General features: G+C 37.9%; 10 protein-coding genes across 19 annotated transcripts; 3 read left to right on the top strand and 7 right to left on the bottom strand.

The window, feature by feature from the left end:
* Nucleotides 1–4,110: 4,110 nt before the first annotated feature.
* dpysl5a (dihydropyrimidinase like 5a) lies at nucleotides 4,111–25,875 on the bottom strand. The gene is made up of 13 exons (XM_053509524.1): nucleotides 25,770–25,875; nucleotides 23,823–24,121; nucleotides 15,647–15,805; nucleotides 15,282–15,461; nucleotides 15,124–15,192; nucleotides 13,269–13,313; nucleotides 9,734–9,809; nucleotides 9,393–9,549; nucleotides 9,174–9,315; nucleotides 7,965–8,107; nucleotides 7,518–7,725; nucleotides 6,811–6,979; nucleotides 4,111–4,348 (listed from the first exon to the last, which is right to left on the bottom strand). The coding sequence occupies exons 2-13, from the start codon at nucleotides 24,081–24,083 to the stop codon at nucleotides 4,263–4,265; spliced, it is 1,695 nt and encodes a 564-aa protein (XP_053365499.1). The 5' UTR covers nucleotides 24,084–24,121; nucleotides 25,770–25,875; the 3' UTR covers nucleotides 4,111–4,262.
* A 4,592-nt stretch (nucleotides 25,876–30,467) lies between these two features.
* On the bottom strand, nucleotides 30,468–91,164 carry dnmt3ab (DNA (cytosine-5-)-methyltransferase 3 alpha b). Of its 5 annotated transcripts, none has more exons than XM_053509349.1 (23): nucleotides 91,031–91,164; nucleotides 89,622–89,808; nucleotides 87,006–87,113; nucleotides 77,293–77,626; nucleotides 67,508–67,554; nucleotides 66,774–66,920; nucleotides 52,029–52,391; nucleotides 51,570–51,728; nucleotides 51,250–51,357; nucleotides 50,992–51,148; nucleotides 50,425–50,574; nucleotides 50,165–50,209; nucleotides 49,037–49,116; nucleotides 46,959–47,071; nucleotides 43,572–43,755; nucleotides 39,800–39,884; nucleotides 39,205–39,350; nucleotides 39,006–39,096; nucleotides 38,652–38,800; nucleotides 37,446–37,531; nucleotides 37,205–37,292; nucleotides 36,987–37,105; nucleotides 30,468–34,819 (listed from the first exon to the last, which is right to left on the bottom strand). In XM_053509349.1, the coding sequence occupies exons 2-23, from the start codon at nucleotides 89,694–89,696 to the stop codon at nucleotides 34,678–34,680; spliced, it is 2,976 nt and encodes a 991-aa protein (XP_053365324.1). In that variant the 5' UTR covers nucleotides 89,697–89,808; nucleotides 91,031–91,164; the 3' UTR covers nucleotides 30,468–34,677. The 5 variants fall into 5 exon arrangements, with proteins under 5 accessions (XP_053365324.1, XP_053365326.1, XP_053365325.1 ...); XM_053509351.1 differs by having other exon boundaries at nucleotides 37,205–37,274; XM_053509350.1 differs by having other exon boundaries at nucleotides 39,015–39,096.
* Nucleotides 91,165–96,585: 5,421 nt separating this feature from the next.
* Nucleotides 96,586–128,967, bottom strand: dtnbb (dystrobrevin, beta b). Of its 3 annotated transcripts, none has more exons than XM_053510175.1 (20): nucleotides 128,704–128,967; nucleotides 126,316–126,365; nucleotides 125,897–125,964; nucleotides 124,675–124,755; nucleotides 124,263–124,476; nucleotides 121,937–122,022; nucleotides 121,232–121,386; nucleotides 121,025–121,130; nucleotides 120,727–120,893; nucleotides 119,973–120,097; nucleotides 111,018–111,092; nucleotides 106,077–106,170; nucleotides 105,674–105,759; nucleotides 105,287–105,400; nucleotides 103,534–103,630; nucleotides 103,319–103,336; nucleotides 102,307–102,466; nucleotides 102,106–102,195; nucleotides 100,308–100,361; nucleotides 96,586–99,253 (listed from the first exon to the last, which is right to left on the bottom strand). In XM_053510175.1, exons 3-20 carry the CDS (start codon nucleotides 125,961–125,963, stop codon nucleotides 99,204–99,206), a joined length of 1,839 nt encoding a protein of 612 aa, XP_053366150.1. In that variant the 5' UTR covers nucleotide 125,964; nucleotides 126,316–126,365; nucleotides 128,704–128,967; the 3' UTR covers nucleotides 96,586–99,203. The 3 variants fall into 3 exon arrangements, with proteins under 3 accessions (XP_053366150.1, XP_053366151.1, XP_053366152.1); XM_053510176.1 differs by having other exon boundaries at nucleotides 121,025–121,127; XM_053510177.1 differs by lacking the exon at nucleotides 111,018–111,092.
* Nucleotides 128,968–133,037: 4,070 nt separating this feature from the next.
* asxl2 (ASXL transcriptional regulator 2) lies at nucleotides 133,038–154,624 on the bottom strand. Of its 2 annotated transcripts, XM_053509687.1 has the most exons (12): nucleotides 154,437–154,624; nucleotides 145,754–145,836; nucleotides 144,744–144,852; nucleotides 144,207–144,348; nucleotides 140,821–140,939; nucleotides 140,473–140,584; nucleotides 139,848–139,988; nucleotides 139,594–139,754; nucleotides 139,365–139,461; nucleotides 139,164–139,269; nucleotides 138,423–139,059; nucleotides 133,038–138,331 (listed from the first exon to the last, which is right to left on the bottom strand). In XM_053509687.1, the coding sequence occupies exons 1-12, from the start codon at nucleotides 154,491–154,493 to the stop codon at nucleotides 136,487–136,489; spliced, it is 3,609 nt and encodes a 1,202-aa protein (XP_053365662.1). In that variant the 5' UTR covers nucleotides 154,494–154,624; the 3' UTR covers nucleotides 133,038–136,486. The 2 variants fall into 2 exon arrangements, with proteins under 2 accessions (XP_053365662.1, XP_053365663.1); XM_053509688.1 differs by lacking the exons at nucleotides 144,207–144,348; nucleotides 144,744–144,852; nucleotides 145,754–145,836; nucleotides 154,437–154,624 and adding an exon at nucleotides 141,567–141,721.
* Nucleotides 154,625–155,613: 989 nt separating this feature from the next.
* Nucleotides 155,614–160,064, bottom strand: kif3cb (kinesin family member 3Cb). 2 transcript variants are annotated; one of them, XM_053509940.1, is made up of 8 exons: nucleotides 158,332–160,064; nucleotides 158,136–158,237; nucleotides 157,891–158,013; nucleotides 156,970–157,088; nucleotides 156,722–156,838; nucleotides 156,509–156,617; nucleotides 156,227–156,384; nucleotides 155,614–155,854 (listed from the first exon to the last, which is right to left on the bottom strand). In XM_053509940.1, exons 1-8 carry the CDS (start codon nucleotides 159,772–159,774, stop codon nucleotides 155,746–155,748), a joined length of 2,280 nt encoding a protein of 759 aa, XP_053365915.1. In that variant the 5' UTR covers nucleotides 159,775–160,064; the 3' UTR covers nucleotides 155,614–155,745. The 2 variants fall into 2 exon arrangements, with proteins under 2 accessions (XP_053365915.1, XP_053365916.1); XM_053509941.1 differs by having other exon boundaries at nucleotides 156,509–156,614.
* A 968-nt stretch (nucleotides 160,065–161,032) lies between these two features.
* slc30a1b (solute carrier family 30 member 1b) lies at nucleotides 161,033–163,333 on the top strand. Its single transcript, XM_053510181.1, has 2 exons — nucleotides 161,033–161,785; nucleotides 162,286–163,333. Exons 1-2 carry the CDS (start codon nucleotides 161,242–161,244, stop codon nucleotides 163,149–163,151), a joined length of 1,410 nt encoding a protein of 469 aa, XP_053366156.1. The 5' UTR covers nucleotides 161,033–161,241; the 3' UTR covers nucleotides 163,152–163,333.
* A 4,618-nt stretch (nucleotides 163,334–167,951) lies between these two features.
* Nucleotides 167,952–176,794, top strand: hadhab (hydroxyacyl-CoA dehydrogenase trifunctional multienzyme complex subunit alpha b). Its single transcript, XM_053510308.1, has 20 exons — nucleotides 167,952–168,051; nucleotides 168,796–168,837; nucleotides 168,931–169,001; nucleotides 170,224–170,357; nucleotides 170,945–171,083; nucleotides 171,419–171,538; nucleotides 171,673–171,775; nucleotides 171,854–171,976; nucleotides 173,270–173,388; nucleotides 173,487–173,543; nucleotides 173,639–173,748; nucleotides 173,853–173,987; nucleotides 174,110–174,281; nucleotides 174,522–174,608; nucleotides 174,693–174,833; nucleotides 175,319–175,387; nucleotides 175,514–175,709; nucleotides 175,797–175,911; nucleotides 176,005–176,150; nucleotides 176,485–176,794. Exons 1-20 carry the CDS (start codon nucleotides 167,982–167,984, stop codon nucleotides 176,628–176,630), a joined length of 2,295 nt encoding a protein of 764 aa, XP_053366283.1. The 5' UTR covers nucleotides 167,952–167,981; the 3' UTR covers nucleotides 176,631–176,794.
* A 3,127-nt stretch (nucleotides 176,795–179,921) lies between these two features.
* Nucleotides 179,922–187,237, bottom strand: LOC128535560 (ras-related protein Rab-10-like). Its single transcript, XM_053509548.1, has 6 exons — nucleotides 186,679–187,237; nucleotides 185,959–186,019; nucleotides 185,702–185,840; nucleotides 184,957–185,046; nucleotides 184,742–184,843; nucleotides 179,922–181,695 (listed from the first exon to the last, which is right to left on the bottom strand). The coding sequence occupies exons 1-6, from the start codon at nucleotides 186,803–186,805 to the stop codon at nucleotides 181,612–181,614; spliced, it is 603 nt and encodes a 200-aa protein (XP_053365523.1). The 5' UTR covers nucleotides 186,806–187,237; the 3' UTR covers nucleotides 179,922–181,611.
* A 1,338-nt stretch (nucleotides 187,238–188,575) lies between these two features.
* On the top strand, nucleotides 188,576–200,391 carry tmem62 (transmembrane protein 62). Its single transcript, XM_053509695.1, has 14 exons — nucleotides 188,576–188,966; nucleotides 189,910–190,021; nucleotides 190,123–190,260; nucleotides 191,188–191,233; nucleotides 192,968–193,109; nucleotides 193,184–193,308; nucleotides 193,491–193,613; nucleotides 195,094–195,249; nucleotides 195,466–195,625; nucleotides 196,428–196,541; nucleotides 197,490–197,574; nucleotides 197,669–197,764; nucleotides 199,006–199,124; nucleotides 199,770–200,391. Exons 1-14 carry the CDS (start codon nucleotides 188,772–188,774, stop codon nucleotides 200,073–200,075), a joined length of 1,917 nt encoding a protein of 638 aa, XP_053365670.1. The 5' UTR covers nucleotides 188,576–188,771; the 3' UTR covers nucleotides 200,076–200,391.
* A 1,758-nt stretch (nucleotides 200,392–202,149) lies between these two features.
* ptgr2 (prostaglandin reductase 2) lies at nucleotides 202,150–215,481 on the bottom strand. 2 transcript variants are annotated; one of them, XM_053509696.1, is made up of 9 exons: nucleotides 215,285–215,481; nucleotides 215,078–215,196; nucleotides 208,911–209,102; nucleotides 208,649–208,819; nucleotides 208,357–208,566; nucleotides 204,191–204,312; nucleotides 203,895–203,982; nucleotides 203,744–203,783; nucleotides 202,150–203,657 (listed from the first exon to the last, which is right to left on the bottom strand). In XM_053509696.1, the coding sequence occupies exons 1-9, from the start codon at nucleotides 215,322–215,324 to the stop codon at nucleotides 203,593–203,595; spliced, it is 1,047 nt and encodes a 348-aa protein (XP_053365671.1). In that variant the 5' UTR covers nucleotides 215,325–215,481; the 3' UTR covers nucleotides 202,150–203,592. The 2 variants fall into 2 exon arrangements, with proteins under 2 accessions (XP_053365671.1, XP_053365672.1); XM_053509697.1 differs by having other exon boundaries at nucleotides 215,078–215,192; nucleotides 215,285–215,479.
* Between the last annotated feature and the right edge of the window lie 4,357 nt (nucleotides 215,482–219,838).

Genomic DNA, 219,838 nt, shown 5'->3' with positions numbered 1-219,838 from the left:
AAAGAGATCTTGTCTATGAACCGGAAGTATCAGATCAAACATCGCGAGAAGATATAGCGAGAAGAGAACAGTTTGTTGAGAAGACAAACGTTTGGCGGGCGTGTGGAAAAGGTATCAGGAATTAATTCCCATCTTTCTAAATAGAAACGAAATACCGAACATAAATGTCACCTGCTGTTTAGCGCTGTTTAGTCACCTTATTTTGGTTTAAGCTATTTCCTGTATTGTTAATCACACTTAAAATACAGACGGTTATATGCGCGTGCTTAATCTGCGGTTCAATATAAATATTTTTTATTTGCTAAATTAAGTATCATGAATTTTAATGAAATATCTGTCTCTGTATTTTTTCGCAGGAGTTTGTGAGTGAAAGTGTCCTGTCTGCATCTGACTTCAGGAGTTTCCTGACCAACCGTCTCTAACGGTCATATTTAAAAGTCATAACGAAGTTACGTTTCTGTTGGTGTTTAATTTTATTCTATGATTAATACTTATTTGTGGTGTTTTATCCTGTTTGTCTTATTCCTTCCTTCACAGAATTCTGTTGACCAGGGCTTGAAATGTAAATTTACTTGAGTTAGATCAACTTAATTTACGACTGAAAAATTAGTTGTACCAACGCTATTCATTTATGTTAACAGTATTAAAATATGTTGGACGCAGCTGTAGTAAATAAGTTAAATGAACCTAATAAAATTAATTTGACTAAACCTAAGAACATTAAGTTGGGCCAACAAAATTGCTTAATGCTGAAAGAAAGGCATTAAATCAGGTGGAAATTCTTTCCATAATTTAATGATGTTCATTAAATGAGTTATTTTTTTGTGTGTATTTGTTAAAAGTCTTTTGACACTTATGAAATGCTTTTTAATTATACTTCAGTATACCATAGTTACATTTGACAAAACGATCTGAAAACACTGGAGCAACAGACATTGTTAAAATTTGTCATTCTTAAAACTTTTGGTCACAAATTAAAACAATTAAAAATTAATTTCCTAGGTTGGTAACACCTATCATTGTTTATACCGCTTATCCTGTGCAAAGTTGCATGGCAGGGTGCATGCTTGATGGGGTGCCAACTCCCTTGCATGGCACAAAGACACACACAATCATATACTATAAGAAACGGTATTACACTGCAGAGTACCTTCACCAAGCATGCAAACATGCAAACGCCAAGCATACAGAGTACATTTGAGATTCAAAGTCCCAGAAGAGGCGAGGCATCGGTGCTAATCACAAAGCATTACATTTATGGCATTTGCCAGACACCCTTATACAGAGCAACTTACATTTTTATCTCATTTAACATCTGAGCAGATGACGGTTAAGGGCCTTGCTCAGGAGCCCAACAGGAAACTTGGCGGTGTGGCGATTTTGAACCTGGGACCTCCCGAACTGTAGTCCAATGCCTTAATCACTAATCACAATTTCAATAGAAAGTGAAAAGAAAGACTGGTGAGGGCATGCTTGTTTATGGCTGTTATTAAATGTGTGCCAACAGAATCTGTTTTGTAAATAAAAACTGAGCATTGACAAAATGCTGTGAAGAAATCAATCACTTTAGTAAATGTTGCTATTGGAAAATAATCAGCTTCAGGATCACCACACTGTATAGTAGTTTATTATTTTACTACAGGAGCACACCCTTTTCCTGGACATTACTATAGGGAATGTCCAAGATCTGGCTCCTTCAGTGCCATTATTTTATACATTAAATGATTCCTGCAACCATACAGTATAGTGGACAGACTGAATACATCGCTGTATCAAAGTGTTGCAGAAATTACCTTATACAGTATATTAAGAATCTACAGTATATTAACCTTACCCTGAGGGCAGAGTACAAAGAATTCTGAGCACATCTGAGAACTTACATTCAATCATTCCAAGTCATTTGGTTAATATAGATCAATTAATTGGGATTAATGGGACTGCACTATTATTTATACATAATAGTGTGTATGCCAGGGCCGTATCGGTTAGCACTACGGTGTCACACCTTCAGGATCGAAGGTTCAATTTCTACCCTGGGAAGTTTCTTCTGGGAACTCCGGTTTCCTCCCACAGTTCAAAGATCACGCTAACTGGTGTTCCAAATTACATGTAGTATATGAGTGAGTGTGTGCTTGGTTGCAGTGGATTGGCACCCCATCCAGTGTATACCCCACCCAGTACCCCCAAGTCATCTGGGATAGGCTACAGGCTTCCCTTCAACCCTGTACAGGAGAGTTAGTATGTATGCATGCGTGTATGTATGTGTGTGTTATTACAATAGTATTATACACTGTAATAATGCATGCATATGTGGTTGTTGAACTTATGATCAAAAATACCATACAAGGTTGGACAGGGTTTATTTGAGAGAAACATAACACATACACTTTCTAGTGCATACATACATGGTATATATATAAAAAAAAAGACATGGTTGAGAAACACTGAGAGAAATGTTGAGGAAACAATAACGTCCACACACATTAATATTCAGCACCAATAGAGAAATCCTAGTGTATCTGTGGGAATGTTTCACAATGGCACCTTTACTGTCATTATTCTGTTACGAATGTTGTCTTCAGTCAGGTCTTGCAAACCTGGCTAAACAACTGAGGCGAGCAGTAACAGAGCCAGTAAAAGATATGCTAGCAAATAAACCTCCTTTTAAATCTAGTACTTCAGTATGTTTGTGATCCATTCGGCCACTTTAAGGGGTTGTTTAGATTGAGCATTAAATAATACAGGTGTTATAAGTGTACTGGAGTGTAATATATTGGGCAGGACAATACCAAATCATAATAACATGTGACTTGTTAAGAAAAATTGTTTTTCTTTTTGTGGTCTTAAAAGCCATATCCATTCCGAGTGTTCATTTAAAGTGAATTAAAATTCTGAATTAAAAACACAGATATTTGTTTCGTAGTATTACTGGTATTATGTGAAATCAAGAAGGCAATCCCAGGCAATTATATAAATACAATGTGGTCGGATTTAATAAAAAAAAAATCAATCCTGATACTGTATGTGATATGTGACATGTTAGTTCATATTAGTTCACATTTATGGGAGGTACATTATTAGGTTACTTGATAATAAACACTCCCGGCAAATCTAATAATGAATAGCTATTGAGAACACTCTGCAACACAACACAAGTTTACCGCACAGGGACACACTACTGTTGCCAATCATCATGTCATGTCGGGAAAACTAACGCTTAAACGATAAACCAAAATGAACATACACAGTCTCTGGCTAAATCATAGTGTCAAATGTGTCAAACAACTTACTTTGGAATCATCCACAAGTCAACAGTTGTGTGAAAGAAAAGAAATGTACACACTGAAAATACAAAAGCGATACTGAGGCTGCAACATAGAAGCATTTTTTTTTTTTAATGTGTTATTTGATTACCACCAAAGATGTACAGTTAAGCAAATGGAGAGGCAGGGTCATACTGTACAGAAGTGCAATTCCAAAGATAAAACACTGAGGTAAACACATAAATATGTGCCCAAATAATTTAAAAATGTGGCAAAATATATCATATTACAATCCTTCCACATTAATTAGCTGCAGTATCGTAATGTTTGTTTCAATTTTCTGCTAAATTTACACATCTTTTAAAGGAATATTCCAGCATTTTTTACAACCTAATCCCCTAATTTCCTGTTTTAAAAAAACAACAGAAAAAATGTCATCTTTAAACCAAGTTAAAATCAACATCTAAAGGCAGTTGTTGAAGCATCAGTAGAGGTTAATGCACAACATTTTTTTTTTTTTTTTTTTGCTCTTTTCTCAGTACAGGGAAATGTGACAACATTCTTGTCCAAGGGAATTTCACAACAGTAAACTGGTGTGGCGGAATAACGTCAGGTTGAAAACACTCCAGAGTATTCCTTTAACTGTTGCATATCACAGTGCACTGAATATAGTGATATAAAGAGAAAAACTAAGGATCAGAGGAGAACTTGCTTGCACCTTTACCAAACGAACTATATGACACCAAGACCAGATTAATCAATGCTAGTGTAATGCATCAATACCCACATCTCATACAGGATCTACAAACCACACAGATACCTTATTTTTCGTTTACTTTCGAACTAACCTGAAATTGTTAACACGGACATTTAATTATGCTAGTAGCAAAGTGACAAGGGTTAAATAAAATTTGGTCGATGTGAAATCATCAGATAACATTAGGTGTTTAGTTTCCGCGTTTAGTTATTCGGTGGCTCCGAAAATAGCAGCAGCTGACGTTACCATATGCCACTGGATCTACCACCAGGAGGAGCCAAAATCCTTTGGGAAGATCTCTTTGGAAGGTCATCATCAATCTGGACACCTGTTTTAAAATAAATAAATAAATAAATAAATCACACAAAACCCCTGTAAGCTGCATGATCATGAAGTGTTTCTGTAAGTTATAGTTGAACCTAACAGGTCAGAAGGTGTTCTTTGTTACGCAGCCAGGGTGGCTCGGACAGTAGTGCTAGATACGTGAAAATTTAATGTGCTTGTGGAAATAAATTACTGTTCCTCTTGTAATAAATAGTTCCCAGGGACTCACATGGCAGACGGGCTACAAAGACTTTCAAACATGTCATTTAAACTTCCGATATTTTATTATTTCTATAACAATTGAACTCCAGCTGAAATACCCCTTAGACAATCATATTTTCATAACTCATTAAGTTTCAGAGTCTGTGCAGTAAGGGGGTTTACATTTTTATGAGGTACAACAGGGGTAAAATCTAATAGGCTGGTTTAAACCCCGGACAATACAAATATGGAAAAAGTAGCAGGGAATGTCTCCCCTCCCCCCTTTTTTTCATTTCTACACACGCACACATTGGAGACCCAGCTGAATGTCAAAAATGACAAAAAATGCATTTTGCTTGATGGGTCATCTTTTACAAAAAAAAAAATCTGTAATGATTCATATGTTCGTGTCATATCCAAGCCAACATCGGCCTTCAGTGCAGCTCAGCATACCGACATACAGTAGCAGCCAAGAATTACAACACAAGTCATAAAGATTCCATCATAAATAGCAGATTTTACTGTCCCCCTTTTTGTTAGTGTTTAAAACAATATTAGATAATTTCATTAATTATATTTTATAAGATAAAATGGATTAGTTATATTGCTTCACAATAAATGTTCTGGGAAGGTTTGGTCAAATTCCCATTAGGAGAAGTTGTGGGCAGAATAAAAGTGTGATGACTCTCGTGTGCCTTCCTACTTTACCAGCTATGGCTGTGTAGGCTGGAGGATGAAATTGGCACGTTCCGTGCACACTGACATTTCAGGGAGACAGATGGCACTGATGATATCACATCCAAACAGCGATCTACTTCCATTCTCAGGTACGATTGCTTCCATATGTAATTCGATCCATGCCCAAGTATGCTGTATCATCCTCTGGATGCCCTATTCAAGTGGACTCACGCGTGGCTCCTGTGCAAGGGACAACTGTGTTCTTACTGGTCAAAATGAACCAGATTGCTCTCAGAAATGATTCCGGGGCTATAATGTAAAAACACCCTTAGGCACATTTGTCTTTAATATACAGAGAAACCTCAGATGGCGAGTAATGCGGTTTGCGAGTGTTTCGCAAGACAAGCAAAGATTTTTTATAAGTATTGACTTGGAAAACGAACATGTCTTGGTGTACGAGTACTGAGTATCATGTATCACGTCTCCTCTGCTGGGTCTTAGTGCATGTCTCTTACTGGTATAATCAACATCAGTGCACGCGTGTACCGTTTACTATAACACTGTGTCCTTGTATGTGCATTTAAAACATATTTTATTTCTGTGTATGCGTACGTGTGCAGCACGCGTGTAAAGCAAAAGCAAGTCTCATTAGAGAGAGAGTAAAGATCCATTTTCTCTCTCTGCACAAGGCTAAGCCTGCTCTGTGTGTGCACGAGTCATTGGACACCGTGCCCCACACACACACACACACAAACCCCTCCTACTTTCTCCTTCACAAACACAGACACTCACACACACACTTATTCTCTCTGCTTTACACAGACACACTGCTCTGTCGTGATTCCTTTTAAGGGTAAAGTGCAGGTTAATTTGTTTTATTTTTACTTTACAGCAGTGATTCTGTTAGTGTGTCACTCAATGAAGTGTCATTAAAGAGATTTATTTTTTATTTTTCCAATAAAACAGTGTTTCCGTTGTGTGCACGTGTCAGAAAAGAGTGGAGAAAGGGTAACTGTGTAAGACGAGAAGGGGAAGAGGGGAGCTTACTTTAGATTGACACACACACACACATACACACACACAGCGCCTGCGCACAGAAACAGAAACCTTTATCTGTCGGGATTCATTTTTACTTTTTTTTAAGTATAGAGCAGGTTAAGTTGTTTTATTTAACTTAATATTTTGTGTTAATTATTTTTATGTATTTTTTGGGGGGCTGTGGAATGAATAATTTTAGTTTCTATAATTTCTTATGGGAAAATTTGATTTGGTTTACAAGCCCACTTCCGAAACGAATTATGCTCAAAATCCAAGGTTCCACTATAATGAATATAACCAGTAAACACTACAAAATAAAATAAAGTTATTTTTTAGTGTGTGAGACCTTTTAAAAAGCGTCAGTAGACTTCGGTGCACTTTATATAATTTTCTGATATTACTGGCTGGTGAGAACTCCTACAGATTTTTTGTTGTTTTGTTTCAATGACCCACAAATTCAAAAGCCATAAAATAAACATCTAAGACAAGTGTGCTGTACTGTATAAGTATAAATGTATATGAACGTTCTGGGAAAGTAGGCCGTAGTACCAGATAAGCTGAAGCTGGACTCGTGCAGGTCTCTCATTCCTCCGTGACGAGTGCAGGGTCGCGGGGTCATGTCCCCAGATGAAGGGGCTGCCTCCTTCTTCACTGCGTTCTGCACTGCAGCAACCTCGCCTGTGTAGGGAGCACGGTCCACTCCCTTTAGAACCTGGCACTGAAAGAGGGAAATGGAGCAAAAAAAAATCTGATAATGTTGATGCTCTTTTTACCAGATTTCCAGTACCACACATACACACATGCCCATGCACACAAACACACAAACACTCAAAGCCATTCCACAAATCCAATCAAGTCCTTTTCGGACTGAATTAAACTACGTTTGCCTTTATTGTTTTCTTTATTGCTTTATTGTTTTTATCTTAATCTGTGATAAACTTATCACTTGAACCTCTGTGTACAATTATTATAATAATACACTTTTTAAACTAGCTTATGATTTTATTACTGTAGCAGCTTTTACATATAGTTGTATGCGAATTAAAACATGCTTCCAGCACAGCAGTCTTGTTAGAAAATGCAATCCTAGAGGAAGCAAGAAAACTCTTACTTTTTAGGGAGGTATGGTATAGATTAAAGGGAAAAAAAGTATTATTTATTTTTACATTACTCATTGGTACTTTACACGCAGCATTGAGTCTTTCTGATTTTATTGAACAGCAAATGATTTATAAAACCCCAGTGAAATACAGTACCTTGTCCCTCTGCACCATCTTTTTGTAAAGAAAATCTGGGAAGGTTCGGAGCGGGTAGAATTTCCCGGAACCCTCAGCACAGGTGAAGATGCCGTTTTCGAAGACAACGCGGCCACGGCTGATGGTGACCAGCGGCACACCGTGACATCGCAGACCTTCATACAGATTCAAGTCTCCTCCCTGCCATTGCGTGGTCACAGAAATGGTTCTGTACAAAGACAAAACACATCACATCTCATCACAGATCTACATTTTTCGTGGATGTAAGCTGACAGGAGATGCTCAAGAGATACTACAATTTTACCTCAAACTTATCTCATAAAACTATGAAATATTTTAAAGTGAATGTGACCAGCCCTATCTTGGCTTGAATAACCCGGTTACGCTTGACTATGTTAAGCTACACACTGATGTACAAATCACTCAGCTGTCCTATAGTTCTTATACCTGGTTGCATCAGGGTCCCAGACCACCACATCAGCATCGGCTCCTGGGATGATCCTGCCTTTCCGGGGATACAGGTTGTAGATCTTTGCAGCGTTAGAGCTTGTAACAGCAACAAACCGATTTTCATCCATCTTTCCTCCAACCTGGAAAGACAATATGTTTCTCTGTGATGACTTTATCTTCATGAGCATTCTATTTGGTGCTATTAGTGTTTACATCAGAATCTTGTTGTTCCTGATCACCCGAGCCATTTAATCATTTTATCTTTGTGTCTTACAATTGCTGCTCTATTTTAACAGCATACACACCACTAATGCCTTATTATTGACCGCATAACTACTACATAACTAATAACATATTATATTGCTTATTGTACAACGGTTAGTTCTGACCGAGCTGATTGGATGGGAGGCTTTTTAACGAGTGGCGATAATATATGGTAACACCACTGGGACATTTAACTATATTTAGCACTGTGCGTCCCAGGTGTTGTATAACTGTCACAGAAGCACTTTCAGCAGGAAAACTCATCTGATAACATTGTGTCATCCTAAATAACATCCTAAATAATTGCTTCTGAATCGCTCTAAACCATTTGCATTGTTTTATTTATGTAAGTCGAGCTACAAAGCTAACTAACTTCTAAAACAAGGGTGTATCCCAAATTTCTCTCTAACCCTAATCTTACACCACTTATTATGTGACATTCGTGATTGTACAACCTACTTAGGGCACTAGCTTTCCATTTACCTCTATTTGGGATTCAACGACAGAACCTGAAAGTTAACAGAGCTAATATTATAAAACGTAATAAAAAAGTGGAATTATAAAAAAAAAAAAATTAGATTTACAGTACTGTCCACCACCTTCATGTTTTATTCGCCTCACCTTTTGGCTACATACAGTAGTTCCAGTAAGCATTTAAAACTACTTTTTTCCCGTTAATAGAACTGTCGGTTGCAAGATCCGCCGGTTACGGTTAGTTTGTTCTGCCATTTGAGGTAGGATATGTGTTGGCGGAGTGAAATAACTGGTTACGTGAAGAAATCATAATAAATGGTGTTTGCAGGACTGTTGTAAAAGAGCAATATCACACTTGAAGTCATGCTGTATTGCTCGCTATAGCACAGCTGTGTTGCCTTCGGCCATATGACACTGTACATAAAAAAATAATATTAATTTCATAATGTTTCATCAGGTTGAACCTACCACTCCTTTCTCCCAGATGACACTCATGCGGTCCTGCACACCAGGCACACCATGAGGGATTTTAGTGAAGTCGTCTTTACCCATGGCCTTCTGCTTGGTGCTGAAGGGCCGGTGGTCCGACGCCACCACATTCAGCGTGTCGCTGCAGCAGCACAGAGAGACGTTATGTCCTATATACAGGCTAAAACTGAAGCTTTTACAGTGTGAGATGAAACCTACCTTCCCAGCAGGCTGAGCAAGAAGTTGGGCGTGTTGGGGTCCAGCCTCAAGGGAGGCACCGTGACATAGGCAGCAGCATGAACCCAGTCCTGGTGGTAGTATTGCAGCCCGTTTATGACAGTGTGGGCAGTGGTGGTCTCCCCGTGCACCACTTTACCTACATACACAACAGACATGCATTATTATACTTACTGTAACTAGCTTAGCATCCTGAATGTCTACCATGTAATGTTAAACAGCTAGTGTGCAAGAAGGCACAAACAACCCCACAGGTGGTAGCTGCCTCTAGGGACAGACACTGCATAGGGTGTAATTGGATAGTGACAGAGCTGTGCCCTCACCGTGCATCTTCCCAGAGGCCAAAACATCTCCTGCTGACATGCTGGCTACATTAACCAGGTATATAGGACAGTGAGCCTGAGAAGAAGAACAATAACAGAAATGATAACTTATCGACACCTTTGGAGGTGGAGTTTTTATCATATAATTTCCAGTTTGCAATTATTTCCCAGCATTAACTATTACAGAATTATGTTGCTGTAATTCTAAACAAATGTTTAAACCAAGATGTAAACTAGGGATAAATAATCGATTCAGGTACTGTATAAATGGCAATTCTTTTGTGTGGCGAATCACTCAGTTTGATTGGCTGTGACCTGTGATCGGCCAATCAGCCTCAGATATAAACAATTCTGTACTGAACGCAAAAGCTTCGGAGTGGCGCAACAGGAACACATTTTTAAAATTTTTACATTATCAAAAATAGTATGCATAAAAATCCTCCAATCTGCCTTTCTCTCTAAACTCTGTGAGCAAATTAGTATCAAACCTACTCATTACTCAAAACACTAGCGCTTATTAGTCGAAACGCTCATGTGCTTGCAACAACTCAACCCACCTGCATACTGAGATTTAAGATTTGGAGGCATCTGAGGAAATAAAAGGTCGCTTTTCTTTAAAATCTGACTAGTGGTGCACTCTGAGCGATCCACACATTTCCATCCTATGTGGTAGGAGTGAATTATAAGTTTATTTAGAAATAAAAATTATGGCAGATGGCAAAAATATGTGCTGCTTAGTTCAATGTTAAACTCTTGTACTGTATTTGGAGTTAGTGTGTATTGTTTAAATGCTTTGCCTAGTTTTAAAGTGAGAAAACTAATGTTATAAGAAATGCGCTACATTTAATTACTTATTCAACTTTTAGGTTTAAAATAGTAACAAAATCGTGAAAAAATTTAATATATGATTTGGGATATTTATAAAATGGTGATACATACACTACCGTTCAAAAGTTTTAGAACACTTTCAAACTCCATGGTGGTTCCTGATTTTTATTTCTTTCTACATTGTAAAGGAATGCTGAAGGCGGTCAAAAAATGCATTAATCTCCTTTAAACAGTTGATATTTGGATGTTTCTGCTACTTATGCTCTGTAAAGACTTCATAATGCCTCTAATCTGAGGTGTTGTTAATTGGCTATTTTTCAGGCTGATTCTAAATGAACTCCTCGTCTGTGGCAGAGGTAGGTTTTGGTCTCGCCCTCCTGGGATGGTCTTCATGAGAGCCAGTTTCATTATGGTGCTTGATGGATTTTGTAAATGCACTTGACAATACTGTTCTTGCAAGAACTCTTACAGAAAGGCTGACCTCTGTGTCTTAAAATACCAACTAACTGCTGTTTAATTGATCATTGTCATAAGTGCCACATGCCTCCGATGATGTTTTTAAATCGTTTGAGATATTACTATTTTCATATTGTCATGCTCGTAAAGCTGTCGTTTTGCATCAGCATGTGGCATACTTTCTGCAATTCTTCACCTATTGTGCAGTACTTTCTTCCAGTCGAGTGGCTGGGCTTTCCACACTATACCAATTTCATTCATGAGATCTCATGCAGTTTCATAAGCACACCGAAGCTGCAATCTGATAAAAAGGCACTCATACTCTCTGCACTCAAAGCATTAGGGCTAAAATCAATGCCTTCAGCAAAGGCACCTGACTATTGCTACTGAGTAAAGTGGCTTTGTACATAAATCCACGCTGCATTAAGCCTGTATATAACTGAACCGGGACGGCACGGTGGTGGAGTGGTTAGCACTGTCATCTTGCACCTCCAGGGCTTCATGCCCTAAGCCTCCTAGGATAGGCTCTAGGTCCCCGCAACCCTAAATACAGGATAAAGCATTATAGAAGATGAGTGAGTATAACTGAACCATCACACTGGTTCACAAACTTCACAAAATTAGCTTCTCTCCAATATGTTCATCTCTACAAAAAGTACCTGAAAAATTACGAAGGTACACCAGGACAGAGTACTGTGCTGTCGTTTTAAAAAATGCATTCAATACAGTTCTCACAACATACTGGTCTCATTTATATTTAATGAGGGGACAAGACATTTAAGTGCACACAGATCCCTGAGGAACCACATTTAAAAGTCTCAAAAAACTGACTTTGCACTCCACACCACACTATCTTTTAAAGATTATTTGAAAAACATTTACAGCAGAGATGGTGTAAAAAAACGATAGTTATGAATCGTGATTCTTTTGTGTGGCAATTCACGTATCCCCACAGTGTCTCCAAAATTGATTTAATAAAACTATTTTTATGCTTATAATAGATATTGATAGGTCAATTAGCCAGTGACCAAAATTGGCTGGATTTCAGTTTGATTGGCCATGATCTGTGCATGGCCGATCAACCTCAGATATAAACGATTTTTGTACAGCGCCCAGAAACTTCTGTTGGCGCAACAGACACACATTTTTATGCTATTACATTATCAAAAATCATACGATTTAAAAACCTCCAATCTGCCTGTATTTCCAAACTCTGTGAGCAAATTGAGTATCAAACCCACTCATTACACACATTTACACCAGTCTCAAAACACATTGGAATTAGAAGCCTCGCATTAGAAGCTGCACACGTTTAACCCGAGCACTCACTGTCAAGTTAAATGGTCACCATTTTTAAATAATCCCACAGGTAGTGCACTAGTAAACTATTTACACATTTTCATCCCGTGTAGTAGGAATAAATTATGTGCCAACTTGTTTAGAAATAATAATTATGTGATAATAATGACAGAGATGAATTCTGATCAGTACAAATGTAGCTTTTTCTTTTATTTAATTTTAAGTTAAATGTTAAACTCTTGTTAGTTAGTTTGTATTGTTTAAATGCTGCTCTTGGTTTTTAATTAATTGTTAAACTTTTTTAAAGAATTAAATTCGTAACAAAATCAAGGAAAAATGTAATATAGAATCAGGATATTTATAAAACCGTAATACTGATATAATTGCAATTTTAATTGAATCGACACCTAGGCGTCGTGGAAATATTATAACTGGTAGTGACTGGTGATTCCCACCCATAATTGAAAATCCTAACGGACTTTGAGTCCTAAAACCTAAAGGTGCATTTTTTTCACGTCTTTTAATGCAACACAATCTAAAATGAAGAAATGTAAATAGTGTATGAAAAACAGTTCATAGCAATCTGTATGCAATATTATCTAGCTGAGTAAACCATACCCTGTGGTAGTGCTGGAAGTGTAATGAAGCAATAAGGCTCTAATTTGGGCAGGTTTATAGTGAACTGGAGCTGGTTTTAAAAATAGCCCCATTGCCTGGCAACACTGAACTAGCTGTTGGCACTGTCTGAAGCAGGACATTAAAGGAAGCGGGGTGCTAAGTGTTCTCATTTCGACTTAAAGGATTTTTAAAGCCGATAGGTGTAGGGATGGGTTTAGTGCCCAGTAAAAAAAAAAACAAGTGTTTATGTATCTGCTTCACTTCAGGACAATGGAAATCTAAATTGAATCAAATGATAGTAAACAATAAAGCATGTGACATTAACGTTACTTACTCTGTTGGCGATGGTAATCGCTCGGTGCACAGCCTCTGCCTCCAGCTGTAAACGAAAGGTTACACACAGTCAGTAAGAAACCTGAACACAGCTGCTGTGACCTAAAGAGTCAAAGATGCAGAAGCCTACATTCACACTGACAAGAGACAAGACGGACGTGTCACTTGTAGTTTGTCTCTTGTGGGAATGTAGCAACTCCCTTTGTTACTTGGAGCCGTGCACTGTCTAGTGAGCTGATGCGAAACTGCAACATCTCTCTCTCTTTCTCTCTCTCACGCACATGCACACTGAAACACTACATATGCTTTAAGCCAAAAGTTTGGACACACCTTCTAATCTCATTGTCTTTCCTTATTTTTCTTTCTTTCTACATTGTAAACCAATGCTAAAGACAACCAATTTCAATATGCAAAAATCTCTTCTAAACAGTTGATGTTGAGATTTATCTGCTACATCTGAGGTGTTTTTAATTAGTGATGTTTGAGGCTAATAACTCTAAATAAACTTCACCTCTGCATCAGTGGTATAACCTTTGGACTTGCTTTCCTGGAATGGTCTTCATGAGAGCCAGTTTCATCATGGTGCTTAATGGGTTTTGTGAAAACACTGTTCTATGGCTATTCAGCTGACCTTCATGTTTTAAAATAATAACTGATTGAAGTTGTAGTTGTTAATTAATTACATAATTCCATATATGTTATTTGATAGTTTTGAAATATACAGTATTGTTGTAGAAAAATTTAGAAAAATAATTCAAAACTTGTGTCCAAACTTTTGACTGCACCTGCGCGCACGCGCACATACACAAGCAACCAACACACTAATGGTATATAAATATTTTCTTAAGTTGACGTATCATGAAAGTGCGAACATGCTACCTTAAATAATTTATTCCTTTACTTTTTGTGAGTCTATATACACTGCCTCAGTCACTTTTAGCTTTAATTCCATCACATAATGTGATGGGCAGTTTGTGTGAAAATACTTCCTCATTCTCCCATTTCACAATTTGAGATCTGGAATATGCCTGGGTCATCATGAAAGAAAACCCTCTTCCTCTACATTCAGTAGCTTCAGGTTCAAGTACATTCAGCGAACTTTACTGTATTTTATTGCCACATTATGTTGCTGAGCCTAGACTTGAGCAACTGAAGTCACCTCAGATCATAACACCACCTCCAGAGACTTGTAGAGTGTTCACTATGCGTGAATGGCACATCGCCTCATACGCTTCCCATTTTACCCTGACGCACCCGTCGCTCTGGAATAGGGTCAATCTGGACCCATCAGAACACTTTACCTTTTTCCATTGCTCCAATCTTTATGTTCCCTAACAAATTGAGGACTTTTTTTGTGGACAGCCACACAGCTGTTTAGTTTCAATCCTGTGAGTTCTCATCAGTGTGTATATGGAAATGCTCTTACTTTCAGTATTTAAACATAGCTACGGTGTTAACTGTTGATTTTTTTTACTATGCAACTTGGTTAAGTGATCTTCATTCATGTTTTTTTTTCTGAAAGCATTTTTTCCACAAAGTTCGGGTTAGTAACAATGTGTTAAAGGGTTCATAACCCAGTTCCAGTTATTTAAAATCTCCTTATGTTTTTTTTTCTTTACTTGTTGTAGCCTAATACAGTAAGTTGATCCTTCTGAAATGGCAACCGTTTTTTGGCCAGGCAGTGTATTTGGACAAAAAAATTTTATTCTATATTTTTTGTGGTGGTGGTGGTGACTAAATGGTGACTACAAGAAATGCTTGTGGGAATGTGAGAAACTGGGCTTTATGTTAACCATAAATATCGCATATATTAATCAATGCACTATCAGAGGTCAAAAACTTCACCAACATCACACCTCTTCAGGCCTGCTGATCTCAATGCCTTCTGGTCCACTGATGCCCAGATCCAACGCTTCTTTGGCACCCTTGAATAAAAGACATAAAAGTCTGTGAAGTTACCAACACAAGTGAAAATAATGCAATAAAACTGAGATCCATAATACACTTTCCCAACCTCAGCCACCAGCTCCCCGTTCTCAGCGTGTACACGGGCTATGGCACCAATGTCCTTACAGTGCTGCAGGGCCTGGAACAGCTCGCTGTCTCTCAGCATGTACAAATCCTTGTACGCCATGTACATATGGAAGGAGTTCACTCCTTTTTCTCTTACCAGGGTCTCCATCTGAGCCCTCACCTTTAAATAAGATACAAAATGTCTTACTAATATAAAGTTTGTTGGTTAGTTCAGATAAGACACTGGCACAAGTTCCACATTAAGCTTTAATAAAATAAGAAAGCAACTGCAGGTGATGTCAAAGAAAAGAGACTGCAGAGCTTATGTCAGAGTACATGTACATGTATTTCGGAGAAGATGTGTACCTTGGGACTCCACCAGGTAACAGCAACATGAAGAGCGTAGTCACAGCAGGTCTTGGCATCAGCGTGAGCCCGACATTTCTCATAGGCGTCCAGCAAGGATTCATTCTTCTCGGGCAGCACATAACCCAACACCATTGTCGTGCCTCCAGCCAGAGCAGCCTGGAAATTAAAACACAACGGCGTTTATTAACCAAACTGGTGTAAAGACAAATTGATTTATGCTCAAATATGCCTGTCCTTCCTGTGTATGCGTGGAAATCCGAACTCAACTCACATCAGATTGCCATTTGTATAAATTTGGGTGGAATATTTTAACAACCTGAAAAAGCTTGTATGTCAGTTTTTTCAGTAAAATCGCTATTATTTATTTATCATTTTTTCAGACAACCTGAAATTAGCAACTGACCTATTGCTAAAATAGGGCACATTTCATGTAAATTATACATACATGAACTTAAGCTGAAGGGTGTGTGCGTTGTTTCCATTCTGATGTATCAATTGCATTTCAGTCCCTGCCCATGTTCTTGTCTTACAGTAGTTTCATAAACCAGTCAAATGTCACTTAGGGCATCTGGCCCTATACTTGATTTGACTCAACTTTGAGTAAAAAAAAAGCCACATATTTTATATGATACGGTATAAAGATCTCACTTTCAGCAAACAGTAATGAGTATTTTTAGCCATCATCAATTACCAGAATTCACAGCACTAATTATTGATAATTATTAATAAACCAATTACTTTTAGCCCATTTATAGAGTAAGACACTTGACTGGTGAAGAAGCCAGAGGAAACCAATGTGAGGAGAACATTGCCCCACACAGACAACATGCCTAGCTCTGGATCCAACCAAGGACCCTGGTCTGTGGAAATGCAAAAAAAAACAAAAAACATTTTCAGTTATGTATCATGACTCTATTGTGTGGCAGTTCATCTATCTATATTGCTCTAAACTAATCACACACTGTCGGGCAGCATTGCATCTTGTGTGATAGGAGCAAATTATTTGCTAAATTTGTTCAGAACCATAAGAAAATCTGGGGAAAAATTAATATCACTTGAGATTTTTAAATAAAAAATTATAAATTGTTTTGCTTACTAAATTCCAATACAAATAGAATCGACATATAGGCATCATGATAATATCGTATAGGGTGATCCCTGGTGATTACTACTACTAGTCTCTATCCACTATTTATCACCCTACAAAAAAGGTTGATAATTTACTCTTATTTAAAATAAAGATAATGTGAAGTGCAAAATTTGACAGCAAAAATAATAATACCAAATAATAAAATAATTCTCCCAAAACTGTCTAAGTACTGTACATTCACAGCAGGTGACTGAGGTGGAGACGCCCCTAAATCAGACTTGACAGACATGCAGACTTTTAAGTTGTGTGCCTCAGCAGCATTATGCTGTTCATAGATCCTGGGAATCTACTTCAGCTATAGAAATGCACAGAATTCAGTTTGTGTCTTGGCCCAGAGTGTGGGCGTGATGCATGACAAGGACTGTACCACACAAAGGGCCAACCTCCTGTTCTAAAGAATGACAGAAAGAAAACGTGCCAAAACATGCAGTTCCTTGAATGACCACTAGGCCATTTTAAAAGTGAGTCAATTCACATTAGACTCTAGTGTATATTAAAATGTCCAAATTTAAACATTCAGAAACTGAAATAAACCTTTGCAGCTTCCTACAAATAAACAGTTTTGGTATCCATAGCTATATTTATTATCCATGAAAAACATATGGTGGTGATGTTTTAAATGTAAATTCAGTGGTAGGATTCTCGCCTGCCTAATCAACCGCCTGGGTTAAATTCCCACCAGTGCTCAAACCACAGCCCCTGGATGCAGCGCTGGTCCCAAGCCCGGATAAAATTTGAGGGTTGCATCAGGAAGAGCATCTGGTGTAAAACCTGTGCCAAGTTGTGTGCGGATCGGATGATCCGCTGTGGCGACCCCTAAACAGGAGCAACCGAAAGACTAACAGCAACAACAATTACTTAAAATTATAAGCAATAAAAGTATGCGTGATTAGGGCTGTGGTCGATTTAAGTGACAGCTGCATTTCAAGATGGTAAAATGTGAATCATGATTTTCCTCCATGGGAACGGATATCACAATACTCCCACAGGATTCTCATTTTTGTGATCAAAACATTTATTGCACTTAAGTAAAAAATAATAATACTGCTACCTACACAGAACTTTTACCTCTTGTAACAAAAAAAAATAAAAATTATGTAGGAGCATAAGGCAAATGTTACAGAGTATGTTATGTAGTTTGAATTTAAATGCATAGTGTACAATAGGGAGTTTATTCTTGTCTAATGTTTTATTGCTCAATGCAGCATGATTGCAGCGTGATCTGAAAGCAGGGAAATACATGCAAGAAAATCACTGTCAATCAGAAATAAGATCACATGTGCGTATCAAAATCATGTTTTGTTTTTTTGTTTTTAATTAACTGAGCAGCCCTCCGACAAGACAAGATAAGACAAGAAAATATGCTATATATTAATGTCAAGATAAGATAACTTGTGTTATGTACTGTACCTTAGCATCTTAAATAAGCTTAAGCTATCCTAGCTAGTTTGTGGTAACTGAGGTTTGTACTCTAGGCATGTTCCAACTAACAGCCATGCTCTGTTCGCTCCATCTATTTGGCCATTAATATATTAACCAGGACTTAGTCAGCTCCTGCCAAGATGGCGATGACACACAACTAAGCTTCCAAACCGCTCTTCAGAAAACCTATGGGTGATGAGACAGAGCGTTTGTCCTAAATGAATGGGAACTTTTCCCCCATCACTGGACCCAAATCTAGTGTGTAACTACTGTAGATTACTACAGTGTGATTTTTTCAAATCAGTCTTGCATGCAGACATCCTTATGCTGAACCTAGGTCTTAAAAAAGTAAAAGCTTGCTAACTATTACAACTGTAAGATTATACAATTCAATCACTCTATGTTCAATTTAACTAACTGTATAAATGGATCAGTATTCAACTCCGAATTGAGTCACATTTGTAAAATATATATATATATATATATATATATATATATATATATATATATATTTTTTTTTTTTTTTTTTACAAACAAATTATTTACACGTTACATGCTGACAAATTCCTTAAAAATACAAACCACTTAGATTTTCTGCAAATACTCCTGTTTTGCAAGGGTATCACTTTTTCTGCTTTTGACTTTATAGTTGGTGAGCGCGTTACTGCCTACTGCCAGAGTATGGTTAAGAACCTTGTCAGGAAAATAAAAAAGTTTATTGGTTTGTGCGGCTACATTCACATTACTAGCTTGAGGGGACCCAATTCCAACGTTTTACCCTAATGTGACACAGATCTTATTTTTATGGCTGTCTGAATGAAAAAATCGGATCAGTTTTTTAGATCAGATCTGAGTAACTTTCGGATAGGTTACATATCTGATTTGCAGCTATGCAACTTGAATGAGAACGGACAGACTATGGTCATGCAACTTTTTTGCCTCTGTGCATGCAGATGGTGCTGACATCATCAGTCAGCACTGGCAGAATGGAGATTTCACAGCACTGCTAACAATAGCTTCCAAAAAAAGCTAAAGCTGTCTGGCTTTCTTCCCTCTTCTGGACCAGAGGTGGCAAATAATGATACTTTGTTACTGTACTTAAGTATTTTTTGTGTATCTGTACTTTACTTGTGAAGTTTCCATATATAGTATAATGTTTTACTTCTGGAACTTTTCCCAGGAGATTTTAAGCACGAGGCGAGGTACACCCTGGACATGCTGCCAATCCATCACAGGGCACACACACATGCACAGTACAAGAATTCCATTTACCCTAAAATGCATGTCTTTGGACTGTGGGAGAAACCTGGACTACCTGGAGGAAACCCAGTGTGTAGGAGGAGAACATGCAAACTCCACATGAGGAGGGAATCCAACCCAGACCCTGGAGGTGCGAGGTCATAGTGCTAACCACTACGCCACAGTGTCGTGTATTTAGTACTTTAACTAGACTAACAAATGTACAGTAAATTATATTTTTACTTGCAGTGAAGTACATTTTTAGTCGAGGACTTGACTAAAATTTACTTGAGTATTGAGTCTGTGTACTTCCGCAACCTCTATTCTAAACCTCAAGTAATACAGCCAAGTAACTGCCGTGGTGAAAAGCCTGAAAACTATAAAGACAAGTAAGTCATTCACTGGCTAAAAGCAACATTACAACGGTTTACTGAAACTTCTGCAGAAGGACCGGTCTCATACAGCAAACAGTTGCAGCATGGAGCAAGGTGATTAATTTCTCCCAGCCATTAAATTTTTCCATCCTCCAGAACAAAATACCAGGCATACTTTTGCTAAAATCGCATTAACTGTTTTGAAATGAACGAGTGGTCAAATGATGTATTTTAACCCAGATGGCACTAGCAAATATCTATCGATTTGCACATACAGCAGATAGATACATCCTCATTAGAGTCAGATAAAAGTCACTTGTAATAATAAATGTGAACCGTCATGACAAGCAAACCCACTCACTTACTCATCTTCTATACCGCTTTATCCTGTATTCAGGGTCACGGAGGGCCTGAAGCCTATCCCAGGAGACTTAGGGCACTAGGGGAGGTACACCCTGGACAGGGTTCCATTCCATCGAAGGGGAACACACACATACACTTATTCATTCATACGGGCAATTTGGGAACGCCAATTAGCCTAATCTGCATATCTTTGAACTGTTGGAGGAAACTGGAGTACCCAAAGGAAACCCACCAAGGGGAGAACATGCAAACTCCACACACTCAAAGACAGTAATCGAGTCTGGCCAGGAATCGAACCCAGACCCTGAAGGCGACAGTGCCAACCACTGTCAGGGGCCAGGGGTAGCTCAGTGGTTAGGGCATTGGACTACGGTTCGGAAGATCCCAGGTTCAAACCCCATAACCACCAAGTTGCCACTGTTGGGCCCTTGAGCAAGGCCCTTAACCCTCAACTGCTCAGATGTGTAATGAGATAAAAATGTAAGTCGCTCTGGGTAAGAGCGTCTGCCAAATGCCCAAATGTAAATGTACACCACTGTACTGCACTTAAGCAAATTCAATCTGACCAAAGAATTCTAAATTGAAACAATCAACATCAGGACTTTTTCAGAGTTTATTTGATAGTTTTAGAGGGTTTTAATACTTTAAAACCAGTAAGAAATATAGCTGCTTTAGGAGAATCAGACAGTTAAAGAAATCAGTATTTGTTGAATCGAATGCTCATGGAACAATGAATTGACAGTCTAGCTACAATTCACAACTCTACCATCAGTGGCAAAAAACAAAATAAAGTGAATAAATGAATAAAAACAAATTCCAAACTTTAAAGGTTATTGTTTTTTTTTGCTTAAGAACAAGACCATTTTTTCTATAAAAATCACTGGGAAAAAATGTGATTTGATTGGAAAAATATTAATTTGTGCACTCAGCAGCCTACTCTATATTAAAAGTAAAAAATTTAATTTTTGCTGTAAAATATTTAAACACAGAAAATGGGTTAGGCTAGTTATTTTGAAATGTAAAAAAATGTGCAATCAATAACATCACAATTAAGATGTGAGATTTTTACTCATCTCACATCTTAAAGAGTACTGTACTATTTTTGGAATCCATGCTCAGTTGATTAGAATGAACTGTAACGGTATGAAAACTAAGAGAAAAACGAGCTTTCCCATAATTCTTGGTTTGCACGAGGGTCTTCTTCCATCTGTCAGCTGGCACAGGGGAATGTACCAGCGTCGTCTGAAAGGGGTGTGGGATTGAGCACCATTGTCTCCCTGTACAATGGTGCGAGTGAAAGGCTTTTGCAGCAGTCTTAGCAGCGGCTCCCGCTGTATCTATGGTAACGGAATCTGATCTGCATTTGTGCTTGGCCGGGATCGCAGTAGTAATGTGGACTGGGTGGGGGGGGGATTACCACTTGTGTCGCCAGGGTCTAACAAGCACAGTTCAGATAACAACTGATTTGTTTGTCATCTTTAACACGACAGTGTTCTCAGATATGTGCATGTGTGTACAGTATGAGCGCATTCGGATTGTGTAAATCATCCATACTCTCGCTTTTCAGTGCTTTCTAACCAACCTATGGCATTAGATGGGACAAAGCAGCCTCCTACAAAATTACGCTTAGATATAAAATCTATAAAATCGAAAAAGCTGAATGCTTCAGATCACAGTGTGAAACAAAGAGTATTTTTTTTTACATATTTATAGATAAATGAAATGCATTTTATGCCTTTCTGAGCATCCTGCTATATCCTTCCAGTAATTTGAGAACTACTGCCACACCAGACCACTCAGGAATAAAAGCTTACTGGGCTTTTAGGGTAAAAAGACCCAGCAGATGGTAGGTCTCTTTAGTGTGGAGGTCAAAAAAAAATCCATCCGTGTATTACTTTGGCCCCAGACATCTACGAAAGACATCGGATACAATTTCACAACAGAGTCAGCGGAGTGGAATCTGCCTCAATGAACGCAAAGACATCTGCATGTGGAATAACCGCCCGGGTATTACGTAAAAGAGAAGATTTTAATATCAGCTCTTGAACGAAGCAATAATGGTTCCTGCCACATAATAAAGATGCATTCCTGAAATTACCGTACAGCAAGTTCCCCTCATTACGTCAGTTCACATTCGTTGGTATTAGTTGTTATTGTGTTTTTTGGTTTGTTCTTTGTCCTGGTTGTCACATGTGATGTTCAAGTCTTTCTTTGCAACAAAAAAAACATTGTTTATGCTGATACATAAAAAATTAATAAAAAGTTTAAAAAAAAATTCACTGAACAGTGGCGATAGACATTAAATAAGTGAAACACTTACAGTTATAATAACTTTAATATAAATTAAACTGTTATAAACATGCAATAATGTTAATAATAATAATAAAACATACTGCCATAACCAAATTGACATTTCTTACTATCACAAATATAAATTTTCTATATAATTGTACTAATACAGTAGTTCTTATTAAATAATATGTTATGTTGAACAGAGTTGAAATTTTAAATGACATTTACTCACTATTTGTGTTGCTAATGCTGCTTATTCCAGTATACCAGGCAACCTACGGCACAAGGCGGGGCACATCCTGGATAGGGTGGCAACCCATCATCGGCAACAAGCACAACCACAACCACACACACCCAATCACATACTGCAGACAATTTAGAATTGCCAATCAGACTACACCACAGGTCTTTAGACTGTGGGAGAAAAACAACCAAGCACATGGAAAACACGCAAACTTCACACAAACACACAGGTAAGATTCAAACCCCCGACCCCACTAATCACTAAGCCACGATGCCTAAAGATGGCCTAAAGTGTATGACATGCATTTTCTGCCTCTTTTGGCTGCTCCCTGCCACAGCCGACCATTTGTCTCCATCTAACTCTGCCTACCACACCTTTGTTCATTACTCCAACCTCCTGCATGTCCTCCCTTACCACATCCAAACACCTCCCCTTGGACCTTCCTCTTCTCCTCCTGCATAGCAGCTCTATCTGCTCAATCTTAATCTCCTCCTGATATATCCCTCATCCCTCCTCTGCACATGTCCAAACCATCTTAATCTGGCCTCTCTAACTTTATGACATTCCTTATCATTTATTATGATGAGACAAAAATGAATGCAATTCCTGAAATATATACAAAAAAAACAGCTCAGTGACTTTTCCATTTAAGGAAATGTAAGTTATTGGGTTACACAGTCTGTGTGTGAGAGCCAGCCATACAGCCAGAGGCGTTGCTAAGATAAGCAGGCCAAACCATGCCCCCTCGCCTCACAAACTGTATACACTCAGGAAAGGTGAATGTCCCTATCTCAGAAACCCTATGACCAAAAAAGTTGTTTTTAATGATTTTGTCCAGGAAAACCAATACGCCCCTACTTCAGTATTTCTCCAGCAATTTTCTCAATTTTTTTATTATTTTCTTTAAAAATACAGGCTATAGAAGGAATACCTGTTTAAAGCAATTTAAGAAGTGGTTTTAATGGAAAATAGTTCCATTAAATAGCATCACACTGCCACTGATCACTATTTTCCCCACACACTCCATTTGGTTTTATTCCCTAATTGTGAAATTTGTCAGAAATGCATTGAGAATAATTCACACCATACCTTAGTGCCACTGTAGAAGTCATCTGCTGTGGTGGCGTTCATAAAGCTCTCCTGCAGGTGAACGCTGGTGTCGATGCCCCCGGGAAGCACCAGCTTTCCAGTGGCGTCTATAACCTTGGCACCGCCTGGGATCATCAGCTCTTTGCCCACCTGCTGAATGATGCCGTTCTCGATGTACACATCCGCTTCCTGCGTGAAGTCATCATTCACCACCTTGCCTCCCTTTATGAGGATGCGCAACGTCGCCGGACCAGCAGACATGATTCCACCTTTCAGAGACCAACCGCTGTAGGATTATACTGAAACAGATAAAAAGGTTTCTGCTTTTGAAAACGTTTATACCAGCGAAATCACTCTTAACAAACATGTACAATACTTGTTGACATGTACTACAAGTACTCAACAAGTAATAATACGTTTGAGAAGCGATTTTCCAAATTCTAGAATTCCTGTGCAGTAAGGCTTGCCTTAGAAAAAAAAGAGTTTGGGACTTCAAAGAAGAAAAGCCAGGTTTAATTCCACAGAGGATAATCCCAGTTTAGACTGGGACTTCAAGCACCGCTATAATAAAATCTAATTACTGCACTAGCCACTGGCTTGGCCAAGCACTGCAGCAAATCGATACTACATGAATGTGAATATAAATCATCAGAATTACTACATTTAATGCTTCATATTGCTAATGATGTGACCCGCAGGCATGACGGTAATAAACAAACTAAAAAATCCTCCGGTGGTTCAAACAGCAGCATCAGCACTTACAAAGAAATGGTGATGCAGCAAGTCAGGGCGGTTCTGACCCAGATCGTACAGAGTAAAGTGCAGAGGCGTGGCAAAGCTTTTGATTCCATTCAGCTGTGCAAGCCCTGGTGCGAGCAGGATGAAGTCATGGAAAGAGGGTACAGTGTAACATCCCCCCCCCCCCCAATACACCCCTGATTGGGTGAGGAGGAGGGTAATGGAGAGCTGGTGGGGAGCTGGTGGGGATGGGTGTGTCACCTCGCCTCTGTCTGAACTATATTAAGCAAGCAGCAGCAGCAAAGTCCACATGCTACATCCATCCATGTATGTATCCAGGACCTTAGAGACAAATTAGTCACACATTTGTTCCTCGCCACGGCTCACACAGGCAGATTTTTTGCTATGACCCACTTCTCAGTTCAGCTCATTCAATGCACATGCACTACAGGAACAAACCATAGCCAAGTGATTTATGGTGCCTGCATTCACTAACACCAGTGTGGGAAAAAAATTTCATGTGTGATGTTCTTGTATATAATTCATACTTTCTGTGCATTAAAAATCCTCATGATGTGGCAAGGATTTTTTCCCCTTCTGATGGCAGGGAGAAATCTGCATGAGCTCTGTATATATATATATATATATATATATATATATATATATATATATATAAAGTCGATGGAAAGCTGCATTCCACATGGATGTTATGATAGAGCAGATCTCACACACAAAGAGGGTGGCCAAGCCCTTTCACTAAACAGAGACATGCATGACAGGATGCATAGCACACATCCTAATAAACGAATGACACCGGATCGTAAAAGACAACCGTTAAGAAAAGGCGTCCATTTTTTTTTTTTTTTTTATGAAGGATGTATCAGTGAGATTAGGTTAGGACGGTCATGGAGGGTCATCAATCATGTTTATAGCTCTGCTCCCATTCCTGAGGTAAAACTAAACACTGTGCTGCATCTCAGTCCAAACATTTATGATTAACATTTACAATGAGTGCGCAAATCCTGTCACACCCGGATTGAGGGCGGATCTCCGGATGGAGACGGATCTGAGGGTAGAAACGGACCAAGCCCTGATGGCAGCCGTTTACAGAAAACAGGCTCGAGACGTGCAACTGTCACCGAGTCGGCGTCCTCCAAAACATCCTAACTCCGTAAAGCTCTACTTAGACAGTATTCGTAAACCTCTTACCTCCTTTGTTATATTCCCAGGAGCAGTGTTTCAGTGGTGTGTGACGATAACGCTGACTGACACCCGCAGGCAGACGCAGGCAGATGCTCCGTCCGCTCCAGCTTGGAAAACCTTACGTCCGCAGCATCCACACAGTGCGAGCCGCTAGCCGGCCAATCACAATGCAGGAAAACGAAGATGGCCGTACCAGCAGCGAATCAAAACGCAGACTGGGCGTGGCCTGTTACCCTCGGTTTGTACCATTGTGCATTTTCAAAGAGGGGGGATGGGTTTTAAGACAAGCGTTCATACGTAGACATAGTGTACGGGTTAGCCTAAGCTAAAACAAGAAATGTGGGGATAATTATTAAGACTGATTTCTTACAAGAATATATGATATCAGTATCAAATAAAACTGTGAAAGATGACAAGAGGCCAGAAATCAGCGTGTCGAAAAGCAGAACAAGTGCTAATGTTGAAATGACACCTGTAGTTACCTCAGTACCTCAGCAGCTTTAAATCATTCATCTGCATTATTATTTATACAAACCCATAATCAGATGTCATCCCAATTAATCTCTCATGTCTTCAGTAAAATTTCTTTAACACGTCTTGGTTTAATGATTTAAGAAAACATAAATTAAATATAAAAACAATACAAATATAGTTTTAAAATTCATACTTCCAGTGAACAGGTAAGAATTATAGAGAGGAGTATATGACTTTAACATACACAAATCACTTAGATAGATAGATAGATAGATAGATAGATCCTTCCAAATTTGTGGTAATAGTTTGGTAAAGGACCTTTTCTATTCCAATATCCTCCTGAGAGGATATTGGAAAATATAATTTTTAAAAAAAATATAACATAAGTCTGCGAGATGTCAGAAACATGTCTCACATTTTTTTTAAAAAACTGTCATTTATTTATTAGTTATAACATGTCCCTTGTAATAGACACTGATATAAAAAATTTGCATCCTCAATGTCTTTAGATCACATAGACCCGGTGCATGTGTCAATTGCATAATTCCCTAGGAAGAGTGTATTGAAATCCTTCAGGTGTGTTTTGGCAAACAGAATAACTGATTTTCTGTTGAGTTGAGCCCATGACATGCAATGTGAAATTTGTTTAGCTCAATGAGCTGCCATTCGTGCAAGTGTGTATGAGCTGTGCACCAAATCCTTGTGTGAGGGCCCCGAGCCACGCCCAGGGCACAGACTTTCTGCCATCCTAATGGCAGCAGATTTCAATGTCTGCCAATTTGTATAAGTTTTTGAACATGTTGATACCCCAAATAATCCCAAAATGTTAAAAAAAAAAAAAAAAAATTATTCCTAGGAAAACTATAGGGCTCTTTACACACTATGATGACATAGTGCTGATGTCAAAGTGCTTGGGCCCTAATAAGATATGTATACAAAAAGTCTGGTCTTTTGCCAGATTCCCAGAGGCCTAGTGGTCTAATCTGTACTGGACCCAACTGTTTGTGGCAGCCAGATCAAAGCAACATAGGATGGTGTGGTTATTCCATTTTTCTTGTGCGGCTTGACATTGGATAGAGGCTGATCATGTGGTCCACTCCGCCCAATTAAACCCTGTTACAATAACAGGTATAGATGGCGCTTGTCTTTTGTAAACCATCTTGGGCAGATATTCTGAGGCTCTATTCCATGAATGGAAGATGCCAAAAGACCTTTCTTGTTGTCCAGCAATTTTATTATAGCAATCTCTGAGTGTTTCCTGATTATCATCTCTGATGCGCCTCTCTCCTATTCATTGTCAATGGACATTTAAGACTTCGAGATCTAAAAAAAGATGAAGATTCCTTTAAGCGATCCAGCACTTTGATAGAGGTGAAAGGTGTAGGTGATCCTCCTGATAGTGACCCTGCCATGCAAACAACAGCATTTCTTTCAATCCCCACCTGCTTGTCTTGAAATGTGTTTTGACTCCTGTAGACTTCAAAATTAAGCACAAAACCACTGGCACTGGAAAACACAAAGGCCCTGCAACCTGTGAGATTTGGTTTTCCAGGCTCACAATGGCGCACAGGACACTGGCCTGTAAAAGGAATCATTTGCTCATCTTTGCCAGCTTTGAGGGATCTTGATCAATTGAGGCAGCCTTGTTGACTGTTGGTTTCTGTTTAAAAGAGACCTGACCTTCCAGAGAGCATCCTCTTTTTTTCTGGTCATCCAGGATGGCAAGGTCATTTGACGGACTGGCGAAGTTTAAAAAATCTGTCTCTGGTTATCGCATTGGCAGTCTTTCTGTAATGGCATTGTCTTTCCTGCCCAATACATACTGTATGAAGCTTAGTGTATTTGCGTGCAAGGGTTGAAAATAGGATAAAGCAAATCCCACTGTCCCCTACAAAGGACATGAAGTAAGATGTGTATTTTGAAAGGCTTAAAATTAACATGCCTTTATAAAATTGTAATATAATATAATCTTTACAAATAAAAAACAATATCATAAGAAAAAAAATTTATATGCTGTATTTAAAAATATAGAATATGCTTGCTGCAATCGCCGCCAATTTAAAAAGACAGAACATGTGATCTGTTGGCCACACCCTTACTTGTGTGACATTAATAGAAAGCCCAATATGTACTCTTTACAGTACATTAGGAAACAAACACACTGCATGCATGGTGTTTGAAATAAAGACGTCAGGCGTCTTCAGTGCCTGAACTCATAAACGCTCTACAGAATAAATGGGCACAAATTCCCACAGAAACACTCCATAACCTTGTGGACAGCCTTCAAGTCTGAGCAGCATGAGCGAGTTGACCACACACTCCATTCACTGGTGATGGTAGCACGCAGGTGTCAGAATCTGCATGTGGGTGGAGCCGCGGGAACCTGATTTCTCAATCAGCAACACAAACCTCTAGTTTCACCACTCTAATAACATAGTTATTTACCCGTAATGATCATTTTGAACACATTATTAGGGATATATACTATATTGTTTAACTATTTATACTTACGTTTCTTGTTGTGAAACAAGAATTTTAAAGTGCCCTGTTCTGATAAATTTTCTGTAGTGGGAAAACTACAAGAGACATTCATGTCAAACCGGGACTTTTTCCCAGACCCTTTATTAAATCAAGTAATTTTTCTCACATTTGTGATGAAATTTATCAGGGACAAAAGTAGATGTCAAGCACAGTACGATGATGAGACTCCTAGAAACAGTAAAACGGTTTAAATGGTGCAAACATTTTTAGTCTTTCTCATGAACATTTAGCCAGTGGAACGCTTGATTCTTTGGGATAACTTTAGTACCTTATAACCAACATGTGGAAGAGACGTATCTTTCTGTGGAAACTGTACACACAACCATTCAGTAACAATATTTATACTTTACAGAAAATCAGCTGGGAGTGAAATACTTTTTTATTAGGGTAGCAGGGGTTTATATAGAGAAATACAGGTAGTTTACCCTCTCATAACTGTTTTGTCATTCTGCACAAACAAAGGTCCTGATTTGATTTAAAAACCCCTCATTACTTACTGATATAAAGCACTATCCTCAAGACCCCTTTAATTTTAAGAAAACATTTTTACAAAAAGATTCACCATATTACTATACTAACTGTATTTAATTGTACTTGTAATTACATAACTACATGTTTTTAATCTGTTTACTATTTGTCTTACATTCCGTAGTATTTAGTTTCTACTTATTAACATTGAAATCAACACATTATCATAAACTTGTGATTTGACTTGAGCCAGAACTACTTTCAGAGCTGCTGATATTTAATCAACAGCTTCTAACCAGTCAAAATTCTTTATTCAGGAGAAAAAAAAAATGTGCAGTATATATGAATAATGTATAACATTTATAAAACACAATATCACATGAGAAGTTTGTTGTCACTGAAACTATTTAAAAAAAAAACTTACCCTGGTATTTATTTAATAATTTTTAGGGATATGAATTTTTTTTCCAAAAATGCTTTTGAGAAGAATTGCTGTTACTGAAAGTATGATTATTAAAAGCAAATATGTTTTTTTTCCCATTTTTAAAAAATAAAAAAGTTAAATTCAGCATTTAATATACAGTACAAGCTTTTTTACCTATTCTCTTGAAAGGTGCCAGTAATTCTAGAGCTGACAATATTAAAGTATTCAAGACCAGACAATGTCCAGGTTTTCCCCTCTTTGCCTTTGCAGTAATAGTCTAACATACTAAATAACTAACACATTGTGTGGCTACTAAACTAAATGCTGAATCATCACAAATGTCTTAACCATGCTGGTTTGTGGTCTTAAATAAACTTATTTTGTTCCTTTGTCATAATATATATTAAAATAAGTTAGACGACTTGTTCTTACAGCTCTAGTCAAATACTAGGTTAAAGTTGGCACCTAACATGTCTCTGCAACATTCGAGGTACATGGAAAATTCGAGCAAATTTGAGTTTCCTTCAAACCAGTTCTCCAAATATAAGCTCTTGGAAGGTCTGAGGTTTTGAAAAGGCAACCACTTAAAGACTTAAACTGTTTTGTTTAAGAATGTTGGCACGTCTGCCATTACAAGAATATAGAATTATGGAAACTGGTTGTGCTCCAGCGTCTTCTGTGCAGGCTGTACATAGACGCATTTATGAATTAAAATGACTGTTTCAAGAAAAAGGGATTTGCTGTTAGAAGTGTTGCTTTTACTCAAGGGAAAAGTAAAAAAAAAAAAAACAGCTGCGTTTTGCACAAAAAACAATATATTTATTCAAGTGTTCTCCAGCACAAGTACATAAGGAGCCTTTTTTCTTAGTTCTGGGCACAAAACAGAAGAGAGAGGGAGTAGAGGTGGAGAATGACTGCTACATCTGCTGTATGAGCTGATCTCAAAATGAGAAAAGGCTTGAAAACAGTTATGACACAAAAGAGGTCACACTAATTAACAGTGTCACTGAGGAAAAAAAAATACAGTGCTCTCCAGAATCATTGGCATGATTCATGAAAATGAGCAAACCTTAATTTATAAAAAATATTGTGCAATATTTTGAGCTTAAACCTACAAAAAAGTAGTGCATTTTTTACATTTTCTACAAAATGTTAATTTGCATGAATATTTTGTGACACCTGCCCTGGACAAAATTGCAGCACTGTAACTGTTTCCTAAATGTCTAACAAGGATGGAGACACCGGTAGGGATCTGGGACACTCTTCCATGCAAACACTTTGAGGTTCAGCGTCTGAGATCGTCTTTGCAATACACTGATTTTGCAGTGTAGTTGTTTGACTCACCATGTTGGTAATCAATCTATGAACAAGGCCAAATATCCTGGCAGAAGTACCAGGATTTATACCAAAGTATCTTAATAACTATTCTAATTCATGATGTTGTCAATCTTCCTCTAAACCATGGATCATAATATGCCCCAAAACATCAACGATCCCAATGATACATTTTCACATCTAAAAAAAATAAAAATAAATTTGAGCTTGACCTTTTGACTGTTTCACCATCCTTTGCCTGGTTGTAAGCTAGAAATGCTTACAGGTCTGAATTATGGAATATATTTCAGGCATTTTTATGTTCTAGCCCCAGCTGTGTTTAATAGTAGGTTTTTTTTTTATACTTATTATGTATGTTTATATATTCATATCTGTTTTCTCTGGGTTAACTAACATCTGTCTTTTTTGCATCTATCAGAAAACCAAGTCATGTTAAAGTCAACAACACAGATCCATTTTTTAATAATTTGTTTTCATTTATTAAAACATTTCCTGGGGCTGTCAATAATTTTGGCACGTTTTTAAAAATATGAAATTCTATTATTTAAAAATAGTTCCAATAAGATTTTTGTAAGAACAAATATAAATAATCCTATTGTTTGAGTGGAAAAAATCTGAAATGATGTTGTAATACTTATTTTGAGATTTTTGCTCATACTTATGAAGGGTGCCAATAACTCTGGAGGACACTGAGTATATATATATATATATATATATATATATATATATATATATATATATATATATATATATAAAGTATGTATATACTGTATATATAATAAGGGTATACAGGAAACTGTTACAACAGCAAACAAATAGGCCACCAAAGCCAAAAATATAAAATAAACAATGATTTAATAAAAAATAAAATAAAATAAAAAGTTGGAGGGCTGGATATATGCCACGGAATGTAGGACTTGAAAAAAAAAAAAACAATGTTGCCTGGATAATAAGCAAGTACATGTTAACAGCAAGATCGATTGATTACAATTCTTTTCTTACTTCCCAATATGAGTACATGATTTTTTCCCACAGATAAGCACCAACTACAGCAAGATCTATTCTAAAACAATATAAGAATCTTTTCATCATTTTTTTCAAGTACAAAGTTAAAATGCCTTTGTTAATATATTTATATGAGAGAGTAAAATAATAGTGCTTTTCCAATACTAAAAGAAACATAAAAACAGTCATTGTCAAGACAAGTTTGTCCAAATAATACATAATTTTTAAATTTGATAAAATGTTTAGCACCTTAGGAAACACCTACAATCCCCCGTTTAGTATTTAAAAAAGAATTAAATGCAAATTAAAGAGACTTGATTTGTATGTAGGGCTGTGCAGTAAAGACGGAAGTGTCCATCTACTGTTAAAATCATTCTTTTGCTTTCTTTATCCAATGCCTGACATACAAATATGAAACACCAACGGTCCTCCTCCCACCCCACTGCTCCATAGCTTATGTCAATTTTTTTAAGTTGCAGTTATGTTAATTACCCCTCTCTTTGCAATGTGAGACTTTCTGAGTCAATTATATATATTAGCACAGAATTATATTTGTACATCTCATAGGTAATTTTAAAAACGAACACAGCAACAAACATATTCTATGTACAAAATGTACAAAAAATATGGGCATCGATATCATTTAGAGAATACACAAGGAGTACTGAACTAAGGAGTAATTAACTAATGAAAAAAAATAATAAAATAAAATAAGGCCTGTATGCAGTACAATGCCTTAAATAAAAAAAAATAAAAAAATCTAATTTTTGGTTTCTGTAGTCTAATTTATGACAGTTGGCCAATTCGCAAATCTGTACTAAGCAGAATAATTTAAATGCACACAGACTTTTTCTAGAATTCTAAACAAATTCACAGACTCCCAAAACTCAATTATAATATAGGGCTATGAGAATATAAGTTCAGCACTGACAGGTCAGTTATATTCAAGCCTGTATACACTGTCTTAATTTTGACTAATATAAACTGGCCACTGCAGGTTTCCCGGAATAGACTCCGGAGTCGCTGCGACCCTTGCCAGGATGAAGCATTCGATTAAAGGGAGAAACTAAACATCACTATCGACAACACGAGAGAAGCATCAGTTAAGCTGTAGAAAAGAAATGACCTGATGGGATATCTAGAGAACATACTTACTGTACGGCTCATATACGCACTACACTGAGAGCAGACAGTAACTTTCCTAACGTGAATTATGACGAAATATCACTGTAGCAGATGAGGACGTGGGAAAGGGTGGCTTTTTTCATGTAGCCAATTCACCAGAGTGACAGGTGAATTTCTCCCCTATCCTACTAACCCATTCTTTCACATCTATTGGCACAGCCCTACTGTACAGAAAATAAAAAGAACTACCTCATATATATAATGCTAAGAGCATTTCACATCATAGACCATAACAAACAATTAAAAAAAAACAAAATTCACAAGAGTCAAGGAGAAATATTCCAAAAAATTTAAACTGAAAAAAAAAAGAAGTATACATATACAAAAGTGCTTGGTATTGTTGGTAACACAGCACAAAACAATTAGCTATAAAAAGGTAGAAGAACATTGTGAAGCCGCACCATTGTTAAAAGTGTTGCACCTGACTGAGGATAGCCTGCGAGAGGCACTATAGAGAGGGGTTCAGCAGGCCAGGAGCAAACCCAACACCGCCCTCCCTGCGACCGCCACGCATGCTATGAGTTGTACAGTAATGATTCCGGCTTGTGTGAAACTAGGAAAAAAAAGTAGCTTGACACAGCCTTCTATCTCAAGGTATAGAGGAGAAAAAAAACATCACGGCCCATGTGGCAGGGCAGCAGGTTTTGTGTGTGCATGGATGCAAGAAACTGACCTCAGTGACTGCGAGGCTGAGGTTTTACACAGAGCACCAGTACATTATTGTAAAAAAAGGCTGTAAAAGATATCAAATGAGATGTGGCAGACCTGGCTTTTTTTTTTTTTTTCTTTTTAAACCTGGCTAATGGTCTAAAGGTGACCACATCTAGTCTGAAGTAGTAGCACCACATGAGTTGCAATGTTTTTCACCACCTTGAAGCACCATATTGTCACCTATTACAGTAGTACCTTTAATTACCATTGTGTATAGAAACTGTGAACAAAGAGGTATTTGTGATGTGGTGTTTTGGATTGGTTAAGACAGAGCTCCCCTGACATGGAAGAGAAAGACACCATTTTTCGTCTGTGAATTTTTTGTTGTTGTTGTTGTTGTTGTTTTTTGCTCTCGCCAAAGGCTCAGTTGCTCAGAGGAAAGGAAAGGCGAGCGTTCAAGCAGCCCGTTCAACCTGTAGCCCAACCTAGCCCGATTGCTGAAAAGTCCCTAACTCAGACTTTTCATAACTTATGACGGTGAAATGAATGATCTACTTTTTTTCCATTATTTGTCTCTCAATGCCTTGATAGGAGGCCCCATCTCAAGTATAGCTTGCACACATAAATCAATTCAAATTCTGGTTAACACTGCTAAAAAGTAAAATGAATTACCAAAAACAAACAAACAAAAAAACAATTAAATAGAATTTAAAAAAAAGAGTCAATGAAATACGATGAAATACCTACTTTGATGTTTATGTTGTAAATAATATACAAGGCTCTTGTTATTTCATACACCAGTTTGGGATTCTCGACTCGCTGCGCTGACTTTCACACACAGGCGAAATACTCTTTGAGTGGTGCAAACAGGTGGCGGATGACCGGGACACTCCACGAGCGACCTAGAAGCCTCTGTCTCGCCAATCGACTCATGTTGGACACGTCTGTGTAGTGGACGGGAAAGCCAAATATCCTGAGGGATAAAATTCAAAGATGGAGAATGAATGGAATGAGGCTTTAGTTCTCAATTTATACAGCAGTGCCATAGTGTATCAAGCTCTATGGAACTATGTTGAACTTTGCTTAGCGTTAATCTAACATGATTTTCAACATGTTGAAAGATTTTATATATATTTAATCATGCAGATTCCTGTATTTCCACATAAAAGTTATTAGTTCTTCACAGAAAATGACATCCTATGCATTATGAACTTAAAAAATCCACAAGCACGGACACTTGTATGTTCCTGGGAGTCAATTAATAGACTGGATGATGACCGTCATCAGACATGTCAAAATCAATATTTAAACCGCAGCTCAATTAAAAGCTCAAATTTGATTGGTCAGAAGGTGTACAATATGCTATATAATGGCTCAGACCATATTTCCAGCTGTAACAAAGCAGCAGGTTTATATGATACTTGTGCACTTGTCGTAATATGTTATTTTTTATAATAAAGAAGCCATTCTTTCATACAGTGTAAACCGTAACAATCTAAATTTACCCAAATGCTTGAGGAAATTTGTTTAGTTTTTAACCATACAAATTTGTTGAACATATAATCAGTACAAATGTAATTAAATAAATAAATCATGGGTAGTTACCACTTGAAACTATTATAAAGTATGTTATAGAAACTTATTACAGCACACTGAAACACATTTTTCAAATCTTTTAGGAAGCAGGGTCAGCCATGATACAGCATCCCTAGGGCAGACAGGGTTAAGGGACTTAATGACAACTATATGTCAGGGCTTGAACTCCCAACCTTTTGATTAGGAACCCAGAGCCTTAATCATTGAGCCTTCACTGCCCTACATATGCTGCTGTTGTTTTTAGTTTACAACACCAATCTACAGTACACTGAGAGTTTTGGTTTTGGTATTGTCCGAAATATATATTGTCCAATTGTTGGGTTAAACAGTAAGATTTAGGTCTAGAATTTGTGCCAATGCAAGAAAGTGACATTTAAGTTGATTCTACTTCAACATTAGTAATGCAATTAGTGATGATTTTTAATAATTAAGCAGACATTTATTTAACATCTATCACAAAAATGTCAAGTGTTTTGCAATGGTCTTGGTGCTTTGCATAGTTTCCTAGCATGAAGTCTTCAGGAAAGAGGAGTTTAGGAGTCTTGCTTAAACGGCAAGCTGAGGTCTAAGAGAGAAAGAGTGGGAGCAAGAGAAAAAGAAATGCTGTTGAAGGAACAAAAACCATGCAAGGCATTTTTATCTTTGCTAGAACAGTAAGTGTTAACTAGAACAAACTTGTCTCATGGTGAGGTGCTAAATTGTCTTTTTAAAAGGTAGAACATGTCATTCAACACTGTTACTGCTGGCAAATCAATGTTGTATTAACGTAATTATGCACACTAGGCCATGCATTGATATAAAAATATTCTACTTTGGTTGATAATGTCACTCCACTTCGCATCATGAAGCATCACATCCCGCCCCAACATGGGTTATTTTCATGTAACCATGTTGTGTGTCATGTTATTCCTTACATATACAGACAGACAATATTTAAATCAAAACTACATTTATTGCTGTCGCCTTGCACCTCCAGGGTCCGGGTTCGATTCGAGGATTCCCAGGCTCGATTCCTGTCTCATGGAGTTTGCATGTTCTTCTTGCTTGGTGGGTTTCCACCAGGTACTCCGGTTTTCTCCCACAGTTCAAAGACATGTAAATTAGGCTAATTGGCGTTCCCAAATTGCCCGTAGTGTGTGAATGAGCGTGCATGTGTTGAGCCGAAATTAGAGAACCCAAAAGAACCTTTACATAGAAAAGAAACTGAGTACAGGCTCAAACCCTTGAGCTGAGAGATGTCTCCCAATACTCCAAAAAATCTGTATAGTTCTACATAATGTACAACTCTCCATTAAACAATTTTTAAAATTGGACAAATTTAACACATTAGACCCAGGCTGTTTTATAATAAGACCTTTGTGTTTATTATTTTGAAGAGAACTCCAAGATTATGGGTTTGTCATTGCGCTCATTGTAGGGAAAAAATGTATGGCCACATTTATATTCCTGTAGGAAGGACAATTGACCACTCTGCACATTTGTCCATCTATTTTTCAAATCCATGATTTCAAAGTCATGCTTTTGACTGAGAAATCGTTTCATACCTTTCCATCTCAGTGCACCACAGGATGTCCTCTTTTTCATTCATGTAAACAGGGAAGTGCTGATCTTTGCCCTGCTTAATGGAATTCGACCGAGTGGTGATGGTCCTCACTTTATCAAACTGAAAAATAAGACCTAATATTAATTCTTTTCCACAGTTATGTTAAAAATGTCTAAACTTGGTATTTGCCCATTCAGGATATTTAAGGTGCAGTCCTACCTTTGCAGTCCTGCCATGTTCAAGACAGTCTTGCAGGTCCAGTTTGTCAGTGTTCATGGCAGTCAGAGGTCTACGTTGAGGAAAAATACTGTAGATTAAATGAGAATTGGAAAGAGACATAAAGTACAGAGGAACAGCTGCTCTACTTTATTGTAAGGAGAATTTGTGGAGATTGGTGAGATGAACTGAGGGAAGGTTTTGGCATGAGCGCTGTTTCTTCCCTCACCATTCTTAGACCAACCTGTTCATGCCAGGAAGGTTTCCCCAGAAGTAGCGAGCACGATGGGCAGCAGACACTTCCTTCGCATCAATCATCACTGGGTTGCACTGATACGAGGAACAGAGATAACCAAATAAAAAGTAAAATTGCAATTTTTACTATGGTGTTTAGATTTTATATTTTACTGATGCTCAACTAGTATAATCTAACATACATCCACATAACTAGGCGAATGCACTACTGAGACACCAATGAGACACATCTGGACTAGAGAGACACAGCGGACAATATGATTTAAAATTCTTCAAGTTTGCTATGTTTTGATTTCCATAAATTGTCGTAATATCGTTAATCTATTCAGATGAACTTTTGAGCTTACTTGCCTGACAATTGAATTTGTGAAATCGGAATCTAATTTTCTAATGTGTCCTGTTAACTCTATTACTTTGTCTGTCAACTGTGACATGCTTGGGTCTTTTGTCAGAGATCTTTTAAATGTTAGTGCAAAAAAAGTTGTTGTGTTGGTGAATAACATAAAAAAGATTTAATGTGGATTTACGCAAAAAATAAGAAAAAAGTTTGCCCTTGATGATGGCAGATTGTTTGACACAGATTGTCCATAAAATTTATAATAATGATAATTTCAAATCAGTTAAACAGACAACCTCGAAATGTTCAAATGTGTAGTACTTTATACGTTTTATACGAACAAAATATTTATTTTTATTACCATATTTAACAAGTCATTACAAATTAAGCTTGACGACTTATAAACTTAACTCATATATAATCTAGTTTATTTATCAAAAATGAATACTGATTTCTATAATTCCTTTAAATAAAGAATGACTCATAAGCATGAAGTATAAAGAAAGGCTGTATGAGAAAAAAAAAAACATAAAAGAACTCTTTTCTTTCTGATGGATCTATTGTTCTTTTGTTTTTTGCATTATATAACTTCCATAAATGTGGTTAACACATTGTATTTTATCTTGAGAACAGAATAATAAGAACAATTAGGATTATTTTGGGGCTTAAACAGACACAATAGGTCCATAAGTCTGCCACTTGGTGGCAGCAAATAAACGGTTTATTGCTTACTGCTGGGATACACGTGATCCAGCTTGAACATCACAGAACTCTTCATATAAATCCAGTCCTTATAACCTTAAAACTTCATGTGTGACCGTATGAGTAAGTCTGTGTTGTAAGTATAAGCAAACACACCTCTAAAAAGCGAGAGATGTCCCTCTTGTCACTGACCCCCATGGCCACTACGTTCTCAAAAAGCCAGAAGAAAGGCCTGTTGTCTCCTTCTTTAGGACGAGCTTCGTGTAAAAGCCGGTAAAACTCGAAGAACAGCCGGCCCGTGCCCTCTAGAGTGTGTGTGTGTGTGGCAATAAGAAAATGAGGTACAAAAGAATTAAGGCAAGAGTTTCCTATAAACTGCTGTACAAATTTGTGCTTTTACATGCAAGTCATCCAAAACAAAATAAAAACTAACATTAACCGTAAATGATTTAAAATACACAAAAACTGTTTACTGAAAAAGTCTGGATTTTGCATGCAATACGATTTTACCGTAGAGACCTTTCCGTGCTGGATTAACTATAGAGAGGTCATTACAGGGGCTTCCTCCAATGACAAGATCAAAAGGTCCCCACTCTTGTATCTATAACAATGAACAGGAGTCTAATTAAGAGTTAAAAATATCTTCAGGCATTATGAATTTTTTAGACCTCAGTTCTTTCAGGTGCAAATTTCTATCAGGGTAACTCACATGTTTGCGTGTGACGTTCCTCACGTCGCCAACATACATGATGCGCCCGTGGTGCCGTACGATACCGACAGTGATGGAGTCCTCACATATCTCTGAGGCTACGTAGCGCTCCACTTGAATGCCAAGCTCCTTTAGCACCAGCAGCCCTACACACACACACACACACACACACATAAACATAAACTGAGTAAACTGCCCTGTTTCCTAAAACCATCCAGATGCCTTAGCCGTACACAAGTGCATTTTTTTTTTATAGTATACAATTTCTATTACAGAAGTATATTATATATCACTGTTACGCAATTTGGAAATGTAAATAATATTTTTTAAATAAATATATAGACACAAGTGATTCTTACTGGTGTAATGTAATAAAACTGAACAGTATGTCCATACATACTTAGATCTCTATAGATGAATACCCTTTATACTTTTAGAGTGTATAACAGTGTTATTAGGATGCAGTCCTGTCGATAATGTTTTAGTCATTACACAGCAATGTATAGCTACTACAGTATATGGGGGAAAAGGTCTGTAATGTAAAAAACTTTCTGCTGTGAACACAAAAAATAGAGGGTGTGGATTCTCCTTTCACCTGTTGCGATTCCGTCAAAGAGTGACAACACACGAATAGCCTTCCTCTTCTCTGCCAAAACAGGAGGGTAGAGCTTTGGAGGTTCCTAAGAGAAAAAGTATATGAGTGAAAAGGAGAAGACAGAAAGAAAGAGAGAGAAAGAGAGAGAGAATGGGTAGGAGAGGGAGTAAGAAGGGGAAAAAGACTGCTCAGTTAAGGCAGTTCCAGAATATTTATATTTTCAAAAGGTTGAGGGGTTAAATAGGCAATAAAAGAGTGAAGAATGGAATAATTGTGGGAAGATTCCAAGTTTTTCTCTTAATGATGCCACAGCCGTTTATGGCCAGAAGCCCAAGAGAGTTAAACTGGTCATTTGGATGGGAATCACCAGGGATCTCCCGATACAATATTAACACGAAACCTAGGTGCCGATTCGATTTGTATTGCAATTCTGTTAGAATCTCGATTTTATAAATATTTTGATTCAATGTACTTTTTTCAGATTTTGTTACAATTCCAAGCAAACTTAGCAAATAATTTGCTCCTACCACACAGGATGTTGTGTCACTTAATCGATTTTTTTCCTCCCATCTCTAATGGTTATAATGGTGGCATTCTCTCTCCCCTATCTATAACAGTGACGCTTGCCTATTAGCGGCATCAGAGAAAAGCAGAAGGGGACAGAGAGCAGGCAGCTTTCCTCTACCTGTGTTAACACCACCTAACATGAGCAGCAGTTCAAAAGATGTGTTTATCTCTGAGCACGCACGTCATCGCCTTCCCCCGTCCCTAGACCTAAACGGTTGATGGGAATTGTTTGAAACCAATTAAGAGAGTAAGATCTATTAAAAGCCATATGGTAACTAAATCCCATATGATTTGAAACCCATTTGATATATTATTTAATAATATGAGAATTAAACAATTAGCAAAAAACAGTAATAATAATAATAATAATAGTAACATTAATAATAATATCTATTTAATCTGTATTTCACTTTAAATTATTAAATGATGACTTATCGGTTATGATTTGTATCGGCCATTTCTCAATACTGCTGCAGATCTGCATACATGAGTCTCATCCCAGACTCTACCATTTATTTAAAATATGTCTCTGTGTAAGTCTCACATCTCTTTCATTCTGACTCCAAACATTTACTCAATTCCACTGATGTTTTATTCCATGTGGTGGCCTTCCGTGGGCTGTTTTTCATCATTCTTCGTTGGCTGTGCCAGTAAAGCTCAGCTAAATGTCGCATTAACTTTGACATCGTTCTGTTTTATGCCTTTGTGGAATTTTATCACATACTTCTGAAAAAACAAAGCTGTAGAGCAAGGGTGTCAAATATACAGGCAGGCCATGGAAAGATTAAGGCACTAATCTGGTCCATGAAATGAATATATAAGCCGTGATGTAAGCTAGAATCCTTTTCCATTCAATTGAAAGAGTTAAGAAAAAAACCTGTTTGTCCACTAGAGGGTGAAATAGAGCATTAGGCTTGTTTCCAAAAGCAAAATGAAAACCTCACCCTTTCCCTGTTTCTTTCACACCAGTGCAGGTAAACACTTTGCACTCACAAATTTCACATTCAGTATTTGTAAATATTTTTTGCAAACCATATTGCTTTCCCACAAACTTCAATATTATGGATTATTTGGTGTACAATTATACATACCCTAGAAAAAGATATGAAAGTGTGGACCTAATAATTATATATGTGGGCTTTTATTTTGCCACAAACTTTGAGGCACACGTTTGTCTAGAAATTATTTCTATGCTGTAACAATTTCTATTTATTGAAGTTAAGAGGTCCAAACATGCATCTAGAGAACGCCGCATTGCACAAAGCAAGGTCCATGAAGACATGGTGTGGCAAGGTTTAAGTAAAAGAACAAGTAGCCAGAACTGACCCCTGACTTTGTCCCTAGTGAACACCTGAACACCATGCTCCAAAACTCCTTGCCAGACATCAGTGTATGTCCTCACTAATGCCCTTGTGGCTAAACAAGCGCAAATTTCGTGTAATAATAAATATAAGGGCAAAGGCAGGGTCAACTCCTTAATGATGTCATACTTTTAGAATAAGATGCTCAACAAGGACATATGAGTGTCATGGGCAAGAGTCCACATACTTTAGACAAAAATATTCTGTGGTGTAAATACTTATGCATGCCACTGTGAATATTTTTTTGGGTCTTTCTGTTGCCTGTTGTTTCATCTGTTAATAAAAGGTAAAGAGTAATTGCCCATGCTGTAGAGTCTCTGTTTTCCACTGTACTCATATATAAATAATATAGGCATTTTAAAATGTAGGAAAGTCGATTAATTCTGACAGCACCGTCTAGACTAAGCCAGAATATACTGTCTTCCACAACAGTAGTCACAGTATCTCATTTTTAACTCTAATATCAACTAATCTGTATTACATTGATTTAAAAATACAAGTTCACTTACTAAGAAAATACTCTGTAAATAGTTTTCTAGTTCATCACCCACCTCAAAGCACGTCACTTATCTTATCACATAGCAGGTTCTGATCTACGTTCATTTAACATTTCCCTTTTAATTTACTGTAAGAATAAAATGGAAAGCATTGCCCAGCATCTGTTTGTACTTACATAAAGTAATAAAATCTGTTTTTCACATTAAATCACTCCAGTAGCTGGGGCCCATAATGGTAAACTGGTCAAAGTATTTCTCTCACCATAAACCTGAGATAATATAAACAAACTCCAAAGTCCTTAAACCGTCTCCCCTACACCACAGGGGCACAGGTGGACCATGAAAACGGTGCATAAAGAAATCTTCATTCACCCACATCAGTCATTACATGCTAATTTTAATAAAATAGATTTTTCTGGCATTGTAATGGACTGTTTGTGCTTTCACGTTGTATTAACTGACACAGCTTTCTTTGAGCTCGTGTTGCATCCATGACACATGAGTGTACATGACGCAGACAGAGTTCAAAAGTTGCTACAGCTATCTATAGCTGGGAGCTCTCAGGAGGGTGGTACTTAATAGTCCATGTTTTATGACAGTAAAATTTGGTGGTATGAACAACCCCGCATTGCGAAATTTTTGCCTTAAGAACAGTTGTAACTTTTTTTTTATTTTATTTTCCAGATTTTCTCCCTAATTTACCCCTGTCCATTCCCCCCCCCCCCCCCCCCCCATCACTAGGGGGCTACCACATTAAGGCTACTACTACCAAACAGTCAGGAGGGCCGAAGACTATCATGTTTCCTCCGAACCACATGATGCCAGCTACAACTACATCTAAACATTTGGCAGATGTCCTTATCCAGAGCGACTTAATTTTTTTTTTTTATCTCATTATACATGAATACATTATACATTATACATAAGTCCAATGCCTTAATCACTGAGCTACCCCTGTCGCCAGCTGACCACAGCTTTTCAAACTGCTCGCTCATGCACCGTTTGGGGCGGCATAACACACTCGGAGGACAGCGCTATCCGTTTCATCTGCTTGTGTGAGCTCACAGACACCCCTGATTGGCTGTAAAGCCGTGATTAATGTAGAAGCACGAAAGACCTCTCATCCCTCCCCTCTGAGAGAGCTCGTTCAATCAGCTCTCTCTAGACCTCTGGCTGCAAGAGTTTACAGCATCACCAGGGAATCGAACTCGAGATCTCCGGATGATAGGGCGAGCAATTTACGAGAACATTTGTAACATTTAAGAACATATATTCCACAGTTTCTGTTCATTACCAATTATGCCTAATTTTTCTTAATAACTTGTAATTTAGGTGGGTTGCACTTACAAAATCTTGGTCATGGTTATTGGCAAAGAAGTGTTGTAGGCGACTGGGCCAATCAGCTCTGCGTTCCAGCAGGCCGTACTGAGGCTTCTGACCGCACATATAGCAATTCCAAGGGTCCTCCTTTATAGCAGCTTGTGCTGCACCCGGTCCAACTAGCAGATCCACACACTCCACGCAGAAACACCTGCAAAAAACATAGTCTGATAGGTCAATAAATTCTGACGGCATTCTAGACAGCACTGTCTAGACTATGTCAGAATTAGGGCTGCAACTAACGATTATTTTGATAATCGATTAGTTGGGAGATTATGTTTTCGATTAATCGATTAATCGGATAAAACCTAACCACTTCTTTAATTTGATATTTCGCTTATAACTATATATATATATATATATATATAGATATGTGTGTGTGTATATATATATGTGTGTGTATATATATATATATATATATATATATATATATATAAATCAGGGTATTATTTATGTATAAAAATTAACTTTTAAAAATGAAAAAGCCACATATAGAGTTTAATAATCTTTAATTTTGACATTTTAAACCTTAAATGAAATGTAGTATATAATATATACAGTATAAATATATATAGTTTAAAAAATACACTGATGTATTCAGTTGATAAGATATAAACAGCTAAAATAATGTAATTTTGTATAATAAAATTATGTATGCATAAGTAAAACCAGTTAATTACAAGTTAGCTTTGTAGTGGACTATAAAAAAAACTGTAGAAATGCTAATAGTCACAAATGTACTGTTATTTGCATTTGCTGAAAACCACAACAATCACTAAATGTAATATTCTACTGTTATTCGCACCGTGTAATTTAAGCTAATCTAAAGTAGCGCCATTTAACTAATCACTATTGCTCATGAGGTGATTGCGCAATGTGACGCTAGCGAGTAGCACGTGAACAGATCTAGCGCGACTGTCCCGAAGTTAGCAAACAGTTTAAACAAAAGCACTTAAACTTTTACACGATGAAGGGATACAGTTTTTACTGACCCTGCTGACGTTTCGCCAGCCGTAACACCAACATGTTTTTTTTTTTTAAAGTATTCGTGCATGACATGCCATGAAAGCTCGGTCTTGCAGGTTACGTGTAGGTTACCGTCTTCTTAGAGGCGTTTAATGTAAATCACTCCCATACCCTGGAGGACTCGGGGCGCGCGCTTTTTCCTGCAGACGCTTCTGTAACCTCCATTGCGCGAGCGCCTGTGTATCTGTGTATATTTGTGCATCTTGTGGTCGCGCGCCTCAGTGACGTGAGCAGCCCAACTAATCGATAACGGCATTCGTTGACAACGAATTTCATTATCGATAATTATCGATTTTATCGATTAGTTGTTGCAGCTCTAGTCAGAATATACAACAGTAATCAGTAGCTTATCTTTAACATCATTTAATATTAATTAATCTGTATTGCATTGATATCAATACTAACATTGCGTATAGGTACAACTCGCTGATACATTAATACGTAATACCACACTGACTGCCTCTAGTGGCTGCGAACATTGTAGACAAAACATTGTAATGGTAAAAATGAAAAATATATACAGTACATAAAATCCAAAATAAACTATTTGAAGTGTTTTGCTGTAATTAAATACAATAAAAGGTTTGATGTTGACCAGATACAGTATGCTCCAGTTTTTTATCCAGTGACTTTTATTTATCAAAGAAATTAAAAACTTTAGTTTATTTTAGTTTTTTTAAACAAATTTGTTTCTACATGGCCAAAGTTTCCTCACCACCTTTATACATTCTCTTTGTTACATGGCCCCTCATGTTGCATTTAAATTTAAATATAGTGTATAAAGTTATCATTTGTATACGATACAACTCAATCCAAATATTTTACCATCACTGTAAATATTTACATGTATTTCCCCATTTTAAAAATTAATTTGTCTCAGAACCTGTGTGTTTCTCACCCTCACTCACTTATAATGCACACCGGTGAGAATTTGCTGTAATTAACACTAGTATAGCGTATTTCTCCAATTTTTTTTATGATGATTACATGTTGACGTTGATGCTTTCATGCAGCTGAAAATGATTATTTTTTATTATGTTTTTTGGTGAAGGAAGACGAGAACATACAAATATGACTTTGTAAGATCTGGATGTATTTAATCATTAATGTTGCTAATTAAAGCAAAAGCAGACAAAAAATATCATGAGTTCATTTACTTTACTATATCATCCACTCACAATGCGAGTAACCAAACCAACAAGTAGGATAAACCAAAAGAAGTGTTTCCTTATCACATTTACATTTAAGCACTTGGCAGACGCTCTTATCCAGAGCGACTTACATTTTTATCTCATTATACATCTGAGCAGTTGAGGGTTAAGGGCCTTGCTCAAGGGCCCAACAGTGGCAACTTGGTGGTTGTGGGGTTTGAACCGGGGATCTTGGTGGTTGGGGGGTTTGAACCGGGGATCTTCCGAACCGTAGTCCAATGCCTTAACCACTGAGCTACCCCTGCCCGTAGCTCAGTGGTATCACCTTAATCCATAGCACAAGGCTGATATACGCATGAGAGCATGCAGAGGGGGGTCAACGAATTCATGGTCATAAATAGTTCGGAGTTTACTGAACATCCAGTAAACATGCAATGAAACTGTCACATACAGTATGACAGCGCTTTAGTTCAGTGAGCATCGAGATACAGTACATCCCCATCAATCACCAGGGTCTACACTGCCTACTAATCAAGGTGCTTTCTATTAACGCATAGGAGCCCAGACCCATTTCTCCTTTTAGGCCAATTATGGAGGGTATAACACAGACCAAACAGATCACATGGAACACATTTTAAAAGACGCTTTGTATCAACTTGTACTAGAACAGATTTAATATAAATTATGAGATGCTATTAAATCATTACAATCGTTTAATTGGTTGAAACTTCAGTAACACTACTGTTTTTGGAAATTATGTCATGGGGTACACAAATTCACAGACTGTCACATGACTGCACCAAGATGTTCATTAGATTCATAAATTAATGTCAAGAACCAAGCTGATTAAAGAACTTTCCAGAAGAAAGTTCCTATGGGCTACAGATACTGTTTTAAATCAATAACACATTAAATGTAAAGCTTAAACAAAAATAATTCATTGCTAGTACATAACCACGATGTGTAAAAGATGGAAAATAAATTGTTACATGAAGCCACTGTAGATTAGTCATTTCAGTATCGGTATCAGAATCAGTACTGACGAGTCTCAAATGTCATGCACTCATACTCGGTCTGAAATAAAGGTTTCGATGCATCCTTGTATTTGTTTCAACTGGGTAAAAGACCGTTAAGATAAGTGCATTAACATAAACTGAACAGTCTGTGGCAGCTGTACCTGCAGCAGTTATTGTTCCCACACATGAGCACCTCCCTCCCTCCACAGCAGATTGTGCAGTAGGACTGGTATCCATCGTCGTCGTACTGGTACGCACACTCCAAAAAGCAGTTCTGTAATACAGAGGTTAATGCAAAAACTGTGGGGTGTTTGTCTGTGAACAGTCTAGCTAATACACAAAACTAAAATAGGACTATAATATCACAGTTGATGTATTTTATTGATATGTTATATAGTAATATACATTCACTGAGCACTTTGTTGGGAACACCAGTACACCTAATCATTTGTGCATTTATCTAATCAGCCAATCGCGTGGCAGCTGTGCAATGCATAAAATCATGCAGATATGGGCCAGTAGCTTTTTTTCACATTATCCATCAGCATGGGGGAAAATGTGATCTCAGTGATTTTGAACATGGCATGATTTTTGGTGCCAGATGGTCTGGTTTGAGTCTTTCTCTGACTGCTGTTCTCCTGGGATTTTTACACACAGCAGTCTCTGAAGTTTACTTAGAATGGTGCAAGAAAGAAAACTCATCCAGTGAGCATCCATTCTGCAAACAGAAGTGCCTTGTTCATGAGAGGGGCAAACTGAGAATGGACAGACTGGTTCGAGCTACCAGAAAGGCTGCAGTACCTCAGATAACCACTCTGTACAATTATGGTGAACACAAATTCATCTCAGAACGTCGAGACTTGAGGTAGATGGGCTACAACAGCTAAAGACCACGTCAGATTCCACTTCTGTCAGCCAAGAACAGAAAACCTGAGGATGCAGTGTGCATAGGCTCACCACAACCCTGGAAAAATAAAGCCTGGTCTGATAAATCTCAAATTCCAATGAGGGATACAGATGGTAGGGTCAGAATTTGGCATCAACAGCATGAACCCATGGACCCGACCTGCCTTGTGTCAGCGGCCCAGGCTGGCGGAGGTGGTGTAAAGAATGTTTTCTTGGCACACTTTAAGCCAACCAATTATTACGTGAATGCTACCGCCTATTTGAGTATCGATGCTGACCATGTGCATCCCTTCATAGTCACAGTCAACAGCTACTTTGTATGATTATTCACCAAGTTATAAAGCAAAAGTTGTTTCAAACTGGTTTCATTAATAGGACAATAAGTTCTGTGTTCTTTACTGGGCCTGAACCCAACGGAACACCAATGGGATGGGGCTGAACAGGAGGACAGTAGCAGCATAAAAATGAACCTGAAAAATCTACAGGAATTGTGTGATGCAATCATCTCAACATGGACCAGCATCTCATATTTCCAATTAATTATTTTGATACAGTGGTATCTCGGCATACGAACACCTCAGCCTTGTAAAATTTCATCTTACGTACTAAAATTTTGCAAGAAAAATTTGCCTGAGTGTGCAGTACAGGCTGGTGGAGGTGATGTAAAGAAGGCTTCCTGAGCCTACAGACTATATTAGTATTGATGCTGACCATGTGCTTCCTTTCACAGTCAGTCATACACTTTCATACGCACATGCTTCCGGTTGCATGTAATTCGGTAGGTGATCAAAAGCCAAGCAAAGCAAGTTTACATATTTCTTTTGTGGAATGTTTGAAGATTTTGTGTAAGGTTTAATAAAGCACCATGGTTCTCAAGAATGTTATCATGGAGCGCAGCAAGAAAAAAACGAAACCACTTTCAGTTTAGTTATTAAAGCAGCCAGGGCCAAAAGGAATCATAAATTAAGGTTAAGTGTGGTTTAATGTCTAATTATTTTATATTTTACCACATTTACATGTCTTTTCTAAATGTTTTGATTGTTTTTATATGCTAAAAATATAATTATAGTGTTGGGAATTGGTGATATTGGTAATTTTTATCTGCATTTACTGTACATGATTACCTACGGAAAAATGCGTTTTGCTATAAGAAAATTCAGCTTAAGAACTCGCCTCCTTAAACGGATTAAATCTGTATGCCAAGGTACCACTGTATTGCATTAGGAAAGAAATGTTAAAAGATGAAATGAAAAACAGAAGAATGTTCTCAGTGCAACACAGACTTATTGTACAGTGACAATCTACATGCTGATAACAGGAAGCAAGATTTTACCTTACAGCTTTGGCACATTCCTCCACTGAAAAGTGGGTGCTCAAGAGAAACATTCAGGGTTCCACAGGAGATGCAGATGTCTGTGAGAAAGTAAAAAGAAAGTAAGGTCCTGTTTGGTTTCAGTGTCTTACGGCCAATTTATACTTTAATATAAATACTAAATATACTTAAATCTGCAGTTAATTCATATTGATACAGAGAGGGGATCATTTTGCATGCAGAGACATGCTAGTGTGAAAGCTTTCCCACAAGCTAACCATATAACATGTTTTACATCCTTTTGTGCATCAGGTGAACGCTGATAGGTTGGTGAGGAGGTGTCAGTTACTGTACGTTGGGAGAAAAAGTCCAATTCATAATAATCCGGTTTAAACCAGAGAAACACTCTGTCTGAAGCAATTACAATAAAATACTATTCACTGAAATGTCCCCTGATCCAGGGATTCTTCTAAGGAGAAGTTCATGCTGTGATTCTTGTTTTCTGTAATGTGGTCTGTTAAAAACCTTACAGCCTTTCTCGTACTGGTGGCTTTTATAAAGGCTTCTTCTCAATGATTAAAAACTCCGAACAGGGATTATAAAAAAACATGAGCAGGGTTTTTCCCTAGTGTTTCATGTTTGTTGGACTAATGGAGATATGATGACATTACTGTATAATGGATTTGTTTACAAAAGACTACAATCATGATATTTTGCTAATGTGTTTTTGTTAATGTCTGTGAGCCATTTTTAGTCAGCTATAATATTCTGTTTAAATTGCTCATTCTTCTAACAGACTCCCAGTTAACACACAGTGAAGGTGAACTTAAAACGGTGTTTCAATTGTTGTGCTTCAGTACGAGTATACTTATACTGCTGAATACAGATGAGTTAAAAATAAACTTCAGAACTGTCAGAGTTCATCGGCTTTATAATAAATCCCACCAGATATAATTGTCCCAATATACAGTAAATTTAGCTGTGGCTCAGACAACAGCGCCACCTAGAGGACACACTTACGTTACGTGCATGAGCATGAATTCTTCACCTTTTCTAGAATATAAAGCAAAATGTCCTGATGTGCACACAGAACTATAAATCATCCTTTAGTGTTCATGGGAAGCTTGTCAGCAAACACTACATAAATACCTTCAATATTTCTGCATTTCTGCCGCACTTCGTACACAAGTCTCTCTGAAAGGAGAAAAAAAGGCAGAGAAGAACACTAGTAATTAGGACTATCTGATTCTCTGTGTTACATTTACAGCCTAATGTTTACCTTGGATAGCTCAGCAGTTAAGGCTGATAATCCTGATTAGAGGCATGTGCTGATGTGAGAGGTTGGGTGTGTGCGTGTGTGTGTGTGAACTCAATGAACCCTGTGTGACTAAGTGAGAGTGATGGTTCACCTCGGGTTCTCTCGTCGACGATGTCTTTCACCTTGGGCTTCTCTGTGCCTGTGCTTTTACGAGGCCTTTTGGCAGGCGGGGGTGCATAGGCTGCGGCTTCAGGCTCCACCCACATTTCCGGGTACACTTCCTTATATGGATTGCGCTCCTCTGTAAGAGGTCGAGTCAACATATTAGAAAATTTTTAATCAAATTGAAGAATCATAATCTGAATAACAGAAAGTCAGAATATGATTTAGCCTAATGGTTTTAAACCCAGAGCGATTGGCTGCAGAACGCTAGTGTCGGCATTTAAATATACTGTAATAAAAAACAAAAAGACTAAATCAGTTCTCCATACAATTCATAAAAAATTCACAAACACCATAAGACACATGAGGTATGCAGCATCAAGTGTCTCAAAGAAAGCTGTTTTGATCAACAACATGCATGTACGAGGCTGAAAAACAAATATACAACCGATTCTGAGGATTAGACTTCATGTCAGGTATGTGTCTTCACTTGTACAGGAATGTCTTTTAACTACACACTGAATCCCTTTCAAAAGACCATGGTAGTAGCATTTACCTTCTGGAGGCTCCAGGCCCTTGGGGCCAGTGGGCTGGAATCCTGTCATGGCCCAGTCAATCATCTGCTTGTTCTGCATGTCCACCGACTTACAGGTGTCGGTGTCGTCACTCTCAGGACAGGCGAGGAACACTTTTCCTGCTCTACTGCTGGCTACCTAAAAATACGATTTCAGCCGACATGTGTGCTTTTCACGTTTCTGCATAACACTAAATGCAATCTCATTTACAATGCACGCGTGAGCGTTTAAAGTTGTACCTGTAAAACCTCATAGATGGCTTTCTTGTACATTGGTTGTTTGTTGTAAGTTGGCTGGTGAAAAGCACTGCAGAAGTTACTCAAAGGCAACAATTTCTCAACACAGACCTGAAAACAAGGAATATACAGTATGAATATAACATTACCTTTAGGCAGTGATGCACCACTCATTGAAAAATATTTTTAATAATTAAAATATTTGTTTAGGAAGATATTTAAATAAGTAGCATGCCCAGCTTTCCTGGAATCTGGCTCTGGATCTGGACTAAGTTATTTCAGATGAAGTTTTTAAACGTTATAAATGTTTTTGATACACATACCACAGAGAATTTGCCATCACCAAACCACATGACCCATCTGGTTCCCTCGGCAGCTCGGCTTCGGCCGGTCATCCACCATGAGACGATGCGTCCGGGCCACCAAGAAAAACCACGCAGTTTCCCCCACACCAGCTCGCCAATGCCAAAACCTCTGCCATCCTGTACATACCACACAGAACATGACCCAAAAGGAATTCTGTATTAAACTGTGGCTTATACGATCTCTTCTAATTGCTAAGCCATTCATCCTTACTGTAGGGCCACTATTTTATAGATATCATAAGATAACAGCTCTCAGGAAGAAATATGAGGGAAAGCCATATCTCAACAGACATTCAGTCAGAAGTGCTGGCAGGTTCTGATCAATATCTATTAAATTCTGTCCCAAGATCAGATGCTTTAATCCACAATCATCCTTCAATTACAATGATAGTGACAAATGTACACTTGTGCTACTACCTCATATTCAGCCTCTGTGTCGGTGGACTTCGGTGAGGTCTTATCTCCGTCCCCTATAGGCACTGGCTCTGGTGTGGTGGCCACTGTAGGAGAAGCTGGGTCTGTAGGCTGTTGCTGTTGCTGCTGGGCTGGAGGCTGTTGCTGGGCTGGAGGCTGTATTTGTGGTTGTGGTTGAGCTTTGGGAAGAGCTTGGGTTAGTTGCTGCTGTTGCTGTATCGTTGTTGATGGTGGTGGCGGTGGTGGTGGTGGTGCAGTGGTCAGTGGGCTGTTGATGGTGCCACAAGCCGTCTGAGGCTTGGCCTCCACCTCTTCGTGCTCCTCCATCGAGTTCATTATGGACACCAGTTTGGCCTTCTTCTCTGCCTGCAGCACGTGGGACAGGACCAGAGAAGAAACAGAGGTGAAACGCATTCAGCAGAGACAGACTAGATTTGACAGCACCTCCTGAGAATAAGGCGGCTCCATGACGATAATCGCTACGTCTGTTTACACTACAGTAATCCCAGATGCCGAAGCAAATATTTTTAGTTTTCTTGATTAAGAGTGAGCAACTCCCTTTTGAGACGAAGGAAAGTAAAAAAAATATGGAAACAATCCCCCAGATCCCCTAAACAGAAAGCCATTTGTGGCCCCTTTGAAGCCATGACGTTTCTGTTGTGGTTGAGGTGCACGGAAAACAGCATGGTGTAGAGTTCACTGAGTTTGTCGAACCGGACTCATTAGGTCAACAACAGAGGACACGAGCCAAGCCGTGACTTAAGCTGCTCGCAGAAAATCCCCAACAGCTGTGCACATTCTGCAACCTCTCTCTCTCTCTCTCTTTCTGTGTTTCTCTGTTTCTCGCTCTCTCTTTCTCTATAGATTAGTCACTCGCGTGAATCTTTTTTTAATAGTTGTATGCCTTTCTGCTGCCAGCAACCAACATCATCTCAGGTTTCAATCAACACAGATGAAAATTGGCTGAGGCAAGTTTGAAAAGAAGAAGAAAAAGGATTTGCTCATTTGTTTCTATTCCTCTGTTGTTTGCTCACTATATATAGTAAGCTCCAGATTTATTGGCACTTTTGGCAAAGATGTCAAAAGTTACATAACATTTGGTGAGTTTTGTCACACTTAAAATATACAAGTCCTAACCTTTAATTTGATATACAATCACAACTCCTGACTCAAAAATATCAAAAACCACAGTAAAAGGTAAAGAGGGAAGGACACTGAATACATAAGAAGAGCAAATAAGTTCATTTAGGGGGATCAACCTCCCTCCGTTAAATTCAGAGACATGCATCCTACCCAAGAACCTTGAAGAAGCTCACTGCCTGTGATCCTCTAAAGAAGAGATCAAAAAGGTCAAGCTCCTAAACAACAACAAGGAACCAAGCTCAGACAACACACCTGCAGAAAAACTTAGAGGATATTGAATCATCTAGACAAATGCTGTATACCCTGTATGGTAAGATCTTTGGGAAGTAGAAGAAGTGCCTGGGGAATGGAAAGAAGGACATCTGGTAAAGCTACAAAGAAGGGACCTAAGGATTTGTGACAACTACAGGGGAATGCTACTATCTGTACCAGTGTAACCTCACAAAGACTCAAGATAGCAGTAGACGCAAAGCTTAGAGACATCCGAGTTGTATTGGATATAATATACCAACCAAACTGCAATTTTGCAAAATATTCTAGAGCAATTTAAAGAGTTAAAATCATCAGAAATACCCACATATGAGTTCATAGCAGAACTATAGATGAGGACCAGCTCACAAACATCTTTAACATCAAAACAGGGGTAAGGCAATGCTCCCTACTTTCAGCATTGCTGTTCCTCTTAATGTTCAACGACAGTAGATATTGAGACAAGCTACTGAAAGCCGCCAAAACAGTATGCAGTAGGTCTTGTTCTTGCAATTGTATGACCTAAATTTTGTTGATGAAAAGCCCCAAGCCCTTCAGGAGGGAACCTGTATCATATTACTAGGAAGTGAAGTAGAAAGTTTCAGAAGGTTTAGAAACGTGTATATACTGTAGATAAGTATACACAAATCAAGACCTGAATTCGACTAGATAGGGACCATCTGCAGGGCTCAAGACAAAGCTATGTCTTTTCAACTCCAGCATAATGACTTTAATACTCTATGGCTCTAAGACCTGGGAAACAACTTAGAGCTTCCTGAAACACCTGGAGAAGGAGTGTCACAGCTGAGATGGAAAGTGAAGGGTACAAATGGTAAGATCTGGAGGGATTGGTATTGAGCATGATAAGGTAGAAGAACGTTCAGTGTCCCATGCTCCACCCAAGAGTAACAGGTTTAAGGAAATAAATGAATAAGTAAGCAATTGACTGAAGTGAATTATTTCCAAAAAATTAACACAATCATTAAAAATAAAATTTATATGAAAACCACAAACATTTGTATCTCTATAATTAACGCTGCGAGACTGCTCTCAATAACAAGCTGGTTATTTTGCAAGAAAATAACAGTACTGTGCTTTTTTTCCTATAACGCGTGATGAGCTGGGAAATACAGAACAGGTAGCTGAGACCACTCCCCTGTAGATTCTGTATGGGTCAGAATACTGGAACGGAGATGTAACAAACTTGATTGCATAATCATTTTGGGTGGATTTGGATATTTGTTTTGAATTATTTTGAAGCTTTTCATCTAAGACTTCTGCTACTTCATGGAGTTAATGACGCCATGTAACCTAACAATAGTCCCAAAGTCTTTAAAAGAAAAAAAAAACTAAGCAGCACTAAGCTAATCACAAATCCTTTACCATTCTTTACAAAGAGGATCTTTCTTTCATGCCAAACCCATCTTAAGTGTTTGCTAAGTAAGATAAGCCTTTATTTGTCACATACACATTATTGCACAGTAAAATTCTTTCTTTGCGCTTCCCAGCTTGAGCGCTGGGGTCAGAGTGCAAAGTCAGCCATGACACCATGCCCTTGGAACAGACAGGGTTAAGGGCCTTGCTCAAGGGCCAGCAACGGCAGTCTGATGGAATTTGTTGCCAAGATGCTTTATTTTTGTCTCGTCTGACCAAAGAACCCTGTTCCAGCAAAAGTTCCAGCAGTCCCTAGTAAACTCCAGGTGCTTACTTTTGTGGGTAGAATGAAAAGGCTTTCTTCTGGCACGCCTTCAAAATTGTTTTTTAGTATGGAGGTGGTGTCTAATTGGGAATCTGAAGACTTGGTGAACCCAAAATGCTTCTGTAAATCTCCAACTGTGAGACTAAATCTCCAGCCTTCTACTAATTGTGCGGGGGGGAGAGGGGGTGTGTGTGTGTGTGCTTGCATCCTTTTCCAGGCAGGTTCATTACAGCTCCAATTGTTTTACCCTTCCTAATTACTACCCAACAGCAGAAATGGGCTTCTTATTAGAGGTGTAGCTACTGTAGTTTTTGGATTTATTGCCGGATTTATGAGGGTAAACAAATATTTGTCTCATTCCGTTCCTGAAATCTGCTCCATGTTGATGATTGATGTGTTAAACAGTGCATGTGTACTTAAACATGAAGTCACAGATGGACGCTTATGAGTGTTTAATGAAAACACGCAGGTGAACTTTAAAAAGTAGAATATAAATTGGAATATGCTACTTATAGGCAAAAATAGAATGTGGGGTCATAATATAAGACCCCTGGAACAAACAGGGCTAAGGGCCGTGCTCAAGGGCCTAGGGTTGTAGCTTGGTGGAGATGAAGCTTAATAGGAGGTATTGAGATAATACATGTGGAATAACACATATAGCATTAGACAGCGATGAAAAAATTTGTTTAAAAATATTCAACTAGTTTATATGTTAAATACAACGACTAAGCTTTGACTACACTTGGCATCTTCTTAACCGCCTTCATGTAGGGAACGTCACCAAAGGTGCACTTTCTTATTTGTATTTTTGAGTTTAAGTTGCCTTGCTGAACACTTCTCCTAAACACTAAATTGTGTAATACTTGTTCATTTAATTTTATCTCTAAAGCTGATCCTTAAGTAAGTAACTTGGCCTTAACTATACTATGTATTTTTGTCTTAAAAACAAAGTTGAAACCACAGACTTTTATCAAAAGTCCCTCAAAACTATGAAAATATATTTAGTCTAGCGTGTCCAAACTTTATATTGGTAGTCGTGTGGGTGTCAGAAAGGGAGAGGAAGGGGGAAAAGAAGAAAAGAAGAAGAAGAGGAAGAAGAAGAAGAAGAAGAGGGGGTGATGATGTGGAGTAGAAACATGTGGCCTCCACTTTAGTTTATAAATATCTGTTGAGCTTCCCTGTCTGCTTCAAAGCACTAGGCCATATGCTCTAAAATGTTCGGCAGGCTCTCAACAGAGACTGTAGGTTTTTTCTGAGAGTCTTTGTCTGGACGTGCACGCATATGTTGGTTTTGTAAACATAAAAGTAAGTCAGGTACACGCGAAAGTATTAAGAAGAACAATCTACAGTGTGAGCCATTATCAAACCCAAATATTTCGCCAAATATTCGCCATTATTGTTCAGAATGTATAGATCTTGTGAATCTGTGATGCAATAAACCATTTCTATAAGAAGAAAATAATGCAGAGTGAAGTTGCACGTGGTGAAGAAAGCCTTAAATCGGGAAAACACCCCCATTTTGTTGCCTGCTGCCCTAAGAATAAAGGAATGGAGGAATTTTGCAAAGTAGGGAGAAAAAACGTATTATGCCTGCTTTCTCCAGTAGAGGAAAAGAAGGGGTTATTTATCTAGAAATCAACTGAAAACTAACCGCCCCCCCCAACACCCCCTGCTCACAGCATTGGGAAGTGAAGGAGAGTGAGGTGGCTATAAGAAGTCGGGGTTTGTTTCTGGACGTCTTCCCAGTTGTAAATGCCCCCTTCTCAGGGGCCTCACTGCGGGAAGAGTTTCACTCTCCAAATCACAGGAGAGGAGGAGGGGCGGCATGGAGGGCGGAGGGATATGGAAGTACAGTACAGTACAGTCTTTATCACACACACTCACACACACTAACAGCTTTGGCAAGACTACGGCATCTGTGCCGCAAGTCGTGTGTGAGGCAAAAATCAAGCAAAATTTGTCTGTATTGCTAGTAAGCACTGCTGATGACATCACAAATAAAATAAATTAGATCAGAGTAGAGGTCAAAACACAGAAAGGCTGCTGTCTGATGAAAGATTTTTTTTTTTTCCCCGTACTACACTCAAACACGTGGTGGAGACTTGTTCATATCATAACACTGTGTCTTGTCTCTCAGTGCTCATGGGCTAAAAGCAGTGATGAAAGGCCCAAGAAGGCAACAGGGCCAATCAGTTCTGATAATGGAGCCCAGCCCGCTCTCTGGATAAAAAGATCATCCCTGAGGCAATGCCACACACACATACACACACACTCCCACACAGGAACCCTCAGCCTGAACGAACACTATCTCCATAATTTCATGGTGTGCCTTCAAAGTAATATGAGTCTAACGTACAATGCATTTTAATAAAGACAAATAGATTAACGAGGGAAATGAAGTGACCCGTACTATGAGGTTCCACTCTCTTCAGGCACACTACGGAGGTCACAGTGCAGACTACAACCAGTTTGTACTACGGATAGTAAAAATCTATGTGATCGAGGCTACAGAAAATCATGCTGAATTATTGTTTATTGGTAATGTCTGAAACGGTTCTGGCAATCACACAATCACACTTCTGTACACAATCAGCATCACTAAAGTGAGATATTAAGGTATGTGATACAAGACCCATCTCTCTGGTGGAGCCAAATGTCTGTTGTAAGCTAGTGCTCTTCTCTAGAAAAATGTCGAATCTGGCTCTATTCTTAAAAAACCAAGCAGACAATCTCATAATCTAAACATACTGTATTATGTTGGGGCATTTTATGGGTTACATCATGACTTCAAAACAAACATGTAATTATCTGAATCTATACAAAGATAATAAAATTTATCTCACGATATATTCAACACGTCTTCCCTGAAGTAACTAAATCAGCTTAATATTCATGCTTTGTTTGATTGCAATCGCAAATGTAAAGAATAAATCATGCTAATAAATCATGCTGCGACATGCTGTAATAGAGTAATAATCAGCACCTTGGTGGTGTGTCAAAGCCAACTAAAAAAAAGTACTGAAAGTTGTGTTTTTTTCTTAAACATAATGTTCTGACATGTTTTATCCGTCTTATATAACATTAATTAGTCACCTATTACAAATGTTCATTTGTTTATGTAACTGTTTGGAGTCACATCTGCAAAACGAGTTAGTTCCTGATATCCTTTACATTAACAGCATTCATAAGCAAAGATTACCTCATCAGAACTGAAGTTAATAAGCTGTGAAAATAATCAACTTTTCATATTTGGCTGTCAAAACATGATGCTAATTTGCCAATGTTATGGGCGTTGATCCTCAAACATAACAGTGACGACACGAACAAACAAATATTACAGTAAAATTATTTGGGAGGTAAGATGCACACACCACTGTAATATTTCCTGAAAGAACTTTGAACAGAGAGGTAACATTACGACACTAAGAGATGTGTTACATGAGGTACGTGCAATGTGTCTGGGAAGCTGTTGTGTTCATCCCGTTTTCCTATCGGAATTCTTAACCCTGTTCGAAACTTAAGGGACCATTTTGGTCAGACGTGCCAAACAATGTTAAACGCTCCAAATAAAGGCTCAAATAAAATATCATTGTTTTGAGGTTGTATTTTGAAGGTTGTGTTTGGGTCATTCATTCAAGGTTGAAAAAGTATCTACATCATTTTATTAAAGTCATTTTATCTTTAAATACATCATCGCAACATAGCTATAACCAAATAACAATGATCATCCAACATTGCGGTTCCTGCTTAAATACTTTTCTGTAGCTGAAAACTTATGAATCACTACAAAGTTGACACTAGCGAATGTCAAATTTCAGTGTCACCACATTAAAAACTATACATTTTTTTCTCCGTTAAAAAAAAAAAAAAAAAACGAAGAAGAAGAATATAAAGCAATGATTTGGATTACAGTCTGCGTTTGTTTTGAAGATGAGCAAACATCAGTCACTACACACACCAAACTGATCATCTGTGTAAAAGCTCAGCACAATACAAGGAAGATGCCATTGGAAAAACTGTTCAAAGCTTCCTCTGGCTGTGTGAAATTGAAATTTGACATTCCTGTGGAGTATGAATTGCCATCATCATCATTATGTGACAATCGCATTTAATTTGATGTGACCTCTGTGAAGAGGCCGAACAAAGCGCCCTCACTTCTTGGCCTCTGGAGAGCACAGGGACACAGGATGCATCTGGCCTCCATTGTGGAATGCCCTTTAAAGAACTCCAGCAATTAGGAGCCTTACAGAGGTCAGCCATGCGAAAAGAAACCAAACCAAGATCTACTAAAGAATTAATTTCAAACACTCCTTCTTATTATCCCCTTCGCTTCTTTTGTTCCTAAATTCAGGTATTTCACTTTATTAATTTGCAAAATATTAGGCTTAAAGGAGTCAGGCAGGATTAAAAACCTGGCCATGTTTGTGCTGCGAGCCTTGACCCACAGCTCTGGCAGTGCGCATACGCCATGCAGGTTCACTGGGTTCGTTCTCGCCATTTACATATTCTTAAAAAGACAGGCACCACATTTCCGCTTCAGCACAAGCCAGAGTGAAAGATAATATTTACATGCTTATACCATTTCTTCCCGGAATCCAGAACAAGAGATAAGCTTATCGGTATTGCTTAAATCAACAACAACTGCACTAAAACTGCACATATTTTTTTCAAATCTCATGACATTCAGCAGAAATGTACATCATTACTTTGCATATTTTGCAGCTTGTTGCTTTAAACAGACATAGGCAAAAAAAAAAAAAGCATTATCAACCAGCATGTAACATCTAAACTTCTGAGCAGTTGTATGCAAAATGCCAGCAGAAACTTTGAAAGAGACTGCAGCAGAGACACTGAAACAGGAAATACTTTGAGCATGCGGCGATCCCCCGCGATCACATACAGTCAAACAAATCTACTTTTTTTTTTTCCTGCGGACTCCGGCGTACGCCTGAGCTCCCTCCTCTCCGAACTGAAAGAGACGGGTTTCCTTTAAGCCACCAAGAGCAGATGGTCCATAACAAGTCTTCTGGAAATACCTGAAGTCAGCATAATTCCTCTCCTAGCATAGTCTACTTAAACCTGCATGCTGCCCCCCTACACACACACACACACGTACACACACACACACACACACACACACACACACACACACACACGCACACAGCACTATCAACAACAAACAACCCAGCCGACCTACCCATGCAGGCTTGCGCTCAGCACTTTAAATCCAACGTGTGTCTCTCAGGCTTTTTTTTTCCCTTGCCCCCACTCTCGGGTTAGAAGAGACCACTCCAAAAAAAAAAAAAAAAGAGGAGCAAGGAAAAAAATAGAAAGCATGAACATTTCTTTGTCTGGGAATTCAGGGTCAGGTGGTTGTCGACAGGAATTCTGGTTGGCTAGAGAGGACTTGCAAAGTGTTGGCAGGCAGCCAGGAGGCTGTCTTGCAAGGAGCGCTGGAAACTTGCTGCAAACCTCATCTTCACCCTTATATCCATAGCACTGGGTTCATTTCCATAGTAGAGAGGAGGGACGGGGAGAAGTGAAGATGGAAAAAAAAAGGCGTGAGGAGGAAGAACTGGCAGTAAATCTGCATACTTACTTCAACAAAAACATTCTTGACATCTGTCACATGCTCAATTCACTCCCAGTTCAGTACTTTTACACCAGAACTAGTAGTTCAACAAAAACTCCACAAAACCCACAACACACTGCTAACACCCAGGAAGAAGAAGCACCTCGACATTCCCAGTCAATTGTGTTTTGAACTAATTTTGCGCAGAAAATACAGCTTCAATCAAGCGGAATAATGGACTAAAATATGGGCTCTTCTACAAAATGCTTACCTAGAGAAAAAGAGAGGGAGAAAACATACCCTGACTTGACCCGATGGGTAATTCCAAGCGTCTGTGTCTATGCGTGTGTGTGTGTATGTGTATGTGTGTGCCTGCTTCACTGGAATGTTACGACGATTACGAGACAACTGCCTGTCCTGCTAATTTGGCAATATTTTCAGCAGCTCTGACATTTTTATGGTTTCTCCTTGGTCCTGCTTGGACAAAGGGCAAAGGGGGTAGGGAAAAAGCTTGGGGGAGCAGCCGTCCAATAGTAGTCCCCATTCGGTTGCCATGGAGACAGAAAATTATGTAACACGGAGGCTCTCACTGTACCCTGCATTACTAGAAGGAGAAATGTCTCTTGCCAGCAAAAGACTGGAAAGACATTGGAAAGATGCCCTACAAGTGACTGCCTGCATACACCATGATCCGCTTAAAGGAGAAATCTACCATGCTCAGTAATAATTCTAATTTTGCAACAGTTTGTTGTGGTTGACTAATTCGGTTGGGCTGATATTTACAGTAACAGCACTGTTATTTTCACTTTTTCATCACTCACTCGTACTGTATGCGACTGCCATTTTCAGTTTTGGAAATAGTTAAAAGTGTTACTACGCCTGCTGCAGGCTGTCAGTCAGTTTGTCTGTTACCATGGCAACACCAAGTGCTCTATCCAGCTGTGATTTGGAGAAATATTTTTTTGTTGTTGACAGAACAATAATAAATAAAATATTTAGGTATACTGAGTTTGAAATGTCACTTACTATATGGATATTCATTTCTTCTTGTCTAAAAGTGCTATCACATTTTGTTATGCTATAGTTCACCTGCAGCCACGTGCCGAGGGACGAATCACAGCCTTGCCGTCATTTAGTAACAGCACTTTTGTTTTGTCAATGAGTCTGTTATTGCTCTTGCTGACTTTAATATTTAATACTCAATGGTGTTCAAGGTTTATTTTAGTATGAATCTATCAGTTGCTTTAAACAGTTTCCTCTAATAAATCCAATGCCATGTGACTGCACACTTGACTGGTGCTTCATTTTCACCTAATGTCTCCTGTACAACATCAATTTTTTTATCCTTTATCATGTCTTACTTTCCCATCTGTACACTGCTTCATACAGTACGGTTACATGCTAATACCCCCCAGTTTACTCTTTGCCCGTGAATACTGTATGCGAACACAAATTTGAGAAAAATACCCTGCTTTATGTCCTTTTCAATTGTTGTGTTTGCCAAGGCTTAAACGAGCCCATGAGACTTTCATGTGACCTCAAAGGAAGATTTAGAATGTATATAGAAAATAATAGACACTAAATAGAGACATTTGGCAAAATGAGGCTAAACAGAGAAACAATGCATTATCTGTGTGGTCTTTCAGCTAGAGCATTAACATGCACACGTTGGGGATCTCTCAGACTCATTGCAACTTGTTCAAGAAAGAGTAAAATATGAGACCTTTAACGAAAAACTGTGAAATCTGATATAACAGAGATAATTGAGAAATCTTATCCATATCTAATTCCAATTAAATGTTATCATAATTACATAATTACTATTCCTCTTATTCCCCTTATACCATCAGCATGACACAACCACAATTTACTCATAAAAATAGAAACTATATTTAAAAAATACCCTGAGGACACCTGACCATCACACCACTTGTCCTTAAACACCCCATTTCACAACCATTCACACTTTCACTGCTATAACAGCCTCCACTCTTTTGGAAAGGCTTTCAACTAGAATTTATAGCGGCTATGGCACGAATGTACAAATCATTCCCTGGAGGGTCAGTGTCCAGCAATGTCCAGTGTCCAGTACCCTTTCAGCCACATGTCAAAAGAAAAAGCCTAGCACACTGTCTGAGGTCCAGGTCACCCCAAAGGGTATCATGGCTTTGTCTTAATTTGTGGGTGAGGTGGTGTCCACATACTTTCGGATATATAGTGTATGTGTAAGTTTAAACGTGCAATATCAATGAAAAGTTTGAAAGCACTATCATCTTTTTCTTTTCTATTTTTATTTTCTACAATATAGAACAATACTGATGACATCAAACTATGCAAACTAGGAAATAACACATGGAATTATCTAAATAAAGAGAAACAACAGTCCATCCTTAATTTAAGACATGAAGATTAAAGATCCAAAAAACTTTGCAATAACTTCAGATAACAGAATCCTTAATGAAGTCCATCAAATACTATGTTGAAACTGACTCTCATGAGGACCGGCACAGAAACACAGGGCCAAGACTTACCTCTACGGCAGAAGTGAAGCTTATTTAGAACCTCAGGTTAGTGCCTACAAGAATGCTTCGCAGAGCTCAAACAGCACACACATCTCAACATTAGTTGCTTAAAGATTGTATAATCTTATGGATGCCTCAGGTGACCCACTGACTTAAAACTATTGACTGGGTTTGCATTTGGCGTGTTTCGAGGTTGTCGCTTCCTAGGCATCATAACAACTGCATGTGCATACACCACAGTAACTAAAGCATTGACGAAAAATTACTAGAGGAACTTGGACCCAAGATTATCAGTTGAACATCTCATAATGACAGCTTAATAATGATTAAGTATCCATTCTTCCCTCTGTGGTATCCAATTATTGATTTCCAGTTATTACTCTTTTTCTCCGGGTGGAGAACAACTTAGTCCTATGGCAAAGCTAGTAAGGAACAACACTTAATGGACCATGCTGTCAGAAGAAAATAACAACGTGCTTTGAAGCAGACCGCACATGACAAGTGGATTATTTCCAATTTGACCCAAAGTGTGATTCCACCTGCACCAAAGTGCTATGGTATTGATTAGAGATGGGCAAAAAAAATCAATTCAGTCAAATTCTTTTATGTGGTGATTTTTTTTTTACATTTATAATAGAGATTAACAGGTTCATCGGCCAGTGCCCAGAACTGGCTGGTTTTTAGTTTGATTGGCCATGACCGGTGGTCAAACAAACCATTCTGAACTGAGACAACAGAAACACATTTTTCTGGCGTTACATTATCAAAAATCGCATATGTTAAAAGCCTCCAATCTGCCTTTTTCTCTGAAGCAAATTAGTCTCAAAACTGCTCATCACTATCACTTCTTTTTACAAGTCTTAAAATACAGCGAGTGCTAATTAGTCAACAATCGTGTGTGTTAGAAACCCAGAATGCCCAAGTGCTACAAAACATTTCATGTCATGATACTTATAAAAGCAGAACTTTAATGTAGGTATTGTGATAATATCATATGGGTGATTCCCCTCCCTCGTATTGATTAGATTATCAGTCAATGTATTCATTTTTTACCACTCATTAGTGTTGCACATCATACCGGTACTAAAAAAGTACCACAGTACTAGAGTTGTAAAAACAGGTCTATGCCAGCATTTTAAAATAATTAACACTTTTACTACGCCAATGTCTATCAGGGTAATAGAACTCTGTCTGATTCACAATGCAGACAGCAGTGATTTGTGTGATGTAGCTGGAAAAAAGTGTATGTGGATGTAAGTTGATACTGTATGTAGCTTGTAATATAAATCGCAAACAAAGGTTGAGAAAGCAAAGCACTTGTTTTTGTGTTCTCTAGACTTCAAGATCGTAGTAGCAAATAAAAAAAAAGGGAAGTGAAATAAAGTGATATTTTAGTTTAAAAGTGGGTTAAAAAATGCATTTATCTAAACATATCAGCCCTGTTATGCAAGCAATGTTTTAAAGTGTAGAAAGACTCATTTTATATCTGTTCATTCACTGCGCATTTCAGAATCTCTTCCATTTTTTAAGAAATACACACAAAAAAAGATATAATGTGTGTTGAACCACTCTGGAGTGAACAGAAAAACAAAAACAGCTAAATATGTTAAAGGCTGATAAACGCTGCTGAATCTACTCGCACAGAAATCCTGAGATCACCAGGGAAAGTTAGGGAGCATCTGAAATGTCTGTGACAGGTGCAACTTATTGTATAGGACTCTATCAAAATTATTGTTGTGTACATCGCAGGTAATCTATCGTAATAACATGTTGAGATACAAGTTAAATACAGGAATTATTTATTTTTTATAGCATACTCACCGGCCACTTCATTAGGGACACCATGCTAGTACCAATGTTGCATTTAAAACTGCCTTAATTCTCTGTGGCATGGATTCAAGAAGGTGCTGAAAATATTTATTAAATATTTCGGTCCATATTGACATGACAATTTGGCATCCACATGAAATTGTGAACTTTCCAACCGAATATCGCAGCAGAAATCGAGACTTCTCAGGCCAGGCAACGTTTTTCTAATCTTCTATTGTTCAATTCTGGTAAGTCCATGTGAACTCTGGCCTTAAAATTCCTGTTTATAGCTAACAAAAACAGCATCCAGTGTGGTCTTATGCCGCTGTAGCCCAGCTGTTTCAATGTTTGAAGTGTTACGAGTTCAGGGATGCTCTTCAGCATACCTCGGTTGTAATCAGATGTTATTTAAGTTACTGCTGCCTTTCTTTTAGCGTAAACTAGCCTGGCCAATCTCCTCTGACTTCAAGCATCAACAAGGCATTTTTACCCAGAGAACTGCTGCTCACTGGATATACAGTATATATAATATAATATAATATAATATAATATAATATAATATATATACTTTTTTTCCTAGACTATTCTTAACAGCCACACAATATTTTTCCTCATTTTGAATCGTCTTGACCGTGTCTACATGCCTCAATGCATTTTGTTGCTGACATGAGACTGGCTGATTAGATATTACCGTTAACACGCAGCTAAATATATCTAGTGAGTGTACTGTATATAATGATAGACCTTTATTTTATATATAAATAAATAGAAATCAAGTGATTTACACTAGATTTTACTTTATTATTTCCATTAAAGACAACTTAAGTTTGACCTGACAATATGATATAACATAAGCATACATTATGATGTTTCTAATCAGTCTCATCAGAATGTTTTCTATAGTTTTATATCTCACAAACTAATTAGGTCATTAGGACAATCATTTGTCTATCTCATTCTTTTCAGCTACAGAAGTCTTTGGGGCAGAGAGAAGGCATTAAAACGTATTGAAATTCATGAGTTTCAGTATCTAAAGAAAAATTTCGGCAGCATGACAATACTACAGCTTATGGTAATATTTAATATTAAAGAATATTTATGAGACAAGTTAGTTCCTGCCATCACTAGCGGTACATCACAGAGTCACATGCTTGCTAACTTCTCCTGTATTCTTTCTCCTGCGATGAGACAACTGGGGCAAAGTGAAAGCAGAAAGCACAAACTCCATTGTCCTAAAGACGTAAAAATGTGCTGTTGAGATGTCCCCAAACAGACAGCTTCAGGACATCAACAGCTTAGAGTTTTTCTTGATTGAACAAGTTTTTGTTAACCTGTTTATTATCAGCATTAGATGATGCATAGCTTCCCACTATACGAGCTGGTGCTATAGGAGTGATGTCACGCTGTTACAGAACACAATCCAGAGTTTGATATGCTGTACAGCAATTTGTATCGATCACTACACACATCTAATGTGCATTAAACACGGCATGGGCTTTAAGTTTGGTAAAACTGCTCATGAAATAAATGGTACCTTCAGATGAGTCATCAAATACACTTGGCTTTCATATGGGTTTTTTTTCCCCCTCAATCTCAAGCTCTCTGTAGGAATAAGTTCTTGGGTTGTATCAAATATCTCTGACTTTTAATGCTGGCCTAATATCAGCTTTTGCCTTTCCCATATTCTAACCGATACATCAGAACGCATGTGAGTTGGTCCTGCTTTTCTACCTCCCTGTCCCTCCAGTACTCACCTCCATCTTCCACTTGGCCAGCAACTCCTCCCTGGTCCTCTTGCTAATGTAATAAGGGTCACCGGCCTGGAAGGTTACTCTGGGCATGGGTCTCTGGCGCAGACTGATTTCCCAGCCCACTCCCCCACGTAGCCTGCCTCGATCTCCCTGTTTAATGGGACAAATAGGAAAAAAAAGAAAAGGAAAAAAAAATAACCGCTTGTTTAATTCACTCACCTTATCTTTCTGTGCTAACGATAAAAGAGGGAGGGAAGCTGGTGTTTTGTTTTGTTTTTCTGACATCATACAGGGGGAATCTGTTTGCTGGAGGTTTCGGTGTGGGAAGAAAAAAAGACCAGAGAGCTGGGCAGTCCACAGAGTGTGTGAGCACTCAAGACAGGGAGCTACACTGGTTGGCCTGTCTTCCTATGTCACCTCAGCCAGCCACAGCTTGCAAAGGAACAGGACTTTCCATTCGACTGGAGGACCAAGTGTATTTGATATTTCAAAGCTAGTAGCCATCAGGGTACCATTTCTTTCACAACTACCCCATTTCAGCAGAATAGATTTGTAACTGTTTTTGTAATCATGCAACTAGAAACCTCTTCACTGCAGACGGCATATTGGAAAGAAAAAAAAAAAAAAACAATGTAGTGGAACATATTGTATACATAGACACATGTATACAATTAGCAGATAAACAATATACACACAGAGGTAGAGGACGGATGGACCACACCATGAGAATTCCATACCTCATTCTTCGAAGAGTCCCCGATCTCGTCCTCTTGGTGCTCGACATCTAGAGAGAGAGACACAACCGCACAAGAAGAAATCATTACCGCAAAAGCACCTCAATAGTCCGTGCAGATGTTTTCAACTGGAAATCGATATCTCTTTGGAAATGTAATGTCTCCCGGTAGGTCTTTTATATAATGATATAGAGATTAAAACACTCTTTATATATATTCCACACATGCACAGCTGGAAAAATACTACAGCATGACAGACCTTTACTTTAAACAACATTGAAGATTAAAAAAGAAGTTGTCATTAGACTCATCTGTCTAAAAAGAAAATACATAATACATATTATTTAAAATCATATGAAAATTTTTATACAAGAAACAGAAACAGTGGCTGCATAGTGTGTGTGTTAACTTGAAAAATTAAAGAAATTAACTACTGAAAAAAAGTGATTTGGATGTGCTTAAGCTGCAGCAGTACTGCCTGACATAAAGCAGAAAAGCCTCATGGTGTGTATGTGTGTGTGCATGTTGCAAGCTACAGTACATATAGCAGCTACTTTAGCTCATATTTTGCTGCCTGTAAGCAAAATTCTTTTCCAGTAACCTTTGAGCTGCTTTGGCATTTTAATGCTCTGTTCAGAACATGTGGAAAAGTCATTTTGGAGCTAATTCAGTCTGTAAAGCACTTTTCGTCATGTACAAGTAACAGCATTGCTGCGATTTAAAACTTTCAATTTCTATAATACCTCCATCGCGGAATTAAGTGCCACTTCATGTATTCTCGTTATAGCGTTCGTTTTGAAAGGTTATGGTCGTACGGAAGTGTTCAGTCCGGATCTATATCATCCAGTTCTCTCCTAGCAGCTCAACAGACCTGAGTGTATGCCAGGTACGTGGGCTCAAATGACAATGAGCAACGAGGGTCATTAACATCGTGAAGCTCCAGACGCATTCTGAAGTGTCAGGCTACCTGGATGAACCTGGTCGCTATAGGCTCGGTGACTGAGACAAGAAAACTGTGTGACTCAGAAAGTTGTGATTGAGGCTGATGGAAGCGGGAGGTTAGAGAGTGTGAGCCAGAGTGGTGATGAGTATGGGTGGAGGCCAGGTTTACTTTGGCTTTGCTCACACTCCTGACCCTACATCTCCTCGTGCTGAGGCTCCACAGCTGCGTGCTATTAGCCCCTGTCCGTCCCTCCCTACCCCCACTGCCTGCTGCACACTAACCTAGCATACAGAGCAGCCCGGGCTGAACACATCTGTAGCCAGCGGACTCGTAAAAAAAGCTAAACTTTTATATTCCACCAAGGTCCGTTGCTAACTAATGATTAGGAGATTTCTTTAAAACTTGGACACCGTTTGCCTTATGCTGCCTAGAGAAATGCTGAAACAGCATCAGATACACGCATTTAACCCTAACCCTAAGTCACTCAGCGTAAATCCATATTCCGTAAAAAACTGTTAACAATAATCATGGCAGAAGGAAGCGTTTTCTAACAGCAAACTTAATGTAGATTTTTTTTGCTGCAAAATGCATATTGATTGTGATGCTAGCTTTATGAAAGAAGAATTTATGGAAATATAACAGTGCTAAAAATTCCTTAAAGCGAAATGGCATGTTGAATTACATGTACTAAATAAAAACCGCTTGCAATTAATATGTTCATAACGCTTGACAATTTCGGCACTGCAATTTATTGTGGTTGTAAATCAGACGTTAAAAAAATCAAAATAAATTACTGTTCAAAATTATGAGCAATTGTTAAAAATACCATCTTCATTATTATTATTTAACCTCATAAATTCAGGCTGCCAAAATTCAGATATTAAAATTCAAGAAAAAAAAAAAAAGCAATGGATTGCCGATTGCTGTTCAGAACATGTGGATTGCCGATTGCCGTGATCCATTCCCAAGTGTACTTTAAAATGGTACCTTCCCGGGCAGTCTACTTTCCAGGGAACTAGATGGAACAGATCGGAGCTCAGCACTTAAATCTAACTAGCTGGGTTGGCAGTGTTATATATATTCCATAGCAATTTCCTGGCCAAACCTGTAAATTATTGAATTCAAGTGTTTCAATCATTCCTTCTCCCCAGTGAAGGGCAATCTCAATGCTTTAGCATACCAAGTCATCTTGGACAATGCTGTGCTTCCAACTTTGTGGCAACAGTTTGGTGAAGCCCCTTTTCTATTCCAACATGACTGTGCCTCAGTGCACAAAGCAAGGACTATAAAGACATGTGTGATGAGTTTGGTGTGGAAGACCTTGACACAGAGCCCTGACCTTAACCTTTGGAATGAACTGGAACAGAGATTGCGAGCCAGGCCTCCTTGTCCAACATCAGTTCCTGACCTCTCAAATACTCTACAGAATGAATGGGCAGGAATTCCCACAGAAACACCCTACCAAGGAGAGTGCAAGCTGTTAGAGCTACAAAAGGGGAACCAACTCCATTTTGAAGTGTATGTATTTGGATGCAATGTCATTGCAGGTTTGGGTAAATACTTTTGTCTACATAGTGTACTTTGCAAGATACAAAAAACACCTAAAAAAAAGTTACTTTTTTAAATAATTGCAAGCCTTGCTTATTCTTCTTCCTTGGAACTAATTTACATCCCTAAAGTCATTGTTTATGAGCGGACATTGTTCACTTTAGAACAGCTTTGTTTCGCCTGGTATGAAAAGGACAGGCAGGGGGTAATGAGAGGCTTCGATTTCTAGTGACCTGAAACACTAGCAGAGCTGTTACAATGATTCATGATTCATGAGCAATAAGACATCGGCTTAAAAAAGAGCATGGGAAACCTATGAAGGACAGCCAACCTTAGTGGAGCTAATTAAATGTACACCTCCAACCTGACACATAAATATCAAATCCCTTTTCTCAGCTTCACTTTCCAAAGTTCTACTGTTAGCCTATCCTAACTGCTATTCGACAGCTCAGCTGATAGCTGAGTATAGACGTTCGAACATATAATGCTATAAAAGCTGTAAAAGTACACCTAAAGAAAGAAAAAATTATTCACTTAATATGCAACTTACTTAAATGATGGGTAGAATTGACTTAAGTGAAATATGTAAGTTGAGCAAGAAAAAAATGTTATGTTTATGGAATCCTGTACATGCACAAATGCATGATATATACATATTTACTGTATTAAAATAGACATGAAACTATATATATGTATTTATATATATATATATATATATATATATATATATAGTTTCATATATATATATATATATATACACACACACACTACCGTTCAAAGGTTTTAGAATGTAGAAAATAAATCACTAAACAAAAAAAAGTGTTCTAAACTTTTGAACGGTAGTGTGTGTGTATATATATATATATATAAGCGTTTTGGCAGTATGGCTTGGGTTTATTCTGTATTTATATGTATCTATCTTTCTGTCTTGGTAAGCAACAGAGAAGTTGGGAAGGAGAAAGAAGGACAATTACAAAGTGAGAGATGATGACTTCTCTTAAATTATAAATTCTATTTAAATTTTAGCTATTCAGCATTAATTACCATGCCACAGCTAACAGGCAAACGTAGTGTCAAGGGCGGTATATTGACTAGATATAGAATGAGACAGTATCATTTATATCAATACAGACTGATATGTTATATGATCTATTTCATTCATGAAGTGAGTGATGCCAGTGTTTGCACCTCTCCCACTCCTCCATCTCTCACACTCTCCATACAGCCCCACCCCACTCTCTCTCTGCGTCCACACGTAAACCTGCTGTATACAACCTGAGCTGCCTTGTTGAAACACATAAGTGCAAGCTGTTGGTGTTACGTAAAGTAAAATCTTTTTGACGAAAATAAGATGCATGGCATTATCTTCAACTTGTAATATAGTTACAAGCAGCTTGTTAGTTCTGCACATTGTGTACTTTATGTAGTATTATACATAAAAGTCTAAATGTATAGTCCTTGTATACTTTTTTGTTTTATATAGCAATATGGTCTTGCTAGAAAGGTGTTTAACTTTCCTATGTATTGTCTGCACTGTATATGGTTGAAATGACAATAAAAAAACACTTTACTTGACTTAGTGAAATAAACTGCAGTACAAAGAAAGTGTTAAAATTTGTGTCACAAGCACTTCACAGCCTGAAAAAAAGTCCGGACAGAAAGAAAGCTACAAGCCTAATTTACCATACAAAGCTCTATGAAGTGGTTATAGAGAGAAATGCGCTGAGGTGCTCTGACTTATAACAATGCCTTGACTAATAGTGGTTGACCACATGTCTCTATATTTAATGCCTAATTTAAAATAAACCTTAATTAGTAAATGTCTAAACATAATGACGAAAAACTAACAAATAAAGTATGGCTGCACGATTTAATTGAAAATTCACATTGCAATTACATGCAATTTTTCTACAAATATTTCTACCGCAATTCAAACTGATATTTAACCATAAAATGTGGCATTTTGTATTTAAGCATATTTAGGAATGGTAGTACCATATAATAGGCTCCAGGCCCGTGTGACCCTGTGCACAGGATAAAGTAGTATAGAATATGAATGAATAAATGAATGAATATTTATTTATTAACCTAAAACCCTAAATTATTAACAAACTCCACATCAGCTTTCGACTATGCATATATCACCTGAAACAAACAGTGGTATACTTATTGCACATACAAACAGTGGTATACTGCAATTTAAACTTTTAAACAAAAAATTGTGCATCACTAAAATAAAGCAGTTTATGAATGTTTATAATAAGTCATTCGTACAGGATCACTATAATATATATATATATATATATATATATATACACACTACAGTTCAAAGGTATGGGGTCACTTTCTAACTCATTGTAAAGGAATGCTGAAGGCGTCCAAAAAATGCATGAATCTCCTTTGAACAGTTGATATTGAGATGTGTTTGCTACTTATGCTCTGTAAAGACTTCATAACGTGAGGTGCTGTTAATTGGTCATTTTTCAGGCTAATAACTCTAAATGAACTTCTCGTCTGCGGCAGAGGTAGGTTTTGGTCTCGCCCTCCTTGGATGGTCTTCATGAGAGCCAGATGCAAATGCACTTGACAATACTGTTTTTGCAAGAACTATTACAGAAAGGCTGACCTCTGTGTCTTAAAATAACAACTAACTGTTGTTTTTGTTGTTGTTACATAATTACCTAATTCCATATGTCTTATTTTATAGTTTTGAAATCCCCAGTATTGTTGTAGAATGTAGAAAATAAATCACTAAACAAAAACAAAGAAATTTGCAAGTGACCCCAAACTTTTGAACGGTAGTGTATATATATATATATATATATATATATATATATAGCAAAGAATAGCCATTAGGGCTTGGTGTAAAACATGCTCTCTGTATTCTCTCTATCACAACTCCAAAAGGTTCACAGTCTACCTCAGTAGAAAACTGAACTACTCCTTCAGCGCAAGTAAGCTTGCTATTATTCTAGTTATGTTTAAATTTTTATTGTTGCATTTAATTCTATTTAAATCACTGTTGTTGTTTTTGACATGAAGATATTAATTCTTCAGTTGTTAGTTCATTCAGTTGTTAGTTCATTATCAGAGATAGGCCTATTCTTATTTAATATATGCTGTTTATTTTACATATTTTCTTTATTTCCAAGGAATAAAACCCTGTAATTGCATTTTGTTTTGATTACAATCTGTTTTAATAAAAGTGCTTGTGACATCTCACATGTAGCTTTGACTTACAAGTGAACACAACGCCCGCTTTGAAGGAAAAAAAAATGTGTTATACAGTACATATTTCATTTATCGCTATTAAGCCTTAAAATACCAGGATATAATATTACCTCCACATCCCCCACCTCCAGTAATGACTCTTGCACCTAGTCCTTCACATGCTTGCGTTTTCTTTACTCACACACCTGTCTCTATAATTACCTGATGACATGATAATTGCTTGAGAGACTGGATCAGATGTGTTAAAATCAGGAGAAATGTATTGTATGAGCAGACTGAGAACCACTGTATCGGCCATAAGATACAATTTCTGTTCATCAAATATTCATTTAACAGTCCACTGGTACTCCCAGGCGTGCTAGTCTAGCTATCTTGAGCGGCTCAAAAATCAAACCCACATAAGAGGCAAAAGACACCCATGTTTGTTTCCTGGACCGACTCGCACCCAGCTACTAACAGACATCCCGATCAGCTCTCCTTCTCTCTCACCCACTCACACACTTTCTCTCACAATGGGAAGAAATGACTACATAACCGGTTGCTCAGACAGAGGAGGGGTCGTTTCCACTGCCGAGGTCAGCGGGTTCATGAGTGTAGCTGATATACAGTACTGTGGCTCTATAGATCTCAGTGTGCCAAGCCCTGAGCTGAGATCCTTCCTCTGCTTTCCAGATGAATGACATAAATATTGTATTATAAACTCCTGAAGCTACTCTGTGTTAGATTATTCTGCATTCGGGTTAGAAACTTGGAATAATATGATCTTACAGACTCTTTTTTTGGATAAATAAAGTACCGATGTATCAATGTTTCCAAGACAGACAAACAGGTGTGAATCACTGCTACAGAAAATAACTCACAGAAGGATGCCTACCTAATCATGCCTTCCATATGGATGGAATAGATTATTTTTATCATCCAATCCACAAAAGGATTATAGAAGGACACTTTCAGTGTGCGTAATTCTGTACACTATGGATAGTAAACTGAAATGACTTGGCACTATTGTGCTAGCCTGTCACATAGTCGGGAAATGTCAGTATTTCTACGGGTGTTTAAATGCAGAAATTCTCTATATTCTCAATAGTCTGAAGATTTCACAACCTAAAAACTATCTAGACTGTAAAAATACATTTTGCTTACTGCATTTCCACATCACATCTTGATTGTGGTTGCACAGAAAGAATATTTTCACAAGCTCAATAAATCTAAACTTATGTCATTAAACAATGACAAACTTTATGCAGGAATAGGCTCACTATAATTAATAAATGAGCTTTTACAAAGTGTTTTTTTACAGTCAGATCTTATTAAAAAAGCAGTGGGTTTGGTTAATGTACACAGATGCAGAAAGTGGCACATGTGACAGATTAAGTGAAATTCAACATATAAAAGACATTACATGTCAACATTTTTTGCAGTGATCCTTGGTTGTGAATAATCTGTTTTTAATATCTTGATTATATATTACATGCATTAACTATACAGATAGAGCTGTCATACAGATCCATGTGGATATCCTGTTACTACAGAAACAATACTATACTAAAACAGGCAGAGTTTAGTTTATACCTGTGATGTGAATTACAGTTAGAACTACTGTGTCTGCAGAGAAAAAGAAATCAAAACCTTCTGAGCATTCAGATTTAAGAATCCAATAGCACTTTAATTAATATGTATAAATATGCATTTCAAATCTTTTAACTAACATGTTACTATAAGGGTAGACCAATGACATTTCAGGTTGAAATATGAATGAATATACTCTCTCTCTCTCTCTCTCTCTCTATATATATATATATATATATATAATATAAATAAACGTATGTATGTATATATAGTATACTGTATATGTGTGTGTGTGTGTGTGTGTAGGCATACAATATGTACACATATAAACTTGTATACACTTGAAATATATAATATAATATTATATGTCTGTGTGTGTGTGTGTGTGTGTGTGTGTGTGTGTGTGTGTGTGTGTGTGTGTGTGTGTGTGTGTGTGTGTGTGTGAGTGTGAGTGCACTGGGTGAATGAGTGCATACTGTGTTTTGGGAGCACTGTGTAAGTGGCTTGGGCAGAGTGCCATCCACCTGGCATAGTCCCTGCTGAGAGAGGGGCCATAACACAGCACTGCTGTCTCTCCATGCACTGCACCCACCCAGGGCAGGTTGCCAGGAGACAGCTGTCTCCCTGGGCTTTATTTACTGCTCTCATCAAGGTCATAGCCTGCTCCGGCCAGGAAATATGGTGCAACAGAAAGAGAGAGACAGAGAAAGAGAGAGCGAAAGAGAGAGAGAGAGAGAGAGGGCGAGAGAGGAGGGAATGAAGTTCTGACTGACAGCAGGATCATCTTTTAGTACTGTGCAAAAGCTTCAGTCCACCTAAGAAAATATAATCACACACCAAATCTACTAAACTAGAACTGTTTATTTGCCTGGCAATAATTCAATTTAAGTAATATTTTAATATAATGCATATACGATTATTTCTTTTGTTTTTAAACTGAAGTTGTGACTCACAGTTGACAGACCTGCGTGTGACATTTCCACACTTGAAGCGTTGACGACACTGTTTGAGTCTTTCGATCTCTGTGTTCTCCCAATCAGCTTTACCTTACGTTCCTGACAGACGTCAAGGTGTTGAACAATACTGTAATTGTCACCTCTGACATCAAACAGCCCTTAACCATTTAATCGTCCACTCCCTGTGGCTTTGCCCAGGATGAAGGCCTCAAAATGCATTAAATGGAGAAGACTTTCGGATGATTTCCACAAACAACATGACGTAACCGCAGAGCAAACAGACATTTTGTTGTGCACATGGGAGCTGGGTGAACTCTCCAGACATGCTATGCAACAAATCTTGTGACTTGCCATTACAAAGAAAGTGTGCGCAAGCCGACAAACTTTAAGCATCACATACTGTAGGTTTTTCTCTGGCCTTGTTTTATTTAATGATCTCTTGTACCTTTTGTACTGTATTTCTCTTTTTCGTTTTTTTTTTCTAGAGAAGAAAATAGGAAGGTCTTAATATTATTTGGATCATTTTTGGATTACCTTCGACACCTAGCCAAAGTACTCTAAAGCAGCCATATCTTATAAATATAGCCATGAAAATTGTAATGAAATTTTAACAGCGCCGCCCAAACACCCTGGAGTATTGGTGCATGATAGCCAATTAGGAAAGCGTGAGAAGTATGCAAGTTTGTAAGCAAAATAATTTCGTCTTCACGCAACCCTCACAGACATCATCTCTGCATTAAGCATGCTGAGGTCTCATAAGACACACTAATCTTGTTTAGTTCACTGAATAATTTATTATAGTTAATGAATAATATGGGTTAAAATAAATAACTGAGTAATAATCTAAAAGAGCTTGTGTTTGCAGTGTGTTTAGGGGTTCCTCATTGAGATGAAAGCGTGTAATGCTTCCCAGTACAATGAATAAAAAACTGGTCGGATTTTGCATAATTTTGCTCTCACAAGCCATTTCTAAGTCATTTGATAAATACGAAAAGCACATTCTCTCCATATTTGTAATTAATCTCATATAGTCGTGCACTTGCTACATCCCACCAACAGGGCATGTGATTGAGCTATTAAACTAAACTACAGCATGTTTGATGGAATTTAAAGCAGAAGTTTATAAAAATCAAACTTGATCTCTTTTAGTCAACAACATTTTTGCTAAATACAGGAAATGACTGGTACTTTTAGTTCATGTTTATTTGCATTTACCCTTGGCTTTGGAAAGACTTTGCACATTACGGTATGTTTTTATGCAGTGTCCTGTCTTTAAAAAGTAATCTTATATTTTTCCCAATTAAAACTTACTCGTAAATGAATAATGACCCATCCTGGAAAAGCAAAAGCTGCTAAATTTCCAAATGCACTACCGCAGCCAAAGAATGCAAGGGGAGTGCTATTTTACAACAGCTCTCCATTCATCAGCAAAGGCTGAAGATTGTACCAGAATGATGACACACTGTGGCCCTCAGCCCACAAGCACTCACTGACTTAAAGAGCAGGCAGCTATTGTAACGCAACGCTTAAGCGTAACTCACATTTAGTTGGTCGCTCCAGTTTCCGTCTTCCTCGTTTTTTGCGAGGTAGATTTGGCAGCATCTCCTCTTTGTCCTTCTCGGAGTCGCACTTGTCATGGGCAACAACAAATCCGTTCTCCAGGGAAGGGCTCATGCTGCAGGCGGCCTGGCGAGGGAAGCCGTTTTCCAAAGCATTCTGCTCCTGCGTGGGGCGAGAGCCTTCGGAGGATCTGTTGCCATGCCTCTCTCCTACATCCCCATTGTGAACCTGAAGCTGTGAACAGGACTGGATTCCAGTTCCTCTGTGATTCTTGGACACACCCACCAGCTCTGTCAGTGATCCACAACTCTCCACCTGCAACAGGAAATGACAGTGTGAACGGTCAAGCCAAAAATATTAAACATTACAGAAGAGCAGTCTTAATATACTGTATTAAAGACTATAAAAGTGTTTTTATAATCTTTGTAATCAAAAACTACGCACATAATAAACATATGAACAGTTTGACTGCAAAATGAGATCAATGTTTGCAGTTGTGAGAAAACCCTTGCTTTTTTACAGTTTTACAAGCTGTTAAAGAATAGTTTGTGCATGTTTTCTCTATGTAACAAAAGTCTTAAAGGCACAAATGCTGCAAAATAAGATTGTTAAAAACAGTTTTGTTTATATGAGTATGATTTCTTAATTCTCAGTGAGCCAAACAGCGAGCAGTTGCAGCTAATTATATCTACGAAAAAAAGTGTTTTAACCTTATCATTTCAAAGGTTGTTAAAGATAATAAGAAACAGTAAAAACAATACAAAAACTTCAGTTTACAGCATCATCTTTCCCCGCTATCAGTTTTACTTTCCATTCAGTAGCTGACAACAACACTTTAGGATAGCATAGTTACATGTCACATAATGTCAGTTTGTGCATCAACCTTCTCTTACTTAGAAATCATGGAGGGGTCTACAATTTTCAGCATAGGTGCATTTCCACTGTGAGAGACAGAATCTAAAAAGAAAAATTCAGAAATCACATTGTATGATTTTTTAACAATTTATTTGTGAATTACTGTGTCAAATAAGTATTTGATCACTTGCTTATCAGCCAGATTTCTGACCCTAAAAGACCAGTTATTTTCCTTTTAAATAGTCCATATGCTTCTTACGGAGCCACTCCTTAGTTTTCCTGGCTGTGTGCTTTGGGTCATTGTCATGTTGGAAGACCCAGCCATGACCCATCTTTAATGCTCTGACTGAGGGAAGGAGGTTTTTGCCCAATATGTCACAATACATAGCCCCATTCATCCTCTCCTCAATACAGTCCAGTCGTCCTGTCCCCCATGCAGAAAAACACCCCCAGAGTATGATGCTTCCAGCCCCATGCTTTCCTGTAGGTATGGTAGAAGAATGATGAGTATCATCCCAATAATTTCTCCAGACGGTAAATGGAGTTAAGACCAAAAAGTTCTACTTTGGTCTCATCTGACCACAGGACTTTCTCCCATGACTCCTCTGGATCATCCAGATGGTCCCTGGCAAACATTAGACGGGCCTGGACATGGGCTGACTTAAGCAGGGAAACCTTCCATGCGATGCAAGATTTTTAACCATAACGTCTTAGTGTATTACTGATAGTAGCCTTGGAAACGATGGTCCCAGCTCTCTTCACGACATTGACCTGCTCCTCCTGTGTAGTTCTGGGCTGATTCTTCACCATTCTTAGCATCATTGATACCCCATGTATCTACTTAGACCTTGGCTGATTGTGGGGTTCACAGGTGTCTTTATGACAGCTAACGACCTTAAACAGGTGCTACTAATTTAGAATCATGAGCAGAGTGTAGCTGGACTATTTAAAAGCAAAATAACTGGGCAGAAATCTGGCTGATAAGCAAGTGATCAAATACTTATTTGGCACAGTAATTCACAAATAAATTGTTAAAACAATCATACAATGTGATTTCTGGATTTTTCTTTTTAGATTCTGTCTCTCACAGTGGAAATGCACCTATGCTGAAAATTGTAGACCTCTCCATGATTTCCAAGTAAGAGAACTTGCAAAATCACAGAGTGATCAAATACTTTTTGGGTTCTTTTTCGGACATCACTTAGAACAACGTCTTGACTGTACAGGGGATGTGGCAATAACTCCCACCTGAGTTTCTTTAATGTACAAGTTGTGTTCTTGAATGATCGTGTGTACAGTTCCTAGAAGTTATTCCTCGATTCATCAAGGATCAGGTGTTTAATTCACTGAATTTTATTGAGAAGAACTGCAGTGGACTCTGAGCCACTTAGGCCTGAATTGTCCTTCATAGACATATGGCCTTCTTTAAAACCTTTAAACCATTCAAATGCTTTACTGCGGATGGGAGTCTCATCAACCAGTTTTATCATTTCATTCACAAGAAATTTCATTGCAAATCCCTGTTTAACTTGAACGCCCCAGATATTAATAAAACACAACAGAAACTCAACATATCTCACAACTGCTAATTGTACTAGAATATTAAAACCGCAAGCAACAAATTTGATTCTGTACACTGTATATAAACCCCACATTAAAAATGCTTTAAAATCTGTATTGGGAAAAGTTTAATCTTAAAACATATTAATTAGCTAAAAGGTGTAATACAAACTAAATACATAAAAAAAAAGAAACTGAAAAAAAAAATGTATTTACAAAAATATCGTCGGATGACTTGTCCTGGGAGTTTAAAAGGTTATGATCTATAATATTCATAGAATACAATTTGTGGATAAGAAGGAAGAAAGTAATAATGTAAGTAATAATTTTGAATCTTGTTCAGGTATAAAAAGGTGTTTCGGATTAGTTCAGTTTGAAGTAAAGTTTATATAAACCTGCATGTAAGCCAGGTGTTGTTAACATCCATATAAATTTAGGTTTATTAGTCTGAATTAGTCTGCAATAGCAGCATCTTAGTGTGAGTAATATACATTAACCTTCCAGTAATAAGGATGACTGCTCAGCTTGCAGACAGAAATAAACCCATTCCAACAACAAACCTCTACACTTGTTTTTAATTAAGTATGCAAGCGAGTGCATATGACATAATAAAGACATTCTCGCTGATGTATCCTAAAACACAGTTTTGTACTGTTTATATCAACACACCAGGCAATTAAGCAGCAGGTACAAATGACTTCGTACCAGGGGTGGAAAGTAATAAAAGACAGCTCCTCTTGTTATAGGACTTTAGTACATAGTTTCCTGTAATACTTCTATGGTAGTGTAACCCTACTGTTTTTAGTTTGTTTGTTTGTTTGTTTTTATAAACTATTAAACTTGATAAATAAATCAAACATCAATAAATAGATAGACAGATTCAAGTGAAAATCAAATGAAACTATTGTAATTAATAGAGAGTAGTGTAATTTTTTTTTCCGAGATGAATTGAGTAAGAGTAAATGATTACTACTTTAATTTTAAGTGAATTATTATTATAGTAGCAGCACTTTTTTACTAAATTGACACTTAAAACCTACCATAAACATATTTTAATGGTTTACTACGGACTATAATTGAAAAAAAAAAAGATTTGTTATTTCTTTAAGCTTTAAAACAAGCATTACAACTGTAAAGTTATCTGTAGTAAATTTTAAAGAAAACTCCACACCACTGAGTGACTACTAAAAAAAATACTCTTCACTCGCAGAGTTGGAATGTGGCTTTTTGTGATATAAAAATTGAAACTGAGATATATCACCTTACTTGCAGGACACCCCTTTCCAGATGTAGCCCCTCCTCTTTTCTGCTTTAACAGTATCCACTTCTCTGGGGAGGTTTTCCATTTGATTTTGATTGTGACTATGATTGTGGCTGTTGGAATTTACACCCATTCAATCTAAAATTAATTTTTTAGTAATTTCAGGCACTGATTTCAAGCGAGAAGATCTAGTCCTTCTATACCAGCCTTGGTAAACCATGTCTTTATGGACTTCATGCTTTATGCAGAGGCATGCTGTCATCCAGGAACAGTTTAGGACCCCATGAGTTTCACTAAAGGGAAATATTAATACTACAGCAGAGAAAAAGACATTCTAGACAATTGTGTGCTTCCAATTTTAAGGCAACACCTTGGAAGGTCTACACAGGGAAGCGATAATCATCTGTCTCCAAACTTTTGGCGATATGCTATACATTAACTCATAGTGAGCGCTCAGAATCAACTAAATACATTCGAACTCATGTTTAAAAGTAATTATCATATACCTGGTTCACAATGATTAACCCTAAATAAAGATCAGCTCTAGCCCTGTAGATCTCATTGTTAAAATGTATGGATCAGAAAAAAGGTATAAAGAATCTCCAAAGCATGAGATGTATGATGCAAAGTGGAGAAAACGGGACTCCACAGTAACATTACCAAGAACAGGTACTTCATAAGAGACAAAAGAATAAGACAATCCCCTACGAGGAAGGCTGCTAAGAGACATAAATCACTTTTAAAAGATCTGCAAGAATATCTGACAAGTAATGGTCACTTCCAGCATGAGACAGTAATTGCTTACTGTATATTCTGCACAAGTCTGGGTTAGAGTGACTAGATGAAAGCACTTTATCATTATTCAAAAAAGGTATACAAGCACTGCTAAGCGTAGTGGAGGCACCTTAATGCAATGGGGCTGTTTCTCCTCTGCAGGGCACACAAATAGGTCTGTAGGCCACTAAAAAAGCACATGTGGAATGATGGGTGAGCACAAATTTTGAGATCCCCTCAAAATCTGATAGATGTGTATACAGTACATTCAAATTTTGTGTATTGTAAGTATAAAGTATAATAAAAATACTGATTTAAAATGTGTTAATTTGGTAACAAAGTGCTGGTTAAAAGGTGTGTTTTTTTAGAAACCTGTTTAAGTTTGTTCATCACTTCAAATGTTGTGGTATATTACTTTAAAAGTTGGGCACTTCCAGCATTATGGATGTGACACTTGGACTCATATTGGTGAGCAAAAAGCCTCAGAGCATGGAGAAGCTTAGTATCAGAGAACTAATTTGCATAACTTCATTTAACCTCTTCATACAGTATGGCGCAAAAGTCTTGAGTCGTTTTTTCCTATTCAGGTTCCAAACAGGAAGACTTTCTTGTATGTTTAATGTAGTCCTAAGGAACAGTTCTTCAGGATTCCTGGAGGACTTTTTTGGCTCTTATTTTTGGCAAGGTTCTGTCTAAATGTTTTTCAGTCCTGTCCTTGTACCTGACAAGTTTCATTTGTTAAGCCACACAGTAACCTATGAATCACTCTAACTTAAGTCATGAGGAACTAGTACAGATGTTGACAGATGAACAGACTGCTGATCACAATATCTGGTGATGGTGAATGGGTATTTGTAGAAGACGAGAGGGGAAATAAGCCTGCTGTTGAGAGTATTACAGAAACAACCAATTTTTTAATTGTACCCTTAGGCACTTTAAAGCCGGTCACAGTAAAACATTTGTTCCCATTTCTTTAATTTTATAATGTAATGAAATGAAATGAAATTAATTTAGTATGAAGAGATGATGGGGTGGCTGAGGACATTTGCACAGTACTGTTTAATGACTTACATCCTGAAAACCTCTAACATTTTATCAGTGTTATGGATGTGACATTAAACAGACAAACGTTTATGAGAGAGTATAGCTTTTCTAACAAGTCTAAAAGTACTAAAAGCATTACATGTGTATCCTGACAGAAGATTAATGAGAAGAATAAAGAATAAAATTATTTAGGATAAACTGGCATCATAGATGTACTGTTATCACGTTATGCATATGACATGTCTGAATCAGTAATCTACAAACTGTATAAAGAACATGATTGAGTAGTGAATTTTATCATGAAACATTTGCAATAGTAATTATTAAAAAACAAACTTATAAAATTTGTTAAATGAGCAACTATTGCTGACATTTGGCAGCATTTGATGTAGAGTATTAGACTTTACTGTTTAATAAACTGTTGAGCAGATGTAGTATTTATGTTGTATTAATATGATTTGGTAGGAACCCTGTGAATTATGGGTACTTTTTCCTTATGATAAAGTTGATCCCTGCATGGAATGGTCAAGTAGAAACAAAACCTGATAATATTAATCTTCGTTCAATAATTTCAATAATTTACTATGTAAAATAAGAAACGGACTGAAGAAAGTAACGCTGCACAAAAAATATATGAAAAATTATGTTTTATTAATTTCTTATTTAAATTCTACTCAGTCTGTAAAATTTTGATTAAACATTTTTCTGCAGCAATTTTAACATGAAAAAATTGTAAAAGCAAACCAGCTGCTTCGAATCAGAGCGTCCAAAAAAAGGTTAAAGTATTATTCATAAAAAAAAATTATTGTGCTTATATTCAGCATTTCTTTTATAATCTACAATACTGAATATAAAGGACATATACTATTAAATTAAACTGAGTTACCGTCTATATGTACTATTTTACAATCCTTAGTGTAGTTTCCGCCCTGTACATTTTTGGTAACAAGGCATTGCTATCATCCTGTGGCTGTTTAACCACACGAGGCACACTAAAGGGCTGACAAAAAGCAAACAACCTGAAGGCCCTGAAGTTGATGTACTATATAAATGTCTCATTTACATCACGGCTTAAATAAAGACATATTTCACCTAAGCATTGCAAGTATAATTAATCACACAGATGTTTTGACTCTTGGATTCCCATGGTTTGCACAGTGCCTGTTAAGACAAGGAACACCTTTTTGAAGTGAACACGATGTATAGAAATAACAAGACACAATTGTTTGCTTTTCAATTTACCATGAACTGTTCTAAAATATAAGAGAGAGCAATGTTAGAAACAGTCATGCCCTGCATGCAGGAGAATAAATACAGTATGAAAGAAACCTGAGGGTGAAATGGGGGGAGTGTTTGCAGCTAGGCATAAACACTTTCAGCAGTGATCTTTTTTTTTTTTCCTGAAAAACCCCATCAGCCCAGATGCTGCGTGTTGGGGGAGGGTACACAGTGGTTATGGCTGAAGGCTAATACTGTGCTGGGTTGATCATATTATCTTTAAAAGAGTCTCAAAAATACACATTGTTAACACCTAAAAAATTTACTCTGCTTGGTTTTGCATAATGCTTTCTTTACAAAAGGCGTTATCATTTCAAAGGATTTGCTTTTAACACAGACATTTAAAGCGTTTTTTGAGAGGCCCCAACATGAGAACCATACAATGATGGTTTTTATTATGGACGTATCACTTACTAGACATGGTTCCCAGGATATAAAAACTGTCTCACGTCACCCAAGACTCCAAAACAAAGCCCTGATGTTTTATGACAACGTATCCTGTATGGCTGGCTTATTAATCTCCTCACACAAAGACATATCAGCCCACTGGATCTGACCACCTGCTTTAGGAGTACTCATGAGTGGTAAAAGATTGATATGAGAAAGAGTAGAAATCAAGAAGGACAGATTTAAGGCCTCGGGAGAACGACGCTGCCAGTCTGACAGTGGCGTTGCTCTTCATACTCGCAGCTGCTGCTTCGCCTCACTGCCTCTGAGTGTCAAAGCCGTTCTCGCGAAGAGGAAATCAAAGAAGGCAGACACAGAACACAGCCATTTTATGTCTCGCGCTAAAAAGAACCTCTAGAGCCACAACTGGACTGGCTGTTTCTCGCTATTCTCTGGAGTGGGATAACTTAATCAGGGCTTGACTTTTTTCTCTGGGAGGATGGAATATGCCTGTTCGGAGACTTACAGATTAAAAATTGCATTTCCTCCAAACATTTGTATGTTTTAAAGGAAAGGAACACATTTACTAGTCTACTGGTTTTTAGATAAAAATATCATCACAGCTTAACAAAGTCTGCTGAATCACTGTGGTAGATTTTACATGATGATTAGAACAACTTACCAGCCAATTTCCTTACACAACTGTCTTTAATAAATTTTTATAGCAAATTCAATCATTTTGGAAGCATCTTCAGTTTGCAACAATTTCTTTTCACATTACAATACGTTTTGTAGGGTGTATTTAATGTAAACCTAACTAAAGCTGGACATTTCTACTTCCATCAAAGCTTAAACAGTATAAACTTCATGGTGCATTCTTTCCATTTGTTTCTTTTTTTGTTTTTTTCTCTCAACATTACAAAGAGCCAGTGGTATGAGAGGAATGTTGGCTGTTTGTCAGAAAGGAGCTAGTAGGCTCCGCGTGTTTTACTTTCCTCAACCCTCATAAAGCAGAAAAAAAAGAAACCATTACTCAGCTCTAACAAATAATAAAACAGCTGGCAAATTGCAAGCAATAAACATGGTATAAAGTACACACAAATCAAATGCAGAGCAACATGGGCAGTGAGCAGATGTTGACTGAAGCGGAAATATATGGCACACTTTGTACAAAGCACCTTTTCTATTCGAGCTATGAAACCTGCACATGTCTAGTCTGACATTTTTCAAAAGAGGAAGGGGCAGGAAAGGGGCTGTCTTCACAGCCACCAGACTACGGTGTAAAAATAGCGTTTAAAAAAAACACACACATGCACACACACACACATGCACACACACACACACAGTGTGGGGAAACAATACCATTATTGGGTCATGATGAAAAGTGGAGCACATCTTATGAGAGGGAGAACACCTTTCTCATTACTTCCCTGAGGGATATCTTCATATGGGGTTACACAGATACTTCACAGACACAAGTCAAAGGCAGCATGAAAATACTGTATGACAGGCCACTAACGTGTGAACAGAAATTCCCTTACTACTGCGACGATTACCTGTTGAAGGGATGGTGTACTGGGGTAATAAAACTGGGATGCCCCCAGGGGGGAGGGAGGAGCAGATCTGGGGTTTCTGAGCACCATGTGCTCTGACATGCCCCTCGCCAGATTAATTATGCAAGACATAGGATTATTTTCAAACACGGGAAGAATGTTATTTAGCAGAAGGTGTATGTGAAACACACTTTACCAGAGTGGGTTTTTTATGGAGTAAATGTCCGGCAAAATGACTTACGCTGAAGAACAAAAGGAAATATGAGAAGATCTGAGGCGGATGTGCAAAGTGAAACAAGAAAGAAAAAGCCAAGAGAAATAATGAGAGTGAAAAGAGAAGATAAATGAGTCAGCTCTCAGCCTGTGAGAAAGAATGAGTGTTATGCAACAACATTCCTGACCCCGTGACCCAGACATGATCTCTGTCAGAGGTCAGACCTGAAGACTGGCTAAATACACATGCAGGGCAACATGAGCTATAGCCTCGGTTAGCCTTCAGCCTTGCAGGCCAATACCCAGTCAGGTAAACATATCCACACGCTGCCCAGATTAAATCTAATACCTCAGTCTAAGGGGATATTAATAAATTATGCAGTTCCAGTCAGAAAGAGCAACTACAGCTGTTTGTTGAAGATGTATCTTAATTATGTAGTTCTTATTTATCTTAACTTGAAATATTGTGTGCAGTTTGGGAAGAACAATAGGCATGCGTTTAAATATCTTAAAACCAACTTCACCTCGATGTGCTTGCTTTTCATTTCAGGAATTTTTATTTTTTTCACGTTAACTGAGTCATCAACAAGTGTGAAACAATATTGATGTTGAAACCATGACTGTTAATGATTTGACCCGCTATATTGTGTGTTCTAACAAACCTTCCTGTGTATCCTGTTTTTCTGCTTTCTTCCTGAAAGTAAATCCTGCCAAGATACTGTTAAATGCGTCTTAGCGCTAAACTGTACACCGACTGCAGCATACTCACAAGGAGGTGTCTGCGTTTGCGGCTGGGCCTTCCGACTTTGCGGGCCGGAGTGCTGAACGCTGGCCTGTCCGCCACGGCCACCTCCTTCTCTCGGCTCACACTGTCAGTCTGCCCAAATGACAAAGAGCCTCCATGTCACAAATGCATCACACCACACCTCCACTCCCCACCGTTTCCATCTGTTTCTGTCTTGTAACCTGCTTGTTTTCACACTAATGATCTGTTCATTTCGGATAAAATTACCCATTTATTTGTGTGTTGTTGTTTTTTTTTTTTTTAATAAAGTGGCTTAATTTCAATACCAAACAGTACATATTAAAAATATAACAAGTTTATAAGACAGAAATTATGATGAGGACATTTTTACCTGAAAATAATTAAAAATATTTAAAAGGGCTAAATTGATAAATGTGAATCTCTACCAATGTTAACTCTTATTTGCTCTCAAGTCATTGTACTCACACCTGCTTGCCAAGAAAAGCTGTTTCTAAAAGTATTAAACAGAAAATTAGTGTTAATTAGGTAAATAAGCAAAATGTTTTTGATATTACAGTGGGCAATAAAATGCAAAAATAATTCTACAATACTTCAGGAGTTCTTTGTGATACACAAAATATATCACATTATACAACTGTGCAATATTTAGTTGTACAATTTTTTTTTACAGAGAGTAACAAAGTAGTAATATAAACAAAGCCACTTGATGATAACTTCAATACTTAGTGTATCATGATCTTAATATATCACTCTATTGCACATGATATCATATCATACTGTAGCTCTGATGGATATAGAGCTCTTAGAGCATGCAGACATTTAAGCCGCTTTGCATCCTCTAAAGGCATCTTGGGAAGACGGGATGGGGTAACATCATCATCTTCATCATCTCCATTGCTATCTCTGACACACTTTCAATAAACTGTGCATGCCAGGGGTTGCTGAAGCCACAGACACACCCCAACATGAACAGGGGTGAATGAGTTTCTCTTTACACTCTTCTTTTTTTTTTTGTCTGGACAAGGATATTTAGATAATGAGAGAGGCCGGCACTTGAGTGACACCTCCCTTTTAGGCACTATGAAGTGAGGATTCTATAGCCTCGGAGCTGACCTACCACTCTCGGCTTCCACTTGACACAGTTACAAAGACATTTGGCAGCTCTTTCTCTTCCCTTCTTCCCGTTCCTCTTTGTCTGGAACAACTGTGTCTCCCCCCCACCCCAAACACCCAGTCTTCCTGCCAGCCAAGCACCCTAGGGTCTGCAGGCAAGAAAAGACGATCCTAAGGTTGTCACGACACTAAACCTGACTGAATAGCAATGCTCTAAATCATGTTAATAGGCATACTGAACCTGTCCACCATGACTGAAGGTCTGGAGTAGTTGAGCGACCAATGACTGCCAATCTTTACTTACGCCTAATTCATTTCTCAGCTATGTATATTTTTGGTGATATAATTTTTTTCATATAAACAACAGTGGCCAATAACTATTACAGAGCCAGACATTACAACTACACTATTACTACTAGTGCTCGAGTACTGATGAATTTTAGGTGAGCAATCTCATTGTCTCCCACAACACCTCCAAGCCAACAAATCTTTTTCATTTAAAAAGAAATTTAAAGTGAGGGTTTGGGAAACTTGGCATTGCCTGGCGTGAACTCACCAGCATCATCTATAGCTTCGCTCTATTTCTGGCAAATGGCCAGTTATTTAAGGCGAGCCTTGTTGCCAGGCAACAGGGCTACAGCGAGCCTCGCGCAGCTCCGCGGGTGGAGAGGAAGAGAAAGAATTCGTCTATAAATCAGCCATACAGCATCCTCCTATCCACAAGCCAACACCCACGTCACCAACCACTTGCATGACACAGCCGCACAAATCTCCCGGGCCGAGGAGGATAACAATGCATTGGGGGTATAAATACGACACATTGTGATACAAACAGCCCCAGAGGCAGTACACGGTCGTTATTTCAGCTCACAACTCAAAATAAAGGGAGTTTTGTTCAGGTTAATATGCGATTAAATAAAGAGAATGATGTCAGGCTGTATTTCAAGTGACTGTCTGAGAACATCTTGTGTTTAGTTCTGAAAACATCTGGACTAGGTGAAAAATTGAAAAGGGTTAAATTTACTGGGGCAAACCACTCTGTTAAATAAAAGGTCTTAATTATGTTTAATTCTACTGTAAATCCTATTAACATCTGTCCCTTTTCAATCACTGATTATACCTTAAATGTGTAATTTTCTAAGTACAGCTTGTCGCTGCTGTCTAAGATGTCTTTTTGAAAAAAAATTTATTTATGTATTGGAATCAATACCAGAGACCGCATTCTCAGATTTCACAAACATTGTATTTAATTTAAGGCGCATATTTGCTAAACAGAATGCTTTTTATTTAACCAAATCATAGCTAACATTAAATACTTCGGATAAAAATCATACATAGGATTAAATTGTAAGTGTGAGAATTACATTTAAGACGAATATCAGTGGTGTGATGAAATGACATGAAATTGCAGTGGGTGACTCATTCTTATTCAAATGTTCACCTCTGGTAGTCATTACAGACATATTTACACCTAGTGTTTGACTGTTGCAAAGAGCACACGCTTACCATGCGATTTCCCCCACTGTTGAAGTCAGAGCTTTTGAAAGCAGCGGTGGTGGTGGTGACTGTGTTGGATGGCATCACCAAAAGAATCACTTTCCGATACAGTACAAAAAATTAATTTAAAAAAAGGAGCAAAACAAAAAAACTAAAGCAAAAAAAAAGTTTCAGTGATCCTCCGTTGCTTGGTTTCCTGCAAAATAAAACAGCATATGTCAATTACATCACACAGATACTTTCTAATACACACTTTCTTCGGCTCACACTCTTATAAGATTAAAGATAAGATTACACACATCACCTATAAAACAAAGGACTAGATCTATTAGGAAAATTGAAAAAAAAAAAAAAACACTCTGACTCCAGAATTCATACAGACTGAGTTAAAACACAAGCATATAGATCACATCTGACCCTCTATAATGTCCAAAACCTGACAAGAATCAACAAGTCACCCTGAAGTCTTCATCCCACGATCCACGTCTAGATGTTCCGGAATTGCAAAGCCAGATTCCCTGAGATATGCTAACAAGGTTATAAAATATTGATTCTCTACAGTGCATGCATGCATACAGGTGCTATTTGAATCACATATTAGCACTACACAAAAGGCACGTGTGTCTGTGTGTGTCTGTGTGCTGGATGGGCTTTTCTCTGCCCAGCTCAGTTCTGCATATGATATACCCTCTCCAGGAAAGATATATGAATTGCATATAGGTTATGGTACTGCCTCCAACGCCATTTTACTCGCAGAAGTTGAGCAGCTTTGTCAGTGTTGCTTGTTAAATCTGCTTTGTTAAATGGAACTATGTAGAGCCGAACACAATGACAGTGCACGATCCGATTCAGTGCAACATACACAAGTATACAAGATGTTTAGGTCAGGTTTTTAATTTCACCTGGAAATCATAATAATACGTTAAGAAACGTTATTATGGGATTGTTTTTTAGGTTTTCTTTTTCCTGTAAAGGTCACATATTTTATCATCACCATGCTTGTGTCGATGTGTCGTGTTTTTTGGCCGAGGTAGCGGAAGCGTGTGTGTGTGTGTGTGTGTGCCGGTCGATCACCTGCCTTGGCCGTACGAAAAAAACAAAAAAACACTAAAAGACACTTTTATTCAGAAAGGCATTCGGATTTCTACCCAAGACTCGGTGTTAGAAAGACCCGACCCGTTCGTGTTCACGTTTATCTGCCATCTATAAAATCCGATCAAGTTCAAGTGCATAAAGCGCAGCGCGTGAGTCTGAGCTCTGCAGAAGCGGAACGCGCCTCGTCTCTCTCTGACCTCGCGCTCGCTCTACACCGCGACCAGTTTCCTCCTGCACAGCGACCTGCACCAAGGCGGGTTTTTTTTTTTTTTTTTTACAAAGGGGCAGGGTGTGGTGATAAAGCGGAGCATGATTTTAATTACCCGTGTTGTGCCAAGTCCCAGACCTGAGCCCTTTTTTTTCTGTTTTGTTGCCGCCGACTCCGGATCCTCCTCGCGCTCCTCTCCCCGTCCTCCGCCTCCCCGGCCGGCCAGCACTTCTCCCGCGGCCTCGCGCGCACTGCAGAGGGCCGGCCTGCTTCGAGCGCGACGCGTGGTCCTACTGCGAGTCAAGTTCTCTTTACGCCTGCCAGCTCTGGCATTTCATTTCCAACTTAGTCGCGTCCCTGATCTATTACTAGCGGTAGTACCCGTCGATGTTTTTCTGCTAATTCATAAAACGAGTTAAAAGGTTAAAGCGAAACAATTAGCCGATCAGCTTTATTGTAATCAGTGATATTATTTCAGGTTGAATCCCACGTACGTGTCTGCTTGCAACATAGATGAACCACTTAATTATTTTGAACATGTATTTTTACTATTTTATTACAAATGTATTATTTATACTAATTTATCATTTTAAATATGTTCAACATAATTTTTATTTTTTTCAAGGTTTTGTTTGGAGTGACAACATTACAGTATATAATATTGGTTTGCACTGCATTGGTGGCTAAATTTTAGAAACTTGTTAAAAGTTTACCAAGTTCACAACAAGATTTTCAATCTACTGTTATTTCATTTTATCACGTTCAATAGGAAAGAGAGGATATAGAAAAGTTTATATTTACGCTAAAGTATTCTTATTTTGTCATCAGACAAATACATAATCAGAGAGGAAATCATAGATGAGAAATTAGTAGAAAAAAGTTAATCAGATAAAGATGACATTTTGTATAAAATACTGCCAAAGTTTTATTAAATTTTGTCAAAACGGTTTTGCTGATGCTGTGACAAAATCTGGATGGGCCGACATACAGACAAACATACACACAGAAAATTTTCTGAGACTGGTTTTAGGTCCTTCAATGTACGAAGCAAGTTCTGACCAATGCTGGACTGCTAGGTGGAACCATGGCTTAATGGTTAGCACTGTCGCCTTGCACCTCCAGGTTCCGGATTTGATTCCCAGCCAGGTTCGATTTCTGTTTACCATAAGTTTGGTCGGTTTTCTCCTACAGTACAAAAGTAAAAAGACTAGCCATTATTACCCATAGTGTGTGAATGAGTGAGTAAGTGAGTGAGTGAGTGAGTGGATGTGTGTATGCTCCTGTGGCCTGCGATGGATTGTCACCCTGTCCTGTGCCCCAAATCCCCTGTAATATGTTCCAGGCCCGACAAGAATTAGTGAAAAGGTGAGAACAGGCAACATCAACAGTTTAAATTAAATTGTGATTAAAATCTGGTACTGAAATCTAAAGTGATCTTAATCATAACATTTTGTCCGAGCAGTAACAATGTGGTCATAAATTTGTTTCCTTTCACCTAAATAAAACCCAGTGCGGTCGTAATTGTGCAAAATTGTGGCGTAACATCTGTGATTTTACATATTTAACTGAAATCAGCATATTACTTAATAATAACAATTTATTACATGTTGTTATAAAAGCATTTGTCAGTGCAATCTGGAATAAATGTATTACTTTCATGAAATGCAGCTGGTAAATTGTTCATGTTTGCCCTAACCATAATGTTTGTGGGATCTTTTTTTCAGCCCCATCAATAAAAGTAAAATAAATGTTATTTAAAGTCTTCCATGGAAATGTGAGTCTAGCTTACTTAGGATTTGTAGACATACTCTTTTGGACATTTTCAGAGGAGAGATTGTGAATATAGCGGTAGAAGGATGCTAAGGTTGGAACTGCCAGACAGGAGGTCTAGAGGAAGACCAAAGAGGTGATTTATGGATGTAATGAGAGAGGACATGAAGTTTGTAGGTGTAAGAGAAGAGGATGCAGAAGATAGGGTTAGATGGAGGCAGATGATTCGCTGTGGCGACACCTTAAAGGGAACAGCCGAAAGACAAAGAAGAAGATTGACAGCTCTTTTATATAAGCTTCAAACTTGAAGAGACATGTTTAAAGGCTACACCCTAAGCCCCCTTCATTATAACTCCATAATTAAACTTTCTGCCTAATTATAGTTTGCATTCATATTTTTCCATGTATCCTTGTGGAGTATTTAAATAAGAAAGCTTCTTTTGGGTGTTCCACACGGAACCTTAATGCACTCTATGTTATAGCCTAGTGCCTATGGTTTACAAGTAGCAACGCCCTGGTTTATTGTTCAGCCAAGATGCAAAAACCTGTATTGTGCAAGACAGCAGTGGTCCAGCTGCAAGGTGTGATTTCCAAAGCTTACTTGACGCTTCAAGAGTGGGGTGGGTATATAGATGAGTGGGTGTGATTGTGCAAAACACCTTAGTACAAAGTTAGACTTTGTTGATGCCAAATCACCATCTGTCATCACTGAAGTTTCTCTCAGTGCAATGGTGTCAACACCTTCTTCAGTGAGAGCTGGTGTGGGTGCAAACTTTCATTTCAACCACGAACAAGCCACTCCCAAAGAAAGCGAAAAACGACTAATTAAACAGGTGGCATTAGATGTGGCTTCTACTTGGTTGGAATGAAACCTTGTGATACTTACAGTAGAGTAAGGCACCTCCAGTACACTTGTAAAAAATCCTACTTGTGATGTTGATTATACAGTATACAACCATTCCTGTAGCAGGAGTTTGGATATATTTGTTACTAAGAGCTTTTTAATGGTATATCACACATAGTCAAGAGACAAGTGGTTCTACATATGTCTTCATATGATTTTCATATGAGTATAGTCTTCATTTGCCTTTGATAACAGTGTTATTTCAAGTGTGCTATTAGACAGGCCAAAAGGCATGAACTCCCCGAAGTTATTCCCCAGGGTAATGTCTGTCTCAGTCATGTCTCCAGCTCTGGCAGGCACCTGCTAGTAGCTGCAGTGGGAAATGTATTTATTTATTTATTAATTCATTTATTCATTTATTTATTTATTTATTTAATGTTTTTAATTACTCCCCAATGTGATTATCTGTCAGTTCCCGCCGAGCCTTTCCCTGTCACATGACAGCTTAAAACCAGGGAGGATGAAGGCAAATGTAGTTCCTCACAGACATGAATCCATGCTCCTGCTGCTCATGTTCCATCATGTGGCAGTGTTTCATTCTCAAAGGAAAGTACTAACTGCCTACCTCTGCATGAATGAGCTCAAAGATGCCCAACGTTGGCTAGTTTCAATGTGATTTAACAAGGAAGACAAAGAGTATTGGAGAGTAAGGTGACAGCATACATGTTGCACCACACAGGAGCTTGTTTACAGCAGGCAAGTCGATATATAACTCTTCATCATAAATGCTTAAATGGAAACCTCTTTATTTTGAACTGTTCATTGTTGATCCAGCAGTAGTGGGGTAGTGGTTAGCAGTGTCGCCATGCACCTCCAGGGTTCAGGTTCGATTCCTGCCTCGGGTTTGTGTGCATGGAGTTTGTATTACTTTACGTTCTCCCTGTGCTTGGTGGGTTTTCTTTCGGGTGCTTCGGGTGCTCCCACAGTCCAATGACAGATTAGGCTAATTAGCGTTCCCAAATTGCCCATAGTGTGTGGGTATGTGTGTGTGAGTATGTGTGTGTGCCCTGCAATGGATTTCCGCCCAGGGTGTACCCCGCCTCATGCCCTAAGTCTCCTGGGATAGGCTCCAGTCCTCACGTGACCCTATACACAGGATAAAGTGGTATAAATAATGAGTGAGTGAGTTGTAGATCCTACAGCTGTCACAAAAGTATCATTTTCTACATATACTCTATTTTATTTTGTGCATGTATTCCAGCACCTTTAAAATGTTCAGATTTGTCTATTGGTCTTAAAGTTAAAACTATATAATTTTATTTTATTTTTTAAGGTCATTGGCAATCGTATAAGCATATCGTACTGTGTATGATTGTGTATGTGACAAATAAAATTTGAATTTGAATGGTATCAGTTTGAGCCAGCTCCATTTCTGCAAATTACAATAATCATAAAAGTTGATAGTTTACGCCCTCAATTTCAAAATCAAGTTACATTTTACTTTTTAACAGAAAGTCCATGTTTCAACAGTCTTAGAAGCACAGACTGAAAGGAAAAGTGAGAGAGTGTGTGAAGATTTGAGGGCTGATGTGGTTCAGTGGACCGGAAGCACCTGTATACTGTAGGCAGCAGTACTTGACACAGCTGGCTGGGACAGGTTCAGACGTGGAGAAGGCACCACTAAGTAACAACAATTTCTCTCATTCTTACCTGCGCTAGTTCCAGGCCAGAATCAGCTCTTCTTAACTAAACTAATTTGTCTTATGTTGTAGACATACATTATTGGTTTCATATCTAGCCAGCCCTGCCATCACAAAGGGTACAGATGACCCTGGCCCAAGTCTAAGTCAAAGGTCTATAGTTGACACTTACTGTAAATGATAATAAGAGTTGAATAATTTATCCCTATAATAAATTCATTATTAGATAGATTTATTGCAATTATTAAAACATTAAACTTGTCATCTGACTTGCCATTTGTCATGGTAAAAAATGATGCAATCGAAAAACTTGATCAATGATTTAATGCTTCTTAGTAATGTATTCAACTTTTGTTTTGATTTTAATTCATCATTTGCTGTTTTGTCTTTACTTGTTTTATTTTGTTTATTTTTATTAATGTTTTTATTGCATAAAACAAGTTGCCCACAAGTTAAAACAAATAAAATCTTTTTAAAGATAATTAAACCAATTTGTTAAAACAACTTCTTTATATAATTAGATAATAGATAATACCTTTAAATGTATTGCAGTATGTGGGGCAAGTGCCATGAAATGTCTAGACTATAATATTAATATTATATAATATAATAATTATTAAATAAGATATATGAGTGCAATCAAATACCAGGTTTTAGAAGATGAAGTATATAAAATTTTCCAATGTCTTAAATTAACAAATTATTTTTTTCTTTTTATTGTGCATACATTATTGAGTTCTTAATCTGAGTGCAACAATTTCGAAAAAGGAAATTGCATAAGTGCTTTGTGCATGCCCACGTAAAACCATGACTTTTTTTGGCCAGGCATCTGCAATCATGTTTTAACTAATCATGTTTTAGTTGAAGTAGTGTACCATTTTTTTTATTTATCTTTTAAATTTATAAGAATTTGAATTTGTTAAATGATTAAAGTCATTTAACATAATTTAGGTACATGCTAATGGGTGACCTCTACAAAGCTAATGATCGAGCATTAATTTGAATTTGCCCATGTTGTATAAGAGTAAGAGGGTGGTGGGGTGGAGGTGGTGCTGGAGTGGGTGCTGATGAGTGGTGCAATTTAGAAAATGTTGTCCCCCTGTCTATACTTTCTAACATCTGGCCTGAATCCAGCCACCAGTCACCACACACATTCCCCTTCTACTGACATTTTTATGGATGCAGCTAATTAATTGCATGCACCTAAACATAACTCTTACCTTAACCTCAAGAACCAAAATAACACTGTGGTTATTTTAATTTTTAAATAAGAGCTTGGTTTTGATAAAAAAAAAATCCAAGATATATTTTAAAAGAAAACACACACAGGTTTATATATTTCACCTTTAATAATTTACAAAAAAAGACATATATCTGATAGACATAAATTGTGGATTTGAAAGTCAAACATTGCAGTAAAACAAGAAATACAGCGGCAAAGCTTTGACATATAAAATAAATTTAGCACAAGCATATAATTTTCAGTTCTGGCTTTTCAAACAAATCATATAATTACAACAGAATATTAAAAATTAAAGCAGTATTTGATATATCGTTATGTTCAGACAGTATGACACTACAGATCCACTTTTAGAGCTAGTGGCATACAGTACAGAGTTGATCCATATTTTATCCCAGGGTTAATTTTGCAAAGTTGAATATGTATAGTGTTTAAGCTTTCATGACTGCGAAGACCCTCAGTGGACTACTTCAATAAATTCATAATCATATGCTGTGATTAAACACAAACACATAGAACGAAGACATAAGGACAGACTAAAGTTTGGCACGAATTTAAAGGCAGAACAAGAAGTTTTCCAATGAGCACAGATAAATAATTGCATTCCTACAAAGTCACATACTAAAACTCCTATCTAAGCGCTGACTTGCACATGTGCAGAATACTTTTTTTTATTTATAGAGCACTTTATACAGTACATCTAGGCACACCTACATCATAAGATTGCATTCATATTCGTAGCAAAATGATACAACATGATCGTTCCTATCCACCTTTCAAAGCAAAAATCGGTTTCATTTGTTCTTTACATACGTAGTACAGTAAGAAGTACAAAGGAAATGAGTTATTGAGTTCGGAGTTTGAAGCCCGTATGTTTGACATGGATGTTCCAAGCGTGCTTCACCACTTTTATTATCAATGACAATAAAGTCGAGTTTCTATATAAAATGTCAATATTATTTTATGTATTTCATACATTAAGCATCATCATCAACTTCCATCGAGTGTCAAAAATAAATAAATAAATTCTCATAAAGCACACCTACTTTTACCAAAGAAACGGCTGATTTTTACACAGTGTTTAACAATAATAAGAAATTATTCTTCAAGAAAGACATTCAATAAACATAATGCAGAAGTATATGCTTTGTGTATAGAAATACAATATAAATCAATATATACTGTATATGAATCATGGCCTATTGCCCATCTACTGTCTCCCAAAAAGTGATCTCTTAAATAATATTACTATTCCACAGTTTAAATAACCATACTTCAAGATACATCCTTCAAATAAATGATCTAATCATAACAGTCATCCTCCTATCATACGCAGAAAATAATCGATTTTATTGTTTGATATTTAGTCTTTTTATGTAATAAGAAACAATTAATTAATGCCATTTAAAATCCCAGCAAAACAAACAACACAATTATGTACATTATATTTCGATGAATGCAATTATTGAACCTGAATTCTTTTTTAATTCAAGTACAGCATCATTTTCTTGCTCATAACTGTAAAGCTCTATACTGTAAAACTTTAAAATCTGAGAGATTAACAAAATATTTATGTATAGCCCCTAAGCCTGACTCCCCCACCCACCCTGCTCAAATATTTCCTCTCTCTCACCACTGTACATTCCTTCTTCTCTCTACACAGTCCAACAGTAACTTCCTGCGACAGCTCTGTTGACTACCATCGGCCAATCAGGTCAATCTATAAAGATTTTATGGTCTGTGCTCATCTTTGATCTGCAAAGCTTATTGGGCTAAAATCAATGCCATGCCTTTGTTCGCAATTTTTGCCACCATCTTTGCTAGTCCCTGAGCACCAGTTTCACTTATTTAGAGCATGACTATTGACTAAAAAGCTTTTGAAGTGACTGTAACAGAAAGATATGTGCACTCCAACAGAACGCAACCTTTACCGGTATACAGATACCTGTATAACTACATCTTCTTTTTAAACACTAATGCACCAACAATTGGATCTATATGGCCGAGAACAACTGGAAGGCTTTCGAGCGATGTACAATAAAAAAAAATTATTAAAACATATATGAACATATAGAAACAGATGGTTAAAAGTAGCATCCTCACAAAGATTCCCTGACAAACACCTGGCGTTATTTAGAGACAGCTTTGACCTAGTGCTTTATCATGGGCCGAGTGGACTAGCAGCAGTTCTGATGAACATGATCAGAGTGGGGAAGAGGATGGACTCCCACAGGCAACATAAACGCCACATGCAGGTCAAAGACAAGGGTCCTCCTATTATAAACTTCATGCAAAACTCAAACAACACTAAACAAAACATTATCACTAATTCTACAAAATCTTTATCACAGGAGGACACCTATACAGTAGGAAAGAGCTGCGGCTGAGATCAGCGAATGGTTCCCAGCATTAACACCGACTATGCACAGTGTGACCGTTTTCGAGACTGAAATCAATACATTTTTGATGGGACGATGCACAAACGAGCCATTCTTCTGCAGACAGGAATCAAAATGTTACATAATTACAACAGTTTTATACAGATAGACATATAGAGCTATATATTTATATATTTTATTTTTCTCCTTAGTAGATACAGCTTGCTCTCTGCAAAATGTGATGAAGTGTTCATTTCACATAGTGAAACCTGGCTGGGAAGAGCATGCATTACATTGTGTGCTAATGCCAGGAAGGGTCTTGTTGCCGCTGGTTCTCGCCAGTCACCTCCAGACGTTTAGAATGAGGGGGTGGAGTGCCTGTTCCCATAATGCCTCTGTGCTGACACTGAATGAAACACAGACTACGGTTATGGATTGTGAGCACTCTTCTCCAAAAAAAAATCATTCCAGACCCAGGCACTGCCGGGCTGAACTTTTGTGATGTGCAGAAATTACACCTATTAGATGTTTTTCATTTTAACACTTACTTGTAAAATTCCGTACTGTTGTAATCAGACTCAGCTAGAGAACAGCTCGAAAGGAGAGCTAAAACATAGCTAGAGTGCTAACCCCCTTTTTGGATGTGAATTACGTGGGCGCACATTTATGCGGAAGATGAATTCCATCTTTGAGAAACATCTGCCATCAACTACTGTCAGTTGGGGAAAAAATAAGCCTATGCTTAATATTAGCACTAAATGTGCTATTGTGCTTCTTTATTCCACTTTCTATTTGTTTTAGTACTAAGGACGGTTTTATTACATCCACTAACAAAGGCGAGAATTATCCCTATCCTTAAAGTCTCACAGTTATACATAATGGAGTACAGTATATACAAAAAAATACCACCTTACGTATACCTTTCGAGCTGGTTCCTACTGTATGTTGGACAATGTGTACAGAATATGAACATATTCAATTACCAGCATGTAACTAGACCCAGAGCCACAGGTATTCAGTCATTCAAAAGTATGCTACCTCTCATCTACTTCTCTTTCATACTACCCAAAGTTGTTAACCAAAGGAACCTGTGCAAATGATGCCAGAACCCCTTACAAGCTGAAGATGGACACCAGCTATGCGGTTACTCCTTCGGGACAAACCAACAATAGGATTCTAACTGCCTCTGGCTGTTACCAGGGGTGAAACAAAATGCTAGTACCATATGTAACTGTAGTTATATAACTCAACAAAACAGTTCTATCGAAAGATGCATGTACAAAAATTTTATTAAGAGCTGGGTTATGCGCCTCGTAATGACTTTGCTGAAACCCCTGTAATTACTGTATATAGTATATAGATATAAAGCAAGGCCCTTAACTCTCAACTGCTTACAATGTAATCAAATACAGGTGTAAGTTGCTCTGCGAAATGTGATAATGATGATGATGATAACTCACCTTTTTCCCTTCCATTCCTCATGTTAACCTCCTCATCTTCCAAACCATCATCAACTGTAAATTTGAACACAGTTTCAGGATAACCCCTACGTATAACAGTAATAATAATAATAATAATAATAATACACTGCCTTGCCAAAAAAAAGGTGAATTTAAATAAGAAAATACTTAAGATCATTTAATTGGATAATTACTTCAGTGATTAATATGTTTCAGCTGGTAACAATTCTTTTTAACCCTAACTGATGCAGTGATAAGCTTCTTATTTAGATAACCATATCTGGAAATCTATCCCATGGCTGTAGAAAAGACATAAGGGTCAAATTACTGGCCTGCATCAAGCCAGCAGCAAAGCAACTAAGGAGACTGTTGAAATTACTGAAATTGGGTTAAGAAATGTCAAAGGCATTATTAAAACCTTCAAGGATAGTGGTAACCCTTTGAGTTCACATAAACAATGTGGTTGGAAAAAAAAAAAAATCTTGAATGACCGTGATCAGATATCCCTTAAATGCTTGGTGAAGTCACGTAATAAGAATTAACAGGAAAAATCACAGCTGTGTTTAATAGGAAAAGTAAAACCATTTCCACATGAGATTAGAACTTATAAAACTGAGACTAAGCAGATGACCATAAGAAAACCACTTGTTAGTGAGGGTAATCAGAAAAAAGTCACAAAAAAGTGATGCACTCATTATGCATTGTAGCCACTGTACAAGCCTCAGGAGGCAGTTTTACCAGCACACTATGGGCGAATATTAGATAGCATCAGGTATAAGAGCGGTGCTCTATTATAGGTGAAAAGATAAAAGTAAAAATATAAAGAAAAGAGAAAAGAAAAAAGTGAAAATAAAAAGTAGAGATCTAAAAAGACAGGAAAACAATCAGAAGTAAGGCGGCACACGCAGACATAAGGGCACCTCATGTAACACTTTCTGAACAGAAGAGAGTTAATAAGAGCGGTGTATAAAAGCCACTACCTTTCGCTGCTTGGTGCTCATGCAAGCCAATCATCCTTGGCCAAAATAAACACCCCACGTTGCAACGCTGCCCTCTAAGTCCTGCTTCGGGGCTCCCACACTTCACAACATACTTGGTGGCGCCATACATAAGCGCCCCCTCGTAACGCTACCACAGTCCAAAGACATGCAGATTAGGCTAACTAATGTTTCCAAATTGCCCCTAGTGTGTGAATGAGTATGAACTAGTGGTACAGACATTGGACTAGGGCTCAGAAGGTCCTAGGTTCAAATCCCACGTTGTCCCCGTTGGACCCTTGAGCAAGGCCCTTAACCCTCAACTGCTTAAATGTATAATGAAATAAAAATGTAAGTCGCTCTGGATAAAAGCGTCTGCCAAATGTAAATGTAACTGTATGTGTGTCCTGCGATGGATTGGCATCCCATGCAGACTGTACCCTGCCTCATGCCCTTAGTCTCGTGGGATAGGTTCCAGGCCCCCCATGCCCCTGTATACAGGATAAAGCTGTGGTGAGTGAATGAGAGTCCTGACAATAATCCCATCTTTGGATAAGTTGTTATAAGCAATACCAAAGTGAATAATAGCCGAGATAATAATAGCCATAATAAAAGCTAAAAATGGTCAAACAATATATTTGTATATATCTTTTTTTTGGCCAGGCAGTGTGTATAGTACCACAATAATAATTCACAATACACTATCACATTAATATGTGAGATTAAGATTATGCATTCCAATCAACTGAATTTCAGTCACTGAACTACAACTTAGACTTCTTCCTCATAAGGTCCTCATAACATACATAACAATGCAATACCTGAGTGGAGCTCTTTAACCAACGATGACATGGTATTCGTGATTGAGTCCGCAGCTACCAAAAGATCATTACGGAGATTTCTAGGTACACCTGAAACACACAAGTGGTGACATTTTTGTTTTAATATTCTGTTCCTATAGCATTTACTCATAACAGTAACAACTGACCTCTGTTTTATGTACTGTATCAAGATCATCTCACCCTGAGAGAAGGCATCCAGTACATCGTCACTGACACCGGCCAGGCAGTCCTGTGGTGTGTGAGTAGGCGTGGAGCCGGCGGAGGTGGAGCGGATGGGCATGGGCATGGTGCAGCTGGCACTGTGGCTGGGTGAGGAGTGTGGTGAGCCCCCTGTTTGAGCCTATAGCAGAGAAACTGGGTTAAGCTGCCAGCAAGGGAACAGGAAGCAGATCTCACTGGGGATGAGTGGCAATCTGACTCCTCACAGACACACTCCAGTCCTTTCAAAAAGCTAGCCGGCACACAGACGATATTATCAGTACGAACGCACCTATGGACATATGATATACATTAAACCTCAAGCGGTGGTATATGTTCTCATCACACCTTATTTGGCCTCACATTCACAGAGAGCCATGTGTGTGCCATTAGAAAAGCAGGCAAATGGAGAGGTAGATGAAGAAAAGGGGCACTGTGTCCCATGGATTGGTGCAGGGCCCAGGAGCCGTGGCACACAGCCAGGCAGCAGATGGCCAGCCAGACTGCAGTCACATTAGAAGCGAGGTGGTTAGCTCACATGAAAGGCAAGCACGTCTCTGATATTTGGCAGGGATATGCATGGGTCAGCCTGCCCTCTGCCAAGCAGGGAAATAAACCTACGAGACCTACAGTAGATTGCGCTTCACGTTGTCTAATAGCTACAATTCACCGGCAGAAATCCTCTGTTTTATTTATGACTGCCTCGAAAAGCATTCTTGAGCATTAGATGGTTTGCAGTGCAACGTTAATAAGGGGATTTCAGTTGTGTGAAATGAACTTGCTTGGATTAGGACATGCAGAACTGTTGCATACTGTACTAATTATTAAGAGTTGCCAGATTAATGTGCTTGATTACAATGCCTGGGTTATTCTTCTTTACATGTTGATGTTAAAACGCTAGCTCTATATGTACTGTACGATGCGGTGGCAGGACCACAAACGCTTAATTCAATTGATAATAATAATAACAACGACTGAAGTCAAGAACACTTACGCCTTTCTGTTCTTCATCCTGTCAGCCAGTAGAAAAAAGGGGCAGTGAGGAAATACCGATTCATGAATGGGGTAGAGAGAGAGAAAGAGAGAGAGAGGGAGAGAGAGAGAGAGAGAGAGAGAGAATGAAAGAACAGCCAGTGAACCATGAGGTACAAAAAACATGTTTACAGAAGGTTCACTATCAAAGAACAGCACTACTAAACCAAGTTATACCTTCAGCAGTCTCATGAGACCTTCCAGCTGGACCATCAACTCTCGCCTACTCTCCTGTAGAGCCGACATGCGCTTTTCCAGCTCATCTTTTCTGTGCCTGACCAAAACACGCACAATGCATGAAGAAATACACGACTAGTGCAACATGGATGAAATGTGTTATTCTTAGTATAAATATTATCTATATTATATTTGTTATTTTTAGTATATTATTAACCTTTTTCCTATTTACTGGGGCATAATGCGAAATTAGCAAATAGAACAAATATTTTCTAAAGGAATTAAATCAAGTCTGTAGACAATGTATACACCAGGAACATGACTGAAAACCAGGCTTTCAGCTCCTAGACACCCTCTGGTGTCCAAACATGGTACTTTAGTTTAGAAATGTGGCCATACAGTAGGTCTTAAAACACATTCTGTCTCAGCAAAACTCTGGAGCATATAGATGTATCACAAATTGTAAAGTTTCCAATTATCTCATTTAAGACGTGAAATTTAGATTGATATCAGTTGAATATGAATGTGTACATTTTGGACATTACCTGAGGTGTTGTGATGTGATCTAAGGTGACCAATTCATTGGTACACCTTGCTATTATTTGGTTGGACCCCTTTTTCCGTTCAGAACGGCTTTAATTCTTCAATCCACAGATTTAACAAGGTGCTGGAAACATTTCTTTGAGATTTTGGTCCATATGAGAGCAACACATATTTGCTGCAGATTTGTCCATGCTTATCCATGATGCAAATCTCCCGTTGGACCACATCCCAAAGTTGCTCTATCAGATTGAGATCCGGTTACTGTGGCGGCCATTTGAGGCCAGTAATATGTTCGTGTAACCAGTTTGATATAATTTAACTTTGTGACATGAACATCCTGTTGTCATAAAGGCATGGGCATGGTCAGCAACAACACTTAGGTAGGCTTTGGCACTTAGATGATGCTCAATTAGTACCAAGTGGGTACAAGGCAGGATAGATCCATGTGTCATGCTGTTTACCACAAATTCTGCCCCTACCACCCAACATGTTGCAGCAGAAATTGAAACTCATTAGACCAAAAAACATTTTTTTCAGTTTTCTATTATTGAATTTTGGTGAGCCCATGTAAATTGTAGCCTCCGTTTCCTTTTCGTTGCTGACAGGTGTGGCATGCGGTACGGTTTCCTGCTACTGTAGCCCATCTGTCTCTAGGTTTGACATGTTGTGCATGAAGAGATGCTCTTTGGCATACCTCGGTCCTGTAATGATGTTATTTGAGTTAATGTTCCCTTTTATTAGCTCAAACCAGTCTGGCGATTCTACTTTGACCTCTGGCATCAACGAGGTATTTTCGCCCAGAAAATCGCTGCTCACTGCATATTTTCTTTTTTTTTATACCATTTGGTCTAAACCCTACAGAGGGCTGTGTGTGAAAATACCAGTAGATCTAGATTATTATTTTTTCCTTTTTATTACTTAGACGGTGGCACGGTGGTGTAGTGGTTAGCACTGTCGCCTTGCACCTCCAATGTCCGGGTTTAATTCCGTCTAAGTGTGCATGGAGTTTGCATGTTCTCTATGTGCTTGGTGGGTTTGCTCTGGGTTCTCCTGTTTCCTCCCACAGTGGAAAAACCTGAAGATTAAGCTAATTCCCAAATTGTCTGGAGTGTGTATATATGTGTGTGTGCCCTGCGATTTATGGGCACCCTATCCAGGGTGTACCCCGCCTTGTGCCCTAAGTCTCCTGGGATATGCCCTGTGTTTTTACCTGAGCAGTCGTAATTCTGCAAGGAGGGTGGGGTTCTGTTGAGCTTTTTCTGGTGTGGGCTGAGAGGCTTGCTCATGTTCCAGACGCAGCCGCTGGATTTCCTGAAGGATCTCCCTATTTCCCAGTCACAACACCACAAATATAGGACATATTACCAATAATATAGACCATAGACTAGTGTCAAATTCAATAAAATACAAATGTGTCCAAAACACTACACTCTGTCTAATGATTTTATATACTGTGATTTACTCAAACATAATACTTTCATCAGCATACATTTTTTCTCCTGGAGCCCCACGACATATCAAATAATGTGTTAAATAACTAGCAATAAGTAATGCTTATTGATGATACAATTTCAAACCAACATAACTAGAAAGTCACCTATTTTTGTTCTCTAGCTCAGCAATGAGTTGCCTCTGTTGCTTGTTGGCATCAAAGTTGAAGCTCAGGTCGCTGGGAGGGCATTGCTACGAAACAATGATTAAGGGTAAAAACTTGGGAGACATAAAACCAGGCCATTAAATTAACACACTGCAAGGGAGGTAATAATATAATATGGGCAAAAATGGCAGAGCAGGCACTTGAGTTCAAACATCAGTGGAATAAATGTGTCTAATGTGTTATTTATTCTCAATTTCAGCACTGTTGGGAGCGCGATGAAATGGCCCATTATTGCAGGTGGTACATATTGCAGAGGTGAAAAGATATTACATCTGGGTCCTGTGTGTGTGTGTGTGTGCGTGTGTGTGTGTGTGTGTGCATGTGTGTATTAATGCATACTCACGGTAGAATTGCTGGCTTCAGCTGCCAGACGGGCAGCATAGCGAGCAATAAGACGATGCTCCTCATCCAGCCTGCTGGGACTCTCCAGAGTGGTGCTGTCCAGAGAGAAAGAGATGCCAAATATTCACTTAGTGAACTACAGTTTTTTTCAGACTCTCAGAAAGAAGGATACTAAACTGTATCAGTTCTTGGCATCAGGGAGGTACCTTTATCCATTGTATCTTTAACATGTATCTTTAACCTAGAAAAATCAATACACTTTACAGCACTGTGCAAAAGTCTTGAGCAACTCGCATTTCTTCATAATTTGCTTCCAATTAGATAGACTTTTTAGGTTTTAATGTAGGCTTGAGAAATAGTTCCCCAGACTACCTTGAAGGCCTTATTCGACTCTTATTTTTGGCATGTTTTTGGCTCGCATTTTCTGTCCAGCTCCCTTACCGGACCAGTTTCACAGGAATGTTTTCGCTTGTTAAACCAAACAATGACCTATAAATTGTTAAAGCAAAAAAAAATAAAAAATAAAAAATAAGGCATTTACCAGTGATAAACAGGTACAGATAATGACAGATGATCGGGTCGGTGATTAGTAGACCTGTGATGCTGAATGATGTGTAGTTGGAACAGACGAGAGAGGAAATGAGGTTGCCGCCTTTTTTTTTTTTTAACATTTAATCTACATCACTTAATTTCATGAGGATTGACTCAAGACTTATAGACACAAGTACTGCATCTTTAAAAAGATTGAAGGTGTGTAACTGGACCATATTCCTCTTTTAATTCAGCTTTAAAGGTGCACTTAATGGACATTTCTAGGTATAAGATATATAATAAAGGTCCAAAAGGTGCAGACTTGAGGATACCACTGCCAGAACCAAGAACGGTAGAGTTTAATGTTTTTTAATTTAAGAGTGTGGCAACATTAGAGTACAGAAAAAGCACACATACATAAACGCTCAGCATGGACAATCGCACACATAACACTTATAACCATGTCACATAGCTGACTCATTTTAGGAAACGTCTTAGAGCCCTTAACTATGAAACGGATGTTTGAAAAACTCTTGTGTAGGCTTACTAATTCATAAACTCACACACAGAATATGAAACCATGTGTGTTTTTGTCCTTTTATTTACTCTAAACGTCTATATTAAACCTGGGATATTTTTCAAACAGGACCTGATCCACAGCCCGAGTTACATCGTTCACTACAGAATTATTCCAGAGAGCTCTAGGAATAATTAGATCATTATTTTAACTATATTTTTATATTCTACGTTCTATATATTTATATTGTTCGTAATATGTCTTCCTCTGTGCAGATCATGTTAGATCATATTGCATCATTTCAATAAGGCATGTTGGATTGTATTGCATCATTTCAACTGTGATGTGTGCATGTGCACGTGTGTGTATGTGTGTGTGTCATGCTATAACATTTGGCATATAGTATGATAGGAGCAGATGATGAAGCATATGCTTCCCATCCTCATTAAATGACCTCTAATGAGTGAGCAGTGAATGTGTATGTGTATATTAACGTTACATGCCAGGAACCTTTGTACTTAACCATCCTCATAAAAAACCAACATGTACAAGACGAGCTAGTCCATCTACAAGCAAGTGAAGAGCTTTAAAAAAAAAAAAAAAAAAAAAAAGCTGAGCTCCTGTGTCGTTCAACATGATCCGGCCGCTATCATGTTCTATGATCTTCCTACTTTCACATACTTCATGGGCGGTTCATTAAAAATGCTACCATGTGCCAAGAAGCTCTCAGAGACACATGGTATTTATGTTTCCTCTTCCAAGTGCAAGCTGGAAAAAGATGTGCTGGAATTCTGCTAATGCTACAGAGCTACACTGCAGGAATAAAAGCACATCCTACGTATGAAGAATATCCTCCACTGGTTAAAGTACAATTATAAATTTGCAAACCCCTACCCGCTAAGCCCCTTTTCACCCAAATACAGAATGACACAAATCAAACTTTCTACAATTCATGTTAAATCATCTCGTCAATAATAACCCAATATTTCAGGCCCACACATGCTGCAGTGCCATAACACTGCAGTCTATCATTTTATATCCAGCAGCTGGTCAATACTCACTTAATACTGTATTAAAAACTCATTTGGTACAAACGGGTACGGTTATTTCCTCGCTGACGGCATGGCTAGGCATGACCCAGCTGACAATAAATTGTGTGCCCTTGAGAGCCTTTGGAGTGTTTAGGGAGGATGCAAGTGACTGAGCATGCAGCGTCAGCACAAAGCCTCGCTTTCCCATCCATGCGTCTGGCTTTGACACCTTCCGAATAAGGCCAAATTATTACACGCATTTTTACTGACATGGAGAAATAAATAAATAAATGTATTACTTTTACCAGCAGGAAACCTTTTTTTTCTTTTTTTTTTAAATACTCTAGACTTTGTGCAGGGTGTTGATTTATGCTGTTTAAATCCATAAAAGACAAGGAACGAGCTATTACTGAAAAACAGTGAAATTACATCCATAATAACGGACAGGGTTATTGTTTACACTAGCGGTTAGACCAATGGCACGGAAAGCAAGCCAGCAAAGTATTTTAGTGGATTGAGCTGTAAAACTACGAGGGCTTACAGAAAGTAATGCAAAGTGGGCATGACTTTTTTATAACTAACATAGGTCATTCAATAATATATAACCCAACCCTTCTTCTTGTTCTTACATTCTTTAATTCTTTACAAAAGACGAGTGCATTCAGAAAAGACTACAGAATGTTCATGGAAATGACACAACTAAGAAGAGCGATGTGTACAGATGAATGAAGAAGTTTAATGACGGTGAGTGCAGCATGCAGACTAACCGCGCAGTGCGAGACCATCAACCGGGACAAATAGGATTTTCAAAAAAGGATTCGATTGTTGGGTTAAACGATTGCGCAAATACATGGTTTGTGTTTGAGACCATGTTGAGTCGTGCATTAGTATAGAGGAAGAGTTACTCTGTGTCTACATGGAATTTAACGTGTCAGATTAAAAAAAAAGTTTTAACACAGCCCTCCTATACTTCAGAAAAGCCAGTGAATGTAGAAAAAAACTAGCTATACTTCAGTGAACCCCGTCTTCTGAACATGAATCAGCATGGCTTCTATAGCAGATCCTCATCACAGGAATTCCAATCGCAAGCAACTGAATAAGAAAGGGAAGAATTTTTATAAAAGGAACTAAAGAAGAAAAGTATGAAATAAAGATGAAAGCAGATGATGTAGCCCTAAAAACCCATAGCTTTTTAATTTAGTTTTTTCTTTTTTGCTGTTTTTTTCATCCTTCCATCTAGGAACATCTGTAGTCCAACTAGGGACCGTCTTTGGACTAGGGGAGGAAACCAGAGAACCCGGAAAAAACCCATGCACACAGATCGATACGGGGATCAAACCCGGGACCTGGGGGTGCAAGGCCCCGGTGCTAACTACTAAGCCACTATACCACCTTCAAAAACTACAGATATTCTAATTTTGAGAGTTCTACATTTTTAAGATGTTATTCCAGTAGAAACGTATTTTAACACATCTGTGCCACTTGTGTTTTATGGATTAAAGAAGCTGGAACGGTATGCTTTACTTTAATTAGAGGAATGAACTAATTAACTAAAAAAATACTTATTCACTATTTGTTCATGTTAATTGCTTATCCTGACCTACAAAGAATTTTAGGTTAATATGCCTTGACTATTTTCATGTTAGCTACTTCTTTAAAGGTTCTTCCCAAACAAAATATACAAGTTTGTTATGACAAGTTTGTATTCTAAATCTGTCATTATAATCAAGCATTCTATTTTTGACAGGCTTCACTGAGCAACATTTCAACCATAATTTGGTGGAAAATAATTATACATTCCTCTACCACTTGCCCTCTGGCCCAAACCGCTGCCAGCAGCTGACCGCGCACTTACCCAGGGCATCAGAATGGCAGATTGGTGTCCTAAGCAGAGCTGGCAATGCGCGGTGGAACGAGGGGTACAGCGCTAGCGCGCTAACTTCCTCATTAAAATGCTCAGCGTTTTATACCACCTGAGGTTAACAAGTCGATTCAGCTCTCCCTAACCAGACTTTAATCTTTGCAGTGAAGATCTCATGTCGGATGTAGTGTTTACCCCGTGCCACCCCTCCTGCAAAATCTTCTCCCATTGCCTCAGTCCACGCCAAGCTATTTATAGCACTGCTTGCATATGAGCAGGTTCTTCCTTCTTCAAGCGCTGTGCATCACATTTGATCCATTCAGGTTTTGTCACTTCAGAATATATGGCATTGAATATTTCACTACGACATCACTATATAGAAACACATGCCTTGTGTCGAAGTCCTTCAGGAAATGTAAAGTAGGGAAAGCCATGCTGGAGTGTGGCATCATAGATAAGGTAGGGATAATCCTTAAATCCAGTGGTGGAGGTTTCTGAAATTATGCCCTGGAAAAGGGTCTGTAATGCAATACTTTACAACGTCTTCCAAATCCACCTCTTGGTTATCGGTTATTAAAATCGTATATGCTATTTTATCTCGTATTAACATTTCTGCCAGTGATATCCAGCCAACATTGAGAGTGTGCCGTGGGATGAAGGACAGGAAAGCGCTGAATCACACAACTCGACTAACCCTGTTTCTGAGATAAGGTTCTCATCCCGAGTGCTTTAATCTCCTTTATCACATGGAAAAATCCCAGCCTTCGAAAATAAACCGAGATACCGGAAGGTGAGTCAATTTCTCCCTTCAACGCTTCAGCTCATCTAGCTCAGGTGGGTAAACATATAAGCTTAGTAGTAAATCAAACTGTGAGAATCCAACACATTTATTACTCACTTGCTCTACAGACTTTTTAAGCAAAGCTACTTTGATTAACAGACTTACAACAGAGGGGCGTAAACACAACAGCATGCAGACGGAAACCCATGTCAAGTGCTTACCTTGTGGTGGGCGTGGGGGCCCCGGAGGACACAAGAACGGTATCGTTCATGTTGTTGGACACTGGCTTCAGCTGACTGCAAAATTATAAAGTTTTAGTCAAGCATGGCCACAAACCTAGGGCTGCCAACCTGTCTCCTATCAGTAGCCTTCCTGGGTGTTTATGGGTGTTTTTTGTGCGTGTGTGAGTGTGTGTGTGTGTGTGTGTGTGTGTGTGTGTGTGGTTTCGGGAATGGGGGGTGGCACTCAAGCAGAAAACACCCACAGTGAGCTTTCAGAGGATGAGCAATCGAAAGTGCTCTATCCTGTGCTGTTGGAACAAGCCACATGTAAAAGCATCCTCATTGTGATTGCCTTCAAGACAGTGACGTTGTCATTTAATGCTATTTGCCCAAAACTAATTAACAGTTAACACGGAGAGAAAAGAGTCTGTAGCTATTCTAATTAGAGCTGGAGTTTGAGAAAAAAAGAAATAATAAAAAAAAGAGAAGAGAGGAGAGAGGCGGAGGTGACATTGCAGAAAGCAGGGGATAAACTGTATTATGGATTGAACCCAAATGCTTCTTAGACTGCACGCACAAACACACACACACACGCACAAACACACACACACACCTGACACACGAGGAAGCAAGTACATCCTTCCAGCAACATTGCTCCTTCTTTCTCTATTCCTAATAGGTGAGTTCTAGAGACATCATATTAACTGCATATCATATATATATATATATATATAGAAATGAGAGAATAGAAAAAAACTTTTATTGTCACATATACACATGCAGTAAAGTGCTTTCCTTTGCATATTCCAGCTTGTTAGAAAGGGTCAGCCATGATACAGCGCCCCTGGAGCCCCTACTGTAGTGTGTGGTCATCACTTTGGAGCATAAAAGGATGCTCAAAAGTAAACAAAAAACGAACAGCTTAAAAGTACCAGCTTGGGAGTGTTCGTGCATCAATTCACGACTTTCTTAGCAGTGTCTCAGAGCCTTGACCCCAGGACACACCCCTGCTCCAGAGCCGTCACAGCCGGGAGACATCACTTTCACCAATGTCACCTTGACTAAGTAAGTCCAAACTTCTCTTTGACACTTTTCTCAGTTCAAGCTGTGCCTTTTGCTTCAGGCTTGCTTTCCCCCATATGTGCTCCTTCTCTCTCTCTCTCTCTCTCTCTCTCATCTCTAACTCTCACCAACCCACGTGTGTGTTCACTCAGTTTTTCGCATAGCAGTACAAAGGAGAAGAGAGAAAGAGCACCATGTGCCATGACTTGATTTAGGTGGCTGGTGCCGGACTTGGTAGCAAAAATCAGAACACTGTGTGTAACTACCTTCAGAAACAAGCTCAACTCTACTATTATTGCACTGTTCAACACAACATTCAAGGGCAAAATGACAAATAAAGAGGTTTGCATAGAATAACTCACCTTGCGTAGCGTACGGAGCACCTGTTCGTTCAAACACATCCAAGAGCCAGCTGCCACTTCTGTCCTGCCCTCCGCTCAACTGAACTAGCATCTGAATGCACAACATTGCTGCTGTCTCCAAGGAAACCTGGCAGTCACGTGATCCAATGACGATCCAGATGCGTGTTCTCTCTCTCTCTCTCTCTCTCTCTCTTTTAAACCCACTCTCTATGCAACTGTCTTTCCCATTTTGTCTGCCCGAATCTGAATCGTGGTTTATGAATACAAATGCACATGTGTGCAAACACACACACACACACACACCAGTCAATCATATGCCCACAGCGCTGCATAAATCATGCAGATACAGGTCAAGAGCTTTATTTAATGTTCACAGAACGGGGGGGAAATGGCACGGTTATTGAAGCCAGCAGGCTTGATTATTTCCAAAACTGTTTATCTCCTTGAGAAGCACGACTGTTTTTACAGTTTACATAGCATGGTGTGAAAACAAACAGTAAGCAGCAGGTGGAACACCTTGTTGATTAGATCAGTCAAACAGGCACGGTAAGACTGCCTCGTACTGATAGGAAGGAAATAACCATTCTCGGGTTTAGAAAAGCACTTCAGTGCGCATAAGATATGACATTTGGGCTTATGGGCTACGACAGCAGAAGACCACATTGGGTTCCAGTTCTGTCAGTCAAGATCAGGAATCTTTTTTATTCGTACTTACCAGTGAATTTCACTCATATACTGTTCCACTTCCAACTCTTCACTATTTGGTGGTAAACGCTAACCCACGCTAATTGTTCTCTCTCTGAGACGCTGCTCATGCTGCTCCGGAGGACAAGGATCCAATCTCACCATGGCCTGATGATGAAGTGAACACTCTTTCACTGCATACCTTTAACTAGGTCTCCTGTCTACAATACAAAGTCTTTTCCCCAAAGTGTAGTGGGAAGCCAAGCTGAATGAAGAATCTCCCAGAGCGCTTCATTAAAGTGAATGTTTTTACTGTCCAACAGGGCCATATGGTGGAGTTATGTGGTCAATGAAACTGCTCCACGGAGCAAAAAGGCTAAATCCTCCGTGTACAATCAATGCAGCTGCAATCTGTTGTCATGAATGGATGATTAACCATCAAGCCTGCACAAGCCAGATTAGTTCTATTCATATTTTTAAATGGTTCACATTTTTCTATGCTGGTCAAATATAACCGAGTCACTCACATGTAGCGTATTTGATTTCTAGACTGTAAGATGTCTGCCCTTGAAAGAGGGCAAGCCAGAATAATTCTAAGCTTCTTCTTTTTTTTTATGAGGTCACAGGCACAATATCAAAAGGTGTTTCTCTTGGTTCGTGAGTAATTATCTTGAAGTGAGTGCTGCCTGATAGAACTGGGGAAATATGAAGTGGAAACATCCTCATTAAAAATAAAGATTGACGCAAGCAGTGTGTTCAGCATTTCACCTCTGAGCAAACTCAGCGTCGTCATAACTGCACTTCAGCGAAATTACCTGACAAAATATGCAGATGTTTACCCAACACAAATTTTGGTGCACTAGCTTAAAGGTGACAGTATTTTCAAGGCCATTAGGCCAGATAAATCGCTTAAATACTATAAAATTACATGAATTTTAAGGGTAATTTCTTTACCAGGACTCATGCACTTACTTGCTATCTATAGTGCCTTATCCTGTATACAGTGTTGCGGGGGTCTAGAGCCTCTCCCAGGAGACTTAGGACAACTTGGAAACGCCAATTAGCGTAATCGGCATGTCTTTGGACTATGGAGAAAACCGGTGTACCTGGAGAAACCCCACCAAGCATGTGAAGAACATGTAAACTCCATGCACACAGACCCAAGGCGGAAGTCAAACCCAGACCCTGGAGGTGCGAGCCAACAGTGCTAACTACTAAGCCATTGTTCCGCCTTTACCAGGAACAATCTACTTTATATAGTAGAAACAGTGTGTTGCTATTTATACACATGCATTTATCTTCAGTAAGTGCTTTGTCCAGGACAGGGTTGTGGTTATTATCCCAAGAATAACAAGCATAAGCCAGAAATACACCTGAGATGAGATGAAAATCCATGAAAGGGCACCATGAGTACACAAATTCATACCTTTGGGTTGTGTAAAGTAGCCATCTGATCTATTGGAAGTGCAGAGTACTTAAGAACCCAAAATAAACACTAACACACAGCAACCTGGACTGTCAAACTGCATACCTAAACCTAGGAATGTTACCCACTGTGGCACCATGCCACATGCTCGTAGATTTAGCATGCACTGACTTGTCCAGTAGTAACATCACTGAAAAAATCATCTGTGCATGTTCTATTAAATTAAACAGTACTAATATTCCATTTCAAGTTGCAAATAGATGTAATAAGGCTGTCTTGAGAAAATTTAAAAGAAAATCGATGTCTTGATACACAATCAAACATCAAAACACAGCTAAACAAACCAGACATGCATAATTCACTTATGCCACTCCAAATAACAAGAACCTACACTAATCAGTTAAGACATGCACTTCGCCCACACCCTTTCTTGGATCAGATTCTGCCTGATGGCTGATTCAGAAGGCACTCATGACTGTGCGATTATGAAGATCATGTTGTCCTGAGGTCAATGATGACACTGTGTGAAGACACAACAGGAAGCGAGACACTGTTTACACTGACGTAGGAGTTCCCCGAGGAGCTGCAGATGGTCATTACAGAGTGGGTGTACAAGGGCATAATGAACATCATCTCCTCGACTCAACTTGTTTTTGCCTTAGGTGCATGGTTACGGACACTGATATTTGTATTAAAGTAATGGCCAGAAAATAGGATTTCTAAGAACAAGAATTCCGACTAATTGATTGAATGAATAAAAATCAAAACTGGATGCTTAATAAAAAAAAATATATAATAATCGAGATACTGTACAAGACACCAAAAAAAAGACAGCAAATCCATCCTAAGATACAAGATGTAGTCAATACAATACAAATTTTAGGATCAGATCATGTTTTCATAAACCTTTCTAGGATCTGGTTGCAACAGTCTATGTCTTTTATTTTCTCATGTCCTATCTTTTACTAAGCCTAACATCACAACTTAAATCTGATCCAAAAGAATAATAATGTTTGATCATTATTCATGGTGTTCATTTACTGACAAGAGAAGCTCTGCAGCAAAAAGAAAGCAGTATATCCTTAAACACCAATCCGGCATAAAATATCCCACAATTTAATCAGAAATTAGACAAACGAGCTGCATACATACAGTAATACATCCTTCAGTTTAGTCTACTATAATGCACACTTATTACACAACACAGCCAGGAAACAAATGAATATGTTTTTAAATATTTTATAACACAAGCTTGGTAGTGCTCTCAATATACAAAATAAAAGACTGGAGTCGATCATGAATATACTTAAACTGTACACATTGTGGAGCCACGAGAATGCTGTCCACTGCACCATGTCGGACTTCTATAGAAATATTACAGGTAATTATTTGCTGGTGTGGATGGAATGTTCAATGCCATTAAATATCAAGTGTTCTTCATATATAGAATATGTGCATGCACAGGGATTCACAGGGATCGAGTATACCAATATAGAAACATAATATGGGTATTTGTTATGCCCTATGATGACATGGAGTCAGGGAGAATAGCCACACCTGGCAATATTTTGATGCTGAAAACAGCAATACTGTGTCGTGAGCGTGCATGAGGACTAAAGGTCTCGGAAGCATGCATTTTTCATTTTCATGCAGGTGGAGAAAAAAAGTGGCCAGTTCATGCGCAGGAGCAAAGAGAGATACCAGGCTATAAATAACGAAGTATAAATTTAAAATTTTTATTAATCCCTACATTTCACATCATAAGCGCGACTGTATATATGTATAGATTATTTTGCACAAACACTGCCACTGTGATTTTCTAACAAACTGCCCAGTCTTTTTGCCCTTTAAAACGCGGCTTGTTACCAGTGTTTATAACTGTGTATTTTGTGCTCTTTGTGCAGTCAAACGATCCACAATCAAAACATCTGCCATTTTGTCATCCATTTAGTTTTGCCACTCGCTAAATTTACCCCTACAGATTTTGCTGAACACATGACGAAAGATATTACCCATTTTTTTTATCAGGTTCCAGCTGTTCTTTACAACACTTTCGAGGACAGTATACTGGCAGATTTACATTATGGATATATATTTACATTTATTAGGTAGGATTTAATGATAAACCCTCATTTAGTAAAACAAAAAAACAGCACAATTTACCTTCTGGTATTTAAATGTGTCAGGTTATGATACATTTTTCTCCCGTCCTTGCCATCCATTTGTCACTCTGCCATCTGTGCTGTCTGATTGACAAGTGAATGGGGTCACTACATGTGCCGCTATACTGGTGTGATTAGCTGTTTAGCATGTGTGATTATTTATTCTACCTCTAAGGAAACAGTGGTTTAATTTTAAATATTTATTAAATCCCAACCGAGTACTTTGCTTAATGAGACACATACTAACACCATTGAAAACATAACGACAGCCCACTAAGTGCCTGTGACCACCAACAGGGGCATATCTTTGACCAGGACAAACAACTGGGTGGATCATAACCACAAGAAGTAAAAATCTGATTAATCTGACAGTCTACTGTTGTGGCATCCCCATGCACAACAACTGTCTGCCATTGTACATTTTAATAACTGTTATCTGTGTCATTCAGCAAAACCACAGACAAATTACCTGTCAATATAATAGTTTGCTTCTGGATAGAGTGTGACGTCACATGCAAAAGGTCAACAGCATTGGAAAAAGATACTCTCTTACACCATACTAAATATGCTCTTTTCCTGAAGGTCAACTGAAAATCTTTTAATTAACTCTGACTGTTATTTTAAAAATGAGGCACAAAACCACATCTGTAATATCTGGTAAACTGTGATGTTTTATATTCAAAACAAATATTGGAGTTTGTGTGTCGGTAAATAAAACCAGATCAATAAGCAGCAAGTTACTGAGCAGTAAAATAAAAAAGAAAGTGATTTATTCATTAATTTTATCCATCCATCTAGGAAGCTTTGTAGTCCAACTGTGGAGGCCAATGGTGACCACTGTATTTATTCTCATCTTGTACGACCGTGGTAGGACCTCCGGTCAACCATAACACACTACAGGCAATTTGGGAACACCAATTAGCATGTATTTGGACTGTGGCAGGAAACCCACCAAGCCCGGGGAGAACATGCAAACTCATGAACATGTACACAGATAGGAATCGAACCCAGGACATAAAGATGCAAGACAGTGCAAACCACTAAGCCACTGTGCCACCATTTGTGTTATGCATACTATTTTTTTCCTCCCAGCCTTTTTAGAAATTACTTTTTTCCCCCATGACAGATTTAATCAACAATCGCTGTCAGTTCCAAAAACAAAAAAGAGAGAAAATAAAAGAAGGCTTCTAAAACTAGCCCTGTATAAATAAAGGTCAATAAATATTTGATTGTGCATGGGGTTTCTTCCCAATTCTGAAAGTCTAAAAGTTCTGTCACAGCACATATCTAGATCTTCTGGGATGCATTAGTAAATTGAATTACTAAGCTGGTATAATATATAAAACTACTTGTTTAATGTCATTTTTAAGGTATAAAAACTAAAATACACACATAAATCATTTGATATTAATACTTTTGCAGTACAAGGATATTTATAAGGGTCGTTTACTAATATAGCCTGGGGAAAAAAACTGTAATTGCTGTGCAGTTTATTAAATAGTCACACATCTGTCCTTTGTTTAATGAGGGCTCTCATCAGGTCTGTGTTTTTTCCTGGCTTTTTAATCAGCAAAAAGAATGTCTGCTGTTTACATGTTAAACATTATTATTTTATAAATTTTAGGTTTTTTTTTTTACATTTTACAAACCATGAATATTGAAACAGTTATAGTTCTGTTTAAACTTTGTAACATGTAAATAATGAAATATGTCCCTTCCCAAAAGAAGTGATTTGCTTTAGAAAAAGCCAACACAGGATGGAAATTTTTTAAACTACTGTACAAAAGTCTTGAGCGATCCCTCATTTGTTCATTTTAAAACGAATTACTGTACATGATGTAGATTAAATTAAAGAAGTTCGAACAAATGATTTACTGCGACAGGCTGCAAAGTACCTAAAAAAGCGAATTATGTAACAACCTCAGGTGCAACCTCATTTCCCCTCTCATCTGTTCAGCATTCAGAATCACCAGTATACTAATCATCAGCCTGATCATCTGTCATCACCTGTTTCTTAAGTTACCTGTTGCCTTAAGTTAGATTTTTTTTTATGCTTGACTAATTCATGCTTGACTGAGCGACGGAAAAAACTTGCCAAAATGAGAGCCAAAAAAGTTCTTCAGGAAGCTTGAAAAACTATTCCTCAAGACCAAAAGTCAGGCTCTTTGAAGCAAATTCTGAAGAAAGGGTCCCTCAAGACTTTTGCACAGTATTGAGCAGCAAATTTACTGCAAACTTTTAAGAGCAAAGTTATTTTATTTGTGACAAAACATCTACTTGTAACATTGTATTTAAAATCCAACACTTACATGTAGGTATTTCTGTGTCTGTCTAACATTGACTTGACGCTAGTTAAAGTCCAGCACATGTGTATCATTCCATAAGCACCCATGAACGGTGTATCACTTAGCCATGATAAACAATGCTAAATGCATCTTTTCGAACATACTGGTAGGGGCAGTTATCAGTCTTTTGACCAATGGTTGACATTTGAAGAGAAAATGCACCTGTCCTGCAAAAAAAAAATGACCTGCATCTTTGCTTCAGCTCTTCAGGTAAAAATGAATTAAAACGCCCTCTAGTGGACAAACATGACCATTGCGTCAAACTACCAACAAGAAAGCCACCATCCTGGTCAATGGCATGCATTAGTAGTCATTTGAATACTGTATTTGCATTAAAATGCAAAGATTTACAATTCAGGATCTCGTAAAATAAAGGTCTGCAGAACAGCGGGTTGCAACAGGGCTGCAAAAAAATGACTGCTTTTGAGTATTTGCATACAAATACTGTATAAATCAAGTACTTGATAGGTTTATAATACCTGTATAACCACTATGTACATAGTACTCCAAATAGAAAACATCTGAAGCGAATTTCTTATGTATTGTATGTACATTAGCAGCATGTGGACAAAAAGAACCATTACATATTAGAACGCGGCTATTAGGTTCCAATTTACAAGGAATCTGACGGCTGATAAGTATTGTTCATTAACTTCACACTGCGCCTACAGTTCTGGGCTATTACTATTAATTTACATTCATTCTACAGACATTTGTGGTATAAAGTTGACACAGCAACCAAAGCCCTTGGAAATCATAGCACCATTGGCGCTGAGCTTGTTAGAATGACATTGTTTCTTTTTTGGTTTTCTGTAATTTTGAAATCCTATTAAATGGAATCCTGGGTGTTGTGGTTTGGCATCAAGGTACAGTATATTGCTGCCGCAAAAAGACCGTACCATTCTAGTACTTACGTCGGATGTGCCAGGTCTTGTGGTCTCTCGGATGCCTCGGGGTACACAGGGTGCGGGGGTTCTCCTATTGGCACACAACCCAGAGACTTGCTGATGGCATGGCTCAGCTTCTTGGCTGGGGATTTCTGTGAAAGGCACAGACACAAAGACAAAGCTAGACACACTGATGCTGTCTGAATACAAATTACACTCCTTGCCCTAGACATGAACAGCTACAGGGCGAAGAGGAAATGTTCCTGCTGGAAAAAAAATGAAGGGAAGTTTTGTCGTTGGGAAGATTTTTGTCTTAGATACAATCTACTTGTCAGTAGACAATCTGTTGTGGTCCAGGGCAAGGGTTGATTTGTCAGCGTAACCAAACAATAATTAACATCACATAAATTTTACTTGTGGGTACATTTTGCAAGTCCTTTTTATGAAAAGTATTTTTTGATTCAACAGGACCCCGGATTAACACAATCATTGTGGTGGGAGTTAAATTTGGATTTAGGGAGCCCTTTTATTTTCCCCTCACACTTTAATTGTCAAAACAGTGATTAACAATACACAGATACACAGATTTAAAATCGTATTAATAACAATAACAATAAAAAATGACAACACATTTTGGAGAAAGCTTGCCTGGATTCATTTATCACTCTGTGCCTAATCACACAACTATAGTTTATATTATTACTAGTGATATGTTTATACAGTAGCTGCTTGTGTTATAGAAGGGCATGCGTTATAGACAGCCCTGGGGAGCTCTGCATACCCACGAGGAGTGCTCCTTCATCTGGTGCTGGTTACTATGGGGACCGTTGGCATGGCCGCGCCAGAAGCAGTTCTGGCAAAGCTGGTAGCCGTGGCATTGCTGACATCTGTAGCGAAATCCCATCATGCTCTCGCTCCGGCAGTAGGAGCATTCCACCGGATGGAAGACTAGAACAGAATAAAAGGAAAGAAAATCCATTATTGAGTCAGATCTTTGAGCATTACCACTCACATCTTCTCACTGATCAGAGCTTTACGGTGTTGTTTAGTTTATGTGTGTAGAAATACCACATATTTACCATTCTCTACATTGGCCAGTCGATGCATGAGAGGTAGCCAAACGAGGCACTGCGGGGGAGGATCGGCCATCATGATGTCCAAGAAGGTGTTTAACAATATCTTCTTCTGGCAAAACAAAGGTCAGACACTCAAAGACAACCTATGAGCTGCAACACCTGTATAGAAGCTTGATCCACTAGGGAACATGTAAGGTGATGTGCTCTCACCTGCTGAGGAAAACATGTTCTCACTGAGTGCTCCGTGTAACCGAATGAAGGACCCTCGAACACAGCCGTAGGCAGCTTCAAGACCTCGCGGAGAAATTGGTCAAACTTAGCAAACACCATCATGCCGCTGGAGTCCGATATCTGAGAAAAAATATCTGAGAGGAGAGAGCAGAGGGATCTGCCACTGTTTATAACAGGAATACGAGTAGATGAGTCTGTCACGTTAAGAGCACATCGGGGTATTATATGAAATATAATACAGTTTGATCAAACATATAAGGAAACAGCACCACATGGTGTTCAGTTAATGTAACTGCCTAGAAGATGATTCAAAACAACATGCTGATGAAGGGACAAAAAGTAAAAGAACAACTGCTCTTAAATTATACTGATTAGTGTTTATTGTCATTATTAGAGTATGAAAGCGTACTACTGAGTTAGGGAATATTTTAAATGTCTAATAATAATGTATTTAAAGAAAAATACACAAGAGGGCAGCAAACTTTCACTAGTGTGCTGAAAATTAGGATGATGTGAATGTCATGCAATAATAAACAATTCCAGTTCCACAAAGTAATGCTGGACAGAATGCGGACATGGAATGAAATTACTCTTATAAATACACAGTAGTGGACATACTACATATTAACTCTATATACGACACTGTTACTTAACAAATAGAAAATGTTAGAGCATAGTACTTACAGCGTAATTTATCAACAATTTTCCCTCCACACATGGTCGCCAGCATTGACTTCATGGCAAAAACTGTGAGCTTTCCATGGCCTTCACTGCACACAAACACATAGTTTAGAAAGCTGTGTCACACTTCGGGTCATTTATGCATAGCTTTAAATCACTAGAAATGGAGAGCCACTCTCTCTCTCTCTCTCTCTTTCTCTCTATACGGCTTAGCCTATACAGGGTCACAGGAGGCCTGGAGCCTGTCCTAATGGACTTGGGCATGAAGCAGGGTACACCCAGGACAGGGTGCCAGTCCATTGTAGGGCACACAAGCTCACACACACTCACACACTACGGGGTATTTGAAAATGCCAGGGAGCCTGCACGTCTTTGGACTATGGGAGGAAACCAGAATACTCAGGGGAAACCCAGCAAGCACTGAGAGAACATGCCAACTCACACACACTGACCCAAGGCGGGAATGAAAAGTCAAGTCTGGGAGGGCAAGGCTACAATACTAACCATTATACCACCATAATAGAGAACCCTAATTAATATATTCCAGGTTTTAAATTCAATCAGTTATGATAGTTTGCCTTTTACAATACAATATACAATATAATATTGCCTTATAACATGGAATTTTACTGAAATAATCAATTATTTGAAGATAATATATATAGTAAACTACATGAGATGTAAAAGCTGTTAAAAATACATTAAATGTGATTCTCTACCTTATTAGGAATGTATTTACTTATTTAGTTATGCACTCACGGTCATAAGACTTTATTGGGAAACATGCTTTAATATAAACTATGCTAGATTTTGAATGTAACAAAAAAGACAACCAATTACTGGTCTGATTAGTTTGCACTATATAGCTGGTAATAACGTATGATAGTTAAGTTTATAGAATTTAAAACAACAGGTGTGTCTACGATCTCTAAAATAAAGGAATCAGAATGTACATTTCCTTGCCACCAGGGTTATATTATTAAAGGTACTAGCTATCTGTTGTACCTTCACATTATTTTTTTCTACAGCTTTAAAGGTACTGAACTGTACACTAATGACCACTCATGTCCATGAGTAAAATGTGTTATAAATATGTTAAAGGTATATTATATAAATTTTTCTAGGAGTCCCTTGGGTATCCTTAATGGAACCAGTCCAGCAAAAAGGAAAAGAAAAGTTTGTTACTTTTTATTTTTCAGCATGTCTAAATGCCATTAGGCAACTAATAGCTATAGAAATATTAAAATTTAAGATAGGAAATTTTAAAAAAGACTTTTTTTTTTATTAAATTCCTATTTTGGTGTTGGAATAAAAAATGTCTTAATATATGTTATGTAATCTCAAGGTCAGCGTTAGGGGGACCTACAGGGGCGAGTCTCCATGCCAAACAGGCTTACCCCATGTAATCATTACCCATCTATTGATTGTAAAAAAAAAAAAACATTAATATATTTTTAATTAATTATCATATCTAAACTAATATATAAACATTTGTAGCATAAAATAAATAAATAAATACACTCACTTATTCTGTACACTGCTTAACCTAAAGGACTTAAAGCATGGGGCAGGGTATAGCCTGGATAGGATGCCAGTCCTACAAGAAATTTGGAATTTGGGTGGAAACTGGACTACCTGGAGGAAACCCACCAAGCATGGGGAGCACATGCAAACTCCATACACACAGACCCGAGTCAGGAATTGAACCCTAAACCTTGGACGTGTGAGGACACAGTGCTAAACACTACACCACAAAATACATATAATTTATTTAAAATAAAATAGAAATAAATAAAAAAAATAATGACGACATAAATAATTCAGATCACCAATATGAGCTGTGAATCTGATTTGAAGCTTAAATTAGAGTATTTTTCCTGGTGTTTGGATGTAACAGATTTAAAAAAAAAAATGGGGTGTTCACAAAAAAAATTTGATTTAGTGTAGGATAATTTAAATGTGTGCTCTGCCAAAAAAATATTTTTCAAGTTTTGTAGTGCACTGTCAGGAGGCTGTGCAAGAGATCTTGGTGGAGCGAGACAGGGTTTAAAATTATTATTTTTTTAAATTCATTTTCAGTAAAGAGGCACTAATATGATGCCATATAATTTGACTTGATCAGTAGTGCTACATTGTGAGCTGTAGGACAAGAGACTGCACTGCAGTGTCAGTTGCCTGTGTTTAATAATTTACTGGTGAAGTACGCTTAAATGTCCATTAAAAATTATAATCAAATGAAATAGAAAAATAAGACTCCTATTGCCTCCCTTGCTTCATTTGTTTTGTGCAATTTGATGGTTCAGCCGAGTTACCACATGCTATCTCGCACCTGTCGTAGGTGGCAACCATAAAGTTGAGTAGCAGGCCAATGGACTGCTCCACGTTAATCTGGTGTGTCGTAGGGAGGCGCTTGTTTAGCTGGTAGAAGATAGACGAGAGGATGGTCTCCAACCGCGACACATTAATCTCGGCGTTGTGGTCCAGAGTACTGAGCCCGTTGTCACGAAACGCCTCTATCATGTTCCACACATCCACCAGGTGAACTGTAAAAGGGAAACGGTGGAGAAAAACCCAAAGAGAAAATGTGTGCATTAGTGACCATTAAATTTTATTGTGGATAATACAGTAAGACTTCTGTTTTAGCACACATAGCCAGGACATAATTACATCAGCATTTCAGCTTTTTAAAAACAAACAAGACATATTAGTATCTGGCTAAGAATAATGAAAATACAACTTACGGTTGCATCTTTTTTGAACAAATCGTAGCTTGCACGCTGTCCTATATGTTGATAGACGGATAACATCAAAGTTTTGGGCTCCTGATAACAGCACAGGAAATCATATAATTGATAATGCATTAGTTCTTTAAGTATGCTTTTTCTCTTTTATGTGGGTTTATATTCTTTAATTTGTATCTGAATTAATCGCATATACTTCTGACACACTTCTGTCACTCGGTGGCTAGTTTAATAGGAACGCCTGTATACCAAATGGAAGTAGCACAATGCGTAAAATCACAAATAAACATTTTAAGGTATTTCGATAACGTCATTTTGGGATACATTTTTGCTCATAAGACTCGTAAAGAGTTGTAAATGGATTCTGTGGTCCTTCTGTCCGCTCGAACCAGTCTAGCTATTCTCTACAAATTTATATCAGCCTTATGCATAAACTATACACAATATTATACGAAAGTGAAATACAACATATACAAATGCTTGTGACCTAAAATGTAATGATAGAATAGAATATGAAGATTTAACTATAATAAAAAAAAAGTTTCACTAGAGATTGCAATTAAGTTATAGAATGAAAGAAATTTTTAATTAAATTTAGGATTACAAATTTACAAAAGCTAATAAATAAAATAGTATTAACATTGAATTATATAAAAAAAACATATCAATTACACAGGATTTACAAACTGTATAAAATGTCATTGTAAACTGATAGGTTTATATATATATAAAGCAGTGTGATTGTCCATGATCCAAAGTCATGATTAAGGCATTTCAGCTTGCAGAACTGCTGCTACTTCTTTCCTATTTAACTTGAAAGCTTTAGTACTAGGAAGCTAGGAAGTCAACTAGTTTAAATCTAGTTAACTGTTAAGCGATCAAACAGTTTCTGAAACCAGTTCGTCTGCCCTCAACAACCATGTGACCAAAGTTGTAGTTATATTTTTCCTACTTTTAAGTATAATGTGAAGCTCATTATATCTTCATTATTTTTTGCATTGTGACTGACTGGATGAGTGTGTAATACTTGGTGTGGGCATTCCAACTAAATACGCTAGTGAGCTCATGTTTTAGAGATTCCTATTTTTTCTTTAAAGAACACGATGTATAAAATGAATTGGCCTGTTTAGCCTGCGTCAGTATATGTACATTATGTGTGTTTATTTGTGTGCATGTGTGTGTGAACGTGTGGCAAAGGATTGTATAACGACTTTTAACTTACTCATTTCCATGAAGAGCTGCCTCTTCTCCACTGTGGCCTTGCCACTCTTGCTGGCCTCCTCAATCATTCTAAATAGCACAAACACACCATGTTTCTTAGCAACTTTTGTTCTACGAGCAAATACTAATGTCAAGTTGTGATTCTTATATATTTTTTTTTTCGTATAGAAATGCTAGATTTTGCTAAATTTCACTGACATTACAGAATAAAAAGTATTTGTGTCTTTTAATTAGATACATATTTCCTGTAAATGCAGCACCAAGAGTTCTTTGTAATGATTAATAAACTTTTGTTGCAGTAGTAAAATAGTTCTGTTTCTAAATGCAGATTAATTGCAGACTAAGGCTGTAAACTTATAGTCATAATAAAATCATAATGAAGCATAAAATAATGCATGAAGTAAATAATACTCTCGTCACCTGTTAGGGGGGCTGAATCTCTGCTAAAAGGAAGCAAAATTAGGAAGTTCCTGTAAAATAAAATATATATATTAGAATTCAACTGAAAAGAGGTTATACATGAGGTATGTTTGTCTCATCTCATTATGCAATGATAGTAAAGCCTTTGTCAATTATACTTTCTTTTAGCACTTTCATAATAATGTACAAATAATGATCCAGTGTACAAGCTGTTATCTGCAAAGGCAGCATCCTTTGGTATAATTATACAAAGGCTGCCAAGATACCCTTTAACGACAGGCAGGAAACATTGTGTGGATCCTTCAGTCAGTGTAAAAGCCAAAAATTATGAATTGCTCTGAGGAAAAAAAGCTTTTTTAAAGCCTCTCAGCATGTTGGGCCTGGATGAGATTTAGTTTTTGACATGTTTGTAATTGCTTTTAGTTGCTATGACCCCAAGCTCTGGAATTAAAAAGATCCACAAGCTTCAGTATTTCTTAGAAAGAAAAAAAAAACATTAATAGACATTTGTTCAAACGGGAAAAGTTATAGACTTAAACTAATCACTCTTTTTACTCAGGATGTGAATAACCAGGGATTATGCGACATTATGCACACCCATGTAGGGAAATACAGCAATAGCACCATTTAATCACCTCAAATGCAAACATATGAAATTATCGATTTTAGAGTCAGTGTCGTGATGCATGAATTGCCACATGAAAGAATCGCAAAATGTAGCTGAAACCAACTTTTCCCCCCATCTCTTCTTTGTCCTATGTACTGTAGATGTTTGTTCTCATTTCTCTGTAGTTACTGAATAAACAATTGCTCAATAATATGTGTTGCATCATTAAATAATAAGCTGAAACGTTAGGGACCCATCTAACTGCATCTAATTAAAGTTTAATTCAGATTTTATTTCAATGCATTTAATCTGTAAATTGATATATAAAGCCCTAGACTGAAGAAACAAATGAATGCATTATTATTTATCCATCTATCCATCCATCCATCCATTTATTAATATTAATTCTTTTAATCATTCATTTATGCAACCACTTTATCCTGGTCAGGGTCACAGCGGATCCAAGCCCTGTCCTGGGAACCCTAAATAGCAACATTCCGAGAATGGGCCATCAGTCCATCATATGGCACCATGCATGCTCACACACTCACACACACGTCATCTACCGGCATGTTCTTGACATTCGAATATTTTCCATACCGCTTATCCTGTGTATGGTTGCGGGGGCCTGGAGCCTATCCCAGGGAACACAGGGGACACAGCAGGGGACACCCCGGATGGGATGCCAACCCAGTGTATGACACAAGCACACACACTTAAACACTATGAGTAATTCGGAAACGTCAGTGAGACTACAATGCATGTCTTGTTTTTATGTGAGGAAACTCCACGAAAACACAAGGTTTAAATAAACTACTTGTTTTCTACATTATCAATTTTATTTCATATTTAAACCACAAACAGAATTACTCAAAATATATAATAGTCCTGGAGCCTGTGCCAGGGAAGTCGGGACACAAGGTAGGGGATACCCTGCCTGGATGGGTTGCCAACCCAGCAGCACAGGGCACAAGAAAACACTCAACCACAATTATACACCACTATCAACATGGAATCACCAGTGCATGTCTTTGGGCTGTGAAACCCCTAAAGCCAGGGAAAAACATGCATACAGACTGGTGATGAGATTTAAACCCCTAACCATGAAAATGCCAGGCAACCTTAGTAATCTACTATTATTATTATTATTATTATTATTATTATTGCTGTTAGTACATTAAATGCACAGTTCAAAAGAGCAGAGTGATGGTGTTCATTGAACCAGTGCACTCTCAGGCGCAGCGAATAGGAGCTGTGTCTCACAGCATTATGTCATACCTGAGTGTGAATTACACACTGAGATCATTACCGCATAACGACTTGTGCATGATCATAATTCACTGCGCCCTCGTAATAACGCGCTGGAGCCTTCACTAAAACGCTGTCCACGATTTAAAAAATAATAATGAAATAATAATAATATACAAAAAAAAAAAAAAAAAAACAGGCGGATGAAACAACCGCACCTCGATCCGAGGCAATGACATCGCGCTTTGACGTGAGCCAGCGTGGCTGAGCGAGAGGAGAGGAGGAGAGGAGAGAGGAGGAGAGGAGAGACTCCATCCATCCATCCTTCCTTCCTTCCACTCAGTGTGAGCCATGACAGCATGAAAACACACACAATTCTCCACGGTGACGACGCGACCGTGTCACAAAATTCACTTTGATCCTATTTACTGGAAACATGAAGCGCGTTTTGGAAGCGGTGTCATTGTAACCTGTGTGGCACAGCAGAGCGTCAGAGCGTTCGAGCCTCGGCCTCTGTTCGCGTATCGTCTTACCAGCAGGAAATCACGCAGGTTGCGCTACCAGCATCAGCATCGGAGCACAGGGAGAAACGCTCTCGGCTTGCGGAGATGAAAAACGCGCTCCTGACATGTCACAGGCTCGCCTCCGTCTCCTTCTTCATCATAATCCGGTGTTCGCGCGGCACTTCGCTGCTGTGCGGCTCTCCGTCATCCCGCGAGTGTCGTGCTCAGCGCTCCGTTTGACTCAGTGTTAACGAACTGCAGTAGTGAGAAGAGAGAAGTCGCCCACTGTGTCAGTGTGTGTGTATGTGTGTGTGTGTGAGAGAGAGAGAGAGCAAGCGCCCGCGCGCGCGAGCGAGAGAGAGAGAGAGAGAGCGCGCGAGCGCCCGCGCGCGCAGCTCCAAGCTTCAGCAGCTCCCTTGACGACCAGCAGAGGGCAGCAGAGCGACACACAGCCCCTGCTTATAGTTGCATTTCTTTTAAAGCGTTGCTATATATTTTTTTTGCCATGGAGTTTGTGTCCTCGCACCTCAGGGGTGGGTGAGGGTTCGAGTCCCACCTTGTGTCTGTGTGCGTGGAATTTGCATGTTCTCCCAGTGCTTGGTGGGTTTCCTCGACGTCCTCCGGTTTCCTCCCACAGTCCAAAGGGATGCAGATTAGGCTAGTTGGTGTTCCATAGCGTGTGTGTAACTAGATGAGAGCAACTCCATAACAGCAGGTTTTGTGGTGTGTTCCAGGTCTGCAGGGGTTGGGACCTACCAAAAGGAAAACTAGAGTAGTAGACTAGGAACAGGGTTATGGGTGGTCAAGGGTCCTTGGTATGCTGGTTATGACAGAAAGGTGTACAGGACTGCATAGAGACAGGCAAGTCAAAGTGCCCATGCTGACCACTGTCCACTGCTGAAAGCACCTACACCACGTGATCATGAGAACTGGCCCATGGAGCAATAAAAGACGGCAGCCAGGCTAGGTCAATCATGTTTGCTTTTATATTATGTGAAAGTCTGAGTACATGTACAGTATATTACTTACCTGGGGAAGAGATGGCACAAGAATGCCTTAAGACCTAAAAACTAGATTTGTACTTGACAGGATCTGACAATCTGAAAGAAGTGAAATAATGTTAAGTAAATGTGAAGTAAATACTGATGGCAAGAAACACTGTAGGGGCTTTGCATTATGCTAGCTGGAAGAGTAAAATGGGAAAAGAAACTGAACATAACAAATGATGAAATACACTGAAAACAATTTATATTGCATATCCTTTACACAGTGAAATCTCCTGTGTGGAAAAAATGTATGTTCCCTTTAAGCACAGTGACAAATAATTTGTGACAAGTTATTTTTAAAATGTAATGCAGAGGTCTTTTAAAAAACTGGACTGTTTTATAGTAGGGTCTCTGGTAGAAAATACTTTGTTTATAGAAATATTTTTGTATTTTTACCTAAAATGTATTTTAACCTAAAATGTATTTAACTACTGTTTTCCACCAAAAATTAAGTAAGGAATTCTGCATGTTATTGTGAAGATTATTGTCAGGAATCCTAAAAGAAATGTTAAAAGTCGAAAATTTGAAAATTTCTAGTTAAATGATACATGGCTGTACACAAAGTAAAAAGGTATGACAAAGTAACGCTTTTACAAGTAAAAATTAATTCAAGAATGTATTAGTTAATTGGTACGCAACCGTGTGCACCCCCACGCCAAAACAGTTCTTTTTGCTATACAATAATACTGTATTCATAGGTAATGCATACCTTAGATAGAATAGATTGGCCATACCTCCTACAACAGTTTTTAATTCGTAGTGCATCAGTAAAAATGAACTGATGGATCAGCTGAGATTGAAACTGATAAATCTTTAAGGATTGCATAGAAATAATTAAGTGTTTTAAAGTATTGCAGCACTGGGTTCCTTCTATCACTAATACATGCAGTAAGATAGAAAAAGTAAGATACAATAAAGCCACTCTCATGGGTTATCAGGCCAATATTACACTGGGAGAGTAAGCAACAGAACTTAATTATTTAAAGAGGATATTCAAAGAAAATTGAAAAAAACACCACTTTAAACCTACCAATAAAAACTAACGATAACAATTATTGATAACAAAGAACTAACTGACAGTGGCAAAAGACTGTGTATTTTTGAATCTTATTCACAATAATAATAATTTCTATTGCATTTCCTATCCCAGAAGGATCTTTCTGAAATTTATTTATTTATTACATATTTATGGTGATAAGTCATATTATACTGTAATGACCCATACTAGATAGATAGATAGATAGATAGATAGATAGATAGATAGATAGATAGATAGAAATTACATGTATATCAATTGCATAATTAATCCGGACTGTAAAGAAAGTTCAATCAGTCATTAGAAAATAATTAATTGTCATGGTAACTACAGTAGCTGTAGGCTTTAGGCACACAGATAGGATTTGAAGCTGGATAAGACAGACTAGCAAACCAATGCTGTTGTTTGACAAACGGGAAAGAAGAACTAGACCAGTCAAAATGATCCATGTCATAAAAAACATAAATAGCACAAAATCTCTCAAAAAGCATGCACTGTCACAAAAAAAAATTCAAGCTATGTGGTAACAGTTGTAAGCTACTGTATGTTAAGTAAGAATACTAGCTACTATTCTACTCTATTTTTGTTTGTTCAGTGCTAATGTTAGCAAGACGATTATAATTCCTGGTCTATTTGCTCAGGACAGCTGACTGTGACTTTTATATCAATAACCAATTATTGCGACTTGTTTAATACTGTACCATAAACTAACAACAATAGATTTTTTTCTTATCCAGTAGAAACATGAAAGAATAAAGGCTTTGTATAACTAATGGAAATTGTGCATGATATAAATGTAAAGCAATTAATATTAATACAATTTTAGGTCATCAGAAAAGCAGTAGGGACATGCCCCCATAACCAAGCTTCCTGTTAGAAATTGTCTATTGAACATTTATGAAAGGTGTCAGCTATTGATTGATAATGGTCCATACGTTTTTCACCATGTGAGAATCTTTAGGACAGATTTTTTTTGTGTGTCTTTTTAACTATAAGAGCGAGGTTGCAGTTGGACAAAATCATGAAAAGTACTGTCATATAACAGAAGTAAAAACTTTGAGATGTTCCCCAAATACTCCAGTATGAGTATATACTGGTGGCCAAAAGTATTAAGACAGCAAATATTATAGCTCTTGTGCACGCAACAGGTAATGTCACTAATTAGTTCTAGCCTATGGCTGAAAGTTGTGCTAATTAACTAGAAAACCTAGTAAAACACTGGCAATGCGACAGTGGTATTCAACTTCTGAAGCCATATCCTGGGTCATCTCCAGACCTAAACCCGATAGAAAATTGATGGGCAATTTTGAAGAAGCCAGGAGCAAGTTAAGAAACCACCTACTGTACATGATGTTCAGGAAGCAAATCAAGCAAGCATGGAGTGAGAAAGTGACCCCAGAGTACCGCACACATCTTATTGACTCTATGCCCAGCCAGATCCAGCTGGTTTTGAAGAATAAAGGCCGTCATAATACAGTATATACTGATTGTCAAACAGCAATTTCAGTACATAAAAAAAACTTATATCTTGATTGCCATTATTTAACAGAAGAAGTTGAGAATGTCACTAAAACATTGAATGTTACATTTGTCTCAATACTTTTGGCCCACACTGTACGGCAGTTTTTGTCAAAGTTGACTCTTTACTGTGTGCTGACGGAAAAAAAGACATGACGTTAATTTTGCTCACTTGATGTATTTATTCTTATTATTTATAGACAAAACACACTTTTACTTACAAGTGATGATTACAGTTATGTATATTACATTCATGTTTATTTTACACAAAAAAACTGTAGAATATTTAAACCAAAAACTAACTCATTAAAAGGAGGCACACACCATTGGGTTTTTTTGATTGCCACAATTATGATAAAAGATTGCATTTGACGTCACAGGTTGCATGAAAAATATGTCCCTAAAAAGATGATTCCATTTGTTATGTCTAATAAGTCATTTTATGACAATTATAGACATTTTTAATGTGGATGTACAGTACAAATAAAAAGGTGTTTCTAAAACAGATACAGAGAGGTGTTTTGTTTTAGCTAAAATGAATACATTGTTTTTATTAGTACTGATCTACTGTAGATTAAAAAAAAGATAGAAATTCATGGTGTTTCTTAAGATATACCAAAGTATCACAATCTACTGATATCAGCATCTCAAATTTCCCTTAGATAAAAGTGTGTAAAAATTCAAAACACTATTTCCCAACACTAAAAATAAAAGATAAATCAAAGGAAAGAAAAAGAAATTAGCACAGTTATTTTGTGTCTCTATTTTGTTTGTGTGTGTGTGTGTGTGTGTGTGTGTGTGTGTGTGTGTGTGTGTGTGTGTGTGTGTGTGTGTAAATACACACATTGTATTCCATGCTGCATAAATCAGTACAACCAGATCATGTACATTTACCAACTCACACCATCAAAGTCACTTCACACCCAAAGACACTCCATACAACTAGTAATAGGCATTCACCACAAGCAAACACGACACAGTGGAGCTCAGACATATGCACAAGTATAAGAAGAATAAGAAAGGGCAACATCCTCCAGTTATGATTGTGGTTTCTAGGAAAAATCATTTAAGGAAGTACATAAATGCATTCCAGGTAAGACTAATTAAAATAAAATAGATTCATGGGAATTCTGGTACAAAGAAAATTTGTAGAAAGTGTTATGTACACCCTGGATAGAGTCAAAGTTACAAAATGGGACAGCAAATATAAAGAATACATCGTAAATACCCTGTGTATTTAAACTTTATCTAAAAGTGATTGTAAATCTTTGTTTTTTATATTAAAATATATTAATTAAAATATATTACTTCTCAAAACTACGCAGACATTACAAATAAAATTTGCTCATTATATGATTATCTTATCACCACAAATGGACTTTGGTATATTACCAACAGAAATCTTTTCCATATGTCTAAAGTACGAGGCAGAAGGTTCACAAAGGTGACCGATAACAAGGTGGGTAACATGCACAACTTTATGTACATGTTAACTTTATTATACAAAACAAACATTTCAAAAGGTACCTGTTTATGAATAAGGATCATTCCATATTATACACGGCAAAAAATGACATGTTTGCATGTGATAGTGTTTTGAATATAGTCAAATTTAATTATTATTAAAAGTAATAACTTTAAAAAGTTCTGTTTTATTGGCAGATGGATTTGGACATTTATTTCTAGAAAGAAGCAAAACTTTCTGCCAACCAAATAATAAATCAAAGCTAGAAGTCAAATTAAAAAGAGTAAAAATAAGCTTGAAATAGGGATAATGATCTTATATTTGGTTCATCATGATGTTGTATTAGGAAATAATAAAACTAAAAGAGCGTTGACTATACTTAAGGTACTGTAATTTGGTTAGATGTCATTTTTTGAGTGTAGGTTGTATTGGTACTGAGCTCCTTAAGGGACATTGGAGGAAAAAAATTAAAGGAGGCATAACAGGTGAAATAAAATACATAGAAGAAAAAATAAATAAATTAAGTTTTTGGCAAGATGGTAAGAGTATATTCAGGTCAATGTAAAAAGAGTCATTGCTAGACAAGTACAAAATAATTGAAACAAAAAAGATTGCAAAACTGTAACCCCCACCCCAACCAACATACCATGAATCATGCTCTCACTACATCCATAAAAAAATTTAACAAACGCAGTAAGAACTTGTGCAACTTGGCAGGAACGCAGTAGAAAACGGTAAGGATGTAGTGATGTCTCCATTAAATGCATTGAAGATTGTGGAGCTGCTGTGTGCGTTTTTTGGACATGTTCAAAAAAGCCTGAGGACATAGTCCAAGTAAGATGCTGGAAGAACTCAATAAGGACGTAATAATGATGGCACATGAGAGACGTATTGAGAACCTGTTAGGAACTTGGCTAGGAACTAGTATGAACTTCATAAATGTATATTTTACATTTTGACCCTGTTTCCGCTGTGCTTAAATATTTTTGGGATGTTGTGGGAACTTCATGGTCGCAGTTAAAGTGTGATGGGGCCATCAGCAAGCCTCTGTGTAAAATGAAGAAATCCCGCCTTCTGCATTATTATAGACAAGACCAAATTCTTCAAGCCAATGATCTATTAGAAACCTACAGAGCCAGCTCTTTAAACATCTTGTTTTTAGCCCAATTTGGCACAATATTTGTTAGTTAGTAAATCTGAGTGTCAAATTTATGCATAATTACATGATTTTATAGATAATAATGCTGATTATATAAATGATAAACAAAGAACGATTGCAAAACTGCTTGTGAGTGGTTACGAAATCCTGCCTTCGGTCTCGTCTATTATGAATGAAGAATGAATAAAGGCAGGGCTTAAATCATGTTTGTAAGCGCTGTTTTAAGGATCCGCAATTATATGCCATATGTCACTCAGGGTTTTGCAATCTCTGAATAAAAGAACAATTTGTTTTTTTCCCTTAAACATTTTTAAGCACAATTTGTTTTCTTCTATGTATTTCTTTTTCTTTCATGTCCCTTTAGGGGCTCCATATGCCACAGATAAAAGGCAATAAAAAGTAGTGAGAATGAAACCTCAGAAAAGCATATATTTACATAAACAAAACAATTTCTTATGCACATTGGATTATATTAATCAACATTATGTTTAAAAAACAAAAAAAAACTGATTCCTTTTAAAAGAATATCTACAGTCTTAGAACCTTGTTATCAGTTCAGACTCCTCACTAGTGAACAACATGACATGACAAAGACCTGGGTTTGCTCCTGAGAGGGAACATTAGATTATTTAATTGAGAAGTGCTTTAGCTCCCATCCTAATCGACTTACTCACAACATACTACACAGCGAGCAGTCCATTCAAGTTACCATTTTAGTTTTTATACAAAAGTGCAACCCTAAAAATAAGCTAGGTATAAGGGAATTTGATTCTCTCTTAAATTTAGATGATTTTGATTATTATTTTAATAAATATAACAAATGTACAAATTATTGCCACTTTCAGTTACCAAAATAATCCAGTCCTTATATTCCATGATATATAAAAAAAAAAGTGATTAAAGATTAGTGCTAGCCCGTGGTATTTAGTCCCTTCTGCTCCATAAATAACTTCATGCTTATATTTACCATTGATGCTACTCATATATAAGGGTACCACTTCTAGCCTAGGCATAAGGCAAGTAATTAATTTTTTTTTTAATATTCACAGTAATTCTCAATATATAATTGGTATTTTAGCTGTCTGGATCTTTTGCTTAAGTTACTAAGGCTTAAACTATTCAACAAAAATTGCTTTGCTGAATAAAGTACATATTATTGTTAGTGATCCAACTGCACAGTATTAAAAATATAAGTGAAGTAATTGATTGATTTAATAGGAAGAAAAAGAAAGGGATGGCCATGATAGTCAGATTTACAAAAATAGGAGTTTACTTGTTCTTATATATATATATATATATATATATATATAAGAACATGACCACTGTTTATATATTGCCACTATTCGAGAAGTTTTGCATCTAGAACAAGGTGCTCAGTTTTCAGTAAATAAACCGAGAGGAAGTTTTTACTTTACATTGCACACATTATGTACATGTACATACAAATTGTCTGGAAAGCCAGAGATCAACAGCATAAAAGCCAAACTCCTATTGACATACTGCCACGGTGAGAAGTTCACCATTTGCTTGAACAGCTTCGCACTTACTCTAGAGTCGACCTTTAAGATCACCTTTGGTCCTCATCACCATTATCGTACCACCAAGCAGGAAACACACAGTTTGGAGGGTCCAATGCAGTCATCATGACAGAAAGCGCCACAGCCCTTGCACATGATCATGGCCTTTAGCCGACAGTAGCATTTTGACTGGACGTCCTCCATTCCAGAAGCTTCTATGAAAGACTGCTCGGGCGAGGTCTCACCTTTACCCTGATCGAGAAGGTGACCCGCAGGTATGGCAGTGACAGTTACGGAAAATGACATCATCCCCTCGCTGGTGTTCTCATTACTGCATGTAACCGTAGGAGATGCCCCAGAGTCAGTGATGCTATGATTTATTGGGTGAGGCATGGACATGCTGATAGTGCCACCATAGAAAGTACCCGTCATTGTTTCTTGGCCATCCTGTGACCTCTGTGACTGGAAGGAAGTTATTTGTGGCTTACAGTCACTCGAAAGACGTGGCCCTGAGATACCCTGTTTACTGGTGTCGAGGTGTAACCTTGGAGAGATTTCTTTGGTTCTTGTAGAAGTGCCAGCTTCTTTACTAGACGAACAACTCAGTGACTGGGATTCTACCTTTACTTGAGGACAGTGCTGATATCCTGGTGCATCATCTGGTTTTGTGATGTGAAATCCTTGCTGTTCAACTTTAATACCAGGAGGTTTCGAATGTCCTTTTAAAGAAGCATGACGGCCTTCTTTAGGTTCTGCTCCGCCTTTCTGTTCTCCTTCCACCTTTTCTCTCTTTACATTGGCCAGATGGGGACGTTTGCTGCTCTCAGACCCTCTCCCATATGTGGAGATATTTAGGAGATAGTGCCCGGTCATGGCAGGTTTAGACACCCTTTTTCGTCCAATGAGACCTAGTTGGAACCTTGGCTGGTCGTTAGAATTTTCTGGATAGCCGAGTAGACAGGGCTCAAACTGGGAAGGCTGAGAGATTTGGCTCTGCTGACTTCTGTTCCTTAAAACATGGAGAATCTGCTCCTGGGTGTTTTTGTCCAGCTTGTCCACACTGGTCCCAGGTCTGCCTGAGTAATGAGGCAGTCTAGATCTGCTAATGTCATCTGTATTTACAGGTTTTTCCTTGCCTGTCTCTGATGTCTTACCAGCCAGGTTCCCTTTATCTTGTGTTACAGCAGTCGCAGGCTGCACATTTATCTTGGCATGTGCTTTTGGAAGAATCTTCTCCAAGGGAATTTCTTTACCTTGAAGGAGCTGAGCGACAAGTGGATTATTGGCAGGAATTGAGGAGTTGGGTTTGATTGCTGCAGTCCCTGGCAAAGGTGCTTCTTGTGCTTTCTGGCCGTACGACAGAATATTTGTAGGTGATATTTGCATTTCACCAACAGAGAAATGAACACAATTTTCGTTTAAATGAGGATTTGATGCATGCTCAGTCATTTGGGCACCCATAAAGGACCTGTCTTCTTTAGAAAAAAATCGATTTGTGCTAGAGCTTTGAACAAAACTATGGTCCATTAGCACAGTTGCACCTGAAGAAGGAGAGGTATGTGAGAGAACTCCTGTGCTCTCAAGAGCAGGAGACACTGAGCTAATCTTTACTGGAGATACAGATTGGCTTCTAGTGCTTGCTGGTGAAAACTCTTCTGATAATGACCGCACTGGGGAAGGTGTGGAGGTACATCCGGATGAGCTAGGTCCTGAAATGGATCCTCTACGTGGTGCACCTGCTGCTGCAGCCGCTGCAGCACGTTGTTCCCGAGCTAGTTTGGCTTTAGCTTTGATGTCAGCTAAAGTGCGTGCACCGGTGCATCCTGGCCGGATACTTGGTGGTGTCAAAGGATGAGGAGTCCTTGGAGAAACTTGGCCTGAAGCTCCAGGGGCTGACAGGATTCGTGACACAGGGATCTAGAAATATTTAGAAACAGCTTAAGCAGCTGAAAAAAAAATCAAATGCAACAAAACAGAAATGTGAATAAGAGGTAAAAGTAAAGCCTACTTTAAGAGGTGGCACTCTCTGTTGTGCAGTTGTGGCTGGAGGTGAGTCTTGTGTTCGCAGTGAGGTTGAGCCTTCTGTTGGGGTTGGGGGTGACCCCTCTGCCACGCGAGGTTTCTTTTCTTCTACTTCTTGTCCACTGGAGAGTTTCCGCTTTAATGACTCAGTGGTAACTTCAGACGCTTGTGACACAACCCCCTCAACCTTAACAGACTCACTCTCTATGGTATCATTTTCTTTAGAGCTAGATTCTTGGGCAGATGTTGGGCTATTAGTCTTGCTCTCTTGTACATTTTCTTCCACCCTCGAAGTTAGCGGTTCCACCAATTTCTTTACCGTAGGTGTGGATTCCTCTTGTGTCAAAGAGGCAGTCTTTGTATTTGAAGACACCTCATCGGAAGCTGAATGACTTTCACTGATTGGTTCAGTATGGAAGGACTCTGGTTCTGAATGACTTATGGACACTAATGTTTTCACCTCCCTGGATCTCAGCTCCTTGTGGGTGATCTCAACAGTGTGGTTTGGCTTCTGTGCTTCTGTGCTAGACTCTGTTTTTCCAGGCCGGGGTGAGTCTTTAGCTGGCGTAGAAGTGCTTTCAGTCTTTGTCAGCTCTCTGGATTCCTCAAGGCTTAATCCGGATCTGGAATAAATATGGGCTTGATATAAATGTTACACTCATTTTAGTCCAACATGATCTCTAATCTGGTTGAAGAAATAAACATTTGGTACAACAGACATACTTACTGCTCGCCGTAGAAATTTTCAAAGAAGTGCTCTTTCCAGTGCTCCACTTTCTTCTCTTTTTCAATCTCTTGCCGCATCCTTAGTCTTAACTCTGGGGTGAACTCACCTGCAGGAATTACCATGAAACAGATTTCACTATGCATTGTGGTCATATTTTACAAAAGGTCTTTGTAAGGTATCAGCACCAGTAAAGTAACATACCTTCGGCTAACCTCTCCTTCCAGGATTGTGCCGCAGATGTGAAAAACTCATTGTTCAAAGCAGAACTAGTTACCCTCAGGAGTCCATCCATGCATGACTAGAATACAGGATGACACTAATCTGTCATTTCAATAAGTGTAACACTATGCAATTTACTGTATATTTAACATTGGTTATTTCCACTATAAACAATAGAAATTGTATAACTTTTATTATCATATTCACATACCTGCTGGTCAATCTCTGGCAACAGCTTAAGAAGTTTCTGCTGACAATCAGGGGGCAACATGGAAAATGTGTGTTTGTTAATTAAGGCCCGTAGATTAGTGTTGACCAGGATGGAATCAGGCGTCTCTACATCAATCTCACACTTGGTTCGTCTTAACTGGCCTAAAAAAGATGAGAAATGTCTGTTTAGTTGTTAGCAAAAAACTAAATGGACAAAAACAAAAAATAAAATAAAAAACAAATAAAAACATTTACGAGCATTGAGCCGACTGGAACGCTGAGAAATCTTCCGGGAACTGGTGTTGTGGCACGTTTCTGCTTTGACAGAGGAAGACGAGCTAGAGGTGGAGTTCTGTGGACTGGCAGGGCAACGCTCTGACTGTTTTAGTTCCCAGCCTACAACAGGAAGAAGCATCGATTTTTACTTTTAGTTGTACTAACAGTATAGTATACTGCTTATTCACTATGCATAATTGCTATGCTTAATCTAACTAATAATATACAGTTGATGTCAGAGGTTTACATACACTCATCATGAACATGAATCTCCTGGTAGTACTGTAGTATTAGACTTGTAGTGATTTTTTTATTGGTATTTTTCCGGTAAAGAAAACTATTAATGGTGATTTTACAACACATACATGTTAAATAGAAGGAAAAAATTGTTGCAAAAAGTTTATGTTCAGTTTTCAAAAAATATACACCCTCCCACTTTGATTATTAATTCAGTAGTGCTGATAGTTTAAATTATATTAGTATTATATTCGCCAATAAATTAATGAATGATGAATAATATGATATAAACTATTTTTACAAATGTAATCTGTAAGCTGACTCCATTTCCTGAGAAAAGTAAAGTACAATGAATTAGAAAGCATACCAGTCTTGGAGGATGCTGAATCAGCCATAGTTTTAAGTAGAAGTCGTGGGCTGGATGCTGTGGGGATCCCACATTGACGACGCTGATTCCTCTGCTGCTGCTGTTTCAGAGCCTGAAAACGCAATCTTGTTAGCTAGATATATATCATCCGGTCACTGAAGTTATAAAATTACATTACATTCCTAAATCGCTTATGTTACATCATCAAATATATATTTACATTTGTTTAATGAACTTTTAATTCTTAAATGTATTTGCCTGTACAGTATGCTAATACAACACACTACATACACAGATAACAAAAACAATCTGTGTACGGAAAGATTAAATGAGTTGTGTCATATGCACCTGTTTAAGCGCTTTTTTGCTGTGTTTTTGGGATGAAGAAATGAGCTTGCTGCTGGAGACTGAAGGAGAAGAGCAGCGAGACTGTGGAGAAGATGGCTGTGACTGCAGATTTGCTGGCCCTAAAAAAGAACAAGCATACTGCTTTCAACTTCTGCAAGTCGGCAGGCGTACATACAAACATACCCACATTTATTCTCTCTCTCTCTCTCTCTCTCTCTCTCTCTCAGTTAATTAAGGTCACTTCCACTCAAATGTACAATACCCAATTTGTAACAGATTATTATCTTGTAAAAGTGCTGAGCTATAATTACAATTATTCAAAATGTGCATTGTGCTCTTATCTGTGTTTTGCACCCATCTGTGGAAAAAAAGCTATTGCACAATTCATCTAAACATCTGCCTCATGAGTTTTGAAAAAGAGCCAGAAAATAAAATGCTGATTAAGAAGCATTAAGTACTTTATTTTTTTTAATGAAACTCATACAACTACTTAAACATTATCTATTTAATCTTCTTTTTTTATGCAATGATACCATTAAGCAAGCCATTACAAAATACAACATAAAACTAAGGGGCAATATTAAGGGAATTTAGGGGGGAAAAAAAAAAACGTTAAAAAGAACTGTCTGAAAAACACGATTGCTATGTTTCTGTTCGTATTATTTCCTGTTCTTTAAGGCAGCACTCGCCTTACCAAAAGTTTCTAACTATATGCTTAAAAGCGCACACACAGATATTCCACTTACTATATTTTGTGCAGTTGTCTCCACCTTTTATAGGATGCATTGTTTAGTAGTATATATTAATGTTTGTAGGATATTCCAAGGTTAAAGCTCCGTTAGCTCAATAACTCTATGATTCTCAAGTATATGAAGATGAGGAAGTGGTCTCTTTTTTGCAGAAAAAAACATTTCCTGTTTAAAAGCTGAGTTGATCTATGTGACTAATGGGAACATACAGGAAAAAAAAACTGTGTAAAAAGCTCTGACATATACTATAACCTGCAAAATACTAATCATAACTCATTAAAGATCAAGCAGTTTGAGTGAGTTACTAACATAATCATAAATATTGTCTTATACTGTAAGACATACTTTGTCTAAAGGTCATTTTTGTCTGATTGACATTTGTAATGTTAAACTCATCATATTGCTAAGAGTCTTTGGTTAACTGCATCAGAACCAGAATCATGTGAGATCTCAACACACTGTAATTATGTAGAAGATTCAGTATGAGACAGACTACAATACAACACAGATGGTACTGCGAAAGCATTGCATTTACACTGTTTAATTATTTCGGTGGAAATCAATCAGCAGGGGGTTACATTTTTAAACATAAAATGCTGACTTTGCAACAGAAGCGAGTAAAAAATCCCAGTTGCACTGCATTTCATTTACATAAACATATATAATCATGGCCTTTAAAAGACGCTCATAAGAATATATTAGTCCAGAAACCCTGTGGGGAAGTAAAACAAACAAGACATAGCAAGTTTTTTTTTCTTTTTTCTTTCTTTTTACAAGAAAAGAACATTGTGCTAATTTAGGTGTTGTGGTGAAGAAGACAGGGCTTACTTTTTTTTTTGAAGACAGGCAGGACAAAAAAAAGTATGACACATGCACCTACATCTTCCTTGTACCCTGAAAGATGATTTAATTCAATTCAATCTAATTTATATATATCGCTTTTACCAACTGTCAATGTCTCAAAGCAGCTCCACAAAATCAAAAGAAAATTATGGAAATGTATATGAGATTTGAGAAAATGTGTATAAATCAAGATGCTCAGATTGTCCCAAATGAGCAAGCAGAGGGCTGTGGCGACAAGAAAAACTCCCTGAGATGCCAGTAGGAAGAAACCTTACGAGGAACCAGACTCAACAGGGAACCTATCCTCATTTGGGTGAAAACAGATAGCGGGAATTGTTTTGCTTACATACTTTGTGTTAGGCAGCAACAGAAGATGTCTATGTTAACATGATGGGTCCAATCAGGCAAAGCATAGACTTGGAAAGAGCTTCCTGATGAGCAAGGTATATTAAATATTTTAAAACAATTACAGGCACCTCTTTGGGGTAGTGTGGGAGACATCAGCCCATCATAAGCAGTACTCAGGTGTGTTGCTATAAATTGGTGGACAGAAATGGGTGCATTTGTCATACATACAAACGTTAGTATATAGTCCTCTCCAAAAGTTATGGAACAGCAAGACCAATACTTGCTGGGATATGCAAAGCGGATTTCACTGTGCTGTAATGTATATGTGACAAATAAAGGCTTAACTTAAGACAACTGCGTTTAAAATCCAAAGATGAGACTAAGATGATCTTTATATTTTAATGCTTTAAACTTCCTATATCCTATGTTTTAAGTTATCTAAAATACTGGAACATTTGACCTGCTAGATACCTCTGAACGTCTACTCTTTGCTTGAGCCCTGAGAAGACTGCATTCGTTGTTTTAAAAAAAGGTTAAACCAACATGAAGACTAAGGAGCGTTCCATGGGAGAAATGCAAACCATTTTAAAGCTGATAAAAAAAGGAAATCGATCAGATCCACTGCACAAGCATTGGGAATAGCCAATTCAACTATTTAGAATGTGAAGAAGGAATTGACTCACAACACAAAATTTATAAACTTTTTAATCCAGAACAGTGGAGGACGTGTCATGGCTGCTTCTGGAAACGCCACGTTAATGTTTATTGATGATGTAACTCATGTTGCTAGCTGCGAAACCGGCAATTTAGAAAAAAAAAAAAGGGGGCATCTAATCGAATTGGGAGGAACTTCATCATGCAGCAAAACAATGACTCAAAACACACTTTCAACAGAACAACAGACTTCATCAAAGGATTTAGACTGGTCAGGTCATTTAACCAAACTGAAGAAACTGAAGGAAGAAAACCCCCAAAACAAAGGACAAAAAGAAGAAAGCAACAGTTTGGTAATGTCAGTGGATCAACAGCTTGATGCAGTTACTTTAGGAAAGAGATATGCAACTAAATATTAAGTGGGTTTTCATTTTAACTGATTTAAGATTATTTGGTTAACAGTTGGATGTTTGTTTTAAGATCTAGATTAAAGTATCATTCTGTCTCATTATCATATTCTTAAACCTAAACATCTTCAGTGCACTGCAAAAAGCTCCATAATTTTCATAGTGGCCTGCATATTGTTGGTTTTCTCCTATTGCTTCTCTAGCTCGTATAGAATCGTCTCTATAATTTATACCAGTATATTGTCCTTGGTGTTGGATAAGACCTGTTCGTCTGCCAGATCAACATAACCATGGCTAGCATTTGCACTAACTTGCCTTGAATTGCATGAGCGTGACTGCAAACACGATAATGAGGAATTATACGTAAGATAATACAATGATGTACCTCTTCTCTTCCACCTTCCTCTACTGCCCTCTTTGCTGCTGCCACTGGTGTTGTTTTCTGCGTTCCGCGTGTCGGATAAGTTATCACTGCTGTCTTCAGAAGCCTCCTCTGATAGCTCCTTCACCACATCCGCTATGTCTTTCTGCTCAAACAACGTAAATGGGCATACAGAATGCATAGACGTCAGAATCTAGTTTGTCTTGATGAGTCATTATGCTTCTCTTTAGATTAATCACAGTATATTATGCATAAATACTCATTACTGATGATCATCCGGAGCGAACAAAATCAAGACAACAATGGCTGTGTTTTCAATCTGAGTCATGCTTTGTCACTAGCTAACTGATGGGGTGGTGTGATGGCTCAATCACACGTACAACAAGAGATGAACATTGCACCAGTGGTTATGAAAGATCTGGTTAAGAGCGTTATGTTGCAACATATCTTCCTGTTTGGATCGCTTGTTATAGTAAAGGATGTTACATTTCTTTCTTAAAACTGCCCTTAGGTTTTGGTTTCCCGTTTATGCACAGTTACCTTCAGTGTATAGACTCCCATACGACCAGGGACTTTGTAGAAAATCCCCTCCTCACCCCGGGAGTTGGTGTGGAGCATGGCGTTGAGGCAGGCAAGAGGGGAAGTCCCACTGCATACAAAAAGATAGCATGTCAGCCAGTGTAACACAGTATATGTGCAAGTACATTGTGCTACAGAAAGTTTATTATAAGCATAGTGCATTAGAATGTACAGATTACAGCTACAGGTTTAATAAGCACACACAAACAGCAACGAAAAAGAAAGCACTAACATGCAAATAATAATTTACTTACTGTACAACCGTACGGTTGTTTTCTTAAACATGTTCAACTTAATGAAAAAAAAAATTATAACCACATAAAGGTATAGAATAAAAACGTTCTGAACAAAAGCCGTAGATTAAGTTCCGCTAGTCTATTAATAGATTCGATTCCTAAGGTTTTTTTTTTATTATGACTTTTGTACTGTAATGTAAACTGTAAACTTCGACGGTTATAATGTTCTCTTCAAATCATACCGATTTGCCGAGAAGTCTTGGCACAAAAGCTCAAGGCTGAGCAGTGCAGGCTGGGATTGAGGGACAGGTGAGAAATAACCAACAAGCGTAACACAAGAGCAAAATAATCGTGACTCTGCCTGTAGTCGCTGTCATGTCAAAGCACTACTGTGAGAGCTACAGCCAGTGAAACTGCCTTTAGTGTTTTTTTTTTCAACACCCTTTGCATGCTGTGTCAATTTGGGAATGTTAATAGCATGCAAACGCCTGCTATATGGAGGTTAGTGTGAGGGGGGAAAGGGGGGATGAACTCTCATATAATCTTACCTTCTGGAAGAGAAAAGGATCATTGTAACAAAAAAAGAAATGTCTTCATTAGAAGTGTGTATGTGTGTGTGTGTGTGTGTGTGTGTGTGTGTGTGTGTGTGTGTGCATGTGCGCATTGAATCGATCTGAACTACAAATAATACAAATGGATTAAATCTAATACGAGACTGGAAGATGATCACTTCACCTGATCTCCTTGAGTCGTTCTCGCTGAATCACCTGCAGGATCTCTTTGTGACTCATCGGTGTGTTTGGGTATTTCTCAAGCACCTAGGGGAAAAAAAAAAGAGGAATAGCATGGATCAAAATTATGCAACCCATTCACAATGAAGTTATATCACTAACCCTGATACGATTAAATATTTACAGCGGGCTATTGGGGTTAGTAAACGTTTAACTGATAGTGATCTGCTATTGACATTTCTCCACCATGGCGCCAGAGGGAACCCTCTCCTGAATTGTAAACACTTTCCAGGTGGTCATACTTATTTCCTGTTTATACTATATTATATTAAAAGGTTTTAAATAAAACTTTACACTAACTTTTACTTACTTAGTAAGTTCTTGAGCCCCATACTTCCCCGCCCCTCCGAACCCCCCCTAACTCCCCCAACCCCGGATGCCCCCATTCCCCCACCTTGTATATCCCCTTGTTCTGGGTTGATTACTGACTATGTCTGTGAATTTGGCCTTTCTGACTGTGTATCACGAGACTTATACTGCACACGATTCCAAACTGCCCAGTGTTAATGATATTTGGATTTGGAACACTGAAATTAAACCTCTTGTACATGGATCCGTACTGCTTTCTTGAGTCCTCTCTGCTACAATAACCATCAGCAACTTTTTTTTTTACTTTACTTAACCAACAAAACTCTACTACAGTACGTATGGACATCTGCAAGAGAACCCTCGCAAAAAAGTAGCAAAGCAACTCTGTTCCATGGGGATTACCACCACCTTCTGCACCACACGTGGAGCGACCTCAGTATTTGTACTAATTACTTTTCATTTAATTAGTTTAAACTAATGCTACACAACATTTCCAGAGAATAGGATGTGAAAAGAGTGGCCAAACTGACGAATACAGCACAATACCAATCCTGTTATGAATCAACAGGCCGACACCTCACATTTAATCACTTAGTTGAGTGAAAATTATGCTAACCATCCTTAATTTATGTTTTTAGGTTTGATGAGGGAATGTTATGATATTATACTGCATGGTGTAATGGCTGAGTGGTTAGCACTGTTGCCCTGCACTTTTAAGGCTTAGGGTTCAAATATCACCTATAGAGTTTGCATAATGTTCCTCCCCTGTGCTTGGTAGGCTTTCTCCAGTTTCTTTTCAAAATGTGTCTTTTCAAAAAAGTCTGCCTGGCATTTCCAGATTGCATGTGGTCAAAAATAACAGACGACTGGAAAACGATCAGTTTTTCAGATTTTTACTTATCTTACAGGTGTGTATAACAGTTTTGCATTTTTCTATAAACTAATAACATTTGTCCCAAATAAAAAAAAAAAAAGAAAAATTGTAATTTAGATAATTGATTTAGAGAAAAAAATTATACATAAAAAACAGTGTTGGCAGATCTTGATTAATGTGAAGAAAACAATTTCATATCCACTTCTCGGTCGTCTATGTCCATCTTGATTGACCTGGCTGTGTGTAATCAAGCATTATTGGATGATTACACACTTTATACACACATTATATGATTGAAAAACCAATCCTCAGAGTCACAGCAGAAGGTAGCATCATTTCACAAATGCTGTGAATCATTGTGGCTTGTAGGCCTCTTCACATCTCCATCTGACTCTAGACGACCAGCTGTGTGCCGAAGCTTAAAATGTAACTCATTAGAGAAGATGATCTTACTCCGGTTCTTTATGGTTCAATTTCTGTGGTCATTTTTGCAAACCTCAGCCTGGCTCTTCTTTGCTTCTCATTGATGATGGGCTTTTGTTTGGCTTTGCATGACTTTGGCCGCACCTTTAGAAGCGTGTTTCGAACCGTCCTTGCAGTGCACGCCACCTGGCTTCAGTTTGCCACTGTTTTTGAAAGTCACTCGATGTCATCCTACGGTTGTTGAGTACCATTTGAATGAATTTGCGGTCATCCCTGTCAGTAGAGATTTGTTTTTGTCCTCTGCCGGTCGCTTGCTTTGTTGTCCCCAGTGTCTGCTGCTTAACCTTGTTCTTATGCATTGCTTTCTTTGGAATTGCAGGATTTAATCAAACCGATGCTCACTGTATCCCTGTGCCAGAAAGCCAGGATGGAACCAGTTCTTTCCTCACTTAAAACGTTCCTTTTCAACTCGATGGTTAGTTTTAATATTCCAATTACATCTGCTCACAGCAGTGGTTTTATACTTTTCCTCATTAAATACGATTGGATTCAGGTGATCATGTAATCAGTATCTCATAAAGCAGAATGAGGTGTAGCTTGTGTTGGTATTCCACAGACACTGGAATGGAATGATCGCCAGCCATGCTTGTAGAGATACTGATTTAAGAAACTTTTTACACCGGTCTCTCTTTTTTCTTTCCAGAGCTACATACGTTTGTGTTTATGTATGTGTCTATATACTGGGGAAAAAAAGCACTTTTGGGGTAATTTTTGACTGATGAATTATCCTAGATTTGCATAAATGCTTTTTAACTGATTCTGCCTGAAAGCTCTGTCCCTTTCCCACCTTCTCACATGTTCAGGAGTTCAATTCATAAAAAAAAAAAAAAAAATAAAAACATAGATGAATTCAAATCAGTCATTTTAAACAAGTACACAGTATACTACACTTAAGAAGCTTTTAGCATGATAATACTCTGTAAACTCGATATGGTGAAAATGCCCATTTCACTCTGCTCTGGCCAAATGAAATGCTTGTGATGTTTTTAGTCATAAATTGCGAGAAGGAAGGGAAAAAAAAATCACAACCTTGCATGTCCCCTCATAGAGACTTGAATACTTGCTTATTTTCCATAGCCTGTATTAATATACATATCTAGATTTTTATACATTTGAATAAAAAATAAAAAATAAAAAAACAAAGTAAGTGGGCCAACAGGCGAGTACAACATGGCACTGGGTAAGCAGTAGCAAACACATCGGGCTAGCTAACAAACCTATGATTGTCCACCTCTAGTTCAACAATAAATTCACGAATATAACTTACTCTAGCAGTTTCTGGTCCTTCATTTCATTGCTTTAAGCTCCTAAACATCTCCTTAATACTAAAGTATCATATGCCTGTTATAGTCGAGATATTTTAAAATAGCTGCTGAGTGATCAATCACCAGGATATAGGATTACAGTTGTTTTTTTATTTTTTTTGATGCAAACCCAGATACAAACAGATTGCTTTTACTCTGTCTATTGCGTACAATGCATGAGTAATGTCTGTGTTTTTTTTCTGTGACTAGATTAAAGCAGTCATCTCTAAACTGCAGTTCTGGTTTGATGATGAGGTCAGGCAGTGGAGCAGACGCCTTTCTCGCCAGCTGTAACAGTGAGACGGTGAGATTAGTAATACCATGACTCCAGCCAAGCGTGATTCATTTCCTTTGTCTTCGAACAAGGTGAACAGAGACTACCTTGTGAAAATTAAAAAGGCGGTAGTTTTATCTAGAATTGATCCGGTTATAATTCTACACAGAATAGTGAAGAGTACCAGTGTACGTTCTTTAAAAAAATATCTTAAGAGAAAAAGCTTTCTTTTGTCCTAAACTCTCTTGACAACAAAAAGGCTGAAAAATAAGTCATTAACTTAGCAATAAGAATATGCAAAATGAAACAACTTTTGCACTCACACATTATTTATTACACATTTCATTTAAAAGCTTAAAAATAGCCTTTGTGCTTTAATATTTCTATTTAATGTATGAATTAAATTTAGAGGTTTTTAAAGCGCTAGCCTTTTTTGTTCTTTACTTTGGTTAATGTTTTCACTTGACTTTACCCATACTGACCTTTGACTACCTGCTGACCCGCACCAGTGGGGAATTACCCCTAAATTCATCTCTAACCGAAGACAACAATGCAGCAGCGTCTAATCCTTCAGTCTGTCTAGCTCTCACCTCCAGTATTGTTGCATTTGATTACAAGCTGTAACTCGTTACTTTTCAAATCTGACCAGAAAAATAAATGAAGGGAATTCTGGGAATTCCTCGTTTGAGTGAATGGACTCTCAACTCTGAGCTCAGCAAATAAGATCAAATTGACCTTGCTGCCCACAGTGTTAGCAGTAAACAAAGTCACCTGTAGATGATTTAAGCTGCATATAAAGTATTTATTTTAGATCAATCAACACACAGACATCTACTTGTTGAATCTCCTGAAAACATTCACATATACTGTATATCAAAGGTCAGAAATTAGAGTAGTGACCTTTAGTCAAATGCAGCATGTCTCTGTCACTGTGAGTCACCTCTGTACTCAATGAACCAGGCCTAGACAATAATGTTTTTCAAATGTTTTCGATCAATTACTAAAACACTTTTGAGCTCTGTAGATTTCTATATTTTTCAGTTATGTTTACTGAGCTCCAGACAACATTAGAATGATAAATATTGCTATGAGTGCTGTTTAATGCACTTTCTGTGGTGGATTTAGGAAGTGTGTTAAGTTTTATAATAATAAAAAGAAGAAGAATTATTAATGCTTGATGTGTATGAAGATCTCTGTTTAATATCAGGAAAACAAACATATTTAATCTTTTGGCCAAGTGCCCTGTGTCACGTACATCCCGTACATCAAAAGCACCGGTAATTAACATGTAAGTCATATAGAGACCCGGAGACAGACCGATGAGAGGAAACACATTAGTAATTTCCAGTTAAACAAAAGGGTTCCAGTGGACACGAGCTGTTTACATACATACCAGTCTGAATACGGGCTATAGGCTATAGTGTTACCATATAAAAGAGGTTGTTTATGGGCAGAGAGGCATGCGAAAGTACACACAATATTAAAAAAAAAAAAACATATAGGTGGGCTGCCACAATACGTAAACCAGCTAGCAAAGTTGTACTATTATCATTAACCGGTCAAAAAAAAATCAAGCTGAAACCACGATCACCGTAGCTTGTACGTCTCAAAAGAGCAAACTGTGTGCCATAATAGCAAACAAAAATAGGCTTAGGTCACATTTGTAGTAGTACCCTACTGTATTGTCTACTGAATGAACTTTCTTTACAAGTTTCTTTAATTTCTACGCTTTATTTGCAAGAAGTAAAAAGCTAATTACTTTTGAGCTGTGACTTATAATTATCAATTACTACTACTACTGTAGTAAATCCATATATATTACAGTATGTCATTTGTGTAAAGACTGTGTGTATGTAGTAATTGATCTGTTATATAAGTTGGTGTTTTGGTCAGAGCAAGTAGATCTAAGAAACACTATGATAATGGAATATTTTTGGCCACATTTTTTGGTCGAAGTCTTTGATGCACTAAAGATGTGATGGGTGGCAAAAGATCAACAGCTGTACTACACTTCGAAGCAGTAAACTCTTATTGAACAAGTTTACTGACAACTTTTAGATTTGCACGTACAGTACAGTGGTTCTAATTACATGCTCTTTCCTGGTTTTTATTTCTTTCTACACTGTAGAACAATGCTAAAGGCATCCACAATATGCAGTATTTCCTTTGAACAGTTGATATTGAGATGTGTCTGCTACTTATGCTCTGTAAAGCCTTCAAAGCGGCTCTAATCTGAGGTGCTGTTAATTGGTAATTTAAAACCTATAATTTTTTTGAGGCTGGTAACTCTAAATGAACTTCTCCTCTGCAGCAGAGGTAAGTTTTGGTCTTGCTTTCCTGGGAGGGTCTTGACAAGAGCCAGTTTCATCCTGGTGCTTAATGAATTTTGCAAATGCACTTGACAATACTGTTCTTGCAAGAACTATTTCAGATGGTCTATTTTGTTTTAAAAATAACAAATGATTGTAGTTGTTACTTAATTACATAATTTCATATGTGGTATTTTATATGTTTTAAATCTCCAGTATTGTTCAAGAATGCAGAAAAAATATCCAAATTGGTACTGTATCTCTTGTGACCATCTGAATCCAATGTCTCAAAGTAAAAGTAACCACCTTCCTTTGTACTGTATCTCCATTTAACTTGTTCAACATATCCCATATCTAACTGCAAGTACAACAATTGGAACAATACATGCAAAAACCCTGTACAGTACTTCTTACTTCATAAGGCCTAAAAGATGGCAACAGTGTCCTTGTGACCTCATAGAAGGGGGTTAATTGTTGTTCACAAGTAATAAATTGCCATGTTCACAAGTAATAAAAGTGAGCTACTGCACACACAGCTGTTTTTTCAGGTCTGTTTCCCTGCTACTTACTACCACTGCTTCTCTTTGTCTGGGTTTGTGATAGAATTAATAATATTACATTCACAGAAAAACAAAGCACGTTTGGATATGCAAATTAATGATGAACTAAAAAACAACAATTTAACTAATATTCAAATGACTACATGATGTGTTCTGGCAAACTCTAACACGTCTTTTAACATGCTTTAGCTTATTGCCCCTAAAAAAGAGTTGGCTACAATAACTGTGCCTTTTAGCAAAACTCAATCTATTCTATAAAACAGTATCACAATATCATTTTTTTTAATAAAAAAAAATATATATATTTATTAGAATTAAACATTACATTTTTGTTCTGGTGTTGTGTGCTAAAATGCACCGTACCCCAAAGGATTGCCCCCTACATAATCTTTATCAATTATTATATTTCAACATACATTTCTATTTTTACTATGACTAAATATTTTAGATCCTGATGTTGTTGTTGTTGTTGTTGTTGGTCTTTCGGCTGCGATTACCTGCAAATAAAGTGTGCGGTCAACTCGCTTCTCACAATGCTCGAAAGTTTTGTCAGTCTATATTTCTCCCTTTCGTATGCACTGTCTACCGTTACATTCAGTGAGAAACACCTGTTACACGGCCATAAGATTGTTTTATTAGGTGGCATTTTTCTCCTAAAAACTGATGGCACTGCCTACCATTACATACGGTCAAAAAACACCTGTTACACGACTGTGCAAACGCCACAAAGAAAAGATTATAATGAATCCTAGTCACAATTACTTTGCATGAGACCATTCATGAAAAATTGGTATATAATTGAAGTGTGCGGTCAACTCTCTGCCACTGTGTCAATATTTTGGTGGCTCTTACTTCTGCCTCAAATTTGCCTGCCTGAAGGCACAACTTTTTTCCTAAAAAAAAAAACTGATGATGCTGCCCACTGTTGCTTTCCGTGCGGAATGCCAGTGGCACGCTCAGTTTGACATACAAGTCGATGATGCGGCCTTACATGGCATAAAAGTTGATAATGATGCTTCCTACCGGTGCGACATGAGCGGTGTCAAAAAACAGAATTTCTGTTTTTAAATAAGTATGTATATATAGACACAGTATAAAATAGTATGATGTATATTTTATTCATATAATATTCATAATATTATCATGTACATCAATATATATCATATGGCAACAAAATTTGTATATATATTTAATTTAAATTAGTTTTTTTTTGCTCTCTCAAAAGAGATACAAAATCATCAGTCATTGAGGTTATAATGACGTGACAACTATCAAGCTCATTAATGAAAAATTGCCATATAAATGGTATTTTTTTAGCACATTTATTTTGCATGGGTTTGACATGTAACACAAAATGTTATAACTAAATAAATATCGTAAAACACATGTTAATCATCGCTTTAACATCTTTGGATATAAACTATGATAAGATGTCAAAAAATTACATTATTTTTTAAATAAAATAAACAATCTAAATGTTGCATATGAAAATGATTGCATGAACATGCTCATACAAAAATCATAGTTATTTTAGTTCAGAGGTCAGATCTAAAGAAAATAAATTTCATATGGCAATATTTCATCAAGGCTAATTATTATTATAGGAATACTTGATCATAATAAACAAGTGAAATCATGTTCTTCAAACAGGTATTGTTATACAAGTTTATAGTGTGTGTGTGTGTGTGTGTGTGGTGGGGGGGGCAGTAACCGACTTTGACAGCTCGCTGACTAAATTTTAATTAATGATTTTAATTAGTTGCCCACCAGGATCAATTCTCATTTCACCGCTGCACAAAGATGAACCTGTAACACACATTCACATTATCCTACAACTAACTAACTACTACAGCATGCCATGAAGCTAGTTAGCTGGCTAGCCCTGTACATGCTAATTCAAAACAAAGCATTAAAACGCGCTCTAAAGTACCTGACATGATTCACCACTAATACAAACCGCTCACTCTAAACGTTCAGACGTTTTCACTTCAGAATCTTCATTAAAGTGCTATTTTAACTATCAAGTCGACCTGGTGTCTGTCTCTGACTAGCTTAGCCTAGCACAGCTAGCTAAGACACAAACGTCACGCGCGTTGATACGTCTCCGGAGGTAATATGAACCCACAGTCAATGTGTAAAAAGTTTACAAACTAGAAGCATTTGCAGATTGAAAAGAACGAATTCGCAAGTGTAATTAGTGAAAACAGATCAGTGTTTGTGTTCAGGCCCTAGCCCGCGAACTAAACACTCCGCCTGCACCAGCAGGTCATGAACTCATCAACACAGTTGTACAAGACATTATTTTCCCCACACGTATTGTGCAGTCTCAACAAGTATTTGACGACTCGGGTGCCAGTAAGCGAACTGTCGTAGAGTATAATCTGTCAGCCTATCACAACACAAGACTCGGGATATGTCTAGCCAATTACCGTATAGGAGGCGGGGTTTGTGGGAAACGGGTGGGAAATAATAGCGCTTAACGAAAACAAGCACAAACAAACGCGATAAATTTACCGTTTTTGCTGCCTCTGCCCATGTCCTGCCCTTTTTCTTCTTTTGCCTTTCCCTCATGTTTGCGGTCGGCTCCTGGAAATCAACCTAATGTACGAGACCGTTACTGTTCTGATGGAAATGTTGCTCCAGTTATAGTGCGAGTCCTACCATTTCTGCCATATTGGGTCCTTACTGTAACTAGCAGGTCATGTGACCCTGGGAGTGACGTCACCTTACTGTACAGTGCATGTTCAGGGAAGCTGCTAAAGCACGATACATCAGGTTTAGACTGTTGAAATTAGCCTGGTTAATGTGCTTTTTCTTTTAGTGTGTTTTTTCTTTTCTTTCTTCTTCTTCTTTTTTTTTTTTTTGCAAAACACTGTACCCAATGATGAGACTCTTTTAGCATGATCTGATTTCTCTGGCGGCTCAGATCAGGTTTAATCCCAAATGTAGCCTTAATACAATATTGTGTATTACTCACTGTAATTTTTGCAAATTTTTGCAACGCTGCAAATGAATTAAATTAATGTAAATAATAATAATAATAATAATAATAATAATAATATAGGGTGATGTATCCTTGTGTCCTCTAGTGGGAGATAATGGTTTACTCACTCACTCACTCACTCATTGTTTATACCGCTTTACCCTGTGTTCAAGGTCAAGGGAGGCCTGGAGTCTGTCCCAGGAAACTTAGGGCACGAGGCGGGGTACACCCTGGACGGGGTACCAATCCATCGTGAAGCACACATATACGCACACTCACTCACTCATTCACACACACAATGGGGAATTTGGGAATGCCAGTTAGCTCGTGGGAGGAAACCGGAGTACCCGGAGGAAACCCACCAAGCATGGGAACTCCATGCACACAGACCGATGGCGGGAAGCGAACCGGACCCTGGAGGTGCAAGGCGACAGTGCTAACCACTGAGGCACCATGCAGCTGGGTAGCGTCTTAACTGAAAAAATATTTGCTGATGAATCCTACTGATCAATAAGAGCAGAAACTTTAAATCCTCATCATTCATTAGATTATTTTATGTCATTTAACTGCTACACATCATGAGACTGCAAATTAATTGTTTATCATGCAACATAATTTACTGTTGCCACTGATTGTGTTCAAGTATACCATTACAGGACTATACTATATACTACAGTGCAAATGTAGACGAACAGGACGAGACTGTGCTTAATTTGTTGATTCAAAGCTCTGATACAAAATTATTGTGCAACAAGAAAAGGCAGCATGATCTTGCAATAAAGCAGTTTTTAAAAGTAGATCTTGTGAAGCTTTTTCTGCATGTATGCCTTAGCAAACACTTCATGGTAGAAGCACACTGGCACATGCCCCCATGGCAGAAGGTGGGACCTGAGACCCAGAGGCCACTGAGCTGGTTGAGGAAGAAGAGGGCAGACTTGGTCCTTGATACCTTGGGAGAGAACAAAAAAATAACAGGTTAACATTTATTCATTCATTTCTGCGAGTGTTTTTTCATGGTGGCCCTGTGGCCTATGCTGAGCTAACACTAGACTCAGTCCAGAAATACACCATTTATGGCACTTAATTAGGAGTTTAGAGTAGCCAGTCCACCTATCGGCATGTTTTTCAGAGATGGAAGGAAGCCCAGACAAGAGAACATGCACACACCATAACCAGAGCTCACGACTGACCTAGGTACCCTCAAGTTGTAGTGCCACCTTATGTCAACATAAATTATTCTTTTATTAAGTTAATGACTATGAGTTATCATGTTTTTTCATTCATTCTTTATCACAAAAAGGTTTCGTCTCTGAGCACTCACCATGATCTGGCACGCATGACACGTGACGCTGTTGTCGTTCTTCTGTGATGAGCAAAGTCACAAAACGGATTTCTTGTCCTCATCTCTGACCCTTGTAAGTCCAATGGGACCATAGTTGGTGATGTCATATCTAGCTCCAGAAGCATGACATTTTCTGCCTGTGTCGTGCAAGCAAATGCATCAGTGCGTTACTGGATTATTATTCACATTGTTTATAAGGATCCCTTTTAAAGAATCTATTGGTTAAAAGTCTAAAAAACAGTATGGTTTCTGTGTACCAACCCTGTATCTGGATGGAGATCCTGTTGCCACAGCAACTTGTGCATATTGGCTGATCGGTCTCTTGTATCCAACTGCAGACGTTGGCCTTTGTTTGATGCAAGAAGAACTGCTGAAGGATTAAAATTGGTTCATACTGAAATGTTCATTTACTCATCAGTAATTAATGTATTATAAAATTAGGAAAATAATGTAAATTACTGAGAATACACTAACTTTTCAGAGGGGAGAAGGGGTAAGACTTTCCACTGGTCTTCATCGCTGTCAAAGTGAAGGCGGTTTATGATCTTGTTTTTCTCCTCAGGAGGAATAAAATTGTCAATGATGAGATTCCTGCCAAGAGTATTACATAAAAAGAGTAAGACAAAAATAGTTTTTCATTTTGGGTAAACATGTTTGTGCTATCATATGAGTATGTTTTGGTGGGGTGCGTTCTTTAGTGATGTAAACTGCAGAGAAAGTACTTGAATTTCATCTCTCTGGTCAGCTCAGTTAGTGTCTGCTCCAGCTCCTGTCTGGTTGTGACATGTTCGTCGATGATGTCGCTGATCTCAGCTCGTACAACCTGTAGTTTGCTGTACAGCTGTGTAAGATCAAGATCTAGAGTTATTAAATCTTTATTTTTTTAACAGCATCAAATTATTTAAAAATATATAAGAAATCTAATTTTTAGTATCTAACACTTTCTAACCTATTTTAATTAAATATTGACATTGTATCTGATATAATACTACTTCTATGGAAACCTCTCTGAAATGAAAAGACGCTTTTGTTGGGTTCTACAAAATGTTTAAAATGTACAAAATGAGGGCCAATCCAAAAAACTTTCAAGGGTTATATATTTGCTGTAATGTTGTAAATAAAATAACATTCCATCTATCTAGAAACCTCTGGAGTTCAACTAGGGACTGTGGAGGCTAATAGTGACTACTATTTTATTAATTACCATTTTTACGATGTTTTTACGTGGTATCATCTCTGGTCAACATTCACACACTACAGATAATTTGAAAACACAATTCGTGTTTGGGAGGAAACCAGGAAATCGAAGTACCCGATGGAAACCCACCAAGCACAGGAAGAACATGCAAACTCCATACACACAGATTCCAAGGTGGGAATCGACCCCGAACCCTGGAAGCGCAAAGCACCAGAGCTAACCACTATGCCACCGTGCTGCCAAAATAACCTTATCTTCTGAGAATTTTGAACAGATGAAAAAAAGAGATGAAGTCAGATTTAATTAGCTTCCATACAAATTAATAAACATGGCACGTGTCAAGTACTGTGCCCATCTTAGAATTAACTTTTCTCCTTATCCATGATACAAAGATCAGTTTAGTTGTATGTGACAAGTGACCTGTGATGTTGAAAGCAAGCTTCACCTTCTTAAGCTTTTTGGTTTTGAGCTCCACCTCCTGTTGTAAAGTTGAGTAGGTCTCTTTCAGTTCCACAGTCTCCTCATCTTGATCAAACATCAGCTGCTGCATCTCTCTCTCTTGTCTGTCCTGTGAGAAATCACAAACACATACTCCCTCTAATGCACACATTGAATTAGACACCTGCTGTGTGCTATTATTAGACGCTGAATTAGAGGTGAAACTAGTTAGTGTATATTTGCGGATGTTACCTGTTCTGCAATCTCCTGACGTTTTATCTCTATCATTTTCTGCTGCTCATTGGTGTGGTCAATAATATTCTTGCCTCCAACTAGAAGCTTGCTTTCCAAGGCCTAATGAAAAACACAGTAAAAAGAGGCCAATTTATTCTGTAATTTATTGATGGGGGAAAAAAAAACAATGTGGTAAATGTGAGCAGGCTCCAACCTTGTATTTTTCAATCATAACTCCCATAATCTGCTGTTCCTTCAGTAAATCCTCCATAGTCTGGGATTTTTCTTCCAAGATGCCTAATTTCCTCCTAAACTCCGGGCTGTCACTGGCAGAGCTCTTGGCCATCTGCTCCTTCCACCAGTATTCCTCTGCTCTCTCCTCCTTCACCATCTCCACAATGTCCACCTCACAGTTCCTAGGTGTTTCCACCTCTCCGCTGCTCATACTTCTCTTCATTTTCACGCTGTTCCTCCGTCTCCTCCTTTCTTTCGCGAGCATCCCTCGTTCCTCTAGCTGCGCCTTCAGACGGGCTATTTCTTCTTGGAACTCGCGGAGCAACGCGTCTTTGGGATCTTCGTTGATTTTTGGCTTGTTTTTGATATTTTTTGCTCTGTTCGCAAACCTCAGGGTGGCGAGAGTTTCTTCATAGTGACAGGACGTGGGTCCTATTGTAGCCACTATGACTGTTTTAGAGTTGCCTCCTAAAGAGTCCTGTAAAAGGCGTGTGAGTTTGGAATCCCTGTAGGGGATGTGTGAATTCTTGCCGTCCACCAGTGCCGAGATAACGTTTCCGAGAGCGCTGAGAGACAAGTTTATTTTGGCAGCCTCTTTGAATCTTTGGCCCTGGGCCCCTGTCTTGCTTTGACGTTCACTGCCGGCCAGGTCCACCATGTTTAACTTCCCAACCCGAATGTGCTCCTGGCCATCGATGCCCATCTCGCTGCATTCGATAGTGATAAGAAAAATGGCATGTGAACGTGAGCTGTGCTCGTTCATTTTGGTAAATCCGACAGACCTGGACTGATTGCCCAAATTCATCACATGTTCGATTTCTTTGATGTTTTTTGTCACAACAGATGACAGGTCTTTGACATAAACGCCCAAGTCTGGATTCTCCTTGAGCTCCATTTTTTTATTATTGTCCTTGCAAAGGAGGTCCCGGATCTCATCTTGGTATATCTCCAGGTATGACACTCTCACTAAGTACTTCTGGTTCTGGGATCTGGATATATGGGTGAAGATATGGTGAAGAGAATTTGGTATGACTCCACGTTTCTCTGGATCCATGGGCAGACCTTGCATGGTGTATGTCTTCCCGGTGCCAGTTTGCCCGAATGCAAATATAGTTCCGTTGAACCCGAGTAACACGGAGTCAATTAGAGGTTTGCACGAGTAATCGTACAGGTCGTTTTGCTTTGAAAACATATCATAGACAGCATCGAAAGTGAACGTCTTGTTCAGGGTCCCGGCCGCTTTCGGGTTCCGGACGCTTACCTGGCCCAGTTTCACATCCACTTCAACAATCCTCTCATGACTCATCGCCTCCTCTTTCTTGTTTAAAGGGCGGCACCGAACCACCACCCTCACCGTCTCCGCTTTCTTCCCCAGCGACATGGACCGCGGCCGCAGCATCACCACACTGTTCCTTTTAGACATGTCTGCGATAACAGATGCTGTCGCTACGTGCACAATCCTCTTCTAATTAACCGATATCTTGGGAAAGCTAATGACCGGGAATGATCGCCCACAAGAAAAACGCCCAACTTCCCACCTAGTCCAGAAAGCATTGTATCTCAGAAGGAAAGCTTTATCCATATATACATATAGCGATCACTTAGAAAAGATTTAGTTAACAAACTGATCCTGGCAAAAAAAAAGAAGAAGAAGAAGAAGAAGGGTTTAAGGCTCCAGTAATGGCATTCGGTACAGAGAGAGCGGCATCCAGCTTCCCACCTCCATCATCCATCCACCACACCCTGCAGCGCTGCAGCACACACACACTCACACACACATACGCACAATAGAACGCCGAGGCTGACACTGATAGGTAGAGCATCACTCCCACCTACAGGATATAAAAGTTGCTTATAATAATAATTATTATGATCATCGTAATAATAGGAATCATAGAAATGTTATTTTTATTCTTATTATACTTGTTCTTGTTTTCCTTATCATAATATTAATCAGAAATGATCATTATTTTATTTTATTTTATTTTATTATCTGCCACAGATTGTTAAGCAACCTCATTATGTCAAGCAGTGTGTTCTTGCCATCGTTAATCTAGGATTTAATTTAGACTTAACTAATATTTAGACGAATACTGAATAAATACTGAGTCTTGTGTTTGTCATGATGCAATGGACTGGAGTCCAGTGTCTCCAGGATAGGTTCCAGATTCTTAAAGATCCTTTTGCGGTATAAAAGAAGATCAGGCTCAGTGCTCACTTCTTTTTTGGGAAGTTTTTAATCAAATGTTAATGACATTTATTGCCTACAAAATAAAAGATAAATAACCCATATTCTCATAATGAGAATAAGAGAAGAAGAATTCCATAAATCTTATAATTCCTCTATTATTATTATTATTATTATTATTATTATTTATGCTTCCGGTTTCCTCCTCTGTAATAAGCTGAATTCCGAATATCCTCTTTTTACAGATTTTATGCACTATATAAAGCGTGAAAGCCATTATTTAGTACCCTAAGTAGTGCATATATATGGGCGATAGGTGTGGATTTGGGATTCACACACTAGTCCCGTCATCTTCACCCAATAAGAACAGACGAAGGCGTGTTTCGCCAAACAGTCCGTGTGGAGAAAGTAAACTAAACCGGGTGTAAAGAAGCATTATAAGCAGAATTTAAAGCAAACTGGTGTTATAGATCTTCTCTTCTGTTGTGGGAAACGGATGAGACATAAAACTTTTTTCCCTTGGGTTTGTTGTATAGCATTGTTTAGAGCCGCATCGTTGCCAGTGGCGACAGCGCACAGTGACAGTGCATTTAAAGGCACTTCGGTGTAGTGCGCCATGCGAGTACCGGGTGGATAAAGTGCCGTAAACGGCTACAATGTAATCCAGAGTTTATATTAAACCTTGATTTGTAGCAGACAAAAATGGCTTTGGACCCGAAGCAAGCAAGGCTGCTGTGCATGCTCTGTCTAACTTTCGGGTTTTTCGTGCTGGAGGTGGTGGTGAGTCGAGTGACCGGCTCTCTGGCGATGCTGTCCGATTCTTTCCACATGCTGTCGGATGTGATCGCGCTGCTCGTGGCGCTGCTCGCGGTCAGACTCGCCGATCGCACAGCTGCCACGAGCCTCAACACGTTCGGCTGGATCCGCGCAGAGGTGATGGGCGCGCTGGTTAACGCCGTGTTCCTCACTGCGCTCTGTTTCACCATCTTACTGGAGGCGGTGGAGCGCTACGCGGAGCCGCATGAGATAGAGAACCCGCGGGTCGTGGTGTGGGTCGGTGTCGCCGGGCTCGCTGTAAATCTGCTCGGGCTTCTCCTGTTTCATGGGTATTCTGGACACGGACACTCTCACAGCGCGAGTAACAGGAGGTATGAGAAATCAGAGCCATCACCAGGGGAGACTTACGATCTGCTGGTGAAGAGCCAGAGTCCTGGCCGAGGTGCCCATACTGTCCAAGTCGAAGCAGGTACTTAATCTTTAATTAACCTTTTATTAAATCCTACTTGTGCTCGTTTTCCTAATGTCTGTTTCATTTATATGTGAATAAATGTCATACAATACCTTTTTTTCTATTTGGGTTTTAATCATACACTTCACTCTTTTTTACTTTTCTGGTAATGCACTCATTTACTTACATTTTTACTCTTCGAATAAACACACTGTACTCTGTTAATACACACTATTTGCTAGTGTACTAAACACTTTCTTTCTTTCACACTTTATTTACTCTTCTGGTAAATGCACAGTGCGTCCATTTCTATTCACTAATCAGAGGAATTGCTAATCCATATATATATATATATGGATTTATATTCACCCCTAATTAGTTTTTCTTTTTAATGGACAAGATAGTGATTTAGATTGAATGTTTTACATCTGGATGTGAATAGTGACAATTAACTTTCTGCTGTTTTACTAAACTGCATTTTTTTATTGTTAAAATTTACCACTCTGACATTTTTACAGACATTGTCTCAAAACATAGCCTAGAAATTCCACTTAATGGGAACATCGCAGCGGAGAAGCTGGAGCATGATTTAGATTCATCCTCCCAGCTCAACATGCGTGGAGTCTTTCTTCATGTGCTGGGCGATGCCCTTGGCTCTGTCATTGTAGTGGTTAATGCTCTCATTTTTACATTTGTCTGGAGAACATGTGACAGTCAGGAAATATGCATTAACCCATGCCTTAGTAGCTGTGGCTCAGACCACTGGCCTGTGAATACACACTTGGTGCACAGTAACGGCACCAACGCTGTCTCTGTAGCTGGACCATGCTGGGTACTCTACCTGGATCCCACGCTGTGTGTAATCATGGTGACCATCTTGCTCTATACCTCCTTTCCACTCTTGAAGGAGTCGACCCTCATTCTGTTGCAGTCTGTTCCCAAGCAGATTGACATGCAGATGCTGAACAAAAAGTTGAGGAGTCTTGAAGGGGTTCTGGCAGTCCATGAGCTACATATCTGGCAGCTGGCTGGGAGCCGAATCATCGCCACGGCACACGTTAAGTGCCACGACCCAGCATCCTACATGGACACAGCTAAGCGCATCAAAAGCTTCTTCCATGAAGAAGGCATACATGCTACCACAGTCCAGCCCGAATTCTCGGATGACAATGAGTCTGGTGTGTTAGAGTGTGAACTACCCTGTTACAGTCAGTGTAGCCTGAAGCTCTGCTGTGACACAAGCTGGAAATCTAAATCCGAATCAGCCCTCATGTGCACAGATGACACATCCAGTCAACATACTCCCCAACGCTCCACTGCCAGCTGGAATATTCAGCAAAAACCAGAAGTTTATCCACAGATTGAGGTGGAATCCACAGTATAGGTTTGAGAAAACCTTAACTATGCAATTTTACAGCAATTTTTTAAATTAGGTTGAAATCTGTTTTAGACAGAGTTATGCTTTTGAGAATCTCAAATCCCTCACATGTATGTTAACCTATTTAACTAATCAACTACATACTGTACAATACCTCTTATTTCTAATACGTATGGTGGCATGGGTGCTTTATTATGAATATAACATTTCTATAATTATTAATTTGAGAATGTGTTATTTAAAGCACTTTATGGTATTGTGTACCTCTTGCTCATAGAAAATATACGTGCCTTATATAAATAAAAAATTACATCATTATACATATCATTGTGTTTGTATTTTATCGTTATCATTTAATTTATTTTACTGTAACATTTGTTTAAAGGATGACATTATTGTAATGTCTGTTCTTTAAAAACAAAGTAACACATTCTTCTCCATCAGAATGTTTTATCTTAGTGCCAAAATGCAAATATGCCAAGCCTTTATAATCTGATTAACAGTTACTGATATCTGTGCCAAACTAAATATTTATATCATATACTACTAGTGCTTAAATTAAGCATTTTGTTATTAAGGTCATGAATGTTGCATGTATGAGGGAGTGTCTGACTCTGTAGGACATCTTATCGTCTACACAGCTGTCAAAATACACCATGTCCCAGATGAACCTTAAGATCAACTACACATACATCTGTTGTGTGTTTACTGGTTCAAGTGATTTAAAGATTCCCAAAATCTCCAAACCGCTTTAAGCATTAAATGGATTGTTAAGGAACAATACTTGAGAGAGAACACAACTTAATGAGGGCAGCATGATGCAATCAATAATGCAGTGTATGGGGCACTGTGTCAAAAAACAATAGAGAATAGCCCTTATTCAGTTCTCGAACAGTCCTCCAATCAATCTCCAGTAATAAGAGACCGACTGTGATGTCTGCTATTGTGTACCTTTTAAGAAAAAAAGATTACCACTTACAGTAATCAGGATTTCATTGTCTTATATTTTATTTTATATTTATTGTCTTGCTGTGGAGTAGTTGCAGACAGACACCAATTTATATATACACTATATGTGAGGGGGACCTACGTTTGATTTCTTTGTTACAAATATTCATGTCAGCATAGTTCTGCTTTCAGTCAAAAGAACATGTTCCTTATTAGAGTGGATTACTGTAATCCATGGATAAACAAAACAATTTTGTAATTTGTCACAATTATGTTCTGTGCATATTAATCACACACAGGTTCTTTCAAATAGGTTCAGTGCTTTGTTGTTCCATTGATTTTGATATGCTTTTAGATTTAAGAGTTCAATCAATATTGTTTTATACATTGAAATTCCCACTAGGGGCATTAATCATTAATATATATACTGTACACATCGTTGCTTGCAAGAATAATGGAGACCATGCAGACCATTTGTTCACTATTCAGGATGTGGGAAAATACAGATGGGTCCATAAGTATTTGTACACTAACAGTTATCAAAATGTTGTTTCTGTACACCGCCACGGTGGATTTGAAATAAGGCAAAATGCAACTGAATGTAAATATTCAACTTGAATTAAGGAGTTAAACATAAATATGGCATCAATAATCCATCCATTTTCAATGGCTGAAAAATAATCTGACAAACTAAGAAATTTTATATTACATGTTCAACTGAGTTGCGGTCTGGTAGTGGTCAGTCACTTGACCATTTAAGAACATTTAATTTCTTTGTCTTAAGGAGCTCATGAGTGGGTTTCACTGTTTTGGATTCTTTTGTATTGTAAAGCACTGGTCTTATCGGTTTTGCAGCATTAGACTGAACCTGAGTAGAATTTACAGTATAGTTCTATACAGTTTAGAATTCACTCTTCTACTTCAATTAGCCATCAAATAATCAGTAACAACTACTGACCCAGTTTGTTTGGCAGTTATGCATGCGCACATTTTTTTTTTTAAAGGTAGCGAATTGTTGACTTGGGCACTCTTAACGTCTCTGCTATTCCTCAGACAGGTCTGTATGTTTTTTCAACCTATTGGTGGCATCTTTAACTTGCATCAACATATTTTAGGAGCGCATATTGAGAATTCCCATAAACAGTTACAAAATGCAAATATAATGCTTGGAATCAACACCAGACCATTTGCTTTATTAAATGACCAAGGTCAGTGTCTTTTTGGGACACTCATTTTTACCCTAAACTGCTTTCTGGCTGACTTTTTATGTTTTTTAAATGTTTTTTTAATGAAATGCCTATTTTTTTTAAATACAAAAATAATAAATAAATAAAAGCTTTACATAGTTCTACGATTTCAGGCTGTAAGCTCTGTAACCCCTTCAGTGTTATAGTTGGGTTCTTGGATACCTTTTTTCTTCTGTAGTTGATTGCTTTTAGCTGTGCTATGAATTCAGATCAGCGGTCAAGTGTCTGTCAAGTGTTTGTTTTGTGGTGGTACTTGCGGTGGTGGTGTTCCAAGAAATAGAGGCATACTTATCGACCAACATTATATACTATATCAGAAATAAACCTGCTTAAGGATGTTGCCGTTTGCTCCCCATCTAGCTCCTGACAATGTTTTCATGAGCAAAGGCTTATTGATGTTTTCACAGAGGTTTTGATCTTTTCAGTGTCTTCTATTTCAGGTGTGTGTATAGGGTTGTTGTTAGTCTTTTGGCTGCTCCCGGTAAGGGGTCGGCACAGCGGAATATCCGGTCCGCACAACAACTTGGCAAAGGTTTTACGCCGGATGCCCTTCCTGATGCAACCCTCCCATTTTATCCGGGCTTGGGACCGGCACTGCATCCAGTGGCTGGGGTGGGGTTTGGGTGAAAATGCTATAATAATAATAATAATAATAATAATAATAATAATAATAATAATAATAATAATTATTATTATTATTATTATTATTATTATTATTATTATTATTATCAATAATATTTGTTATTTCATTTGCCTCTCATTTAAATTGAGCAAGTTATGTTGTATATAATGTTTCAGTAGGTATGCTGTATATTATCTCATAGTACAACATAAAAGTTGATGATGACACCAGCCAAGGGCTGCGCGCTACCATTACCCCTGAATGGATGTGGTCAACTTGCTGCCGCTCCTCATGCTGCTCCAATGTTTCGGCAGCGCTCTGCAGGCGAATATAGGGTTTCGGTAGACTTGAGCTCATCAGCCTAATGTACACATTTTTGCGGTAGATGACGCTGCCTACTGTTAAATACTGTAAAGTGATGAATGAATGCCTGTGACAGAACTGCCTGCTCAAACAAACAAAGCCACGAAGACACAAATATAATTTCTGTTTTATATACACTACCGTACAAAAGTTTTAGAACACAATTTCTTTTTTTTTTTTTGTTTAGTGGTTTATTTTCTACATTATATAACAATACTAGGGATTTCAAAACTATAAAATAACACCTATGGGATTATGTAATTACATAACAACAAGAAAAACAACAGTTAATTGTTATTTTAAGACACAGAGGTCAGCCTTTCAGCAATAGTTCTTGCAAGAACAGTATTGTCAAGTGCATTTGCAAAATCCGTCAAGCACCATAATGAAACTGGCTCTCATGAAGGCCATCCCAAGAGGGTGAGACCAAAACCTACCTCTGCCGCAGACCAGAAGTTCATTTAGAGTTATCAGCCTGAAAAATGACCAATTAACAGCACCTCAGATTAGAGGCGTTATGAAGTCTTTACAGAGCATAAGTAGCAGAAACAATTCAATATCAACTGTTCAAAGGAGATTAATGCATTTTTTAGACGCCTTCAGCATTCCTTTATAATGTAGAAAGTAATAAAAATCAGGAACCATCATGGAGTTCTAAAACTTTTGAACGGTAGTGTATGTAAGACTGGAGGATACTAGGCTCGGTCTGTGTGCAGATCCTTACGTACGCATGCTACCTATACCTGCTAATGGAGTGCTGCTGCTCCTCATGTTTCTCTAATGTTTTGGCAGATATATTATTACCTCACAGTATGACGTACAGTAAAAGTTAACCATAACTCTGCCTCCATATACCGGCCTTCCATACACCGTCCACTGGCGGCGGGCCAAAAGTAATTTAGACTCTGTTGCTCTAATAAACAGACAAAATAGCCAGTACAAATTTATTCATAATTTTACTGATAAAAATTATCTTATCACAAAGTTATCTAGATTTTTTTTATATTGTACAATTCTTATTATTATATTTTGTATTAATTATTTGATTTTTCTTCCATGCTCTGTTTTTCTTGTTCATTTCTATATTTTTATTTTGTATTATTATTTTTAAAATTATTTTTAATTAAATTACTTTAATATATATATATATTATATTTTTTTCATTTTTAAGTCATGGGCGGTTGTAAAAACATTTCAATGCATATCATACTGTATATGACTGTGTATGTGACAATTGAATATGAATTTGAATTATTTTTATGTAAATAATATATATATATTTTACATTTTTAATATTTATATGTTTGAAAACTAGTAATCTATAGTTTATGAATATAACAGAAACATTTGTTATTTGCAATTTAAATTTTATGATGTAGATTTAGAATATTAGAATATTAATTACCATTGTTTAACACAATCAGGAAATGAATGTAAATAATGTTTTTGCGTGCAAGTTGCACTGAATAACTTTGACGTAATAAGTAAACAACAACAACTTTCAAGAAATTGGGACTTAGTGTTAATCTAGTTTTGCTCTTAGCGGTCCTGGCCAGAATGGGCGGGGCAAAACCGTGGGAGCGGTGTGTGATTTGTTCAGCAGCTCTTCCTGCGCTCTTAATTCTCTCTTCCGGTTGTCAGCATTGACCTCCCAACATGGCGGCTATCCGAGCTCTAGGTGTCCTGTCCAGACTTACTGCAAGAGGAAGATACACACTGCTTTCAGGTACACACACTTTATCATCGTGTACTATAGTTCTCAGCATTCGTTGACCTTTTGATTCAAGGTGAAACTAATAAAGATCTTTAGTCAGGCAACTAGCTTCAGTGACTCTTTGCTGAATAAACGCTGTGCCACCAAACGTGAATGTGTAAATGTGCACATTGTAAAAGCGTGTAATGCTTAGTAAATATGATCAGATAAAATGGAATTACATGAATATTTATTTTTTAACCTAAGAGCCGACTAAAATAGCACGTTGGCTAACTACACCAATCGAATGAGATGTAAATCCTTCTTCTAGTAATAGTTTAAATATTATTGTTACAGAATACTATTTGTTTCTGTTATATTGCTCGTTTATTGCTATTTTTTAACATGCTTTGTGAAAACAACCGGTTTCTACGGCTTACAATATATTTCTTAGATACTTTTTCATTGTTAAAATAACCCGTGATACGGAGTTTGGGGAGAATGTGGGGTAAAGGTCATCAGTCTGCACTGCCTGCGTTTTCACTGAGTTTTTTGCCCCGCCCACCGTCACCATGACAACGCTTTATGGCTTACGTGTATACTAATTATAATGCATTCTAATAAAGCTACAGTAACAAATATTAGTAATAATAAATGCAGTGGTATGCAGTCTAGGCTTTCTAATCTTTTTTTTTTTTGCTACACTAAATTTTCATTAAATAATTTACAATTTTCTTAAGTTCAACTTCTGTTATTTTATTGCTACTTTGTGCGAAGGTGCTCCTGGAAGGAGCTTCAGCGTTGCATCTTGCTTAATGGGTAACTATTTTGCTTTTACCAATTAACATGACTTGATATTTTTCCCCCTGTTTTTGAGCTGTGAAATAACTTTTCTTGTGCTTGTATATTCAGCCCGTACACATGTCAATTATGAGGTCAAAGGAGATGTGGCCGTTGTTCGAATCAACGACCCAAATTCTAAGGTAAACGTTGCTTAGACAAACTACACTCTTATATTTATTCCTGGAGATTACTGAAATCCTGATGGTTGCGTGCTACAGTTACCTGCGGTCAACTTGTTGCCACTCTTCACACTGTTTCAATGTAATGCCTGTGACATGATCACAGTATTACATACAATTGGATGATGCTGTCTGATGTAACATTTGTTGAGGAATGCATTTGACTGTGCTCCAGTGTTTTCGACAGCATGACGTAAAAGAGGATAATGGCATGTGATTCCTATAATGTAAAAGCTAATAATCGCATGTGACACGCCCACAGTATGACATAAAAACTGAAAACCACAAACACCACCTGATGCCTAAGCAAACAAAAAAACATGATTTCTGATTGATTGGTAGATGGATAGATAGATAGAACATGTATGCTGCCTGGCCAAAAAGCTGACCTTTTCAGAAAGGTCAACTAAGGAAATTTAAAATGACTAGAAATGGGTTAAGAACACTTTGTCACATTTAACCTTTAACCAAATGTAATGCATACTTGCAGGATTGGGACTAAACCATGAGAAAACCTCTTTTTGGTGAGACTGATCAAAAGCCTCCAATTTGCTAGGGGGAAAAGTCATGTTTTATTAATAAGTACAGATTGACCATATAATAAATTGATTGGTGCATTAGGAAAAAAAGGAATTGCATGAAGTGATGCACCTATTAAGCATAATGTCTAATGTGCAAGCCACTGAAGGTGGTGTTAGGATCTGGGGTTGCTTCATTTGGTCAGGTCTAGATCTAGTATCTTTAAATACAATACAGTAATTCTGTTTGGCCTGCTATTGGTGTTTGTGGCTGGTGATTGGGTGGGTTACAGGCATTCCTAAATGGATAGAACAGTAGGCAGTGTCAACATCAACTTTTATGTCATACTGTAAGGTAATAATATATTTTTATTTTATTACCAAATCATCATTAGGTAGGTGTATGGGGCGGAGTCGCGGGTAACCTTTAGTGTATCAATAAAATGTTAGTTGATGTCCTGATTATATATTAAGTGACCAGGTTATCACTTCTTTGTTTCTGTTCCCTGATGACATGGGCATAAAGAATCATTTTCACAATTTACTTAATCGAACGGGCCACAACATTGTGTGCTGTAATCAAGGCTAAAGATTACTGAATATAATGTTTAAATGTGACTTATTTGTTTATATAATATATAAGATGATTAGTTTGTGTTTTATAGGTGAACACACTGTCCGTTACAATGCAAAAGGAGATGATTGAAGTCATCGATGAGATTTGGGTGAATGACGCAGTCAGAAGTGCTGTACTGATCTCCTCTAAACCTGGCTGCTTCATTGCAGGAGCCGATATCAAGTTAGTAACATTTCAGTTTTTACAACTTAAAAAAAAAAATTTGCTTTTTCTAATGCATGCCCAGCATCCTTTTTGGTGTAATTAAATGGAGAACCACATGGTGCTATGTAACAGAATATCACCAAAGGTTTGTGGACACCTGACAACCACACCCATGTGTGCTTTTTGGAAGTCCAATTTAAGATTTAATTCCCAATTGCTGTTATTATAATCTTCACTTTTCTCGGAAGGCTTCTCACTAGATTTTGGAGCATGATTGGGCGGATATTCTTATTTAACCTGAAGAGCATTCGTGTGATTGTGCATGCTACTTAAGTTCTTCCACTGAACCGTCGCACATCACATCTTCATTAACCTTTTGCACAGGAGTATTGTGATGTTGGCTCAAGATTGGGCCCCTTATTTTTAGTGAAGTGCTATCCTAATTTTACACCATACAAGATCCTTCTACGTAATTGGGTACTTCTAAATTTTTTGTTATATAATGAAGAAGCGCTACATAGAAATGTGATGGTCAGGTCAAGTGTCCAGAGAGTTTGGCCATATGGTGTATTTTATCGTTTCACTTTATCTTTATTTGTACGCAGCATGATACAGGCCTGCAAGAGTGCAGAGGAAGTAAGCAAACTCTCTCATGAAGGTCAGAAGATGTTTGAGAAAATTGAGAATTCTCCCAAACCAATTGTTGCTGCCATTAATGGATCATGTCTTGGTGGAGGATTAGAGGTATTAATCTTTCCTTAAGTCATTGGATACCAGAAATGGTATTTTGCTTTAATAAATGAATTTGTATAAAGGTGTGGTAAATAAATCTTTATCATGATTTAAATTTAATGTTGTGAAAAACAAATGTGTACTTTTACTTTCAAGGCAAGATATTATTTATTAAATATTATATGCATCACTTTAAGGTTATACAGATTGTCTGCACTGAATCAATTTGTGTAATATCCTATGAGGGGATGAATGACATTTTATTTTACTTTTTAGCTTTAAGAGAAATTGAATCTATACACCCAATTTCTCTTGTTTTCTTTTTTTTTCCCCTAAAACCTTTGCAGTTTGCCATTGCCTGCCAGTACAGAGTCGCCACCAAGAATAAGAAGACAGTTCTGGGCACTCCTGAGGTCATGCTTGGTCTTCTTCCTGGTGCTGGAGGAACACAGAGGCTTCCCAAAATGGTCTCTGACCACTTTTCAAAAGAGTTAGACCTAAATGTTGTAAAGAGTTATAGTATATCATTAAAAAATGCATTGACTGATTACAATAATTGACCAACAAGATTAGTAAGTCTTGAGTGTTTTCTTTTTCTTAGGTAGGGATTCCCAGCGCCTTTGACATGATGCTAACAGGAAGAAATATTCGTGCAGATAAAGCCAGGAAAATGGGCCTGATTCACCAACTTGTTGACCCACTTGGTAATAATCCAAGCTAATAATCTTTTGTGCATGATATTTTGAGTTTTCTTAACTTTCAAATTTTTAACACAAACTCAGGCCCTGGATTGAAGAACCCAGAGGAGAGAACCATGGAATACTTGGAGGAAGTGGCAGTAGACTGTGCCCGTGGAATTGCTGACAAGAGAATCCCACTCACTAAAGAAAAGGGTTTGATGCAAAGTATGTGTCTTGTTTCAATTTTTAGTCCTTTTGTTTATAATGTTAGTTTTTGTTTATAAAAATGCAAAAATCTGTTTGGTCAGATGGTGTTGATTCATTTTCCATAACAGCAGCTCAGACAGTATATTGGCAGCAAAGCACATCACAGGTTTACAGGTGCATCTTAATAAATTACAATATTCATTTCACTAATTTAATTAAAAAAGTGAAACTCATTATATAGATTCATTACACACAAAGTGATATTTTCCAAGTGTTTTTTTTTTTTTTTTTTCATTTTGATGATTTATAGCTTACAGCTAATGAAAACCCAAAATCTCAGAAAATTTGAATATTCCTTAAGACCAATTTAAAAATATATATTTTTAACCCAAATTGTATAAACATTTACAGGACTCAATACTTGGTTGGGGCTCCCTTTGAATGTATTACTGCAGCACAGTGTTGCCAACAGCGAGTGTGTATGTGTGTGTGTGTGTGTATGTATATATATATATATATATACATAAAAGCAAAAAAGTTTATTTGTATAGTTCTAAGTGTATTTAATTTTTTTTTATCTACTCACTTTTTGTGGTGACATTCTGTAAATTACGCAATGACGTCATTTAGCGATGAAATCTGTATCTTCATAGAGCTGGTCAGGAAAGGGAAACATGGCTGCACTGACCTTGGAACTGAAACAACTTGTAACACAATATTGAACTTTTTCACAATATTCTAATTTTCTGAGATACTGAATTTTGTAATTGAATAAAAATGATAAACAATAATAAACATTTTAATAAATAAATTGAAAAAACGATTTAATTGCTGTTGTATAAGAGGGCGGCACAGTGGTGTAGTGGTTAGCACTGTTGCCTTGCACCTCCAGGGTCAGGGTTTGATTCCCGGCCAGGCTCGTTTCCCGTCTCTGTGTGCATGGAGTTTGCATGTTCTCCCCGTGCTTGGTGGGTTTCCTCCCACAGTCCAAAGATGTGCAGGTTAGCCTAATTGGCGTTCCCAAATTGCCCATAGTGTGTAAGTGTGTGTGGCCTGCGATGGATTGGCACCCAGGGTGTACCCTGCCTTGGCCCTAGGTCTCCTGGGATAGGCTCCAGGTCCCCGTGACCCTGAATACAGTATAGAAGATGAGTGAGTGTTGTATATGACATGCTAGTACTTGAAGTTATCATACCCACATGGCAACAGTAACATAGCATAATTGATTATTTATTTATTTTTGTAAGACCAACCACAATCGTGTTTTATTTCTTAATTATTCTGCAATATGTATCTCACTTTGTTCTGCAGAAATACAAGACTATGTTATGAGCTATGGGTTTGTGCGTAATCAGATCTACAACACTGTGCAAAAAAAAGTCGTAAAACAGACTAAAGGACTGTATCCTGCTCCCATGAAAATCATTGAGGTATGACGCTGGTTTTTTTTTTTGGCGGCCTGACCCTTCCATTAAAACACAAAGATATTTTACCTGTCTACTAATTTCCTCAAAATTCTTCTCTTTAGTGTGTAAAGACTGGTCTGGAGCAGGGCACAGATGCAGGATTCTTGGCAGAGTCTCAGGTACAGTAGATTCACATAGAGTAAATGTACAATTTGGATGAATTACTTAAACAACAGTGTAATTTAAAGTGTTTAACTAATTTATTACATTGCAGAACTTTGGCAAATTAGCAATGACCCCAGAATCCAATGCACTTATTGGTCTTTATCATGGCCAAGTTGCTTGCAAGAAGAACCGATTTGGAGTCCCTCAAAAGGAAGTCAAGTAAGGATTAACATCACATCTGTATCATAGTACTTCTGTATATATTATATTATGTACTGTATATTTCTTCATTAATGTATTGCTTTCTATTGCTTTCTCCATAGAACTTTGGCCATCTTGGGAGCAGGGTTAATGGGGGCAGGAATTGCCCAGGTTTCTGTGGATAAAGGCATTAATACCATTCTTAAGGACACCACTCAGGAGGGACTTAACCGAGGGCAGCAGCAGGTTTACAAAGGGTAAGAACTGAGCTAAAATGCACTGTTTTATACTCTTTTGTTAAGTGGTAACATTTCTTTTAGAGGGTACAGTATACAGTAGTGCATATCAATGTTATAGTTCCCCTGATTATTTGTTGTAGATTAAATGACAAGACAAAGAAGAAGAGCATTACCGCATTTGAAAGGGACAGCTTACTATCAAACCTCACAGGACAGCTAGACTACAGTGGCTTCCAAAACGCTGACATGGTCATTGAAGCTGTGTTTGAGGATATCGCCATTAAACACAAAGTCATAAAAGAAGTCGAAGCTGTAAGTAGCGTTTGGTCACAATGTCCATGAGGTCAGACTTGACATTTTAATCCTGATTTGCATTTTTGTTATTCTTATTATTTTGAGAAAGTTAAAAGTAATAAAGTGCCAAATAACAAGACGCACTAATCATTAGCATCATCATGCTCATCAAAAAATTCTTAAATACACTTTAACAAGCTCTATAACTTGGATGTCACCCATGTCCCAATCAATGACTTTTTTTTTTTATGTAAACAGGTCATTCCTCCCCACTGTATATTTGCCTCCAACACATCAGCTCTCCCAATCAAAGACATCGCAGCTGCCAGTAAACGACCAGAGAAGGTCACTCAGTGTTACGGCTCTTTTGGTAATTTTGAGATTGATTGATTAATCAGTGAACTCACTCAACTCTGTGGTTTGTCTCAGGTAATTGGAATGCATTACTTTTCTCCGGTGGACAAGATGCAACTTCTGGAAATCATAACCACTGATAAAACATCGAAGGACACTACTGCATCTGCAGTGGCAGTTGGCCTGAAACAAGGCAAAGTCATTATTGTGGTTGGGGTGAGTTTTGTTCAAAAAGGAAAGAGTCCCATGTTAGATTTTAACTCCGACCGTGGGTAATGTACGAGCTAGACATGCGCTTTAAAACTGGAATTGTGTGATGAGAACAAAAAAGCAGCGCAAGCAAAATTATATACACGAAGAGAAAGGAAAGGCAACACTGATTAGCATGGAATGTATTGGACATGGTGGATTGTCCTCAAATTTCAGGAAACCAATTGGGATGAATAGGAAATATCACAGGCAGTTATAAGTAAAATTAATTTAAGAGTTGATAAAAGTGGGTTTTTAAAAAGTCCTGACCTTCTAAATTGAGGAATATGTTTCATAAGATGTGATTTGCTATTGATTACCAATTGCTGTTCATTGGCATTTTCTTTATACAATAAACAATAGTAATGTAAAAATATAGAAATGAATTGATCTTAACAAAATTTAAGGTTTGGTCTGTGTTATTGTACCTAATACTACTACTTTAATTGCAGGATGGACCTGGGTTTTATACCACTAGGTGCTTGGCTCCCATGTTAGCCGAAGCAGTCAGAGTACTGCAGGTTTGTGTTTTGTTTTTGTCCCCGCCCTCCTCCTTCTCATTAGTAATATGCATTTTATAAATAAATAAATTTAACAATACTTGAAAACAACAGTTTAAATCTTTATGCTGTATTCTGGAAACACAGGAAGGTGTAGACCCCAAGAAGCTGGATTCTCTGACTACAGGCTTTGGCTTCCCTGTGGGTGCTGCTACACTTGCTGATGAAGTGGGTATCGATGTCGCCGCTCACGTGGCCGAGGACCTGGGCAAAGCTTTCGGTTCGAGGTTTGGTGGAGGAAATCCTGAGCTGCTGAAAACGATGGTGGAGAAAGGTTTCAAAGGTAAGGGTAAGCAAGATGTGTGACATGGAATTACATTTACCTGAGCAGATCATGTTGATCAGTGTGTATGTGATTTTGCGTTATTAGGCCGGAAGTCTGGTAAGGGCTGCTATATTTATCAAACTGGAGTTAAACGTAAAGATGTCAACCCAGAACTAGGGGACATTCTGGAGCGTTACAAGATGACCGCAAACCCTTCAGTGTAAGTGTAACTAAGCAGGTGCATTAATGCTATTGAAACTTTGGTAACAGTGATTTTATCTTAACACATCGCTTTTGCTGTCTGTTGGTGCAGGTCATCAGACACAGACGTGCAGTACAGACTGGTGTCTCGCTTCGTGAATGAGGCTGTGCTGTGCCTACAGGAGGGTATCCTTGCTAATCCAGTGGAGGGCGACATCGGGGCGGTGTTCGGTCTTGGTTTTCCCCCTTGTCTTGGAGGTGGGAATCCAAAGTGTTACAAATTAGATAGATTAATTAATGTTTCATTCCTCATTTCTTTTGCTCCTGGGAAGATGCAAACAGCTTTATCCTGAATATTTAACTTTACTGGAACTTGTAGAATTGTCTGAGGTACTCTCCTAGTGAATAAGTAGTCACCGTAGACGTACTAGAACGAGTGCGTCACCATAAACCATACCATAGTAATTTAAATTACAGCCAGTACTCTTGTCATAGTGCAAAGTGGTTATTTAAAATGAATCAACACTTTGTGACTGAACTGATGTCGAGCTGTGGTTAAAATGATAATTAACATAGTGTCTGTCTATGTCAGGTCCCTTCCGCTTTGTGGACAGCTTCGGCGCAGACAAATTGGTGGCAAAGATGAGACGGTTCGAGGAGGTGTATGGAAACCAGTTTACTCCATGCGCACTTTTGCTTGAACATGCCAAGGATCCGAGCAAAAGATTTCACAAGTGACCTAGTGAAGATGTGCCAACAGTAAATTCTCTGTATTGTAAACAGAAAAGATGCTGCACTTAGGGGTCATAATGTGTTAATTATATAAAAGACCTCCATTTGTTAATAAAACATAACATAATGTGACCGTAAGTAATATTTTTACTGATTTTTTTTTTTTTTTTTTTTTTTAAACAAAGATTTTTACATGTTGATAATAATGCTTCGGATTGGACTTGCAAAACATCTTAACAAGTACAACATCAATAACAATTGTTTTTTTGCTTCATTCAACAGTATAATTTTTTTTTTCTGTGTATATTTAATTAATTGATATTGATAAATATTAGCACTTACGTGGACCATTATCTGATGGATGATACAATGCAAAGAGTCAGTGTGAAAATAAACATTAAATCTTTCAACTTGTGAAGGTGGAATTCTTAAATATGTATCTTCTATTAAGACTTTTCCCATGCTGCACATCTGCCAACATTTTTCAAATCTCTTGGAAATTCTGGGCAGGTATCACAGTCTGTTTTGATGTACAGTAAAAACAGCACCACTACTCGATTTGATTATTTACTGTGCGCTATAAGGTTTATATAAAGCCTTGATTTGTCACATATACATTACTGCACTGTGAAATTATTTCTTCGCATATCCCAGCATAGCTGGGGTCAGAGCGCAGGTTCAGCCCTGATACAGCACCTCTGGAACAGATAGGGTTAAGGGAAAACCTTGTGAAACTGGGGCTCGAACTGCCAACCTTCCAATCAGTAACTCAGTGCCTAGCCCTCTGAGCCCCCCCTGCTCCCCCAGGCATTACTGCAATATAATAATATAATAATGCATGTTGCCCTTACTTTAAAAACTTTGGGTATTACAGCACAGTCTAGTAGTGATGTTACAATAATACAGAAGCTCTGAAACCTGTCTCAAGCAGTATGGGGCGTGTCTAAATGAAGCCTTGCTTCGAGGTTCCCTGAGAGTCATGTGATCAGTGACAAACGAAGCCTAGCATTCGTCGGACTCATGTGACAATCATTATCTAGTGATGGGAAGTTTGGCATTTTAATGACTTTGAATCTCATTCATCAAAATTAACTAATTTTTTTTTTTTTTTTGTCATTTAGTTCATTTTGTTCTTTTGGTCAGAAATAAAATATTTATATATATATATATATATGTATATACAAATACAAATTTTGGCTATAGTTCCAGTAATGAAAATATAACAATGCAGCAAAGGACATATTATGATAAACAGTGACTCTCAAAGATGCTATGCAGTGCATTACACAGGAATCAGAATTGAGCGTTTTTTCCTCACGAGTCTTCTGGTCCGAGTCACTTCCTCAAGCGTCTATGGGAGTCCGTGACAAAAGAATGAATGATCTGGACTTAAAGAGTCAAAGGTAACTACTCGTTTTCTGTACATAACCTACGGAGGTTTTGTGATGCTTTGCACAAATGCGTCCAGTAGAAAAATTTCGAATCGCTTTCTGAAACTACTCGTTCTTCTGAGTCACGTTAAAGACTCGTTCAAAAAGAACGAATCGTTTATAAACGACTCATCACTATTAAATTGAAGATCTTTGTTCTTAACCCTTACATACTGTTTGGGACAAATTTGACCCATTTTGACATTTGAAAGCGATAAATATATTTTTTATTTTATTCTTTTAGCCTTTCCATTAATTAGCCAAATTACAGAATATTTAAAATATTTAAAAACATTATACTTTTGTATAAGTGTTCCCTTTTTTTTCGTACATTAGGATTTGACCCATATGTATTACATTGGATTTTAGACTTACCAGTTTGTGTGTATAATCAAGGAAAATAAAAAAGTATCAATTTATTCGATTAAGAGAGATCAGAAGAGGGGTCATAAGCTCATAAAGGTACCTAAGCTGACATTTTAGTGACTGATGTTATGGCAAAAAGACATACTGTGCAAGAGGTACTTAATTTGATCTTTTGGTATAAGGAAGCAGATAGTGATTTGAAGATGATATGTCAGATCAGGAAGACATCTTAAGAAAACACTAATTACAACCTCTCTAATGATGACTGAGGTAGAGGAACAGGCAGCAAGAAAGACATTTATGTCAAAAAAACATCATCAGTTGATCCTCACTTCCACCTGCAGGTGCAGGGAGTATGGCAGTGAAAAATGTCATTCGATTAACTCCAGGATCCACAGGACCAATATTTTGTGCCACCTGGAAATGTTCCTTACCACATCAGCAGTGTCCAGGTTTAATAATCATGAGACAAGGCCTTTGTATAAATTTCAACAGTCCTAAAATGTTTTCCCTCATTTTACTCTTCTTAAAATATATTAGACTCATTATAGCTATTATGTTTTTATGTCTTAGATACATCACATTGCATGATAGTTTTTCTCCAAAAACAAACTAAAAAGAAAAAATGGTTAAAACCTAAAAAAGAAAAAAAAAGAACATGGATTAAGGATTAATCATCAATTCATTAATGTCAGATAGGTGTAAAAATATATGTAGTTTATAATTTGGTATAGACATTTATTATGAGAGTATTCTTCATATTCCATTGTAAAGGCATGGAATATGAGCAGTATGTAAGGGTTAAATTCATAAATCAGGATTCAGGAAAATATTTTTTGCATTTCAAAATGAACTTTACATTTTTATATAATTTATGAAGAAGAAAAATGCACACATCATTTGGTTTATATTGATATCAATTTATCTCATAAACTCTAGTGTTATAGTATCTAGTTTTTTCTATCCCTCTTCCACTAATTTTCTTTATTGTGTTTTAATCCTTGATGCATGTGTTGAATCCTTAACACTGACTGGAAGATTTCTATATTCTGTTCAAATATTCCAAACAGTAGCTTGTTAGTTGCATTAATGTTTGTGTTTATAATTAAATAGTGAGAAAATGACTATTTGTTCTTCACATTTCCTTTCTATTCTAAATCTTCAGTTAATGATAAAAGATTCAGAGATGGTGAATATGTGCATAAACATTACCTTAAACAGTTGACTTTTTTAACAACACACACAACTGACACACGACTGTTAATGACTGCAATGTTAAAGTCCTTATTGTGCTTCGTGCATTGTTACGGTGTAGATGCTAGACAAAATCTGTCCACTAGATGGCAGTACAATGCGCCCTTGAATGAAGCCTCATGAAATGAACCTTTTGGTGAAACTATTGTCTAGGAAGCCTCGACACCTAAATAAGGCTTGACCTCAGCATCACTAGAGTGTTACATCATGCTCTTAAATCTGGTAACATCAATAAAGAAAGCAGATCTGTTTTTGTAAAGTGAGTTTATTGCACTATGAAACTATCATCCAAAACCCATCACTCCCTTTTAATTGTAATTATATGCAATTCTGTAAGCAAAAATGTCATGCTTTTAAGTATCCTAGTTCAGGAAACATTTTATTTGTCATTCTGATTTTCAATTATTACACAATTAGGTATTCAAATGTAAACCAACGTCAGTTTTTAGCCTGATCAAAGGTGGACACTGGCTATCCTCTATTTAGATCTTTAAAAAAAAGACTACTCTTAAGCAAACGTAAGTACCTGCTAGCTGTACAAAGTGTTCAGGCTCATGCTTAACTATGGATAGCCAGCATCTGCCTTTGCAACTAGTTTTTCAAGTCATCTTGCCATGAACTAGTGTACTTAAATTCATCAGTTAAAAAAAGTGCTAAATGTATCAGTAAGAAGATAATAATCATAATAAAGCTGTTACTTAGATTGAAACAGAGAGCCAAGATAAACCAGTCAACACTTACTGAATACTAGTAATGCCTGTTACAAGAATATTAAGTAGTAGTAGAAAATTCAGTAAAGAAGACAAAATCACTAACAACCAAAACAATTTACATGCTCAAATACCTTTACGGTTAGTATGTCATAAATCACTGCTTTGAAATACGAGTGTATTCTGAACTTCCTCTTACCATCACCAAAAAGGTTTCTGCACCCCCACAGCAATTGTTGGATGAAAAACATTATTAAAAAATGAATGCTGGAAAGGACAGGGAAGTGAAGTGACACATGCTCAATAAAAACTAGGGGAAAAAAGCAGCAATTTAACCAAACATGGTAATAGGAAGGCATAGATAATTTCATAAGCCTAAAATTTTACACATGTATCCAGAATAAACCGTTGCATCTGGGACTCACATGTTCAGCATATAGTCCCTAAAGTGCAGAATCTCAGACAGATAAAACATCAGTGGGACCGAGCAGCATTTGTTCGTAAAACAAGTGCGTATAATTGCTTTTAACTCATCTTTACAGAAAACAAAATCGGTACTTAGAAAAAAACATGGTTTGATGTAATTCTCCTGAATGCACTACCTTACGCTGACTCTTTAGACCAACTGCCATACAAACTATAAATGCAATAAAGACTATGACAATAAGGCCAGTCTGTGCCTTAACAGGGATCATATGTGCACCAGGTGTATGAAAACGTGACACCGTGAAATAACAGAGAACAGTCTTTTGACTTTACTGCCGCAGAGCATAAGGCACAACCTCGAATGTTAGATGGGGGAAGTGTCATTAAAAACCACTCATTGACGGTTCAGCAATTCAACCACTATCCACAAGCTATCCAAATAAACCAAGTTCTCCTATTTCTAAATGGCATTAAGGCACAATCAGAGTTCACAATAACATGAATGTTAAGTGTTACATGCCCCTTATGTATTTCATAATAAGTGTGTGATTACTTGACTTGGTTTTCTTGTACACAGTGCTGCTGTCAGATCACTAAAGTAACAAAAGGTCCTGTTTAATTGAATAGAACTAACATAAAATGTTGAAAATGTATGTTGTTTTCATGTGGGGACAAGAGTTAAAGTACAGTGAGAGGTAAAGGTCTTGTCCAGCATTATGGGCATTTAGGTTAACAAAACTGTAAGAGATCAATCTTGTGCATTGTAAATGGTGTGAGGGTTTTTGGAAGCAAAGCAGCTGTTCAGCTGCAACACCCCCTCCCTCCTGCAGAGCTGCTTCTGTTGTTCATGTCAACATTTTCATTGGTGGGTTCCTTTCCAGGGGTCTACAAGAAAGATCAAAGCATAGTTTTGTTATACAATGGGTAGAGGATCAATCTCATGACAATTGTAATAAAACGCTATACACTGCGTTCCAAATTATAACGCAAATTATATCTTTCTCTGATTTTCATAATTAGTCAATGCAAATGACAGTTAGTATAATTTAAGTCATCAACCATTAGGAATAATTCGAATTGTATTAAACAAACCTTATAATAATAATTATTTCAAAAATAAAAAAAAAACTGAAAATGCACTGTTCCAAATTATTATGCACAACAGAGTTAAAACATTGTATAGGTTGTAAACAACTCAAAATAGGCTTTTGTTAAATTTGCAGCATTAGGAGGTCTATTTTTTTATTTACTGAATTTAAAGCTATTTTAATCAAAAATATCCTAACAGGGCATGTTACATCTTAACATAGGACCCCTTCTTTGATATCACCTTCACAATTTTTGCATCCATTGAACTTGCGAGTTTTTTGGACAGTTTCTGCTTGAATTTCTTTGCAGAATGTCAGAATAGCCTCCCAGAGCTGCTGTTTGGGGTGAACTGCCTCCCACCCTCATGGATCTTTTGCTTGAGGATGCTTCAAAGGTTCTCAATAGGGTTGAGATCAGGGGAGGATGGTGGCCACACCATGAGTTTCTCATCTTATATGTCCATAGCATCCAATGACACAGAGGTATTCTTTGCAGCATGAGATGGCGCATTGTCATGAAGATGTTTTTTGCTATGGAAGGCATGGTTCTTCTTTTTGTTCCATGGAAGAAAGTGTTCAGTTAAAAACATTTTTACACTTTCAGGGACCCTAAAGGGGCCTACCAACTCTCTCCCCATGATTCCCAAAATATGACACCACCTTCTTGTTGACGTCGCAGCCTTGTTGGGACATGGTGGCCATACACTACTCTCCCATCTGGGCCATCCAGGGTTAAACAACACTCATCAGTAAAATTAGTCTTCATGTATGTTTGGGCCCACTGCAACTGTTACTGCTTGTGAGCATTGGTTAGGGGTGGCCGTATAGTAGGTTTATGCACAACTGCAAGCCTCTGAAGGATCCTACACCTTGAGATTTGCGGGACTCAGAGACACCAGCAGCTTCAAATATCTGTTTGCTGCTTCGTAATGGCATTTTAGCAGCTGCTCTCTTCATCTGATGAATTTGTCTCACAAAAACCTTCCTCATTATGCCTTTATCTGCACGAACTCATCTATACTCTGAATCAGCCACAAATGTCTTTACAGTATGGTGATCACGCTCAAGTTTTCATGAAATATCTAATGTTTTCATACCTTGTCTGAGGCATTGCACTATTTGACGCTTTTCGGCAGCAAAGAGATCCTTTTTCTTTCCCATATTGCTCGAAACCTGTGATCTGCTTAATAAGTTGGAACAACCTTCTTCTGTACTTTTCTTTTAATTGGCCTCATCTGGCAAACTAATTATCACGGGTGTCGGAGATTCATTTCAGTGATCCAAAGAGCCCTGAGACGCAATGCCATCCATGAGTTTAATTTAAAAACTAAACATTTAATGTTTATGACACTTGCTTAAATTTGCATAATAATTTGAAACGCAGTGTACGTGGAAGGGTTGCCTGCCACGCCCATATACAAGTCTTTCTCAAAGTATTGTCACCAAGTCGGAAGCACACAGTTATAAAGGTTGATGTTCTATGGTATGACATTACAATTTTTCTTCACTAGAGACCCAAATGCCCATGTGCACAAAGTGAGGTCCATAAACTGTGGCTTGCTCAGACCTCAACTCTCCTGAACACCTATCTAAAGAACTTGATCTAAAATAGTTTGTTAAACATATGCGCACCAAAAAAAAGGGGCATTCAAGTCAAACTGGATCTTGATTGTGCCAAACACAATTTGGGCGACCCTAATATTATGATTGTATTTTTGTAGTGCAAAAACTTTGGTGACAAAAGTGGATCCCTCTTTTCTACAGGGAATGGAGTGCTATTACTGTTTTAAGAGATCAGACTAACGGTAATTTTAGTTTTCCTGATTTGGGACTGGGCACAAAACTTGTATGGAAACATTCAGAGAGTCTTCCAAAGGCAATGGAATGAAAATACCTCAGGAAATAAAAAAATTGTACTGTGAGGATGCCTTTGGTGCATGTGCCAAACCACTGCTTAATGACCTCTAGCTCGCTTGTTTTTGGATCCATTAAAAAATGAGACACGTCAATATAGAAGGTCTCTAAAAACTCTACAGAGTTGGCAAAAATCATGTTGATCAAAAATTATTTTACTCATTCAAAAATGACCCTGAATACAGTTCAAGAGTCATTCCACAGATTGGCAATTTTTTATTGCCAATTTTTTATATGGACATTCCAACCAAAATTTTAGCACCTAGAGTTTCTCTGATATACGTACAAGCAACACAGGCTGCAACTAAGGACTATTTTGATAATTGATTAATCTATTAATTATTAAAATGATTACAAAAGGCACAATTACTAGATAGCTCTTATTTAACTATCAATTTTAAATATTGCTTGAGGTTGTTAGTTATCACATGCACAAAATCAAGATAATGAAGATGAATACTTCATTAATAATATGTGTTTTATTGAATTTCATTGATGAAAAAATCTAAAACCAGGAAATAGCAAAATAGCAGCAATAAATTAAAGCTTAAAAATGGCAATTAGATTGCTTGTGAAGATGTTTGCCATCTCATTACTCCAGTAAGCCTCACACCTACAGTACATGCCAGAGCGCTCACAGTTCGAGTAAGAATCAAGCTCGATGGCGTCATCAACTAATCATTACTTTTGTTGCCAACTAATCTGATTATGTTTGGTTGACAATATTGATTAATTCCTGATGGTATTAAAGTTTATGCTAGATATATTCCCTGCGTCTGAGAGCTTTTCTTGTGCAGGGTGGGGACGAGTTTGACTTTAAATTCCCTATTTTGCCCACATGAATGTCAAAGACAGACGTGAAGGACAAACCTCTGATGACAGTTCAAGAGGGTTGGAATTTTTACTGCTAAACATTTGACAGACCTTACCTTTTGCAAAATGTCCTCGGCAAGAGTGAGGAAAGCTTTCTCTATGTTAATGTTTGCTTTTGCACTCGTTTCAAAGAAGCGGATGTTGTGTTCTGAGGCAATCTAAAAACAAACAAGAAATATAATGTGATTAAACGAGTCTGAAAAGAAATCCCTCAAACTCACTGTTTAAGTGTGCATTCTGTACACATTCCCCAGCTGTTCAAGGTGTATACCTGTTCTCCCTTTGCTTTAGGGACTATACGCATGTCCTCCATGTCACACTTGTTACCAAGCAGCATTCTTTCCACGTCCTCATTCGCATGCTAGGAAGATGAATCAGACTGAAGTTAAAAATAAGCAATAGGCATAAACAAAACAAAAAAAATACCTATTCGCAGTAGTACCAACACTTATAACACATTACCACTTTAACTACTAGAGAAATAAAACTTTTAACAACTTTTGACCTCAGGGTTTCTTCTTCTGGCCGCCACCCCACACACACAAAGTTTTTCTCCTAAGCAACAGCATCACCAAGTGAAGTGCAAACGTTTCACCTACACGCCTGTTAGCTTTGATGAAATTCTTGGTTAAAATCTGAGGACCATTTCGTGATTTTGCTTGCTGTGAAAAACTGTGTTTTAAAGACAGAAACGTGGCTGTTATACCCAGTGTATAACGCAGTGTTGTTATAGCAATCATTTATGTGTTATAAAAATAACAAGATAACATCAGGCTTAGGCAAAGTCACAGCTTCCACTAGAACACCCTGAAGCATCATAATATGTAAATCTCATTATGTGAGACAACAAGGCATCCAAGGACAGTATGTATTACAGATATTCTGTCATTTCTTGAGGTAAAAAAGCAGGGACATTGTCCACAATAATACAGGTATGCTGGAAATACTCACTAACCAATCCTCCTGTTTTACTACAGTCCATTTAAGAATAATCTAGTTGGTTAAATTAATCCCACCTCCTCAATGTTTCGCAGCCATTTGCTGATATTCTCAAAGCTTTTAGCGTTGGTAATGTCATACACCAGCAGGATCCCCATGGCTCCTCTGTAGTAAGAGGTTGTGATGGTGTGAAAACGCTCCTGTCCAGCTGTATCCCTGAAATAGCCAAGTTAGAAATAGAAATCGCATCAGATTCAGCATTTGAAATCAGAATGAGCTTTGCAGGTTTTTTTTTTGACACATGATGAAAAGCCCTTCAGTAATTATTACTGACCATATCTGAAGCTTGATCCTCTTGCCATGTAGTTCGACAGTCTTGATTTTGAAATCTATTCCTGGAAAATTGTGTTTCATAGGTTAATACAGAAACATGACTATTTTACAGGTGTTGCAAGTAATCTTTGAATTTTAAAATCTTTTATTATACCCAGTAAATAATAGGGATGAGAATCACTGCTCAGGGTTCGCCTGGTATGATATTATCACGATACTTAGGTGTCGATTTGATCTGTGTTGCGATTCTACAAGTATCAAGAATTTTTTTTTTCAAGATTTTGTTACAAAAGATGCTGTGCTACTGATGCTGTAGGATTATGGAACAATGGCAACATTTTACCACTTCAAATACAAACACGTTTATATAAACACACACACACACACATATATATATATATATATATATATATATATATATTTTATCCTGATTCTTTTGAGTGGCAATTCATGTATCGGCACAAAATATATAATTATAATATATAATTATATTTTGTGATGAAAAGCCCACAAAATATATAATTATATTGTGCCGATACATGAATTGCCACTCAAAAAAATCACTGAATCAATTTCTTTCTCCCATCTCTAGTGAATAAATAAAATGTATTGTTTAAATAATCTCAGATCATACAATTAAAATACAGGTGGCCGGTTAATCTTTAACCCGTAAGCATTTTCTAAGGTTTTCTGATTAACTGAATGCACATAGAATTCTTACCGATTGTTGAGATAAACGTGGTGTTGAACGCGTCATCTGAGAAGCGGAACAACACACAGGTTTTGCCAACTCCCGAATCTCCAATAAGCAGGAGCTTAAACAGCAAATCATAGGTCTTCTTGGCCATTTGGCATGAAGCTTCAAAGCGGACACTCCTTCAAATGAACTAGTCTAAGTGTAAAAGGCAAGCGGCCTACCGTTCTGATCCTCGAATCTAAACGAGAAGCTTCAGCAAGAGCAGTTCATATTAACCAGGTTTACTGATCGATGTAGTTAGCGCGTTGCTAGCTGCCTAACTGTCAAAGTTTCCTAGCTATATCAACCGCTAGCTTTAGCTACGACAGAGCCACACGATTAAAGTAGCTCGCTAGTTAGCTTACCTACTAGGTCTTGTGATTCAAGAGCCAGTCGAAAGTAAAAACTACAAGCTTAAATGGTTTTTAGGCCAAAGACAAAAACAGCTATTACGTCTAAAACAGTAATGACTGCACGGAACTCGTCAACCAACACGGAAAAAGACGCCACTGCGCATGTGTAAACACAGCTAGCAGTGACACTAAACCCGATACCCCCTGTCCTGCCCAATTTTTACTGCGCACGCGTGTATTTGTTGCGCATGCGCAGTTCTTATTTTATATTACGTCTGTAGCTTGCTGGACTGCGCATGCGCATCAGCTGACATTTCACCCTATTTAATGATTAGTCAAAGATGACTCTTGTACATGTGATAAAGGATCATTGATTAAATAATATGTTTATGGTATCAAGTTTTGGTATGCTCTGAAAATAATATATTTTATATATTTATTAAATTAATTAAATAAATGCAATGAATTATTATTCATATTCAAGTAAAAATAAAAACATAAAGTGAAAAACAAATCACCTATATAATCTTATAAGAAATTGCAGCATTAAAGCCTTTTTTGTTGTAAATGTTTTTTTTTATGGTTTTGAGGCCTCGACTTAAAAGTGATTTTATGATTTAAGACATTCATGATAGAGTAAAGATAAACTGTTATTTAAGTAACTGCATTTATAATATAATATAATATAATATAATATAATATAACATTATGTGCACAGAGTTTGTATGTCCTCCCCATGCTTGGAGGGTTTCCTCCAGGTACTCCGGTTTCCTCCCACAGTCCAAAAACATGCAGATTAGGCTAATTTGCATTCCTAATTTTCCTGTAATGTGTGAATGGGTATAAGTATGTGTATATGTATTGCCCTGCGATGGATTGGCACCCTATCCAAGGTGTACCCCTAAGGCTCCTGGGATAGATAGGCTCCAGGCCCATGACCCTGTATACAGGATAAAGTGGTATAGAAAATGAGTAAAAAAGTCATAATATTTTATCTTATTCATTTAATTAGTTACTCCATAGTTGATTCATGGTGACACTGAACATTTAGGTCATCCACTTATCTTTTACTTAAAAATCGAGTTTGCATTTGTATGACATCTATGTTCACTTACAACAAAATCATACATGATATCTTTTTGCGCTGCTTATGTAAGCTCCTTTATTCTTTTTAATTTAGTGGCCAATATGATTGTGATTCTGGAAAAAAATGTAAGCACAATATATATATATTACAAATGGTAAATTAAATATGTTTTATAGTTACCTATATATAATACTTAAAAAAAAAAAATAAAAATATATATATATATATATATATATATATATATATATATATTATATAATATATATATATATATATTTAAATGGCTATATTATCTCTATCATATTATTTGCGTATGAATTACTATTGAATAATAATAAAAAAAAATGAATATTGAAGTCGTGACTACTTTCATGCGGAAGTGCGAGCTGCAGAGGAAGGCGTCTCTCCGGCGCGCGTGCTCTCAGTTTAAACTTCAGGAAGGCGGAAGTGGACGATGTAAGCGGTGATGACAGCGCGGTTATTTGCCCTATCACATACTTTCCTCTTCGCCTCACGGCCACTGAACAGCTCAGGATTTTGGCAGCGAACTGAGACAGGCCATGGCCAGTGTTCATGGTGACTCTTAGGTCAGGGTTTGAGGTGTGCTGGCGCTGTGTAGGAACACCGCTGCGGGGAGGATGCTCCGGTGGTTTGTTGTCCTGGTTGTTGCCGGCTTGGTGCTGGCGTGTTTTACTTCCTGGGTGTTGGACTTCTATGACACCACCTGGCACTCTAAGCGGAGTTTAGTGAAGTCAGGCGGCGAGCACGTCAAGAAGAAAAGCGAGGCACCTGCACCAGGAGCACAGCTGGACAACATCTTCTGGTTTGTGCAGGTGAGTAGAGTAGCCACTACTGCAGTACTATATACAGTGCAAATATAGCCTAGGTTATTAAATTTGCATCTAACCCTGTAATATTGTAATTGTAAGTTTATTATTATTTTTATGTAAAATTTCCTTTTTATGTGTAGCAAATGAATGGAAATTAGGACCCCAGACAGCTACTTAATGCTCTTAAATTCCCCTAGCAATAACCTTAGTTCATCCATCTGTCCATCCATTGTCAGTGATCAGATTGTCCACATTAGGGTGCTGGTGAATCTGGAGCCACAGGAACATAGGGTGTGATGCTGGAATCGCAGGGGCAAACACACACACACACACACACACACACACACATACATTTTTTTTTTAAACCTAGACGCAATTTAGACAATCCACAATCCATCCATGTTTTTGGGTGATCAGAAAAACCAGAAAAACCCACGAGGAGAACATGCAGAACTCTGTACAGACAGAACCTCTAAGCATATGAACAAACTGGGGGGTTCTCTTGATAGTAATATCAAGAGCAGCATCCTGTTTTAATTCAATTTATTTATGAAAGATCTGTATCTATGTTTTTCATTATTATTATCATAGTCTATCTTTAGTAAATATTGAAGTTTACTAAAATTCTCTTTCCCCCCTTCCTTCCACCTATTCAGTTTGTTATCCATAGTCTTTGTGAATTGTCCTTGCTAAGATCTTAAAGAGTTTAAAAACATAAACACAACATTGTGATTCATACACATTCACATTTCATAACCACTTTATAATTTCTTTTGATTAGTTTAAGCTGCTTTGTGACAATGACGACTGTTAAAAATTGTTAAATTGAATTGAATTGTGTCCCTAATTCAATTGAATATAATGTTTATTATATGGGTCTTGTTTGCAATTGGATAACTTTAACCAAAGTATTGAATAGTAAATTCTTGCTTGTTGTTCTGTACAGATATCAGACATTCACATAAGTCGCTTCCGTGATCCGAGACGCGTACCTGACTTCGAAAGGTTCTGTACAGACACTATTGAGGTCATTAAACCAGCACTTGTTCTTGCCACAGGTGAGATGATTGTACAACCGTCATACATGAATTCTTGTTGTCACTTGTAACAATACTTAAGATCTAATGCACTAATATGCCTTTTACTTAATATTTACCAGGGGATTTAACAGATGCAAAGACAGAAAATAAAGTTGGCTCTCTTCAACATGAGGTGGAGTGGCAGGCCTATCACAATGTCTTAAAAAGGTCTCAAGTGCTGGAACGCACAAAATGGATAGACATTCGTGGAAACCATGGTAAATATTTTTCTGCCCCCTTTTATGTTTTTTTTTAACCTTTAGGAACAATGATCCCACTACCTCCTCTTCAAGTGATCAGTAATTAGACAATAAATTGAGGTGAAAAGGAATGATATTGTACGTTGTAAATATGTTAATATGACAGAAAAATTTTTAAACAGAATATTTATTAATTTCTTCTTACATCAACTATTGATGGTTTGTTTATAAATGTATGGGTTGAATAAAAACTGATACTCAATACTGAATATATTATTATTATTATTAGAAAATTATATTATTATGAGTTGTGGAATATGATTATTTGGAGGTTTTTTTTGTGTGATGATGCTACATTTATAAATTTAAAATAAAGGCAAATCTGTAGTTAGTTAAGGACAGATCTCTAGTCATTCTTAATGGAAGACTAGATTTGCCTCTGTAGGTTTGATGATACTTTAGGTCATTTAACTTCCAACCCCAAAAACCAGCATTGAAACAATTTAGGACCCAAGAGAAACTGTCACATTTCTCTAATTACTAAGGGCTTAGAACTGCCAGTTATTCATCTTAAGTGATTATGGAAAGAGAATAAATAACACAACAGAATTAAATTACATTTCATACAAAATGTTCAGTCTGTGCTGAAAAACAGTACAGCAGAATTACTGGTTTAAATATTTGGGAAATAAAAATGATTAACTAGCTTTGTTCTCTTAAACATGTGCATTTTTTTTAAGGGACCACCCTCTTGAGCCCAGCTCTAATTCTAGGGCTTGCTCTTGGTTTTTCTTGTATCCATACCGACCATTTCCCCACAGACCATGTAATTGGTATTGCATTACAATTTTACAGACAAGAGCTCTCATTAGTTTAGTGGTTTTCGATTTCCTTCCTTTGCTTCATGAAAATATATTCTCAAAGTGTTTCTTCTTTTCTTTTCAGATGCCTTCAATATTATATCTCTGGATAGCGTAAACAATTATTACAGGTCTGTGCAAAAATTCTTATAATTGCAGTGCTTGTGTAGCTGGATGACTAGATTTAATTTTTTATGATATTATGAGAAAGGTCAGCTTTTTTGCTGTGATAACATGCAATTGTTGTAACATGAGCATAATGGATTTGTTTATTTACAATTAAATGTCACATTTAAAAGCTTATTTAGTTCCAATTCTAAATGACTGAGTTCAAGTTAAAGGGCAAGTAAATGTCATGAATATAGATACACCAAAAAGGAAGTGGTGTGATACACTGTGTAGCTAAAGGTTTGTGGATACCTGAACATATACTGTATGTAAGGGCCATATTTCATTCTTGTAATTTGTTGTTGTGTTTATTTTATTTCAATTTATTGGTTAAGCATTAAGTCTTTTAGTTAAGCATTAAGTCCATTAAGTGTATTTGTTTAAGCATTTAGTATTATACTCGTAAGTTGTATTGTGACATAATTTCATAAGTTCTTCTGTGACATCATCTCACAGTTATGTAGCTGCATGTCTATCATGCACGTTAGTTGTTCAGTTGCTGTTAAGACACGGAAGGATACAGAAAGGTTTGGAGTACACAAGCTTTTGACCGTGATACCGTGATATCGTGAGACTGTAAGCTAAAAGGATACAGTAAAAAGAGTTGTTGTAACTGTAATCTATCGAAGCTACAGAACACAGCAAACGACTTTTCGTGACTACAGTGGATTTATGCAAAAACTGTAACAACCGTTGTACTTTGATGTTGAAAATAAAACAAGAGACAAAGAAATCAACGGACGTTTGAAGTCATGAGTGACACTGTGTAACAAGAAAGACACGCGTCAGAACTTGTAAATAACATGCACAAACACTGTATATAGGTTTTCTGGAACTGCTGCCACAAAGTTTGAAGCAAAAAAATGCAGATTTCTGAACCATGTTCCAGTATGACAACTCGCCTTTGGACAAAGCAAGGGGCATAAAGACATGGTTTACCGTAAATGATACTAAAGAAGAACTTGAATGTTCTGCCTCAACCCCACTGAACTCCTTTGGGATGAACTGAACACCCTAGGCCTCTTTGCCCAACAACAATGCCTGATCTCACTAATGCTCTTGTGGCTGAATAGGCAAACCCTTCCATCCACTTCCCAAAATCTAGTGGAAAAGTCTTCTAAAAAGAGTGTAAAAGTCATTATAACAGTAAAGAGTAAAATCTGAAGAAAGCATGTTTAAAAAATTACATATGGGTGTCCACAAACATTTAGCCACATAAGGTAGGTGAAGTTACTGTAACCAACACATAGCTGATTGTTGTTTGTCTATAACAGCATGCTACTGTTATACCACAGCAACTATTTAAATTCATTCAGTTTTCTCTGGCAAAACATTCCCTAGTAGTGACACTAGAGAGAATCCTTCCAAAAAAAAAAAGCTAAATGTCTGCTCACAAAAAGCTTCATCATATCAATAACAAATGATACTTATTATTAAATTTAGACTATTTCTGCCATGCATCTCTATGTATTAGTTCTATAGAATATACAGTATAGACAGCAACTTATTACTAAAAAAAACAAAAAACACATTAACATCAACCTGTGAATTGAATTATAACCCAGAACTGTTCTTTTAAACAAAATACCATTGTGGGACCAATTAAATTAGAAAATGTATCAATGCTGTGGGATATGAGTATCAGTCAGTTAATTTGCTGAGAGGTTTAATAAAAAATTTTATGATTTGGTGTTTAGAAAGTATTCTGCCAACCAGAAGCTTGGTTCCTTCCACTACATACACAGCACTCCCTTTGGGAACTATTCATTTATCTGTGCTGATGCCACCCTCACTCCTGGGCCGAAGCGTCCATACAATTTCATTGGAATACTTAATCAGGTAGGTTTGTGGATGATTTGTAATACATACTATATTTTTGCCTGTCTGATTTTGGATGATCTTCTAATCTACAGAGACAAACTGACATGCTAGCCACCTTTAGACAGGAAAGTCAGAGCAGCAATCAGACCATCTGGTTTGGACACTACACTACCTCCACTGTCATCTCGCCTTCGCCAGGGGTCAGAGCCCTGATGAGGTTAGTGAAGAGACTGATGATGTTTTGTATAAATGAGCATATATTTTATGAAATCTACTTCTTTTGCAAAGCAGATCAATCAGAAATACATTATAACCACTATCTTTTGTTCATGCTAAAATGAAATCAGTGATCTTAGTTGGTACTGTAGTTCTTGTGCCTGTGATATGGCATGTGTACAGCAATGCAGTGGCGTACCTGTGCGGGCACTTACACACGCTGGGGGGTCTGATGCCCATCCTCCACAGCAGACACTCAACAGGTACACTGGAGCTGGAGCTGGGAGACTGGATGGACAACCGCAAGTAAGACACACACTAGCAAACAAACACACACAGATCCAGATAGTACACTCAGTTATTATCCGAACTGACAAGTCAGTTTCTGCCATTTTGTGTTAATATCAGAAGTATTTCTACATGTATTCATGTGTAACATGTATTTTGGCTGACTTTATTGCAAGATGTTTTTTTATAGATCAAGTAAGGATTAAAACAACAGAAAAAGTGAAAACATAACAAAGCTCTAAACATAACAAAGCTCTGACACTTCTTCCATAAATCTTAAATACATATATACTCACAGAAAGATTAGCCATATAAATTGTTTTAAAATAATAAATTTTTTTTCCTTTTAAAATACCAACACATATTTTGAACGATTTCTTGGACATTATGTGGAGCGTCTCTGTAGAAGAGTTGTTACTAAAGTTGTTGCTGGATTTTCGGCTCCCGTAGAAGTTATATCTATATAAGAACAAGTGCATTAATATAAATGTAATTTCCAAATTATTTTAATCACTGCTGGGACTGTATGCTGTTATACGACTGTTGTACCAAAAGTAATACAAAAGTGACAAGTAGAGTAACTTTTCTTTTCTACAAAGGTACTACAGTCGACCCCTGCAAACCCCTTCATGGTTCAGAGTTCTTCAGCACAATTTTTATGCCTTTTTTGTGCCAATATATAATTTTTCATGTGTTTTAACGCTAAGCTATTAAGAACAATATAATTAACTAATTTTGTAACATAAATATTAATGTAAATTCAGCTAAATTTCCATATAAAATCTAATACTGGATAAAGTTTTTAGTACTGTAGAGAGAATACAAAGCAACCATACTTGGGATGGTGAATTATTACTGTATTGACCCTACAGTGCTGGTACCAAAGAAAATGTTTGCATTAATTACAGTACATAAAGGTGTATCATAAGTATTTTACATTCTAGCACTGCAGGAGACACAACAGTACAGTACTGTACAGTATACAGATTTACCTTAACATTCTTTTTTTTATGGGTAATGTTTTATGCTGAGTTTGAAATGCAATTAAAATGTTTTGGGAGCATATTTGGGGGTATTTTTAGGGTTTAAAACAGGCATTTGTAAAATTTTTTTGATTATATCAAAAGTTTACGCTTTTTTCACAATTGTCAGATTTAAAACATTGTGTATTTCAGCTGTGACAAAGGTACAAAACTTTAAAAGATCATTTTTAAACAGGAGCTTGTTTCTATGATAGTGCAAATGTATCAGTAGTCGCCTATGTCAAGTAGTATCTTTTTTATAGAGGAAGAGCCACTTAAAAAAAAGCCAACCTATATTAGTTATTTAAAAAAATAAGATTGTGCTTACTTTTGCATTGTTTCCAGTACAGCCCTTATTTATATTTTAAACATCAGCTGTCCAACAAAGATTATGCCTGGTATATTTGCAGACAATCTGTATATATAAAGTATTACATTTGTTTAAAGTTAGACTTTTGCCATATGTCTGTCACTAGATACAGGATTCTGGCCTTTGACCACGACCTCTTGAGTTTCTCCGACCAGACATTTGAGGCCTGGCCTGCAGTAATCATCACCAACCCCAAAGATGCTCAGTACCTGCATCCAGGAGTGGAGCCTCTGGGACGCATCTACAGCTCCACACACATCAGGTGTCCCATCTGTGTGTCTTTTCAAGTCCTCAAGCATCACCGCAGCCCATCAACCCTCATTATTGACACTGTTATTTTACTCACTTTCCTTTACTTTACACTACATGTAGGCCAGATTTTCAGTTAGAGTTTCTTGTTATTTTAATGACCTGGGTGGCTGGTTTGACAACAATTTGCCCTGACTGTTGTTTTTACTGCGTTGTTTGTGGTCTGCAGGATCCTGGTGTTTTCAGCAGCTCCAGTTACAGCAGTGTATGTGAGTGTGGATGGAGAGGTTCTGGGGAAAGCGGAGTCTGTAGGGGGACCTTTGTATGTGCTGCACTGGAACCCCCAAGTCTATTCCACTGGCCTGCACACCATCATAGTCAAAGCAGAGGTAAGATACTGATCAATATAACTTTATACAGTTGGGTTGAATATATTTGATATTAAAAGTTTAAGTACATCTTTGATATTTAGTTATTTGCATCCTTCTGTGTCAATTTGCCATTTTACTGTATCATAGCTTTGCAGTTTAAAGGTCTTGTGGTTTAAGCTCAAGTTCCCTTTGCTTGCTAGAGTGAATAGAAAATAAAAATATTAATTCATTTTCTACACCGCTTAGGAGACTCTGGGCACGCTGGACAGGGTGCCAATCTATTGCAGGGCATACTCGAACACTTACACTCACTCACTCATTCACACTCTATAGGCAATTTGGGAGCGCCAATTAGCCTAATTTGGACGTTTTTGGACTATGGGGAGAAACCGGAGTTCCAGTACTTGGAGGAAACCCGCCAAGCACAGGGAGAACATGCAGAGTCCACTCACATACACTTGAGGCAGGAATCAACCCTGACCCTGTAGGCGCAAGGCCATTGTGCTAACCACTACAACACATAAATAGCCAAATAAAAATATGTACAATGTAAAACCTGAAGAACATCAGACACCCTGATGAAATACATCATCATAAAATTATCTGTTATAATTTAAACACACATCTTATAGTATTCATGCAAGATGGCAGAATTATACTATAAGATTAATTACTGTACAGGATTCTGATTTATGTTTGTTTGCTGTGTTAGTGTTGTTTCAAATACTGGTGGATTGTGGGAGTTTAAATCTAATTCAATCTAAACACATTTCCATGTTTCACCTTCTTTTGTGTGTGTTTGTGTATCCTTGTGTGTAAGAATTCGGCAGGTCAGATCAAGGTTCAAGAGCAACTGTTTACCATGCAGGAGGATCTCATACCAAGCTTTGGCTTTCTACAGTCTTTCATTCTCCTCACTGACCACTACATCTTGGTAATATTAATAATACAAAATCAGTAGAAAAAGCAAGATATAAGTTGCTATAAATAAAAATTTGTCTTTTTTATAGTTCTAGTTGGTTTTTGATTATGTGCTATTTGTTCCCTTTACTATTAAAAAATAAATAAATCCCATGCCACGTTGCTGTAGCTCTTAGTGCTCTCATAGGAACACACAAGATCTCTGTGCCTTTTAATTCTCATGCCATGGCGATTCTCTCCTCGAGGGGCCAACTGCACTATGGTGTTAAACTTACACTTGCAAGCATGTCATGTATTGCAAACCAGAGTGCCAGTTTTTATGTGTGTTTTATGTGCTTGTGCAGTTAGTAAGGGCACTAGTTTCTTCTATGGTGGGCAGTCAGCACCTGCCCCCAGGGTGCTGACTCTAAAGAATGAGATTTATCCAATAAAAGTATATTGGGGCACCTTCAGTGAGCTTTAAACTAAGAGCTCTTGCATTTGGCCAGCTTCTAGCAGGCTCTGCAGTCAGATCAGGACCAGATGATACCCTAATATGTGTTGCAGTATTATGGAAGATGCTGATGATGATGCAGTTCATCCATAGGCTGTAAGGCATGTTTCTTAAATAAGTGCTTGTTGAAGAGCCTGTGACCTGACATACAGAAAACTAAGAAGTTAATAATGAGTAATAAGCATTTGTTACGTTATGTGTCTTACTAAAGTCAACATGAACTGTACAGTATATTCACAAGGAGCTGGTTTTATTCAATGATTAATCATTTGGTTGAATATTTCTGGAGATCTGTGCCAAAATGTATTATTTATTTGTTTAGTATATTGCTTATAATAAATAGATTGGTTCTGATAAAAAGTTGAAGCCATATATACTTTTAAAGGGTTGGTGAATTCTAGAATGCACACAAGAGGTATTTTAATGCATGATTCTGTGTGCATTAAAAAAAATTTTTTTTTTTTTTAGGCACGGATCGGTTTTTTGGCGGTTGTGTTGCTGAATGTGGGCGTCCTTGTTGCCTTCAGATTCTCGCACATACCTGCTTGCCGAGGTGTGGCTCAGTGGTAAATATGGGCAAAAATATATAGCCAATCTACTCTGAAATCTCCAGTGAATACTATGCAACATATTCTGTGTCGTTTCAGGGCTGCTCTTTCAGGCATGTATGTCCTTACAGCTTGTCAGCAGGATCAATACTTTCTACTACACCTTGCTGCTGTTTAATCTGTGTACAGCATTAGGTAAGTTAATCCAATTTTCCTATTATATTTAACTTGTTTGTTTGACAGATATGCTATAGACCTTTTGTACTCACCTCATAGCTAGTAAGCCATAACGGCGTGTTCTGTCCTTACACACACGCACACACGCCTTGACCTGAGTCACACAGGAACACATGGAGATGCACACACCAGCTAAAGAAGGGTAACATCCAACAAGCATGTGTGAAGTAAGGGAGTTGGATTCTAGTGGCCAAAGTTACAGGATTACCATCATCATTTTGAATATCCCAAAAACATTCCTTCTTGTAAATGTTGTGCCTGCTTGCCCCTCAGTTCATGGAAAAAATTGGTTCCTGTTTTCACTTTCTTTAAACAGTTTAAAGAAAACTAGTAAAGAACTGCCAGCACATGACTAAGACTTGGACAGATTGTGCTGAACCATCAACTTCATTGCCAAAATGGGTTCTGAATATAATAATGACTTACCAGAATCAGAGGTCACTTAAAGTCTTGGTGCATAGTAAAAATTCCAGAGCAATGAATGTGCCAGGGTAAGAATGGAAGCATATGTAGTGATGCGTACATCATGCTGTGGCCACTGTACAAGCCTCTGGAGGTATTATTATGATCTGGTGTTGCTTCAGTTGGTCAAGTCTAGGCTCAGCATCAATATATATGTTATGTGGCAATAAAATGAACTCCGCTAATAACCTGAATGTACATCATATTCCCTGAAGATGCTGCCATATTCCAGGATTTAATTGTGAAAGTGTGGTTCTGGGAGAAACACTCATTTCTTCACATGAATTGGAGACCACATTGCACACCAGAATAAAAAAAAAAGATTTGGCAGTGTAGAAGCTATAAACAGTCCCTTCTCTCACTGACCAGTGCCAGTATTTTTCCCCCATTGAAAAAAAAGTTGGAAAGTGACCTTTTAAACAACACCCAAGTTGTTACATGGGACTCCTTCCATAAATGTTAAATAAGCATCTTCTCACAGTCACCTCGCAATTAAAATTATTATCTTTTTTCATTGTTAAATAAGTAACAAAAGAAAAAATAAGTGTATTTTTAATCTGTTAAAAAGGCTTGCATTATTTGTAACATCCGCCAAACAGGTCTATGCAAATTAGTTGTAACTACAGCAACAAGAAACTATTAGGACAAGCATTTGAATTGGCCAGCATTATTGTCAGTGTTTTTTCTGAATATTAACCAACTCCTGGATTTAACATATTCTATGTGATCTTTCACAGGCCCATGGTTCATTGGGGAGGTTATTGATGGACACAGTGGAGCTTGCTTTGCTTTCGGGGTGTTTGTGGATGGGCATTTTCTTGAGGGCAGTCTGACTTATGCTGTAGGTGTGATACAGGTAAGAGTTCTGAATGGACAACCAAGTAAGTTATAATTGTACATTTTTGTAATATTGAGGGGAATTCTTACATTTCCAGCATCTGTTAGTAAACGATCTGCTTAGATAAAAATACACTTTGGACTCAAACCTGATTGTCTGTAAGAATTAGGTGACAAAGCTAAACACTGTGTTTTGATTTTCAAAACAGCTAGCTGTATCTAGCTTCCATGAAATTGACATTATACTTTTCATTGTTGTTGCAGTAGACTTTCCATCAGGTTCAAATATAGCGATCATTGTTCTGGTGTTAGCATATAATGTTTAATGGGCAAAGTAATTAACTGTAATTTCTGTACTTAAATAAAAGTACAGATATCCCTGGTAAAATATTATTGGAAGTTCACAATGTACATTTCTACTTAAGAAAAAGCACAAAAGTACATGCCTTTATTTGTCTTTCTCTCTCTCTCTTTCTCTCTGCTTCCAAATTTGTGTGAAATCATCTTCGCTTCTGATCGCAGAAAATAGATGTACATACTTGCTTACCTTCTATTTCTGCCTACTCCATCTTATTTGAGGACAGGTGCTATTAGATCTTTAGCGTGGTACATTTTAAAACAATTATGCATGTCATGTTTTGTTTTTCTTTATGGACATCTACAGTTGATCTTCTTCAACATGCCTCTCACATGCTACCTCTGCTGGAGTCTGCAACAGCGCTGCAGCGGCTGCTCTTTCCGCTCTCACTTCTGCAGGCTGGGATTCCGCTGGAAGACTCTGGCTGTACATGTGGTCATGATGATTCTCTTCATCTGGCAGGCATACTCTTGCTACTTCCTGCTTGAGACCTACGGCTCATTGGCTTTCTTCTTGTCTCCGGTGCGTACCTGGGCACTGCTGATGGGTCTGCTGCTCATCTGGAAGGTCTGGAGAGAACCAGTTCCACATCTGAGCAATTCTCAACTATGATGGCAAAACTTTGAGAAACGGTTTTAAACATTTACTGTTTGACACATTTGTGTGCCAAATTCGTCCCCCTCTCTCTCACTATATATGGATTTGTTTAGACCATAACAGGGGAGGTGGGAAGAAGCTATACTACTTATTTAAGGGCATGTTGGGCTGTTTACTTTTACACTGATCTTGGTCTTTTTTTTTTTTCTTCTTTTTTTCAGTAGGTTGCACTCAAGTATTCCAGCAAATCCAACACTAAAAGTTGTGAGTTGCTTTAGCTATGCTCAACTGCCAGACAGAAAAAAAAATTATCAAGTAGATAAAATACAGATTTATGGATGATCACTGACAAACTTTGACCTGAATTATCCTTTAACAAACCACTCGCAATATAATTTATTTGCTTAAAAAAAGCAATAATTTAGTTTGAAAAAAATCCTTTGTTTTACGAGGGGCATCAAACCGGGACTTCTTTTATATATTTCCCTGCATTTAAGGCGTTTTTCCTAACATTTCACTAGTGCTTGAATTCCATCAAGGTAAAAAATTTTCTTAGTATGCCATTGCCATGATCGCACTGCCTCCTTCACGTCTGAAACGCTGGCTTCTCAGGAACTCCTTTAATGGCCCAAATATATGGAAATTGCTTGGAGCAAAGTCAGTACTGTACAGGGATGTGGCAATATCTCCCAGTAGAGTTCCTGTGACGTAGTGGTGTTTCTGAATAATTGTGTGTACAGTTTCCACAGACAGTTGCATCTCTTCTGTAAGCTGACAAGTTTCACTTCACAAGAACAACTGCAGTGGGGTTTGAGCCACTTCTGTCAGGATCATCATTTATGGATGTACCTCCTTCTTTAAAACATTTGCACCATTCATATGTTTTACTCCAGCTAAGTGTCTCACCACCCTATTGTGCTTGAAGTTTTTTTGTAAAAGTCAAATTCTAGTTTTTTGCCTTCTTTCACTAGAAATCTCATCACAAGTCCCGGTTTTACTTGAACACCCATTGTACATGGAATCAAGTTGAGACTTGAGGTGTGCATCATGGTTAGGGTCACAGTGATTTAAATAATTATTATTCTCGAGCCTTTTAGGGCTATTTTAAATAAAACATTTAAATTCTTGGGAAAATGTTGTGGACAGGCACAAACCAGACCACACCTACTTTAAATTAGAATATAGATATGAACAATTTGAAGCACTAAGCATTTGCATATGGTGGATTATGTTACATCCCTGTATTGAACCTGTCTCCATACAGAAACCTGTTGTCTAATATTGAGAAGGTGATTAAGCTCTTATGGTTTCTGCTTTGATCAAATTTAAGTACTAGTTGCGCAGACTCATTAGAACATGCTGATTGGTTATTTTGTTTGTTAAGGGAGACACAAACAAGCTTTGGGTATATAGTATAACCTCCTAAGAGTGCGTTGGCAGTACAGTGGTAGGTACCTCGCCTGCCATGCGGAGGGCCCGAATGGTTCCCACCCAATGCCCAAACCCCTGCCACTGGATGCAGTGCTGGTCCCAAGCCCAGATAAAAAAAAATAATGGGATGGCTGCATCTGGAAGGGTATCCGTTGTAAACCTGTGCCACGTTGCATGCGGATCGAATGGTCCGCTGTGGCGACATCTGCTGTGAGCAGTCGAAGTAAAACTGAGTGTAACCTCGTAAAATTGTATATTAGACAAACTAAGAACAAACTGACTTTTATTACATTTACATAGTACAGTACTATATGCTTTATTTATTGTATTGCACCGGCAGGAGACCACTGTTTTAGTAAACAAGTATGAGGAAAAACTGTGTGGGATCAATTTGCAGGAAAAGACAATCACGAGTGTGTGAATACACTATAGCTTATTCAAGTGTAGACTCACGGAATATGATTTTAGTTTTTTTAAGCTTCTCATTTTGCAATTCCCAGCTTGACTAGGAAAACAATCCAAGCAACACAACCATTGCACAACAGTCCTGTTGTACAGAAGTAACTAAAGGTAGACAGAGTTCGTGTTCGTTGTATGTTTTAATGTGTAATTCACAAAATGTTTTTTTAGTGTGCTTCCCATAGATGCTGTAAAAAAATTCTGTGGTTGTTTTGTTGATTTGCATTTAATTACCTGCAGGTCAGTTAAGAAACTCTTGTTTTAGGAATGTGAAGATGTTAATATTAGGCTGCTCTGGATTATCTCTCAACAATGTGAAGGGTTGCAACTGTTTTGGATTTTGGGTTCATTACAATATGTATCTCAATTTATGTTAATTAAACAGTTATGGTGAAGCGACATTACTTGAAAAAAAAAACAAGGTTTGAAATAATATACTTTTATATTTACTTTATGCATATTGATTTTTATTGTTTTTATCACTGTTGTTTATGACCATTTTCTTTGTATGTGGTACAAATCTGAACTTCCTTGAGTGCTAGACCACTGCTCACTAGTGGGAAATTGACACACTAGTACTGTAGGTGAGCAAGTTGTAGTGCTCCCTGCTCAATCAGAATGCAAGTGATGTTAAAAGATCATTTGTCCTTAGACATATTACCTTTCTGACAAAATAAACCAAAAAAAAAAAGCCCACAAGTTTGAATTCATTGCATTGTCAGTTGTTATTTTAAGGATCAGCTGTTCTGGAATTGTTCTTGTAAGAACAGTATTGTCAAGTTCATTTGCAAATCCTTTCATACACCATAATGAAAATGGATCTTTTGAAGACCATTCCAGGAAAGAAAGCCCAAAACATACTGCACCTCTGCTGCAGAGGAGAAGTTCATTTATAGTCACAAGCCTCAGAAAGCACTAATTAACAGCACATCTTAAGAAGGATTTACAGAGCATAAAAAGCAGACACATCTCAACATCAACTGTTTAAAGTAGATTATTGCATATTTTGGATGCCTTCAGCATTGTTTTACAGTGGTAAAAGAAATTAAAATCAGAAGACCATGAAATTAGAAGATGTGTCCATGTGATTTTGGCATTACAGCTGCATGAAACTTTCCCAGCAAAGGCACTGGTTATATACAAATTTATAAGGTGTATACTTTTAAATACTTGTAGTACTGTAAATTATGTGCCATAACTTAGCCATGGTAATTGCTGTAAATCCAGTCAATTCATAAAAGGTACCCTTGAGGTACAGTATAAACAGCCATTTACTATGATCCGGGGGAAAAAAACAACTTTTTAGTGATGTGTTTTCCAGGCAGAAAGACTCAATTGCTCTTCAAGAAGACATGACCTGTATGTGAACCATAGTCAAGACAACATCCAGCATACAGTCCCACGTCATGAAAAGTATTAGACGTCATTAGAAAAAGAAAAATCACAATCTACCTTTTTAGGCTGTTTAGGCACATATCACAGGTTTACAAACCTAAGATAGCATATATTAATATAATTTAACACTTCCTGTACACATGTACACTATACTATATTATAATTACAAGTGAAAGTAATTAAAACCACACTGCTTCTTTTGTTAGGGGGGTTGATAGGACAGCACACTCTGCTGTTGATGTGTTGCTCAGTCTGAGATTTTAACAATTTGTTTCCCGACGTTGCCTCCAGTCATCATGGAGCAAAAAGCCACTGCAATACAAGTTGCAAAAAGTTCAATAAGAAGGCAACATTCACAAAGTAAAGAGGCTATTAATCAGATCTGATTAGGATCTTACCACCCATGTTTTCTATTCCATTTGCTACGGTTTCTAACACCTGGGATCAAATTGAAAAGCAGACGGAATCATTTTCGCAGAACATACACATACTTGTGTGTATAAATATTTGCCAGCAATAAATTTTACTTTACAAAGTCAGCCTTCTTACTTTCATTTGGCCAGTCTTCACCCAGTGACTCAGCTCTTCCAGGCCTTCTTTATGTTTATCCATGTAATTCAGAACCATAAATCTGTCCCTAAATGTAAATAAAGCAAACACCCTCCAAGTTGCTATAAAATGGAGCACAAACATCCAAAACAGTACAGACTACTGTATGAATACTATTATTTGATAGAAGGACCTATCACTGACCATTACAAAACATTTTTTGCTTAAATGACAAAGATACTACTTGGTTCGAAAGCCGTAATTAAGATTCACTGGGTGAGAAGCCGAGTTTGTACCTGGTGATGTTTTTGCGGCGCAGAGCTTCTTGAGTCTCCTCGCTCAGCGGAGGTGGGTAGGGCAGGTCTTTATTATACTGAGAGATCTGCCCACACAAGATCACGTGACTGCCGCTGTTCATCTACAATGCAAATAATTAAAAATAAGAAAAAGTTCCTCATTACTACTGGTGTAAAAAAAAAACCAGACATTTCCTATAAGTGACACATACATTACTGTACACGTGGTCGCAAAAGTGTTAAGCAAAATTCAAGATGCGTTTTCGGTGGTCCGGCATCAAACTTGACCCTTGCTTCATCCCATAGAACTGCCATCACTGTTTAGGTCATACAAATACTTGGGGTAGATAACATACATGCATACACTACAAATATTCCAGACATACTGTATACTATTAATACTACTTCTGTGACTAATACAATGCTATTGTTACTGTTGCTTAATAACTTGAGGTTTACAGCGTATTCGCTAGTGCCACAGTGGCTCTATTAGCTTATCTGCCATTGTGTGCTGATACCCAAGACTGCTGACCTGATTGTAGGACCACACATCGACAAAGAAAGTCATTTGAGCTGTGGTTCTGTTATGTAAGAGAAAACCTACATGGTGTCTTAGAGGCTAGCACTGTTGCCTTGTTCCTTCAGGGCCAGGGTTCGATTCCCGCTTCGGAAATCGAACATGTGCGCGTGAAGGTTACACGTGCTTGGTGGGTTTCCTCTGGGCACTCAGGTCTAAAGACATGCAGATTAGGCTAACTTCCCAAATTGCTGTAGTATGTTGTTTTTGTGTCCTGCGATGAGTTTGCACCCTGTACTGAGTGTACAACGCCTCATGCACCAAGTCTCCTGGGATAGAGTCCAGGTCCCCTGTGCCCCTGTACAGGATAAGCGGTATAGCAGGTGAAAGAATGAATGAATGAATAAATATATGAGGTTGATCACAAAAAGTGATGCCAATGTGATCACATTGCCATGTGAAGGTCTCGGCATTCTTTTTTGGGGTCAACTTGATTTGTTACTAAATCAAGTGGCCTGAGTAAATTTTTTGTCCATATATGTCCAAAAAATGCTCATGCATCTGAAACTTGGACTACTTGGAATATTAAAATGAAGCAAGTGTAAAAACTCCCTAAATACTGTCTATCTGGCTTGCATTAGGCATTACTATCATATGAGTAATCTTAATAATTAGGCTTACAGCCATGCAATTTCTATAGGCAGCACTAACAATCAACTGGGTCATACTAACGAATTCAGAGACTTAAAACACAGCACTGCTTTAGGGTGCTACCTTTGCAGTTTGTAAAATTTTTACCCTACTATACAGTATCAACCCACAGTAAAGATAAATAAATAAAGTCATTTAAACTGTAACCATTACCAGTCAAAAGTTTGGACCCACCTTCTAATTCAAGGACTTATTTTTTACATTGTAGAACAATACTGAACAGTCAGTTGTTATTTTAAGACTTTAAGGTCAGCTGTTCTGGAATAGTTCTTGCAAGAACAGCATTGTCAAGGGCATTCGCAAAACCATGATGGACTCATGCTGAAACTAGCTTTCATGAAGACCATCCAAGGAAAGCAAGACCAAAATGTACCTTTGCTGCAGAGGAGAAGTTCATTTTGTTGGAAAGTTCATCTTGAATTAGAAATTGGGCAAGTTCAGAGTGTACATACATACACAAAGAAAAGCCTACCCTGTTTCAAATCACTAACTACAGAGCTCTAAACTGCTTTTGAAAGCAACATCTGTACAAGAACTGTGCATGGAGAGCTTCATGAAAAAGGTTTCCTTGGTCGTGAAGCTGCAAACGAGTGCAACGCTAGATGTTGGCTGGAATTGCGTAACACATGCCACTAATGGAGTCTGGAGCAGTAAAAACATTCTTAAGTATGATGAATCACACTTGACTGTCTGGGTCAGGCAGATGCCAGGGGAATGCTTACTAGTGTAATACATAGTGCCAACAGGTCTGGAGCATTTTTCAGGATGTGGGCAAAGCCTCTTTGTTCCAGAGAAGTGTGGTGTTAATGCTACAGCATACAAAAACATTTGTATGCTTCCAACTTTGTGGCAACAGTTTGGGGAAGTTTGGGCCCTTTCCCGTTCCAGCATGACAATGCACAAATTAAGCTCCATCAAAACATGGTTTAAGGAGTTTTGTGTACTGTAGACGAACCATAGCTTGCACAAAGCCCTGAACCGAACCCCAGTGAACAACGGGATGAGTTGGAATGCTTACTGCGAGCCAGGTTTTATTGTCAATTTCAAATTTTATTGCCCAAGCTCACAAATCCTCTTTAAACTGAATGGACACTAAAGTTGCGAATCATAGCTAGACTGACTAATCGATTCTGGCCATTGAGATTTTTTTGGGTCTATATGATTCAATAGTACTGTTTACTGTCTGATTTGTTTAAAGCAGCTGTATTTCGTGCAGGCATTAAAACTAATGAAAGTATTTAATAACATAAAAATGCTATTCAAATTGTGTGACTTGATTATTTAAATGTCATGTGTCAGACAAAGCAATACTCCCCCCCCCCCACATTCTTATGCTCCACATTTCCATCCAGTAGGTGGCGGTATTACACTAATTATCAATACCCTTGATGATTAGTGTAATACCAAAGAAGATGCAGTACTTTTGCAAAATGTGTGCAGTAGGGGAAGATCAGGGGTACTTCCTGCAAATGTTATGGTATATTTTTAAAAATTTGTCAATTTTGACTATTTAACAATTTCAGGTTGTCTGAAGAATTTATTTAATAAGTGTGAAACGATTCTGAATCAAAAAACGGAGGCAACCATGAAATTAATTTAATCGACCAAAAAAAGATCAATTAAATATCACCCGGGGATCGAACCAGGTGTCTATCTATAATAAACTTGGTTTTGGAATCTGACTACTAGCATTCTCAATCAGATGTAAATGATTAGGTGTCCACATACTTTTGGCTATATGGTCTATTTTGTGTGTGTGTGTGTATATATATATACACACACACACTCACACACACAAGGAAACCTTGGATTGTAAGTGACTTGGTCTGTGAGTGTTTTGCAAGACGAGCAAAAAATTATTAATAAAATGTAACTTGTTAAACGAGCGCGTTCTTGATATACGCGTTCTATATATGTGTAGTACATACACATATACGCTTTATCAAGTCATGTGATCACAACCAAGCCAATATTTCTTCTCTCTCGTGTGCAGTGGGATTGTGGGTATTCATCTCCCATGCTCAGTCTCAGTGTGCGCATGTCACTCGTATAGTCAACATCCATGCACTGGTGTACTGTTTACTACAACATTGTGACCGCGTGTGTGTGTGTGTGTTTGTGTGGGTGTGTGTGTGCGTGCATTGTCTTATTTTGTGTCCAGGTGTAGTGACTGTTCTTTGGTAACTGTGCTACAACAACAGCCCCCATTAAGGGAAAAAAAGTTTAAAAGGCTGTTGCAGCGCTGCAGATGATTCTGTTTAGAGGAGTGATTCCGTTAGTGTGTGTGTGCGTGTGTGGGTGCGTAAAAGTTGTCCTAGACAGTAGCCATCCTCCTCCGGCTCCTTCTTTCGTCTAACACCAGTCATGATTCTTTTGGCTGGCGTCACGTGGTTCAGAAGAAACATGTAATAGTTTTTGCCACTCCTGACTGAGTGGTAGTAGTAGCCTAAATGTGGGAGCCCTTTAGTGACCGGGAGGAATTGGACACGACTAGGTTAGGGAGAAAATCGGGAAAAAAACAAAAAAAAGGGTTTTGTTGAGTACCCAATATTCATTCCAATTTAAAACCATTTTATCTTTCTATTCTGAAGGGAATTATTATAAAGAAATACGATGGATATTTATTTTAAAAAAATCCATCTGATCAATTTGTTTAATTATTTTTTGTGACTTTAAAATGAAGTATCCATAGAAAGAACTTGCAAGGTGTGATTCATTATTGCTGTCTAAGCATCATCACTGCCATCATCAACACTTTAAACGAAGTTTTCATCGAAGGCAGAAGTTACAGTTACACTGGGCTCTAATAACATCAGATGTTTGAGTTCTGAAAAACTCTGGTGTCAGATATGTGTGGTTTACATATAACATATTATTATATAACAAAGTAAATAATGAAATGACAACCATGTGGAACTTAAAGAATAGACAGGCTCACCTGTGATATGACTGTGTCACTAATAGGACCTCCAACGTTGTCAAAGTAGATGTCCACTCCATTGGGACAACTGTCCCTCAGTGCTCCTGAGATGTCCTCCTTCTTGTAATTCACGGCTGCTGTGAAACCGAGCTGCGAAACTAGAATCTGGCACTTCTCGTCTGATCCACAAATTCCAACCACTCTTTCACAGCCATCCAATCTGCCAATCTGAGAGCACAACACTACATTCACACAGTACATGTCAACAGATTAACACATTAAAAGGCCAAAAATAGGTCATGAAAATTACCTGTCCAGCGAGAGACCCACAAGCTCCAGATGCTCCACTGACCACCATGGTCTGTCCAGCTCCCGGGGTTACATGTCCTTTCTCTCTCACGCCAAGCAGAGCAGTGAGTCCAGGCATGCCTACTGCACCCAGAGCATATGACAAGTGGCCATCAACCATCCTGGGGTCAACCTACATAGGACAAAAAAATCTAAATGCATCACGCAATCTCACATGAAATATGCAGAAGTCTCCTAATGCATGTACTGACACTAAGAAATACCTTCTGTACACAGTTACCATGAATCACATCATGGGTTTGCCAATGCCAGTTGAAGGAGGTGACAATGTCACCGACGGCCAGGTGTGCGTTCTTACTGGCCTCCACCACGCCGACCCCACCTCCATCGATAGACTCTTCCAGTCTCCAAGGTAGAAGATAATCAGCACCCGTATCGTCATTCATACGACAACGCTGGACAAGTGAACGAAAATAATCCACTGTAGTTACTGTAGTAATAAAACCCAGCGTATTTTCATGGCATATTTTATTTGCCATGACATACACCCATCAGGCACAACAGTAAAAAAAACTGAATAACATTGATTATCAAGAAATATATACCAGTAAACTGGTCCCACAGAAACACACATTGTAACACACATTGGTGAAAAAGGTTAATGCTGGCCACAAAAGAAATGCATCAGAAGACCCAATACATAACAGCCTGCCATATATGGGGCTTAGCAGGCAAAGAGATGCAAGTTGTTGATCCAGTCTCCAAATTCCCCAGCTCTCAATTTGACTGAGCGTCCATGGAATGCACTGGACAAACAAGTCTGATCCATAGAGGCCCCACCCCACAACCCACAGTACCCAAAGGATCCGCCGCTAATGTCCCCGTGCCAGACACCACAGCACACCCCAGAGGTCTGGCGGACTGAGGCCCTGGGGAGCTTGCTTCGGCAGCCCAAGGGGACCTACACAATATTGGGCGTAATGTTTTGGAGTTTAATGTAATGGCTGATTGCTATATATTAACCCTGACATATTTATGACATATCATAAACTCATATCTTACAAAAAACAAGAGTAGAACCCACAGATATGTTTAATAGTGAAGGTAAGAGCAATTCCACACGTAGAATGTCAAAAGAACTTGAGGGATTGGGAATAAACAGCAGGTTTTCTCCCTAATTTAATCGTGTCCAATTCCTCCCATTCACTAGGGGGCCCCCACATTAAGGCTACTACTACCACTTAGTCGTAAGCGCCGAAGACTATCGCGTGTTTCCTACGAACCATGTGACACCAGCCGACTGCATCTTTTTGAACTGCTCGCTCATGCACAGTTGGGGGCGGTGTAACACACTCGGAGGACAGCGCTATCCGCTCCTTCACAGACACCCCTGATTGGCGGTAGAGCTGTGATTATTGTGTGAGCACTAAGTACCTCTTATCCCTACCCTCTGAGAGAGCTCAGCAAATCAGCTCTCTCTAGACCTCCGACTGCGAGAGGTTACAGTATCACCCGGGAATCGAACTCGATTCGATGATAGGGCAAGCACTTTACCACTGCGCAACTCGGAAGCCAGCTGTGTAGCCTTAAGAAAATCTTCAGTCTTTAATTTGCTAGGCATAAAGATAGGACTGTGGAGCATCGGACAGGTCATGTGGTCTGATGAGTCCAGATGTACCCTGAGTGATGAGCGCATCAGGGTAAGAGGAGAGTCGGATGAAGTAATTCACCCATCATGCCTACTGCCTACCGTACAAGCTTGTGGAGGCAGCGTTATGATCTGGGGTTGCTTCAGTGGGTCAGGTCTAGGTTCAAAAACATTATGTAGCCTAAGAAATGAGGTCATCTTGGAATGACCACAGGCATATTCCAAAGATGACAATGCCAGGATTCATCTGGCTCAAGTTGTAAAAGAGTGGTTCAGGAAGCATGAGACATCATTTTCACAGAGAGTCCAGACCTTAACCCATTGAGAATCTTTGGGTGCTGGAAAAGGCTTTACACAGTGGTCTGACTCTCTTATCATTAATACAAGATCCTGGAGAGAAACGAATGTGACTCTGAATGGAAATAAAATAAGTGAAATTGCATAAGCCAATCAAAACGATGCAACTGAAATATTAGAGTGTGCGGGCTGGGCAGACTTTTTCAATAGATTTGATGACCTTTTAAATGACAAAAAAAAAACTTTTTCTTTCAAAAATTCTTTGATCAGCTGTAAGTGACTATCCTGCATTTAATAAGAGAAGATAAGATAAGATAAGATAAACCTTTATTAGTCCCACAAGTGTGAAATTTGTTTTGCCATGGCAGCAAGTGGACAGTACAAAGTTAAAAATTAAGAAACAACAGAATAAAGTAAAATAAGATAGAAAAATAGGGGAAATAAAATAACAAATACTAACAGTATAAATGTATACTATACAATCTGGCTATAAAATATGGACATCTGTGTAGTAAAAAATATTTACATAAATATATATTTAAACAATAAGTAAACACAGTTGACTAAGTAATATGTTTGGACTCAATGAATATATGTATACATACAGAGAGTGAATGACAGGCATTTACAATAATATTCTAAATGTTTTAAATGTTTTAAATTGCACTTTGCCCAGTTATGGTGGTTCCCCGAGACAGAAAGAAAAATTGCACGTTCCACCATAGTATTGCACATGACTGGAGATATTACGTCTCTTTAACTCACATCTAACCTCCTGTTTATACACGATGAAAACATGAAAGCACGGGTTCATTAACCTCACCACCAGTATGTAAACCATGTGCGGGCCATTGTTGCCAGTGACCAAAATACTGATCAGCCACTCCCATACTTCTTTGTTCTTTATTTTAAACTCCATTTTTGTCTCTATTTACAAAGAAGAAAAGTGTGGTATTCTATCTGTAACAGTTTCCTCTATGTCTACTTCCTGACTTCTACTTTTGTTCACGGTCTTGATAGAAACGACAGCATTGTTCATATAAACTATTTTGAATTTATTTTGCAATAACACTATAGGACCAAATGTTTTTGGACACCTTGGCATCCTACCCATATGTAAGCCTTCTCCAAAAGGTTAAAGTTCACAAATATCTAAAAATGAATGTTCCTTCTGAGGCCCAAACAAGCTCCAGCATGACAATGCATTATGACCAAAAAGATTTTCCTGACCACACTTAAAACCTGCAGGATGAATAGGGACACTGACTGCACTGCAGGCCTCCTTATCCAACATCAGTGCCTGACCTCATTAACGCCCTTGTTTCTGAATGAGCACATTCTTGCAGGCTCGCTCCACGACCTAGTAGAAAGCCTTTCCAGAAGAGTGGAGGCTGTTAACTCCATACTAATGCCCATTTTTTAAGAAAAAGGGACATTCAAGAAGCACATCTGGTTGAGATGATCTGATGACTACACAGTTTTTCTTATGCAAATTATTATGATAACAAATGATACCTTCTAATGGCTTTTTGAGCATTTGCTTAAAAAAGCAGGTTCTAGACACATGTTGTACTATTTAACCCAGGAATGCCATGCTAATTTCAAAGCAATATTGCATGCCTTTTATTTCCTCTTAATAAGCATGCATATTAATTTACTAAATGATATTTAGCCATGACCATATAAAAAAAGCAAATTGGCATGCAAATGAATGTGCCTCGTATGTCAAGAAATTATAGTAGTAATGAAGCCATTAACTGTTATGAAACATTATGAAAAAAATCACAGGCATTGAAATAAATGTTCAAGAAACTGAGACCTGGGCTGAGAAACTGCTGCCAGCGAACACTATTCTGGCATGAGCAATACTCACTGAGCACTATACTTGAAACACATGCACACCTACTCATTCATACAATTATCTAATCAGCCAGTTTTATGGTACAATGCAATGAAACAAATCACGCAGTTATAAGCCACCAGCTTAGGGTAATGCTCACATCAGACATCAGGATGGAGAGAAAAAAAGGTTTGGCATTATTGTTGTTGCCAGGGGGGCTTGTATAAGAATTTCTATAACTGCTGTTCTGTGATTTTCACACAACAAACAGACACTAGAATGTACTCAGAATAGAGCTATAAATTGAGCTTGTGAGTTGTGCAGATGGAGAAGTCTTGTTAAAGAGAAGTCAACAAAGAATGGCCACACTGGTTTGAGCTGACAGAAAGGCTACAAAATCTCAGATAACCACTCTGTACAACTGTGGTGAGTTAAAAAGCAACTCAAAATGCACAATAATTCGAACCCTGAGGCAGATGGGCCACAAAAGCAGAGGACCATGCTGGGTTCCACTTCTGTCTACCAAGAATAGAAAGATGATGCACAGGCTGTTTTACTAGTCAAAACTCTGGACACACCTTCTAATTCCATGGTCTACCCTGATTTTTCTTTCTTTCTACCTTGTAAAACAATGCTGAAGGCATCCAAAATATGCAGTAATCTCCTTGTAACAGATGATATTGGGAAGTGTCTGCTACTTATGCTCTGTAAGCCGTCGTAAAACCTTTAATCTGACGTGCTGTTAATTGGTGCCTTTTGTGGCTGGTAACTCTAAATGAACATCTCTGCAGCAGAGGTAAGCTTTGGTCCTGCTTTCCTGGGATGGTCTTTATGAGAGCCAGTTTCATCGTGGTGCATGGTGGGCTTTGGAAACGCACTTGACAATACTGGTCTTGCAGGAACTATCCCAGAACAGCTGACCTTCATGTGTTAAAATAACAAGACTGTTGCTGTTACTTAATTACCTAATACCATGTTATTTCATAGTTTTAAAATCCATCTATTGTTCTAAAATATAGAAAAGGACATTGTGTCCAAACCTTTCACTGGTACTGTACAAAGTGATGTTGGAAAAAGTAAGTAAAACACTAGGCATCTGATGTCACTTAACACCAATTGGAGTCAAAATTGAGTCCAACCAATGACATGAACATGAGGTGTGGTTTAGAGCTAACTCAATTCAACAATCAGCTGATGCCTCACAGAAAAGAGATCTCAGAAAACCTGCAGTTTGCAAGCAGCTGGAAAGTGTTAATGCCTAATCTCCAAAAGTGTATATACTATCAGTCCACACTATTGTCAATAAATGGAATAGATTTGGTATTGTGACTACTCTCTAGTGTGCATACTCTCTCCAGCCAAGATCACCATAAAGGCCTACCACAGAATGCTGAATGAAATAAAAGCTAAAGTTTTGAAAGCGTCACTGGAGCTGGATAGCATCTCTGGTCATGAGTCAACCATACACAAAACACTGAACAGGCACAATAGTACTGGAAAAATGTCTTGCAAACAGATGAAATGAAGATGGATAGCATATCCATATATGTCATATCTGGCACAAAACTCAAATATGGTGGAGGAAGCATCATGATTTTAGGCTGCTTTGCTGTATCTGAACCTGGACTCCTGCCATTGTGGAGTGGAAGATGAATTCCCAAGTTTATCAATGCATGCTACATTATAGGTTGTCAGGGTGGCTGCCTCAGAGCTCAAGCTGAAGCTGTGAGGTGATGCAGAAAGACAATAACACTAAACACTAAAGTAAATCTACTACAGAATGGTTTCAGAGACACAAAATCAGCTGTTTGGAGCGGTCCAGTCAGAGCCCAGACCTCAACCCGATAGAGATGCTGTGGAACGATCTCGATGGAGAAGTTCGCATTAGATCTCTTAAAAATATCAGTAAGCTGAAGCAATTCTGTAAAGAAATTCTTGGTCGGCAGTTCAGGATGTTTCTGTTCCATATTCTGCCGTTTTCTCTCATGAGTTCACGTCTCGTCACCAGTAATGATTCTCTTTAAGAAGCTTTCACCATCCTTAGAATATCACTTCAAATTTGTTCACAAATGTGTTTATGCTCTTACATGAGTTGTAAGGAAATATAAAAGCATGCTGACAGATGGACAAAGGGTATTAAAGAGCAAGAAGATTATGTCGAAAAAAATAAATAAATGCCACAGCCAGTATGTGCATAACTTTTGATACTTTTTCTATATGTACATACTTAAAAACTCATCTGATTTGTATTTTTTTTTTTTGGTGTTTTGGTGCATCCACGTGCCATCGAGCACATCAGGTGACAGATACTTCCCACCCTCTCCATATATACGTCGTTTCTGTAGCAGTTACTTAAGGGGCTGATGCACGATTGTTAATCACACACTGCAGGCTATTTTGGTAACTCCAATAATCTGCATGTCTTTGGACTGTGAGAGGAAACCGAAGTACCCAGAGAAAACCTGCCAAGCATATATCACCCATGTTGTAAATACAATACTTTATTATTTTATTTTGCATAAGTCATAAATAATATTTAGGTGAACATTCCTGTGTTATCTGCCTGTCTTTAAAAATAAACACCCCTGATTTAAAGCAACAATAATTCATATAGTGGATTAAATGTCATTATGAATAAACTCTACCATGTAAGGATCAACAGACAGGTACAAGGTCCTGACCAGGACTTCTCCCTGTTTCAGCTCAGTGGACAAACTCGTCTCCTCCACGCGGAAGTTATCAGGAGAGGGATGGCCATTTCTGCCTTTGCACAAACAAAATGAAATATTAAAAGTTATTGGCATGATTATCTTTGTGTAAAAACAAAGTATACAGAAATAAAATGTCTTTACCTGGCCGGGAGGATAAGACAACCCTTTGCACTGTTAACATCTTAATAACAAATCACTCAAAAGAGCGAGGAGTTAATGTCAGCATTACGTAATCTCAACGATACGTTTATAAATCTCGGGTGTGTCCAAACTCTACACGCTACATATGTCTCATCCACTAAAGCTGCCCATGTCACTATTTAGTCTACAAACAACCGATTTGGGACGCACCCTGAAGTAAAGGCGCCCACAAAGCCATGCGACTTGACGTGATTTCCCTTTAACAACATTTTAAACCAGAATAATAATGGCATACTACGCAGTTTTTCACATGTGGATCCGCACCAGGACTGCGTTCTATTTTGTAAAATAAAATAAAAAATGTTTAAGTTTTAGAAGCACGGTAAGAATATCCAATGTACCGGAATTGACTTCCGGTCGTGGTAAAGAAGATATTTCAAAATAAAAGTTCGGGAACACTTTTTATTTATTTATTTTTTAATCACTTATTCACTGAAACACAAATTTTTTATACCACTTTATCCTATATTCAGGGTCGCAGGGACCTGGAGCCTATCCCAGGAGACTTAGGGCACGAGGCAGGGTACACCCTGGACAGGGTTCCAATCCATCGCAGGGCACACACACATACATATATACACACACTATAGGCAATTTGGGAATGTCAATTAGCCCAAGCACTGGGGGGAACATGCAAACTCCATGCACACAGAGATGGGAATCGAGCCTGGCCATAAATCAAACCCGGACCCTGGAGGTGCAAGGCGACAGTGCTATCCACTACTCCACCGTGCAGCACTTTTAAAATCACATATTATATTTATAAAACAATTTAGAATTATACATTATACAAAGGAAACTAAATGTTATGTTTTGAAATAGCTCTTATGAAATGTGCAATAAAGAACAGGTTTAAGCCAGCCCTTTCTAAGTTAAAACGGGTGTATTAAAATCAACTGGACAAATTGAACTCAGGGACTGGAAACGGGTGTACTAAAGCTTTTAAATGTTATATATCATCTCATAGTTTATACCACTTTATCCTGTATACAGGTTTGCGGGGGGCCTGGAGCCTATCCCAGGTGACTTAGGGCACAAGGCGGGGTACCGGTAAACAGGGTGCCAATCGCAGGGCACACACACACACACACACATCTGCACACTTACATGCCACTACAGTGACACTACAGGCAATATGGGAAGTCCTGCATGTCTTTGGGATGTGGGAGGAAACCAGGGTACCAGAAGAAAACCCACAAAGCACTGGGAGAACATGCAAACTCCATACATACCGCGCCTTGGAGGTGCAAGGTGATAGTGCTAACCACTACCCCACAGTGCTGCCCCAAATTTATATAATATAAAAGCTTTATATACTGTACTTATATATTCACTTTCTGTATCTCTTTCTAAGTATATATATATATATATATATATATATATATATATATATATATATAGAGAGAGAGAGAGAGAGAGAGAGAGAGAGAGAGTAAAGCTTATATGTTTATGATCCTGTTTAGGCAGTAAATGCGTATGTGCCAATGTGAAATCAACCACTTAGGTTATTACTGCACTTTCCGGGTGTGTGTGTGTGTGTGTTTAAGCAAATGGTGAAAAGTCTAACTCAAATACACACCCAACCAGTCGCGTGAAGTACTACAGCTATTAAACCCTTAAGTACTTAAGAGTCAGTGAATGTTCTTAGACGCCGTGAACAGATCACGTGACTTCATTTTCCGCCTTTTATTGGTCGCTGCGTATTTACGCCAGGAGGGGCTGGTGCGCGTTATTTAGGTCAGATATCTCTGGATCCAGCAGATTATATAGCTTCATCTCCAGTGTAGTAAACAATTACCTGATGGATGTTTCAAAGACAGTGGCCATTGACCAGTATGTCAATATATGGCTGGCTTGTAAGAGCTTTTGAGAAATAGTTTATGAGAAAACTGTAAATGCCTTTAGGGCTGATCAATTAATCACTCCAATAATGTTGTTCTCACACGTTTATTACTGAAATGTGTGTGCCTAAGGAGTGGGTATGCATACAGCTTCATATAGCCCACTACTTATTTTTGTTTACATTAGCTAGTGGCATAATGTTTAACATTTGACTGAATGATTCAAACTTTTACTTACATTTGCTTACCAAATATTAATCTAATATAATATTAAATAATTGCTTATTTTAATCCTATACCGTTAATATTTGCTAGACTAGACTAGATCACATACCTACACAAAAAAAGGCTTAAGAGGCTTAGCATGGAATATAAGAAGAATGCACATATATGCATTTCTTTGGGGAGCTGGAGATGCATAATTTTAAAGCGATGTACTCATGTTACGAACTAGGAAGTGACGCTTGAAAGTTTTTTTTTCCGCCCCTGAGAGCAGCTTTCATAAACCAGAGTGTACCGCAGAAGTGCTACGTGAGATCCTGAGGTACTGTAATAACCCTAATATTTCCTGTGCGTTCATTTTCAGTGCAGTCTTCCTCTAAATAGCGATGAGTTATTGCAAGATAGTGCAAAATGTCGGAAGATGATCCCGAGCTTCACTTCTAATGCACTGGGTGGTTCCTTGTTGAAATGTCAGAAGTGCATGCCCAAGCTGCTGTAGATGCTTCCTGCAGAGCTCACATGGGTGGCCACGGGGGTCGTTCAATTCACACTGTACAGTACTATCTATGAAAACGGATTTCTCCGGGTTTTACTTTTCCCCCTCAGAAACAATAGCCTGTGCATGTTATTTTAAGGGAATTCCACCCGGGGGGAGATCATGCTCTCTGTTATTTACTATCTTAGAGTGACTTTTTGATCCCATCCTAGTTTAGCTATATGTATGCCCCCTATTTAATTTTGTGGTGGTTTATGATATGCACTATTTCACTCCTTAAGTAGAGGCATAATGTTTAACATTTGATTAAATGATTCCAGCATTTGCATACCAAATATTAATCCAATATAACGTGAAATAATTGCTCATCCTAACTCCATAGCATAAATATTTGATAGACTAGATCACATACCCACATAAAATAGGCTTAAGAGGCATAGCATGGTATCAGGAACCACTGCAATGAATGTTTGTTGGCTTTGCACTTTATTTTAAGCCGCAGCAGAGACGGCACGCACACACTCTTTAACACATGGCTATTGGGGCCCAGTGTCTCCTTTCTCTTGGCAAGCATGCTTGGTCATGCCTGTAGCTGTTGTTCTGAACTGCTCTGTGGCCTGTACATATAGCAATAGCATGTTAGAAAAATCAGTCCTCAGATTCTATAGCCTATTGGTTGTTGGAATTTTATAAAATAAACTCATTTTGTACATGTCAAGCTACTGTTTTATGCATGCTTGATTTTCATGAGCTTTGAAGTATTAGAAGGATGTGGTTTGTGTTTACATGGACTCGTATACAGGCTACCAAAACATGTCTTTGGTGTAGAGTATATAGTCTTTTGTGGTATTTGAAAGAATCTGAGTAACTTTTGTGCAGTTTACAATTTCTGTGAAAAGATGTGCAACTACAAAAGGTATATTAGCTGTAGGCCAAAGTGCAGTTCACAGCAGGGGCATCTGAGACTTTTGTCACCAGTTGGTGCGAGAAAAGGTTACATGGCCCCCACAGATTTATTGTATGAACACAACACAGTTATTGTTCTTCAGTTATTAACCATTTTACGCACATTAATTTTTATTCATGAACCTTTAACCATGAAAACCCCGGAAAAACGGGGTTGGGCATAAAGAAGTTTGACCCTGGTTATAATACAACTATATTTTAAAAACCTATATTGTATAGAAACATGCATTTTGAGGGATCTTTTTGTACTGTATATATTTCTGGATCTATCTATCTATCTATCTATCTATCTATCTATCTATCTATCTATCTATCTATGTGTATATCTGTCTGTGTGTGTATACATTTACAAAAGTATCGAAATTTTAATATGGAGTTGGTCCCCTTTTTGCAGCTATAACAGCTTCCACTTTTCTTGGAAGGCTTTCCACAAGATCATGGAGTGTTTCTGTTAAAATTTATTTCTGCCCATTCATTCTGTAGAGCATTTATGAGGTCAGGCACTGATGTTGGACTAGAAGGCCTGGCTTGCAATCTCCGTTCCACTTCATTCCAAAGATGCTCTATGGGGTTGAGGCCAACGTTCTGCGCAGGCCAGTCAAGTTCTTTCATACCAAACTCATCACACATGTCTTTATAGTCCTTGCTTTGTGCACTGGGGCACAGGCATGTTGGAAGAGAAAAGGGGCTTCACCAAACTGTTGGCACAAAGTTGGAAGCACAGCATTGTCCAAGATGACTTGGTATGCTAAAGCATTGAGATTGGCCTTCACTGGGGATAAGGGGCATGATTAAAACACCTGAGTATAATACTGAGCAAGTTTGGTCAAATACTTTGGTCCATATAGTGTAGATAGTGTAATATAAATAAACACATTTGTATCATTCATTAACATATTTATAGTTTTTTTTATATATATATTTCTTTTATTATTATTATTATTTTTATTTTTAGTTACAGTGCTTTTA

Source organism: Clarias gariepinus, chromosome 13 (assembly GCF_024256425.1).
Source record: "Clarias gariepinus isolate MV-2021 ecotype Netherlands chromosome 13, CGAR_prim_01v2, whole genome shotgun sequence".
Lineage (NCBI taxonomy): Eukaryota > Metazoa > Chordata > Actinopteri > Siluriformes > Clariidae > Clarias > Clarias gariepinus.
This window is presented reverse-complemented; position numbering and strand designations above follow the sequence as displayed.

Excerpts from the sequence above, each read along its gene's own strand:
- dpysl5a (XM_053509524.1), bottom strand. The coding sequence starts at position 24,083 with ATGTCTGCTGGTCCGGCGACGTTGCGCATCCTCATAAAGGGAGGCAAG. Across the intron at positions 15,806-23,822 it reads ACTTCTACAGTGGCACTAAG|GCTGCTCTGGCTGGAGGCAC; the intron begins GTATGGTGTGAA and ends TTTAATTTCCAG. Across the intron at positions 9,316-9,392 it reads TTGCTCAGCCTGCTGGGAAG|CGACACGCTGAATGTGGTGG; the intron begins GTAGGTTTCATC and ends GTGCTGCTGCAG.
- dnmt3ab (XM_053509349.1), bottom strand. The coding sequence starts at position 89,696 with ATGCCATCCAACACAGTCACCACCACCACCGCTGCTTTCAAAAGCTCT. Across the intron at positions 39,351-39,799 it reads CTTTGACGGAATCGCAACAG|GGCTGCTGGTGCTAAAGGAG; the intron begins GTGAAAGGAGAA and ends GTGTGTGTGTAG. Across the intron at positions 34,820-36,986 it reads TGGTGCACTGAGATGGAAAG|GATATTTGGCTTTCCCGTCC; the intron begins GTATGAAACGAT and ends TTTATCCCTCAG.
- dtnbb (XM_053510175.1), bottom strand. The coding sequence starts at position 125,963 with ATGATTGAGGAGGCCAGCAAGAGTGGCAAGGCCACAGTGGAGAAGAGG. Across the intron at positions 121,131-121,231 it reads GAACATGTTTTCCTCAGCAG|AAGAAGATATTGTTAAACAC; the intron begins GTGAGAGCACAT and ends TTGTTTTGCCAG. Across the intron at positions 105,401-105,673 it reads GAGCTAGAGAACAAAAATAG|GGAGATCCTTCAGGAAATCC; the intron begins GTGACTTTCTAG and ends ACTGGGAAATAG.
- asxl2 (XM_053509687.1), bottom strand. The coding sequence starts at position 154,493 with ATGAGGGAAAGGCAAAAGAAGAAAAAGGGCAGGACATGGGCAGAGGCA. Across the intron at positions 140,585-140,820 it reads GCAAAAAAGCGCTTAAACAG|GCTCTGAAACAGCAGCAGCA; the intron begins GTGCATATGACA and ends TTGCGTTTTCAG. Across the intron at positions 139,989-140,472 it reads TTCAGCATCCTCCAAGACTG|GCTGGGAACTAAAACAGTCA; the intron begins GTATGCTTTCTA and ends TTCCTGTTGTAG.
- kif3cb (XM_053509940.1), bottom strand. The coding sequence starts at position 159,774 with ATGTCTAAAAGGAACAGTGTGGTGATGCTGCGGCCGCGGTCCATGTCG. Across the intron at positions 157,089-157,890 it reads AAACCAAAAAGCTTAAGAAG|CTGTACAGCAAACTACAGGT; the intron begins GTGAAGCTTGCT and ends GATCTTACACAG. Across the intron at positions 156,839-156,969 it reads ACCAGAGAGATGAAATTCAA|GAATCTCATCATTGACAATT; the intron begins GTACTTTCTCTG and ends TACTCTTGGCAG.
- slc30a1b (XM_053510181.1), top strand. The coding sequence starts at position 161,242 with ATGGCTTTGGACCCGAAGCAAGCAAGGCTGCTGTGCATGCTCTGTCTA. Across the intron at positions 161,786-162,285 it reads TACTGTCCAAGTCGAAGCAG|ACATTGTCTCAAAACATAGC; the intron begins GTACTTAATCTT and ends ACATTTTTACAG.
- hadhab (XM_053510308.1), top strand. The coding sequence starts at position 167,982 with ATGGCGGCTATCCGAGCTCTAGGTGTCCTGTCCAGACTTACTGCAAGA. Across the intron at positions 171,539-171,672 it reads CACAGAGGCTTCCCAAAATG|GTAGGGATTCCCAGCGCCTT; the intron begins GTCTCTGACCAC and ends TCTTTTTCTTAG. Across the intron at positions 174,282-174,521 it reads TCATAAAAGAAGTCGAAGCT|GTCATTCCTCCCCACTGTAT; the intron begins GTAAGTAGCGTT and ends TTATGTAAACAG.
- LOC128535560 (XM_053509548.1), bottom strand. The coding sequence starts at position 186,805 with ATGGCCAAGAAGACCTATGATTTGCTGTTTAAGCTCCTGCTTATTGGA. Across the intron at positions 186,020-186,678 it reads CACGTTTATCTCAACAATCG|GAATAGATTTCAAAATCAAG; the intron begins GTAAGAATTCTA and ends ACAATTTTCCAG. Across the intron at positions 185,047-185,701 it reads GGCTGCGAAACATTGAGGAG|CATGCGAATGAGGACGTGGA; the intron begins GTGGGATTAATT and ends TCATCTTCCTAG.
- tmem62 (XM_053509695.1), top strand. The coding sequence starts at position 188,772 with ATGCTCCGGTGGTTTGTTGTCCTGGTTGTTGCCGGCTTGGTGCTGGCG. Across the intron at positions 196,542-197,489 it reads TCACTGACCACTACATCTTG|GCACGGATCGGTTTTTTGGC; the intron begins GTAATATTAATA and ends TTTTTTTTTTAG. Across the intron at positions 199,125-199,769 it reads ATGCTGTAGGTGTGATACAG|TTGATCTTCTTCAACATGCC; the intron begins GTAAGAGTTCTG and ends GGACATCTACAG.
- ptgr2 (XM_053509696.1), bottom strand. The coding sequence starts at position 215,324 with ATGTTAACAGTGCAAAGGGTTGTCTTATCCTCCCGGCCAG. Across the intron at positions 204,313-208,356 it reads GTGACACAGTCATATCACAG|ATGAACAGCGGCAGTCACGT; the intron begins GTGAGCCTGTCT and ends TTTGCATTGTAG. Across the intron at positions 203,658-203,743 it reads TGGAATAGAAAACATGGGTG|TGGCTTTTTGCTCCATGATG; the intron begins GTAAGATCCTAA and ends CTTGTATTGCAG.